The sequence below is a fragment of the Dipodomys merriami genome, unplaced genomic scaffold, assembly GCF_024711535.1.
Source record: "Dipodomys merriami isolate MVZ:Mamm:240054 unplaced genomic scaffold, mDipMer1.0.p SCAF_72, whole genome shotgun sequence".
Lineage (NCBI taxonomy): Eukaryota > Metazoa > Chordata > Mammalia > Rodentia > Heteromyidae > Dipodomys > Dipodomys merriami.
The window spans coordinates 6,742,926-6,993,417 of record NW_027206313.1 but is presented as its reverse complement, the minus strand read 5'-3'; the positions used below and the strand labels follow the sequence as shown (position 1 = coordinate 6,993,417).

The 250,492-nt window shown below is 42.6% G+C and overlaps 2 protein-coding genes and 1 non-coding gene across 4 annotated transcripts; 1 reads left to right on the top strand and 2 right to left on the bottom strand.

Annotated features, from left to right (window-relative positions):
• Nucleotides 1–17,740: 17,740 nt before the first annotated feature.
• LOC138818159 (E3 ubiquitin-protein ligase MARCHF3) lies at nt 17,741–170,958 on the top strand. Of its 2 annotated transcripts, XM_070009087.1 has the most exons (5): nt 17,741–17,928; nt 127,234–127,477; nt 131,099–131,303; nt 161,939–162,148; nt 170,017–170,958. In XM_070009087.1, exons 2-5 carry the CDS (start codon nt 127,290–127,292, stop codon nt 170,173–170,175), a joined length of 762 nt encoding a protein of 253 aa, XP_069865188.1. In that variant the 5' UTR covers nt 17,741–17,928; nt 127,234–127,289; the 3' UTR covers nt 170,176–170,958. The 2 variants fall into 2 exon arrangements, with proteins under 2 accessions (XP_069865188.1, XP_069865189.1); XM_070009088.1 differs by lacking the exon at nt 161,939–162,148.
• Nucleotides 170,959–184,818: 13,860 nt separating this feature from the next.
• LOC138818154 (lamin-B1) lies at nt 184,819–221,503 on the bottom strand. Its single transcript, XM_070009080.1, has 11 exons — nt 221,117–221,503; nt 203,838–203,994; nt 203,360–203,485; nt 201,735–201,905; nt 200,312–200,437; nt 195,797–196,017; nt 194,561–194,786; nt 193,012–193,116; nt 192,110–192,229; nt 188,609–188,716; nt 184,819–185,612 (listed from the first exon to the last, which is right to left on the bottom strand). Exons 1-11 carry the CDS (start codon nt 221,473–221,475, stop codon nt 185,571–185,573), a joined length of 1,761 nt encoding a protein of 586 aa, XP_069865181.1. The 5' UTR covers nt 221,476–221,503; the 3' UTR covers nt 184,819–185,570.
• Nucleotides 221,504–237,231: 15,728 nt separating this feature from the next.
• Trnaa-ugc (transfer RNA alanine (anticodon UGC)) lies at nt 237,232–237,300 on the bottom strand. Its single transcript has one exon. It is a non-coding gene; the product is annotated as a tRNA-Ala (tRNA).
• Nucleotides 237,301–250,492: the final 13,192 nt, after the last annotated feature.

The following is a 250,492-nucleotide window of genomic DNA, read 5'->3' as shown; positions in this document are numbered from 1 at the left end:
ATTTTTAGGGGTTTCCTCCACCCTTCACCTTATAGATGGGTTTATATCAGAATAGGTACTTGGAACAAAGTACAGAAAGGGTGGCAAATTGTTAGATTTCTACTACTGAGATAAAATATTTGCAAGAGGGAAGGCTTGTTTGGGCTCACCGTTTTGGAGGTTTCAGTCCATGGTTGGTTGACCCTTTTATTTTTGGACTGTAGCAAAGCAGTACATCATGATGGGTGGTTCATGGCACAAGAAGCTTCCCACCTTATGGTGGCCAGGAAGCAAATAAATAGACAGGAAGGGAGCCAGATTTCCAATCTCCTCCCTAAGACTATGTTCCCAATCACCTAACTTCTTCCCACTTGATCATCGCCTCTTAAAAATTATACCACCACACCAAAGTGCCATGGGCTAGGGACCAAGCCTTTAACATATAGACCTATGAAGAACATTCTAGACCCTAAATCAATGAGTACACCATATACCAATATCATGAGTACACCACATAACTAATCAGAGGCATTAGAAAAAGATTGATATTCTATCAGAGCAGTCTCAAGTGAGAAGACTACGATTGCTTATTGCGAAGCCCCTTTTGAACCTGTGATACAAGTCCCTTAGAGGCGGCTGTGGGGATACTTTCCACCTGAGATTGCTGTAATTATCTCTGCTAGAAACTGAGATTGAACGCGGCTTGTTGTAATCATTGTTCAATGGCCGGCACAGTTAAGCAGTGAGTGGTGTTCTCAATGGTGTCACACCTGCTTGGTCAGTTCCTAAAGGTACTTGTCAGAGGCCCTTTCAAATTCTGCTAGGAGCAGGCAGTATCATCTCAACACCTTCAAAGCTCACAGAGGAAGTCATCACAGGTCCCCAGAGAATATACAGGTGTGCTCCGGGAGAGACTTCTTTATCCTTTGACCTTGTCCAGGATCCACTGTCTGTCTTAAAGGAAAACATTGATGTGGCCTTGCACAATTCAAGAAAAAGTCAGTCTTTGTCTCCTTCATTCCCAAGACGCCACAGTTTCAGATCTTTCCTACCAGCATACTTGGAAGTAAAATTTATAATGTGTGGTACATGATAACCCTCTTATTAGGTGCAAAACAAAATGCTGTTTAGGAACACCTGCTAGTAACAACAGAGCTAAGAAATGTGGGTGTTGGATGGGAGGTGTTTCCCTGGCAGTAACTCCCAGTTGCTCACACATAAGAAATGTTTTTAGAGATGCTATCTGAGTAAGAGCTTAATACTTAGTCATGCACAATAGGCCATAAATGATTGCTCTTAAAGTGCTCATGAATGGTAGGATAGTACTTTTCTCCTCAGTCTACCTTTGTTAAGGAATTTAAGAGAGTCTGTAATGAAATCCTAGTATGTCTCCAAGACATACTAGTTAAAGAGATATAGTTTGGCTGCTGAATGTTAGCTAAACAATAATTAATGTATCCAAAGGACCCAGTCCCTTATAAGATACTTCCCTGTCTACAGTGCCTCCTCCCCAATGCCAACTGATTTTGTGTTTCTAAACTGTTCTCTCAAATCTTTCTCTGTGTTAGTCCTCACTGTTTTCACCTGGGTTGGGGCTTCACCATTTCTTGTCTGGCCATTTCTATAGACTTGTGTCTGAACAGGCTACCTGCATGACAGTCCTCCTACCTTACCCTCTTTCTACCTCATGTCCAATCATGGAGAGCCTCGTGGCTCTCCATTGCTGAGATGGAAAACCAAACTGGAACTTAGTGTGGCAGTGACAGTTCTGTGTCTACCTTATCCTGAACCTCATCTCTTCCAGATTATTTGCCTTTGTCTGGAAGCAAGGCGTTGTGTTCCTCTGAGCATGCCCCTCTCCCTCCACCCAGTGTACCTTACAGAAATCACCCTTTAACTCAGCTCAAATGCCATTTCCTTTCTCTAAGTTTGCATAGTTCTGCTAGCTAGGTAGCTTTCTTATTCATACCACATGACTCACCCATTTCAAGGATAGAATCCAATGGGATTTATTATAGTTAACTGCCACCATACTTAATTTTTGAGCTTTTACATCGCCCTCAAAATTCTGTAGCCATTTCTCATTTCCTCATTTCTTTCCACTCCTCTCCAGTGCTGGGCAATCACTAATCTATTTTCTGTCTCTGTAGATTTACCTATACAGGACATTTTAGATAGATGAAATTATATACTATGTGGTCCTTTATTTCTGTCCTCCCTCACTTACCGTGTTTTCAAGTTCCATCCATGGTGTAGCATATATAAGTACTTCATTGCATTTTATTCTAGTGCTTTCTTTTTTCAGTTTGGACATCCAACTCAGGCTTCATGCATCCTGCACAAGCACTAGAAGCTACATGAAGCATATAGTTTACTATACAGTTTCACTGCATTTTATTTATCCACTTATTAGTTGTGGACATTAGAGTTGTTTCTAGTTTGGGGCGGTTATGAGTAGTGCCAGTCTAAACTCTTTGTTTTTCTTGCAGTACAGGGATTGGAGTATAGGTCCTCGTACTTATCAAACATGTGCTTTCCCACTTGGACCATCATGTCTCTGGCCCTATCTTGCCTTGGTTATTTTGAGATAGAGACTTGCCTTTTGCCTGAGCATATACCTGGGCTACAGTCTTCCTATACTTTCCTCTGTAGCTGGACGTACAGGCATGTACCACAACACCCAGCTTCTTTCTTTCTTTCTTTCTTTTTTGGGTCCAGTCATGGTGCCTGAACTCTGGGCCTGGGCTCTGTCCCTCAGCTCTTCAGCTCAAGGCTAGCACTCTACCACTTGAGCCACAGCGCCACTTCCGGCTTTTTTCTTTTTGCTTATGTGGTGCTGGGGAATCGAACCCAGGGCCTCAGGCATGCAAGGCAAGCGCTCTACCACTGAGCTAACTTCCCAGCGCCCCAGCTTCTTTCTTGATAGATAAAGTCTCATTAACTTTCTACCCAAACTTGTTTCAAATCATAATCCTCTTGATTTCAGATAACCATGAAGCTAGGATTATAGTCTTAAACTACTATACCAAGCTGTGTTTTTGGTTATCATTTAGTATGTGTGGCTTAGAGCCCTAGGTTGCTTGATTTTGCATAAATCTGTTTTTATCACCTGATTACAAACTCTGAAATCTCCACATAGCAATTTTTCAATATGTTTTTGAGATGCATGCATGGATGAGCAGGTATTCTAGTTTATTACCATATGGGTTATGAAGAAACACAGAAGGTACTTAAAATAATATTAAACTTGACAGAGGCAATAACCCAAGACTGAACTAGCAAAATTATCCATTATGTTAGAAATTTCAAGGACTGATGAATTTATTTCTTAAATGAACTTTAATCTGTTCAGGATTTTCTGGGATCCAAAACTGGTTATTATTTCATGGTTTGCCTCTTTGGTAATAATAATTGTGAAGTGAGTTACATATGGAACAGAAATCCAAAGATGATTCTATGTGATTTTGTGGTTGCTCTCATCTTGCCAGCTTATTATTAAGTCTAGAGTAGTCATTCTTGATTCTGGTTTGAGTAGAAGAATCCACTGACGTACTTTTTGTATTGTAAAATGATCTAGGTCCCACCACATAGATTATATTTCTATAAGGTGGCCTAAATAGACACCTCTTGTGAATATCCAGTTTGGACAGTAACTATTTCAAAAGCCAACCTGAATTTTTTTTTAAAAAATAGTCTTAAAGAGTATGATTAGTACTTCATGCCCAGAGAGTACACATCCTGGAATCATGGTCACCAGTGCTACCTGCCATTTGTAAGCACTTTTTATTTGGAAAGAGCTTTCCAGTCATCTTTTATTAGTTGGGCTTGCCTGCAGGATGACTTTGTGCTAATTACATAATCTCTTTGTGTGTTAAATTTCCCCACAAGTAAACTCAAGGTGGTAATAGTGACCCTTCCCTTAAAGAGTATTGTGGAGAGTAATAGGTACCTATAAAGCACTCAGCAAGCATAAAAAAATGTTACTTGCATGCTTATTAGACATGAAATCCTAGTCAGAGCCTTTTCAAATGAGACAAATGCCAAAATAATCGCTAAAGTAGGCCTTCCTGTAACCTTTGTCATCATTTGAAAAAAATTCTTCCACAACACCAAGTGTAGCAATTCTCTGTCATCACCAAACTAATAAGCAGATGCAGTCTGCAGTCACGAAGACAGGAACAACAATGGCAGCAAATAAGTACATAATACATCCCTGAAGTATGTTTGCTAACCTCTTACCTTTCATTTATGGTGTAATTAGAGTTCATTCCTATAAATGCACTCATCTGAAAAATATTCTTAGAAAACATTTGTGCATGTTTCACAAGTCTTTCAGCTGACATTATTATTTACCCATGGTTGATGTGAAGCCTAGAATGGTGTTCTGGGTTTCTGACGAGTTTTGCACAGCAGTATTTAGCCTCTTCTCATTTCTCTTGTTACTAAAAAAATATGTGGCCAAAATGAGATCTTCACATCTGGTTCATACTGGGCATAGATTAAAATGGGAAAACATGGAACTCGGAAGCCAGGCTAGGACTTACACAGGTGTCGACCAAGAGCTAAGGGCTTTTTTTGTTTGTTTGTTTGTTTACAAGATACATTCAGTTACAAGTGAAAGGGAAGCAGAAAACAAGCCTGGCTTTCACTTTTATCCATTCTGCTTTGAAGAACTCAAATAATTGGGAGGGTCTGACTCATACGTATTAGTTCATTTACAATTAAAATGATATCTGTGACTCTGAAGAAGTATTAGTTCTCCATATTTTATGTCCTTCCCCCCTTCCTTTATAAACAAGCACCCTCTTCCTCCTCCACATAGTGCATGTGAGCTCTAAGCAACCAGAACCATTTGGACCTTGACCGTGACCAGGATCTTTCCTATTTGCATCCCTGAGAATTTAGGTTGTATTTCCTAGTACTAGCTAACAAATTCTATTTAACGAATATCTTCAAGTTCTAGCTTCTGGAGGTAATACTTGGACCTTGCTGTGGGAGGCTGCCAAGAGTTCTTTGAGATGCATGTAGTGTAGATGTAACTCAGTGACCTTGGGCCATTGAGTCAGGAAAAGATGACCTTGGGCCATTGAGTCAGGAAAAGATCATTAGCCCACCGACAGACTCACAAGGTTTAGAGGGCAGCCAACAAGTCCAAATGCGTTTTGACTCCTCATTTAACACTTTCCTATCTATGGCAGCTCGTAGATCCTAATTAAAATTCAACCTCTCCAGTGAAGAGTGAACAGTTTCAGTGAGGTTTATTGTTAGGAAAATTATCTATTAGGCATATTGTCTTTAAAATAAGGTTAATGCCAGCATGTTTCTCCCTCAGTAATCTATGAGAATCTCATCACTTGTGCCGAACAATTCAGGGAAGAAAGAGCCACACAGGTTTCTTTGTCAATGTTAGGACATAATGCATACTTTGAGTATCCTTAGTACTTTCTTCCATCAATATGGATATCCCCCAAAGTGTACATTGTGTCTTTTTCTACTGTAAAGATGCAAATGATTCTAAGTGATCCGATATCCTCCACATCTGCTTCAGAGTTCTGTTTTCTCAATATCTCAAGGCAAGTATCCCTCTGCTTTGCAGATCTAGCCACTGAGGCATAAGTTTCATTTTATCTTTGTCCTTAGTGAAACTCAGGAAACCTGTGTCACACCACATTGATTTCCTTACAACTGTAGAAAAGAGTGGTATTTTAAAGATTGGTCAACAATCAGCAACTTTCTCGTCTATTCGTTATTCTCTCCATCCTATAAGTGAGAGCTTTAAGCTCTTACTTGAAACAATAATCCTTACACACTAAATTTTGGGTTTTTTTCCACTTTCAACTTCTTAAGCAAACAAAAAATGTGAAGAGACACTCCACAGTTACGCATGAGTCTCTATGACTTAATCATAAAGTATAGTCTGGGCAGAGCCAAACGAGGTGTCGGAGGCTAAGAGAACTCAATGTTCTAAGGAGAACTCTATGTACTGAGTTTAGGGTTTCAAAATGCCTCCATTTGGGTGGTTTCCCAGTCGTCTTCGTGAAGAATGCCAACATGGGTCCATCATTTGTGGTAGATGTTTGCTCTAGAAATAGACCCTGCTCACTGGTCATGGACAGTAACTTTTCTTTTAAAAATTCCATCTAAACTGGACCAATGAGAAGCACTTTATTTAACAAATGCTAGATGTTCTTTGTTTTAATATTTATGCTACCTAAGTAACCACCTATCTCCTCAGAGCATCCATTTATTTCATTGTAGGATGATTTAAATAAGCAATCTATTTCCATTTCCATTCTAAATATTTTTGGATTAACGATAATATTCCTCTCACTTGATTTAGTTTGGATGATATTAAGCAGCAAAAAAATACTGATTAGTATCGGGAGAGGGGACAAAAACCTTGTGTGGGGGGAGGAGGGAGAGAATCTTTCTTTGTAGGCCAGGCTGAACTTTGTAGCCCTGGCTACCCTGGAACTCACTGTCTTCCTGACTCTGCCTAAGGTCCTGAGATTATAGGCTTACAGTACCATGCCATGCAAAGATAAGCTATTGATGGGTAAAGCTTCAAACTAATATGGAGACCTCTCTCATTGGGAACTAAAATACATGGGTTAGAGTGTAATACTAAGGTGGACTTCTGGCTGGATTGCTTAATAAGGAGGGCAGCAAGGGATAAAGGAAATAAGTGGCGGTAGAGAGGATGTGGCTGAGAAGAAAGTTAGAATCAACTGTTACAAAGATATCCACAGTAGGGCTAGCTCAGTCATAGAACACTTGCCTAGTATGTTCTGAGTTTAATCCCAGCACTGTAAAAAACAAAAACTCACAAAACTAATGTCATCAAAAGCAGATATTTGAGCCAGGCGTTCATGGCTGACTCCTATAATCATAACCATTCAGGAGGCTGAGATCTGAGGATCTCGGTTCAAAGCCAGCCCAGGCAGGAAACTCTATGAGACTCTTATCTCCAATAAATCACCAGAGAACCACAAGTGGTGTTGTGGCTCAAGTGGTAGAGCACTAGCCTTGAGCTGAAGAGCTAACGGACAGCGCCCAGGCCGAGTTCAAGCCCCACTACCACCACCAACAACAACAAAAAGCAGATATTTGTTGCAAGGGTAGAAAAGTAAGGAAACTACAAGAGTTGATGTTGGACATAAAATAACAGATGTGAAGGAATTTAGCTTACTCCTATGAACTTCTTATTTTTAAAAAGATACTGAGCTAAGGTGTGGTGCACATTATTGAATGGAAATTCTGAATTTACACCCCAGAATCTGATCCTATTCTCCCCATTTGTCTCCATGTATAAGTCAGGAGTCTTGCTTTCATTTGAAGGGAGGAGGGTGTTAATTTTACAAAAGTAAAAACATAAATAACATTTACAAGCGTCTCAAATACCAGCTGATAATAGTTGGCGTTTTTTAATCACTTCCAAATTAAGTTTTCCATAAGCTTTTAAAATTGCAAAAGTAGTCATTGGCTTCAGTGAGTTACCAGGTTTTATTTTCACCACTCCAAAAGGTATTTGGTTTGTCAAATTTGTCCATTTGGTAGACATTTGCCTTTTAAATAGCTAGTTCTTAATAAAACAAAATGAGCTTCCTAGCTCATTGTGGGACATTAATTACTCCAAGAGATCACTCAAACCAAATTACTGCCTGCCTTTTACAAGTAACTACTATAGCTTTTCTGAGCTCACATTCCTGGTGCATTAATCCATCCCTCTATCTTCTCAGGTTTGTGAATTTTCAGGAAGGCAGGGTAATTGAAAGAAGTGGGAGAATACCGCTGACTCCCTGAAATCACATTACTGAAAATTACATGCTTAAGACCCCCAAAATCTGAGCTTATTCCTTCAAGAAATCCTGCTTTTGAATCTCCTGGCTTTTTTTTTTCATTATTGCCTACACAATCTCATGGTAAGTCTCAAACTCCATGTATCAGTTTAGTTCATTTATTAATAAAGGAGTAATAATAAGTAATAATAATAAAATAAGGCGTAATAATAAAATAAAAATAATATTTTAGGATGAGAAGAGAGAAATGGGTGTCAAAACAAATTTTACCTCTGATTTCTTGATTTAAGAGAGCACTGAGAACAAAATTTAAGTTGGGCAAATTAATATTTGTTCAGCATTCAACGAGAAATAAGTGAGCAAAAATCCCTGCCTTAACAGAATACACATTCAAATAGATACTCAAAATGTAAGTAAAAACTCAACAAGCTTCTTTTTCTTCTTACCCTAATGTTTAAGAAAAAAATAGAATAGGCATCTGAAAGAGTCTGACAGGGATTGAAGAAGAGGTATTATTACAGTTTGGATTGAAATGTCCCTCAGCGGCTATATTGAACTTGTGGTCATGAGCCTGTGGCATTATTACAAGATAGCAGGACCTTTAGGAGTTTGGCAAAGTGAGAGGAAGTTAGGTCATTAGAAGTATGTCCTTGAAGTGAATAATGGGACCCTACCCCTTTGCTCTTTCACTGCACTTCCAACCACTACGAGGTGAACAGGTCTGCTCTGCCACACACTCTTCAAATGATGTACCACCAAAGCAATTAGACCAAGTGATCATGTATGAAAACCTCTGAAACTGAACCAAACTAGAGCTTTGTTCTTCTTAAGTTGACTTTTCAAGGTATTTTGTCACAGAGATGGAAAGCTGATTACCACAAGTATTTTCAACTCCTAAAATCCAGAGAGACTGTAGACCACGGATTTGGCTTGCTCAGTAGCTTTGCAGTGTCACCAAGAACTCTGCTACCTTTTGTCCCCTGCTCTGCCTGCTGCAACATGAGCTTCATTCTCCAGCAGATACAAAACAGCTTCAAATGCCTCCCGGGAATTCATTTTTACCTCTTTAGATTCAGAAAGAGAACACATATTCTCCAAAAGTCCTAAGCTTAAGTCTGGATGAGCCCATTATTTTGGAAGGGAGTTGGACAATATTGTCAATTTGTAATCCCCAAATAATGTGAGGCCAAGTTTCTTCCAGCCTTCAGTAGTATTAAAAAGCACAGCAAAGTCAAGGCTACCAACTTGGCAGAAAATAATAGTAGACCAGTATTATTCTCCTTTCCCTATTTCTTTTCTTTCCTTCCTTCCTTCCTTCCTTCCTTCCTTCCTTCCTTCCTTCCTTCCTTCCTTCCTTCCTTCCTTCTTTCCTTCCTTTCTTCCTTTCTTCCTTCCTTCCTACTTTCCTTCCTTCCTTCCTCTTCCTAAGGGCAAAAATTGGGGCTTTAAAATCAGATAATCTATATTTGCATTTGATTCCCTAAGTGGGTAGACCTATTTATCATTGGCAAGCTTGGGAAATTCCCTGCAAAACAAGATAATAAGAGTAGAGCTTTCCCTTTGAGTATTCATGAATAAAATGAAAGAGTATTTTTTAAAACTTATAAATTAGACATTTTAATGTTTTTCATAATTAAATTTAATTTATTATTTTAAAAGTAGCTTTTTTAGATACAACCTCCAAACCCAGGGGAAGGTCTGTGCTTCTCAGTGGCAATAAATAGTCCTAGCCTATTGACGATCAAGTCTGTCTATTCCTTTTCCATTCTCCTCCATTTCTTTCTCCAGCTTTCCATTAAAGTTGTCTGGTGTGTTGGGTTTGCTCTCTGCTCTTTCTTCATTCGAATACCCTCATGTCTCAATTTCCTAACACTAATAATGTTACAGACCATTGGTTGCTTATTTTCTCTGAGACTGTGCATTATCTCTTACAAAAACAGTTCCTCTAATATAAGGTTATTGCAAAATTTAAAAAACACCAAGAAATGTTTAGAAAAAATAATGTTTGTAAATATGTTTGTTTATAAATACTTGTTAAACAAATTTCCTAGACCATTAACTTCTGTTTCTAGGTGCTCCTCTACACCCATTATCCTCAGATTAGGCCTTCTGATGGTATCTTCCAAGTGTTGGATAGATCTATCATATTTCTTGGACTTGTCTTGGATGGTTGTATGTTCTTTCTCTATAACATCTAGGCTGTCTTCAATCCCCGAGATTCGATCTTCTGCATGGTCTAACCTGCTGTCAAGACTTTCTACTTTGTTTTTTTAAATTTCTTTTCCTTCTAATTGGTCAGCTTTGATGGCTTCAAATTCTTTGTTGAAGCTTAAAACGAACTTCACAACTTTGGTGGAGGGGGCAGGGAGGATTGGGTGGGGGGGCAGGGGGAGGATGGGAAGGGATGGGAAGGAGAAACAAAGGAGGAGGCTACAATGCTTGATAAGAAATGTACTCATTATCTTGCCCATGTAATTGTAACCCCTCTGTACAGTATTTTCACAATAAAAAAATTAAAAAATAAATAAATACTTGTTAAAATGTTCGTAAATACTTGTTTAGAAAAAAATATGTTTTGTAAATAACTTGTTTAGAAAAAAGTAATGTTTGAAAAAATACTTGTAAATATGTTTGTAAATACTTGTGAACTGAGCATATGTGCTAAGTTAATCTCATATATTGTTATGTATATGTTAGTATGGTCCATGTTAGAAAAATGAACCAATGGGAGTAATCAGAGATGAGTCTGTCCCCAAATATCCACAGGCTGGAGTCTACCGATTAGAGCTGGACACTTAGTGACCTAAAAAGTTGCCTTCTGCTCTCTAGTCTTTTTTCTGTAACTTCTCTGCAGTAGTCATTGTCCACTGTGTCTTGAATTTGTCTATCTTCAGGCCACTGTGTCATTTCCACTACCCATGAACTCCATTGTCAAAATTCTTCCCAGCAGCCCTCAAGGGCCTTGAGTTTCACTGTCTCTACAAATTTTGGAAATCTTGCTTTCTTTAACCTCAGTCCTTGCTACTTGAAGCCTCCCTGATGGATAAATCCCTTCCTGCTGCTCCAGAAATCTTCACCCATCTCTGTATACTGCTACCACACAGACCTTGGTGCCTAGCCAATAGTAGTGCTGAATAGCTTCTTGATTGAATGGATGAGTAATTTCTCACCCTGTCCCTATTGTGCTCTTGGATAAAACACCTTGCCTGCCAGTCTCAGTTGCCTCAGCTACGAACAGAATATAATGGCATGAAGGTTCTCCCCAGGTGTGCTGTAAAGAATAAGCCAATGAGGGAAAAGCAATTTGAAAATGTAAAATGAAATGCTATATATAAGTGTTACATAATCAAAATCATTTCCCTCTGTATTATGTTTTATTTGGCTTTCTATCTTCAAATCCTTTGTGGGTTTCAGAATTTCACAGATGCAATAGCATCCACATTAGAACCTAGATTCTCTTGGGTAATAAACAATTTTGTGTATTATACCTCATGGCTCCTTTTCCCTGGCATGCTTACACGTGAATCTGTCATAATTTGAGATATTCATAATAACTAATGATACAGCTCATTTCTAAAGGATAAACCTTTTTTTCCCCACTCTTTGGCTGGCCAGTTATTATTCTAGTACTACCGCCTTAAGGGAACCAGCTCACATTATGTCTAAAATCCTGATGATGAGCATATGGTTCAGCTGCCCAAATCTTTTAGAAGCTTACAATAAGACCTTGAAAATGGTTTGGCATTTTGAAACACTGCTTGTTTTCTATGGCCTTGTCTGAAACTCCAGATCTTTCCTTTGCTTTCTTGTGATGTATGTGCTAGGAAGTTGCAACCTAGCTTCCTAGTTATTAAGAAAGATATGAATTAGCCCTTTGCACATGAAAGCAAAGCAATGCTAACCTAGGACGATATTTCAAGAAAGAAGTTGCCAATGTAAAACTAGATTTTCCTAGATTACCTCTAGTTCCTATAAAGAGGCTTTTGACTTTTAATATGGAGCAGAATATTTTTCCTAGAATAGTCTTTCAAGTTGGAAGCTCTTAGGAGGAAGAAATAGCAGTAATGTCACAGGGGTAGAGTGTTTGCCTAGCAAGTACAAGGCCATACATTTAATTCACAATACCATCAATAAATTCCATCAACCCATCTCTCAATCAATGAGTAAATGAGGGGGTGGGGGTGTTACCAATAGAGTGCCTTCTCTAAGCCTAGCTTCTCATTTGAACTTCATAGCAAGCTAATGAGACAAGCTCAGGCTTTACACTAATCCATTTGTGCAGAGCTTTATAGTAAGAAGTAGAGAGAAAATTTAACCTTCTTCCTATAGGATCCCCAAAGCCCGTACTCTTTGTATATCAAGAACTTTTTCCTGTTTTTATTCCATTTGTGATGATTATATGTCAACTTGACTCTACCATAAAATGCTCCATTATTTCTGCATGTGTCCATGGGGATGTTTCTAGATGAGTTTAGCATTTGAATAGATAAACTCAGTAGATTGCCCTTACCAGCAGGAGTGAATAAAAAACAAAAAAGAGCAAGGACAAATTCAGTTTTTTGCTTTGTCTTTGTCTGCTTGAGCAGGTACACTAGACACTTGCTGCCCTTGGAATGCCTAGTTTTCAATCCTGCAGAATAGGACTGAAGTTAAGCTGTGTGTGTGTGTGTGTGTGTGTGTGTGTGTGTGTGTGTGTGTGTGTGTGTGTGTGTGTGTGTGTGTTATTGCTTCAGTTACTCTGGAGAATTCCATTAATGAGTACACTTACCTCTTCTGGTAGATTCCTGATTCATTTGTCTAGCTTTGTACCAGGCTATCGTTTTCCAAGATCATTGTAGTCTTCCACCAGGCTTGTCCTCAGTGGTGTGTATTTATTTATATATCTGTAAGGACTGAGATTTGAACTCGGGATTTATACTTATAAGGCAAGTGGTGCTCTGCTGCTTGAACCAAATAGTCCCTTTTTTTGCTCTGGTTATTTTTTGATAGGGTCTCACTTTTTGCTCAGACTGACCTGGGCCATGATCCTCTTAGGTTTCCTTCCATAGCTGGGGTGACAGACACGCTTCCACTTTTTCCTTTGAGATAAGGGTCTCATGAATACTTTTACTCAGTCTGCCTGGAATCAGCCGCTCCTGATTTCAGCCTCCCATGTAGCTGGGGCGACAGGTATGAGCCACCAGTGTCTAGCTAGTCAATTTTTGAGAAGTTCTATGTAGCTTTTCTTTGGGGAATATATGCTAAAATTGCATGTTTAGGGGAATAAAAACTACCATTCTCTACTCATTTGTTAGCAATGTAACTCTCAAATGGGAAAGTTGCTTTGGTATTCAAATATAGTGAGATAGCATTGTTTTGTGGGTGGTTATATTATCTGAAGACACTGAAATCTACAACAAAAAATACCTCGTTTCTTGGTAATCATTTTGTTGGAAAGATAGGAGGTGGGTCAAGGGGAAGGAGGTAGACAAAATTTAATGTGTATCCTACAAAATTAACAAAAGTGAGGGGAGGGGCAGGGTTGGAATAAATGGTGAAGAATGATTTTTAAAAAAGGCGGGGGGTGACGTTGATCAAGATGATTACATTCGTAAACTGATTTGTTGAATGGTAACTCCTTGGTACAATTATTTGAATAATAATAAAAGAACTCCCGCAGTAATGTACTTACGTATACTCACGTAACAATTAAAAGCTAAAGAGGAGGAAAAAGGATATGTTTTTCTAATATTGTGATTTTTGTATTATGTTGATTTTTATTACCTTTTTCTCCTTCAAAGTATCTGCTAATTTTCTGGTTTACTTGCAAAAATTATCTTATTGTATACAAACACCATACTACAGTTTGCCAAGAACACTTACGTGATTATTTTGTAGTCAATGAAGCAATTAATACTTCAACATGTCTTTTCATTAGTTATGTCTCCCACCTCTGGAATGGCTCAAAGTATCACTGCAGTGTTATACATGGGAAACTAAGATATGAAAGTCGAATGACTTTCCCAAGTTCTCAGAATGAATCTGTAGCAGAGCTAGTATTAGACTCTGTGCCTTTGATGAGAATTTAGAAATTTCTGTTTCTTTGTTAAGATACTTTTCAGTCATCTTTAAATTGAGCATAATTTTTAAAGTAAATCTATGTTGAAAGAGCTGATGGGAATGAAGGAGAGGGAAAAACACTATTCACTTAGAATTTTCCTCTAGAGGGCTGGGAAGGTAGCTCAGTGGTACAGCACTTGCCTTACATGCCTGAGGCCCTGGGTTTGATTCCTCAGCACCACATAAGCAAAAAGAAAAAAGCCGGAAGTGGCACTGTGGCTCAAGTGGTAGAGCACTAGCCTTGAGCTGAAGAGCTGAGGGACAGTGCCTAGGCCCAGGGTTCAGGCCCCACAAACAGACCAAAAAAAAAAGAATTTTCCTCTAGATCTACTTCTAGAACTCTTCCTAGTTAGGTGGTATGTTACCATTAACAGCTTCCAAAACACTCAGTAATTGAACCAGGATGCTAAAGAGTGCTTTTTTCCTATTTCCATTTATAGGGGGATAAGAATCCAATGAGATAGAAATTGTATGTGTACAGACTTGTTTGAAGTACACTATTTTCCCATCTCCCTCGCTTTCTTTTTCTTTTTGGCAGTTAACACTATTCTAAATGCAATGTTATCTGTAATGCTTTGTAACTATTACCATGGGGTCCCCTTTGAGCTGCTAAACACAGTAGGCCTATCTTGCCAGCTGTTTTATGGCCAAAGAAGTGAGGGTAAACAGAGGTTAAGTGACTGCCAGAAGCAGTCACCACTACAGCCACTCAAATTAGAACTCATGACTCCTACCATTCAACGTTCAATTGTAATTTAGAGAGCTCTAAAATATTTGAGTCAGAGAGAGATGAAGAGCCTGTAGGAAAATTTGCTTCCTCTCCACAAAGAGACAAGCGTGCATCCCTGCTTTCCCCTGACTCTTCTCATTTATAGGCCACTTCACAAACTTCATCCCTTTGAGTGAAATTTCATGACATAGATTGCAGCTAAATAAGTGACCTCCACATCTATACTTTCATGGTTTTCTGTTTATTTCATACAGATAATATTAACATTAGTTCTTGGACTAGGAACAAATCTAATTTTCCTTTGGAGATGATCAGGATGGCTGAAAGGCAAAGGAATGTTATGGGATCTGGAAACCATATAGTTGACTACCAAATGCCCAGGTGTGTTGTCTTGTGTCCAAGTGATAAAAGTCCTTTGGAAAATGAATTACAATGAAAGATGGTATGCTAATTAAATATAGCCCAAATGTGTTTATTTTCCATGCCATCCATTCTATAAGGGAAAAAAATGTTAGAACTGTGCACATCTGAAACAAATGACAGATCTTAGAAATCAGGACATGAAAGTCACCTGTTTAATTCTTATTTCACAAAAGACATTTCTTTTATTTCCTGCATCTAATGTAAATACTACCATCAATACAGCCATCAGCCAGGGCTTGGTTCCTATTATTGAGGTGATTCTGAAGGTTGTTTTATTTTTCCAGTGCTGGTGATCAGGAGCTTGTCACTGATAAGCACATTTTCTACCACTAAACTACACCCTCAGCCCTTCAACTATGATTTTTACAATTTTATTTTATTGTAAAGATGAGTACATTACTTGTCGATCAATTTTACCCCTTCCCTTGTTGATGTCCCAGTATCCCTTCCCTCCTCTCCCACCTCCCACATTCCTCCCCTCCCCCATCCTCCTCCCTTGAATATGACTTTTTAAAATAATCATTAGCATTTGTGTAACACTTCCACGGGATGTGAATAAATACTGTAGGCAGCTTCTCTAGTTATATTCAGGAATGTGGAGGACAAAAATGAAAGGCAATACATTTCTTCCATAATTTCCTAGTAATTCTAGACAAAGATGAGGTTTCATGATAAGTCTTCAGTGCGGAGGCTTGTGGGTTGTAGAACAGATGAAAAGTGCTGAAGTTAGGATTCTGAATGTCCCCTGGAGATCCCTATGTTGAAGGCTTGTTTCCCCTGCCTGTGGTGCCATAGGTCAGTGATGGAATCTATAGGAAGTGGGGCCCAGGAACAGAAAGGGCATTAGGGGGCATGTTTTGAAGGACATATTGGAAAAATCATCTCTCCTCCCCTCTCTCTTTTAATCTTGGCTACAACTGATGTGAGTAGCTTTTTTCTACCCAGAGCTCCTACCATCTTGTACTTTGTTGCCACAGGTCCAAAGAGGTCAAGCAACTGAGACCTCTGAAACTGAGCCCAAACAGACATTTCCTCCTTAAAAGTTGATTTTCCTTCAATATTCTATCATAGCAGTAGAAAGCTGATTGTCCCGCTGCTAGAACCAAGGTAACAAGTAGAGTCCTCCAAGACTTTTGCTTGTCTGGCACTGATAGCCCTGTCTCTATCCTAATCCCATTCCTTATCCTCACATGGAAAGACACCTCAATATACTATTCAGAAGCATGATGGGACCCAGTCCAGAGCTCACCTAATAGGCTGGCCCTTTACCTTCTCCCTGGTGACTTCATCAGAATCTTCTCATGAGAGGTCAGCTATGATAATTAAAAAAAAAAAAAAAAAGCTTATTTATTTTTCTTGTGTTATCATGGAGCTTGGACTTAAGGCCTGGACGCTGTCTCTGAGCTTTTTGTGCTCACAGCTAGTGTTCTACCACTTGAGCCACACGCCACTACCAGCTTTTTGGTAGTTTACTGGAGATAAGAGTATCACAGACTTTCCTGCCCAAGCTGGTTTCAATCCGGGATCCTCACACCTCAGCCTCCTGAGTAGCTGGGATTATCGGCATGAGCCACCAGCACCCAGCAAGGCAAGACCTTTTGAAGGCCAGGTGCTGATGGCAAGACTACAGGTAGCGCTCTCACACTTGCACATTTGCTACACCTCAAGTCCTTTCAGGACTTCTGGGGTCTGAGCCTGACAATGAGTGGAAGGGGGCAGCGTGGGACCTATGCTGGTGAATGTCAGGACATCAGGAATCTTGGCTCTTTTCCTGTTGCCCACTCCTGCGGTCCCGCCCATAGGCCTTTGGCTGTTAGTTCCACGGCAGGTGCATTTCCAGGCAGAGAGAGGCCCTGTCCACGAAGATGCTTCTCCCGGGCATCAGCCGACCGAGAAGAGAGCCGCGGGAGCCGGCCCCCCGCGGACCGCCCCCCGCAGGACACCCGCCGGAGGAGGGGAGCGGGCGGAGGAGGAGACTTTCCGCGGAGTCCCGCGTCCCGGAGCTCCCGCTAAATCCCCGGAGATGCCGCCGCCGAGCGCTCCCCCCGCCCCCGCCCAGGGCCGGGCAGGCCCCGCACGTCGGGGAGATGACCCTCGGATGGAGATCGGAACCTTTCCCAGGGAGCCAGGAGCTCTCCGTCTCCGGCCACGGTCCTCCACCCGCAGCCCGGCGGCCCGGCCGGGGACGCGCCGTCTCGGGGTCCTCGGCTCCTTCGGGGCCGCCGGGTTCCGCGCTTCCACCACCCGACTGTCATCCCGGTCTCCGTCCACCACTGGGCCCCCGGCTCCACGGCGCGCCGACGGGCTACAGCTCGGGGCGGGGTGGGCGTCCTGCCTTCTCTCAGCGCCGGACCCTCCTGCCGCGCGGTCCAGAGCCCGCTGCGAACGGCCCGGCGGCGCCGGCCAGCGGCCGCCACACTTCGCAAAAGACAACCTGCAACGCCGCGGCCCGCTCCCCGGTCCGCCCTCCTCCGCGGGCGATTGGACAGAGACTGCAGGGCGGGGCCGAGAGCTAGGCACCGCCTGAGGCTCTGGAGACCACACGGTTGGCTGTTAGCCTCGCCAATCACAGGCTGATGAACACCACGCCCCTCAAGGGCCGGCCGGAGGGTGGCCCCGCCCCAGCGGCGGCCCCACCCCCCCGGAGGTGGCCCCGCCCCCGGCTCCGCCTCCCTGCCGAGCCTGGTCTTCCACAGCCCGGCGTTCCGCCTCATTCGCTGAGCAGGTCCTTGAATTGTCAGCGCGCTCGGGGCGACTGCGGAGTCGGGCGGCCGCCGGGCTTGCGGTGTTCCCCCTGAGCTGCCCGCTCGGGCCAGGGTGCGCGGACCCTCCGGGACGTGAGCGATCGGCGGGGGACAGCTTGGGGCTGCGGACCCGCGGCAGGGCTCGGCCAGGAGGGTGAGTGGTCGCGCGGCGCGGGGCGGCGGGCGGCGGGCGGCGGGCGGCGGGCGGCGCGGACCCGGCGCGGCCGGCGCTCGTCGGTCCTTCCGTCGGAGCGCGGCGAGGGCCGGGCCGGCGCCTCCGCTCCCCAACTTCTGGCTGCCGAAGCTCCCCTCCTCGGCACCGCGTCCGCAGACGCGCACTCGGCGCGGCCGCCCGCCCTGTCAGAGCCGGGGCGCGCCCGGGACGGCGGGGTCCGCGCCCGGGGAGCTGGCCGCGGTGCCCGGGAGCTGGCCGCGGTGCCCGCCCGGACGCGGGCGGCCGTTCCTGCATGGCGAGCCCGCGGGTCCCTCGGACCTCGCCGGCCCCGAGCCTCCGCGGCGCGACACCCCGCGCCCGCGGGGATCCGCAGGCTGGGCGAGCCGGGCGCCGGGCTCCGGGGCGCGGGGAGCCCCAAGGGCTCTCGGGGCACCGCGGCGCCCGGGGGCGTGAATGGACAGCGACCGCAAACTTTACGGAGTCGCCGCCGCCGCCGCCGGGAACCCGTTCGGCGCGGGAACCCGCGCCCCTCTTGAGGGGCTCGGACCCCACCAGCCACCCTCGAAGTGCACCCGAAAAAACACAGCTCCCTCCGGGGGATCTGGATCGGTAACGACGCCCGTCCTGGAGAGCCCGACCCGGGACGGTGAGAGGGGCCGCCGGCCCGGGGGAGTGGAGTGTGTGCAGCGGTGAAGTTGTGGCGGGAGCTGGCAGACCCAGGGCGCAGCGGACCCCGCGCGTCCGCGCGCGTTCCCAGCCCATTCATTCCCGCCCCGCCCCGCCCCGCCCCGCGCGGAGTAAACACGGACTCCCCCCTCCCTCGGAGCCGGCCGCTTCCGAGGTGCGCACCCACTATAATGCAGGGTAGTGTTTCCTCGCCGATTCTCGTGTGCCACCGGTGGGAGTTTTATTGATTCCTGGAGAGGAACTTGGGTCCAGAATTTGGGAATGTTGAGATCTTTGCCAATGTGTGTGTGTGTGCGCGCGCGCGCAGGGGTGTGTTTATGAATGTGTAAAATTGATAGGTGAATGAGATAGAAATATATCGGGGGGGTAGCCTTGAACTTCCCCTTGGCACCGGACCCCGAGCTGTGGAGGGTGTATATGGAAGCGTGTCTGCGTCCGTCTGGCCTGTCTGGGTCAGCGTATGTCCATGAACTTTATGAGCTTTCAGTTCAATACGTCTCGGTGCGGATTCCGCGTTCCTGTTTTACAGCCCAGCAGCCGCCAGCCAGCCCATCTGTTAAAACACAACATGTACACTTCAGCCAGAGCACCGGGGTGGAGCCTGGGTAGAGGGCAGCCCTTAGCAGAAACAGCATGTTACAAACAAAGCCTGTCTCAAGTTCTATTTTCTTTACTATCTGGCCTGATCTTGCATTTGGCAAGTAAAAAGAGACATTCTTTAATGTCTCTAGAAAGGACAAACTGTGTCTTGTGAAATAATTGTAGCTATGATTGGAGTGGAGGGGGAGCTTCTAGGAGAAAAATATAATCCCTCTAGAAAAAAAAGAGTGTCTCATGGCCCTGCAGCACTGGTTTACTGCCTTGCAGTAGCATGTATATCAGACACTCTTCTTATTTTGCTTCTTAACACAGTGCATTAAAACTGAATTGTTTTGCACCAAAAAAAAACAGCCCACTTTAATAGAAGTAAACAAAGCTTTATTGCAGAGGAGAGTTAAGGCTGTCTTAGTAATTCTAATGAAGTATGCTTTTAGGAATTTATGACTTGAGCATAAATTCATTTGTAGCCTAACCACTGGTAGAAATGGTTCACAATATAGTTTTAAAATAATAAAAGCGAAGCCTGGCACGGGTAGCTCATGCCTAGAATCCTCATTACTCAGGAAGCTGAAATCTGAAGATCGCAGTTCTAAGTTCTTTCCCCACCCCCATCCCGGGGTGGGAGGGGCAGAAAAGTCCTCATGAGACTCTTATCTCCAATCAATTACTCAAAAAAGCCAGAAGTGGCGCTATGGCTCAAGTGGGAGAGCGCTATGCTTGAGCACAAAGAGGCCCATGGACAGCGCCCAGGCCATGAGATCAAGCCCCAGGACCAGCTATATACATATATATATATATATAATTTATATTATATGTAATATATTATATATAATATTTATATATAAATGCTTTATCACAAAACTTCTGATGACTAAAGAGGTATGGGAGGAATATAACAGTTTAACAAGTTCCTACAGCCAAGTGACTGATACTTTAGTAAACTATAAATTCATTTAATAACAGTTACTTTTAGTGACAATGAAGGCAGTAGTTTTGAGAAGTTTAGTTGGTATTTTCACAATAATTTTATGTTCACAATTACATTTTAATAGTAATGTTTATTATATGTGAAAAGAATAAGCTAGTGCAGTTTTAAGAACTCATCTCAATATGTATTATCTACACTTTTATGATATAAAAATATTTGGGGGGCAAATAGGCAAATCTTTAATATGTACAAGTCTAGAATTGGGGTGGGCTATGTAGACACAGTAATTCTCCTGCCTTGCTAAGAATCATCCAGATCAACCAGGTTGGTTGTTCCTTAGACATTCAATTCTTGGATTGGATTCTAGTCCTGGACATTCAGTTCTTGGGCCTGGGGTGGCACTTAAGAACCTGCATTTTGAGCAAGTTTCCCAAACGAATCTTGATATCAGGTAACCCCTCATCATATTTCAAGAAACACTGGAACGTTGTTCTGATAGAAAAGAACATAGTCTGTGAAGTGATTTAACAAATAATTGTTCAGAAATTTCCAGGTGGCGTTTACTGGCCTTGTGAAATTTATAGGTAATGCATTAACTCTCCTTCTTTAACAATGGGTTCTTTTTGTCCTGTGTTTGGAAGCTGCAACTCTTCCTGTTTCAGGGTTGCCCTAATTCTAAGGGAGTCTTTGGAGAAGCAAAATAGTTTAATACCCCTCCCTCGTCTTGGCCCCTCCACTCCTTCCCTCCCCCCATTTTTGATCCTGGGATGGTTGGATGGGTTCCCAAGATGCCCTGAGATGACTTAGTCAGCCCTAACACATTTGTTGGGGATATTTCCCTGGAGGATAGGAGAAGAGGCACCTTTTTCTCTTAAAAACAAGCAAAACTCTCACAGTTTGGGGGCAAGAACCAAAGTATACACTTCACCTGGGAAAACACAGACTCAGCAAAGTCCTAGGAAACTAGTCCTAGCAGAACTAGTTGTGCTGTTGGCCAGCGACTGTCTCGGGCTGTCCCCTCATGAGCTCATAGATACTCTTCTGAAAGTAACCTTAAAATGTATTTTGAGATGTCCAAGTAATGAGTGGATTTTCTCATTGTAAAAGAGAGATGGATTTAAAACGGATTGCTACTTCTCTCACTGGAACATTATGAAGTGTGATCTATTCATTATTGCCAATTAGCGTTTTTCATGTATCCTTTGATACTGGCATGAAGACTCTGGTTTTCCTTATTTTAGACTGGTATAATTTTCCATGTAAGAGTCCTACAAAAGGCTTGAAAAAGAAAGGATCTATCAGCAGTTGTCCTTCTCTCTGCCATTCAAGTACCTAAATACCTAATGACTTCTCAGAGGTCAGAAGTGTCCAGAAATCAGCTTCCCTGATACAGAAGCTGAGGCGCTCAACTGAGATGGTTCCAGACCATTGATTGGATCATCACTGGGATTTTTACAGAGAAAACTTCTTGGCAAGCATGTTGGTAGGTCACTTATGTCAACAATCCTTTGAGGACGATGCTTTTTTCTTTTCCCTACATTGTTCCACATGAATGAACTGCAACCACAAAAAGCAAATATTTAGATTTTTGTCTTTTATATTGAAAGATGACACCAATAACTGAGAGGTTGAACTTACATTTTGAATTGTTTTTTACTTAGCATTGTGGTGATATCATAGAGTTATACTTAGTCATTCATATGATCTACAATTTCTTACCCTTTCAATATTTTCTTATATAGGATGGCGACCTTGTGCAGTTTTCTTTATAAAGTTAATCACCTTCTATGATAGTTGGTTCAATGGCTCTGACCTTAAACAGCCAACCTTGACCTAGAGAGGCAAATAATTTACCAAAGGTCACAGTGCACAATTCTAGCAAAGCCTACGTGAAGAATTCCTTGATTTACATTTTAACCCTGTACTATTTTGTTCATTGGTATGTTGTGCTGCTAAGAATGTTTTACACTGGCAAAATAGTTACATTTCATTTGCCCAGCTTCTGTAGAATTTGATAGATGTAGAACATTTGAAGGGCCTGAGGTATACCACAGCCCCTGATCGTACAATGGCACTGATTTGTGCAAGGTTTAAAATAACTACAGTAGCTTGCTGCTTTTCTTGAAACTAGGTCATAGGTCATTGCAAGCTTCTATGCAACAATTATAACTTTTCTTTTGGCCATGGCATATTTATGATATCTTGACTTTCATTTAGTAAATTCTTCTCAATGTTTTTTACTCTACTTTCCTTTCCCTTGTTCCGATAGACCATTTGTTAAAAAAAAAAAATCAAGTCAATCTGATCTATTAACAGGACTTAAATTTTAGCCATTTTAACTATTGCTTTTCTAAAATGGCCCTTCAAGCTCCCACCTTCACTAGAGTTACTAGTGTCCAGAAATATCTTCTCATGGAGAACAATATTGAGCTAGAAAAGTTTCCCTCTGGCTTTAGCTTTGTGGATTCAATGACAAATAACTGTAGTAAGAAAAAAGAAGAAGGTAACAGATGATATTGAAGTCATATTGATAGGCGTATTGTATGAGCTATCCCTGGCTTATAGTGTCAGTAGGAAATTTAAGATCCAGATGAATAAGTAACAGATGCATTCATCTGTGGCCTAAGAGGCACTCCTAATACAAGTTGAAAAACATAACTGAACACACCAGATCCTGCGTTACACAAGAAAAACAAATGTTAAGCTCTGAGAAAAGAACTGGGCCAAAAGTGAGGGGTCAGAGCCGGGAGGGGAGGGTGGGATGGGACACATGTGGGAAAGAAATACCTCCAGTAGAAAGCCAGACAGGACGGTAAGAAATTTATAGAGGTGTGGATGATTTGGGGTTTCTTGGGGTCATCGATTCTGTTTTATATTGTCTTCACAACCCACTCACCCTGCTTGCTTTAAATAATTTATTATAGCAGCAGGCCTTCCCCTGGTTGCTTTCCTTTTTTTTTTTTTAATAACTTTTTCCTTCTCATCGCTAGATCTAATCAGAGGCATATATAATAGTGTGGCTGCTCTTGAGTACTTAGGAAAATCTGTGATCAATATCACTACATCATAAACCCATGGCTGTTCTGTTCTATTTTGCAGTGTTTTCTTCCCTGCTGTATTAACTTGATATCTATGGTTTAAACAATATTTTTTCAATCTTTGCACAATGAGACTCTGGTCTTGTTCTTCTTGGCTATAGCCATCTTTTCAGTAATCCATCATCAGACCACCATTGATCTAATGATGTATTTATTGCTTACCATTGCAACACTGGCAAGAAACCCAGTATGGTTCTAAAAATTTGATTAAAAAGAAATCAAGTTTTGCAAGGCATAACCATCCAATTATGTTAGGAGCTGCCAAGTGTATTTTATGCTAAAATATACACACATATTTCAAGTGAGCAAAATGTGTTCTTTTTGAAGGCTTTTAAAACTTTTTTTGCTAGAAAATAAATAGAACAAGAATTCCTTGTACCTGGAAAAAATTATGAGTGTATTTCCTCAATCTAGTCATAGATAAAATATAGTACTTTTTAAGATTATACTCATAAATGCTAACATGAATATAGTTATCTTTTTAATTGACAATAATAAAAACAAAAGTGATGAGAGCCAGTTCCCAGTCCTTTAGCAATCTTCTAGATAATAATTGCAAAGCAAAATTACTTAACACATATTAATTTAGTACCTGCCAGAAATAGTACATTTCTCCTACTTAGCTAACTCAAAAAAAAAATCAATTCAAGTAGTAGCACTAGCACCTTTAGGGAGTTTTTCCAGGTCCCCTTTGGCCTGGTATCCTCTCAGGAAGAATCTTTTATTTTATATTCTCCTTTCTAATCTAGGAACCCTGGAGGGTGGCGATCACATTGTTCATCTCATAGTTTCTCAAGAAACATCTCATAGTTACTCACTAGTGCTACTTTGTAGCACTAGAGGCTACAAAGAATCACAAGTGAACATCTGTGGTGCCTCCAAAGTACATATATTAAGATATCCACCAAAGCCTAAATCGTAGCAGTATCTAAATCGTAGGTAGGGCTAGATTTTTGATTTTAGTATCAGTCTAGAACTTCTAAGGACAACCATCCCATATCCCACCCATATTTGAAATCCCTTTGCTTCGTTCCTGTCTTGCCTCCTTCTCCTACTCCTTTCCCATGTGTCTTTTTCAAGGATACCTTTCATTCCCTCCTTGTCTAGGCCAACTTGCTGGGCTGTTCTTTTGTTCACATTCCCCTTGTTATGGGCAGCTGATACTCGGGTCCTACTTGGAGACTTGGGACCGTCTCATTCTTGTATCTTCTGAGCTGCAAATGGCTTGGTTCCTTTCACCATGCAGTACGGGTGGCCAAGTGCTGTGTTAGTGTGAGATTAGGGAGCAACTGAGGAGCAATATGATGCTGGGTTGAGAGGCTGTTGAAGTCTAAAGCCCAGTATGTTGGGGAAACTTTATATTTTATGAAGATAATTGCAATAGATTTTTAGTTCAGAAGCTTTTAAAGTCTTTTTATGTCATCTTTTAAAAGATCATTTACTTTTGAACTAGCATATATATGAATATGAAACAATTTCATATACTATTTCCATACATGCATAGAGTGTATTGATAAAATCACCCCTTTAAAATTGGGCTTTTATTCTGTTTGGGGTTTTTTTTGAGCTGGTACTAGGGCTTTAAATTAGGGCCTTTTGCTCTCTTATTTGGTTTTTCAACTGAAGGCTGGTGCTCTACCACTTGAGCAATACCTTTGCTTCAGGATTTTTACTGGTTAATTGGAGATAAGAGTCTCAGCTTTTTTTTGTTGTTGTTTTTTTTTGGGGGGGGGGTGGTTGGCCTGGACTGTCTTTGAACAATGATTCTCAGATATCATCCTCCCAAGTAGCTAGGATTACAGGCATGGGCCATAAATCTGTTTTCCAGGAAGCTTTTTCAACTTACTCATGTTTTCCATATGGGCTGATAGCTAATATAAATATTCATTCCAGGGACCTGCATGCCTGAAGTCATGTACCATGTATCTAGGTAGTTTATAGTTCAACTGAATTAAGCATAACTACATGGAATTAAAACCATTAAGTATTAAATCTCGTGGGCTCCTCAAGGATGCAGATTAAGGACCTCAGTTTTCTCCTCATATGTGTGAAAAAGATAGGTTAGAAAATGGAGTGATTCAGTCTAAAAGAAATTTAGATGATCAAGGCCACAGAGAAGATGAACATTCATGGATTAAGTCATGAATTCGAACACTGATTTCATAGACAAGGATCATTTGTTTTCAGGGCATATCCCAAGGTCTTCTTTTTATTTTGGATGTAGGGGCAGGGATAGACTCAAGAAGGGCAAGCTAGGTGCTGGTAGCTAGGATTTCGCCTGTAATCCTAGGATTAGATCTCAGGAGGCTGAGATCTGAGCATCATGGTTCAGAGCCAGCCCGGGCAAGACAGTCCATGAGACTCTTTATCTCCAAAAAACCACCAGAAAACTGGAAGTGGTGCTATGGCTCAAATGGTAGAGCACTAGCCTTGAGCAGATGAGCTGAGGGACAGCGCCCAGGCCCAGAGTTCAAGACCCATGACCAACAAAAACAACAACAAAAAGAAGGGCAAGTAAGGATGCAAAAGCAAGCATCTGTGGGGCAAATCCACCCATCCTCTTTCCTGTAACCAGTGGACATTCCTCCTGTGGTGTATTGCTTTGCATTTTCTCAAATCTTCTTTTCAGTGTCCTTACCAAACTGTTTGTGCCTACACTTTGCACACGTGCCCCACAGTAGAGACTCTCAGCCGATCATTGTCATCTCTTCACCTTTCAAGTGTCCCTAATTTCAATGCTTCTCAATTCAATCCCCACCATCTAATGTTTTCTTTATTCCATTACCCCTTCTTCTCAGGTAAGAAGTCTTACTTTATCAAAGCTCTGTGGCAATCACTGTCACCATTGATCACTTCCCTGAAATAGCAACTGCATTCTTGACCATTCTCAAAAGACTTTCTTTTAACACTCCAATGAGTTTTTTTTTCTGATGAGATATTACATGCTTTGACAGCCTTATACAGTGAAAAAGTAATTAGCCTCACAAAACCTCAATTTTCACCAACCTTAGCCCATACTTTCCAATGATGGACCACACTACCCCCACCCAATCATACTTATTGTCTCCTTCTCACTTGCCTGTGATTAAGGAACATGATCACAAGGTTCCACTGACCATATATATATATATATATATATATATATATATATATATATATATATATATATATATATATCAACTAAAGAGGCAAAGCTTTCCACAGAAATCAAGAGAAGTGCACACAGAAAAGGAAGAAGGGCAGCCCTCCTCATTTCTTTAAAAAAATAAGACGTAGACTAATACATCTTTTGTTTATTCTTAATTGTTGTACTCACTAGCCACAACGCATTGCTCTGTTTTTTGTTTTTGTTTTTGTTTTTGTTTGCCAGTCCTGGGACTTGACCTCAGGGCCTGGACCCTGTCCCTGAGTTTCTTTGCTCAAGGCTAGTGCTTGACCACTTGAGCTTGCTCTTTTGAGTCTGGGTTCTTTTCAGAATTATTGCCAGCAAATTTCAGTTTTTTCTTCATTTGTTTTACTTAATTTTTTTGTTGGGGGTTTGTCAGTTGTGGGGCTTGAACTCTAGGCTTGGCACTGTCCCTGCACTCTTCAGCTCAAGGCTAGTGCTCTAGCACTTGAGCCATAGTGCTGCTTCCAGTTTGGGGGTGGTTAATTGGAGAAAAGAGTTTCATGGACTTTCTTACCTATGCTGGCTCTGAACTGCAATCCTCAGATCTCAGCCACCGGCGCCCGGCTTTGTTTTACTTAATTTTTATCTTTCATGTTTCAAGTTGTTTTTTTCTGAACCACCTAGTAAGGTTGTATTTTTTCTAACCTTTTCATATATTTTTCTACAACCTTCCTCTCCTTGGCAACATCTCATTGCTAGATACCATTCTCACATTGAATGAATGTCCACTTTTGCTGCAGATTACTAATGAAGACATTAAGTGAAATCCTGATAGTGACCCTTTCAGGAACGAAGGCACCATTTACTATTCTGTTTTAATTAGGATCTCTTAGCAAATTTTCACTACATAAAATATTCATCCCATTTTTTTAAGTAACGTGTCTCAAATACTGTATGAAATTATGAAATCTGTATGCATTACACTTTGCTCTCCATTATGTGCTAAATTTATAATTCTGTAATTTTCTTGTAGGAAAATGCATATTAGACCAGAATGGTTAATTTGGTTTCAAGCCATATTTTTTATTATTGTGAACCATTAGGCATTTACATAATCTTTCATTGGACTTAATTTCCAATCTCCTCCATCAGTTCCCCAAGCAAGAATCCTATTCTACCTCTTCCATCTATGATTTTTTTTTTTTGGTAAAATGAGTACTTTCTAATTACTGATCTCTTAATATTTCACTTCAAAAAGTGCCTACATAGGGAATGAAGTAGCCAATATACTCTGATAGTGTTTTGGTTTGTTTGGACTGCCATAACAAAATAGATTAGTTAAGTAATTAACACATGAAATGTATTGTTCACAGTTCTGGAAGCTTGAAAGTCCAAGATCAAGATGCTAGCAGATTTGGTGTGTGGTGAGGGCTTTCTTTCTAATAGATGGGCCCTCTTCACTGTAGTTAGTGTCTTATGACAGAAGAGGCTAGCTAGCTGGCTAAGGTATCTTTGTATAAAAGCACTAATCCCCCTAATGTCTGAAGACAGAGCCTCATGTCCTTTCTCAAAGTTCCCACTTTCTAGTTTTGTCCCACTGGGGATTAGGTTTCCATGGAAGGATTTGGAAGTAATACACACATTCAGACCATAGTAGATGGTTTCCTTCTTCCTTCTGATTAGAAACTCCAGTACTGTACGTCTTCCCTGAAGCTTTTTTCCTACTTAGTACTCTTGTCCCACTTGAATATGAAACTACTCTTGCTCCTTTAACATCTCTCCTGTGCTCAGGTTTTGTGATGGTACTGTATGATCTCTACTGAAACTCTTGTAATACGGTAAAAGTCTGAGTTGGCAGGGGAAAAAAACGAACTGGAAAAGTATGTTTCATTTAGGTCTCCAGAGAACAGATGTCCCAGACAGGTGCATGGTAAACATAAAAGTTTTTAGATGGGTAGAGAATCCACAGAAAGCATGTTATCCTGACTACACATGTCAGAGGGCCTCTTCCTACAATTTTTAGGGTGTTTCTCCATGAGTTTTTCTTAATGTCTATCCCAGTGTTGCAAATTACAAGGCTAACTTATCCTTGTCCCTGGTTTCTTAACTTTAACTGAGCTAAGTCTAGCGCTAGTCTTAGACTGTTCTCAGAGAAAAAGAAATGAGTGATTTATCAGAATGGGGATGTTTACATGAAGATTATGTGATGCACTTGCTAGGAGATATTCTGCATATGAAACAAAAAGACCTCAAGTCAAATTGATATACATGGTAAGGAAATGTATTATCTCCTGTGAAATAGAGCAGGACTGACTGATCTACTGACACAATGGACATCACCAAGGATGCAGATTCCTTTCATCTCTGTTGTCCTCAGAAGTTTCCCTTACTCTAAGGCTAGTTCTTTTCATAATGTCAACATGGCTACAACATTTCAGATGTCAGTTGCAAACATGAGAGTATCTACAACACAGAAAATAAAACCTCTTCTCCTATTTTAAGCTCTCCTTTGAAAGAATACAAAAATCTTACTAAGATTCCCAGAGGACTGAGTGTTCACTCATTGATCCGAATTGTTTCACTAACCCATCTCTCAGTCATTGACTAACAAGGAATCCTTGCCTGAGAGAGAAGGTGAACTTGAACAAAATTGAGATTCTGCTAGCAAAAAAATGTGTGTGTGTGTGTGTGTGTGTGTGTGTGTGTGTGTGTGTGTGTGTGTAGGTGTAGGTGTCTGTCTATCTGTCTGTCTGTCTGTGTCTCTTGTTGTGTGAAAGATAGATGTTGGCAACTCTAAATGTCTACTACATGTTGCGGCTTGTAAAATGATTACAAAACTCCCCCACACCCCCATGACTGCTGTGTAGTTGGTAGCTACTGCTGAACTGCTACAATTGGCAAGGCCTAGTCAGAAAGAAAGAAAAAAAAGCTACAATGCAGACTAATTAAGAACAGTGAAATGAGCCAAGATCAATAATTATTCTGATTAGAGCCACAATAAACCCTAATGAATTTGATTGTACTAATTTATGTCTGTCTGTACCCAATAAGTGTATGATCTTTACAGAATCAAAAAGGTTAAAATAATTTGCTTACTTCCCAATAATTCTACATTTTGAATATATTATTTTACAGTATAGGTCTATATAAAATTTGTATTAATTTTATTTCAGTATCATAGTGTTAACAAGACTGATTTTTACTCATAACTATAACTGACTTTTATTTATTGGTTATCCTTTTATAAATTAGGACCTAAGCATCCAATAGGAGCTAGTAATCTATTTAGGTCACACAACTGATTACTGGCTAAGATTTGGACTTGAGTTCATCTGTCATCCCTTCCTACTGTCCATGAGTGGGAAGACTGTCTGAGGACTATCGTGGCCTGCAGGGCCTTAGGTAATTGGCCCTGTCCATATCTGTGACCTCTTTACCTACACTGTTGCCCAGCTCAATTTTCAAACCATAGGGCTTCCTTGTTTTTACTCTAATAAGCCAGTTTCATTCCCACCTGTGATCCTTTGCACTTTCATTTCCCTCTGTTTAGATCACCCATCCTTGGTTCCTATGGCTACATCCTTTCCATCCAGAACTTTTAACTGTCTCTTCTGCACAAATACTTCCCATGAATACCCCCATCTGATCTGTTTAGGAGCCTTCCCCCACCCACCTTGATTATCTGTTTCTGCCCCACTTTTATTTCTTGTATGATACTTTCCACAATCTCAGAATTTACTCATTTGTCTGTGTTTTTAATCTTTCTCCTCCACTGGAATAGAAATTCCACAAGAGCAGAAACACTAGCTACGTTTTAAAATGAACGAACAGGCAAATGAATCAGTTAGTGAATGAATGAATATTTAAATTTCCATCACTAATAATCCAATGTCAGTCTTTGTCTCCTACCATAAGAATATGATGGCAATTGTCTACTGAGTGTGAATATATCTAGTTCAGACTTTTTTTCTGTAAAATTTGGAAACTAGCAAAGTCAATTTTTTATTCTATTTGAGGGCAAAACATAATATGAATGTAAGAGCTCTTTGAAGAAAATCTATAGTAAAAGTTTCCAGAGGGAAATTTGAGTAATAGTTTCTAGGGTCCTAAATTTTTTATTATAGTTTTAAGGTCACCAATGCTTTTAATTTGCATAAGCACTTAATAAAGTTATTTATAAGACTGAGAAGTAAGCTAGGATAATTATAATTGAATGATCATTTGTAATGGCAAATTCACTTAAATTTCACTTAAAATTGTTTTCTCTACCTGTACATAATTTTTCCCATGAACCCATGTATCTGTTAAAATGATTTCTTCTCAGAACCACATTCTTAATTATTCCAAAGTAATTATGAAGGTGCAAATTGAAAAATAGCTTTCCCACACATATTAATTTGGAAGGAATTGACAAAAAAAAAAAAAAGCAGAGTGCTTCTCTCCAAAGTCCTTTTCCTCTGATTTCACCTTCTCTACTGAAGTAAATGTTTTGTATTTTTTTTTTTTTTTGCTGCTCTGTGGGTTGGTAGGCCATTTGCTAGCTATGTTGTGAGGTATTATTTGCTGAGACTTACAGTCTGATACTACCAATTGATCAAATAAATTGTCATTCAACTTTGACAAGAACATCAAATTCCCTGTTCATCTTCTCTAGGTCAGGTGACCTCAAAAGCCATGGGTGTAGCACATAGTATTAATCTACATTCACTTGACATTATTTTTCTCTTGATGGTCCCACAAACCTGCTAAGTCACTTCCTATGAAATATACTTCTAAGCTAAACTCCTCTTATTTCCAAAAACAAATCTAAATTTTATGGTAAGTGAAATACATCTGTATTTGAGAGCAGTTTTTAACCTAGTTCATGCAGATTGTTTTTATGTTGTGCCTCAGAAACAAGTGAGAAAAATAGAAAGAAAAGGGAGGAGGAGGAGGTTTTAATGTTTACATAATTTTTTCTTCCTGTGGAGCCTGGGCAGGAATCCTTTCCTTCCTTCTTTATCCTCCCTTTATAACCTGCACAGAGTCGTATATATAATCTGTGAGAGTTTATAAGGATCCAGGTGAAAATGAGATCAGTAATTAAAGAGCTGGATCAATGTATCATTATTATTTAAATTCAATGTGTATATGGTCTATGAAGTTCTGGAGAGCCTACTTTCCACATGGTAGTTTTGTATACAATAGATTGGTGTTCCACGGATCATTCGAGGCTTTCTCTTCCTTCCTTCCATGGGTAAACAATTGCTGGACTAGTTCCCAAGAACCTTGTGGGATCGGGGGAGAGATGGGGAGGAGTTTCTTTGGCAGGGGCCAAGTGGAACATGCGCTTTTCCATGTGTGAATACTGTGACTCGAAAGGTCCTTTATGATTCACAGATACAGCTGCTATCAAGCCTGGTGTAGCCAGAGGTTTGGAAATCCATTTAAAAAGGAATATTGCAGACTCCTGACACACAGTTTGGAGATTTGGTTGAGTGTGGGGAATTTTCTTATTCACAAGTGATATAGAACAAGTAATTTTCATTAGCGTGTAGGACCCTGTGTTCATTGCTTTAGGGCTTGTGGATCAAAGTTAACAAGAAAAGACAAAATTTTGAAGAGTCATTTGCTGTGATACAGAAGGCATACAGATATACATACATACATGCATACATAAATTTGTAATCACAGGTTTCTTAGTATTGAAAACTGTGAATGACAGACATATCAGTTGGTCTATAAAACATCATTACTAAGTTACCTGCAGGAATATTTAGTTGTATTGAAAGACTTTTTTTTTAGGGAGTAATACTATTTTTTTTTAATTATGAAATTACTGTACAGAAGGGTTACAATTACATGGGCAAGATAATGAGTACATTTCTTTTTTTTTTAATGAGTACATTTCTTATCAAGCATTGTAGCCTCCTCCTTTGTTTCCCCTTCCTATTCCATCCTCCCCCCACCCCACCCCCACCCAACCCTCCTCCCCCCCACCACCAAAGTTGTAAAGTTCGCTTTCAACGTAACGACTTGTATGTCTCATTGTTGCAGTGGGTCCACCTGTATCCCTATTTAAACAATTTGTTTTTTCCCTTCCCCTCCACAAATTATAACAACATCTAATACAGTGAAAGCAGGGGTTATACTGTGGAGGAGGGACATACAAAGCAACAAAGAAATAATCTTATAAATGTATAAGAAACAATTTCATGAAAGAAAAAACATTTGAATACATATCTTAGGGTTCATTTCCCTAACATCAACTTATCTGACCTTTTCTGCTTGACTCAGACATATACTAGTTATTGCAAATAAGGGAAACCATGGAACCTATGTTTCTTTGGGCCTGGCTAACTTCACTTAATATAATTTTTTCCAAGCCTTTCCATTTCCTAACAAATGGGGCAATGTCATTCTTTCTAATGGAGGCATAGAATTCCATTGTGTATATATACCACATTTTCTTGATCCATTCATCTACTGAGGGGCATCTGGGTTGGTTCCATATCTTAGCTATGGTAAATAATGCTGCAATAAACATAGTCGTGCTGGTAGCTTTAGTGTAGTCTTGTTTGTGAACATTTGGGTAAATGCCCAAAAGTGGGATTGCTGGGTCATAGGGGAGCTCTATGTGGAGTCTTTTGAGGAACCTCCATACTGCTTTCCAAAGTGGTTGAACAAGTTTTCACTCCCACCAACAATGCAGTAAGGTTCCCTTCATTCACATCCCCTCCAGAATCTGTTTTTTTTATTAGATATTTGCACCTTCTGATGTATTGTTTCTCAGTGATTGCTTTTTTTTAGGTTTTACCCATAGTTTTACTTTATAAAACCCGGGCTCTTATTGTTTGTTAATTTCTATTCTATTTCTGGTATTAGTTTTTGTCTTCTCTTTTCTAATATAATTTTAATGCTAGTTTCACTTTTCTAAGCATTTTGGACTTGAATAATACTAGCATTATTGTTTTCTATCATTCTGAACAAAAATAATTTGTTAGGTTCTTCAAAATGAGATAGGTAATTAGAACATAATTTACTTTTTCCAAGTTAGGCTTCAATTTATTATATATTTACATGTGTCCGTATTTTTATCAGTTGCTTAAAAAAGTATATGCTTTGTTTTTAATGGATCACAACTATTGTGAATGACAAAGCAAAAAATTACCATCAAACAAGATTTGTGTAGATAACTTAAACTAAAAATATGTCACAGCTATATTTTGTGCTAAATATAAAAATAATTGTATTTCCCATGTGTGAGCATCAAAAGCCCCAGTTGGAAAACCACTTGGTATAGCAAGTAGGTCACTATTGATGGTAAAACATGAGACAGGAAATGTCACAGCTAAGATTAGCGGGCTAAGTGTGTTATGTCTCGCCATGCTCACTACATTGGTTGTCCAAAGAAGTACAAGGACTCAACAGGGTATAAACTAACTTTAGCCCAATTTGAAAGTATTAGCAAAGACAGACTTTAAATCTGTCATTTGTAATTATTTCTACATAACTCACTTCTCCAGTTGAGCAAAATAATTGAGCTGCTTGGGTCTGCACATTGAAAGATCTCTGAATGCCAATTAAAAGGGTAGCCTTTACATTTTACAAGTATTCATGGGAAGCAATAATCAACTGTATACATTTACATGTATGAATTTGCCTGGCATTTCAAATTGTTAATGAGGAATAACCAACCAATTAAAAAGAAAATGTCTTAAAATCTCACTTATCTTCATATTTAAAGGTGGGGTAATATTAGTCCAGTGAGAGAAAATATGCCTTTAGAGAGTTCAAAGAGCTTGCCTTTTTTTTTAACCAAAAAGTTAAAATAATAATAATGATACTATGGTAACAGAAATGCTAATATACTAGGGGGTAAGAAATTCAAACTGTATTTTATCTTTATAGAGATATAAATCATGTAGCTATAAGATACAAATTATCAGCAACTTATAGATAATCTAACACCTAGTGTTATAAAACCTGGGCTCAAATAAATAGTCTCTTTAGGCTTTGTGGTGCACTAGTTCTAGCTACTGAGGTTGATAAGGCAGTAAAATGGCTTGAGTCTGTGTTGGCCTGCTTGAGCAACATAGTACAACCCCGTTTACTCTCCCCAAAGTTATTTCTCTTCACAATGCATTATCACTTTTGGGGGAGAGGGACTATTTTATTTTTGTGGGGTTTTTTTACTTATTTTTCTTTGGTTTGTTTTTATTTTATAACTTGTATTTATTAAATCCAAAATAATATATTTCATTATGTCATTGAGCAATATGTATACAACATGGGGATGAGCCTCATCCCTGCTTACACCCCATTGTCAACCAATCTCTCACCATCCCCTTTTCTCATCCTAACTGGCCTCCTTTGCTTTCATGCCAGCTTAATAAAAATCTAGATCCTACATATTAGAGAAAATGTGAAAAAATAAATACAAGCCCAGCATTATGTGCAGGTGAGAATTTTCACCACAGAACATATCTGACTATGGCAAGAATATTTACAGATTGTAATTTTTTTTAGCAAAAGCTACAAAAACAATCCATACTCTCCTGCCTTTGCCCTAATGAGATATAATACCACACTTTTGGAACTCAGATCAAGATGAAGACTTGCTATGAGCATAGCTATCCCCTCATGCTAGATTAAACAGATCAACACATTTCCAAAGAGCCCAAGGTTATTTGGATGAGGAGATAGATGCATACCATGATTGCAATTGGAACTGTTGGTGGAGATTCATTCACTTCCAGCAGTGTCCTTCAGAGAAGTACCCTAGCTTATGGATTCAGTGTACTCTGATTAGATAGTTGTGTTGCTTGAGGCTCAGAGGCCTTCCTTTCTGTCTTCGAAGACAATTCATGCAAATTAAAACACTCTACTTTCAACTAGAATTATTTCAGACAGGTTGTAACTTTTAAGGGGGGAGGTGAGTGGTCTGAGGACTCAACAGAAATTTGAATTAAAAAACACAACAATTTCATTTTTATACAAATATTACATCTAATTTACTGTCTTGCCCATTTAAAAAAGTATAGTTTAGTGGTATTAAATATATTTATAACAGTAGGCAACCGTCACTATCTACGTCCAGAAGTCTTTTCATCTTGCAGAACTAAAACTACTCAGTAGATAGGCATTGCCTATTTTAGACTCTTACCTCCTGGCAACAACTATTCTCCTTTCTGTCTAGTTTTAGCTACTATCTCATTATAGGTGGAATCATACAGTATTTGCTTTTGTGTGACTGATTTAATTGAGCATAATGTTCATTGTACATGTAATAACATAGGTCAGAATTTCCTTCCTTATTGAGGCAGAATAATGTTCCTCAGTGGAAAAAGTATTCTGACTGTGTTTTTACTCTATATTCCTTTTCCAACTCAAACAGAATCTAGTTACATGGTTTATCCAGGAATAGTGTATTGGGAGAGAGGTTAGAAAATTGGTCCTCACAGGCGTCCCTTCTGAATGATAATTCTGGGAATTGTTTCTGATTGATAGTAAGCAAGAGGGTTATTGATCTTTGACTGGAGAAAACATAGAAAGTATAACAATTCATGTGACAGTTGGACTTGGTTGTGCCTTTGTGTGCCTGATTCTTAGCCTTTCCAGAGAAAGCTGGTTGTAAGAATTAGTTTATTATCTAGGCTGCTGTCAAAGAATATGAACTGACAGAAGTTTGATGGAACTATTCTAGAAATGTGTAGGAATGTTCAAAATATATTTTTCATTGAAATGAAAATTTAGATTTTTGGTTCCCTTTTCTAGTTTCAAGAATGTATGAATAGCTAGTAAATATTTAAGTTGCAAGAATAGCTAGTAAATATTTAAGTTGCTATCATCCTTGTATAACCTGTTACTACATTATGAAATTGGTTACCTGTTTTTAGTTGCTGCTCTGACATTTCTTTCTGAAGTCAGTATTAATGATAATGTTAATGTAAACATCAATGTTAATGACAATGTTAATTCCCCATCCAGCTGCAACCTGAGTCAGAACCCTTACTCCTGTCCCTGTCTCTACCCTTAACTGGGATGAATGTGGACAGTCACTGAGCTCCTTCCTGGGTCTTACATTCCCTTTTTTGGAAAGACACAGAAAACTGGATCATTTCTATGTACTTTCCCTGGCATTCTCACTAAACAATTCTACTAATCTCTGAGAACTTATTTTTTAATATATATTTTTATCGTAAAGATACTATACAGAGGGGTTACAGTTACATGAGCTAGGTAATGAGTCCATTTTCTATTCTCTGAGTATCTTTTTTTTCTTTTTTTTGGGGGGGGGGGTCCGGTTGTGGGGCCTGAACTCTGGGCCTGGGCACTGTCCCTCAGCTCTTCAGCTCAAGGCTAGCGCTCTGCCACTTGAGCCACAGCGCCACTTCTGTTTTTTTTTTTTCTTTTTCTATGTGGTGCTGAGGAATCAAACCCAGGGCCTCATGCATGCAAGGCAAGCGCTTTACCACTGAACCACCTTCCCAGCCCTCTCTGAGATCTTATTGGCTGATTTTTTTTCTTTTTGTAATTAGACAGATGTAAAGTTAGTATCTTGTTAATAATTTTTAATTATATAACAGTGTTATTAACTGTTTCCTTATTTGGGATTTTTTTTTAAACCTACAAGGCATGAAATTGCTCAAACGTGTCAGTCACAAATTCTAAATAAGAGTAACCAGGAAGTTTCATACTTTAATGCAAGAAGAAGCAAGACCTTTTTGGGGGCTGAGTGGGCTGGTTGGGGTTGGCAGGGTTTTCAGGATCTAGTTACATGGGAAGATAAAGAAGGGAAATCTAATATGCAAACATGTAACAGAAACCCAGCAAGGATTCACATCATTAATAACCTCTGTCCCTTCATGTAGGAAATATAATACCAGTGCTTATAAACCTAGTGCAAAGAAGTAGCACAAATAAAAATGTCATTTTATAAGAACCAACTTGTTATTTTCTAAAAGGACTAATGGAAAGGACAACTAACTTTAAAATTCGATACCCAACTTTATTTCTTGGTCTCTCTGGTGATGGTAATTTTATGGAGTCTCTAAAATAAGGAAAAACATGTATTTTATTTTTCTTACCATTTCTTTTTTTTGTCAATAAAACTTTTTGGAAAGAAACAGTGAATAGCATCTATATTCCTTCTAGGAATAGGAGTTTGGGGATCTCTGGAAGTTTTCTAAGAACAAGAGATAAGTTGATTTTCTCGGACAAAATTTGACCATAGGAATTCAGGAACTATCCTTTGGCCCTATCTTTATTTTAAAACCTACCCTTATTTAAAAATCTACCTAATTTATTACGTTAAGAGACATTATTTATGGGTAAGCAGGTTCTGCTATTGTAGAAACAGTGCCTCCTAAATATTTATGACTGTCCTTTCTTGATATCAACTTTGGTCACTGAACCAGGTTATCTGGTCTCTTGCCTAGCATATGGCTTTGTTACCACTGCTGGCAGTAATACACACTGAATTTTTTGGCACATGTAGAAATCCATGTTCAAAAGCAAACAACCTAGGTGATAAAGACGCTAAATTTAGGATACTTTTACTTCCTACATAATAGAATTCAGTTTGTTTCTTCTTCCCACACAAAGATCTGTCCAGATGAACAGCCATCAAAATGCATGACCCGATCACATACCTCCCACTTGCAGCTGTTAAGGCTTCCAAATACAATTTGTGCATGCTGAATAATTTTGCTTTGAAACAGTCTTATTCCAACACCGAGTGTATTTACTTAGACTCCCAGAGTGGTTTCACTCTAAGTAACTACAGGAAAAGATTCAACCCAGTAACCCTCTGTGATTCTTCACACAGTGGGTTTCTGAATGGAGGGCTTCACTGGAGCTGTAAGGAAGAAAGCTTGTGTTTGGAGACTGCCTCCGATAAAGTGGTAAACAACGTGAGCTAGTACTCTTCTAACATTAATGTTTCATTTCTGAGCTGGAAATGGCAACAGGGATTATCTTGACCTCAGTTTCTAGAGTGGAGTTTTCAGGATTAACCACTGGAGGCGGAGGGGAGGGGAGGGTTGGGGGAAAAAAAACAAAACTAGAACTTTAATTCATATTTACATTCCCAATGTAAGGAAATATAAGCTTTATTAATATATAAGAATTAACATTTTCACTATCTCTCTTCTTCAGGTCCAATTATGGTATGTTACATGAAATATACTAGATCGGTGTCAGGAAGAAAGGATTTTCCTGAATATGCAGAGCTTAATAGTTGTTCTCTCATCCATTTGCAAAGTGTTGCACTGTATTTATACATGACAAGTTAATTTACAAAATATTAATTATCTTCAGTTACACTAATCAAGAAGTCGAGATCCAGGCATTGATGGCTCACACCTATAATCCCAGGTATTCAAGAGGCTGAGATCTGAGTATCGCAGTTCAAAGCCAGCCTGGGCAGGAAAGTCCATGAGACTTATCTCACATTAACCAGAAAACTGGAAGTGTTGCTGTGGCTCAAAGTGGTAGAGTGCTTGCTAGCCTTGAGAAAAAGAACTCAGAGACAGTGCCCAAGCCCTGAGTTCAAGCCCCATGCCCAACAAAAAAATAAATAAAAAGAAGTCAAGTAGCTTAAAAAAGAATTCTTCCAAAAATAAAAATAAATGAAAATTCTGACTAAAAGTATTATTCTGTGTGTGAGCAAGCACAAATGAATGAGTATGGAAGAGAGTTGGCAACATAAGTTCTCTGTTAGTCAAGTTATGTTAGTGTTAAAAATAATCAGATCTTAGGCCAGGCACTGGCGGCTGGCTACTGAACAGGCTGAGATCTAAGGATCATAGTTAAAAGCCAGCTCAGGCAGGAAAGTCCATGAGACTTTTTTTTTTTTCATGAGACTCTTATCTCCAATTAAGCACCAAAAATAAATAAATAAATAAATAAATAAATAAATAAATAAAAAATCCAGAAGCTCACATGGTAGAGCACTATTATTGAGCACAAAAGCTCAGGGATAGTGCCCAGACCCTGACTGGCACAAAAACAAAATCAAACCCAATCAGATCTTACAAATTGGTCTACAAAGCCCAAAACTGAGATTACTGATTGAAATACAGATTTATATCTACTATCATTAAGCATGCACATATTAGAATGAAATGAATACTTAGCCTTGAGAAATTTCCTAATGATAATATGAAAGTGTCATGATTAGAAAAACATGAGCTCCCTTTGACACAATTTTTTAAATCAACGCTTAATTTGCCTTGTTTTATGGCTGCCTTACACGTGAAGCATATGTTCTACCACTGAACTACATACACCCCTAACCATTACTAAGCAATCTTAATAAAACAATAAGCGTTTTGAATTCTCTCTTGACTTTTTTCCTTTTATGTAAACCTAAGGAGCCATGTATCTTTTGGAAACACTTGTTCTACCTCCTATTTCTTGTCCTTCCTCCTTGTTCCTGGCCTAAAACAAGATAAGGTAATAAGATGAAAAATATTATCTGAAATAAGTTTCTCTATCAGAACATACTGCTGAATGGATTAGATCAATGTTACTGAACTCTTGAAGAAACAAGTACTAGATAGTGGAGCGCAGATAGGAAGATATTAGATCAAAACTATCACTTGGTTAGTTTTTGTTTCAGTAGTGAAATGTACTAAAAGCTTCTTTTTGGTGAGCCAACGTGGGAGATTTGTTCTGTATTCATGAAAATGTTTTGCCAAGAGAAACCCTGAGTAGTGTTTCCTCTTAAGAAAGCAGTTGTTTTTAAGGAGGAGGCAACAATGCTTGATAAGAAATGTACTCATTACCTTGCTCATGTAACTGTAACTCCTCTGTACAGTATTTTCACAATAAAAAACTTACCAAAAAAAAGTTGTTTTGTAGGGAAAGATTCCAGGGTGAAATTACGAGAGATAAGTTTATTCACTGCAACATTAATAAGCATGCCAGTACATCTAAGAAGTGAGACCAGAAGTGCACCAGACATTGCAGGGTATTACAATGAGGTTAATTTTATAAAAACCAAACCTTTCATATTCTGTGTAGTAGACGCCAGAATGCCAGGTGTTGAGAACACAGTAAAAATCTTGCTGGTTCTGTTATCAAAAATACTTAAGCAATGTCAAACTTACAAATAAGTTATCTTCATTTTTCTTTTTATAAAATTTGAAGTGTCTGATATTTTGTTAACCATTTCTAGGATAATAAGCAACTTCTGTAGTATATTAACTTAAAAAAAAAAAAACTAAACCTAATGAAACTGACCTTTCCAGATAAACATCATTCTAAGAAAATAACTGCAAAGAAATGCATATTTTAGAGATACTTATACAAATGGCATTTGTGTTTATAATATGTATGAATTTATTGCTTAAAACTATGACAACTGTTAAAATCGACCTAGTTTACCTAGACTTAGAACTAGACTTCCAAATTACCCTCACATATAATTGAACTTGGATTCTTAAACATAATGGTGCACATTCGGGAACATTCCTCTTGTTAAAAATGATTAGTTAAGCTGGGTGTCAGTGGCTTACACCTGTAACCCAAGCTACTCAGGAGGCTGAGATCTGAGGATTGCAGTTCAAAGCCAGCCGGGCAGAAAAGTCCAAGAGACTCTTATCTCCAATAAACCACTGGAAAACCAGAAGTGGCGCTGTAGCTCAAGTGGTAGCTCTGGCCTTGAGCTGAAGCGCACAGGAACAGTGCCCAAGCCCAGAGTTCAAGCCCCACAACTGCCAAAAAACAGATTGTTTAGTAAGATAAGAAGGTACACTGAAAGAAAGTATTTAGAGTATTAGTTATTTTATAGTTCCCTCATGCATTTGTAATCTTGATATTTGTTATATAATTTACCTACCCTAGCAAAGTGTACTTTTCTGGTACATGGACATGATGTGCATACTGAAATAATTTTAATTCCCTGTGCTTGATCCCCAGCACTGCAAATATATATGTATATAAATTAAAAAGCTAATAAAATTTGATGAATATTGGACATGCCCCAAGATGTGGTAGATTTTGATAGGCCTATTTTTAGTGGCAGAGCACTTGCTGAGCAAACACAAAGTCTTCAGTTCAATTCCTCAAACCATTAAAAAAAATTGTTTTTAGTGTTGAGATTCATGATTCATCTAATCATTTTGTATACTATTGCTTTAGGTCAAACATTCTTGAATTCTTGGGGACAAGGAGCAATCACAGAACCCTCTGAGATAACAAAAGATATACACCCTCCTCTCAGAAAAAAAAATGATATGTCAATTTCTCCAGGCTCAGAAAATGACAAAAGCTGATCTGCCAACCAACACTTCCTGAGTGGGTATGCTTTGGTCTGGTAACCAAGGATGCAAACAAGAAAATGGAATTCTCTGGACTCCTCTCCTCCTAAGTTTGCAAGCCTCCTGGAAACTCCAGTATTCAACAAATAATCATAAGGTGATTTGTATTTTTCACTTGACCAGTACCAGTCAACACCAACTGACTGAGGATTATTTTCTGAATTCCATGGGAAATACAGGGATGGTAAAGACACCCGGAGAGAGACTCCGGTCCCAATTACTTGATCCAACATCCAGTGTCTTTTCTAATCCACATGTTATATTATTCAGCCTTATGGCACTCCTCACTAGAATTTGTTTTGGTGGGGGTCCGATCATGGGACCTAAACTCTGGGCCTGAGCGCTGTCCCTCAGCTCTTCAGCTCAAGGCTAGCACTCTACCACTTGAGCCACAGCACCACTTCCGGCTTTTTTCTTTTTGCTTATGTGGTGCTGAGGAATTGAACCCAGGGCCTCAGGCATGCAAGGCAGGTGCTCCACCACTGAGTCACCTTCCCAGCCCCTAGAATTTTTAAGCTCTAATTCCCTCAAATGTGCTAAATGATGTACAAGTAACGGAAGGTAAGGCCAAGGGTCATACTTCTTACTATTTTTGAGCAGCCGAAAGCTTTCTCTTTTGGGCTACTGTGCATTGACATGTACTTTTTGTTCTTGCCTGTAGGATAAAGATCTGAATTCTTAGATAAATTAGCAAATGGAAAAAACAGGGAGTAATAAAGGATATGTAAAATTTCATAAACTTCATGATCTTCCCCAAAGGCCTGAATCTATATAATGAGATACTAGAACAAATGTCTACAGAGGTTGAATTTATTCCTCTTTTTTTTTTAAGATGATAGGAATAAGGTAACTTTCTTTTGTTTCTGTCTTGGTCATTAGATGGTATTCCTGAAGGTATAAAGGAGTTTTCCCTACAAACATTGGGCTCTGTGTAGAGCTAAAAATAAGCAGTGCCGAATGGGAAATGAGTAAGCTTTATTGATCAGTGTCAGGGCTATTTCTACTTTAATGTTTGCAGAAGGCCCAAGCACAGTTTTGCAACCTATGTGTATATATATAAAATATATATATATATATATATATATATAGAGAGAGAGAGAGAGAGAGAGAGCAGATCATTTTTTGCTATATATAGATGATATTTAAAAGTGGATTGTCAGGTAAATTTGAGCTTATCTGAGGAAATAGGACTAGAAGGGATCTCCTATGGAATGAATAAAAGGGGCTTAACCACAAGGGGTTTCTGTAGAACAAAGAGTCCGAAGTTGAGTGCCTTTTCCACACCCCCCCACACTGGTTACGTGCCATCTGCAGCTGGTGCTTGCCCTCACTGGCTGCCCCCCCCCCAGCTTCCCTCAAATACCTTTACCTAGGGTAGGAGCTAACATCAACCAGGGCACCTCCCAGTGCACTCTGTCTTTCATCTTTCTAATGCATTCCAATTCATGCATATATATGTACAAATATATTATTACATTTGTGCACACCTTACAAACTGTAATCAGCCATCCTCTGTTGATATTTAATTCTCTATTTTTTGGTAATTTTTATACTCCTTTCTCTCAACTCTTCTGCTAATAAAAGTGTTCACTCCTCCAATATACCAAGCCCTCCTTTTCCTAGTTTCTACCCAACCCCGTGCACCACCCTTCCTCTTTTATTGTAGTTTAGTTTAGCAATGTTTTGTGAAGGCTGAGCACCTGCTATTGGTTCTGAGGCTAAAGAGATAAATAAGACAGAATCACTGTCCCCTGGATGTTCAGTCTAGTGGGATGAACGGTCATTGCTCTGCTGTCTTCTTTACTCCACTTATCGATTGCTCCCTCCAGGCAGTTTCTGCCAGAACACTCCATTGTAGCAACAGCAAAGCATTGGCCTCCTGGAAGTGAATTCCATCTTAAACTCCTAGTAACATCTGCTTTATTAAAGGAACTAAGTTTTTAAAAGTGGTCAAAGAGGTTGAATTCTGTGTAAGTTAAAATGTTGAAAGGAGGGTAATGGGCTGAGACATCTCTAAACACCTACGCTGATGCTGTTTCTTCTGATGGCAGAGTTGTCCAGACTTTGGCAAATAGCTTCTTGCCTTCCGTTGAGATCATCTTAGTGCTGGAACAGCACTGGAGTGCTAACATGACTAAAATTAGTACAGAAAACAAACCAACCCTGGTTAACTGTAGTGCTTGTTTACTTCAGTTTGAGGCTAGGGAAATTACTTTTCATCTCCATGTAAATATCTTCCCTTTAGGTCTTTTATGTGTTTCTTTGCCCATCATAATACAGCAGGCATTAGGTTTGGTTTGGGTTTTTTCTTTGTTTGTTTGTTGTTTTTTGTTTTTGTTTTTTCAGTAAGAGAGCCAAGAACAGAGAAGCAGGTACATCTTTCACAGTCACAAAACTATGCCAGTTGTATATAGGCCAGGCTTAAGTGGTGGGGAAGGAACTTGGAAACTAACAAGCATTTAAATATAACCTTCATCTCTATTGCTCAGTCTTCTGATAATCACCAGACAACTGGCGTTGGAGGGTGAGATAATGCAAGGTCTTTTCCCTTAAAGGCCTTACTGTGTGACTGGAATTCTTAACTGGTTTCATCACTCGTAATAGGGTTAATATCTTCCTGGTAGCTGGATAGTGTTGGCTTCCCAGATTCATTCTTCAAATCCTTTTGTACCATGTCATTCTTTACTAAGTCTGTTCAATTCATCCTTAGTCTTTTTCCATTTCTCATTCCATATCCTCTGGAATGTGTCACTATGTGTGATGTCCAATCTGTAGTGTTCTAAATGGCATATATCCAAATGATTACAGCTGTCTTCCTTTAGCCCTATATAAAGGAATTCATTCTTGCCTTTTCAAAGTGGAATGATGCTGTGAGATCACTCGTTCTAACACATCCGCTTTATCCCTCATCTTTCTGTATGATATTTCTCTCCCTGCCCAGTACTCATATTTGCTAGGACCAAATTCACTATGTCTTACTTGTGGGTTATGGACAAACTGATCACTGGATACTGACAAAATTAGAATCAAGGTATCCAAGTAGAAGGTTACTGTAGTAATCCAGTTAAGATCTGATGATGGTTTGGATAAACTGGTAGGAGTAAGGATGAGAAGAAGTTATTTCAAAGTGGCAGAACAAAAACAAGATTTAGCAATGAGTTGGATATGTAGGATGAGAAAATCAAGATAACTCCCACGTTTTGGACCTGAGCAACTGGTGATGTGGTTATTGGTGGAAATGTGGGAGAATGGAAGATTTTGTAAGTTTATTGGCTGTGTTAAATTGTAGCACCTTATAAACAATAGTAAAGTTCTATTTAATATAGAATTTAGGTCAGAAGATTTAGACTAGGGTGTCTGAATAATAGAAGTATAATCTTTCTGACCTATTTTAAGATGGCAAGAATAGGATTCAGTTGTGAAATTTCTACCAAAATTTCTAGCGAAAAGCTTCTGTAATTCTACCAGCAGAACTTTAAAATAAAAGTAAAAAATTGAGAGTCAACAAATCATCACCTCATTTGCTCCAAGAAGGTTAAACATTTCTTTTCTTCTGCCCTGTGGATTATATAAAAGTGGATGCACTGTGCAGGGTCTTTTGCCAGCTTTCATGAGCCCGGAGGATGGATTGTTTTTGCAGCATCTATTTCTCATTGGTCCCACCTTTTAGTCTATCCAATGGATGACTTGGGACTGGTAGGATTATCTGGGGTTATAGGGATCATCAAGAGATCTGAGATCTCCTTGGTCCTGCTGCTGTCTAAACTGAGTGACCAACTCACTTAGCTACTCTGTACCCATGGAATTCTCCAATCTGATCTGTTATATCACTTTGGCGCTAAAATTTTGTTTCAAGAAGCAGAGTATGAGAACATGTTTCTTGTTGAAACTACAGAGAAAGGGAGATTGCTAATCGTTGGGAATAGAAATAGCCTAAATAAAGTTGGTTAAATGATGTTAATTTAAGGATCTATTTCAACTCTCTTGTAAACATGTAAATTATGATCATTGATATTAAACATATATAAGGGCCCTTTGTAAACTATGAAGTTTAGAATGATCCTAAGGTATTATTCTGCTTTGGGTCAGTGTTGTAGCTTTGATGGGTAGGCTGATTTCTATCCAGTATGGTACACTAGTATTAGATTAGTGTTCTGAAGAAAATAGTGCCTTGTTTGTAATACCTTCAACACTAAAAGTCTTTGAGTATTTAATTTATGTTCGTTGAGTAAATAAATTTGCCAAATAATTGATTGATGGAAAAGTTAACCATCTGGGAATAAACAGCTTGTTTTGAAATTAAGTCTGCTTTACCCTAAAGTGGCCAGGGAGATTGTCCTCTTAGAGACATTACTGCAAGATGACTGGATGGGCTGGTGAAACTGAGATAAAGCTAAGTAAGGTAAATTTAAGCCCAGACATATAAGTGCAGGGCTCAAATCCGAACATCAGGAAGATTTGTTCTCTGGAAGAACAAACATGACGTCTGAAGCTTAGCAGTACATGGTGCTGATGCAGACTGGCCAGGGCATTGCCCTGTAAACAGACTTCATCTACTCAAGGGGTAGACATCTTAGGATGCTGTGCTGGGCTATCTGGCTCTAATGGATCCATTGAACTGATCGGGGCATAATTGCAATACAAATGGGCATTGTATAAGAAAAAGGAAGTCTACCATCTAGAAAAAGGAAGAAAATAGATACATATTTTGCATCATCTACATTAAATAAAAACCTCTTATGCAGGTTGGCAATATTTGTGTTTTCCCCAACTGAGGCCTATAGTTCACAGACCTGCCAACATCACAGGATCAATATAAAAATTCCTGTTGTTTTGCTGACTTAAGTATACACTGAGGGATTATTTGGGAGGCAGATCTGAAAAGCAATTATGTGAAAAGTACAATGTGTTGGTTCTCCTTCCGTGGGGCTGCTGAGAAGGAACTTTCTTGGCGCCTTTCTAGGATTTGAGCATGTATACTTTCTTCCCGATGGCTGGTGGATGCTAATATTCCCCATTTTTTAGTCACAATTTTTCACTTCAGTTCATCATTTTAGAGCTTCTCTAAGTAACATCCATAGATGTTACATTTGGGAGCTTTTACTTTTGTCTATGAGTTTTTATAGCTTCCCAATTTGTTGTGGCATGACCTTGGGATTGAGAGGGAGGAAACAGTACAGGGGAAAGAGTAAGATATCCGTCCTTTTTCTCAGATTGACATTCATGGGAATAAATGTGAGTGGTCCTTCTCCTGATATGCATTGTGTGTGTGTGTGTGTGTGTGTGTGTGTGTGTGTGTGTGTGTGTGTGTGTGTGTGTGTGTGTGTGTGTGTGTGTGTGTGTGTGTGTGCTGATACTGGGGCCCTAACCTATCTCCCTGCCTGTATTTCCTAGTGTGAGAAAATACACTTGCGGCCTTCTCCACCTGATAGCTTCTGTGTGTGGCCTGAGCTGTGGAATGCTGGATGTTTGCATAGGGTTTGCTGGGAGCCAAGTCAAGAAACAAGCATGTTGGGGAGTGGCCAAGTGCCCATCTAGTGTAGCTTCTCTGGTTTCAAGCTCTTGATCCAAACTAGGGTACATTCTCCAAGTTGGAGAAAGCCAAGAAGTGGTTTGAAAAGGGACCAGGAGCTCTTGTGCTTTATTCTTAGCTACTAGAGCAGAATTCTGGTCTGCTGTAAGTCAGCAGTTTCTGTTTTCTGATCAGCAGATGGACCTGGAGGCTCACTGGCTGCTTGGAAGCTGCTGTTCTGTGCTTCCCCAGTCCCTTCTGGCCCTTGTGCATGGAGTTTTCTAATTTACTTTGTGACCTACACAGAATTAAAGGCAAAAATCCACCACAACCTAAGATTCCCCGTGTTGTAAGACATATTATTTCCTCTTGCTTGCAGCAGCTCTTTTTATGATCCAATCAGGAGGGGTTTTAGGGATATGGTAAAATTCTTTTTTTTTTTTTTTTTGCTGCTTAAAAAGGAAGGAATTACTTTCTTCAATTGTTCTTATACTGCCATTCTTAATATGGCATTCTATATCCTTGATGGTTTTCTGTAATAAAGTGTTTCACTGTTTTCATTCTAGTGATAAACCATCAGCAGATTCTTTATTATGATCATTTTCCAAAACAGTTGGCTGTGTTTCTTTGCAATATTGATATCATGGTACCAATATTTAATTCCCCAGGAGTGGTAGCAGTCAAGCCTAAGTCAGCTAGATATATCAAATGGACAAAGAATTATTGCTGACCTAACATAATTTCTCAAGAGAGAAGGAAGAGAGCAACTTGAAAATAACCTTATATAAAAAAATAACCAGTCAAGTTGGGTAAGCTGGAATTTAGAAGAATAAGCTGAATAGTTTATTCTGCTATCTGCTATTTAAAAAAACAAACAAACAGTAGTGAGTCTACAGGACAGGCTTCTCTTAGGACCCTTCTACCTTGGGATAGCAGTGATGCTGAGAAATATGAAGCATATTGATTAGGTGGAACTTCTTAATCTGTTTCTTTTCATTCTTCCACTTGTAACAAGAAGACTGTTTCTCAAGAAGATTGTTCTGATATTAAATATTATTATTTAATATTATTGCAAATATGTGTTAAAGATTTTACCTCTAAGAGGTAAAATTTGTTTGAACATGCACATTCAGGAAGGCATGGAGAAGGGATGGTGAATCCTTAGTGTTTTCTCATTAAGAAGTCTAGTTCATGAATCTTGGTACACATTGTTTCAGTCTTTGAAGTCTTTAGTGAAGAGACACCTGCATTATGACTGAGAGGAATTGCAATTCTTAGATCTGGGGATACTTTCTTCTAGCACTTATGGGATGGAAAACAGAATTGAGAAAAGGTAAACATCGGTGTATTTAGAATCATATCCACAGAGACCAGACTGATAGGAATCAAGATCTCTAGAACATTTCTCAGGATCATGTCAGCAGATTCCCAGATACTCTGATCAACTCACTGGGAAGGATACATGACTTAATTCCCAAACTCAGGGAATAAGTTATCTGCCCTGTCTTTCTATCTTTTTTCATAAAGCTTGTTGAATTGATAATACTTTTGTACAACTGCTTACAGATAATTTTAAAAATCTAGAGCTGGGGCATAGTTGTACATACCAGTAATCCTAGAACTCAGGAGGCTGAGGCTAAAAGACATTGAGTTAGAATCCAGCCAAGGCTACAGCCTTGTCTCACTTCTCACAGAAAGAAAGGAAGGAAAGAAGGAAGGAAGGAAGGAAAGAAGGAAGGAAGGAAGGAAGGAAGAAAGAAAGAAAGAAAGAAAGAAAGAAAGAAAGAAAGAAAGAAAGAAAGAAAGAAAGAGAAAGAAAAGAAAAGAAAGAAAAAAATATCAACTGACATCACCTAATGAACACCTAATCTTAGGGACTGCTTCAATTTGCCACTATTGATATTTCTGTTCTGGCTCAAGGTAGTGTTCATACACTTCAAAGCCTGTCACCAATTTGATCTTGCTCCACACTATTTAACACTGAGCCATCCAGTTTTTCAGCCTCAGAATTCCTTTCTGGCTCAGTGGCTCCCAGCATGCCAGTACCAAGGGTATCTGGAGCAAGCCAAGAGCTCAATGAAGTCAGCTTCCTGTAGGTAGCAGTGCACACCCCTTCTGAGTGAACTCTTACCACATTGTCTTCCTCTTCTTGTCAAATAAAGATTTACCATGTTTCTCTTTTGTCTTCTCATTCTGCTTCCTTTTGTGTGTTTTCTGTTTCCATAATCTAAGCCTCATCCTTAGCTCTACCAGGAAGTCTTCTCTGCCTGCCTGCCTGCCTTTTACATGCATTCAAAGCATGCATCATATTTGTTTCCTTTTTCTTTGTCTAAACTTGGTGTTGTATGCTGTTGTTAGCTGCTCAAGACTGGACAAAAACATACCCATGAACTATATATTAAATAGCTGTAAAGTATGACTTCAATCATTTGGGGCCCTTTTACAATATCATTCACTGATGGTCATGCTATATTTTGTTAGACCTAGAAAGCGCTATAAATACTCTTTCATATGTAAAGTGATTATCATCCATCATTATCTGTTCAAATATCTTTATATAAACCCAAGCAACATAGTCTTCATTGGTACACTGTTGCCAGAGCCAAAAGACTGTAGAAGGTGATCTCATCAACTTCATTGTTAGATATTTGTAAATCCATCATAGATGCAGGTGTGGTTCTATCAGCAGGGAGATATGCAGAGAGATGACTGTATTACTGGTTGATAAGTACAGGAACCTCATATCAGGTGATGCAGAAGAGATTCATTCTAAACCAAAGCCAAGAAAACAACAAAGATAACATTACTCTATCAAGTGTCTCCAACTAGAAATACTCAATGAAGTGAGAAATTGTTAAGAAGGCAATACAAGGGTTTTTTTTTAGATGCCCTTTGTTGAGAGTATAGCTCTAAAACATTTGCTCATATTGTTTTGATTACCCTATGTTATTGCCAGATAACAAGAAAATGCTGTGGGATTTTTATTAAAAATAATAATAAACCATTACAGAAGGGTACAAATTGAACAGTAAAATTTCCTCTTTCATCTATCCTTATTTTACACTCCCCAGATTTAACCAATGTTAATGACTTTTAGATGTCCTCCTATATCATGTCTTCAGTACTGTGTTATTTTAAATAACTTGTCCTAGAGATTTTTTTGTTACAGTTACATAAGTCAGGTATATTTCTTTTTGAACAGTGTCATTTCTCCTTCATTTTCTTACAGTTTTTCCCTGCCCCTCCAAGTTGTATAGTTCATTTCCAACTTCGTATCTAGTGAGTATCAATTGCTGAATTTCTTTCTCTTACTTATTTTCTTTTTAGTGGCTCTGTTATAAACTATTATATAAACAATTGGTGTGTGTGTGTGTGTGTGTGTGTGTGTGTGTGTGTGTGTGTGTGTGTGTGTGTGTGTGTGTGTGTGTGTGTGTGTGTGTGTGTGTGTATGCTGATACTAGGGCTTGAACTCAGAACCTGGGCACTGCCCCTTAGCTTATTCAGTCAAGACTCGTGTTTCCTCACTTGAGCAACAACTCCACTTCTGGTCTTTTGCTGATTAATTAGAAATGAGTCTCAGATACTTTCCTGACTGTGCTGGCTTCAAACCACCATCCTCAGATCTCAGCCTCCTGAGTAGCTAGGATTTCAGCTGTGAGCCACTGATAGATGGCTAACAATTGATTTTGATTTAAGCGGTTCACTCTTGCTGAACATGTAGTGACTTCTAGTTTTTTGTTAGTAATAATATAGTACATTCCCTTAAAGGGATAAAACAGTGCCTATCCCCTAAGGAGATAAAAGATCCTGCTATCATCATTCCAGTGATGATGGCAAGGGTTCCCATTTCTTCAGGTCTACTACCATGTGCTCTCTCTCCCTCCCTTGCTTTTCTTTGCTTAGCTTTCCATAACCCTCTAACAGTAGCCAGGGTCCCTGCTGGAATGCCTCAGTAGACAAGATGAGTGATTCAAAATGTATAAAGCAGTAGGAAGTATGTGTGACTCACTAGGCAACTAGCATGAAGATTCCTTGCCCACTGTCTGCTACAATTTTTACTACCAAATTGGCTTAATGATTTCTTAATTACAAAGTCAGATGCTTGGTTCTATTCTGCAGGCATTTTGACCATGCTGCAATGTTCAGAACTATTTATTTTCTCATCCCTAGGGCTTCCTTTCCCTGGTAATTTTAGGGCCATTGAGATTCATGGAGAATGGAGAGGCCTGAGATCTGAAGACAATGGGTTTGCCCTCCCCCACCCCACCCCCCACAAATTAAATATCTGTGGCTTTCTGGCTGGACCATACCAACAGATAACAAATCAAATAAATCTGAACTCAAAGTAATTAGTCTTTTACTATGGAATGTCTGAAATATCACATCTTATCCTAAAGACTCAGCTTACATCTTACCTTCCAAGGTTCTTTTAGCTAACCCTCCTTCTTGGTGCCTTCACAGATTATGTATACCTCGTTGTCATTCATCACAGTCAGCCTTCACATTGGAGATATCTGAGTAGCTCTAGTAGTTGCCAAAAGACTGAGTCTCAGTGTCGCTCATTCTGTCTGCCTATTTATTTCTAAATAGTGGATTTTCAATAAATGTTTGACTGATTTATTTACTAGGAAAAGGATAGGGGAAAATGAAGCTTAGTGTCAAGTCACAGCTATTCAACTTGAAGATGCTATATTATAATCTTGGCATTCATTGAAAAATTAAACAAAAACCTTTAAATGTGTAGGGCTTGAGTTTTTTCTGCCAAAAATTATTCTATAGAAACAATCTATGAGAACATCACTGAATTAGGCAAGTCTTTTTTTCTCTGTGTTAGGTATAGTCAGAATAATAAAGATTAACTTGATCCATCGTGGCAAATACAAAAGGTAGGCTTAAGTTCTCTGAAATCATTTCTTGCCTACAATGTCATAAGCCTTCATGAAGAAAAGGCTTGAATACTGTCCAGTGCTGTGTAGTTTGATTTACATTTTAGTGTTTTAAGTGATATCCAATGGCTCACTCTTGTAATCTTAGCCACTCAGGATGAGATCTGAGTATCAGTTTGAAGCCAGTCCATATAGGAAAGTCCATGAGACTCTTATCTCCAATTACCTACCAAAGAGCTGGATGTGGAGCTGCTGCTCAAGTGGTAAAGGGGCAGCCTTAAGTGAAAAAACTAAGGGACTGCACCGAGGCCTTGAGTTCAAACTCCAGTATTGGCATATAGATAGATAGATCTTATATGCACTGGCCTTGAGCCCCAAAGCAATTCACATTTGTGATCTGTCTCTATTACTGTGTCATTAGTAGTTACATGCTTTATAATGCTGACTGGTACCCATTCTGTGGTTGTATACTTTATCCAGTCACCAGCTAACAACATTTAGATTGCTTCCAGATTTGAGTCGCCATGAATAAAGCCACTGTAAACATTCATGTTGCATTTTTGTGTGAAAATATGTTTTTATTTCTTATATCTACATACTACACACTGAGGAATGAGATCACTGGAGAGAGGACAAATAAATGTTGAGCTCTTCCCCTCCCCCATGGTGCTGAGGATTGAATCCAGGGCTCCACCAGTTAGTTGTACCTGAACCATTTGTTTTTTTTTTTTAAATTTTGTTTTGAGACATGGTATGGTCTGTCTTAAACTAATGATCCTCCTACCTGAACCTTCAAAGTTTTAAGATTAAGCCACTGTTAGGTGTAGGCCACCATTGACAGCTATGTTCAATTCTTTATTTTTTCCCCCTCTACTGGGGTTTTAACTCAAAACCTTGTATTCACTTAGATTGCTTGTTCATGGCTAGTGCTCCACCACTTGAACCATGCATGCCTCCAGCTATGTTCAACCCTTAGACAGAAAATAACTAAAGCAGCCAAAGCATTTTGCAATTTTATTATATTGATGGAAATGTTAAGGTGAAGAATTAAGGTGACATCTACTTCATTTTAGATCATTTTAATAGGATTACATGTTTTAGGTAGATTGAAAGTCTTTTAAAGGTTTCAGTAGGGTTATTCTGCTTCAGCTGCAGGTGCTTTGAGAGGGAGAGAGAGAGAGATAGAACAGGGATGTGAAGCCCATTTCAGTATCTCAGTGGGTTAAGCCTCATATACAGAACCTTTTTCCCCCTGGCTGAAATTGATTAAAGTGAGTATTTGGGTGCTTGGCCAGAATGCGCTGATATACAGGGGAGATTAAAACAGCTTTTTAGATAAGCTCAGAAAATCCACAGGACCATATAGTGATTTCCCAGGCTCGTCAGGTGATCACCTGTGTTGTGGTATTGATGGAATCTGAGAGTGTTTTGTATTTGGAACCTAACAAGCATTTCTTTAGGTGGAGAGGTTTTCATATTTTATTCAGAATTTCAATTACACGATAGCTTATTTCTTTGTGGTTTCTTATCTAAGTGTTTTCAGACGCTGAGCACTGGAGACACTTTGCTTGTAAGGCTTCTTACCATGTAGGTTTTGCACGGTTGAAACAGGATGTTATAGACTTGGCTTCTACACCTGGCCTTAGAACTTTGGTCCTAATTCAAGAAGAATGTGTCTGTGTGGTTCTGCTGTTGCTGCAGTCAGCATCTTTGTACTGAAAAAGAAGAACCTTCTCCAATGCTATTTGGATTGAAAAATCTCATCTTCCTGTAGTCTGTGGTGGATCTTGGTGATCTGCTTTAGAATCCAATCTGATGGATTGGAAGAAAAAAAGAAGCTGTGACTTCTGGACTTCAATATCCCTTGGGTAACCTTCAGAGTTCTATGGTAACCATATTAGCATTCTGACCTGGAAATCCAGGGAGTTCCTCCAGGAGTTGGTATCATGCAGCGCTTACACAGGCATTAGCTTGAAGATCCTGACTAAGGGAAACTTTGTTCAGCCAAGAACATAAAACCCAGTGGAGTTTCTATATTTCACTCACAACTCCACTTTAGCAGAATAGAAAGGAAACAAGGAAAAAGCAGAAAAAAAATGATTTTCCTCAGAAGGAAGTCTATTCAGATACCTCCTATCAGTCACAGTGCTCCAAAGCACCTTCCCTGGGCTTTACTTTTGCAAGGTGTCATGGGAGGAGTCTGTGGCATCACTAAGCAGGTGCTTGTGCTGCTAGTTGATTTGACATTCTTCTTATGAATGTCACTTTGGAGTAGAAGAATAGAGTTTGTTTCCAGCTCCATATCCGACTACAGGTGAACTTTTTAGAGCTGAGCTGTCAGAATGTGAGAGCAAGCAAAGCTGGGGGGGGGCGGGGAAGGGGGAACAATCACAGGTTTTGATTGTATTGAAACCCGGGGGGCACCTAGCAGTTTTGTAACTGTTCATTCCGCATTAACTAAATCCACAGGATGCCTTTTCCTTTTATCATCCAATAAATTGTTTTCCCAGACTGCTAGCATTTGTAGCCCAAGTGAATTGTTCAACTTTGTGTATTTCACGTGGTCTGAAACAGACCCAATTGGCAGGCCCCGCAGGTCAATTCAGAAAGGCAACCAGGGAATGGAAATATCTTTGAGCCCTTTCACTAGGCATATGGAGACTTCACAGAGCCAGACATTTATTTTTATCAAGCCAGGAAATACACTTGCCAAGGAAAAGTATGCAGTGATAATGGATGCAGGGAGGCGAAACATGGTGCTGAAAGAAGCTAGTGTGCTGCTGTTTCGTTCTTAATAAAGGCAGGTTGATATGACTGCAGGAGACATCAAGGATCCAAGCATAACACGATAAGACGCTGCTCATAATGATCACCGCTGTGCTTTTAAAAAGCATTGTAATTAATACATTCACGTTGCTACAATCAGTGAAAGGTTCCCTTCTGTACATGTGTTACAACTGTGGTTTGCTAGATCATGTAAGTGCTGAACACTCCATGAGCCTTACTCCTCAGCCAAAGGAGAGTATGGTGATGAATCTGTGCCCTGGCTCCACAGGTTATTAGTACTTTTCTTTTTGTCTTTTCTTTTTTATACTGGGGATCAAACCCAGGACATTGCATTTGCTAGGCAAGCACTTTGCCACTGAGCTACATCCCAGCCCAGTACATTTTTGCTTTTAAATTTCCAATGCACTGGTTTTCATACAGTGATGAGATCCATATCATTGCAAGGAGAGAGAGATCAGCTAAGTTGTTAATTTTTTTTAAATCTTTCCTTTCAGCTGAACACTGTTAATTAAATTTCTTCTTCAAAAAACTTTGCTTTGAGCCAGACACTGGTGTCACACCTGTATTCCTAGCTATTCAAAAGGCTGAGACCTAAAGATCAAAGCTTAAAGCCAATCCAGCAGGGAAGTCCATGAGACTTTTATCTCCAATTAACCACCAAAAATCTGAAGCAGAGCTGTGGTTCCAAGTGATAGAGTACTAGCCTTGAGCAAAAAAAGCTCAGGCACAGTGCCCAGGCTCAGAGTTCAAGCTCTAGGGCCAGCAAAAAATAAAAAAATAAAAATATTTTCTTTCATTCCCCAGAGCATGTTTTTGAAGACATGTTTTTTTTTCTTTTTTCCCTTTTATGTTTTGGTGATACCTATTCATGCATAATATAACAATTAAAATAACACAGAAATGATTGTAATTTAAACCCATGGTTGGAAGTGGAGCTGTGGCTCAAGTGGTAGAGCTCCAGCCTTAAATAAAAAAAGCCAGGCAAGAACAAAAGTCTCTGATTTTAAGCCCCAATATGAATACAAAAAAAAAGGAAAAGGGAGAGAAAGAGAGAAAAACAGAGGAAGGCAGGAAGGAAGGAAGGAAAGAAGGAAGGAAGGAAGGAAAGAAGGAAGGAAGGAAGGAAGGACATGAGGGAAGGATGGAGGGGGGAAGGAGGGAGGGAGAGAGGGAGGGAGAGAGGGAGGGAGGGAAGGAGGGAGAGAGGGAAGGAAGGAGGGTTAGTGGGCCAAGCCATGCCACGGTACCTTTTCCAGAATAATACTTCTCTTGAGGCAAAAGATGTGGTTAAGTAGATACTTGCTTAATAGTGTAGTGGTGATAATAATGATAATGATAATAACATTAAGCTTTCACTGTTGCCTTTTTCTATTTGTTCACCAACATTACCCTTCTCCCTTCCTAAGTTGATAGTTATTATTTCAATCATTCTAATGACAATTTTTGTATCTTCAATTTATACTTTTAGTCCTTGTCAAATTATATAGTACATCTTGGCTCTGTAGTCTTGTTAGATGAAAATATTAATCATCCTTATGGAAATGAAGTTTGAATCCTCTTTAGACTTCCCACATTTTCTGAATTGTTCTGTTTCTTTGGACCCAAGTGTCATGTTTAATTACTTGGGTTTCTTTTGATGTTTGCATTTGATTTTCAAATATGAGTAATGAGATTTGGTTTTCCATCTATACTTAAGAACAAGGAGTTAGGTCTTCTTTTTCTCCATAGATGGTATGTGTTTCCCCTGCTGCTCAGTATATAGATCTGATTTCCTGTTATTGCTGCCATGAATAGAAAGTCTGAATGAAATTTTGATGCCAGAGTGAGGGGTTTGTCTCCTAGTACTTTCACTTTAGGATCAGCCAAGGTTGTGCTAGAATGTAGTCAGAAGTATATGTGGGTAAGAAGGGTTCCAGATATCAGGGATGGGGTACTCTGGCCCACCTACTTCTTCTACATAGTTTTGATTTAACTTTTGTTTTGATCTAATTTTAGACTTAGAAACAAGTTACAAAAAATAACTGTTTCTGCATATTCCTCACCTAGCTTCTCTAAGGTTAATTTCTTACCCATACTGCAAGAGTGCTCTATTTTTTTTCGCAAGCACAATTGAGGGATTCTAGTTTAAACATGGACCTAAAGCTACTAAGACAGGGGACAGGGAAGGAGAGTGAAGGATGTCCACACACCCAGTAAACCTTAAGGAGACTTACCTTTCTCTCTCCTTTTCCATCCTATTTCAACATTCCAAACTCCATTACAGCTGTCCAGTGAATTCTGAGTCTTATGGATGCATGGCAAGGCAGCTTACTCCCAACAGCCCAGGTTTTGGTTTTGGTTTTGTTTCCTGCAGGTTGTAGACTATACTATATATCAGTCAGCCTTTTCAAGAGAAAATTAAAGCCAGAAAAGCAGAAAGAGAGGGACAGAGAATGATAGAGAGAGACACAGAGATATTTCTTTCTAGCTTACCAGATGTAGGCATAGTACAAGTTGTTATGTCAAAAACAAACTTTACAACTTTGGTGGGGGGGAGGATTGGGTGGGGGGGCAGGGGGGAGGAAGGGAAGAGATGGGAAGGGAAAACAAAGGAGGAGGCTACAATGCTTGATAAGAAATGTACTCATTATCTTGCCCATGTAATTGTAACCCCTCTGTACAGTATTTTCACAATAAAAAATCAATTAAAAAAAAAAGAGTTGATGTTGTAATCTTGAATCCCCAAACCATATAGCAGACCAGCCAGCTTAAACTCAATGGGATTTCTGTGTCATTTCATTATTATGTGTAGTGTGCTAAGAACACAACATGAGACCTACCTGCTTAGCAAATGTTTACATATACTTACATTGCTATTAACTATAGTTACAATATTGTACTGCGGGTACCTAGGGTATTTTCTTTCTGTTTTTTTCAGCAAGAACTTTAATACTGCCATGGGTTACTTACAATCTGCCCCAGGCACTAAAATACACCATAGAAGTTAATTCAGGAAAAACTCATACTACATCATGTCACAGAAGACAAAAGTGATTACCAAGAAATAAACTTTACAAAAGGGTACTTTCAATATTCATTTCTATTGAAACGTTTTGCCTGCTGATTAGTAACTCCCTATTTTCTTTAATATAGTCTTAAGACAAAATTCCTTCTCTGAGAAATCTCCATTTTTGTCCTTAATAGCCTCATCTGATTGGATAGGGCCCACCAAAGCTTTTGAAGCTAATCTGGTTGACTCAAGGTCATGTGATTATAAATATTAATCACAGAGACCTTCACAGAAATATCTAGACTACATTTGGTATTGGACCAAACAACTGGATACTATAGCCCAGTCAAGTTGACACATAAAACTAATCACGTTATCTCTCATCAACGTTCCCTTTCTGACCTCTAAAACATTTGAACTCTTTTTTCTTTCCTTTTGACTCTTCTCCAAGATTCTTTATTGTTATATCCTTTCCCATTTAGTAACATCTCAAGATGTTAGGGAGAAAAATGCTCATACTCATTCCTATTGTCTTCTACTAGAAACTAAAATTCATTTGTTAAAAAGAACCTAATTTTCATATGAGTACACTTCTAAACACAAGCAAGTCAGTAGTCCTTTATACATGCTTAAAAAACAAGGTATCACACTTACTTGTTCAAATTTATTTGCTTTCATTTACTGTATACAGGTTTGACAGTCTCAATTCCTAGGTATCTACAACATTGTACTTATTTCACATTTTTCATATATTCATTTTATCTGTTTAGACCCTATCTAACCAGAGATATGTATCTTCCTACTTGTTTTCATATAAAGCCATTAAAATTGAAGTATTTTTTAGTCTTTCTATTGTGAGTTTAATTATAAAATAAATAACAATCATTTTAATGCATTTTATAGTTATTGTAAAGGTGATATACAGAAGGGTTACAGTTATATAAGTCAGGTAATAAGTACATTTCTTTTTGAACATGTCACCCCTTCCCTTGCTCTCTCAGTTTTTCCTCCTATTCCCACCTACAAGTTATATAGATCATTTTCAACATGGAGTCTAGTGAGTGCCACTGCTGCATTTGTTCACCCTTTGTCCCTCCATTTCTGTGTTCCCCCCAACAATAGATAAACAAACAAGACAAAAGGAAACAAACAAAAACAGCAACAAAGGAAAATAACCATTAGTTTCCATGATTCCATATTTTAGCTATGGTAAGTAATGATGCAGTGAATATGGTTGTATTGGTAGCTTTAGGGTGGCCTTGTTTGGTTTCTATTGGATAAATACTGAGGAGTGGAATTTCTGGGTCATAGGGAAGCTCTATGTTTAGTCTTTTGAGGAACCTGCATACTGCTTTCCAGAGTGGTTGAAAAAGTTTACATTCCCACCAACAGTGTAATAGAGTTCCCTTTTAGCTACATCCATGCCAGCATTTGTCATTATTAGTTTTCTTGGTAATGACAATTCTAACTGGGGTGAGGTAGAATCTCAATGTTGTTTGACTTCCATTTCTTCTATGATCAGAGATAAATAAATAACAATCTTTGAAGAACTTATTTTGTCATGTACTTCACAACCTAAAGTAATGCCTTGTCTAAATTAGGCACACAAATATTTTAAATATATTTAAGTTTCTAAATTTCTTTAGCATTGTATAATAATGACTTAACTCTGTATGATACTTTAGAGATTTTGAATGTTATAATTTCTGATATTTCATTTGCTGTTCATATTTGATGCCATTTATAGGATAGGGTGGTGACAGGCATATTTAATGTTATCTTATTGGTAGAACATTTTGAGCTCTGTCTGAAATGTTTAATAACTTGCCTGAGGTCATATACATTAGTTTCAAGCCTGTTACAATCTCCAGGTCTTCTGGTTCCTAATTCTGTGCTTTTTCTTTTGCATATGTTACATTACACTGTACATATCCTTGGGGAACATTTGACAATGAGGGCATATTTCTATAAATGCTGTACTATTAGATCTGCTTGCAGAGGACTCATGCAGGGCATGTTCTGCTAATAATTTCAACTATCTCCTTTGTGAGAAGCTAAGTTTCCTTGCACAATTGATCTACCTCACTGTGTCCCTTGTATGTTATATTCCCGGGGGCCAAATTGAGTCATGAATGAAAAATGCTCCCCAGGTCAGTTTTCCAACAGAAGTGTATTTAAGAATCAAAATTCACTGTGTATTTTCAGAACCAGAGCCTATCAGCCACCCCTAAAAATTTGTCCATACAGAAAAACTGCCATGCCTTATTAATTCAAAAACAGCAAATTAAACCCATTACATATTCACTAATAGCTCATAGTGCTCTAGCCCCCCCCCCATGCCTCCCAAGATGCATCTTTTAAAAAAAATCAGACTGTGCTTTAATTAAATATCTACATAAAAAGATAGAGGGTCTGAGTATAAATGTGGGAAAAGACATTATTTCAATATAAGCACAGGCTATATCTATGTTTACACCTACATCTATATTCACATCTATGTGTGTATGTGTGTGTGTGTGTGTGTGTGTGTGTGTGTTATCTTTTACTTCAAATACCATGCGCCTTAATTTATATGAGATGCATCCTACAAAAGCAAAGAGTTTCCTAAAGCAAAGACTCATGGTCTAGAGTAATCAACCATTGATCTGAACTAATTTTCACCACCACAATGAATGGGAATTAGTTTTCTTATCAAACACCCCACCCCGCCTTTGGTTTTCTGGTATTTCCTATTCATTTTGTTCAGGGCTGCCTCTGAGACTCCCAGTTTCCCTCCCTTCCCCCTGGAGTCAGAACCAACACAGTCAGCTTGAGTGTCTAATCTTTGCTGCAAAGTATCTATTATTCAGATGGGTTTCTGACCAGGCCTCAAATTATCCCACTTAGTTTGCCAGAGGTTTAAAGGATTAAACAATCCTTCAGATATTTCCTGTTATCCCTCCTCTTCTTTCAGGCCACAGGAACATCCTCTAGACCTAGAGTTCATAACCTTGGGTCTGTGCCTTGGCTTTGCAGAACCTGTGAGTTCCGGAAGTGAAAAGTGGAATTATGTAAACCTCAGTGCATTTTCTTAGGGTGTGGCTCTGTAGTAGTTCTCAGATCCTAAAAGAAATCCATGGCCAAGAATGTTGAAGAAGCATGGCTAGCTCTCAGAGGCCCTGCCCTGCAGCCCAAATGGGTCAGTTCTTTCTGTTTCTACTTGAGGCCTAGGCTGGGCTCTGGTATTGCTCCCATAGGGCCTGGAGCTGTGTTTCCCACTGACTTCCTCCTGACCTCTTTACCAGATTTCAGGACTCTGCCTCTAGCACTCTTTCTCCAGGTTCTGCTCCTTGCATTGGACATCACCTGCTTGGCTTCCCTTACTCCTGCCCACATTCCCCTAGCCTGGTGTGGAAGGTGCCCTGTTCTGTTAATTTCTTAAGCACCTCGACACTGGGCTGTTGTACTGTGGTCTTTCTTTACTGAATATAGAGTATCACCAGAAGTCTTTTTCAACCTTCTGCCACCATTCCACTTGGCCCATTCTAGAGCTACTGTCCTTGGGGGCAGCATACTGCCATTCTCAAAGAAAGTTATACTTCAAAAATTATAGACAATACTGTTTCAATATGAAAAAGACCAAGGAACCTGGAGAAAAAAGAAGGATAAAGGAATATAGATTTCTAGTGCTGCTGCTGCTGGTGTGTGTGTGTGTATGAGTGTGTGTGTCTGTGTGTGTCTGTGTGTGTGTGTTGGGGTGGAGAGGGTGATGGTACTAGGGATTGAACTCAGGGCCCCTTGCTTAATTAGGCAGGCACACTACCACTTGAGGTATACCCTAAGACCTTTTTGCTTTTTCAGTTTTCCAGGTAGAGTCTCATGCTTTTGTCCAGAGCCAGTCTCGAATACAGTCATTTTACTTCCACTTCCCACATAGCTGGGTAGCTGGGTAAAGGTATGTGGCACTATGCCCAGCTTATGCCTACCTTTGAAGAGATGAAACAGTCAAACAGAATTGAGACATGGTTCTGTGCCTGTGCAGGGATTTATTGTCAGGTTTCCAGCTGGGCCACTTACCAGATAGCAAAGTTCAGGTTATCACCAAATTCTGTCAGTGGTATGACAAAGAGAACTCAGAACAAAGTGTCTTTACCCCCCCCCACTCCACCCTCATCTCAGCCTTGTAGGTGTCAGACTTGTACTTCACGTATGCTGTGAGTAAGTGTTTCTGTGAAGGTGCATTTACCTCATGACACAATTGGTGAAACTGAAGGTACAGAATTAATGTGCCCCTTGTGCCATATCTAATCTTAGGGGAACCCACATTTGACATTCAGGAGCCCTCGCCTGTCCTGCCGTATCATGCTACTTTGGTGGTCAGGGAGACCCTGGTACATACAGTTGAAAAAGGCAGAGTCTGGAGCTAAGTCCTTAGCTCTGCAGGTAGGGCCCAGGCCACAGGGGGAAAAAAGCTGCATTGCCAGTCTCTTATCCTTTTAGGATTGATAGGACAACTGCTTACTGTCAGTGATTTAAAAGCCAAAGTGGGTCTATACCAGCTGCCCTGTTGTTCCTTTCCCATCCCTGCTCTCAAGACAGAGCCATTTACTGCAGTTCATCCCCTGCCTTGGGAGAGAGCAGATAGGAGTGGGAGGAGATGTGCAGCCAGGCAGTGAGACGGGGCCAAGGAGAATCGCTGGGCATAGAGTGAGGGACAGAGAGAGAAGCTGTAGAGGCAGACTGAAAAACTATTTCAGCACAGTAATGAGTGGCTGAGTCTTGAATGAAAAACATGACTAGGTTTTAAAGTTAGATTGGGCAGATAGTTTTTGTCTTTCATAAAGGTGAGTAATTGAAGAGGTGGGTTGTATTGGAGAGGAAATCTGCTGTTATTTTATCCACGTTAAGTCTGAGTTATTTCAACTTAGGATGGAGATACCCACTGGCAAGAAAATTTTCAGAGGAGAGTCAGATGCTGCCTGAAATCCTGGCTACTTGAAAGGCAGAAGGTTTTTGTTGTTGTTGTTTGGTTTTGGTTTGGACAGGGGCCAATCACAATTCCAGGTCAGCCCACGCAAAAGTGTAAGTGAAACTCCATCTCAGCCAATGGTTGGGCATGACGTCTATCATCTCCAGCAAGAAGAGGAAGCATAAATGGGAGAAATGAAAATTGAAAAGTATTGGCCTGGGCATAAAAGTGAGACCCTACCTCAAAACTAATCCAAGTGGTAAAGTACCTGCCTAGCAAGCCAAGCATGGGTCCTTGGGTTCAATCCTCAGTACTATCCAAAAAAAAAAAAAAAAGATTCAAAAAGTAAGAAACAACAAGACCTTCTCCACATCCCAAATGCATCAAAGTGTGATGCAAGCTGTTGAAAGAAATTGAGAACATGATAAGACCAAGAACCATGAGGCCCAGACACTTAGGGAACTTTCAGACAATGTGCTTTGTGTCTACTTAAATATATGAACATGGCTGAAAGTTGAACACGTAATGTCAACCAGGAAAAAAATATCCCTAATGTGAAATGTCCAGAATAAGAAAATTTGTAGAGACAGAAGTAGCTTAATGCTTGTCAGAAGCTGGGAAACAAATGAGTGAGGAAGCCTGCTGATGGATATGGAGTTTCTCTTTGGAGTGATGAAAATGGTTAAAATTGATAATTGTGGTCATTGTGGAACCTTATGAATATACTAAAATTTAAGAGAGTGAATTGTATAGTATATAAATCACATATCTCAATTTATAAACAATATATACATAAATCATGTTTAACTTGTCATTATTGATTTGCCTGAAAATAAAATATAAACTAACTTCAAATCCTATCCAGCCTTTAGTTCTTGAGTATATGTGTGCTTCTTATGAAGAAAAATATACATTTATTCAGCTCCCCTCAGTGCAAGAAGCAAAAGCCTGTGAATTAAATGGTGAAAGAGTAATTTAAGGAGTAATTACATTTCCAATTTAAAGACCACATTTGTTTGCAAGAAAGGATAAAAAAAAAAACTTGTTTGTTATATTGCTTAATCCTTATGAGAACCAATTCTTACTTGGCCTCTCTTAATACATAGGTTCTTATATGTTAAGCCTTGAAAAAATAGAATAGAAAAGGAAAAGTTAGGGTATGGATAGCAGTGCATGCTTGTTATTCTAGTGAGAAGCAGAGATCTGGGAGATAATTCAAGTGAGTCCCCAAAATGCAAGACTATCTGAACAAATAACATAAAGCAAAAGAGCTGTGGACATGGCTTAAATGGTAGAATGCTTGTCTACCAAACACAAGGTATTGCCAAGAAAAAAAAAAAAAAAAAGAAAGATTGGACACAATTTTTTTTTGCAGGAAGGGACATACGGAAGTAGGGGTTTGCAATTGTTGACCCTTCAAAATGAAAGTATTTACATAACAGAACCAGCTTTCACAGTTGCTTAGTTATCCTTATTGCTTAGTTATCCTTATTGAAACTGGGCATTAAAAAGTCTAAGGTAACATAAAACTTGGAAAAACACAATATACCAAATTAACATAAAAGGAAATGAAGATGTTAACAAAAGTAGAAAGTGCTATTTGGAAACAGCTTTAGAGGTTTCACCAAAAACTTTGAGAATACTCTAGTATAGGGATTCTAAATAGCATAGTAGTCAATTAATGTATTTTCCTGACATGGCCAGCAGCCTTTGAAGAGCCATACTTCACTCCAAACATACTATTTCATATTGTCCACACTTCCTTACTTTGTCACTGTTGGCTTTGTATATGATGGGATACTTTTGTTTTTGTTTAAAGAAAAAAGGTAGGTTGGGCTGGGAAGGTGGCTCAGTGGTAGAGTGCTTGCCTTGCATGCATGAGGCCCTGGGTTCAATTCCTCAGCACCACATAAGCAAAAAGAAAAAAGCCAGAAGTGGTGCTGTGGCTCAAGTAGTAGAGCACTAGCCTTGAGCTGAAGAGCTGAGGGACAGCGCCCAGGCCCAGAGTTCAGGCCCCACGACCGGACCCCCCCCCCCAAAAAAAAAAGAAAGAAAAAAAAAAAAGAAAAAAGGTAGGAATATTCTCAATTTGCTAGTGTTGTATGGTAAGAGGGAAACTTTGTGCATGCACAAACAGAAATCCTTCTGCACTAAACATGTACATAACACCTCTAGTTTGAAGAGAAACTGTTATTTCCCTCAAACCCTGCCAAGTCCATTAATATTCTGCATATATTTTCACTAATGTATTTAAAGAAAGTAGACTCAAGGAAGCTTTCTCCAAATACAGTCCTTAGATCTCCAGCAGAAACTCATTCTTAAAGGTTTCAGAAGTCTCGTCTTGCTAAGTTATGCTTTTGCATGATTTCCTCCTTCAAAACCTCAGAGATTGGACTGTCCAAGGGTTAGGCCTGTGGATCCAAGTAGTACATCCCAGAATGGATGCACATCTGATTGGTGCTTTGTACTACCTGGCTTGAGCAAAAGTAGGAGTAAAGGCCTCTGCTAGGAGAGATTCCGTTCTTCTTGTAAGCTTTCCTTCCTCATAGGATGTTGACTATTCAGAGGTGCCCTGCAAGCAGCCATTGTTCACTGCTAGAGACTGATTTGCTGCCCCTTAAAGTGCATGCACTGTAAGAAGACACGCAGTGGGTTGTGGGTTTTTTTTTTTTTTTTTTTTTGCAAATTCAGCAAAGTGCTGCACTCCAACAATCAGCCTGAAAAATGCTGTGAAGTCATGTGTCAGTGCACACCAGGCCAATTCCTTGTGCAGAAGAAAGCTTGACTGGTAACTTACAGGAGAAAGTCATTACAGCTGTTACTACCTACTCTTGACTTTGAGTCTGAAACCATTAACAATATATTTTGTGTCCAAAGATAGTCTACAAACAACGTTAGCCTGTCTTTCAACCATATTTCTCACCAAAACTTTGGCTGAGGATGCTGACAAGCAGCAAAACTGAAATTAATTTCACCTTTCTTCCACTCCTTTAATCTCCAGATGGGGCAAAAGTGGCCCTGGGTGATCCCAGATGAAACCCATTTCGTAAACTGGTGGGGTATATGCTGACTCTGCCATAGATAATGTGTGCTGTTTAAAATATATATTTGAGTGAGTTGTCAACATCTGGAATTCAAGGGATTCCTTGTCCAATCTATGTTTCTTGTTTCTCTTACTTCTGAAGATCTGGTCTTCCTGGGCCTGTATTCTCAAGTGATGATGATGTGGCAAAACCAAGAACAACTGATAATTCCTCCCTGGTAGAAGAGAGCTCCCCTTCTAGACATCAGTTTCTGCTCAGCCTATATGTATCACTTCCATTACCACCTAGCTTTGTAGCATTTGAGTCTGAGTCTTTCAACAAGAAAAGGAGCGCTAAAGAGGAAAAATTTGCTTTTAGACAGATGTCTCTGGTGACAATCTCCCTATCAATTATCCACTGATAAAAGAGTCTTATGTACGAGTCCTAGAATCAGAGATGAATGAAATGAGCTCAGCTTAATTCAACTTCGTATACCAGACTTCCCTTTAATTTCTAGTAAGGAATAAAGGTGGAAAAGATAAGGAAAAAGCATATGTAACTGAAAGTCAAATAACCTGGGTTTCTGAAACAATGCCCTTCCTCATACTGATTCCTAGTTTCTTTACCCACATGATTGAAAGTATGAATGCCATCACCTACATCTTATTCATTCAACCAAATTCACAGAGTGATTGGCATATAAACTCTAAAGTCTTCTAAACGTGGGTCTACATTTAAAACTTTCTATTCCTCCTCTGTAAAACAGGATCATGTTAATAAACACCTGTATGTCTGGTGTATTCTGAATACTCAGTCGCTGTGTCCTTTTATTATTTATAAAATACCAGCTGTTTGTCAAGGTCTGTGCTAAGACTTAGAAATACAAAAGCACAAAAACACGTGGTTCACGTCTTATGGGGGAAAAAGCTAACAAGTAGGGTCAATAACCTAAAGAAACGCTCCTCAGAGTAACTGCATTGTTTTGAAGCATCAATAGGCTGATGGGACCACGGCGAAAACATATTAAATTAAAGGCTATTTCACATGCAATCTTTAGATGTATGTCTATGCGGATCTAAATATGACAGCTTTCAACAATGAAGTTCTTTCTATGTTAAGCTTTTCAGTAGAAGGTTGTTGACATTTGGAGAGTCATCATAGTAATTGAATCGGAGCCTTCTCCCTAGAAAAAAAATATGTGCCCACAATAGCTTGGGTAATTTTCCAGGGATTTGGGGCCCCCCAAAGCCCAACCAAGCAGCCTGCTTCATTTAGGTCTTCATTGGGCTGGTCTTAGGATAGATATAGAAGCATGATCTGCACGGGGAGTCAGGCACAAAGAGAAGAAGGCAGATGAAGTAGCCACTTCTATGTACCAGTAAGGGGTGGAGGTACACAGAGGTAAAGTGGGAAAGTGAAAAGTATTTTTAATGAGATGACAGGATTTTTGTATGTCTTTTTTCAGGTAATGCATATGTTTCTAGAATGAGGAAGGTCAACAGAGTTTAACGCTTCATTTATTTGTCCTATGTGCAATTGTAGCCACTCTGACATACTAAATTCTGAAGTTATCTTCTCTGTTGTGACCCTTTTACCCATTTTTTGCATCAACATTTGGCATCCGCAGGAATCCCAACATGTATGAAACCAGTTTATTGCTTTTACATAGGGTTGGTGTGGATTCGTGCTCTCCCTTTCCTACTTTCTTTCTCAGTTTTCTCCTTGTCTTCCCAATATGCAAGAAGCTGGTTCTACCTGAGGCCTGTCTATCTTGGTGGCTGGATAGGACCAGTCTCTCTGTGCACCCTCTATCCTTTTAAATCAACATGCAATACTTTATCAAACTTCCTTCAAAACAAACCCAACTGCAAAAGTACTGGGAAATAAGGTAGGTTTTTACTGAGAGTTTGGGAGACAACGTGAAAGAAAACTCACCACATTCTGCAGAAACATCACAGGATTCCCATTACCCAGCCCTCACCTGCCAAAGCCTTTCTCTTCAAAGGGCAGCCACTCACCTTTGGCTTCTCCCACAGCTTCATTCTGCAGAGAAGGTAGCTTACTTCAGAGAAGGTAGCTCCCTCAGCTTCCTCCATTCTGCTTCCTCACTCTTGTTATTTGAAACTGCCTTGAATTATGAAAAAAAAAATCTCTGCTGGGGATGACAATTTCATTAGTATTCTACATCCTTCAAGCCCCTCTTAATTTTTCCAATAATTGTGATAGGGGTGGGAGGAGACTTAAACAACGCACAGCCACTCTCTCCACTCCCAGCCGCAAATTTCGTTGTCCTTCACTGAATACATTGAAGGCATCCTGTATCTTAGGACCTTGAATGGCTACATAAACATGATATGTTTAGCCATTCCTGGGCATTTATGTTCTTTTTATTTTCCTTCTTGGATGAGTGTGACTGTAGGGTAAATTTCTAGAGTTGGTATTTCTGTGTCGTGAATATGTGTACTATAACATTTAGTAGCTACTGCAACTATGTATGAAAGACTGTTTCAATTCTCAGAAGTTACCTAGTTTTATAGGTTTGTTTATTCATGTCCGACCTTAACTTAGGAATAGATTGAAGTGGCTGACAAGGAAATGTAAATCAAAGGTAAATGAGAAGAAGACAAAAGTAAGGACATAAAATGGACTAATTATTAAGATTATTTTTAAAATTCATTCAAGTTCATTCTGTGCCGTAGGCCAACTTCAAATAAGTTTTCTGGCAGCTGTTTAAAAGGGAAACCAAATTAATTATAGAATCTACTGCTGGAAACACAGCTATGTCTTGGAGCCTTCTGAAAAGGCCACAGTGCCCTGCATCAGTGTCTCCAGCCATATGACCTTATGTGACCCCACCACACCCCTGTCCATTTCCCTGAACCCTAAAACACATCTGAGAGCAGAGCTCTCTGTTCCGTCACGTATGTTCTGGCTATGCTGGGTGGGGAACACCTGGCCTAGACTGATAAGCCAACCCTTGCCACCCAGTATGGCCAGATCGACTGACACTCAGAGAAGCCTTCACCGCTCAAATATGCAGACCTTCTTCTTGCTTTAAGGCTTCTATGAATTGCATTTGGAGGGTGGGCCCAGAAAGAAACAGTGGATTAGTAAATGGAAACCAGTTCAGAGCAGCTCTCCCGGGCAGGAGGTGTGGGCCACCAGCAGGTGAGTGGACAGAGCGCCAGAACGGTGTGCTCTCCTTTCTGCCCAAGACTGGGGACAAGGATCCCAGAGGAATGGGGAGCCAAGGCCACCTATGTGACTGCAGATGCCAAAAATGGAGCTCCTGAAGGAACTAGGTGCATTTCAGTCCCTGACCCTAACAGAGATCCGGAAACAGGAGACACCCTGAGTGACCTAGCTAGGTGAGGAGACTGAGCTGATCAGCAGCCCCTGTTGTGGGGTGAACAGGAGGCAGGAGGAAGAGATAAAGGAGGTCTATACAAATAGAAAGGGACTCTGGTTCACAATGGAGTGCCCTGGTAGAGGGTCGGGTAATTCTGTTAGGAAGCCACTCGACCCAAAGCAGAGGTTGTGGAACTGGAGACCAAGCCACAGAGTTGCAGAAAGAGAGCTCAACTGAGCCGTGGAAACTAATCAAAAATGAGCCTCAAAAAAATCCCATAGTCTGGGCTGTCAAGGTTCAAAGTAAAAGTAATTGAGTTGTAGAGATTTTGTCTGTAAATTCCACTGATGATCTCACCTTCAAGGAACAACCAGACACGTTGTAGTATGGACAACCAGACTCGTCCAGTAGAGGAAGGACATAACATCAAAAATGCACTGTGAACAGAAGGAAATCAAAAGTGAAGAAACTGTGCCTTAGCTCTGTGAATACAGAAGGAAAAATACCTCCCTTTGTCATTCCCTGGGGGCAGTAGGAGAAAGTTATCCCAAGGGAGGAAGACAGTGGAAAGCTCATCTGATTGAAGAAGTTCTTTTTTGAGTATCACCCTGGGGAACCATAGTAGAGACAGGCACAAAAGAATCGTAGGCAGCTACAAAAGGAGTAAAAGAAACTAAAGGAGATATTGGCACAGGCATATGGGGGATAGGACATGGCAAAGGGAGAAAATAAGATAGAAGTTCTAGTTAGAGAAGATTGATGTATTTAGCTTTTCCTTGATACTTTTAGGTTTATCCAGGTGCATCATGAGTTTGACCATGCTGATTTTTAGCCTCCTTCATCCACTACTTAAAAACCTACTACCCTTCACATCAGTGAGCTAAAAAAAACCTAGAGAGCAGCTTCCTTGTGTTCATATTCTGCCTCTCTCCAAGAGAACGAGTGAATTTCCCAGAGCATTTAGCTTCTGCTTGGTAGAATGTCACTGATGAGGACATTGGATCCCAACAAAGGCTGTTTTCCCAAAAGATATATTAATTAAGGAATGATTTTTATTTTCCTGGGCACTGATTTACTGCCTGTAATCCTAGCTACTCACAAGGCTGAGATCTGAGCATCAAAGCTGGAAGGAAAATTCATGGGATGCTTCGCTTTGATTAACTGGCAAAAAGCCAGAAGTGGAGCTATAGCTCAAGTGTAGAGCATCAGCTTTGGGTGAAAAAGCTAAGAGATAGCACCCATGCCCTGAGTTCAAACCCTAGTCGTGGCACCAAATATGAAAAAGGAATAATTTGAACCTTATTTGGAAAACATGAAAGTTTATTTCAAAAAATTCAACATAAAAATACCATATTCTACTATAAAAAGATTTGAAAATAGTATGGATTTAGCTGTTGCATGTAACATATATCTTTTATTAAGAACTTAATGATTGAATATATAAAAGCTTAAGGAATGCTTCTTAGCTTACAAAAAGAGACTATTTTCTTTGTATAAATAGCCACAATCTACAGAACTGTAACATGGTGATCTGAAAATTTTGGCTGAGATTCCTTGAAAATCTCTTTTGAAACAGTGCATCAGATGAACAGCACTACAAAGTCCTACTTCTGATCAGTGTAGTGATTTTAATTTCAAAACCTCCAATTGAGGTTCTTAATCATTTCCTTGGTAACAGAGAGTTTTGAGCAAAACACAAGGGCAGGAGTATTATGCAAAGGTTAGTTATTTTTCCCTCTGACTCTGATTAGCCAGAGAACAATGCCAAAATATGGAGGAGGAGAGCAGAGGACTTTTTAAAATCTAAAGAACAGAAGGCAGAAGTAGAATATACTGAGGAAGCTTCTCCATCCTAGGATAGTTTTCTCCACAATCTGTTCGCTATGTATCCCTTAATTAGATATAACCTAGACAAGGGAAGATGGGACCTAGGTACCTGTACCATCATCCCCATCAATCCAGTTCTCCTGGACATCATTGTAGGCTCCTCGCCTTGAAAATTAGCCTTGCTTAGTATTATAGATGCTAAGTAATATATCTTCTAAGGCATCCTTCAATCCACAAATCATAATATATGTTCTTAATTTTTTTCTGCCCTCATCTTAAGCAGTTTACATAGTTTTTTGCATATATGTTCTAACACCGATATTTTACTACTGTATAGTTGCTCAGAAGCAGTAATCCATCCTCTGATGCATTCTGTAGTACTATAGAACTAATAACAGAGTTACTACAATGTATTTTTAAACAAAAGGAATGGGAGCGTTGGCACTCTTTTCTACCTTCTATACTTTTTAAAATTTATTGTTATTGTAAAGGTGATATTCAGAGGTGTTACATAAGTCAGATGAGTACATTCCTTTAAGAACAGTGTCTCCTTTCCCTCACTTTCTCCCAGTTTTTCCCTCCCTATCCGCCCTACTCCCCGCCAAGTTGTATAGTTCATTTTCAATATAGTTTCTAGTCAAGTCAGTATCACTGCTGCATTTGTTCACCCTTTGTCCCACCATTTCTGGGTTCTCCCCTTACCCTTTCCAAAACAGATAAACTTACATACAAGACAAAAGATACAGAAAACAAAAATGGTAGCAAAGGAGAAAAAAATAATGATAAACATCTTGGTTCCATTTCTTGGTTGTATGGAAGGAGTATATGTATAGTGTCTAAGTGAGGTTCTGATGTGGTCTGAATAGACAGTAGGACCTTGGGGCTGTCAGAGATTCAGGGCAACAATACCACCCTACCCCACCCCACCCCAGGTGGCCTTACTTCAGCTTTATTCTACCTGACTGGCGCCCCATAGGTGAATTCCACCAGTAGTGTTCAGACCTCTACAGTTCCCAGTGTGCTGCAGAATGTTTGCTGGCTTAGTGTGACCCAGCACACAAACATGTGGACCTGAGATAAACTTAACTCCCACGCAGCCCAGAAGAACTATGTAGGTCAGATTTTGAAACAGCACCCAGAGTCATTTAGAAAGGTGTTTAGAATTCATGGGTCGATTGGCTTTGTTTTAAACTATGCTTGTTGCCCTAGTAGAAAACAATGAAAGTTGATTATACTTCTATTTTCTCAAACTTCAGAGCTTCTCAAGGGAGAAATCTTCCACATGATTGTCTAGAGAGATGGGGTGATATGAAATTCAGTCCTATAGCTAGCTTGTATGGCAAAAAAAATGGGGAGAAAGATTGAAATTATAAATGTGAAATATGTGAAAACATGAAGCTGAGCAAAGGGATCATTTATATCCAAGGTAAAAAAAAAAAGACATTAAAAAAAACAACTGGTAAGATATTGTGGATGTAGAGAAATAGATACATCATTTTTGTTGGCTATGGAGAGGGGCAGTGAATATCATACATAAATTATGCAGAGAAAATGTCCATTGCTAGAGAATATTTAGAATTGGTATCAAAGCCCTTTCAAATATGCCAGGTGATTGTTTTTGTTTTGATGTTGATGTTTTTGTACATCCTGTCTCATTGTCTAGTCTAGACATTGGACCTCCTTTCCTCAAGATCCAGGCACTTTTAATTTCTATTTCAAATAAGAGATCCATGACAATGAACTCAAGCAGTTTTAACAGCCTCCTCTCTCTCCACTGAAGTTTTGACCTCAACCACATAAAATGAAACCAGCTGGGAATGTAAGTAGAAGGTAGTAAGGCAGTCCCAGGTGGGAGGATCATGATGATGGAAAAATCTGGCCCTCAATTAATGAATGGCACCAACACCTTTCATGTTGGAATGGCACACCAGGCCTAGTAAGACAAACAGGAAGAAAAAAGAAAGATAGTATCTTCTTAATTGACCTAATCTCACCTCCTCCCCTATAGCTATGCAGGATTTGTAACACCTAACTTCCTTTAATTGCATCAAATGCCTCACCCAGAAACAGGCACAGTGGTGATTATGAATGAAACGACGCCCCTGTCCCTTTTATCATTATTACCCCTATGAACTTACCTCGGGAAAGCTGCTATGGAACTCACTTCTTATATTGTTGTTGTTGTTGTTTGTTTGTTTGTTTTGAGGGAATGATTTTTTTTTAGATTTACCAAAAAAAAAAGCGCCTTTTTTTAGTTCCTTAATTTTAAGCAGTCAGACCCTCTGTTCCAGAGTACATATCCTATCCTCTTACTATTCCTCACTTGTATTGTAAACGTTGGAGTCGACCAAAGCAGCCACAGTAATGGCATAACCAATGTGAATAATGAAAGCTTTTGGTTTGGAAAAGCAGGAGGAAAAAAGAAAGAAAAGACCTGCTCAGAATTGCAGAGCCAGGGAGTCTGGCAGTTTTCCCTCATACTTCTGTGATAGACAAATTGTTAGTTAGCACACGTATAATTTATTAGTAATTGCTCTAATTTGCCTCCTAAGTTTCTAAGTTGCCAGTTCACTGAGATCAACTATTTTGTACTGGTAAAATAGGAATCAGATGGTAATTTAATGAAGTTGCTAGCCATTCAGGGTAATTTTTGTACAAATGCAGTTACTGCCATTTTATGTTAGAAAGGTGGGGGAGGAATAAAGTGTCAAATTTCTTAGAAGCCCAGTGACTAATATCACTCACTGAGATTAAAATGGTACACACACATTTTCCTCTGGTGGACATGTGGCTACAGAGATAACTAGCTTCCCTTTGGGTTGGGTGGCAGTCTGTTTTAAAGAAAGGCTGGCATTGTTTTAACTGACAGGTAATGGACGGGAAGCCTTGTCATGGGTGGTCAGGGAAGTGAGGCAGAGGCCTAGAGAGTCATGAGAATAATGGGAGAACAGAGCCAAAAGTACAGTCAGGCACAGATGTTGGAGACGACACTGGCTTAGAGCTTGTGTCTTGGTATAATTATTCTTAAAGCAAATGATCTGGGTTTTTTCCAAATATAATTAATTTGATTTCAAGTTAATTCATTTCTATAAAAACATAAAAGCAAAAATGTCTTTTTAGGGCCAACATGCCAGATTCTTCTATCCTTCAAATACTTCAATCTACCAACAAAAACACATTTTCTGCCTATTTTCTTTGCTGACAAGCCACACAAGTTGAGGTCTCTGCCTCAGTGATACCAGCAAAGTGTAAAGTCCCTTCTCATCACCAAACTCTGCTCTTGCTGATTGGTCAGAGGCAGGAACATGGCATGCTGTTTGGTTTTCACATTTAAGCTTATGGTATTGGAAATGGTAGAAAGTAGGAGAATAAAGCTTTGAGCCAACTTCTGAGAAAATTGGAAATTGAGGTGACAGAATAAAAGTAGATTGCTCTGGACATTTTTGGAAAGTCACTTCTTGTCCAACACAGCTGGCAACCATCCTGGGACTGATAAAATCTCTTCACAATTCATCAGAATTTAACTTTGGCTCAATCTGTCAAAGTCACAGCCACATCTCTCCAGAGGACCATTTGGCCATAGGTCAAACACATTATCACAAACACCATGGATGTTCCTGAATAGCATTCACACAGCTGATGTCCACATGCCTTGAGCCAGATCTATTGAAAACTACCAAAAAAAAAAAACTGAAGTGTTTTTAAAGATGATCCCTGCTAATTTTATTAAAATTAAGATGCTTTCCCAAGTGCCAAAATGACAGCTGAAAAATGACTCTAAGTCTAGACCCTGAAGTTGAGACTAGAACCTGAAAGGAGGCTATTGGTGATTAGAAATTTAATATATTTGTAGTCTTTTGACTTACTTTGTACACTATGACTGTATGTGTCTCCAAGCAGGATCACTGGCTTAGGGTTTAAACTCTGGGCCTCATGATCAGCTTTCTTTCTCACATTTGGGGCTCTATCAACTGAGCTTTTTGTTGGTTAATTGGAGATGGAGTCTTACAGACTTTTCTGCCTGGATTAGCTTTGAACCATCAGCACCCAGCTCTACTCTGGTTATTTTTGAGACAGAGTCTCAGTTTTTCCCTGGGCAAGCCTGAATCACAGTCTTCCTTTCTATACTTCTTGTTAGGATGACAGTAACCTATTATCATATCAAGTTTTGTTTTTTTCTCTTGAGATGGGTGTCTCAACTTTGCATGGGCTGGTCTTGAACTGTGATAATCCTACTCTCAGCCTCCCATGTAACTAGGATTCTAAAAGCTCAGGGACAGTGCCCAGACTCAGAGTTCAAACCCTAGGACTGACCAAATAAGATAGTTCAATATACATCGATAGATATATCAATGTAATATCACATAAACAGGACCAAGAACAACAACAAAAAAAGAGATTGCTGCAGTCTTAAGACATCAAATATCTCAGAAATCTGATTTAAAAGCCTTAATAGCTTTAATTGAAAAGTCTCCTAATTTTCCTACTTGACACTTTTAAACTAAAGGAAAATAACAAGAGCTGGATACAGAAAACTGTTTGGGGAAGTCAAATTGAGATGGAAAAGCTGTTTCTGTTTTCTACTATATGCTCTCTTCTAAGCTATGATCTTTTTTTAGCACAACTTTACTGAGAGTATAATTTGTATTTAATAAAAATTCTTAAACATATTAGTTGTGTGCTTCTTACAAATGTATATACTGTTCAAACCAACCAACATATAGAAAAATTCTACCTCCTCAGAATTCTGTGCCCAACTGAAGTCATCCAAACCCCCTCCCCTTCCCCATTTTGATCCTAGGAAACCATTGATATAATTTCTGACACCATTAACTTTTCTTCAAGAGTTTATATAAACAGACTCAAACGATACATATATTCTTGAGTCTAGCTTCTTTGTTTTAGCCTACGTTGGTTCACTCTGTTTTATTATTGAATAGTAATCACCATATAAATATACCACAGATTATTCATCCATTTGCCAGATTATCTCTTTGTATGAATTAAAATACATTCCTCTCTCTGTGAGCACAGGTGTTTGTTTCTCTTGGGTGTATATCCAATGCTAGGTCATATGTTCAATAGGCACTTAACTTTTGAAGAAACTAAGTAATTCTTTTCCCAAGTAGTTTTACCACTTTATACTCCTACTAGCAATCCACAAATGGGCCAGTTAAAGCCTATAACCTTGATGTACAAATCAGTGAGGAAAAAATTGTGTGTGTGTGTGTGTGTGTGCGCGCGCGTGCGCGCACGCGCACGCATGCGCCTATATTTAGGTAGTACTGGGGTTTGAAGTCAAGCTCTTGCATTTGCTATTTGCTATTCTAACATTTGAGCCATGACCTCCACCTTTTTTACTTTATTTTTTAGGTAAGGTCTTATACTTCTTTCTAAAGTTAGTCTTGGGCCATCATCCTCTAACCTCTTCCGCCATCCCAAGTAGGTAGAAATACAGTCCATACCACTACCTCTGGCTTATTCCTTGAAATAGGGTCTGCTAACTTTTTGCAGATCAAACTAAAAAGATCAAACTGTGATCCTCCTGTCTCTGCCTCCTAAAGAGCTGGGATTATAGTAGTGAACATCTACAACTGGCCTTGAATTTTTTTTCACTCATTCACTATTTTGTCTACTGTTTCATACCTTTGCCTTGAAGCTATATAAATGTTCTTTCATGTGGTTCTAAACCCTTCTAAGCTTCAATCAAGTATTATTCATGGTATACTACTGATAACTAAAGTTTTGTTTTTATTTTTCCAAACACTGAGGGCTAGATGTGTAGCTCAGTGATAGAGCATCAGCCTAAAATGCTGGCAGTGGAGGAGGAGGAGGAGGAGGAGGAGGAGGAGGAGGAGGAGGAGGAGGAGGAGGAGGAAAGAGAAAATGCTTTTTTTTTATTTTTATTGTAAAAATACTGTACAGAGGGGTTACAGTTACATGAGCAAGGTAATGAGTACATTTCCCATCAAGCATTGTTGCCTCCTCCTCTGTTTTTCCCCTACCATCCCTTCCCTCCCACCTCCACAACTACACTCCTCCTCACCCCCCACCCCTGCCTAAATTGTAAAGTTTGTTTTTTCAACATAGTGTCTTGTACATCTCATTGTTACAATGGGTCAACCTGTATCCCTATTTAAGCATTTTGTTTTTTCCCTTCCCCTCCCCAAATTAAAGAAGTATATATACAAGATGCAGGGCACCGACATCAAATACAGTGAAAACAGGGGTTATACCATGGGGGAGGAACATACAAAGAAACAAAAAAATCATATGGTACATTATAAATACATTAGAAACTATAGCAAGAAAGAAAAAACCACTTGTGTCCCTATCTTGGGGTTCATTTCTCTTGAGAAAATGCTTTTTAAACAGCATTTATTTACTTCTGTTTCTTTTCCAGTAAGTAGGCAATGAATGAGTCCTTGGTCTTGGGATTCCTCATCTTGGCAGTTTTTGTGAGCTACCCTTTTGTGTGTTAAGTTACTGTGAAAAGTCAGCACCTTTGTTTGTGAGAGAGGAACAATACAGATTAAACAAACAAACAAAATAAAAACCCTCCAGCTTGAAGAAGTGGTCAAACCAGTGTGAGACTCTTGGCATATTTCCATGGGCACACTTTAACTTACAGAGTCTTGGTTTCCTCATCTGTAATCTGGGCAGTAGCGGTCATTATTACCCATATGTCATATGATTGTTATGAAGACAATGATCTCATTTATGTAAAGACTTTGGCAGTGTTCCTGGTCATATTTATTGCTCAACAAATGGAAGCTTTGAAAAAGTTGTGTTCCAATGTGATTGAAGGAAGGTCATTTTAAGAAACACAGGAATGTATTGTAGGGTATAAATCCCCTCTCCTTTTGCTTTGACCTAGAGAATGTTCCCTCTCTGCTTCAGATGTTCTCGGTCCATTAGCTTCCTTCCTCAAGGTTATTTGTTTCCTGCCTGTGTAGCTGCTTGCTGACTGCAATGAGAGGGGAATGTGGGCCTTCTCTCACTTGGTTCCAGGCTAGTTCCTTTGCTGAGACACCTGGCTTACCATGTGGCTCTCTTCTGCAATGGTCCCAACTAACCTCTCTCTGAAGCATCCTGTTCCTTTCAGCAATTGGCCTTGACCTTCCACATGCTAACAGAACCTAGGCAGAAGAGTTATGATATACCTGCTTATGTGAATCCCAGACTAGCTCGGCTCTGGAATCTCGTACTTGCTCTTGATAAGTAACCATAGCAGGACAATAGGAAAAGGACTCACTAGACTTCTCTTAAAATTCTAGGAAATACAAAAAAAAACTTTGAAGCATAAAAAAGGGAAATTGCCCAGTCTTAAGCTTTTCACTTAAATGCTGTATCAACACTTCTCTTTGCCCCTGCATTTGCAGCCTTTGTGCAGTAGCCAGTATTGTGTTTTCTCTAGCTTGCTGAATCTGACAATCAGAGTCTATCAATCCGAAAGTAAATGAGTGTTACCAATAAGTAGCTTTATTTTTAAAAAACAGTGTGTGTATATTTGTGTGTGTGCCCGTGCATAATCAGACTCTGAATGACATCAAACTCTTCATTTAGAACACCTTCCAAGGCATCTCTTACCCTCATCTCTGCATGTGTAATGCTTTGTGATCTATGGAATTAGTTCCACCATCAGACCAAGGGCAGATGAGGCATGGCGAAGGGAAAGATATTGGTAGGTGAGTTTGTTTTGTTCGTAAGTTTCTTTTTTACTGCTGTTAAAAGCATGTCCATTTTATGTAATTAATAAGAACTTTCTAAGGATTTTTTTTTCTCCTTGAGAATTTTGACAAGTGACTTAAGATTGATCAAATCTTCTATTTTGGTTTATAACTATTGTCTGGGCCTTCCATACAAATTAGCAAATCTGATATAGAATTAGTTTATCTTTTAAAGAATTACATTATCACCGTCTCTTTTTTGTTGGAAATATGTATTGTCAAAATTTAGGCATTTCTTTTCTAACTGCAATTCATCAAAAATGTTTTTGTAGCAACTCATAAAAATAGTTTCCTTAGTCAGAGCTGATGGCTCATCAGTATTCCTAGCCATTCAGGAGGCTGAGATCAGAGGATCTTGGTTCAAAACCAGCCCAGGCAGGGAAGTCTTATCTCCAGTTAACCACTAAAATGCTAGAAGTGGAGCTGTGGCTCAAGTGTTAACAGTGCCAGTCTTGAGCAGATAAAGCTAATGGACAGTGCCTAGGCCCTGAGTTCAAGCTCCAGTACTGGCAGATGGAAACACATACCTACACATATATACACTCACACAGAATAGCCAGTGTTGTTAAGCCAACCATGTGAGATGCTTTATTATACTTTACATTTCCCAGGCTGCTCTCACACTTGAGCTCCTCCAGCCTCATCCTCCCCAGTGTTAGGATGCCAGGCACGATGGTACATGTTTAGTGTCCACCTAATTAGACTATTTTTACTTGTCAACTATGGGACTGTCCAAATATACGTATGTATGTATACATACAAAAATAAAATAGTTCCTATATAATTACACAGCCACAAGACTATGCATTCTTTACTTGCTTGTTTCATAAGCAAAATAAAGAAGGCTAGAAAATAATTTTTAAAAATCTACTGAATGTTCATTGTGTGCCAAGCACTGGGCTAAACATTACATATGTCATCTGGTTAATGCTCACAGCATGTTATAAACAATGATATGGCCACTTCTACCTTAATTTTGCACATAAGAAAACTAAGGCTTAAAGAACATCAATTTGCCCAAAGTTACATGAGCAGAAAGAAAGTCCTTTGTTATTCAAAATAATAATTATAAAATGGACTTGGTAATAAGTTACATAAGCACAGGTACATATTAGTTTTATTATTGTTGAAAGCGTGTAGTTATATATATTCATAAAGATGACACACATAATTATTGTTAGACTGGAAGGGAATGACCATCGAACATCTAATATTCTCATTTTTCAAATGAAGAAATTAAGGACCACAGAAGTAAAATGATTCACCACGGGGACATAGCCAGTTAATTGAATTTCAGAATCAATCAGTAGATGTATATATCTTGTGCTTCCTGTGAACATGAGTTCACTGAATGTTGGCAATTTGTCCAAAACTTCTTTCCCTGAGTTCTCACATTGCAAAATTATCATAATAATGTCATAGATTCATACTGATTTCTTTCTCCAGTACCTCCTTTCTAATTTGGCTAGTCAAGTATACCTATTTCCTATTACTGTCAGGTTTTGTAGATGCCTGCTGGTTTACTTTGTGTTAGTTTACATTAGTCAACCATAGTAGCTACAGTGTTGCTAGTCACCAGCCTGTCCAAATTATTGTCTGTGGTATCACTTGGGTTGTGAAGCAACCAGCAATATTGCTCTTTGTGTTTATATTTAGCAGTGACTGGTAATGGTATGATTACAGGATGTAAACAAGCCCCACCCAAAGCATGTACCAGTGACTCAATGATTGCCTGGGGACGGGTTACCCAATACATTGCACTCTGAAATGAAAATATCCAGCCTGGACAACTTTATTATACTATAAATTTGGCTTCCTACTATTACCACTTCAAAGTAAATTATATATGTTTGATGAGGCATAATTTCTTATTAGATCTAGAGGATACCAGGGCAGACTATATCATGATCGAATTATAATTTGAATTTTAATCATTTTTTGTTCATTCTCAAACACGAGCTTATAAAATAAATTAAGTACTGTAGTTATACAAGTGAATAGAGGATAACAGAACCAAGAAAGGAACAAATTATATTACTTATCATAAATATATTTTATAACATTCAGTACAGCAGTTGGCTCCTTTTTCTGACCTTCTCATGAACTCTCCTTCATCAGCCTTATGTTTGGTGGCTTGAAAGACAGTTGTCTGGCTCTGGGCTTTGGCATCTCTGGGCTTAACACAGTGAAGTCTGCCCTCTGATGATTTTGATAACCTCAACACAAACCCCGCGTGTAGATCAATGTTCCTTGTTTCTGCGAAGGGGATATGTTGAAACTTTTCCAATAAAATGTCATTAATGAAGTGGAGAAGGAAGTTCCTGTGAAAAACTGGTTTGTTTAGTTCTGCTTGCTGTATTTTTCATTCAGCCCATCCGGGATTCAGACATTTGAAATAAGTATTACAAGAGATGTCATTGAATATATGAAGTCATAGCTCAAATTGCCTCAGACACATCATCTTAGATTCTGTACTAACCACATCATCAGCTATAGGAGTATAATACAAATAATAGGAACATTGAATTACCTGAACAAAGAGCAATATCTCCTTAATCTTAGCCACTATTCATTCATGCTGATGAGTCTTAGCTTCAAACCATGGTATTTATTGTCTGGCCATACATCACAATTAACATATTTGAGTATATGAATAATTAGAATTTCATAGAGGTTAAAGAGTCAGGCAATAATAAGTCAGCAAAAATAAGTAATATAACTTTGAATATTAAAACTATGGTAATACCATAGTTTTGCCAGGTATGTCTCTTTTGTTAATTTATGAAAAATAGCAAGATATGATTGTTGTAAACAGCTTAGGACAAAGTATTTGAAGGCATCGGAACAGTAGCAAGGGGTCAGTATCTAGTACTTTCTATAACTGGAAACTAAGAAGATCTTAAAATTATTTTTAAAAATATTTTCAGTGGGGAAATATTAATAAAAATAAAAATTAAGAAAGTTTTTAGAGTTTGTATAAAATAAACAGGAACAAGATTTATTCTCTGCCTCTGGAAGGGCATTGAATATTATTTCAATTTGCAAATATTGATACAACTGTTTTTATTTTGCAATGATTTTAAGATTTTTTTTCCCTTGAAACATTGTCCCAGGAGGCATTGGGACTATTAAACTAATCTTCATTTGTGATTTATACAGCTTGGAATCAAATCTCTAGAACAAAATTAATAAATCATGTGTCAGTGAAGAGAATGGTGGAGACTGAAAACAACTTGATGAATGATTTTTAGGTGAATGATACCACTTATCTCAACTATTACTTTATGGAAATTTTCTACTTAACATATAAAAATTCTTAGGACCTCCTAGAAACTGTAGAAATGCATTCTCTTGTCAGATTTACTCCCAACATGGGCTAAAAACAAACCAAACCATTATTTGGTCTACTCATCCTTTAAAGAGTACTACATAGCTAGATTTCACAGCACATCAAAACTCTTACTCCACCACCACCACCATCCCCAGCTGCAATTTATGTCCATTTGTTCTTGTTGTTTTCTCAGAGGAGCTTTTACAGAATAACTGAGTACCCTCTGTGGAACCATACTAAGCAATAACCTTGGAGACAAAGGTATATTGGTAATCAGTCTAGGAAGCAATACTGGTTGGAACACCAAAGACTAGCTAATCTGTTGGTTATTGGGTTGTTTTCCATAAACAATAGTGATCACAGCTTTACGAATGCATGAGAATTATTGGCTATGATTATTTAAGATGTGCCAGTGTTTGTGTGCATGCATGTGTGCTGATACTGGCATTTGAACTCATGGCCTCCTGCTCTGTGAGCTTTATCACTCCACAGCTGATATTCTTTCACTTGAGACTTGTCTCTAGTCCAGAATTTTTGCTGCTTACTTTGGAGATGGAATCTGTGGACTTTTCTACCTGAACTGGCTTTGAACCTCAATTCTTAGATTTTAGCCTCCTGAGTAACTAGGATGATAGGCGAGAGCCATCAGCAATAAGTGAAAATAAACTATTTTTAATAATGATTTTATATTTGTAGAAAAGACTGTAAAAATAGTATAAGAAGTTAACATAGCTAACTTTGTTAATTCCCCTTATTATTGACTCTACTGGTAGTGTTTACATTTTTTACAACTAATGAACCAAAGTTGAGACTTTATGCAAGAAGTACTATGCCAGCAAAATCCTTTGGCACATTGTAGAACAGACATGGATACTTCTTGTCCACTAACTCTAGCCTGTCTACTTTTATTGATAATTTTGCCTGATCCTTAGTAGTGTTATAAATATCTAAATGGCCTTGGCAGAAAAAAAGGTTCTGTACCCTTAAATCAATCCTTAATGTAGATTTCCTTTTGGTTTTTTTTTAATTTAATCATCATTTTTAAAATGATGTATAGGAACATCAAATCATACATATGTGACACTATGTAATGTTCTAGTACATGTATACATTGCATAATATTTAAATCAAGGTAAACATATTTCTTTTCTCAAGTCAGATTTCCTTAGTTTTTATTTAATACAGTTATTCTGTGCTAGAATCTCATCCCAGGATCTTACATTACATTTTCTCCTTAGGCTTCTAAAGACTTCTTCCTTGACTTCTCTTGTTTTTGATGTCTGTTGCAGTTTTGAAAAGTCCTGGTCATTCAGGGTACCAGTGGCTCGTGCCTGTAATCCTAGCTACTTAGGAGGCTGAGATCTGAGATTTGAAACCAGCCCAGGCAGGAAAGTCTATGAGACTCTTATATCCAATTATCCAGTAAAAAGACAGAAAATGGAGCTGGGGCTCAAGTGGTAGAGCACTAGCCTTGAGCAAAAGTAGCTCAAGGACATCACCCAGGCCCTGAGTTCAAGCCCCAGGACAGGCACCAAAGGGGGAGAGGCGGGGAGAAGAGAGGAAAGAGAGAGGGGAAGGAAGGAAAGGAAGGAAGGAAGAAAGGAAGGGTGAGAGGAAGGAAGGGAGGCAGGAAGGCAGGAAGGAAGGAAGGAAGGAAGGAAGGAAGGAAGGAAGGAAGGAAGGAAGGAAGGAAGGAAGGAAGGAAAGAAAGGGAGGGAGAGAAGGAAGAAGGAAGGGAGGAAAGGAAGGGAGGAAGGAAGGAAGGAAAGAAGGAAGGAAGGGAGGAAGGGAGGGAGGGAGGGAGGAAGAAAGGGAAGGGAGGAAAGGAAGGGAGGAAGGAAGAAAGGAAGGAAGGAAGGCGTCATGGTGTCAGTCCATGGTCAGCTGGCTGCGTTGTTTTTCTGGGCTGTAGGGAAATAGAATGTCATGGTGGAAGAGCAAAGCTACCCACCTCATGATGGCTGGAAGCAGAGGGGAAACGAAAGTGATGAGGGCCAAGCTGTGCCTTTTAATAACATGCCCTCATTTCTCCTGGTAGGCCTTATCTCCTAGGTTCCACCCCCTCCAGAGCAGTGCCACCTGCTGGCAGCTGAGCCTTCAGTATGTGAGCCTGTGCAGAACATCTGTTTTTCTTATATATAGACAGGGGTTATAGGTTTGAGGAAGGAAGACAATAGAGGTAAAGTAATTTGCACTACATCATAATAAGCGAACAGGCTATCAGTGTGTCTTGGATCACCCATCTGAGGTTGTGTTTGTCAGGTTTGTTTGTTTGTTTGTTTGTTTGTTTTATGATACAGTTATCCTTTTCCCATACCAGTGCTACACTCTTTGGGAAGAAGTCAGTTTACTCATTCCTCACTGAAGGGATAGGTAAGTCAGTTTGCTCATTCCTCACTGAAGGGATAGGTCATTGTACTCCATCTATTTGAGGTCAGACAGAGTCATAAATTAGGCTAGGTGCTGGTGACTCATGCCTTATAATCCTAGCTACTCAGGAGGCTGAGATTTGAGGATCATGGTTCAAAGCCAGCGCAGGCAGTAAAGTCCATGAGACTATAACCTACAATTAGTGACAAAAAATCTGGAAGTGGTTCTGTGGCTCACAGTGTCCTAGAGCACTATCCTGGAGCAAAAGAATTCAGGGACAGTGCCTAGGCCCTGAATTCAAGCCCAATGGCAGACAAAGAAAGAGAGAGAGAGAGAGAGGGGAGGGGGAGAGGGAGAGAGAATCATAAAACAGTTGGATTTCTCCCATATAAGAGATTTGCCTCTGCCAACCCTTATTTATTTAACCATTTATTTGAAACAGTATGAACTACTGGGTAGTTATTTATACATTAGGCTGTAATGTAATACTAATTTATTTTGTGACTATTCCACCCTTAACTACTGAGAGCTTATTCATTTGGATCCTATGTCCCTTTGAAATAGCTCTATTAATGTAAGATTGGATGTTTTATTTTTGATTGTCTTTCATTGTTTATGGTACAAAAAATCAATTAAATGATAGCTGGCAGCTTTTCTCCTTCATATGCCAAGAATTAATCAATTCTGCAAGTGAATAGGTGATATTTAAAAAACATGAATCACATCTTATTATTAGCTAGATATTACTCAGTGCCCTTGATTTTTCTGCTCCTATAACCTACCCAGTGAGATATCCTTTTTAGACTCAAAGATAATTATTCTAAAGGCGATGATGACCAGATTATATCAGAGGTAACTAGGGACATGAAATATAAAGGATTAGATAATGAAAAACAAAAACAGAATAAAAAGGCAGTGCGTGCTGGAAATTAGGGTTTTTTTGGTTTTTGTTTTTGTTTTTTGCCAGGCATGGGGCCTGAACTCTGGACCTGGGCACTGTCCCATAGCTCTTCATATCAAGGCTAGCTCTCTACCACTTTTGCCACAGTGCCACTTCTGGCTTTTTCTGCTTATTTGGTGCTGAGGAATTGAACCCAGGGTCTCATGCACACAAGACAAGCACTTTACCACTGAGCCACCTTTCCAGCCCAGGAATGTATTTTTTAATTTGTAATTCAAGAAACCAACTAACATCTCAATACAGTTAAAAAAAATGTCTTGACTATGGAAGTGACTTAAAGTATACTTAAAGTAAACTGGAGGCATTTGAGGGACTATCAGGAACAAAATTCATTTTCATCATGACCAATCAACATTATTCTGGAAGCCACAGATGATCTAAGATATAAAAGGAGGAAAAATGATAATCATAATTTTATGTTGTATTTCTGTTTACCTATAATAACAGGAACAACAAAAGAGAAGGTAATAAGTAAAGGAAAAATAAATATATATACAACATAAATTAAGTCAATACTTTTCTGAACCTGTGCAGTGAATAGTTCCAAAATATAATGGAAAAGATTGCACTCATGAAAGTGTAAAATATTCGGTAATAAATCTACATGTGGAAAACTGAAATACTTTATTGATCAAAATAAATGAAAATGTTAAAATACACTATATTTCTGAATAAGAAGACTAAATGCCTTCAGGATTTAATTCTATATTATTATGCAGGCTGATATATTTTTAAGCATTTTAAATGGTGAGTCAACATGAAAAAGAAGAAGATGAAGAAAGAAGAAGAAAAGCTGGTGTCAGTTGCTTATTCCTATTTTCCTAGCTACTTAAGAGGCTAAGATCTGGAGGATTACAATTCAAATCCAGCCCAGGCAGAAAAGTCTGAAAAATACCATCTTTAATTAGCCAGCACAAAAGTTGGCCTGGAGGTTGACTCAAGTGGGAGAATATCAGCCACGAACAAGAAACCAAAGCAAGGAAGCAGAGAAAGAGAGGGAGGTATTGAGTTCAAGCCCCAGTACTGGCACAAAAATTAACAAACTAATAATAAACAATAACAAATGATAGGTACATCTGAGGATTTTAGATATCTTCTGTTTCAATTATGAAAATTATTTATAATGTTCATTTTTGTGAATGTGTTATTTCGCAAGAATAGACAGATAAGTGATGTATAACCTAGAAATGCACTCTAGTATATGTAGAAATTACTATAAGCTGGGTGTGGTGGCTCACTCTTGTAATCTTAACTACTTAGGTCTGAGACTTACAGTTCAAAACCATCTTGGGCAGGAAAGTCCATGAGACTCTTATCTCCAATTAACCAACAAAAAGGCACAGTTGGAGGTGTGGCTCAAGTGGTAAGAGTACCAGCCTTAAGCAAAAAAGCCAAGTAAGAGCAAGAGACTATGAGTTCAAGCCTCAGTATTGGCACAAGAAAGAAGAGAAAGAGGAAGGAAGGGAGGAGGGGGGAAGCGGGGAGAACCCATCTGCACTTTCTAATTGTCTTCTTGTATGAACCTGCATGTAAAGAATAGGATCACTATATCTCCATCTCTCCCTTATAAACAAACAGGCTTGATTTAAAACTATGGTCAGTGTAAGTGAAGAAATGTCCTAAGGTTGGGGAAATGATGGGGTAATTTGGAGAACAAAACATGATTGTTTAAAGCACAATTCTGACTAAAATCTGAGATCTATTCATTGTTAATAGTGTAGAACACCTAGAAATAATCTCCAAAAATAAATACAGGAACTTGGTATGGGACAGATAAAGCATTTTTTAAAAATCAGTGAGAAAAGAAAGGTTTATTTAATAATGATTTAGCTCTCATTATGAAAAAGAACAATGAATTAATGTTTCATCTTATCTTTAGATGGACGAAAGGCCTGAATGTAAAAAATAAAATAAAACTTTAAAATTATTAAAAAGAAAATACAGGACAATATCCTTATGACTTCAGGGAAGAGATTATTTCTCAGTCAGTACACAAAAAGAGTTCATAAAGGAAAAGATTATATTAAGAAGGAAAACTCATGCAAAAGCCTCTATCAATAAAGTTAAACAACAACCTTGGATATTTTTTAATACGTTTTTAACACATAGACTAGAAAACACATTGGTTTCTAGACTGTATAGATGGAGAATTCCTACAAATCCATATGGAAAAAGAAACCACTGACTACAAAAATAAGCAGCAGCAAAGAATATCTTAAGAGATGCACAGAGGAGATTGAAAGGATCAATAAATACAAGAAGAGATGCTGAACCTTACTGATGAGGAGAAATGCTTACTGAAACAAAATGGTACTCTTTGCCCTTCAGAATGGCAGAAATAAAGCAGTTTGACTGTCCAAGGGCTGTGCAGGGTGAGAGGAGTGAAGAATTTTCCCAGTTTGCAGGAATATAGTCTGGTTACACCACTTTGAAAGGCAAGATGGCAAGACCATACTAGGTAAAATTGAAAGCATAGTCTATTTCCAAACAAATAGTCTCTAAAGACGTACTTGTAACAGAAATGCTGAAAAAGAAGCAAATTTTTGTCATGGCGAAACCTAATATATGTTCATAATTTTTGTTTCTTCTATTGCTGTGTCCCCTGCCACCAGAATACTTCCTGGATCATTGTTGATATGTACACATTTTTGCTGAATGAATAAATATAGTGAAACATAGCAGTTTAAAATGAATAAATTTTTAGCTGGGCACAGATGGCTCACTCCTGTAATCCTAGCTACTCAAGAGGCTGAGGTCTGAGGATCACAGTTCAAAGCCAGCCCAAGCAGGAAAGCTCATGAGACTCTTTATCTCCAGTTAAGCACCCAAAAACCAGAAATGAAGCTGTGGCTAACATACTTAAGTGGAACACTAACTTAAGCACAAAATCCGAGGGACAGTGCCCAAGCCCTGAGTTCAAGCCCTAAGAACAGCACCAAAAAAAAAAGAAAGAAAGAAATTAGATTTTTTTTTATAAGTATCAACATAGATTTTAGAAAGAATGGGTGAACAAAGGAATTTTGGAATATCTGTGTTATGATATAATTTTAATATGCAAGGCAATACAGTGTATTCAGAACTACCTAAGTATTTACTGGAAATGTGCAAACATAGTCTTGGACAAACAAAACTTATAATGCTGGCTGCTTCTAAGAAGGAAGATAAAAAATAGTAATAAAGGGGAGAAGCAGAGCCAGGGGAGGAATTGAGAAACGGAAGTTTCACTTTATGTTTGAAGCCTTATTTTTTTTTTTAATAAGAGCAAGAAAATTCAACTTTAATTTTACTTGGTAAAACCATGAGTGCTTACTTTCTCTACTCAACTTTCAAAATAAAAAGAACCTTTTGTTCCTTTAAAATAAGAAGAGATTACAATGTAAATGGAAGTAATAATAAAAAATAACAGTAGAAATTAATAAAATTTTATATTTACTTAATGGATTTTAAATAAAGTCAAGTCTCCTAGATGACAGAACAAGAAGATAAGAAGATAGCGTAGACAAGAGGAAATTAAATAGGCATTGTTACCTAATCTTAGAGGCCCAACAGCTGTTTGGTAAGAGCTCCCCTAAGAGTGAACAAAAACCAGAACAAATAAGTAACCACGAACAATAGAACTTATCCCTGAGCTGAGAAAGGCAGAGAGCCTTCAGATTAAAAGGGCAAATCCTCATAAAATTTTTAACACAGAAGGCACAGAAAAATGCTAACAATATACAGAGACAGAAAAGCTAAAAAGAAATGTGAGTAGACTGGTGTGTGTGCATGTGTGTGTGTGTGTGCATGCATGTGTATGTGCATGCATGTGTGTGCATGTGTGCATGTTTGTGAGTGTGTGCACATGCGTGTGTGCAGGCATAATTACATTGAATTATTATTGTTTTGTGGTAGTCCTGAGGCTTGAACTCAGGGCCTGGGCACTATCTTTGAGCTTTTTTTGCTCAAGGCTAGCTAGCACTCTACCACTTGAGCTATAGCTCCACTTCTGGCTTTTTGATGGAGATAAGAATTTCACAGGCTTCCCTACCGTGATCCTCAGATCTCAGCCTCCTGAAAAGCTAGAATCATGGGCTAATGCCTTGCTATCAGACTGCCATTTATTTCTATATTTTAAAACAATAGGACAATAAAAAGTACATATTTTACAACAATTTAAAAGGAATCACTTCAAAGTTTCGAGAGAAAATTATTTTCAACCTAGAATGTATGTATCATTAAGATACTAATCAATATAAAAACAGAATAAAAATATTAAGAAACCTTTGAATTAACAATTTCTAGAGAGGGGCTAGGAAGGTGGCTCAGTGGTAAGAATGCTTGCCTTGCATACATGAGACCCTGGGTTGGATTCCTCAGCACCATATAAGCAGAAAAAGCCGGAAGTGGCACTGTGTCTCAAGTGGTAGAACACTAATCTTGAGCTGAAGAGCTCAGGGATGGCGCCCAGGCCCAGAGTTCAGGCCCCACGACCGACAAAAAAAAAAAAAACAAAAAACAATTTCTAGCGAAAAAAGATTGAAATTTTTTCTACCAAATAAAAGCAGGGTACCTAAAAGAGAACAGAAATATCATTTGAAGAAATACTGGCTCTGGCACAGTGAATAAAAATCCTAGAGTATTGTCAGGTTTAGAAAATGATGCCTGAGTTAGTAGTAACATGAATTCAGGGGGAAAAAAGTAGAAAATTTTTCTTCAAGAAGAACATGGGTTTTCTGTAATGATTTGATTAAACAGCTGTAGCTATAAAATGTTACTTTTGTCAAAAAGAAGGCAATGAAAACTGTCAGAAAAAAAATCCATGAGAAATAACATTTCCAACTAGGAAGCAAATGAAAATCTGTTTTGATTTTTAACAATTGGTGAAATAAAATTTGAAAATGTTTGACCTTGATATTTGAAACATTTCCTTCAAACATAGCAATGGGACCCAGGATCCAGATACAAACAGTACTTTGTCCTGAACTGAATATTTTTAGAATTATAATAGTGAAATGCTCTTTCTTGGTATTTACTTTCTGGAATGTAGTCCTTGATCATTAGTGTAAGATAGTTATGAATTATAGGCAAATTCAAATTATAAACCTTAAGAATATAAAATTGATGATGAGTCTGAGAGAATTTGGGTAGTGTAAAAAGAAAGAATTGAGGAAAGAGAAATTATGCCAGTTTCTTCAACTTGCACAATTGGCACTTGGTTAAGAGATCTGATTGTGGGCATATTATTTAAGGTTATAAAGTTACTGTTGAGGTTTGATCTTAAATGTCCTCAAAAGGTTAATGTGTTTTAGGCTTGTTTGCCAGCTTATGGTTCTATTAGCAGCTAGTAAAATCTTTAGGAGATGGGCCTAATATAGAAGGAAGTTAGGTCCTTGGAGACAAACCCATTGGGGAAGCTAGGAGATATTGGAACCTTTGTGTCCTTTTCTGCATTCTGGTTATCATACTGAATTGTGTTGCCACAAGTCCAAAGCATTATGGACTAAAACATGAAACTATGAGCTTAATTAAACTTTTTCTCCTTGAGGATGGCCTTCTCCAGTGTTCTGTCAAAGCAATGGAAATACAGGAGAAAACTTAAAAGTAAAAATAAAATCAAATTTGGAAAAAAGGAGAAAGGAAGAATTCAAAGGTAATGTGCTAAGTTTTTAAGAGGCATTAATATAGACTACTTAAAAGTTGGTAAGGTGTGTGCCAGTGGCTCATACCTACAATTCCACCTACTTTAATTATGGTTCAAAGTCAGCCTTGAACAGAAGAATCTATGAGACTTCCTCTCCAATTAACCAGCAAAAAGTCAAGCTGGAGTCATGGCTCGAGTAGTAGAGTGACAGCTGAGCAAAAGTAAGACTTTTAAGTTTGGTACTAGCATAAAAAAGATAAATCAAAAGAGGGATAGACAGGGCTGGGAAGGTGGCTCAGTGGTAGAGCGCTTACCTTGCATGCATGAGGCCCTGGGTTCAATTCCTCAGCACCACATAAGCAGAAAAAGCTGGAAGTGTGCTGTGGCTCAAGTGGTAGAGCACTAGCCTTGAGCTGAAGAGCTGAGGGACAGTGCCCAGGCCCAGAGTTCAGGCACCATGACTGGCAAAAAAAAAAAAAAAAAAAAAGAGGGATAGACACACTCCCAGAATAAATAAAAGCAAGTGTGATTTCAATAATACTGAGATTAGAGTTGGTGAGTGAACTGGAGAAGCTATGCCTTCTCCTTTAATGAGTGCATTTACATTGCCATGAGAATGTACTCCTCTTGTAGTAAATTCTGATTCATCTTTCTTCTTCCAGACCTGAATAGAGTCTGGATGGAGAAGAGGCAAGCGCTTGCTGTTTGCCTGCTAACTTCTGTATCCTTCTTAGAGAGTAGGGAGCATCGATTACTATACTAAAACTCAAAATCCCATAAAGGGAATGTTAACAATGGAGAAAAAAATTCCAAAGAGATGAAATGGAAACATGAAAGTCAATGGCTTACGTCAGACAGAGCTGCTGTGTGTGTATCTTTACCAGAGTCATCAAACATCACTCAAAATCATCCTGAAAGAGAAAACAGAAAATTAAATGGGCTCAGAATGGCTTAAGGGGGAGTATAGAGAGGTATAATAACAAAGGTAAGCCGGGCGCTGGTGGCTCACGCCTGTAATCCTAGCTACTCAGGAGGCTGAGATCTGAGGATCGCGGTTCAAAGCCAGCCTGGGCAGGAGAGACCGTGAAACTCCTATCTCCAATAAACCACCAGAAAACCGGAAGTGGCGCTGTAGCTCAAGTGGTAGAGCGCTCGCCTTGAGCTGAAGAGCTGAGGGACAGCGCCTAGGCCCAGAGTTCAAGCCCCACGACCGACAAAAAAAAAAAAAAAAGAGTCTCAACAAAGGTAAGGCTCACTCAAGTTCATTGTTCACTCAGAGAAGTAACCATAGTCAAAGCATGCCTCAAATTACTTCGTGGAAATAAATTCATTGTGACATCCCTGATTATTGTGAAGAAGTAATGGTGCTAATACTCAATGTCCAATGCATGCCAAGTACTCTGCTGACAATTCACTTGTATGACTATATTTAGTTTCTAGAAGTATTCAGAGAGATTAATAATTGTGATGAGGAAACGGAGTCACTGACAGCTGAAAAAACTTACATGCTACCATATGATAGGTGAACATTGAAGGCATCACACTAAATGTGGCATACGTGACTTAGATAACCCATCAGAAATGGGGCATAGATCTGACCCCAAGTCTGCCTGATTCCACATTCTGAGTGTAGAAAACAATGAGCATACTTTAAGATACAAATTAATATCTGTAATTCCAACACTCAGAGACTTCGATGTATTTTGTTACATTTCATCCTTCCAGTGTATTTTCTATATGTAATACTATTTCTAACCAATTTTTGGATTATCTGTACATATGTTTGGTAATCCATTTTTCTCATTTGAAGATAAGTGAGTTTTCTTCCATATCATTCAACATTCTTCTGCAATATCAACTTACTGTTTACTTGGTATTAATTTATTCATTCAATCAATATTTATTGATGTACAGGGCACTATTTTCTACATTTATAATACATAAGTGGCCAAGAAAACAAAAATCCTGTGTTCATGGAACTTATATTTCAGAAGAGAAAAATGACAATAAATGTAAGACATGAAGTATATATCATGAAGTATATGGCTTAAAAGCAGGGTTAGAAGGAGCAAGCAAGATGGGCTAGTAGAGAAATTACAGTATTCATTGAGCAAATGATGTTTGAGCAAAGCCTTGGGGGTGGTAGAGGAACAATACAGGCAAATATCTAAGGAGAAAACACTCAGTACATTGAGATACTGATTCACATACTATAAAGTCATTCTCTGAGGGTATAAAATTCAGTTGTTTGTAGTGTATTCACAAAGTTGTCCAACTATCACCACTGTGTAATTCTAAAACATCACTGGCTTTGCTGCTACCATTAAAAAAAAACTGTACCTATTAGGGGTCACATCTCAGTGCCTTTCCCTTTTAGCCTCTCATTACCATTAATTCATTTGATTTTTATAGCTTTGCTTTTTTCTGATCATTGATGTAAAGAGAATCATACATTGTATATTTAGTTTCTTTCACTTAGCATGATGACTTCAAGGTTCATTCATATTGCAGCCTGTGGTATTATTTCATTCTTTTGAATGAAATTCTGTGGTGTGGTTTATTCCACATTGTTGATTCATCTGTGGATAAACATTCTGCTTATCTTCACTTTTAGGCAATTATGAACAATGTTGCTATGTAATTCATGTACAGATTTCTGTGGGGACCTGTGTTTTTAGTTACTCTTGGGTGTCTGCCTCTGAATAGCATTGCTAAGTCATATGGTAACTCTGTATATTTAGCTTCTTTCCATAGTGGCATAGATGAGAAAGGAAGTCAGGTGAAGAAAGTACCTACCTACAATGCACAAAGAAAACTGGACTTCTGCTGTGTAGAGGTCGAACAAGATGAAAACTGAGGGTTCACTGGGATGGAGATAACGGTGACCTTATAAGAATGTGCAGAGTGGAAATGGGTGACAGAGGGAAGGGAAAGGTGCAGAAGGAAACAGCATGATGAAAAGTTCCATTGTCTTGACTGTGGTAGTGGTCTCACAGAATACACACGATGTGACCGAGGGTATCCAATTATATACCAAGCTAAAAAAAGGCAGAGATATAGAGAAATTTTCTCTTTTCAGGGGATTTTTAACAAGGGGAAACAGAGAAATGAGATGATGAGCTCCAAAAGACATGTGACAAAAGGTCAAGAGAAATAACCATATGCTGTATGCTGTTGACAATGGTTAGACAGAAGTGGGTGTCCAATAGAAAGAGTGTTGCTCATGATCCCATAGCATAGACAGGTGTGTGGAAGGATGGATGTAGAAGGGGACAGTCAGAGAGCTGGAGTTTACCTACGCACCATAGGTGAGACAATGGGGTAGAGAGAGTTTATGGAAGTTTTCTCCAGATCGCTTTGATTTTTCTCCATGGCAGGCAAGCTTATCTCTTGAGTGAGGATACAAGAGAAGGTCTTGGAGCTTTGAGAGGAAGATGGACAATGTAAAAATGTAAGGAGTCAAATATGCAAATAGATGGAAGGAGGAATCGTTGCTGGCCCCCTTAAGTTTCACTGAGCCTTGCGGTCATGACATTAAAGTAAGACCATCCAATGCAGTTGTCTGGTTTTCCCCAGCATGTGTAGAATTTGATCACGATTTTTTTCTAGGAGATTAGACAGGAGTTGTGGCACAAGACAACATTGCTAATAATGATGGGACTACATGTTTAGAGTTGATCTGAAGTGAATAAAACAATGAGGGAAATAGGGAAACTAAAAAGGAAGGTGCATCAGTGGCTTAAAGGTGAAATACTGGAGCAGTGAACTGCAAAGGTAGGGCTGTTGCTCAGAGATTAAGTTGTCACATGTGGTATTCCATTATATGGATATACAAATTTCGTTCGACACGTTAGAACCCTTTTCTAAAATATAACAGTAGGATCGCCGATCTCTATCACTTGTGCTACCCCAATTGCTTAGCAATTGCTTTTTCTCCCTAAATTTTCAAAACATTCAATCCCTTCTTTCTCGGATCACCTAACCCCAGTTATCTATTCTCTGTAAGCATCTTTTCCTCTCTGATTCCAACTCCCTATTAGTAGCTATTCTTAAATTGGTCTGGGGATTTTTGTTCCTTTGGCAACCAGAAGATTGTCAAGGAAGGAAGGGAGGGGAACCCAATCTGCTGTGTGTCTGTCCCTTCAGGGTCTTTCTTGCTAGCGGCTAGGCTTAGGTGAGGGGCTGGTAGAAAGGGGAGAAGGATTCTCCTTTCACATTCTGGGTTCGTTTCCTGGACCAGAACTGCAAAGACAAAGCCCGGGTCAGCTTTTTTCGGCGGCAGTTCTACTTTTGAGGGTTCTCACCTTATGAGATATCATCCGTCACTCTGTCCTAGAAAACATGCTTTGCTCCTGTTCCATCAGAACCATTATAAATGTTACTTATAGACAAGCCATTATGCTATCCTCCTATTTTTCTTGGTTTAAATTGATCTTCATGTTATGATCTTCAATGGAAATCAGTTTCACAAGATAATTAAATCCCCCCGGGTAGATTAATTTGAGATTTCGTATCATTTATTACCTTGCAAGTGCCTGTTTTCTTTAACATATGTTCATGTAGGAGTTGGCATTTAGATTGGAAGGCATTTATCACTGTGTTTATCTCCTAAGCAATGTCTTTTAAGGTATTTTCTCCACTGGGATTTCCTTTTAATAAAGTAAGAATTCTTGTATAACAAGATTTGTTGGCTACCAAGGGGATTGTCCTACAAAGTGAGAACCAACCCTTCCTCCTCTCTACCTGTCCACATGTTCACCTCCCCCCCCCCACGCCCTTCTACCTCACAGCTGCCAGCTGATGGAAACACTCACCAAAGTTCAAATGCACTCCTCATGACACCTTTGTCCGCTTACTCCCACTAGAGGTGTATATTTAAGTCATCCACTTCAGTACATGTCCTTAGTCCCAGCCTATGGTGGGTTCATGCCTTTTTATACATCAGAATCTTTCCGTGTCTGTCACAACCTTCACACTGCTGACCGTGACACATTCATGATGAAATTCATAGGTGCTTAAGAAATAATCCCCTAGGATAAATGCCCCCCAGCCCCAAAAACAACTCCAGAGAAATTCCAGGACCACCACATGAGGCTGTTGTTTGTCATTCCACACTCCTTCTCTGTTACTTCTCCATGGGGTGGAGTCGTTACAATAGTAATATTTCTTTATTCTTTGGATATTCCTGCATAATTCCTAGCCTGGCACATACAGTAGCTGCTCAATAGAAATTACAGGTAGGAAAACAGACAGTCCTGCTTAAGGTGCCTGACAGTGCAGGCAGTGGCCCATCAAGGCTGGGATAGGAGAGCTCCCAGTAATGCCTGGGGAATAGGAGTGGACATTGATTCATTGAGTTCAGAAGTGGATAGCTCTTTCTCTTCCACTAAAAGATTCTCTGAGGCATGAGAAACATGGAGGCAAGAGCAGACTAGCCAAGAACTGAGCATTTATGGATCATTAATGGGACACAATTGTCATGTTTACAAACCTGTTCTCACACCTCCCACACCCAGGCACACACATTCCCACCCCTATGTGAGAAGTGTTCTCATTCGACATGTGTCTCATGACTTCCTGAATTGGCTTGGACTACCCTCCACAATATGGCTTTGGGATTTTTTTTTCTAGTACTATATATTCAATTTGTTGATTTCATTTTGTTCAGTAAAAACTTACTTTTTGCTGGGCTCTGAGTCACACCTATAATCCTAGCAACTGAGTTCTGAGGGTCATGGTTAGAAGCCAGACCAGACAGAAAAATTCTTACCAGCAAGAAGCTGGAAATGGAGCCGTGGTTCAAGTGGTGGTGGAGCACTAGCCTTGAGCAAAAAAAGCCAAGATAAGAGTAAAAGGCCCTGAGTTCAGGAACACACACACACACACACACACACACACACACACACACACACACACACACACACACACACACACACACACACACACACTCCACAGACTTACTTTTTTAAAGTAGCTACAGAGATTGGCCTATTGTCCCCAATCCCCACTGGGGTGGCATTTGGGTTACAATGGACACGTCATGGTAACGCGTCACATTCATCCAAGGCCTGTGGTTCACATTCAGTTCTTTCCTGGAGTTGCATAGTCCTATGGTTTTGACACATGGGCAGTGATAAGCACCTGTACTACAGTGTCATCCAGAGAGGCCCACTGCCCCGGGACCTCCACGCTGTGCCTCTCCACACCCCGGGCTCTTTCATTCTTTTCCTCTTGTCTCCTCCTCAGCAGAATCAGGATTTAAGAGGTTATTTTTTGCCAGTGTTAACAGGAGGGAAAGGAGGGCAGACGGAAAGTGAAGGGATCCTGGTGGCAGTCCCAGAGTCCTATAAAGAATGGGCTTTAAAAACATCGTTGGTGAAGATTAATTCCTTTGTCAATAAATGTCGGCAGCTAATCTAGTGCCAATTGCATTTGCCTGGGGAGTGAGCCCAGTGAAAACCCAAGGAGACTAAATCATTTCTGAGGTGCATTTCTTTCTTTTTCTTTTTCTTTTTCTTTTTTTTTTTTTTTTTTTGTGGCCAAGTACTGACCAAGGCCTCTGCCATGACTTTCTTTTTTTTTTTTTAAATTGAAAAGGAAAAGAAATGCCAAATCGTATTGCAGCTCCAAAGGGCAAACTGGATATGCTCTGACTGAGGTTGAAAATAATTATTCTAAAATCTGTTCCCATATAAAATTCTCTTTCTGGGATATACCAAAGGAGAAGTCAATTTCATGTATTCAATGTATTCAGTCCCTTCATGTGCCAAGTGGTTGGGGAGCATCTTGCCTTAGATAATTCTAGTTTCTGTGTTTCTCCTAGTCAGAGGATGTGAGAAAAACAGCTTTTCTTACTGAAAGCAGAGCAGAGCTGCAGCCTTCTCCTACTAACACACATCTACACACACACACACACACACACACACACACACACGTAGACACCCTACATAGGAGAATCTCTCCCTTTTGGGCCTTTAGGGCCACTGCTATGAGTCCGTCTCTTCCTTTGCTTTAGGAGAGCATTAAAGCCTACTGCTCCTGCTGGACTAGGGAGCATCCATTTTTACTAGAAACTGCAGTCTTGGGAACCCAGAGGAAGGAATCCCTACATTTCTAGGTCTTAAGCTGAGGAAAGAACAGACTAACCTTGCTTGTCTCCTCTTCCAGAGCTCACAGGAGGCTTTCTGTTGAAGCAGGCAGGGGTTCTCACACTTTTTACCTGTGACTCAGACATAAATTTTGCATGACAATCCAGCTCACACACAAAACCAAACCTACCCCTGCAACTTAAGAGGAAGTCTGGTGTTTGTTTTTTATTTAATTCTTTTTCATTTTTTATCATGCTGCTCAATAATTCAAACGGATTTTACTGCTCACTAATAGCTAGGCCCCCAGAGAATGTGAGAAACACTGCCCTAGACTGGCAGGCGAGCAATGTTTTTGTCAGCAGACAGGACCTTCTTTCCTTCGGAATGAGTCCCGTCATCAGACACTCAGATGAGCCAGGCACTGGGCCTGCGCACTTCCCCCTGCACCCTCAGCACCGCCCTGGGAGGTGTGAGTACATCTTACAGGTGAGGTGAGGCTGTCATCTGCAGTAAGAAACTCCCCTGAGGTCACCCAGCTGGAAGAGCCAGAATTAAAATGCCATCTCTCTGACTCTCTGAACCCCACACTTAGGAGCTTAGCAAGCCAGCTCAGAGTACACTGGTAACCACCCATGGTGCTCAGAGTTAAGTTGGACCTCTTACCTCCACAGCCTCATTGGTCTCTCCTTCCTCCCACTTTGCAATCAACCTGTAGAAATTGCCCTCAGTTGCTTGAACCTCCAGGTTTTGGTTTCCTCTGCCTTGGCTCTCTTATCCCTCACTTCACCTGGCTACTTCTTACTGAAGATTTGTTTCCTCCAAGCTACTACTGAAGGCCTCCGCCTGTACCTCAGCGCTGTGGTAAGTTACTTCCCACTTGCTTCTACACTACTGTGGTCTCATACCTAGCACTTGGGATATGTCATTACTCTGCTTCTAAATCCAGGGGTATGCTGGTAAGTGTTCAACAGCCAGGTATTTGGTTGATGAGTAAGGGCAGGGGAATAATTTGTAGCGTTTTGCAGGCCCCATGGCATAAACACCTTTCCTGCTGCCCATTTCAAGGCATCTATACGGCTTCACTGAATGGGCAATTGGAAAGCAATGGAGAAGACATGAAAAACTGACTCCAGCACATAGGTCTCCTGGTCGTCCCTGATGATGGGACAGGGGAAGGAGTGAGAGAAAGGGGTCTTCGTCTGGCTACCTATGTATCTCCTCAGCGCTCAGGCAAGAAAAGGATCTGGTATGGAACAAATTAAGGCATAGTCTCCTCATGTACTGCTCTGAGCAGGGAAAGAATGGGAGATGCGAGGACAAAGGCTGTGTGTAATGAAAATAATTGCTGATCATCGTTCAGCCCTTACAGATTATAAATTACCACCACATGCATCGTGTCATTTGATCCTGTCCATAAAGGACAGGCATTGTTTTGAACATGAAGAAATCAGGTCTCCAGGTGATCTGCCTGGGCTTGCGCAGCTAACCCCTGAGTGAGGACCAAGGTCTCCTAAATTTTAGCCCCACGCTCCTTTGCTTTTCAGTTGACTGTCCATATCAATATAGCTGCTCTGAGTGAAGTAGGGTAGTTGGACACAGGCAGAATTGGGAAAGGGGGAAGTAGTGCAGGGAAAGGGGAAAACCATATGGGTATATAAGGATTCTTGAGCCCATGTGTCATAGTATCTTGGAACATTAACTGAGGAAGTGGGCTTGTGAGTACCTAAGAGCAGGCCTCCATAAGGAATCAGATTCTGGAATATAGCAGTCGTTTCCAACTGCTAGAGTAATAATTAAGAAAATATCCCCTGTCTCACAAGTTTATTATAAAGCTTAAATAAAATGATACTTCTTCGTGTACATTTACTAGCCGCTTTAAATGGTCTCAAACGTCACTTGCAAGATACAGTAAATCTAGAGAGATTTTAAATATTAGACATATCCTAAACCTTTCTCTTACCTTGCTAGGTATATAGTTATTTCTCTATGTTATTTGTACGTTGGTATCAATGTTCCTTCCTTTTGTTGATAAACTCCTATTGGACAGAAACTGTATCTGCTTTTTCATAGTGTTTGGTGTTGTTTTGTGGGACTTGGGGTTTGAGTTCAGAGCCTTACAGTACAAAACTTGCTTAGTCAGTGCTTGGTCACTTGAGTCACAGCTCCAGTCCAGCTTTTGCTTTTGCTGGTTAATTGGAGATGAACTCTTGCAGACTTTTCTGACTGGGCTAGTTTCTAAATTTAATCCTCTGTATCTCAGCCTCCTGATTAGCTAGGATCACAAACATAAACCACCAATGGCCAGCTTCATGGTGGCCTTTTCATTCTTAATTTTTTTTTTTTTTTTTGGTCGGTCGTGGGGCTTGAACTCTGGGCCTGGGCGTTGTCCCTTAGCTCTTCAGCTCAAGGCGAGCGCTCTACCACTTGAGCTACAGCGCCACTTCCGGTTTTCTGGTGGTTTTATTGGAGATAGGAGTCTCACGGTCTCTACTGCCCGGGCTGGCTTTGAACCGCGATCCTCAGATCTCAGCCTCCTGAGTAGCTAGGATTACAGGCGTGAGCCACCAGCGCCCGGCTCTTAATTTTTTTTTACAAACCTAAAATAAAGACTTTTGTGACACTTAAGAATGTAGTCAAGCTGGGCTCTGGTGGCTGATGCCTGTAATCCTAGCTACTTAGGAGGCTGAGATCTGAGGATCACGGTTCAAAGCCAGCCCAGGCAGGAAAGTCTATGAGACTCTTCAATAAACCACTCGAAAACTGCAAGTGGCGCTGTGGCTCAAGCGGTAGAGTACTAGCCTTGAGCTGAAGAGCATAGGGACAGTGCTCAGGCCCAGAGTTCAAGCCCCACGACCAACCAGAAAAAAAAAAAAGAATGCAGTCAAAAATTCAATGTACATCCTACAATTAAGAAGAATGAGTGAAGGGGGAGGGAGGGGAAGGATGGGTGAGAATGTTGAAAGGGGTGACCTTGATCAAGATATATAGTATTCATAAGGTGCTCTGTTAAATGGCAACTCGTTTGTACAACTACTTAAAGATAATTTTCAAAATAAAAAAAATTAGGGCTGGGAAGGTGGCTCAGTGGTAGAGTGCTTGTCCTGCATGCATGAGGCCCTGGGTTCGATTCCTCAGCACCACATAAGCAAAAAGAAAAAAGCCAGAAGTAGCGCTGTGGCTCAAGTGGTAGAGCGCTAGCCTTGAGCTGAAGAGCTGAGGGACAGCGCCCAGGCCCAGAGTTCAGGCCCCACGACCGGACCCAAAATAAATAAATAAATAATAAAAAATATATGACATTTGAATGTTAGTGTCCAAAATTGCATATTACTGAAATACAGCTTGGCTCATTGATTTAATGCCTGTAGCTATCTCATTCTACCATGGCAGAGTTGAGTAATATGACAGAGACCATGTGGTCTGCAAGACCTAAAATATTTACTACCTGACCCATTACAGAAAAGGTTTACTGACTCCTGCCTAGAATAGCTGATAGACAGATCCCCTAAAGAGTTCAGATCTACTTAGTAAATGCCTCAGTGGCTACACTGAGGCTTTCAAAGTTATTATTGCTTCATAAGCCACATAGGCAGTGATGGAAACAGTATGTATACCATTTTTTTTAGGTCACATGTGATTAAGTAGCTCAAAATGCTCTCAAGAGTGTTTTCTCCATCGCTAAGGCAGCTGTGATGGGGTTATGTAGTTCATTTTGTGTAGGAATCATTGGACAGGACCCTTGCCCCATGAATATCAGAAGTGCCACAGCTGTGTAAACCAGAAATAGTGACACACTGCATAGGCCTGCTTAGGATGGCTGAGATGCACTAATTGATGTTTGTTATGATCCTCTCAATGTGAGTGTGCATCTTAGAACACCCAGTTCTCATTGCCTTGCAAGGCCTCTTCTGTGGTCCAGGGCTGGGGTGCCTGTCTTGAATGGGGACCATGGTGATGATGGGGTGAGGGTCCTGATACAGCTCTAGCAGTAGAAGGGCCCTAAGGCACATCCATGGTGTTCTTGCCTACAAGAGTGAATTAATCAGAACATGAATAAGTGAATGGATGAATAAATGATGGAATATGATTTCCTGGGATCCGATCTGAATGTAAGTAGTCACTGACAGAATCTTACTTTAAAGCTGTTTTGGATAAGATGTCATTCACCCTGCCTTATTCAGCTTCTACTCTGTGGGGCACTATTAACACATAGAACACATATTTTGAAAACCCAAGCACAATTCTGGAAACTGTTACTGAACAGTGTGATTTTTTTTTCTATTAATTACACCTCCCTTTGGGTGGATGATGTCGTTTTTTCCTCCACAATTTAAAGAGGTAACTACAGTAAGCTTGAGCTTCTCATCTTTACTACAGTTTCAGGATGCTCTGAAGTGTTCAGCACCCATAGGTTTAAGAGGACAGAGTTCCATTTTTTTTCCTGTGTTTCATTCATTACCTCTTTTAGGGTTCTTAGTAATGCTTTATCATTCTTCCAAACTCTAGACATCCCTTTCTCCTCCTCCTCCTCCTCCTCCTCCTCCTCCTCCTCCTCCTCCTCCTCCTCCTCCTCCTCCTTCTCCTCCTCCTCCTCCTCCTTCCTTTTCATCTTCTTTTTCTTCCTCCTCCTCATCTTCCTTTTCCTACTTCTCCATTTTTCCTCCTCCTTCTTTTCATTTCTTTTCTACACTGGAGTTTGGACTCCGGGCCTTGTCTTTGTAGACATGCTACCATTTGAAACCAGCCTTCTAGCCTCCCTCCCCCTTTTTTTTCCTTCAGTTATTTTTTAGATAGGATCTCACATTGTTGCCCATAGCCAACCGTGGGCCATTGTCGTGAATATGTCTTCCACATGTTTGGGGTGACAGGCATATACTGCTGTATCATCTTCTTTGTGGAAATGAACTTTCATCAGTCTTTAATCTGGGCTGATCTCGGTTCATGGTCCTTCTTTCTGCCTTTCATAGCCGGAATGGCAGGTGTCAGTCATCACACTCAACCACCGACGATACCTTTTCCAGAGTAAGTTATAAATGTATTAGTGGGAGTTTTACCTGGATTACAAAAATTAACTCCCATATTTGTCAGACTAAATAATAATTATAAATCAGACTAAAGACTGTCCTTCTCTAAAATAAGAAAAGGGAAGACATTTTGTGAATCTATTGTTTTATATGATCCCCACCACATTATCTATTAATTTTTTAATCAAAGATTCTAACTCCCATTTTTTTGCGAGTGTGCCTGTTTGTGTGTGTGTGTGTGTGTGTGTGTGTTTGTGTGTCCTGAGGCTTGAACTCAAACCTATCCCTGAGCTTTTGTTCTCCAGGCTAACACTTTACCAATTGAGTCACAGTTCCACTTCAGGCTTTTTGACAGTTAAGGAGATAAGAGTTTCACAGGCATTTCTTCCTGGCTAGCTTCAAACTGAGAGCCTCAGACCGCAGCCTCCTGCATAGCTGGGATTATAAACATGGCCACCAGTGTCCAGCTCCCATGTTTTTAAACAAACGTATTTCTCACTGCTTAGTATGAAAGCCTTATTGAGGTTATTAAGAAAAAATGAGATTAGGACCGAATTTTAAGAGAAAAAGAAAAAGAACTCACATAGTAAATCTTTATTTTTCATGGATTTTATACTTGATAATTCCCTTATTCATTAAAATGTTTTATACCTTTCCTCAATAAATACTCAAAGCAATTTCAGTCATTCACATACATACACAGAATGGTTAAAAAGCTTAAGTCACACTACACACACATTCCCTGCTGGCAAGCAAGGCAACATTCTGCCTTCCCGGGATCCAATACTGCCACATACTTGTGCTTTGGGGTAGTAATCTCACTATTTTAAATAGCCTCCTAAGGCAATGTTGAAATTCTGTCTCTTGTTTCTTTGTGCAAGAATGACATGTCTTGCAGAGAATATATATGCATTTGATGAGCTTCATGCAGCCATGTTATCAGGCAAGATTTCAGTGTTAATGAATCAACACATATAATAATTAATTATATTTAAACAGAGACTCATAAAGGAGATTATATGTTGGTTGATGGAAAAAAATGTAGCCAGGGCTCATAGGAACCTAACCCCATATTTCTCCAAGGAACAATGACTCAGAGCTCACACTAATTTATTATAGCAATTTCTAGAGTATTACCGTGAATAGCAAGAATCTACAGTACTTATATTTCCTTTCTATTCAGTTTTATCTTTGTGGCTTAAGCATTTTTAGTCCAGAAGAATCCCTGGCATTAATAATCACAAAAGAATTATCTCAAAAGTGCTAGCAGGAATTTCTTCCAGTCCCACCAAGGTATTACAGATTTCTATTTTATGTTTAGTACTATGCCTTGTCCCAAAAGGAGCCATGGTAAAGGCTGATCACCCAGCACAAGTGATGTGGAAAGAGTCAGGATGAGAAAAAAAATGAAGAATGAGTCATTGCCAGGGGAGTGGTGAGTGCACTTAACCACAGCTGGAGCTTCTTCAGCCCTGGCCACATAGTTCACGCCACCTAGGGAGGCTGGCCTTCAAGTGAAAGGGCAGAAGGGAAGGATTGTGTGGCCGCCATGCACATAACCTTTTCAAAAAGGGAAGAAATACCCAAGGAATGGAGCTGTCAGTGAACACATAACAATGTTTAAGATGAGAGTCACCTGATAAAATCAGTCCTACTACAAAGTTATGTTTCCTGTTGAATCAGTGGTAACATGAACTTGCACAAGTGCTACTACCCCAAAACAGAGAACCCTCTGGAAACTACTGCCATGCTTTCTTTTTGGGGTTTTGTTGTTGTTTTGTCAGTCATGGGCCTTAAACTTAGTACTGGGCTTGAGCTTTTATTTCAAGTCTAGTGCTCTACCATTTTGAGCCACAGTGCCACTTCTGTTTTCTGGAGCTTAATTGGAGATCAGAGTCTCACAGACTTTCCTCTCCCAGCTGGCTTCAAACTGCAGTCCTCAGATCTCAGCCTCCTGGGTAGCTAGGACTACAGGTGTGAGCCACTGGGCACCTGGCTTATGGTCATGTTGTCTAAGTAAAACTGCCATATTTAAGTTCAAAAGCCAATATATTCACAGGATTCATTTGTATTAATGAGAGACAATCTTCCAGTTCCTCTTCCACTCCCTCAAAGACTAAATTTCAAAAGAGATTGCCACATTTTTTTTCTTGTTGTGTGTAAAAATGAAGGAAAATTATATATTTTGGTCTCTCCAAAATGGAGGAAATATTACATTTTCTATGTTGTAAAGTACCTGTGAAGTTATTTCCCTCAAACTACTTCTAATTTTCTGTAATTCAGTAGGACAGCTCCCTAAACTCTCTTGCTTCTAGTTCTGTAGTTCTGTGCAGGAGAAATTAAATCACTGTGGAAGATGGGAAGGGAATGAGTTGTGATACCTAGAAAAATGCATTATAATTCACAGATAGAGAAGCTGTACCCAAGTATGTACCTCTGGGGATGAATACTAAAGAGAGTAAGTTAGCCGGAAGGTTTTTTAAAATTGTATTTATTTTCTAGTAGTTCTTCCTACTTGTTTTGTTGTTGCTTTGTTTTGTTATGCTTTGCTTTGCTTTTTTCACTTGATCTGTTGATTGCTACTTTAAAAAGAAGTTCCATGACATCAGTGCAGCAGAGCTGAGAATTCTGTTATACTCTTCTCTAAATTAGTAAAATGTGGATAGAAAAAAAAACAATGCTCACTGATATCAGTGACTGAATCATGAAATCCCAAAACTTTGACACACTGTCTTCCAAGCATGAAATGCCAGAATTCTTACTGTTGTGAAATCCAAATCTTATCAAAACAACATATCCTTTTCCTTAGACCTGTAGTCTTACTCAGAGTGATTAGGAAACTCAGGGCATTTGGTGGAATATGCTGGTCATTGCTTAGAGAAATGACCATCTTGGTTAATTCTAACTTGGGGGTGGGTGTTTTATTTTTATTCCTCTTACCTTACTCTTCCTTTTTACCCCACTATCATCCCCCCTAATAAAATGACTCAGGGCCTGTGGTATTTAACCAGTATTAAAGAAATTGGGATTAAAAAGGAAATTAATCAGAGTCTTCCAGTAACTTTAGGGTGCTTGAAAAACTCATCAAATCCTTTGGCTTTAATTTTCTGCTAGTGAAACAGAGACGACCATCCCACCAGTTCCCAGAAGACCACATGTTTAAATGTACAATTGCTGGTCAGGCACTTGGAATGTATCAATTCCACAAAGGCATGACAAATTGTATTTTATAAAGCTTGGGAAATTATTGCAGCTAGCTCCTGTTTATAAATTTGTCTTCTCTAGCAAGAATATCACTATTTTGTAGTATATAGGTTTTTCATTTAAATCGGCATATTTCTGAAAAGAAAAAAAAATCAACCAAATGTTAATTTAGCCCCATTGTGTTTATACAAGAGAAAACAGTAGTTTAATTTGTCTGGACATCTGTGACTGGCATCAGCTAAGGAAGAGGGCCATTGGGGGATCAGGGGGTAACCACTGGTGACTGTTACTTGTTACAGTGCTGTCCTAGGGAGAATTTGTGGATTTACCACTTCTTTTTATTCTGACAACACCTGCTATAGCTCAGAGAATAGTTTCGTTCTCACATATTGCTGACCAGATGACTTGATGCTGAAGTGGGGGGCAGTGAATGACAGGATTGTGGTCCTAAAGCAAAGAACAGAGTGTTCCTAGGGCCAGAAGAGTCTCCCCACTAAACCAGCTATTTCCTGGAGCAAGCTGAGGTGAAGGGAGCCTGTTGAATTTCCCTCCTCTCCGGAGATCTGTAAAGTTCTTAGCCCTTCTTATCCTTTTTAGTTTATTTATGACGAGGGCGTGTACATTTTGGGTTTGGGTTGGACTTGCTCAGATTTGATTTCTGTATTTATTGTTTGTTTTCTCTGGAGGTGGTTCGATATGCTTCTCCAGGACTATAAAAATGTTATATGTCCAACCTTTTCTTCTATGTATAATAAAAATAAATTTTATTTTAGGAAATTTAGAAAATACAAAAGGCATAAGCAAAGTAAAATAAGAATCACTTGCTACCTAGGGAGAAGCCCTGTTCACAAATTGATATATCATCTTTCTTTGATAAATTGTAGTTGAAACTAAAAGTATAAGTACTTGCATGTCCCATTTTTTTCCCCACATACCTCATGCTCTACTTCCCAATGCCATTGATCATTTAGTACAAAAGTAAGGTTAATAGTCCCACTAATAATCTATGACATAGATATACTCTCCCCAACTGTTGGACAGTTGTATCATGTGCTACTAGAAAGGAACTCTGTAGAATACAAAAAAGCACGGCTGATTGTATGTAAGTCCTTGTTTGCATTTCTGATTAAAGTCCTCAAATACTATATCCTAAAAAATAGGCCCCCGAAAGGAAAGGCAGGACTGTTTTGTGGCTATTGACATATATTGCCTAACTGTGTGTCTGTGCACACTCATCTGCTCACCATCTGTGTTCAGAAGAGTCTGCGGCACCCCCGTCACCCATTCTCTCAATGTGGATCAAACAATGTGTAGATTAATCTTCCCATTCTCTGAGTAGAACCAAGTGGGTAATTGGGAAGCTGCTTAAATATACGAATCTGAAAATTATGTGTTTGTACAGTCATATGCCACCTAACAACATTTTGGTGACCTAATTGTCAGTAGTGGTCCCATAAGAATATGTCTTCCATAAGACTCTGTTATATACTATGACCATGGTATTCACATAACTATACTCTGATATTCACACAATGATAAAAATCACTTCACAACACATTTCTCAGAGTACATCCCTATCATTAAGCAACACATGATTCAGGTACATTTATATGTATATGTGTGTACACACACATATATAGGCTATACATGCTTTTAAAATTGTTTGTTCTTCATATTTCTCCAAGAAAATAACCCATAGGGATAATGTGTGTATATATGCATATATATGTACCTTCTATACACATATATAGAACAAAGAATTTGATCACACAATTAAGATTTGAAATTGACAAGCTTTTTTGCCAAGAAGCTGATGGCATATTCTATTAGAAAGGCTAGATGGCCAAAGGTACAAGAAGAGCCAGTATTATGTTTTAGATAACAGTTGATGACCCAGATGGAAGTTGCACAGGCAGGCAGGAGCTTGCTCTTCTTCAGAGAAGGTTCAGCCTTTTTGTTCCATTCAGGCCTTCAATTCCTGGCAGAGTAATTTTCTTTACTCAGTCTACCCAATGGAATAGTGAGCACTGCACTCCTCTAAAAACACTCTCACAGTAGCACCAGGAATAATGTTCTGAGTACTTAGTGGCCCAGTTTAAGATGACACATAAAATTACCCATCATGCCTGCACAACTGTATCCAACATCTTTGCCTGTCTGCCTATCTGAATGACAACAAAAATTGTTTTCTTTAGCAGTAGTTATTCCTAGTGGGTTCACTACTACCTCACTTCATTCAGAAATAACATACAGATCTTCATTAACTTGTACAACAAATAAAAACAGCTATATGGTGATTTTATTCTAAAATCCTCTCATAGTAGCCCAGCCACTCTTAATATTTTTTATATGAAAATATTGGTACCATTCCATCTCTAACCACTGGTCTGTTTCCAGTGGGAAAATAAATACATGAGTTAAATCAGGGCACTAGAAACACAACTCAATTTATACTGCACCTCACATAGGGAATTGGGGACCTGGGCCTGGTCGACAGGTTGATATCTCCATTAGAATATGGTACTTCCTCTTTTGCTCTTTAGAAGTATCCTGGATTGATGGGGAAATGCAAAGCACTTTGCCTCTGGAGTATTTTTTGGCCCATGTTCTGTTACTCATTCATTTCTTCTTTTACTTCTTTCAACAGTACTCTCCATGCCAACATCAAGAAACTCTGTGCCCATAGCAAGTAGGAACAAACTAAAAAATGCTTTGTTTTAGAGATATTTGCAAGCATTTTTTAGTTAATGGTTCAAATTCATGACCTGCCTATTCATTTTCCTAAATGATCTTTACATAGAAGTAACTGATTTCAAGTTTGGAAATGAACATGAAGATCATTCATGTCCAAGGGAAGAAAGACAACTATCTAATAACATAGTAATTAAACTGCTTAAAAGTTAAGTTGCATCAGGAAAATGCAAAACAGCAATGAGATTTCATTTCACCCTGGTCAGACTGGCTAACATTGAAAAAACAAAAACAAGTGTTGGTGAGAATTTGGGTAGAGGGATGGGAGAAAAAAAACCCTTATTACCATTGGTAGGAATGTAAATCAGTGCAACCATCCTGGAAATCAGTGTGATTGGTTCATGAAAATTAAAAGTAGAACTATCATATATCCCTACTATACTACTCCTAGATATTTGTCCAAAAGAATCAAAGTCAGCATACAATAAAGATATTTGCACACCCATTTTAGCACTATTCTCAATAGCCAAGTTATAGAATTAGCCTGCCTATCAATGGATGAATGGATAGAAAAAAATTAATATGTATACACATGAGACATTTTTTGCCCTAGCAAGAATGAAATAATGTCATTTGAAGAAAATGGATGGGGTGGCTCAGTGGTAGAGTGCTTGTCTTGCATGCCTGAGGCCCTGGGTTTGATTCCTCAGCACTACATAAGCAAAAAGAAAAAAGCCAGAAGTGGCACTGTGACTCCAGTGGTAGAGTGCTAGCCTTGAGCTGAAGAGCTGAGGGACAGCGCCCAAGCCCAGAGTTCAGGCCCCACAACTGGACCCAAAAAAAAAGAAAAAGAAAAAGAAAAAAGAAAATGGATGGAACTAGGGGCCATCATGTTAACCAGTCTCAGAAAAGCAATTGTCACATGTGTGCTTCCCTACGTGGAATGTAAAAAAAGATAGGACAAGAGAGAAAAAAGGTGAGGCATGCAATTAGAAGGTGGTGGCTATTAGGAAATAGGAAACATGTCAATAGGAAAGGAAGGGAGTTAAGTAGAGTAATGGGGGAGATAGATACAACCAGAGTACTTTATACACATGTGTGGAAATGTCAATAAACTCACTATTTTATAATGAATGAAAATGTCAGTAAACTCAATGTTTTTTATGCAACCAATATACACTAAAAGTTTAAAAAAAACTAACTTTTTAATAAAGAAAAAAGTAAAATCAGATCAAAGTATTATATTTCTAAGCAGGATGTCTAAGTCAGCTTTATGACTGTGTGATGATCTGGAGAGAAAATTTATTATCAAGATAATGAGTTCAAAGTGCAGCAGTGGTCCCCACGAGACTCTATGTTGAGAATGAACTATACAACTGTGGGTGGGGATGGGAGGGGGGAACTGGGAGAGAGCAAGGGAAGGGGTGACATTGTCCAAAAAGAAATGGACTCTTTACCTGACTTATGTAACTGTCTCCCCTCTGTATATCACCTTTATAATCACAATAAAAATATTTTAAAATTTAAAAAAACATAATGAGTTCAAAGTGAGGCATAGTGGCATTCTTGTAATCTACTCCACTCAGGAGACTGAGGCAGAGACATGAGTTCAACCAGCTGGGACTGCGTAGTGAGATGCTGTCTTTAAAAAAAAAGCAGTGAATTCATTTATTTATACAGTAAGTCAGAAACTATTTTAAGTGACTATTACATACCAGAACCTCATAAAAAGCAGTAGGTCCTAATACTGTAAGAAAGGAAGGTAGAGAGTGGCTATCAGATAAAGGAAGTTCCATGAAGTATGCCTTAGTTTTCCCAATGACTACATTGCCATTAAAGAAGATTGCTCATGTTTAAAAAAAAAAAAACAACCAACTGTGTGTGTTTCTGTGGTTTTAAAAAATGCAGTTTACTGAAGCACATTGGAATTGTATTTCTTGAAACTAATAAAAGAGGCTTATGGGAGTTACAAAGAAATAAAGACAATGACTTTACAATCACTTGTAGATACACAAGTATCTGTAGATGGCCTTTTTACTGTTTTTAATGAAAATATCCCCAAACATTTACAATAATGGGTAATTCACCTAGGAACTCATCTTCATTATTTGTGTAACTTTTAATTCTCTCAGCCTTTAGTTTTGTATTCATCAAACCCACTTACCAGCTCTAAAAAGATACTGAAGAGAATACCATATTTACAGCAGAATACTCCATTGTTTAACAGGATCATCATTTGTAAATCTAAGAAATGAATCCAGTTTATGAAGAGAGCAAGCTAGATAGATCAGCTAACTTTGTTTGCGTCATATGCTCTGTCATCTCAGATTAGTTTGGTTACATTCTCCCCTAGCAGACAGAATGCATATTATATGTCACCGTGACAGTAGAACTTAAATAAAGATCATGATTCAATAGTATTCCCGCCCCTTTCAAGCATCCAGATTCTTATGACCTAGATATCTGTCAGTTGTAAGTTTCCCTTCTCTTTAGTATATCCCCATTTTGTTTTTAAAGCCATAAATTCCACCCTAATGTAGCTAGTAACACCCAGACAGGCCCTGTGCTAAACACTGAATAAGCAAGGTAAGGAAGTGCCTGCTCCCTGTGAATACTGGGATCAACTGATGAAAGTGGAATATACTTCAGCTTGCGATCCGCTTTGTTGTTGTTAAAGAAAGTACAGAGATTTACAATGTCTATATTTGTCAGACTTCACATCTCTGACCAGATAACCTCAGAGAAAAAAGTTTAAAAAAAAAGGAATTATGTATTTAGGTCATTATTTCAAAGGGCTCATGGTTTGTTGGCCCCATATCCTTGGGAAGAAGATGATAGTGGTAGCAGCAGGTGACAAAATAGCTTCTTCATCTCATTATAGACAGGAAATAGAGGGAGACAGAAAGTAACCAACGGCAAGATATTCACAAAAACCCACCCTCCTCCAGCTTCTGTTTTTCTCCACTTCCCAATGTTGTGATCCTGTTATGAATCCAACAAGTTAGTGATGAATGTAATGGTTAGTTCCTTAAGGATCCAATCACATTCCAAAAGCCCCACCAGCTGGAAATCAAGTCCCTAGTGCATGAGGCTGTGTGGTCATATAAAAATGCAACCCATCATAGACCTGTTTATTCCTCTGTACCTTCGCTAAATGCTACATCACTCTGGGGCCAAAACTGTACCTGGTCTTCAGAATGATAGAAGGAAAGTTCCCAGCACTGTGGTGAGCCATTTGGATTTTCCTAGAACCTAATATTTATGCTCAAAGGCAAAAGCAAAGGGAAGACAGTTTTCATACTGTAGTTGTGCTGTGTTAATTAATGTTCTCTGTACACTTCACCTTCTGGTAATACCTAGTTTCTTAAGGATTTCTACGTGGCTGGGTGTGTGTTCTCAGTCTTACCCAGTGTTTTCAGGTTTGTTCTGGTCTCTCCCCAGCCCAGTATCACAGGTTCTTATCAATCCCTCTCCTAAGTTATATGTAATATACTGACAATGAGAGCTACCACCATGCCAACACTCACTAGATAAATCCTCAGTGACAGTAAGGATGGCACTTTCCCTTTTTCCACAGTTGTGCAAATTTACATACAGAGAAGTTAAATAACTTATACAAGATTGACCCCGTGGCAAACACCTCATGTGTCTGGTTCTCAAGCAGGTATTTTAAGGTAACGTCTGTTACAGCAGTACAGTGAAGCTGGTGCTTTCCTGCTCCTATTCTAGTCAGATTGAATATTTCCACATGATACAATGACACCTACTTTCTTCCCACTGTGCTTACATTAGAATTTTGCAGTAGAGATTATATTTCAGTTAATCTCTAGGATGGTAAGAGTTTCTGGTGAATTGTTAGCATAAAGACGACTTTAGGCTTAGTATAATGGCTCACTTAGATAATATCAACTACTTGGGAGGTGGAGATCAGAGGGACTGAGGTTCAAGGCCAGTCTAGCAAAACACATTAGCTAAACCCCATTTCAAGCAATAGCTGTATGTGATGGTACATACCTGCCATTCTGGCTATGAGGAGGCATAAATTGGAGGATCATAGACAAGGCTAGCTCCAGGGGAAAGTGAGAGCCCCTATCCAAAAACTGGCTTATGTTAAAAAAAAAAAAAAAAAAAGTTGAGGATATGACACCTAGCGAGTAAAGTACCTAAGTTAAATCCCACTGCCCTTTATCATTACCAAGAATGTGTGTGTGTGTGTGTGTGTGTGTGTGTGTGAATGGCTTTGTATAATATCTATGTGTGTGTGTTGGTGAGGCTATGTTTGGTTTACATTACTCAAGAAGTCAAGACCTGAAAATATACATGGAAAGCCACTCGTAAGCACAATACTGTTTTTCAATACAGAACCACTCAGAAAGATTCTCAGTAAGAACTGAATTGTTTTGTTCATTTATTTAGAACGCTCACACTTTTCTTTCACCTGTTTCCAAAGAAAATATTGTGCTTTTTCAGAATGTGCCCAAGGCCTCCACTTACAGAGTCCTAGACGATGCTTCCTGCCAGTTCTTGGCTCAGCAGCTTTCGCGGAGCTTCAGTGAAGGCAGAACAGAGCTCTTCCAACCTCATCCAAGCACCTCAGCATGGCATGTTCCCTCATCAGTGCCCTTCTTAGACCAGCCACCCCACACTGGCATCTGAAGAGTCATTTAGGGGTCTCCTCTAATTCTAACTCTCTGATCTTCCTCCTCTTGCTGCTTTGCTTTTCTACACTCATTAGAATAGAAATAGAGTGTCGAGGTTTCCCAAAATCCACATGTTTCTTGAATGCCTCCCCCTTGAAATATGTGGACAGAGCCAGCATATTATCTTCCCATTATCACTCTACTGTAATGTCTGTCTGACACATGCCTGTCAGTAAAACAAGATGATAATGGGCTGAAAATGTCCCTGTAAAACAGAAATTTCTGTCAGTTTCAAAGACACTTGTCCACTGTAAAGAAGGCTTATAAATGCATCTGTGGGGAATTCCTATGGATGGCCTAAAGGTTTAACCCTTATTAGAGAGAAGAAGAACAGGTTCTCATATTCATGCATATTCTTGCCCTGGAAGAAGCTGTCCCAATGTGTGTCATGGTGCTCACATAGGATGGCAAGATGGTACCTGCAAACTTCATTGGATAAGAATGGATTCCCAATGGATTGAAGTCAAAGTCTAAGAAGCACAAACCGACTAGTGGTCTGTAGAGGCCTTAGATCTGTCCAACCCCTTCTACCTGTTTGGGGTATCTAATAAATAATATGAGCATGGGACCTTACAGGGGGCAAGAGGCACCAATGATCTATACAGCAGGAAGCAAAAGAAAAGATCTTTCAGAATGAGTCTCATGGTAATCCGTAAACACAGAAAGCCTCTATGTACAGGAGTGTGAAGAAGGGAAGACTGTCACCCATGAGGACAAGTGTCTTAGACACCCAAACTGGTGAGGGTCTTCCACCTAAGAGTACTGAAAAGGGCTAGGGGCAGAGCTCAACCGATAGAGCACCTGCCAAGCAACTTCAAGACCCCAGATTCAACTCTCAGTATTGCCAAAAGGAGGAGGAGAGTAACGAGATGGAAGAGACTATATTATCACCTTAATTTGCATCCCTAGAATCCACCCATCCAGTTTTATATACTTTTGGATGAATCCTTTCCTCTCAATTTTATCAATCATGGAAAAGAGTTAAGTGGAAATCATGATTTTTGTATGTAAATTGTAATTCAGGACAACCAAGTTGTACAATTGGTGAAGGAATGCTTCGCAAAATAATTCTGACACTAACTGGGGCAAGGAAGTTATCATTGGAAAAGCATATGTATGTAGCCACAAATAAAGTAAGTAATTCAGGCAGCTGTCATCACAGATGCAATCACTAGGCCTATAGAAATACATGAATAGAAAGGCCCCAAGCCCAATAAAATGGGGGTAGCTATACATTACTTGCATTATATGTTGGTATACTCTAAAGCACACAGCACCATCCATGAATTCTTCACTGCCCAACTTGAACTTGAAGCTCATCAAATCCATATAGTTCTAGAAAATATAGGGGATAGAAGAACAAGTAAATAGTACCACAAGAAAAGGACCAAATTAAGAAAGTAGACATTGGGACAGGGCTCTAGAGGAGCTGTGTAGAAACAACTTCAACATGACAAGGGAAGAAGGTATAGAAAGAAAGGGAGGTGCTGTACATGGATAAGAGAGACTTAGAATACATAAATCCAAATGTGATATGTACAACTTGAGCCACGTAAACAAACTAATCATAAAGGACTTTTTAAGGGCAGTTGAGGATCTAGGGATTCAATAATAATGAAACATTATTAAATTTGTTAGGTAGAATAATGGCTCTGTGGTGACTTAAGAATTGATCATATTTTTTTATTCACACTGAAGGGGTAAAATAACATAATTCCTAGGATTTGCTCAGACATTCTTAATTGGAAAGATAAAAAGGAAGGAGATAGAGAAAGGAGAAAAAAGAATGGAGGAAAGGAAGAAAGCTAAAACAAAGTGACAAAATCTTGATTCAATTTCTACATTGGAATCTGATATATGTGGATTTTCTACAATATTCTATTTAACATTCTTATGATAGCATATGAAGGAAAAGAAGAGCAAATCTTTCTCAGGGATGATATTAGGCATCTCCTTGCTTACAGACAAGATAGGAACTATGACCAAAATAGTTATTACCTGATTATTCCTTTTTTTTTTTTTTTTTTTTTTTTGGTCGTGGGGTTTGAACTCTGGGCCTGGGCGCTCTCCCTCAGCTCTTCAGCTCAAGGCTAGCGCTCTACCACTTGAGCCACAGCTCCACTTCTGGCTTTTTCTGTTTATATGGTGCTGAGGAATCGAACCCTGGGCCTCATGCATGTGAGGCAAGCACTCTACCACTGAGCCACCTTCCCAGCCACAAATTTTGGATTCTTTTAAAAAACTTTTTCTTGGTAGTACTTAAACTCAAAGCATCATGCTAGCTAGGCAAGTGCTCTACTACTGAGTCATGCTTCCAGTCCATTTTGCTTTAGTTTTCTGTTGTTGTTTTGGCTTGATTTGGTTTGTTTGTTTCAAATAGAATATCCAGTTCCTGTCCAGGGGCAGCTTTAGATTGTAATCTCTCTGGGCTTCCCCCCTGTAGTTCAGACTAACAGGTGCATGCCCCTACACCACCTGGTTTACTTATTTTTCTTAAGATTTCCTTCATTAAAAAGTTAAACTATTCTGTTGGCTTTGCAGGAAAGTAACTAGAAACCAAGTCATTGCTTCGCATCAGGCAGTTGGCGGAGAATTTGGGAGACGGTCTCCAGTGGTAAAGCTAGTGCTGAGCTTAGCTAGAATAACTTGCTTTCTTCGGCAGTGTGCACTGGCTGGTCTCTAGGGACTTATCTAGCTACATGTGTTTTTCACATTTAATAGTGAAATTGGAGACTCCAGAATAAAACACTATCCTCAGGAACATTGTGTTAATTTGTGACACGCTAGAGGTTTTAAGCCCATAAAGCAAATGGGAGTAAAACTGTTCTTTTCACCCTGTAAGGCAGTAAAGACCTACTGTATTTATTAGGCATTTTGAAAATGGAAAATGAATAGTGCTATGAAAATAGAAAAATACACTTACACTATTGCCATTAAGAGTGTAATTTTGTGTCTGTTCTGAAGAAAAACGAGTCAGATAAAAATCAAAAAGTATAACCCTCAGTGTGTTATTTAGTTGTTTGTCTTCAATTATTATGTAATCTGGTGTCCATATAAAATTATTTTTGGCAGAGTGGGTTATACAGAGAAAGGAACAGACTGGATATTTGATTCAGGACATTTATTGTGTTGAACTAAGGGACTTCTGAAGACCCTCTGATGGGCAAAGAGCCCTCTGTGTAGGTTGATGGGTTTGGACATTTCTAATAGGCTTCCATGCTTGACTTTCATGGAGGATAGGGAGAAAGCAGGCTGATCCTCATGCTGAAAAAGGTCAGGTGGAATCAGCACTCCACAGGTGGGGCTAGAAGAGGCCACCCAGCACTGAACATTCAAGTGCTTAGATGCAGGTGCTAAGGTCAGAATTGGGTGCAGGTAAGGCTGACCAAGAGCACGTGCAGGAGCAATGTGTGCTCCAGTTAGGAAAATAATGTTCTAGACGTTCTTTTGAAGAGATTAGCAAAGTACTTTGAGTTGAAGTAGGTAGGAAATAAGAATAGTAATCAAGTCAAAAGATCCTATTGGCTAATTTCATGGTTCACAAGAATCCAGGAAACAAACTGAAGTGGTTAAGTGATAAAGTGATCTCAGGTAACTGCGTCCTTAGCTGTGTGTTTCTTTATTCTTGCATTTCATAAAACTGGACCCATTTGGGGGAACCAATGAGAAAGAATCTGTAGGTTTTATGTGAACTTCAGAGGGAACAGTCCCTAAGGCACAATAATCATAATCATAATTCTCTAGGGTTTATCTTAGATTTTTTACCTTTGTTTATATGACTGTCAAAGAAGATGTCGGATCTGCACCCCTGACCATTTGCTTGCCTGGGACCACAGCAGGGCAGAAAAGCAGAGGCTATGTGAATGGACCAAGAGGCGAGATCTGGGGAAACCACTTTCTCCATGGCCTAGCTTCCACTGTGTGAGATGACTGTTGTTCTATGGTCTTGAGTATCACCATTGCCCAGAGCCCTCTGTGTGCTAGGAACACATGTCCTTAGGATCAGGGAGGAATGGACTCTATGTCACACAATTTCCTTGAATTCCTAAGTAGATGAATGGCAGTTCAAAGCTAGATCTCCCTGGTCCAGAGCCAACCTCTCTGTCTCCTCTCCCCTCAAAGACTCCCAGAGAACCTGAGTCTAACGCCAGACCTTTAAAAAGGCAATGTGGTGACACCCAGAGACTCAGATAGGTTGTCTCAACTGTGTATGAAAAACAGTGGTGCTTGGGGACTTTTAGCAATGTGATGCATTGTAGTAGGGAGTCCATTTCTTTAATGCCAAGGTCAATGCTAAAAAAGCAGAATCCAAAGAGGTCTTCGCTCTGCATTTGCCTTAATGTTCCTTGGCAAGCTGAGCAGTGTGGTGGTCCTTGTGTGCAGATGGAGGGCAGTGCAGCTACACTTCTCACTGATACTTGTGAGTTCATAAGTATTTCAGGGAATATCCAGGCCACAAGCCACCATCCTCTAGTGGAATGCAGAATTTGGGTGCTGGCCTGCCAAGGGACAAGCTTACAACCATCCTCATGGCTTCAGAGGAACAGGGAACAGAGAAAGCCTAAGCACTTGGCTTTCTCTTGGTGTGAGGGATGCTGAAGGTAAGCATGTGTGTACCACTAACGCTTAGCTGCCCTGCAGAGGGAAATGGGGTTAAAGTTACTAAGAAATTCCCAATCACCAATGGTAGTCATTCACTGGCATGCTAATAGAACATATGCATGAACCTAGCAACAAATTAGAAACTTCCAGTTTAGAGTGTGTTTTAGTCATTCTGTAGCTGGGCTGTTTAGCATTGGGCTCTCCAAATATCATTTGAAGGCTACACTTTTGTTTTTCCTCTCCTGTTAATAACCAAAGAATATCTTATTCTGTTTTGCCTGCTCCCTTTCTGAGGCTAGGGGGTGGTGACTCATGGCCCTGAGATCTAAATTGGCTTTCCCACTCAAAGCTGGCACTCAACCACTTAAACCATGCACCTACTTCTGGCATTTTGCCAGTTCATTGGAGATAGGAATCTTGGATTTATCTACTTGGACTGGTTTTAAACCTGGATCCTCACATCACAGAATCCTCCCAAGTAGCTAGGATTGCAGGTATGAGGCATCTTGCTCTGTGTGTGTGTGTGTGCGCGCGCGTGCACGCCTTGATACTGGAGCTTGAATTCAAGGCCAGAGTACTCTCTTTAGTTTTTCAGATGAAAGCTGGTGCTCTTATCACTTCTGGGTTTTGGGTGGTGAATTAGAGGAACATCTCATAAACTTTTCTGCCTGGGCTGATTTTGAACTGCGATCTTCAGATAGCTAAGATTACAGGCATGAACCACCATTACATATTTTCCCTTGCTGTCTTTTTAAGATGATGTGTAAACTTTCATCTGTACCCCCAGAACCCATCCATGAACCCTACTTCCCCACCACTTCACCAGCTCAGCGGGGCTCAATCTGTAAGAACTAGTTGTTATTTACAAGTGTAATTCAGCTATTGCTGTGTCTTTGAACACACGGGATTGCTGTGGGAATTTTTAATTGTCATTTTCATCTATCTAATTAAATTTAAATGGCAAAAATGGACAGCCTCCAAAATCTGAATTAATTTCATGAGAACTTCTTCGGGGGAAAAATACATATAAATATGATAATTGGTGTTTGGTTTGCCTTCAGCAGAATGAGATTTTTTTTTTAACCTGGATGAAGAGAAAATATAATGATTTTAAATGAGAAAAAAAAAGATTTATCTGATATCTCTGGTACCTCTTGTGGCTAGAATCAGCATTAATTACATGGATAGGAAAAGATAAATAATTGAATCTAACTTTCAACTAGGACAGTAGAACAATGTTAAGTAAGTGCCACAGTTTCTATCTTGTCTGATGCTAGTCTGATTTCTTCTTCCCCGTGGTTCCTTGTTCAGATTTCCACATCTCAAGAGCTGTTTTCCCTCCCCACCCCCAAGCAAAGCCTCCTTCATACTCAGAAACAGACATTTCACCTGCTTACTGTGCTCTCTACATAACAGAAAATAGAAAGTCTCTTTTTGTAAAGAAAAAAATCATTGGGTCAGCCAATGTTTCTCTCTACAGACACATCAAGTTTCTGATAGACATGTTTATAAAGAGTTAGATGGTCACTTGATTTGGAATGACAAACTTTGTGCTCTACATAATGAAGTCAGTGAAGCATCCAAAAAAAAAATGTGTAATTTGGAAGCGTGGGTCTGTAAGCACAGCCCTGCCATGGCTATTTAGGTTTAATGAAGCAGCTACTTTTTAACTACACACTCTCAGTGAATAGACTCCTTGGCGTGTTTTTGGAAACTACTGTGTTGCTGGTAATCATGTCCCAGCAATCTCCTTGGAGAGCCTTTGTGTCCTGTTCTCAAAAGAAATAGGCAGCTTTTACATGCTAATGGCTTTGAAATTAGTCATTTTCTCCATTTTCATTGGAAAGAAAGGTCACTGTATGATATCCTATCTCTCCTCATGTGCTCTAAACATTCAAGATCCTCTGAGCTCATCAGCCATGCAGTGCACTGTCTGGTTTTAACATGCCCGAAGAGCCAGGAAAATGTTCTATCAAAGACCACTCCTGTTCTCAGAGACTGCTCTTAGAATTCGTAGTCTGCAAAGCTAACTGGAAGAAGAGGAAGGTTCCTGGACAGGCCATTATTGCTATTTTTTCCGATTTCATTCACTAACTGGCTTGTGTTACCCACTCGTTGATCTCATTAGAGGAGGCTGGAGGCTGTGTTCCCTGAGCATGCAGCCCCTGGAAGAAAAGCCTATGTCTGAAGCAGATTGGCTCATGCAAAGGTCAGGCTTCTGGGTCCTGAACCAGTGTTAATGATGAAGAACAGTGTGGGAGCCAAAAGGTGGTTTCTCATTGATATCCTCCAACTTAGGGCCCCGTTTCCTTCCCCTGAACTACCAAAGGCACAGATGCTAGGCCTTCCCATCTCTGTATTCCAGTTCCTTTGGTGGCTTGTACTTTTCCTTAGGAAATAAAGTAGAATTTTGAGCTAGCTGGGCCCTATACAAAAAGCTCTTAAAAATATTTAACAAGTTCTTGAAAGATTTTGTACACTTGGTTGGAGCCAAAAGGCATAGAAGCAAAACCATTTTTACCAGAAGTATTTAAAGGAACAGTGAGGAGTTGGAGACATGGCTGAGGTGGTCAGACATCAGACAATGAGCAAAAGTGTCGAATCGAGAGCTCTAATTCCAGTCTTGGACCAAAAAAAAAAGGAAAGAAAAGAAAGAAAGTAAAGGAGAGGAAAGAAAAGGGGAGGGGAGAAAAGGGGAGGGGAGAGGAAAGAGAAAAGGAAAGAAATTCAAATGATGAAGTATCACTGGGGAGCAAGCAAGCCTCCAAGTGACAGCTCAAGGACCTGAGTTCAGGCCCTACTACCAGCACACATATTCCAAAGTTAGCAATGTGACCTAAACTAGAAAAAGAACAAGGATATAAAACACAAACTAGAAGCCGGGGGCTGGTGGCTCATGCCTATAATCCTAACTACTCAGGAAGCTGAGATCTGAGGATCAGGGTTCAAAGCCAGCCTGGGCAGGAAAGTCCTTGAGACTCCTATCTCCAAAAACCACCAGAAAACTGGAAGTGGTGCTGTGGCTCAAGTGGTAGAGTGTTTGCCTTGAGCTGAAGAGCACAGGGACAGCACCCAAGCCCAGAGTTCAAGTCCCATGACCACCAAAAAAAAAAACACACACACACACAAATTAGATATATGGAACCTAAAAAGCATGGTCATATGTATTATTTTATGCTGTGGTTTAGATGTCGTTCATCCCTAATAGAAACTTGGTCTCCAATGAGGCATTCAATGTGTTATTCAAACCTTTAAGTAGTGTAGCCAATAATCCTAGCTACTTGGGAAGTAGTGATCAGGATGATCATGGTACAAGCCCATTGCAGGAAAAATTGTTAGCAAGACCCCGTGTTATCAATAAGCCAGGTGTAGTGCATGTGCTTGTCATCTCAGCTACTTGAGAAGTTGTAGATAGGGGGATTGCAATCTGAGGTAGGCCCTGGGCAAAAATAGGAGACCTACATGAAAAAATAATTAAAGCAACAAAGGGCTTTGGCATGACTCAAACAGTAGAGAGTCTGCCAAATGCAAAGTCCTGAATTCAAGTTTCAATATCAGAAGAAGGTGTGGGGAGGGGGGTGGTTATGAAGAAGAAATGGATCCTAGTGGGAGGTGATCAGGTCACTGGTGATACCGCCTTCTAGAGACAGCAAGGAAGTTTTGTAAGGTCCCAGCTGATTCTCCTGGGAGCTTGAGCTCTAAAAGAGCTCTGGTTTTTCCTGTCTGTGTGATCTCTGTCTCCTGCATGGATTCCCACCAGAATACCTCAGAAGCCCTCATGAGACCAGGGCCGTACTATCTGTACTTCCATCCTCCAACACTACGAGTTCCATAAACATCTCTTTTTGTTTTTAAAGTTTCTTAGCCTTAGGTACTATGCTATAGAATGGAAAAACTTACTTTAAAACATTTTAAGCTGTACAACCAACCAGGTAACGTGGCTCAGGAAATATAATACCTTAATTTCATATAATCAGGACAGTCTGAGAGGCCGAATGACTTCACTTCAGTAGGGCTAGTGAGCCAGCGCAAAGGTTTACGTGTTGTGTCTCGAAGAACGGAGCCCTTTTCCTAACTCTATTATCTTCAGGGAGGTTTAGCAGAGGGTCGCAGCTGGTAGACTGCTGACACGGATTGAAGAGGTGAGAAAGATGTGCTTTCCTACACATCTACATCCATTCCCCTGTGTTCTGAGAACCTAGCCTCATCATGCCAGCCATGTTCTCATGGAGATCACTTACCAATGGATGACTGTTCCAGAAACTCAATCATTACCTGCAGATTAGGTTGGTCTCCCCCTTTTTTAAAATCTGTATTCTGTCCTTTTCCTGAGTCGCAGTTTGACAGACAGGCTTTTTTACTTTAACAGTTCTCTAATCAGGCTGTCTTTAATTTAGCCACCTCTTCTCTTTTCACTGTCTCCTTCTGTTCCACCAGCTCCGCCTCTTCCCACTGTGTGCAATCTGAGTTTGGCCAATGTCAAATCATGATTTATTCTCAGCTTGAGAAAGAAATTATACAGGGTATCAAACTCAGCCAACACAGAACCTTTCCTACTGCTGTGATTTGATACATCAAGTTTGTATTTATTCTACTGTCTGCCAGCACTGTGTCTTTGTCCTGAGAAATCTTGGGGAGAGGAATTCTTGGATGAATGAGGAAGCTACTTTTCCTGGAGAAGTGTACTGATATTAATAAGAAAACAATTTTAAAAAAAAAAAAAGGTGCTTGAAATTTTTGGAGAAAGATCAGTGGAAGAACAATACCAGGCTACAAACTAGCAGTCCTTGTAGCGTCCAAGACAACAGCCTGCTGTTTTCCCAGGTGGCTCTGAACAAGACACAGAAATGCAAGGGGCCATTTGTCACTGCCCTATGTGCAACATATGCATGCCAATTGGTGTATCCAGTCTGCAGGTCCACTCCTGTCTTCCCCATCCCTACATCTCAGCTTCTGGCCTTCCTTCTCACCAAGATCAGGATATAATGAGCTTCTTCCCCTCCTCTTCTCCTTGAGAAGATGACTTGATCCATCCTGAGAAACTGGACCAACTCAGCCATCCTTACACTGATCAAGCATGCCCATGCTCTGGGTAATCCCTACCACCCCATTGTTAATTCACAGTATTCTTTTAGGATGGTTGGGACTCAGTGCTGACACACCACTCTTTGTATGTCAAAGGTATTCTAGTGCTGGTGGTTCACGCCTGTAATCCTAGCTACTCAGGAAGCTGAGATCTGAGGGTCAGGGTTCAAAGCCTGCCCTGGGAAGAAAGGCCATGAGACTCTTATAAACCACTAGAAATCTGGAAGTGGTGCTGTGGCTCAAGTGGTAGAGAGCTGGCCTTGAGCTGAAGAGCACAGGGACATGCCCAAGCCCAGAGTTCAAGCCTCACAACCAACCAAAATAATAATAATAACAACAATAATAATATATTCTAGTGTGTGGTATATAGAAGATGTCTGGTGTGTTCTTCAGGCAGGATTGGATTGGAAGGAATATCATTCAGCTTGGTCCTAGGTTGAGTGAGGGCTTAAAGGCTCTTGGGTACAAGCTTCTGCAGAGATGGCACAAGAGGAGCTAGATAGCTTGGAGGAGAAGGGGTGAGTTTCTTTTGTCCCCTTTGACGTATTTTTTTTATTTTTTATTTTTTGGCAATACTAGGGTTTGGACTCATGGCCTTGTTCTTGCTAGGCAAACACTATCACTGAGCCACTCGTCCAGGACCTTGTGTCCCTTTTTGTCTAACTCAGTGCTCAGTACCCTCTGCAAAGAGAATGAGAGATCAGGTAGCTGATGATACCCCTTTGCTTGTGAAATGAAGTGCATCATCTAGAAGGGAAATTACAGATATGAAATGAGCCTAAAGGCGGCTCTGCTTTTAGAACATTTTAAGGGCATTTTATTGTGGATTTAGATCACACATTTAGACTTTCTTTGATGAGGACCTAATGTAAGTGAGCAAATGTGCCCAAGCGGTGTTGCCTACCGCCGGAGAGCCTGGTTCCATTGACACACCACACCCCTCCCAGTTCACACCCCTTCCCTCTCCCAGCCCCCTGCGGTTCCATCTAGCATAGGGAGGAAGCTTCTGGCCCTCTGAGCTGAGTTATACAAAACCCGAAAATAGATTCTCAGAGTGCATCCAGACATAATGATTCCATGAGGCAAGAAGGTCACTGTGTCTGCTTTTCCTGCCAACACACCCCTGGCTCTTTATCTATGACTGCCTTGTGAAGCAAGAGAGCTGTGCCAGGAAGCTGCACTTTGTGGCTGGGAGGCATTATGAGAATTTAAAATCATGTCAATGGGGTTTTGTCAGCATAGGCTAGAGGAGGGACTTACACAGTTTTAGAAGAGGATCATCTCTTAATATCCTTTTGTTTCCTGGCCTGAGAGCTACTTTCACTCTGTTTAAAAGAGGAAAAAAGAAAGGACTCTGATCCTAGCTACACACTCTACCCTGCCGATTCTGCCCAAAAGACATTTTTAATCGACCCAAATGTATACATATATATAGCGATTATCTCAGTGAGTTTTATTGTTTTCTTTCTATGATGTTCATTTCTCTCATTTGTAAGGTACAATAAAGCAACAGATCTTATTTAAAAAACAAAACTGTACCCTGTGTACCAGCCACCTCTGTGTCTGTGTTTCTTTGAATATTCAATACTAGCGTAGTAAAATAGCATGGGTGGAACTGCCCCTGCCTGTGCTGCATGTCTCATTATGGAGCAGAGCCCCGTATGCAAGGTCTCTTCCCACTGTGGGTTCCAGAGGGCTACTGGGTAGAGACATTTGCCCAACCCGTGTGGACTTGTGGCCACGAAGCATGTGGGAAAGAGAGGCTTCTGGATGCAGGCCAGCTAGATATCTTTACAGCAAGGAGACATCTCAGCAGCAAGGAGGGGATGATGATTACGTTCACTTGTCTCAGGACACCATGCCAGCTCAGCGTGTGCTTGACAAGAAGGAAACTGTATACTCAGGTTCACCTGGAAACACTGACTTGAAAAGTACTGAACTGAGAATGCCCGTGTGATGTACATCATGACAGAAGTTGTCCTGTTTTCCAGACTATTCTAGATCAAGTCAAATGTAATACATAGAGACAAAAATGTGGGAGGAAACAAATGAGAAGTCCTAAATATCGTCTTGGAGGGCTGGGAAGGTGGCTCAGTGGTAGAGCGCTTGCCTTGCATGCCTGAGGCCCTGGGTTCGACTCCTCAGCACCACATAAACAAAAAGAAAAAAGCCGGAAGTGGCGCTGTGGCTCAAGTGGTAGAGTGCTAGCCTTGAGCTGAAGAGCTGAGGGACAGCGCCCAGGCCCAGAGTTCAGGCCCCACAACCGGACACCCAAAAAAATATATATATATATCGTCTTGGAGTGGGGAGTAAGGGAAGACAAGGTTGTCTTAATTTACTTTGACTGGGGCATTGACTACCCATGCTACTAGTCACATGAATTCAAGCCATTAACCTATCAGCCAATCCTGACACTGCCAACCTTGCCCAGGCCCTGTGGAGCTTGAGGTGAAAAGACTGGTAGAAAGAACCTGAGGGCTCTATTGGCTCACCTTTGGACACAAGTTTCTTCAAAAGTTTTTATTTCTTATGCATCACACACTGACCCACCTACTGTTGGATACAGTGGGGTTCCTTTCTTTAGTGGGTCTTAAGGCTTTGCATTTGAGGTCACTAGCTACCTATGTACCACACAGATCAAGAACAGAGTTCCGGGGCTGGGAAGGTGGCTCAGTGGTAGAGTGCTTGCCTTGCATGCCTAAGGCCCTGGGTTCAATTCCTCAGCACCACATAAGCAAAAAAAGAAAAAAGCCAGAAGTGGCACTGTGGCTCAAGTGGTAGAGCACTAGCCTTGAGCTGAAGAGCTGAGGGACAGTGCCCAAGCCCAGAGTTCAGGCCCCACAACAGGGCCCCCCCCCAAACAAAAGAACAGAGTTCCTTCAAGTTTATATGATAGAGTCTATCAGGGATGTTAAGGCCATGATCAGTGAGAATAGATTATTTGTAATTGGTAATAGAGATCTCATTTGTCACTTTCTAACATTCTCTTTCATGTTTCCTTATGATGATGTGAGTACTCTTGGATTTTAGGTAGTATACAAACCAGTATAAAATTCAATGCCACTGTATTTGTTTTAATGTCCATTTGAAGAAAAAAAAATAGGATTGGGTGTGTGGTTAGGTGGTAGAGCACTTGCCTAACAAGTGCAAAGCTCTGAGTTCAAACCTCAGTAACTGATCATTTCATGAGTGACCGTTTAAGACAGGGGTTAACTTTTTAGAGGAAGTTTGTTTTCAGGAGGTGTTCAGTAGTAATTGTACTATGAGACACAAGGCAAAATTCAGAAAGGTGGGACAATAATTGATTGATATGTGTTTGGCAGGTTTTCCCTAGAATATGCCTCTTGGCCAAGTCCTTGCTTTCTCTCTCCCTGTTTTTAATCCCAGTATGTCAGAATGAAGCTGCATGGAGAATAAATTGCTTACACGAAAAAAATAGTTGTAAACTGTTTTAATAAGAACTCTAGTAACTTTCACAGAGTGTCAACAAAGACATATTGCTTCTCTGGTGCAGCAAGAACTACTGTCTTCTCTTTAGATTTAGGCCTCAGAGCCGGCCTTCCATCCTTCATAGAAAGCAGGGCTCCTGAATGCTTACAGTCATGTCTGCTGTCTGTTCAGCATCACATCCTCTGTTTCTTGTGGGGTGCAGGCACGTGTGTCGGGCAGGCATGTGCATACATGCTTGTCGTAAATGATAACAAGATAATGTGATACATCTGAGCTACCCCAATATTTTTATTAAATAATAATACCACGATGCTAGTGGCCTATTATTCTCCTCCTTCTATTAACCACCCTACCCAAGTAAACTATTTTCTGATTTCTCTCAGATGGAAATCCTCTATGAATGTGGAAGCCATTAGCAGAGTAATTGCTGTCGGTTGCCATGACAACCAGCCGCTGCAGTCACCTGCCTGAGGTCCTGCCAGATTGCACCAGCTCAGCTGCGCCTGTGGTGAAGACCGTGGAGGATTGTGGCAGCCTCGTGAATGGGCAGCCACAGTATGTCATGCAAGTTTCAGCCAAGGACGGGCAGTTGCTGTCAACAGTAGTGCGGACTCTTGCCACCCAGAGGTAGTACCACGTTTGAAATAAATGAATCTATAATTGATCCAGAGAACTCTTTGTCAGATGGAAAATGCCAAAGGGAATTCAATTAATGCTCAGGTCTTTGTGTCAGATGAGAGGGGACTCTGGGGGAAGAAAGGGTACATAGGTCCTGTCGTCACCATTTCTATAGCAATAGGGCATAAAGCTAAATTCACACTGTTGAGTATTTTGCTTGAAGTCACCCTTGCAGAGAGCCATTTGGAGAAGGATCTCTCAAGTGGGGTTACTTGCTTTACATTTGTTATTGTGACGTTACTATGGTAATAACACTTGTCTCCAGTAGCTAACAGAAGTAGCCCTTTGTTAGACTAGAATGAGAAGGCACCTGCTTTCAGACAACTAAGTGAAAGTGGTTGGATTTGTGGCAGAACTTTTGAAATGGCATTCTAGTGTGCATGTTGCTCAGCATCACCCACTGGATGTACGGTGGGGGCCACTTCCCCAGACAGGTTTCCTTTCAAAGAAGGCAGCATCTGTTGTCCCCTCCTCCACTTTCTGTGACTACCTCCCATCTGTAGCTCTTCACACATACTCCAAAAGTGATCATCAAAACTTCCACTTTTTCTCCTATGTGATGAACAAAGCAGATGAATGGAAGCTCTGCATGGCTTAGAGACCACTTGGTTCCTGGGAGTCATCATAATCTTATGCCTCTGTGGCCCAGTAGTAGCCTGCAAGCTGTAGGCTGCCAAGCTAATAGTTGTTCCTTGGCCTCTCCAGCTTTCTTTCAGAAGTAGTAAATGGGACTCTTGACCTATGAATTTAACATTTGTATCACTACCAGACTTGCCTCTAAGTGTCAGCGCTGAAACTTCTGGCCCTGAAAAGAGGACACTTTGACCACTTACCTAAGTGTGAGTGGTCAGTTAGTTGCTCTTGTACAGACATAGGCCCTCAGGTTCCCCACAGGTGCCTGTAGCAAGCCTACTGGCGGCATCAGATGTCTATGATGGCCTTTAGACATGGAATCCTAGCTAGATACACTGTAAATAGTGTCTACATGCCTGCTATTTAATATCCATGTGGATTCCACAAAAGAAAAAGAGAAAATAATGTAAAATATATATTTCTCACTTCTAGAGTACTTCTCACAGTTAGGACTTGGAGCACAGTGAGGTGGTGAACATCACTATGAGATTGGATGACTTGTGTGCACCGAGTACCCTAGCAGCCATCAGTCACCTTGGGTGATCAGGAAGTCCAGGCTGGGTTGAACTGACCAAGACCTGTGATTCAATGTCTGTCTCTGTCTGTCTGTCTATTGGGCATTTTTTACTGGCTGTCTTACTACTTAGTAATGTGCAGCACAATGTTGCAGATTTTCTCATATGTATGTTTGGCTCAAAGCAAATGAAGAAGGCCCAGAGGAAAAAAGTCAACTCTGTCCATTTCTTTCCCTGCCTTGAGCATGAGTGGGTCTTTGGGGACAAGTGGGAGGGAAATCCTTTATATTAATTCCATTCTAACCTTCACTCGATCTGAGGAACATTCTAGCTGGCATCTGGGAAACAGCAGTGTTTCCATGTGGATCAGAGATAGTGTTAAAGAAAGTGATGGGTCAAGAACCTAAGTCATTGTAATCTTTCAGGGATATGAGGAGAAAAGAGAGTAGATGTATGAGGAAGCTGATCTTAGGATGGTCGTGATCATACTTTAACATTCTGCTGGGCACCAGTGGCTCATGTCTATATTCCTAGCTACTCAGGAGGCTGAGATCTGAGGATCATAGTTCAAAGCCAGCCCTAGCAGGAAAAAGTATGAGACTTATGTCCAATAAACTGTCAGTAAAGCCAGAAGTGGAGCTGTGACTCAAGTGGTAGAGCGCTAGCCTTGAGCAAAAGAAGCTCAAGGAAAGTGTGTAGGCCCTGAGTTCATACCTGAGGACCAGCATGTGTGCGCGCGCACACGCACACACACACTCACACACACACGCACTCTAACGTTCAGCAAAGGATAATACAAGCAACATAGAAAGATGTCAGTCGAGAGGAGGATAGTCTTCTAAAGGACCCAGTAGTCATTGAGAGGTAGAGCTTCTATGTCAGTTGGATCCTTCCATGGACCATGGACGTTGTGTGGTGAGGGTCCTGTTATTTGACCTTCCCTGGTCTGAGTCTTTCCACAAGTGACACTAGCTAACATTAACAAGGCATTTGCTATGTGCAGATCCCTATTCTAAACTTCTGATCTGAACTATCTTTACTCATCCTCACAGTCACAATCGGGAAGGCATCATTCTTTGTACTCATTTTAGAGATTAAGAGACTGAAGGTGCAGGGAGGTGAAGTTGCTTACCCAAAGTTAGCCAGCAGATAAGTCTCAGAGCTGGGATATGAGTCAGGCAGTGGGTGGAAGGGCCTGCACTGGAAACAGTTAGTTATACTATTTGCCTTTATGAAATGTACAAGAATTGTTTTTTTTTTCAAAATCAGAACCCTAAATGTAGTAAGACTAGAGTTGTACATATTCACTTTTCACTTTCAGTATAGACACTTTAGCATCCCAGAAAGCACTTCCAAAGGCTCAAAGTCCCAGCTTTGTGCCTGACTCAGTTTGCAGCTCTGTGTGGTGGCTCCAGGGTTGGTTGCTAGGTTCAATTTCTTGCTCTTATTCTCCACAGTATTGAAAGGAGAAATGAAAAGAACCTTTCGGTATACAAGTGCCCTAGCCTTGTTGAAGAGATACATTTTGTCTAGAAACTACAATTGGTGTCCTTTCAAAAGAAGTTGTGTCCTTTTTTTTTTTCTTTTGCTAGTCCTAGGGCTTGAACTCAGGCTCTGGGTGCTGTCCCTGAGCCTCTTTGTGCTCAAGGCTAGCACTTTACCACTTGAGCCACAGCTCCAGTTTGGCTTTTTTGTGGTTCATTGGAGATAAGAGACACACAGATTTTCCTACCTGGATTGTCTTTGAACTGTGATCTTCAGATCTCAGCCTCCTGAGTAGCTAGGATTACAGGAATGGGCCACTGATGGCCAGGTAGAACTTCTATTCTTAATAATAAGGAGCTACTTCTATTTTTTGTTGGCACTTTACCTAAGCCTTATTTATGTTCAAGGTGAAAAATCAATGCATTGCAAGCCAGGCACTGGTGACTCATGCCTATAATCCTAGCTACTCAGGAGGCTGACATCTGAAGATCACGGTTCAAGACAGTTCAGGCAGGAACATCTATGAGACATCTATCTCTAGTTAACCACATAAAAAAGCCGAAGTGGAGCTGTGGCTCAAGTGGTAGAGTACTAGCCTTGAGCATAACAGCCCAGCAACAGAGCTCTGGACCAGAGTTCAGGTCACAGGACCAGTACAAAAAATTGCTTATTTTCATTTATCTTTTGGCCCTGAGCCACATCTGGCTAGTCCTTATTTCTTTAGATAGGTAAAGTAGATGGCCCAAGCACCCTGATTTATCAAGGGTCACCAGTCTCGTGGCCAAAGTCCAGTGTTAGCATCTAAAGGGCCTTAAGTTAAAGCGAATATCTATTCTGAACAGCTAGCCTTGGGGAGGGCCCAAAGGACACAGAGGCCTTCCACATGGTAGTGGGTCCACAGCCCAGTGACAAGCAGATGCCCCTCCTTCTCTTGCAGCCCCTTCAATGACCGGCCAATGTGCAGGATCTGCCATGAGGGCAGCAGCCAAGAGGACTTGCTTTCTCCATGTGAATGTACTGGGACCTTGGGGACAATTCATCGGAGCTGCCTGGAGCATTGGTTGTCATCCTCAAACACCAGCTACTGTGAACTCTGCCACTTCAGGTTTGCAGTCGAGCGCAAACCCAGGCCGTTAGTGGAGGTCAGTAAGTGGGGCATGTCCTGCAAACTTAGCTGTAATGAGCAAATGATGTCTGCTTTTATGTCTGGGTTACACATACCCTGAAACCCTGCACAATGTCACTGAGGCACGGTAATAACTTGATATAGTGTGCATGAGTGTATGTAAAACAGACACAGAGAGAGAGAGAGATCACCAAGCAACAGAGGGCATCTCACCTCCATAAAGGGGAGACAAGAAAATAAAAGAAACAAGCTGAAGGTAAAAAGGAAATTTGGAGGTATGGTCTCTCTGCACACCATTTGTCCAACTTGAATAGATTGCATTTCCTAAAAGGTTTCCAGGAGAAAATATAGCTGCATAGTACAATGGAGTTTTGACCTAGACTTCTTGGGTTCTGTAACCATGGGTAAGTGACCTACCTCTTTAAATTACTTGATATAAAACAATAATTCAGGGCACATGAAGAAGTGTTTGAATAAAAACTACCTTTCCTGGGAAATTATTCACAACCTTTTTCCAGCTAACTCTAAATTCGAATGTGTGTGTGTGTGTGTGTGTGTGTGTGTGTGTGTGTGTGTGTGTGTGTGTGTGTGTGTGTGTGTGTGTGTGTGTTTCCACTCCTGGGACTTGAACTCATGGCTAGCACTGTATTGCTTGAGCCACAGCTCCACTTCTGGTTTTGGGGTGGTTAATTGGAGAGAAGAGTCTTACAGAGTTTCCTGCCGAGGCTGGCTTCAAAGCATGGTCCTCAGATCTCAGCCTCCTAAGTAGCTAGGATTAAAGGTGTGAGCCACTGGCAAGTGGCAATAATCTCTTTTCATTATTTTTCTTTATTTTATTTTTTTCTAGATTATAGGTCTTGAACTCAGGGCCTAGGCACTGTCCCTGAGCTTTTTCTCTCAAGGATAGCACTCTACCACTTTGAACCATGGTGTCACTTATGGTTTTCTGGTGGTTAATTGGAGATAAGAATCTCATGGACTTTCCTGCCCAAGCTGGCTTTGAACTTCGATCCTTAGATCTCAACCTCCTGAGTAGCTAGGATTACAAGCATGAGCCACTGGTACCCGGATGGAATTTCTTTTCTTAAAAGGCAGTCTGTCAGTAACCCCTTTGTATAACACCTTAATAATAATAAAATCATATATTTTTTGAAAAGGCCATCTGTCTACCCAGTCATTAAAATCATAGGACACACACACACACACACACACACACACACACACACACACGGCAGAACATTTTTTGTGTTTCCAGAGACACAGAATTCATATTTAGACCCAAGAGCTACTGTGGTATTAATCAAAAGAATTGGGAAGTGGGAAATATCAGACTCTTCTGTTTCTTCTACTGTCAAATTCTACTAGTCAATTAAAAACTGGATATTTATAAAAATAAACAAATATTTTTAACATATTGTGGGGTAGAGCTATTAGGAAGGGACTAAGACATCTGTAACTGTAACTCCTCTGTATATCACTACTACAATAAAATTAATTTTTTAAAAAGGCAAAAAAGAAAAAGAAAAGGACTAAGATATTGGGCCTGCAATCTAGACTTACAAATTATATCCATATTCTGGCAGCTACCCCAGCGACACCTATAGTTAGAACTGGAACTAGAAATCAAAAAACCTACTTGGAGACCAATTAAATGTGTGGTGCCAAGGCACTGACAGTTCTGGAGCACTCTGTATGCACATTCTCTTGGTTTTGACCTTGAAGATTTGATCAGGACTCCAAATAGGAGCCAAATGGCACAAAATTTATTTGACCTATCCCAACAGACTCTATACTTTTCTTAAGACTCTGCATCAAGTGATCTTAATTTAGCCATCTTACCACCAACATCTACTTTTAAAAATTCGTATTTGTAGAGTGCCTGTCAGGAGTGCCTGGCCCTGGGCCAGATTCCCTGAGATTTAACATTTCACAACGCCCCTGGAGAAGGGGAAATTTAATGAACTAACAAACGAGATAATTTCCCAAGCTCAATGGCAAAAGTTAAAAGGAGCCTACTTCTTTCCAGAAACATCTTGGAATCTCCCCAATTTGATATTGCAGCTTCCCTTAAGAGAGCTGGCTTCCCAGAGTGAGAAAATCCTGCCCTTGAATGGATTCTACCCAATAGTCTTCTTGACTGCCATCTTCCAGAAAGAAACTTTCATTTGGGCGTGGTAAAAATCCCTTGTATATTCACATACTAGATAACAAAAAAGAGAGGACTATTCATGTCTGTGCACATGCATATATGTGTACACACACCTTGGTTTTTCTAATATCATGTATGTGTCAAATCACTGGGTAAACCTTTCTGATTGTAGAGAAGGTAACATGTATCTACACACAGAAGCTTCTTCAAAGTTGCCGATGTCCAGTCACAGCCTGTCTCCAGAGTCTCAGGCCACTGTCATTAAACCAGGAAATAGGGCAAATGACCTTGAGAATGTGTGAGGTGCTCTACAAGATTTAGGGCCTCGCTGACACAGACTTCACCCAAACAGTCACCGCTGGTGAAATTTTCATTGCACAAATGGAATGTGACAATTTTCAGAGTTAATGATGATTGAACAAGTTGAAAGTGAAAGGCAACTCTTCTCAGGCAGAGAGAGGCTGGTTGTTTGATCATCCTGGGGCGAAATGAACTTGCTGTTTGACCACAAGCAATAAAAAGTTGTCTTTGGTTTCTCAGCTGGAGGACAAATGAGAACCAGGTGTGGGCAGATTTTTAAACAAATGACATTACTAATTGACTTTTCGCCTCTTAGCAAAGGACAGGCTTACTCATAGTGAGAAGTGCTCCTCAAGAATATTACCTTAGGATAAACAAGCATCTTTTTTTTTTTTTTTTTTTTTTTGGTCTATCAGCCAAATCTGCCTTTTTGGGTTAAGGATTAGGAGGAACTTTGCTACTTTATTTCTCATTTCTACTCTTTTAATTGCTTTAATCATTACTTTGTTTACTAGTTGGCTCAGCCTTCTCATTAAAGCAGAAAAATTCCATAGCGTTTAATTTTAAAATCGATGTGACAATAACAGCCCTTGCTGCTGCAGGAAGCAGTTTTAAAAGTCATTTGTAAATTTTATTCGTCAGCAACTAGATGCGAGCATCGGTAGGAATTACTTCCACACCTCACTCTGGCACTTTGCAGTAACCCCTGTCAGTCCTTCCTGGAACACAATTCTCCAATCCGCCTTCATTCCCTGTTCCCAAAGCACTGCATGATTTCCCTCCCTCTGCAGCCAGCAGTCCGGGGTTCTTTTCAACCATTCAAGAACCCAGGGCTGATCCATGCACACAAGCTGCTGTATGAAGTCTTTCTCCCCTCCCCCGCCCCCCACCACATGGGTGATTTTCTACTACCCATAGTGGCCAAAGCAATGCACCGATTTTTATTAGGACCTCCTAACTGGAAATCACCTCCCCACTTTGCCACTGACCATCTGTGTGGCCATCTGTGTCACTTGGCTCAGTTTTTCTAAACTTCACTTCAGAAGGAGGTGAGCAAGAAGCTTTGCTTTGCATGACATCTTTCCACCTCTATAAAGCTAAAAGTTCTTATGTTAAACATACACACATACACACACACACAATAAACACACTCCAGCCAGATACCTGCTATAATTGCAGGTACTCACACAGGCTGAGTTCAAACCCAGGCAGAAAAAGCCATGAGATACCATCTTCAAAATAACCAATAAAAGCAGGCTGGAGTTATAACTGAAGAGATATAACACCAGCCATGAACAAGCAAGCTGAAAACACATGAGGTCCTGAGTTCAAACCCTGGTACCAGCAAAACACACACACACACACACACACACACACACACACAAACACACACACACACATACACACACACACACATACACACACACACACACACACACACACACACACACACACAAGACTGGAGAAGTAGCTCAATAATAGAGAAGTTTACCTAGCTTTTTTTTAAATTTCAGTCTCTAGCACTGCCCAAAAAAATCATTCTATACTTCAAATGGATTTATTATATTGTCTGTAACTTGTATCTCAATACGTTAATTTTCTGGTGTGCATATTTGTATCTGTCTGCTTACCTATCTACCTCTTTATCTGTCTTACCTACCTAGCAACATGCCCAGACTTAGTCTTTTAGACTAATTTTCTGGATGCATTGCAGATTTTATACCTTAAATACTTTCTTGCTGCAATGTGAACCAATGAAACCAGGGCCAGTTTCAACCCAAGAGAACTACATTGCAGTCATCTAGTTTAGTCAAATGTAGATGAATTTCTGCCATCGTGGAGCTGATGTAAATCTCATAAGGTCTGTGACCAATCATGCAAAGCTGGGAAGGGAAGCATTCCAATGAACAGAGCAAAAAGAACAGTTCTAACACATAAGCACTGCGTATCTCCATAGCTAGCACTTGTCTTATGAAGCCTGCATGGAAAATGTGGCCAAAGGCAATTTGTAAGATGGATTACCCCCAAGAATAATGACCCACTAGCACATAGTAAATAGATATCCAGTAACCATAAAAGGATTCACTGAATGACTGGCCTGGGTGGTTTTATGGTCTCCTGCCTGCTCATTTTTAGTTTTCCTCATTTCTCTCTGTAAGGTGAACTCTTACACCATTCTTTTATAACAAAGGGTAAAATACAGCAAGCTAATGAAAGGACTCGGATTGGTTGCCCAGAATGTGGATGTGGACTGCAGTCTCTGCCATGATTGCTGTTCCAGTTGACCAATGTGCCACAGAAGTCCATCTCAGTCTGTGCAGAGAGCCTGACACATCAGTTTTTAGTGGCAAGACTTCCCTAGGACACATAGATACCTGCCATGTCCACCCTTGCCCACAGAGCTCATGATGAAGTTAGAGATCAGCTCAACAACATTGTGATTAAAATGAAACCGTCGGGAAGTAGTAGAAATGTGATGGGGAAAAATAAAACTTTCTAAGGCCTGCTTTTCTCTGATCAGAGACATGGTGATTTTTTACAGAGGAAGTGATTAGGTTTTCGTATTTCTATTCCCTTTACCCAGACACAGCTGATTGCTAAGAATTGTATGAACAATTTAAAACTGTTCCCTGTGAGGCAGAAGTTTAGCTAAATTGAAACTGAGAAGTGTTTTCACACATATCAGTTACCCGGAATAATAGGATGTAAAACTAGGAGGATGAGGATTAGAGATTTTTTCAAACTTTTTTTTTTAATCTATAAATCCTTTTCTTTTAAGTCATTAAAGGAAAAGGATTTGAAAGTGTGCCTTAGATTCAGTGTAATCTCCAACCACACAGCAGGGAGAAACGACACAGAGCAGGGAGAGCCACACACAGAGAAACCACTTTGTACCTCAGCACTTGCTCTTTGATAGATTCATTTAGCTCTAAACCTGACTTGGACACATACCATATGGATCTCTTAGTCTAGTGTGTCTTGGCCTTATTTGGTTTTTAAGCAAAAAGCATTAGAATTTTGTGTCAGAGCATTCACTTTCATCAGCAAACACCTCCAGCAGCGGGGTAATTAGGAAGACCATACCGTCAACTGACTTGCAGAGATTCTCAGGTGAAAAAAAAAAAGTCACCATTCTATTTCTCATAGGAAGGCATCCAGGCCTTCCAACCAGTGAGTGAGGTATCTGAAGTCGTAGTATGTGATCGCTGAGTTCTATTAGGTTTGTACCTTTTTTTAACACTAAGGAGCTTGAATGCTATATTCCAGTGGTATACACACAAGTCCCCCTGACATTGCTTTTTGACCACACACACACACACACACACACACACACACACACACACACTGCCTTCACTTGCTTGTCTCACCTGCCCTTTGAAAACTTGCTCCTATCCTTAAGAGTTCTCTGTGCATTTCCTTTTTAACCTCTTTCTTTCAAGGTGTTCTAGACTAAACCTAGTTGATCTTCTTGCTGTCCTGTCCCGACATTACAAGTAAGCTGAAAGGACTGATACAAAATCACAAATGAAATGAACCTCTAGGAGACACTGTTGTACCTGCATGGACAGTGGTGAGCAGGCAAAAGTTATTCTACCTTGCATTTGAATATTCTTTGATTCCAACCAAGTATTTCCTTGACCTTCCATCCAACCACCTGCTCCCCATGGACTGCTGACCACATCCATGCCAATGGTTGAGATGACATTTCTGATGATGGAACTCCAGCAATCCTGATCCTGAAGTTGCTCAGCCTTGAGTCTTTCTCGGCTTTGCTGGCTAATTTGGCAGTTGCTTCGTTACTTAAAGCTTAGCTACAAAGAAGCTGTTTTAAGGTATCTATTAAATTCACAGCTTGCTTCATTAAAAATCACTTCATTAAAAAAGCAAACCAACCGAAATGTTCCCATGGCCATGCCAGATGGAAGTGAGCTAACTGCTCAGCGCCTGTGCTTTCAACCCATCCACTGCTGGAAAAGGATTAATTTGGAGGGAAAAATCCAATTCCCTGCATTAAAAAGAATGACACAAGAAGATGCTGTTATTTAAATTGTACTGATACTTGCAGTGAACTTGGCTTGGAATTCGTACTAGAACCCACATTCTTGAGAGGATCTGCTTCACTATGAGTAGCTATTCCTTTTGTGAACCCATCTGACAACTTCTGCAAGCAGGCAGAAACACCAAGAATTGTTCTGCGTGACTTTATTTTTGTTGTTCTCTGTTTCAAAAAATAGGAGGCTGAGGAATAGCCTAAGTGGGTGTGTATCCCCTGCACCCGAATTAAAAAACCGTTAGCATTTTGTGAGCAGCACACCTATTCTAAAGCAACCTCTGTGACAGAGAGAAAATGTCTTTGTCTTTACTAATTCATCCTTAAGTATTCTTGGATAGGAGAAAAACACAGCATAGCTAAGCATTAGACACCATCTTGAAAGATTCTGGATTCTTGGCTAAGTCCAATTATAAGAGAACAAGTAGCACAGCAATCATTGGCTGCCAGGGATGGGAGGGAGTCCACAGGAGCTGGGGTAGTGGAGGTGAAGGCGTCCCTGTACCACTGGGAGGAGAGCTTTGTAAAGGAGAGTCTGAGCGAAGACAGTGAAATGTCACTGAATGACTCCAGCTGGTTATTGTCATTCTCCTGAATCCTGCTGAAATAACAAGCCACAATTAACTCGTGGGAATTGCTTTATGCAAGGTACAAGGTGCTGGGTGGAATCAAAAGGGGACATAAATTGCAGAAGGCCTGGGCAGATTTCCCAGGCAGACAGATATAGAATATGCAGTGTGCTCGCCACTAGCCCTCTGTGTGCCTCCTGAGTTTGAAGTGTCAGCAACTGACTTTGAACTCCCAAGGAGGAATACCTAGTTTTAAAGAAATAGGCCTGGAACTACAGTGAATGGTACATGATTATGGTTAAATGCCGACTAGTGGGTGGTTGTTATTGTCAACAGATGAGTATTGTAACTTGTGTAGCCATAAATGAACGAGGTAGAGAATATCTTCTGTTAGGCAGTGGGAAGTCGGCGGTCCTTCTGTCACAGAAACGCCATGCTACACACAGTTTGGTAGTTAGAGCTTCATTTTCCAGAGCACACTCTGATCTTGACTCCAGTATGGTGGCCTTAATTAATTTACTTTCAATCCATCCATTTTTATCTTGAAGACATGAGACCATGAATTTTCTTTTCTTTTCTGGTAGTAGTGGGGCGTGAATTCAAGGCCTCCTGCTTGCTAGGCAGACACTCTACCTCTTGAGCCATTCCTTTGGTCCCCAAACTACAGTTTTGCTTTTCTTAAATTGTGTTTACCCAGCTCCTAAACAGAGGGAAAGTATGGCATGTGATGCACTTTATATATTCATCTTATTCCAACGTCGCAATAACCAAGACATTATCTCATTTTATAAATTAGTGAGCTGTGACTCAAAGGCATTTGGCCATTCTTCTAAGGTCTTAGTCTCAGGACCACAGAAGTGAAGGCAGAAGAATCTAGGTCTCTGGCTCCAGAGTCTACATTGTTCCAGCCATACCTGGTCTATTTGTCTAATGGGGCTGTAATAACAAAACATTCTAACCAGAGCAGCTTTTAAACTATGATAAACTCACAGTGCCATGATGGTCAGGTTCATCCAAGCTGCAGATTTCAAGCTTCTTCCCATATCCTCGCATGACAGAAGGAGACAGGTAGCTGTCTTGGGTCTCTCTTTTGTTCTTTTTTTTTTCTTTTCTTTCCTTTCCCAGTACTGGGGCTTGTGAACTCAGGGTGTGGGCACTGTCCCTGAGCTTCTTTTGCTCAACACCAGCACTCTACCATTTGAGCCACAGCGCCACTTCCAGCTCTTTCTGTTCATATGGTACTGAGGAATTGAACTCAGGGCTTCATGCATGCTAGGCAAGCACTCTACCACTAAACCACATTTCCAGCCTCAGGCCTCTCTCTTTTTATTTTTTAATAAGAGCACTAACCCCAAGCATGAGGACTTTGTCCTGGTTACCTAATCACTTTTGAAAGACTCCAGCTCCAAATACTCTTTTTTATTTAAATTTTATTGTGAAGGTGATGTACAGAGAGGTTACAGTTGCGTAAGTCAGGTAATGAGCACATTTGTTTTTGAAGTGTCACCCCTCCATTTTCTCCCACTGCCCCCAACTCCCCTCTCCCCAGGTTGTAAAGTTCTTTCTCCAACACAGTGTCTAGTGAGTAATACTGCTGAATTAGTTCACCCTTTGTCCCACCATTTCCTTGATTCCCCCTTCCCCTCCCCAAATCAGATAAACTTATATACAAGACAAAGGGTACAGAATTCAAAAACAGTGACAAAAGGGAATAAACCAAAAAGGGAGAAAAAAAAGAAAAAAGGAATAACAAGAGATTTGAGATTTCAAACTATGAACTTCAAGATACATTCATTCCACAGCACTCAGATTCTTCCTTTGGCTATTGACATGCACATGTACGCACACTCAGAGCTGAGGACCTTTTTCCCAAGAACTAGCCTTTCCACAGGCTGAGATATAATTCAGAAAGAGGAGTTTTGAGGACTGAGTGTGTAACTCAGCAGTAGAGTGCCTATCTGGCATGTGTGAGGCCCCTGGTTCAATTTCTAGGAGTGCAAAATGCAAGATAAAAAACAGAGAGGAGAGTGATACAATTATGATTAATGCTTTTGTTTCCTCTTAGCACTTAATTTGTTTATTAAATCCAGACTTGTTAGGGATGAGGAACGGATGAATAGATGGAGTAGGGACAGTTTTTAGAGTACTGAAACTAATTTGATATGATGGCATAACGTTAACACACTGAGCTTGAACTCTAGTGTAAGCTGTGGACCTTAAGTTAATGATGACATATCAGTGTAGGTTCACCAATTACAACCCCTGTGCCGTTCTGTAGGGGTTGTTGATAGTGACTGATACTGAAGGTAGGGTAGGGATATACTGGACCTCTCTACTTTTCATTCTGTTTTGTTACGAAACAAAGTGTAAAATCTATTTTTAGGAGAGAGACTATTATGTGCCTGTGTGTGAGAGAGAAACAGAGACAGAGAGAGCTAGTACTGGGCTTCAATTTAGGGTTTCTGGCCCTCATTGACATTCTACCACTTGAGCCACAGCACCACTTTCAGCTTTTTGGTGGTTAATTAGAGATAAAAGTCTCATAGACTTTCCTTCCCAGACTGGCTTTGAACTGTGATCCTCAGATCTCAGCCGCCAGAGTAGCTAGGATTGCAGGCATAAGCCACCAATGTTTGGCTATAAAGTCTATTATTTTTAATCCCAGTATGTTCCAGATTGAGTATGACAATAGCAGAGTGGCCTTTCTTCTCTGTCTCTTCATACTCTATGGTAACTGAGAAACAAAACTTTTGGCTACCCACCCTGAGAAAAGCCACAAAATGTTGCTCTTAATTCCAGGAACCTTCACATAAGTTTTTGTCTTTCTTCTCATCTAGTTACTTCTTGTATTTTTGAGTCTTCATTTCACTAAGTCCTTATATCACCAATTTCTTCTGAGGTTTCTTTCAAAGGAGAACGTTACTATCAAGTCTAGTAAATGCAAAAGTATTAAGAGCCTTGTCCCTCCACTCACGAATGGTTGTGCTGGTAGTCCTTCAAACTGTGGCAGAACACATGTGTGAAGTATATTTTATTAGGCACCAGTGGCTCATGCCTGTAATCCTAGCTACCCAGGAAGCTGAGATCTGAGGATCGATGTTCAAAGCCAGCCTGGGCAGGAAACTTCATGAGACTCTTATTTCCAATTAACCACCAGAAAACTGGAATTGGCACTCTGGCTCAAGTGGTAGAGCACTTGCCTTGAGCTGAAGAGCTGAGGGACAGTGCCCAGGCCCAGAGTTCAAGCCCTATGACCAACCAAAGGAAAAGAAAAAAGAAAAAAAAAAAAAGCTCTCATTGAGATTATTGGCATTTTTCCTTGAATTATTTGTATAACTGTCTCCATTTTAGTTGCTACAGTTCTATTGACAGGTGAAGCAAATTGGGTCAAGGTAAGAAAAGACCCCATCAGATCTTTGGTCTTCAGGCTTGGCCTTTGGTCTTTGCTTTTTTGTTTTTGTTTTTGTTTTTTGTTGGTTATGGGGCTTGAACTCAGGGCCTGCATGCTGTCCCTGAGATCTTTTGCTCAAGGCTAGTGCTCTACTATTTTGAGCCACTGCTCCACTTTTTGAATGGTTAATTGGACATAAGAAATACACAGACCCTTTTGTGCCCAAGCTGGCTTCAAACCACAATCTTCAGATCTCAGCCTCCTAAGTAGGTAAAATTACAGGCATGATCCACCAATATCCTTCTCCTTCTTTGTTTTTTGCTGCAAATATATTTCCACCCATGCCTCAATTGCCTTCCTGCACTGTTGAAGAGATGAGACCGTGTGAGATTGTAAGAGATAAAAACTGTTTCTTACTAAAGAGGGACTTCTCAAATGAAGAAATAAAAATGGCAAAGAAACACATGAGGAAATGTTCATCATCCCTGGTGGTGAAGGAAATGCAAATAAAGACAACCCTGAGATACCACCTTACCCCAGTCAGAATGTCCCACATCCACAAATCAGCCAACGACAAATGCTGGAGGGGATGTGGAGAACGAGGAACGCTATTACACTGCTGGTGGGAATGTACACTCATACAACCACTTTGGAAAGCAGTCTGGAGGGTCCTTAGAAAGCTAAAGATTGACCTCCCTTACGACCCAGTCATACCACTTCTAGGCATCTACCCTGAACAACAGGAACCAATATACAAGGACACATGCACCTCCATGTTTATTGCAGCACTGTTCGCAATAGCTAGGATATGGAAACAACCTAGATGCCCCACCACAGATGAATGGATCCAAAAATTGTGGTATCTATACACAATGGAATATTATGCAGCCATTAGAAATGACAAAATAATGGCATTTGCAGGGAAATGGATGGAGCTAGAAGGAATCATGTTGAGCGAGGTAAGCCAAGAACGAAGAGACAAACAGTACATGGTCTCCCTGATAAGTGGATGATGAATCCAAAATGTTAGGTGATATGACAAAACTAACAGGACTTAAGAAACAAAGAACTCCCACTCATCTGGTTGAACCACTACTAAATATCCCCATGCTGCTGATCACATATATGGTATATAACATATGAGCACCGTTATATATTACAGACTGTGATAGACAATTTGCTCCAGGAAAGTTAGAATGAACTTGTGACTTTAAATGAGCATCATTATTCCACAATACTGTGAATTTCCGGAAATTAAGTAATCACTTAATCACGATCAAAAAAAAAAAAAAAAAAAAGAACCTTGGGGAAGGGAGGGAGGGAGGGGATGGTAGGGGGAAAACAATGGAGGGGGTAACAATGTTCAAGAGGAAGTGGAAGTGTACTCATTACCTCACTCATGTAACTGTAACCCTCTGTATAGTATCTCTACAATAAAAAAAAATTAAAAAAAAAAAAAAAAAACAAAAAAAAACTGTTTCTTACTTGGTGCCAGTGGCTCAGGCCTCTAATTCTAACCACTCAGGAGGCAGAGATCTGAGAACAGAAGCTTGAATCCACCCTGGGCAAACAAATCCATGAGACTCTTACTGCCATTTAGCCAGCAAAAAGCTGGAAGGGGAGGTGTGGCTCAACTGATAGAGAGCCAGACTTGAATTAAAAAAGCTAAGCAAAAGTGAGAGGCCCTGAGTTCAAGCCCCCATATCAGTACCAAAAAAAAACTCCTCATTACAGTTATACAAATTACAATTATACAAATAATTCAAGGAAATGACAGAAGGATATATTTGAAATGTAGTGAATATGTTAGCAGAGAATTGTGATGTGTGTGAATATCATAAAAGAAAGGGGAAAGGATTTTAAGTGTTTGGCTTGAAATTTGAAAAAAATAAGTTTAATTCTTATATATGTCATGTACAAACGTGTAAAAGGATCTGTTTGTGAAGAGTAAAGTCAGAGTAAGAGAAAGAAAAGTAAACTCTGTCATGACTTCACCTCCAGCAATAGGAAGTTGGAACAAGTAGTGGGCTTCAAAATCTCTTTAGGTTCTGAGGGAAAATGACTAATAGAGTTTATACGAAATGCTGGCTAGTAGACACAGCAGAAAAGTTGTAAAATAGAATTTATAGACATCTAAATACTTCAATCAGGGAAGAATCAGTAAAAGCAGAAATTGGGAGATGAAGAAAAAATTGTCACTATATGGTAGAAAAATCATGTAGTTCCTCTACACTGTCTGCCTACTTCGACTCATTTGCTGTGTATATTACATACCTAGTGGGGATGGGAGAAAAGTCCTACAAGATAGGATAAGAAATGGCTCCCATACTTTTCTAACATTAGCTCATCTGCTTAACATTTATGGTTTTAATGTTAAATCCCAGAAGTCATTCACTTGACAGAATAAATACATGTATACAGGTGTGCCTGTTGTATATCTGAATAAAAATATAGCCTAACGCATATAATGGAATTTATGCAAAATGAAAGGTTTCTTTAGGGAAATTTATTGTAGGAACTTCAGATGTTTTTAACAACGAATATTCTAGTCTAATTTTTATTCCTTTTTATTTTTTGTGGTTGTGAGGATTGAACTCTGGTTTATGTTTACTAGCAAACACTCTTTGTCACTTGAGCCATTCCTTATGTTCTAGTCTCAGATTTATTTTATTTATTTTTTTTTTTTTTTTTGGCCATTGTGGGGCCTGAACTCTGGGTCTGTGTGCCATCCCTGAGCTCTTCAGCTCAAGGCTAGCATCTACCACTTGAGCCACAGCTCCACTTCCGGTTTTTTCTATTTATGTAGTGCTGAGGAATTAAAGCCAGGGCCTCATGCATGCAAGGCAAGCACTCTACCACTGAGCCACCTTCCCAGTCCCTAGTCTCAGAATTTTTTAACAGAGTTATTGAGATATGAGGGGTGGAGATACTGGGGTTTTGAATTCCATACCTCTTACTTGCTAAATAGGTGTTCTACCACTTGGGATGTTCTACCACACACCTCAGCCTTTTATCTAGCTATAACTCACATACAATTATTCTCCATTTAGTATGAACTGATTCAGTAGCACTTAGTTTATTCACAGAGTTCTATAACCATCAACAAAATCGACTTTAGGTCATTTACATCACCTCAAAAAGAATCTTCACACACCTCAGCCTCCATTCTGAAGTCTTCCATCCCTGCCCTGTACCCAGCCTGAGCAACCACTAATCTATTTTCAATCTCTATCAGTTTACCTGTTCAGCCATTTCATATGAATGGCTTATTTGACATAGCATAGCATTTGCAAGGTCAGGTCTAGATTTTATAGGAAATTTATCTTAGCTTTCCTTGCTATAGTTATACCTTTTATAAAGTTTATGATTCCTCCTATTTGTTTCACATACCCTCCCCTCCTTTCCTGTTCCTACTGGTTGTCATTTCCTGAGGCCTTAACTGTACCACTGTTTTGGACACTTTAATGCCCTTCTGTTCATAAAAAGAGTATTTTAAAAATTAGGAAACTGGTGCTGGAGACCAGTGGTTTCCGCCCCTCTCGGAACTTGACTTTCCCCCTGTCACAGTTCAAATGATGGAAGCCTGTTTACTTTTTACTCTCCTATTTTGTGGAAATCATTGGTACATTGATTTTTTTTATATTATCTAAACCTTTGCCAGCCTTGCTCAGTATGAGTCCTTTTTTCCCTTTAAGCCTAGTAATTTAGTTATGTTCTTATTCTACAATACTCTATCCTAGATTTCATCTTTTTAATCTCACATTTTGTGCCCTACTTTCGTTATTTTTAATTTTGGGGGTGGTTAGGGGCTAAGCAGAAATGGTGGTTCTCAGAAGGCAATCAAATCTTCTCAAATTCATCAAAACTTGACAATTTAGACTGGATCAAAGAGTATCCCAAGACACCATAGGAAAATATTCCAGAACAATGCTTTTTGCCTTGCTCTGAGTCTCAGATAACAGTGAAGGATATCCAAGAAGTCCAGAGGCCCATTGAAGGTAAAGGGATGGACATAAAGTGAGAACTCTTTAATCTAGATTTGGTGAAGTGAATGAAAGGCACATCTGAAATCTTAAAAGTAATGAGCAGCTTAGACATTGTGAACATTGAAATGCATACGTATTCCAAATTTCTTGTATGATGATCGGCTTTCTTTGAAATTCAAGGAAAATAAGGTACCATCACACTCGCAATTCACGATCTTCCTTTCTCTTTCCTTTTCCTTCCCTTCCTTTTCCCTTCCCCTTCCCTGCTCTCCTCAAGTGAACCTTTGGGCGGTTCCAACCCCATTGTAGGCTAGGACGTGTCTAATGCCAGCAAGGTTAGCCAGTTCCTCCTAAATACCTATGTCATTTTTGGACAACAGAGCATTGAATTCTCCTCTTTCTCCTATATTCCAGTTTAGGCTCTTATTTCTATACGATCCTGGTACCTTCACCCCTTAATGTTTGCTTCTGTGGGAAGTAATTATTCAAAAGCATAGACAGCTGGAATCTAACAACAGGGGAGCAGAGAGGGCATTAGTACTGTCAACCTTACAACCTAGAGAGCAATGAGAACCAAGGAAAAGCAAAGAAGGTATTAGAGAAATGGAGGCTGAGTTTCTAAAGTACCACACAATAGTACAGTGCCTGAGTACCTGTCTGGCAAGCAGGCACTGAGGCACTGAGTTCAAATCTCAGTCTTCCAAAAAATAAAATACTACACAAGTTGGATTTGGTATGGATCATACCTGTGATTCTAGCATTCAGGAGGCTGAGAAAGGAGGATCACAAGTTCAAGCCTGGTCTACATAGGGAGACTGAATCATTATTTTTTTTAAATGACACAGTATGAATCAATTATTTCCAAAGTAAATAATTTCAGTTTTTGGTACTGTGTATCTTATTAGCTATTTTTTCTAGAAATTGTATTTTCTTGTTCTCCATCCCCTCTTAATGGTTTGATTGTTTTTTTCTTATTGTGAACATACTGTACAGAGGGGTTACAATTACATGGGCAAGATAATGAGTACATTTCTTATCAAGCATTGTAGCCTCCTCCTTTGTTTACCCTTCACATCCCTTCCCAGCCTCCCCCCACCCCTCCCAAATGGTTTGATTGTTTATTTCCTCTTATGTTTCTGGCTTTACATTGATCACATATGCCATGTAATTCTACAGTATCTTCTTATACTTCAGATGATATAAAATAATTTGAGATGATTCATGTTTTGCTTATATCTGAAGTTGCAACTGAACATAATTTTTTTTTCATCTGATCCTGCTATGCTACTAATCTTATCTTTGGGAATTTTGGAACCATTAGTATAAATGTGTGTGGCAGCTGGTTGTAATGGAGCTCACCTATACAGACAGGGGGGAGGAAGAGTTTAGAGGATCACAAGTTGCAGGCCAGCCTGACTTATATAGCAAAGCTCTATGTCAAAAGAGGAGGAAGGGGGAGGGGGAGAGGAGGAGGAGGAGGTGGAGGAGAGGAGGAAGAAGAGAATGAGGAGGAAGAGGAGGAGAATGTGGCACAAGGGCCAAACTAAAATGTCCCAGACACAAATATAAAATTTATGGCACCTTATAGCCCATTAATTAGCTTATTGGCCTACTTTCTCCAGGGAGTGTCACAAATCTCCTGAACGTCCTTGAATATGACTTACAATTCAGCCAAATCCCAGCTGTGAATGCCAGAGCAACTCCTATGAATGTGCACAGAGCAAAATGTACTGTAGTGAACTAGATGAGAAGATTCTGGGTGAATCACCTTCTGTATGTCGGTAGCTCTGTTATATTTATCTGAATTCTGCCCAAAGCAGTTCTATGGTTTGAAAGAATTTGTTTACTCCTTCAGCTAATATTTACAAAGCATAGATATTTTAGGAACTGGGATGTAGCTGTGGACAGGCCAGATGAATGTCATGTTGTAAGAGAGCTTACCTGCTCAGAAGAAAGGCATAGAATAAACAAGAAAGTAAAGCAAAGCTGGCTTCAAGCTCCTAGGGTACTGGATACCTGGGTGAGGATGTGTATGGAGGTTTGGGAAGGCCCCACTGAAGAACGGTGGTGAGTGGAGGTATAAACCATGAATGAGAAGGAGCCAGGCATGCATGAAGGCATCTGGGCAAAGGGTCGGCCACCCCTTAGGCCGAAGACAGGAACTGGTTTGGTATTAACGAAACAGGAAGAAACACTGCCCAGAGAGCATGAGAATCCAGGAGCTGGACTTGAGTTGCTGAACCTTTCTGTCGTGGATCCTCTGGAGCTCTGTGGAAGCCCTAGTTTTTTTTTTATTGCATTTTAAAAAATACATAAGAATGCAAAGGAAGCCGGGCACTGGTGGCTCACTTCTGTAATTCTAGCTACTCAGGAAGCTGAGATCTGAGGGTTAAGGTTCAAAGCCAGCGCAGGCAGGAAAGTCCATGAGATCCTTATCTCCAGTTAACCACCAGAAAACCAGAAGTGGTGCTGTGGCTCAAGTGGTAGAGTGGTTTGCCCTTGAGCTGAAGAACTCAGGGACAGTGCCCAGGCCCAGATTTCAAGCCCCACAGCTAACCCAAAAAAAAAAAAAATACAAAGGAAGTGAATTACATTAAAAGACAAAGTTGCAATATAGAATGTAAGTGCTTCTTTATTAGCACATCATTCTAAAGTGGATCTAATAATTACCATTGAAGTGGCAATATTCAAAATATCGGCAGCAGTTATACTATACTCTAAAGTGTCTGTGATTTTTCTGTTGATGACAGTCACAGATACTGCTCATGCCACTGAGACTACTTATATAACATAACAGAGTGATCACCTTCAACTAAAAAGAATTTATTTATGCTGGGCATTTGTGGCCTGTCATCCTGTCTACTCAGGAAGCTGAGATCTGAGGATCACAATTCAAAGCCAGTCCAGGCAGGAAAGTCCATGAGACCCTTAGCTCCAATTAACCACCAGAAAACGCTGTGGCTCAAGTGGTACAGTGCTTGCCTTGAGGTGAAAATCTCAGGGACAGCGCCTGGGCCCAGAGTTCAAGCCCCACAAACAACAACAACAACAACAAATTTGTAAGATGTTATCCCCTCCATCCAAAGTCACATAGCCTGTATATCCTGTGAATTTTCCCATGGATCCATTAGAGGTCTGTGGACTCCCAAGGTACCAAAAATACCTAAGGCCACATGGTGCAGAGCTCTGTAGACAATGTGGAATTTTAGGAAAGAAAAGTGGTATGATTGTGCTGCTTTATAGAAATGGACTTTTAGTATTACAGGAATGAAAGAGAAAAAAGTGAGGAGGGTGTTGCATGGCTCAGAGGAAAGACGTGAGGGACTTGGGAAGCAGTGATGTCTAAAACATGGGGCGTGATAGCAAACACCTGTACCCTGAGCTTTTAGGGGGCTGAGACAACCAGAAATATGAGTATGTGTTTCTGAGGCCAACCTGAGTTACAGAGAGAGTCCTAGACCACCCTGAACTACTTAGTAAGACTGGGTCCGAAAGAGAGAGAGAGAGAAATAGAGAAGAAAGAAATAGAGAAAAGTAGAGAAATAGAAGGGACCTTGGAATATGAAAGGAGTTGCCGATAGATGGGCAGCGGGGGTAGAGGAATAGGTCAACAGAGGAATGAAGATGGAACTACACTGATTTAAAGAACCACCGATTTGGCTTAGTGGGAGAGTGCTTACCTGGCATGCCTGAAGCCCTGGGTTTGATTCCTCAGCACCACATACACAGAAGTGGTGCTGTGGCTCAAGTGATAACATTGCTAGCCTTGAGCAAAAGAAGCTCAGGGACAGTGCCCAGGACTGGCAGAAATAATTTTAAAAACCCCACAGATATTGGTTGCTACATGCTAATGTGGTTCAGTCTGGCAGAGGACGAGGTTTATTGGAGAGTTGGGGGTGGCAGGTGGTGGATCCAGTGTTCCATTTGGACCTTGTAAAGTTTAAGCTGTTTGTTGTCCACATGGGAGACATCAAGTAAGCCTCTGGAGACACAGCCTGGAGCTCAGAGGAGGTTGCCTGACAGATGATCTCATACTTTTAGTGGATGCTGCTGTTCTGAACTGAAGCTGGAACTTAATCGTTCTGTAGTGCTGCTCTGACAATCAGGGAGTCCTTCACCACTCTGTTCAAAGTTATACCTTCCCTACTCCATCCAGGGGGACTCCCACTTTCACATGCAGTGAGATAAAAGCCACACTGCCTTGGGAAAACTACAAGCTATGTCCTGTCCCCTGCTTCCAAGCCTGGGCCTTATCCCCTGCCCAGTGCTGCTTCTCCAACTTCATCCTCCATGGGAGTAGATAAAAATCAGGATCAAGGCCAAGCGCTGATGGTTCATGCCTATAAATCCATCCCACCTATTCAAGAGGCTGAAATCTGAAAAACACAGAAGAAAGCCCATGAGACTCTTAGTGCCAATTAGCCAGAAAAGAGCTGGAAGTGGATCTGTGGCTCAGATAGTAGAATGCCAGTCTTAAGTGAAAAAAAAATGAAGTGACAGTGCCAGGCCCTAAATTCAAGCCCCAGTACTGGCACACACACACACACATACACACACACACACACACACACACACACACACACACACACACACACACACACACACATTCAGGTCAAGATTTCAATGCAAAAGCATGCTAAAGGAAAATTGCTGAAAGACTATTAAGCTGATATGGACACTAGACCATATGTGTATGTATGTATGCACATATGGTATTGTGTGTATGCATATTCCTACGATCAAACAGTCTAAAGTTTGGTATATGCATGTGTGAGACACCGTGATGAAACCCCTTTAAATATTTAACATACTTTTTAACAAAAAAGAAAAGGAAAAAAAAGTCTTAGGCAGAAAGTTTCAAACACTGACTCCTCCACCGCATGACCTTGAAGAAGTAACTTAACCACACTGAGCCTTAACATCCTGTTTCAAACTGGTAATGAAACCACCACCTGGCATTATTAAATTTCATGAAACTCTCTGGCACATGATAGGTATTCAATATAAAATTGTTGTTAAACCAGATTTGTGTGATTTTTGAAGTGGACATTTGGTATTGTATATACTTCTCAAATATTTCAAGGTGATTTTCTTCTAGGAAAAAAAAGTAATTGTATCTAAACTAGTACAAAAGTCCTTGAATAATCTGTTCGATGTCTCATGTTATTTCATGACCTACAGAAGAATAAATAATATTCCACGGTCATTTTTACCTTGGCAAAAGAGCTTGAATAGAAGCTATACGTTTTTCATCTTGCAGCAACAATGCATAGATCTAGTTCTTGGCTCTAAGTCTAGGCTAAAAGCAATGAACTTGACAACCTAGTGTTCACACACCAGCACAATTTCTGCTTCCTAGTCCGTTTAATTAGTCTAACTAATACTGTAAGATCATTCCTGGTCAAGCCTACGGGCTACTCAGTCGTGTGATTATTTTGATTGAGCGTCCACTGTGTTCCAGCTCTGTGCTTAGGTCAAGGCACAGAAGAATGAAGAACAAAGTCCCCCCATCAAGCAGCTTTCCTTGAACCGGGTAGCCGTACAGGGACACAAAAACAGAAGTGGCATCCTTTCCGAGAGTAGTCTACACCCTGCACAAAATGCAGTTGGGGAATGCTCACAGGGGTAAGGGACATTTCCAGTGAAAAGGAGTCTTTGAGCTGAGACTTACATGTTGAGGAGACAGCCTTTGTTTGTAAACACTGAAAATAAAGGGGCAGCTATTAGGAGACCCACTCAGAGGAGGGAAGGGATGAAGTCAGGCCCTTTATTTCCAAAAGGATCGGGCTTCATTCTATACATGGGAGAATTTAGAGCCAAGAAAGCAACATGATTTGCTTTATATTTCTGCAAGTTAACTCTGTCAGTTGTTTGGAAACTAGACTGTAGGGTGACCAGAGTGGGAACAGAGAGGCTGTTGCCTCCAGACAAGAGATGATGGTGAGCCAGACTGGAGTGGTAGCTGTGGGAATGGGGAGAAGTGTGTAGTTGGAGGCCGTCCCAGGAGGGCTCGCTGAAAGCCTGCGGACAGCGAAAGGAAACAGGATACCCAAGCAACAAGGAGAGAGAGGCATTGGCTGATAGGGAGAAGAATTAGAAATAAAGGATTGGGAGGGGTGGTTCTGTGTTAGACAAATGCAGTTAGAACTTTCTATTTCTCCTGTACGTTGTGGTATTGAATATTACATCTGGAAACTTGGGGAGACATCAAGACATGAGTCAGTCCTCTGGTAAGGGTCCTGTGTGGCTCCAGCACCTCAGAGACTCACGGGCAGAATGCAGCGTTCAGACACTTAAAAGACAGATGGGCGTTTGTTTGACTTTGTTCTCTGAGAAGCATGGATTTCATTTCAGTTTTAAATCATACGAACGTCCTAACTGTTCAGGAGGCTGAGATCAGGGCAGGAAAGATCATGAGACTCTTATTTCCAATTAACCACCCAAAAGACAAAAGTAGAGCTTTGGCTCAAGTGATAGAGTGCTACGGTTAACCAAAAAAAAAAACCTCAGGGACAGCACCCAGGTCATGATTCAAGCCCCCCCCACACACACACACAAACTGTTATACAAAGAACCTGTCACCCCCTGATCATTACCCTTCCCCTTCCACATTCCATCTCCACAGACAAGTGAGTCAATTCAGTGCAGAATATTCTAGGCTTCCAGAATAAGACTCTTCTCAAATAAGGCAAATGGTTGGTTAATAACTCTGCTGGCCATCAGAGTAAGCAAAGGCGCTCAGAGAAAGTCAGGTGAGTCAATATTGTGAGAACTTGCTTTAATTCCAGTTCCAAAATTTGACATGATTTCCCTCCTATCCATTTCTTTCTTTCTTGTAATGGTTTCTCAATAAGGAGCTGCATGGGAAGAGTATGGTCAAGGAGAATTATTAAGCCAAAAGAGTGCAGTCTGGTTCTGGTGGACAGTTGGCCTGCGGGGTGTCCCATCTACCTTGGACTAAAGCCAATTAACTCAGAGTCAGGAAGACAGAAGCTAATGTCCTGCAGCATCACACCCTTGTGCTTCTACCGTCTAGTCAGGGATTTAACATATTGATGCTGTAATTAAATCAAACCCACAGATAAAGCCACAAGGGCTGCTCATGTCCAGTCATGGTGTCATGGGTGGTAGTCTGCTACTTCATTCCCTCCTCTGTCTCAGCCCCCCACTGCTAATTACAGTGGAGTTTCTCCTTAGTGTGTTGTTGGTTGAACTTTTTTCCAAGAATAGATCAACCTGGTGGTTAGGAATAAGTCACAGAAAAATAGACAGGTCACTACTGGGAATTTCAACAGCATGCTCTTTGTCTACTTCGTGTTTTTGATGGAACCAGAGAACAAGAAGCAGGAAGGATACCCCTAGCTGCCACAGAGCCCCTGGCAGCCCCATGGGTAGGGCTGCCAGGGGAACGCTTCTCAATCACTGGCCTTGGTTTCTAAAATAGACTACTTAACCACCAAGTATAAGCTGACGACTTAGGTTAAGCCAATAGCTCTCCAATAGTGGTATTTTTGCTGCAAACAATATCCAGATGTGGCAGGATGAATTAATTGGTATCTCACACTGAAGGAACTTCAGTAAGTAAATATCCTTTCTTGTACTGGTCAGAACTGTTAAGATATAGTTGTCTTCTCCACACACACCCCCCACCACCCAGCCTCTGCCATGTTCTATTAAAAATAATATAAGCCAGACACTGGCGGCTCATGCTTGTAAGCCTAGCTGTTTATGAAGCTAAGATCTGGGGATCACAGTTTGAAGCTAGCCCAAGCAGGAAAGTCTATAGACTTCTATGAACCAGCAAAAAGTGGGAAGTAGAGCTGTGGTTCAGTTGGTAGAACATCAGCCTTGAGTCAAAAAAAAAAAAGCTAAGGGACAGTGCTCAGGTCCTGAATTTCAGTATCAGATCAGGCATGAACAGAAGAAGGAAAGAAAGAAATGAAATGAAAGAGGGAGAGAGGGAAGGAAGGAAGGAAGGGAGGAAGGAAGGAAGGGAGGAAGGAAGGAAGGAAGGAAGGAAGGAAGGAAGGAAGGAAGGAAGAAAGGAAGGAAGGAAGGAAGGAAGGAAGGAAAAAGCACACTGGTTAGCAATACCAGTTTGGGAGCCACACTACCCAGACCAAAGCCAAGAGCAATCTTTTACAAATGAGTTGCCTTCCCTGTGCATCCTTTTCCCTATCTATAAAATCATATTGTTAATAATGATAGCCCTTTCAGTGGTTGTTAAGAAAGCATGAACACATTGATGAAAGTGAACTATACAACTCCTGGGTGGAGATGGGAGGGAGAGAATGGGAGAGAATGAAGGAGCAGATGACACTGTGTGAAAGGAAATGTACTTATTCCCTGATGAATATAAATGTAACCCCTCTGTATATCACCTCTACAGTAATAATAAAGTTAACTTTAAAAAAAGAAAGCATGAATAAGTTATGACATTCTACAAGATAATGCTTGGAGCCAGATGCTGGTAGCTCATGCCTGTAATCCTAGCTACTCAGAAGATGGAGATTTGAGGATCCCAGTTTCACACTAACCCATGCTGGAAAATCCATACTCTTATCTTCACTTTACCAGCAAATAGTGGAAAATGGAGCTGTGGTTCAAGTGGTAGAGCCTCTGCCTTGAGCAAAAGAAAAGCTCAGGGACAGTGCCTAGGCCCTGCATCCAACTCCCTCCCTCCCCCCACATACACACACAAGATAATGCTTAGCAAATAGGAAGGGTTGAGAAAGACAAGCTATTGTCGTACATGATAGGCACTGTATTAGCACTGCTGTACCAGTGAGGGTCAGCAGGAAGATGCACACACAGACAAGGCTGCCTTTTGCTTCACCTGCCCTTCCTTACTTTCACTGGTCACTTGAATGAGGCACCACCACAAAAGATATATAGTATTCACAATGTGTGATGCGTGTAACTGATGACAGAGTCAAAAGATACATGAGTTAGCCATATAATAGAACAGTAATTGAGGAGATCAACCTTTTGTCTGTTATGAAATAGGGTACCATGCTTGATAATGTATCTAAGATCAAAGGCCCAGAAATTGGACCTCATTTCTTAGGTAAAAGAATTATCATACAATAGAGCAGCAGCCTCACAAAATGTTGTGAAATTATCATGAAAACACCCTAGCCCTCCAAAGAAACATTCAGCTCCAAGAAGAGTGCACCTATATGAAACCACAAAAGGCTAGCACACACATGGCATGTACTCACACTCACAATCACAAGCTCATTCAAAAGGCAAAGGTTAATATGGAAGGAAAGGAACAGAAGATGACTGGATTAAGATGCACCTCTAACTGCCCCCACTCGCTCTCTTAGCAAACTTTCTGCTCCCCAGTATCCAAACCTATGAAATGAGAATTCACAGGATTGTTGAGAAGACTCCATGAGATGAATGCAGTAAGATAAACTCCAACCTCCCGGCACTGAGCTTGCCTCTGCGACCCTTTGAGAAGTGTTTTTACTGCCGCCATTTGCTCTGATAGTAGCTAGACACCAGTGTGTGTATGTTTGTGTGCACATGTGTGTATATGGTAGGTGTGTTATAGACACTGTTTATTCACTTATTTTTACAAATGATCCATGCCCACTTTAGAAAAAAAGAAAGATCCACATAAAACACTTTAAGAACCACTCATGGGCTGGGAAGGTGGCTCAGTGGTAGAGCGCTTGCCTTGCATGCATGAGGCCCTGGGTTCGATTCCTCAGCACCACCTAAGCAAAAAGAAAAAAGCTGGAAGTGGAGCTGTGGCTTAAGTGGTAGAGCGCTAGCTTTGAGCTGAAGAGCTGAGGGACAGTGCCCAGGCCCAGAGTTCAGGCCCCATGACCGGATCCTCCCCTCCCCCCCGCCAAAAAAAAGAACCACTCATAATTTTCCTACCAAAACAAGCCATTGATTTGCCAGGTGTCCATCTAGTCTTTGCCTACATAAATATGCTATATTTATAAATGTCAATTTCTCTGTCTGTGTTATTATAGACTACCTATACGGGAACCATAGAATACATTCTGTCCAGAATTTCTTTTTGCTGTTCAGCAATATATCATGTTTGATAAATAGAAAATGTACAGGATTACCTGAAATGACTCTATGGTATTCTATTTTAAGTCAGTTGTATAATTTATTTAGGGTGTTCCATATTGTAGGGAATTTGAACTATAATCAGATTTTCTATACTTAAGTAAACACCCTTTCTGAATGTGTTTAGGTATTTTGGCAGTGGCCCTTCATTGGCTCAGGGCAAATTTTGTCTCTTGGTGGTAGATGACCAGGGATGTTCTTGCCCAGAGGCCTGCATTTGTCTGAGAAATAAGCAACACTTGGGGTTTGAAAGAAGATAGACTTTACATAATAGTACTGAGGGAGCCCTACCTAAATACAAACCACACCAAGAGGCTTAGCCTCCCCAAAATATTGTTAATAAGGTAGAATGTAGGCAGGGGGGTGACTGTGGATATATAAAGCAGCCTGGGAAATCCTCAGAAGATCATATTATAATTTAAAAGGATGAAACTGATCCAGGTATTCACCAATACCTGGTGAATACCTGTAATCCTAGCTACTCAGGAGGCTGAGATCTGAGGATCATGGTACAAAGCCAGCCTAAGCGGAGAGTCCATAAGACTCATCTCCAATGAATCATCCAAAGAGCCAGAGTGGAGCTGTGGCTCAAGTGGTAGAAGATTATTCTCGAGCTGAAAAAGCTCAGGGACAGCACCCAGGCCAAGTTCAACCCTAGGACTAGCAAAAAAAAATTTTTAAAAAGACGAGGGCTGGGAAGGTGGCTCAGTGGTAGATCGCTTGCCTTGCATGCTCAAGGCCCTGGGTTCGATTCCTCAGCACCACATAAGAAAAAGAAAAAAGCCGGAAGTGGAGCTGTGGCTCAAGTAGTAGAGCGCTAGCCTTGAGCTGAAGAGCTGAGGGACAGTGCCCAGGCCCAGAGTTCAGGCCCCATGACCGGGCCCCCCCCCCCAAAAAAAAGATGAAACTGGACACAATTATTTCTATTTTGCATGTTTGTTTTGCTCTTTATGAAGTTATTTTAATGGGAATGCTGAGGATTGAACCAGGGCGTCATGCATAGAATTCATTCAGTCTACCACTGAGCTACACCCCAGGCCCTGTGCATTTGTTTTACATCAGAGTAAATACTGATTTGTAATTACCTCCTTCCAACTCTGAATTATTGCATTAGGCAATGTCAACAACCACAGAGATAAATAAAGTAATAAATTAGTTTTAATAAAATATGTGTAGAATTCTTAAGCAAAAGCAAGGGGAATTACAGTCCAGGAAGTTAGCTATGTACATAGAACTACATAGACAAGTATGTTATCTACCTGTTGTCTTACAATTTTAATTTTCAATTATTTCACTACTAACATGTGAAAATAAGAGTAGACAGACCCTAGAGGATGCCAGTGGCTCAGGCCTGTAACCCTAGCGTACTCAGGAGTCTGAGATCTTAGGAAGGAGGCTTGAAGCCAGCTTGGGCAGCAAAGTCCATGAGACTTTTTTTTTGGTGGTGGTGGGTCTTGAACTCTGGGCTTGGGCGCTATCCCTGCACTCATCATCTCAAGATGAGCGCTCTACTGCTTGAGTCACAGCACCACTTCCGGTTTTCTAGTGGTTAATTGGAGATGAGAGTCTCACGTACTTTTCTGCCCGGGCTGGCTTTGAACCGTGATCTTCAGATCTCAGCCTCCTGTGTAACTAGGATTACAGGTGTGAGCCACCAGCACCCGGCTTTCCATGAGACTCTTGTCTCCAATTAACCACCAAAGAGCTGGAAGTAGAGCTCAAATGGTAGGGCACTAGCCTTGAACAAAAAAGCTAAGGAACAGTGCCCTGCCTTGAATTCAAGTCCCAGTACTGGTGTAAAACATATATGCTTGCACACACACACACACACACACACACACACACACACACACACACACACAGAGTAATAAGATCTTGACCCTCTTCTCAGTTCAGCCTCTGAATCACCTGAAGCAATCATTTACCCTTGCTAAGTAATTGGGATAATAATAACCTATTTCTGTTCTCTATTGTCATAGTGATCTTCCTAATATTTAGTCAAGGAAATAATGCTAATGCTTTGAGCTTCTTTGAAGTTATTGAGAGTTCTAAGATGGCCGGGCTAATATATTGCACTTGATCATTTGGCTATTTATATTAAATATTATTTATAATATTTATAATATTATAATAAAAATTATATTAATTTATATTTAATTATAATGGTGCATTTATATTCACAAATGAGTTTCCCCTTTCCTGAGTCTGAATGTTTTTATTTATTTCCACTTTTGAGCTGAGATTGACTTCTTTCAATATTCAGCTCATTTTTTAATTATTATTAAGTAGTTACACAAAGGAGTTACAATTCCATAAGTCATACAATTCCATATAAGTCCAATGGTTCTTGGTGAATATCCCCGCTTCCTTCATCCTCCCCCTATTCACCTCCTCTTGACTCTACCCTCAGGTTACGTATTGAATAAAATGACTGCACTTGCTCATCCTTCCTCCCTCCATTCCTGTGCCTCCCTACTCCTTTGCCCTCCTCCAGAACACATTTCCACTTCCTGGTACTCATTTTGAGAAACAGTATGTTAGGTGTTCAGAGGAGTTACACCTTTGGATTCCTCCCCAGACTCTGCCATGCTTTAATCAGTTTGTTTGTGAGTAATGCATTGATCCCTGTACATATTATCATGCGTGTTTGTATTTTATATCTAGCTTCCACATATTGAGAGAAACTATGCACCATTTATGTCTCTTAGCCTGGCTTACTTCACTTACCATGATTTGTTCTATATCCATTCATTTCCCTGCGAATGACAAAATATTATTCTTTCAAATGGATGAGTAAAATTCCATTGAATATAGGTACCACATTTTCTTGCTCATAGGGCATCTGGGCTATTTCTATACTTGGCTATTATGAATAGTATGGCAATGAACATGGATGTATAACTGTCTTTACAGTATCCTGACTTGCAATACTCTAGGCAGATGTCCAAGAGTGGCATTACTGGATCGTAGATTAGTACTATTTTTAGGGGATTTTTTTGTTTTTGTTTGTTTGTTTGTCAGTCATGGGGCTTAGAGTCAAGACCTGGGCACTGTCCCTGAGCTCTTTCACACAAGGCTAGCATTCTAGTGGAGCCACAGTACCACTTCTGTTTTTCTGGTGGTTAATTGGAGATAAGAGTCTCACAGACTTTCCTGCCTGGGCTGGTTTCAAACCATGAGCCTCAGATCTCAGTCTCCTGAGTAGCTAGGATTATAGGCATGAGCCACCAGCACCCAGCCTATGTTTAGTTTTTTTTGAGGAATCTCTAAACCTCCTTCCAGAGTGGTTGTACCAGTTTACACCACAGCAGCACAATAGGGTTCCCTTTCCCTGCATCCCCAACAGCATTTGTTTTTGTCTGAATTCTCCATGCTGGCCATTCTTACTGGGTGCGATGGAACCTCAGTGTTGTTTTGATGTGCATTCCCTTTATGGCGGGGGATGTTGAGCACTTCCTATGTGTTTATTGACCATTCCTACTTTTACTTCTAAGAAGTCTCTAACTCCTTTGCCCATTAGATTGGATTATTCATTTGAAGGGAGGGAATTAGTTTCTTGAGTTCCTTGTATATGTGGATATTAGGCCCTTGTCAGGTGTATAACTGGTAGAGATCTTCTCATAGCCTGTTTGCTATCCGTTTAGTTTAGTAACTATGTCCTTTGCTGGGCAGAAACCCCAGTAATCCCATATGTCAAGTCTCTCTCCAATTTGCTGTGCCTCTGGGATTCTCTTTAGAAAGTTCCTGCCTATGCTAATAAGTTCTAATGTTTTTCCTACTCTGTCTTGTAGTAGTTTCAGGGTTTCAGGTCTGATGTTGAAGTCTGATCTATTTTGAGTTGATATTGACAGGGATCTAATTTTTGTCTTCTCTACATTTGTCCAGTTTACCCAACACCAAGTATTGAAGAGACTGTTTCAGCCCATTTCTAAGGTCTTTATCCTGGAAGCTGGTGCCTTAGGGACAGAAGCAAACACCCACGAAAGCCTCCCACAAACTCCTCTGCTCACATAGTTATTAGCCTCTGCCACACCTTCTTCAACTTGCTTGCTCTTTCTACCTCTTCTGTTTCTCTCTACCCTCACTTCCTTCCCTTCTTTTTCAGTCATCGTCACTCACTCTTATCATCCCATCAGGATTCTCTCCCCACCAAGGGTTTTCTAAGATACACTGAGCAGACCATTTGGAACCTCTCCTTCATAGTCACAGCACTCCTGTTTAGCAAACAGCACTGCTGGGTATATGTTCCACTCTTATTGGTAAGGACAAGACAAAAGCAGAGTCCAGCTGGGTGCCAGTGGCTCACACCTGTACTCCTAGCTACTCAGGAGGCTCAGATCAGTGGATTGTGGGTCAAAGCCAGTCCAAGCAGGACACCCTGGGAGACCCATATCTCTACCAAATTACCAAAAAGAGCCAGAACTGGAGCTGTGGCTCAAGTGGCAGAGCACTAGCTTTGCACAAAAAGAAGCTCAGAGTCAGCTCCCAGGCCCTGAATTCAAGCCCCAGAATCAGCACCAAAAAAAAAAAGTCTACCAAGGTTACCCCATCATACCCCATCATTGGTGTTTGACTTCTCTCCCACTTGGAACTCCTCAGCCAGTGAGATGGAATGTCATTTGCGTGGGCTCCTGTTTTCATGCTAATCTAAGAAAATCCACCAGCCTCCTTACCAGTGAACCCTGGCATTGGTGTGTAAGCATGGGATTACATTGAGATCCCTCATCGAATACCCTAAAAGAAACATTTCAGCAGCTATCCATTGGTTACCCAAGTGGAAGGACAATATCTCTGTCTCCTTTCCTCATCTTTTAACCATAAAGTTTCATCTTTAATCTTCCAGGAAGCGTGGATTTTCCTGGTCCTTTCTGGGGTTGGTTTGGTCAAGATGAAGTGGTCCTAAGTGAAGGGGACCAGGGTCTTCAAGGCCAACCAAAGGGAGTTACTGAATCTATGAAGTCAGGAATCTCACTCTGTGTTGACAGTCCCCAAGACCATCCTCAGGCTTTATGGGTCATGGGAAGGACTCCCGGAGACTCAGAAGCCTTGTTATAGTCATTATATTTATGTCGCATAAGGAGAAGGTGCAGAGCCAAGGCTGCTTAGCTTCCCAGTATCCTTTTCCAGTGCAGTCTCATGCATATAGCCACAATTCATGGAAATGTGTACACACATTGTCTTGGTATCCAGGTCAGACAGACAGACAGACAGGCAGGCAGGCAGACAGACAGACAGACAGATGACACTGGGGGTTAAACTCAGGGCCTGGCACTTGCTAGGATCATTTGAGCCGCATCCTCAGTCTTTTATATTTTAGTTCGTTTTTCAGCTAGTGTCCCATGACCTCTTTTCAAAGGAACCAGTCCAGAGCCAGTCCTAATAACAGACCTTTGCTGAAAATGTGCCAGATCTGAGCAACTAGACCTGCTGGGCTAAATCTCTGCACACATTCCTAGGGTCACATGACTAAACTTCTCATACATACCTCAGCTGCTACCTTCACATGACTGAAACAAAATACCTGAGGCATTTAATATACAAAGAAAAGTTTCATGTAGGCTGACGGTTCTGAAAGTTCAAGGCCAAAGTCAGCAGCTCCATTGGACTGATGACTGGCATGTCATGGCAGGAATACATATCAGAGTAAGAGGTCACATCTTGAGCCAGGGTCCCAGCAACCTCAGCTCAACCCTCTTAGCTCACTTCTTGAAGGCCCATAGTACCTCCTCATACACCCACCCTGGGGACCAAGCCTTTACCCAGAGACCTGTAGAGGGCACTGGTCCAAATTCTATCACCTTCAAGAGTCACATCTTCTCTACCTTCATGTGCGATCATTATGATTCACAACAGGAGCCTGGCCATTGGATGATTTTCACAAAAGGCAGGTTGTCTTCAGCAAGGACATTGGAAAGTGTCGTTGTGATGATCACAAGCATTATTATTCAGAGGCAGGGGCCTGGGAATGAGCCCTGGATGCCTCTTCACTGTGTGGGAACAGGACCGAGGTGCCGCTCTGCTGATTCTGACGTCACAGACACCCTTAAAGCAGTGTCTGCCCCACACTGGTATTTAACCTTCTCCCTTACTTTTCTTTGTCTCTTTTCTGGCAGTGGCTCAGAAATCCCGGCCCCCAGCACGAGAAGCGGACTCTGTTTGGAGACATGGTGTGCTTCTTATTTATCACCCCTCTGGCCACCATCTCGGGCTGGCTGTGTCTGCGGGGCGCTGTGGACCACCTGCACTTCAGTAGTCGGCTCGAAGCCGTGGGACTGATTGCACTCACTGTGGCACTCTTCACCATTTACCTCTTTTGGACCCTAGTAAGTATGGCCTGAGGCCCGGGCTTCAGGCCAACGGCAGCTGGCGGCCTCTCAATGGCATGGTCTTCCCTCTTACCTGTAGCCCTCTCTCCTGCCCAGCCAAAAACAGAGCTTCAGATGCTGGCATGGACGGTGGTGTATGTATGTGTCTGTCTGTCTGTCTGAACTGTAGGGGGGAAACATCAAATTAAAAAGCACCACCAATCATAGTGGGAACACATCAAATTAAAAAGCATCACCAATCAAAGACACACACCCTTTCTCACTGCTAGACTAGAACTCATCTGTTCTAAGGCATGGAGATCTCTTGCATATGCTCTTCACTTCCGCTGGGATTGTAGAGTGTTATGAATGATGCGCTTGGTCTCTGTGGCCACTGCCTGCAGGTATCAAGAACCCTTCTGGATGGTTATTTTTGTCTTCCTCTAACCCAGGCTTAAGTCTTCAGTGGACCTGGCGTTGCACTTTCCCTGATGATTATTCTATGTGTTGGAATTTTGAGTGTGTTGCCCATAAAAGCACTGATTTATCCAACAGAGAAGCTGCCACCAAAGAAAAGACATTTCCCAATAAGTGTTGCCTTTGTACCAGAAAGAATGTTTCAACATTTCTCTCTTTTCTTTTTCATCCTTCTAACTTCATACAGCAAAATGTTTGCTGTGGCACCAGTGGCAGCACACACAAAGTGCAAACCATTGCTCTGGCTTCCTGATGCTTCCCCTTGGGATGGCAGGGAAGGCATCGCTGTCTTCTACAATACATCCAGAAGCCAGGCCCTTGGCTTCCTGGCAGTACTCTTCTGCCATGTTGGCTTCTACTCTGAGCAACAGAACACTGTTGTTAAGCAGTAGGTGTTTCCTGTCTAAAGCTTTCCCATAACACAAGAGTCGGCATGCGGAAGCTCTGGTACTCATACTCCCCTTCCTATTCGCTTCCATCATGTGACTCTGCCAGCTCTGTCCCTTCCCTCCTGGGAGAGGGCTCTGGCAATAAAGGGGGAGGGAGTATTTCCGTCTCAGGGACAGGGTCCTGACTTGAGCTTTAGAAAGCTGACTGTGTTCTAATGCTACAGCATTGCCATATGTTGTGATCAGTTTAGACATTCTGCTCCCAGACGAATATAACTGTCAGTGCTTCCTTTAAAAATGTCCACACTTCCAAAGTATGTCCTGTTCCATTGTGAAGCAAGCAGTGAAGTTGATCCGCATGTTTCTATTGTGAAGAGAGAAGGGTTAGAAATAAGAAAGTAAATATTCTCTCCCAGAACTGGTGAATCACACCTGTAATCCTAGCTACTTGGGACACCAAGACCTAGAAGGTCAAAGTTCAGAGCCAGCCTGGACAGAAAAGTCCACAAAATTCCAGCTGCAATTAAATCAGCAAAATTGGAGGCATGGCTCAGATGATAGAAAACCAGTTGTGAGCAAGAAAGCTAAGAAATATCTTGGGTTCAGACTGGTACAGGCACGCATGCACACACACCACAGAAATTAAATAGTCTAACTACGTGTTGTCTACACCACCTTGGAAAGTCATTTGGCCCCTCTGACCTCCAGGTCTTTATTGGTGAAGTGGTGATGGCACTCATAGTGCATTCCCCCCAGAATGGTGAGACTGTGGGGAAAGAGCACCCAGAAAAGTACTTGGAAACTCATCATGAAACATCAGTTTTACCATATATAGATATTTCCTAGTCTATGATTTTCCTTTGAAGAGTCCTTATGATGAAGGATGGTTTGAGAGGAAACCCACAAACTGGGCTTTCAGACTCAATTTAAGGTCTTCACGCAAACCTGTTTAGCTAAGTATACATTTATCTAACAAGAAAGAACTGGGAGTGGTGAGGAGGAGGAAAAGAAATAGAAAGACTGCTTTCAGAGAAATGGATTCCCCTACTACATCGTCATCTCAGGTGAAAGAAAAGTTTGGGTGGGAAGCGGACCAGACTTGACTGTAATAGGCTGGTACGGTTCATTCCTTACAGCATTTAGAATCTACAGGCAACATGTTTAACCCAAGCTCTGGCATACTAATAGTCATATCTTTCTCTTCTTCCTTTCCTTCTTTTGGTCATTCTTTCTTTATTCCAGTACTGAGGCTTGAACTCAAATCTTTGTGCTCTTGCTTAGCTTTTCTGCTCAAGGCTAATACTCTTCTGCTTAAGCCACACTTCTAGGTCTAGCTTTTTGGGTGATTAACTGGAGATAGGAGCTACCTGCATTTATCAGCCTCGGCTGGCTTCCAATCCTTAGATCTCTGCCACCTGAGTAGCTAGGATCACAGGTGTGAGCTCCCAGCATTGGCTGTAACTTTCCATCTTCCTCTGGTACTTGGAGGAAATCATTGATAACCACAGGTCAGTGGTTACTGGGAGGATTTGGTGGATGACATCTGAGAATATACATCCCAGAGCCTAGCCCAGCGTGTGTCCAAACTCATCTTCCTGTGGCTTCCTAACACCCAGTTCCCTGACCCTCACAAAGAGCAAAGTACAGGCAGGAAAGAAAGACATTTCTCCCCTCTGACTGATGAGAGGAACGTGCTTGGCACCCGCTCAGGAATAGGTTATTGAATACGGAAAAGAACTCCTTCTCAGATAAATGCTGCACTGAGCAGCGGTGGCAAGCGCCGTAAGTCAGGACTGACAGCACTTGGAAACTGCCCTACGGCAGGAACCCATTGTAAACAAGCTGTCAAGCTTAAGGAGAATTTGCTGTGAAAATGCCTCAGAAAAACAAACACTGTTTCACTCCCAGGCCAGCTCCTCAGAGGAGCTTTCTGGAAGGGCCTGGAAGCCGTGCTGTGAGGAGGGTGGGCCAGCACACTTGGTCTCGATGGCTTTAAGCCTTCTCCCAGCTCACGTGGCCACCAGGGCCCCACTTGACCAAACTCGGGGACCTTGACCACCACCCCCCAGCCTGCTGTGTTCAGAGGTATGCCTGGAATCCAGGAAAGCCAGGCTGTCACCCACAGGAAAGATACCAGAAACCAGAAACATCACGGTTCTCCTCTGGGACGCTCAGCACTGGCCAGAAGCTGAGTGGGCAGTAGCTGAAGGCACGGAGTGGACTGAGGGTTGTGGGTTCAACACCACATAGCCAGTGCCCAGCACGGTACATGTAAAGGAATGACCGTGCCTCAAAGATGACACCCAGGCACATGGATTGGTCATTTAAATTCTGGCTGTAGCCATGTGCCACTGGCTACGGTAGAAGCCTAGCTACTCAGAAGGCTGAGATCTGAACATTGCAAGCTCAAAGCCAGCCTAGGCAGGAAAGGCCATGCACCGGTGGCTCATGCCTATAATCTTAGCTAAGAAGACAGATCTGAGCTCGAAGCCAGCTCACAACCAGAACACAGTTTGAAGCCAGCCCAAGCAGGAAAGTCCACAAGACTCTTATCTCCAATTAATCACAGAAAAGGTTAGAAGCAGTATTATGGCTCAAGTGGGAGAATGCTAGCCTTGAGCAAAAGGAGCTCAGGGACAGCACCAGGACTGGCCAAAAAAAAAAAACAGAAGTGGTGCAGTGGCTCAAATAGTAGAGTACTAGCCTTGAGGGGAAAAACGTTCAGTGATAGTTCCCAGGCCCAGCACATATGCACAAAAAGAAGATTCTTGTTGTAAATCAGACACTGGTGGCTCATGCCTAAATGCTAGCTACTGAAGAGGCTGAGATCTGAAAATCACAGTTCAAAGCCAACCTGAGCAGAAAGGTCCATAAGACTCTTAACTCCAATTGACCAGCCAAAATCCATAAGTAGAATCTGGCTCAAGTGGTAGAACACCAGCCTTGACTGAAAAAGCTAAGCAGGAACATGAGAACCCTAAGTTCAAGCTCTAGTATGGGTAATAGTAGTTGTAGTAGTAGTAGTAATAACAACAACAACAAATGCTTATTTAAAGGAGCTGCAGTAGAATGCTGAATTTCTCCATGGCCACTCTCCCTTTCACAGCCCTCTTCTCTTCTGGGCTGCGTAAGAGATGAGTGAGCTAGGTTCATGGCAGGAAGATGACTAAGCAAATGGAAGTCCAGACTGCACCGCTGCATTTAAGTCACACCATGACTTCCAAAGAGAAAGCTGTCCGCTACAAGTCATAGCAAAACTTTATTCGCCACAGCCTGGGTCACCTCCCTGATGGGAGAGGTGGGCGCTAACATTTTCCTCCTCTTCCCCCTCCACCCCCCACCCCTGTTCATGTGATTACAACTCATTGTAAACAAACCTCACCCAGGATAGAAAGTTGGCTAAGGTCCTTCAGGTGAGTAAATGAATATACTTCAGGAAATCCATCTCATAAAGGCTGGGGTATTTTTGCTTTTGTTTCTTTGTAATACTAGAATTGGAACTCAGGGCCTCACACCTTGTTTATGGTACTCAACCACTTGAACCATGCTTCCTGCCCTTTTTTGCTGTGGTTATTTTTCTCATAGTCACCAGTGTTTGCCATGATCCTCCTACCTATTTTTCATGCGTAGCTAGGATTACAGATACACACCACCACACCTGGCTTTTTGTGGGTAAAGAGGGGGTTCCTCATCCATTTTTTTTCCTAGGTTGGCCTTGAACACTGATCCTCTCAATCTCTACTTTCTAAGTAGCTGGGATTGCAGAGTGAGCTCCAGAGGGAAGGTATTTTTTGGTCCGGTCGTGGGGCCTGAACTCTGGGCCTGGGCGCTGTCCCTCAGCTCTTCAGCTCAAGGCTAGCGCTCTACCACTTGAGTCACAGCGCCACTTCCAGCTTTTTTCTTTTTCTTATGTGGTGCTGAGGAATCGAACCTAGGGCCTCAGGCATGCAAGGCAAGCGCTCTACCACTGAGCCACCTTCCCAGCCCTCTTTTCCTTTTTTTTTAATAATGGCCAGATACCCTTTCTTCCTGCCCTCTTCTTTATTAAAGCCTCAAAATTTGGCCCCTAACATTATTGTTATGATGTGTTTTGGGTTTATGTTGTCATTTCTGCACTGCCTCTTTATGTCTCTAAATTAAGCCTCCTTTTTTCTGTGATAACAAAGTGCTGGGCGGGGGATTGTCTTGGAATATTTAGAGACAGGGCAGGCATTCACCTGGGGCTGCTTCAGACCCGTGCTCTCTCTCTCTCAGCCTGTGGCTCCGACTTCCTTTATTTTCCCTGCAAAGGAGTCATCTTCAGAAGATGCTTTCTTCTAAAAGACAGTAGTGGTTAGCAGCAATTAAAACGGCTTAGTGCGCACTCATCTGTCTGCACAAATGGGTTCTTTTCTTTTCTTTATTTTTCCTTTTTAAATTTTAATTTCCTGGCCAAGGAACAGGGAGCTCTGCTAAGTCTTTGACACCGGTGTTCCAGAAAGTGGCGCTTCTTCAGCTTGAATGCTCATTGCAAGCACCTGGGATCTTGTTAGGAAGCGCTCTGATTCCTAAGGTCTGGGGGGGGGGAACCCCATGTTCTTGATATTCTAACAAGCTCCCAGGAGACTCAGCATGAAGCCAGTTCATGACCACACTGACAACTAGGCAATTTCTCTCTCTCTCTCTCTCTCTCTCTCTCTCTTTCTCTCTCTCTCTCTCCCCCCATCCACTCCCTGCACCACCCAGCCCCCTTTCATTTTCCTATTTATCAAAGTGTCACAAAACTATCTTCTTTTTCTTCCTCCTTTCCATATTTAACATATGAAAGACAGCAGGCTGGACCGCCTGACACCTGCAGGGTCGTGTGCTGAGTTCTTTATGTATGTTATCTGGACTATCATGGTGTATCTTGTACCCTCAAAAGGAGGTGGGCACTGGGTGGAGGATGAGGAGGGTACCAGCCCAGAGCACGTGGCTCTGGAGCCTTCAGACACCTTAGCTTCTTCTGGGATTACTGAAGCTTGGTGTGTGCAGCTCTTCAGCACTGTGGGGAAGGAACTCTTGCTTTCGCCGTCCGGCTTTCCTGCAGCTCTGCCCGGCTCCAGAGCTCTTACATGGCCAGTTCTTCCTTAGCACCAACCTGTGTTTTACTCTTCCCAGCCATCGGCCCTGGGACCAAATAGATGGGAGAGAATTAAGCTTTGAAAAAAAAGAAAACAAACAGGTCCATTTTGGCATGTTCAGGGCCTTTCAGAGAAAGCGCATCTGCATGGGGTTTAAAAGCTTATATTTCCACCCAAATGTCTCTGGCACTTGGCGTATGGCATGTGCTCCCTCGCCTCAGAAATTCAAGTGGCCCTGAATTTCACCATCCTGCCAGGGAGGCTAATAATCCCTTTCTGATTATGGCCCGCTGGCTCCTTTACTTCCAGAAAGACTAAGTTCAAAACTATGGGATCAGCCTACTCCCTGACTCCCATGGTTCCTACCCCCAAGACAGTTAAACAGCCTAGAACTGGGTTGTCACCTCGAGGTCACAGGCTCCTGGCTTCATAGCACCGACCAGGGCATCTAATTAGAAACACTCACACAGATTGCTTTTTTTTTTTTTTGAGGAGTTGCACTGGGGCTCAAATTCAGGGCGTCACAATTGCTCCACGGGCGTTCTATCACTGAAACCATGGCTCCAGCCCAGCTTTTTGCTGGTTATTTTGGAGATGGAGCCTAGTAGACTTTTCTGCCCAGGCTGGCCTTGGACAATGATCCTCCAGGTTTCAGCATCCTGAGAAGCTAGATTACACATGTGACCCACGGCCCCCAGCCCTACTCCCCGGTCTGTAAAATTCATCTTCAAAACTGTACACTGAATTTTCTAGGCAAGCCATCGATTTATACTAGCCTCCAAAACAAACAGGTTCAAGTGTCTCATTCTCGGATTTTCTATAAAATCAAATCTTTTGTGGTGGAGTTATATTACAATTGATCATAATTGATCACTGCAAGCAATTGATCACTGTAAGCAAATATGTAAGAAGGCCAAATTTGAAGCAGTGTTACAATGAGAAAAGCATAAGATTTGGGGGAAGGAGGGGCATTACTGGGGCCTTGAACTCAGGGCCTCAAGCTCTCAGCTTTGTTGCTCATGGCTGGTGCTCTATGATTTGAACCATGCCTCTACCTGCAGCTTTTGCCAGGTAATTGGAGATAAAAGTCTCTCATACTTGTCTGTTTGGGCTGGCTTTGGACCTTGACTCAGATCTCAGCTTCCTGAGTAGCTAAAATTATAGCTATGAGCCACCGGCACCTAGTAAGATCATTATTTTTCCCAATGATTTTTTGCTTTCATTCACCCAGTAAGAAAGAGCAGCTGTGTCTGATTTAGTGTCTGATACTGAGCCAGGTGATGGGTGTGCAAAGAGGAATACAAGAAGCACCAGTCCTGCTCTTGAGACGCTTCCAGGGCTTCAAGAGAGAAAAACAAGTACAATGACATAGAGGTGCACACCTGGGGCTACCACATTACACGTGTGCTGCTTGCCTGAAACACACTACGAAGATATCCCTGTGTCCCAGGGCAGTGTGTGGAAGTATGGAAGTACATAGAGCTCGAGCATCTGTCTCCCTCACTGAGAGGAACCTGGAGGGCAGGCCGGCCCCTTGTCCAGCTCATGCAGCTGGACACGGGCTGCCGGTGGCGCTCTTCTGTCCTGCTGTCTCCAGCTATGCTGATTTTGCACTGGGGTTCAAACTCGGGACCTCATGCTTGCTCAACTGGTGCTCTACCACTGAAGCCAGAGCACCACCAGCCCCAAATCAAATTGAATCTCAAAAAGAACCTTTCATTCCTGTTGATATCCTCACAATGCCCAGTGTGTGGAGGAGCGAAGGAAGCCACCAGGCTAACCTGCCCTGGGCTGCCGTAGGCCTCTGTGCTGCCAGCTCTCAGAAGCTGCTCAACCTGTGATGCATTTAGTTCTTGGACTGGTTAAACATCTACCTACCTTCTACCTATATACCTTCTCTTACCTTTCCCTCCCCCAGGTGTCATTTAGGTACCACTGTCGGCTATATAATGAATGGCGTCGGACCAATCAGAGGGTGATTCTCCTCATTCCAAAGTCTGTCAACATACCCTCCAACCAGCAGTCCTTGCTGGGCCTGCACTCAGTCAAGAGGAACTCAAAGGAGACCATTGTTTGATGGTTTTTGTGCAACTGCTTGGTTGATTCGTTGTTTGGAGATTGGAAGATTCTGCACTGGGGCCACGCACTGAGCTATACTCAGGCCTGTCCTTAACCTAAGGGTCTAAGAACACCAGAGCCATGTCCACACATTGCCCAAGCAGCAGCCTCCTCTGCCCGAAGAAAGCAAATGCTTTTGACTTCAAATCATGGATGCTGCACTGGTATGATACTTGCTAAGCTGCCAAACATGTTCATTTAGCAGATACTGTATGGAATTTTCTGAACACCTCTTTAACCTAGGAGGAAGGTTGTCTCGCTCAAAAGATGCAATTAAATTCTTCCTTTTTTATTACTATTTCAAATATATATAAATATATATATATATATATATAACTTAGATGATAATCAAAATCAAAAAACCAATGTAAAAACTGGTTTCTTGGTTTGGAGGGGGTTTTGTTTGGGTGAGTTTTCTGTTCCCCGGTTTCTACTGTGGGTTCTTTTGGGGTTATTTGATAGCCTGAGTGGTCTTTTTCGTGTCTCTTACTCAAGGAGAGATCAAAATGACTGCGGAACAAGTCATACTGAAAGGGTGTTTTGTACTAAACTTCATTCAGTTATTCCGTTTTTAAAGGGAAAGGGAGTGTGGTAACTTTCCATGCGCCTGTGAGCTGTTTATTTAAATATCATTAAGGAAGGAAAAACAATATGTTGAGAAGCAAGCTCCTTGCAATTTGTTTGGTACTGACAGCTGATAGAAACTATTTTCTAATAATAAATATCCAGTGTGTGAAAGACACTGATTGCAACACTTTCTTTTCTTAATCATAAAACTTGTGAAGTTTCCCAATGTAGGTTTTAAAAAGAAAAAGAAAGGCTGGTGTTCACTCCCACCTCTTTTGTGCCTGTCTTAATTCTGCACTCCTAATGAACTGGAGAGTCATTAGACTTTTCTAGGAACCTGAGACTGGTTTTGCATATCAATTAGCATCCCCATTGCTTTATTAAATTTCTGACTTGACAAGCGGGTGTGCCAAAAAAAAATAAAATAAAACTCATGTTTGTAAACATAGCTACTCAGGAGGCTGAGATCTGATGATCATGGTTTGAAGCCAGCCCAGAGAGAAAAGTTGTGAAACTGCATCTCCAATTAGCCAGCAAAATGTCACACTGGAGGTCTGGTTCAACTGGTAGAGTGCCAGCCTTGAGCAAAGAAGCCAAACATGAGCACAAGGTTCTGAGGTCAAGCTCCAGTACCAACACAACACAAAACAAGACAAAACACTGTTCTAACAGCTGCGCTTAGTCTCAGACCCCTTTGGTTTCAACAAACAAACAAACAGTCCCTACAGTGCCTTTTTCTGACCTTCAGCCAAGTCTGTCAGGGCGGGAATCGACTTTTGCCAAGGCCTTGGAGCCTCCTGGCATCTGTGGTGGTGGTGATACCTGACATGGGCTCAGAAGCCAGGCAGAGAACACCAGCCTGGTGCTCCCTGGCTGCCCCCTCACGTGGAGACAGGGCCGGCCCAGCTCGGAAAGCTGGGAATCCAGATTTATAGAACATGACCCACACGTTCGGAGCATCCCTGCAGCCTCCGCCTTAGGCTCTCCACGTGGCGAGCCAGCCAAGGGCAGAGGATGGGTGGGCTCCAGAAGCACCTTGTCTGCAGATGCGTGGAGCAGATGCAGGTGTTCCAGAGTCGGCCCAGCCCTCCGTTCACAGCGTGGCCGTGAAGGCAGACAGCTGCATTGGGGGCCCAGTTCCCATGGGCTTGGTGGCTTGGGATAATAGATTTCCTCCTACACTCTTCCCTCAGATTCTTCAATTCCAGTAACAGGCATCGCCCCCCCCCCCCCCACACACACACACATTGTCCCTCCGGGCATCATTAGCTGCACCACTATCAACGTTTCTCAATTGACCTTCTTAAAATGCTGGACGCTACTGGCTGCATGCAGCTGTCACACTTTATACCACCAGGGCCAAGAGTCCGGCCTGCTAGCTCGTGAACTGAGCTGTCTTGTTCAATGGCCCCCTCCCCCCCCCCCGCACCTGAGCTGTCAGGTGACACCTCTCCACTGACTGGCAGGACCTTCATGAGAGGACCCTGCAGCCCCCTCCAGAACATTCTCAGCATCCATCTCTGCTGAATTTGGGTGCAGAAGATTCCACCTACTTTGGTCATGAGCTGAGATACAACGACAGTGAAAAAGTCGGTGAGAGGCTAGGAGGGGGGGCTCTTTTTGCCTGTTGTAGCTACTCTGGAGGTCGAGAGCAGGAGGATCACAGTTCGAAGACCACCAGTGCAACACAAAGATATCAAGACCTCCTCTCAACCAATAAAATAGATGGCGTGGTGGCATGCACCTGCCATTCCCAGCTGCACAGGTAGCTCCAGTAACAGGACTGTGATCCTAGCTTGCCAGAATGTAGATGAGAAACTATTTGAAAAAGGACAAAGGCATGGCTGAAATGGTAAAACACCTGCCTGGCAAGGAGAAGGCTCTGAATTTAAACCCAGATATCACATGTGCCCATTTGCATGCGTGTGCACATGTACGTGCACATGCGCACACACACACACACACAGAGGCAAGTCCCAAGCAGCTCTTTGGGGCTCCAGGGCAGGGAAGGGTAGCACATTAGGACCATGTGTGTGTCAGGCCTCTGTCCCTCTCACCCCAGTTGAGTGGGTGACAGGGACACCCCTCCCCTAGCAGCCACAAAGAACACAGAAGCCACCAAGGGAGGGGGGTCTAGGTCCCAAGGTTATCCAAGATAGGACAGCCTAGGGGACAGTAACGTAAGTAGCAAGGTATGCAGTCAGGAGAGCATGGGACACTGCCCCTCGGCGCTGCACCTGCCTCTGTGGGGGGGAGGAGGGGGATTTCTAGTTGGCACAGAGACCCCAGTCACGTGGGTTACCACTAGCCCTGCTAACTGCTCTTTCTTTTTGAAAGATCATGAAAAAGAAAGCTAAGTGTGGCAGCACAAGCTTGTAATCTCAGCCACTCAGGAGGCTGAGTTTGAGTGTAGAGGCTCAGAAGCCAGCCAGGACAACAAATCCAAGTGACTCTTTATCTCCAATTAGCCAACAAAAGTGCAGGAAGTAGACGTGTGACTTAAGTGGCAGAGTGCCAGCCATGAGCGGAAAAGCTGAACAAAGTCTCAAGAGGTCTTGAGTTCCAGCTCTGTACTGCCACCAAAACTAAGTAAATAAACAATGAAACACTGATGAAATGGTGCACACTTATACTCTCAGCCATTCAGGAAGTGGAGGTAGGAGGATTGAGATCTGTGGCCAGCTGAGCAAAAGCCCCAAGTTCTACCTGAGAAACTAAAAAGCAAAAGAACTGGCGCACGGGTAGAGCAGGCTGTCAGCTGTGAGTTCAGTCCCCAGAACCCCGGGCAGAGAAAGGCACGGGCAGGCAAAGGAACCTGGGGCTCTGACTTCTTGCACGGATTTTCTTACAAGGTTCTTGTTCCTCTACATTCCTGGCTGTGGTTGGACTCCATTTTTCTTGAGAATGATTCAGTCATGAGGAAGCAGGAAGGGAAATCTACTCAAGTGCAGCACGGTCCGCTTGCACCTTCTACCGAGAGCTGAACAGACCAGTGCCTCAAGGAACGGCACTTCCCAGTGAAAGAAAAAGGAATCATTTGGAAGTGATGTCTCCCATTCTCCTGCTTCCTTTCCCTGCGTAATGGGGCCTGTCACCTGTAGCCACAATTCTTCTGTCTTCAGAGAAAGTCATCTGGGACATGAAAAGGTCAAAGGAGAAGGGGAGGTGTACATGGAGCTTCACCTGCATTCTCCTTTCCTCCCAGGGCCTCCGGCCCCTCTGTCCGCTCCATCTTGTAACTGGGCCTGGGCCACAGCTCCCTCCCCACGCTCCAAGCCCTCGGCCTTCTCCACAGCCACGTGGCCCTCCCAGCTGCCCACACTGGGGGTGCCCAAATCCCAACATCCCAACACCCCGAGGAAGACACACAGCTGGCAAGTGAAATCAATGCTTCCTTTCTACTACCATCCAGAATGTTCAAGAAGCTGCCTGGAGATGGTCTCCACAGCTGGTAGAAAGTCCCCAGACTCAGAAACAAAATGGGACTTGGGCAGTCTGAAGGGACAGGATTCCAGATGACGTTAGGAAGAGACGGCGGGACCCACAGTGGCCTGGCCGATGCCTGCCTTCCTGGTGTAGGCCACAGAGGATGCCCTGACCTGCCCAACATTCTGCTAGTGAATCCTGAGCCACTGCAGATGCATGGGCTCCCTCCGTCCTCCTGGGGGGCATCGCGACCAGCAAGCTTCCCAGCATCTGCCTTGTCCTCTGCCCTTCTGGTTGCTCTGGGCGATTCTGGCCGTTCCCCAATACAGTCAAGTGAAGAAAGCAGCCAGAGTCAGACAAACAAGTTCAAATCTTGACGCTGCCTTGTCCAGGCTGCTTGTTGTGGGACAGCCCCCCAGCTGCTGGGCCTGAGGTTTTGCCTCTGTAAAATAGGGATACTGTCTACCTCACCCTGTCCTGATTTGGGGAACTTAGCTCCCAGTACTCCATGAAGGAAGAGCGATGTCTTCCCTTGTCCCCTTTCCCGTTCTGTTCTCTGTTGCTACCGTCTGATTCTCAAGGAACAATTTTGATTATCCATTTGAATGACCATATATAGTTTTAAACTTTTTTTTAAAGAGGGGCTAATCTTAAACAATCAACAGATATTTATCGAGCATTGGATTGCGGGTGGGAGAGGGCTGCAAAAAGACCATTCTGGACATTGAAAATACTAACATGATTAAGAGCTTTGAATTATGTGGAGATTTCCTGAAAATGCTTATGACTAATTGAGACTTCATTGCAGATAACAAATTTGCTAGGTCTGGATTTAAACAACAGAGAAAAACAAACACAATTCATCAGTCATCTGCATTCCTAGTAATGAGGCAATTGTCAGTCATATATCATATATCTAGGGATTTTTATTTTTCGAACGCTCCATTTCTATGCATAAAGGCAACAGGGAGAGGTGATGTGGAAGTCCTGCTTTGTTTTGAAACACTCTCTATTTTGGAACACATATTTTACCTACTGAGGTCACAGTTTCCCCATCAAGAAAAGATAGAGGTCCAAGCAGAGATATATTTTTTTTTTGCATTTGAAGCATTTTTATTTCCTTTTTAAAAAAACATTCCATTTGCTGACATGTATTTTGATGCTATTGTTTTATATGATCATATGCATATGGGTAAGTGTGTCTTTGTGTTCCTCTCCTAAGAGTCTCCGCCTTTGGTCCTACTGTGCTTGAATGTCTAGAGTTCTGCATAATTTACCATGTCCTGATGTATTTAGATCTAGCTTCCACATGTGAGAGAAAACATGCTCCATTTATCCCTCTGAGCTTGGCTTACCTCACTTAACATGATTTGTTCTAAGTCTATCCATTTCCCCCAGTAGAGACTTTTATTTATGGGTATCAGATACAAAGAACCTATAACGATCACAGCATATCACCACTTACTTCGCTGGGACTGTGTGTATGTTCGTGTGTGTGTGTGTGTGTGTGTGTGTGTGTGTGTGTGTGTGTGTGTGTGTGTGTGTGTGTGTGTGTGTGTGTGTGTGTTGGGGCTTGAACTTGGGATGGTATCATCCCATAGATTTTTTTTCCTCAGGGCTGGTGGGGAGCCATTGCTCCACTTCTTTTTGGTGGTTAATTAGAGGTAAGAGTCTCACAGACTTTCCTGCTTGAACTTAAGTCTCAGATCTCAGCCTCCTGGATAGCTAGGATATAGCATGAGCCACTGGCACCCAGCTTTAGAACTTATCTTTTTTCTCACTATTTTCCATCCTCTATTTCATTTATTTTGGCCTTCTCTTTATTATTTCTTCTTTTTTTGTTAAATTGTTTTTGGCTTTTGCCAGTACCAGCTTTTGAACTCAGCTCCTTGAATTGACCTGTAACACTTGAGCCATGATTCCAGCCTCCCCTCCCAGCTCCGTTAATTGGATACAGAGTCTCCGGGAATTTTTGCCCAGGCAAGCTTAAAGCCAGACCCTCTGGCTCTCAACCTGCTGAATAGCTAGGATTACAGGCATAAGCTAGTGGCACTGGGCTTGTTTTCTCTCATACTTATTTTGGTCTTTTTTATCTTAGAACCGATTACTTACACCTACAGAGGTTTTTGTTTTTGTTTTTGTTTTTTTGGGTCCGGTCATAGGGCCTGAACTCTGGGCCTGGGCACTGTCCCTATGTTCTTCAGCTCAAGGCTAGCGCTCTACCACTTGAGCCACAGCGCCACTTCCGGCTTCTTTCTTTTTGCTTATGTGGTACTGAGGAATTGAACCCAGGGCCTCAGGCATTCAAGGCAAGCGCTCTACCACTGAGCCATCTTCCCAGCCCCCTACAGAGTTTTTTATAAGTACTATCTTATCCACCACAATTTTTAAAAAATGTTTAAATTTAAGTATTTTGAAATTTCTCATATCCTTCTTTAACCCAAGAGCCCTGATATAGTAAGCTTTTAGTGTTCATCAAATACACAGAGATGGGGGGGCTAGAATGCCTTATTGTTTTGTTTGGTGTTTCAGTAATGACAACATTACGTTATAGTCAAAGAACTATGATCTCTGATAGTGGTTGAAATGATGAATTTTGTGGCTTACTGTGATTGGCTGCTGCAATTATATGTGCATCTGCTACATATCTATGCAAAGTGTGTGACTATTGGCTTTTTCATGTTTGATCTATCAGTTTCTTAGAGGGAAATTTAAATTGTTCCGGTGACGGTTATTTCTCCTGTGTCCTTTGAGTGAGTGACTGCTCTGCGCATTTGGAGCTACACTGATAGCTTTATCTTTATCATCGGGTCTTCTTTGTGTATTGTTCCTCTTACCAAAATACAATATCCATGCTGTCATTTTGATGTTTTTTCTTCTGATAGTAATAGTAAATATTTCTATAAATCTGTGTGTGTGTGTGTGTGTGTGTGTGTGTGTGTGTGTGTGTGTGTGTGTGTGTACTGGGGGCTGATCTCAGGGCCTGGAGCTTGCGCGACACAGAGCCACACACCCCAGCACCTTTTAGCACTGGCTGTCTTCAAGACAGGTTACTGGTGTGTGTCTGAACTCCCCGGAGGCGACAGGCTCGGCCCCGGCCCGCGTGATGGGGGCAGGCGGAGCCTGGAAAACTTGTATGCCCGGGCTGGCCTTGAGTCTGCCTTGCTCCTCTGCCGCCCTCGGACTAGCACGGCAGGCTGGACCCTCTGCCGCCCTCGGGCTGGCACGGCAGGCTCGCGCAGCCGCACTCAGCCCTTCTGCGTCCCCGGGGCGCGGACTCCACCTGCTCCTCAGAGGTGGCGTGAACAGTGAGCAGGACGGAGGCTGCAGGTCCCCGGGGGTGGCCGCGTGCTCTCGTGTGGTGCGGGAGGGGGGGTGGGGGGAGACGGGGACGAGGGCTGGGTCTAAACCGCAGCGCCAGAGCACCGGCTCCCGGCGTGCACCCCACCGTCTCGGCCACGCCCACCAGGACTCAGCCACACCCCCATCTCTGCCTGCCCATGAGACCTGGCCACGCCCACCAGGACTCAGCCACACCCCCATCTCTGCCTGCCCATGAGACCTGGCCACGCCCACCAAGACTCAGCCACACCCCCATCTCTGCCTGCCCACGAGGCCCAGCCACGCCCACCAGGACTCAGCCACGCCCACTGTGAAGCCACACCCCTCGTCCAGGGAAGTCACAGGTAGGAAGGGCAGGAAAGCCCTGGGGCATCCTACCCACACTGACCTACAGCCGGCCTAGCGGCCTTCCTAGCCAGCCGTCGGGCGTCAATAAAAGGAGGCCGGTCAGATGTCACCAAGGCAGGGTTCTCAGCAGCTCCAATGAGTGGGCGCTGCATAATTCCTTTACACAGCTTGAAGGATGGCAGCGAATGCGAGGTGGAAATTGACTCCTCACGCAGACAAACCAAATATTAACAAACCTGAACCTAGCGGGGAGTGTGAACAGGGTATGAGTTCAAGCCCCAGTGCACATTCCTGCCAACATAAGACCTACTATGTGGGTATGACATTTTCACAAGATCCAACAATCTAATTTCTCCCATCAGCTCTCTAAGAGGACTTTTAGTCCCACTACAAATAGGGAACTTGAGACACCTAGTACTCGTTTTTTTCAGGTGACAGCAGCTTTCTGTCTTTAGCTGCTATTCTTAACAGTGAGTTTCCATTCAGAGCTGGCTCAAAGGTAAAGCAATGCTGCTTATTTTATTTGAATCCAGTCTGTGGGGGTCGATCTGCCTGGAAAGTACAAATTATGTACATAATGTGTGACTATACTTGGAATGCTTTAAAGAATGGTCGATTTGGGTTAAAATTTCTTGCCTTTTTAATCAGAGCTGACTCACCAGTTCCAATAATTCCTGTTATTCGTGGCCTCCCCCTCCACCCACGAGGGCAACTGTAATGTTCTAGCATGAGCCTCAGCTTCTTGCTGCCACCCCAACCCTCTGCTGAGCTTTTCTTGTAGTAACCATCTCCCAAAGGAGACTAAAATCAGCACACTTCATTATCCCCCGTGGCAGGAACTGTTCACCCCGAAACCCAGCCAACTTGGCAAGGGTTCCGTCCACCAGTCGTGATTTCGTGTGTCCGTTGAATAGCTTGTTTTCTGCAATAGTAGAAAATGAGTTGAGTGTTGAGCAAAAACGTGGGCTGCAGAAAACACCACCGGTTCCCGGATCCCAAGCCCATCTGCTGGGCTGTCAGGTTTGAAACACTTGGTCATGTCTACCATGTCCACAGTAGCTGCTGTTTGCTTGTTGGGTGTGTCTGCCATTCGTTGGATTAACATTATTAGCAAGAACAGACTTCACATGAGGGCTTGGGGAGGATCTGACAGCTTGGAATTGTTCCCACCAAAACTTGCCACATTTGCACCCATAAACTGGCGAGATGATTGCTGTCTGACCAATGCGGGGGACCGCGGGAAAGGCAGACCGGCCGGTCACACCTGGAGCTGTGAGAAGCTGGGGCTCTTCAAGCAAAGGACTCGCTCTCACGTTCACGTTCCCATGCATCGGGCAGTGCCTGGCCAACCTCAGTCCTGCGGCACACGCTGCCGAAGCGGTGACAGACACCTCGGGGCCCTTCTCTCAACTGCAAACCACACCAGCAGCACTCAGCTGATGGGGTTTGGTGGGCAGAGTGGATGTTGCAAACTGCACTGTGATCACCGAGTGGTTGCTCTTTTCCTATGTGAGAATGAGGATCCCACGAAAGCCCAGGAAAGCCCGGCAATCAACGCCTGCACTTCCCTCCCTGCCCAGAACCCACTCTTGTCCACCTGATTCAACTCAGTGTCACCTGGCTGCATGGGAGGACTTACTGACCCTGCTTCCATCTTCCTGTGGAATTTTTGGCTTAGGTCATCCTGAGTCACCCAGAACCTTCTCCCCAGGCCTGGAATCGCAGCACTTGCCTTCCTGTAGCCCCTGCCAACGTCTCCAAGACCGGAGGCTGGAGGCTGGAGGCCAGCCCAACACTTCTCTTTGGAGGAAGAATGACTTTTTCAGCTCTTGCATTTTTTTCCCAAGGTGCAAATTTCCTAATAACTTCTCTCTTAACAGGCCTGGAACTTAAAAAGAGAAATGGTCTGCCGAGACAGCTGGGAAAAGTCTCGGACCCAGCAGGACAAAGGCGCAGGAAGCTGGCAGAGGGTGAGGAAGGCAAGCCCCGCCCCCAGCCTCTGAAAGACAAGGAACCAATGCCAAGGGCTAAGTCAAAAAGTAATGTATTTTTCAGGGCCGCCCAGCCCAGGAGGCTCCTTGACTCAGATGTGGAGAATGCAGGGAAGGGAGGAAGGGGAACAAGGGGGCTGGCACTCAGAGCTTGGGAAAGTTGATAATGAGCAGTTATCTTGGAGACCAGGCTCAGCCATGATGCTAGAAAGCCAGTTCCCAGCCACAGCACAATGAGACATCTGTGGCTCCCGCTGATTCTCACTGGACACTGGCTAGCACTGTGGCCAAGCTTAGGTCATGGGACTTAAGACTATCAGAGGGCTGGAGTGGAATGTGCATGTGTGCTCTGCTGACCAAACCTGACCGCTTGAGAATACTCAGACAGAAAGGCCAAAAAAAAGTAAGTGAACCTCGCAAAAAGACCTCTGGCCTGGCACAGCTGCACATGCAATCTGCCCAGGCCAGACCATGGAGAAAGGCAAACGTTTGGACATCACACTAGCACAGGCCAAGTACCACCAGTGTCAATAAAAGTGGGTGGGACTTATTTGAAATCAAAGATGTCAACCTCAAGGACTGAGGCTGCAACTCTAGCAGAATAATGCAGTAATGTGGTTTAAAAAAAAAAGCAACCATGGAAATGGAGAGCGCCTCTCTAACAGCAAACCTGGCTGCCATTTAAACTGATAATTCCAACTCCAGTTGCTGGAGGAAACTCACACAATCAATCTGGACGAATGTGTTTTATTTACCCATCCTGGGGCACCCATTACTTACATCGAGTGCTGGATTCTTATTCTAAGTATCACCAGATGCTCTTCAAGTCTACTGTATTACAACTGCCAGCTTTTCTCACTACCTAATTAAAGTGTTGATTTTTATAATCTTATAAGTAATTAGGCTCCTGGATGGGCTGTCTCCTTAAATCAGGTGTGTTTTGTCTCTGGAGAAAGTCAGCAGAGGACAGGAATTACTGTGCTGTGAAGGAAAAAGCATTCTTGTGGAAAAGGCCAAAGGCATGGCAAATGGCCGCTGCTCTGCCGCCCCCTTGTGGTGGCCCTCTGGAATAGCCAAGCAGCAGCGGCTCCCAGCCATCCTCCACTAATATTCCAGCTCAACACATGTGACTGTCATTCCTGTTAATAACTTCAAGCAAGACTTCTGGGTGTTTTTCTTATGTTTGTCCTTAACATTTCCCTCATTCTCAATTTGGTTTGACAGTCCCTTTAGGAAGGCATGCAGAAAAAAAGGAAACATTCAACTTCAGAATATGAGGCTCTGGCAATGTAAACATTATGATACCAGGCCCTCTCTTCTTGACTCAAAAAGTGACCTCTAGCAACCCATCGCCCCCCACCCCCAACCCTCAGTAGCACCTCTTAAAAATTCGCATTCATACTGCTACTTCATGTCAAGCCAATGAACCAGATGGAATTAACTGGAGGATTTTTTTTAAACCTCTCTCATTTTAAAATGTGCTTTTCAAATCAATTTCTCTGTAATGTTAGATGTGATGAGTAGGCGGGAAGAAGCCACTGAACGTGAGAGGACAATGATTTAGAAAGATACACATACACCCCCTTCATTCCACTAAAACAGAATACATTTTGTTTTACTATAGAGCCAAGCTTAAGAGAAAAACCTAGAAATTTCCAGGCATCACAGAAACCTCCAAATGTGAAATGTGGCCAGGTGCCCATGGCTTACGCCTGTAATCCTAACTACTCACAAGGCTGAAATCTGAGCGTCATGGTTCAAAGCCAGCCCCAGAAGAAAAGTCTGTGAGACTCTTATCTCCAATTAATTGCCAAAAAGGCACAAGAGCTGTGGCTCAAATGGTAGAGTGCAAATAATCTGAGACAACACCCAGGAACCTTTTTTAAGCCCCAGGACCAGCTCAAAGAAAAAACCTGAAATCTGATGCCTAAAAGTGGGCCCAAGGAAGGGAGGACAGATATAGAATGGAGAGCGTGCTAGAAGCCAAGAACCCCCAGTGCTCCCACACCCTACATCGCCACACACAGCTTCCCAACCCAGAGCAGAAGCCAAGGGACTTACCTGAGTGTTCAGGTAACTCGCCTAAGAAAAACAGGATCCCAAGCTTAAGGCTTATACCATAAGCCAAGAAAACACATCACCAGGATGGACCAGGGATGCTCCATCAACTCTGGAGTAGACCAGATGCACCAAAACCCTGCCATGTGACTCTCTCCAGATAGCCTTTGCTGGAGATGCGCTCACAATCCTAAAAGCCCCAGGAGGAAGAGTTAATGAGTTCCCTAGAACACAAGTATCAGGACTATAAAATCAATGACTGAAGGGTTTGGCTTTATGGTGTTGAGGACTGGACCCAAGCATGTATGTGCCAGTGTACGTGCCAGAGAAGCGGCCTGCCACGTAAGCCAAGTACAGACAGTCCTTTTGTTCTGAGCTAGGGCTCTGCCACTGCTTTCCTCCAGCTGGCCTTCACAATGCTTCTGCCTGGATTAAAATAGCACAACCTTAAAGTGGTTTTCAAATAGAAATTTTTTAAAGCACAGGAAAATCTGAAAAAGAATCACAGCCAACTTCAGAAATGAGAAGTAAATGAAGTTAGAAACTGGATCAACCGAGAGCTGGGCAGACTGAAGACAGATTTAGTTGAAATAAATAAGGTATTACTAAGATAGCACAGAGAAAGCTAAGATACTCAATGTAAGGCTAAAGAAATCGCTAAGAACCAAGAATGAGGTGAGATAATTTTCCAAAAACAACACTTGCATTGGTGGCTCACACCTCATTACTCAGCAGACTGAGATCTGAGAATCAAGGTTTGAAGCCAACTGGACAGCAAAGTCCATGTGGCTCTTATCTGCAATTAACCACTAGCCAAAAAAAAAGAGCTCAAAGTGGAGCTCTGGTTCAAGTGGTTAGAGCTTCAGCCTTGAACAAAAACACTGAGGGACAGTGCCCAGGCCCTGAGTTCAAACCTAAAACAACAACAAAAAATGTACTGAGAATGTTCTTAGTGGAGATATCTTAGTGAAGATGCGAGGAGTGAAAGTCTTTATCGAAACACAATGGTAAAACCAGAACACAGAAGGCACACGGACAAAAGGTGCTGTGTGTGTTCCAAAATACTTCAAACTGTGTTCAGATTTACATGCTGTTTACCTAACAACCACTTACAGAGACACGATTTCAAGACCTCTCATGGCTCAGTATTTGCTGCTCAATTCCAGAAAACACTGAGTTTGTGTAAACAGAGTCAACAAGGTCCTGCTACCCAGCCTGGGGCACCCATTACTTAAATGTTGAGTACTGGATTCTTTATTCTAAGTATCACCAGACACTATACAATTCTACTGTATTACAACTGCCAGCTTTTCTCACTGCCTAATTAAAGTGTTGATTTTTATAACCTTATAATAAAGCACCTGCAATATGTTTGATGAAAAGAACCCCATCATGTGGCAAAACGTTTCACAAACATGGCTCATCAAGACAAATCTGTGTGGAGATGCTATGGTTTTATCTGCTTCGCCAGTCAGGACTCCTGACCTGGCATTTATCTCCTATCTACGACAGCTCCAGAGCGCACACTTCATCTCTGGAACACAGTAATTTGGGATTTTCTGAGCTCTTTTCAAGTGAAGCTGGTAGTCTCTGCATAGCTGCTCACTGCAGGAATGTGTAAGAGGACAGCCCACACTGGGTCTGAAAGACCAGCTTAGCGCCTGAGATCGCCTGTGTCCCAGGCCAGCCTCACACATTCTGCACCAGCAAGAAGACCTGCCTGTGCTAAACAAAACCCAAACCACACTAGCCACACCCTAATTACCATTACCCAACAGAACACCTTTTATTTCCTACCATTCAATTATTCCTCTATAAAGTGGGTTTACTGATTTTCTTCCCCTCCATCCCTCAACAGCAAAAGACTCTAAAAAATTAGTATTTTCATTTTTCCTTCCAATAGCAATGTAGTTTTCTTCCAATGCAGTTTCCCATAAGAAAATCTGGACAGCACCACTGTTGACAAGTGAAAAGGCCTAGTTAGCTGGACATTAATTAGACTGGTGCCACCAAGCCTGGCATCCTAGAATGAGACTGAGGCTGGCAGATCTCATGTGTGACAGCAGCTTGGGAAATTAAAAGTATAATAAGGAATCTGACATGGTAGGGTCAACAACATTCGTGCGTATGTGCATGTGCATGTATATTCCCATGTGCCAGAATTGGGGCTTCAACTCAGCCTGAACACTGTCCCTTACCTCCTTTTGCTTAAGGCTAGCACTTTTGGCTTTTTGTTGGTTAATTGGAGAATCTCGTGGATTTTCCTGCCTGGCTGGCTTTGAACCACAATCCTCACAGCCTGTTTGAAAAGAGGGTTTTTTGTTTTTTAAACAACAACAACAACAACAAACTTGGGCACCTGTGGCTCACACCTGTCATCTTAACTACTCAGGATGCTGAGATCTGATTATTGTAGTTCAAAGCCAGTCCAGTCAGGAAAGTCCATAAGACTCTTATCTCCAGTTAACCACCAGAAAACTGGAAGGGGTGCCGTGGCTCAAGTAGTAGGTAGCCTTGAACAGAGAGGCTCAAAAACAGAGCTCAGGCCCTGCAAAACACCACCACCAACAACAACAACAACAACAAAAAAAAAAAAAAAAAAAAACCACCAAGCACTCGTGGTTCATGCCTGATATCCTATCATCCTAACTATTCAGGAAGCTGAAATCTGATGATCAGTTCAAAGCTAGCCCAGGTAGGGAAGCCCATGAGACTCTTATTAACTACCAAAAAAGCTAGAAGTGGAGCTCTGGCTGAAGTGGTAGAGCACTAGCCTTGAGCACAAAAACTCAAGGGCAGTGCCTAGGCCTTGAGTTTGAACCCCAGAACACACACACCAAAATGACAATAAAATCATATTAAAACATCTTTTTATTTGTTAATGTCACATAAGAAATTTAAGCATGTTACGCTATCTTAAAAAACACAACTAATGCATTTATAGAGCAACCCTCCCCTCTCCACCCCCTCCCTTCCTTTTACGAATTAAGAATCTAAGAGAAGTGACCATGAAACAAAGGTTTGCGGAATCCTTCATCCAGAGTGCTTACATGATGATTAGGTTAATATTGCCTTCTTACAAAATTTTTCTTTTCTATTTAAAAAAAATTGTCATCTTGATTGCGTATTACAAAAAAATTCAGTACAAAAATTCAATATAATGAAAAATGCCTCCCTCCCTCACAGCACCGTTTCTAATAGAGCAGAGAAGAATCAAGAGCAGATTGCTATTCTAGATGAGCAATCTCCAAATTATCCCCAGACACAGTGGTTATTTACCCTCCTGACCCATTCTCCTAAGAACTGAGAAGAAAAAAAAAGTCCACATACGTGCATATAAAAAAAATAAAAATAAAAGGCCAAAAAATGCATTTAAAAAAACTGAGGAAACCATGACAAACAGTACAGTTAGCTAGTTCAGTGTCGGTAATTCACATCTTGCAACAAGGTGTACGGATATGGTTCTCTTACAAAACTTTCAGTGTGGAAAAGGAAATTAAGGCCATCAGATTCGCAGCTTAAAAATTCACATAAAGGAAATATAAAAATACTCTGTGCTCTGGGAAGGCTCTGCACTGCGTAAGGATTACCATGCTTCTCGGAAGACCGCGGGCTCGCGAGTTCACATAATTGCACAGCTTCGGTTGGAGGCTCTTGGGGCTCCCTGGGGTGAAAGAGAAGGAAGTCAGTGACCAGGAACCTCACGCCTCCGCCAGCGGGCCTGCGCGCCACAGTGTGCCACAGCGCGCCACAGTGTGCCACAGCGCGCCACAGGGCTTCACAGCGTACCACAGTGTGCCACAGCGCGCCATAGCGCACCACAGTGTGCCAGAGCTTCACTGCGCGCCAGAGCGCTCCACAGAGCGCCACAGTGTGCCAGAGCTTCACAGCGTACCACAGAGCGCCACAGCCCTCCACAGCGCGCCATAGTGTGCCACAGAGCTTCACAGCGCGCCACAGAGCTTCACAGAGCTTCACAGCCCTCCACAGAGCTTCACAGCGCTCCAGAGCTCCACAGCGCGCCACAGAGCTGGGCTTCCCCGTCCTCCCACCCTCCCCTCCCGCTTCTTCCCCAGACAGGCGACAGCTCCACGCCAGGCCGCCAGGCCGCCGGCCCACTCTCCCTGCTCTGAGCTGACTCGGGTTTAAAGCTGATCTGGATTAAGGAACGTCTCTCTGCGGATGACGTCATCCGCGCGCGCGGAGCGCCACCGTCCTGCAGCCTCTCTGCGGCTCTGACGTCAACCGCACGCGCGGAGCGCCACCGTCCCGCAGCCTCTCTGCGGCTCTGACGTCATCCGCGCGCGCGGAGCGCCACCGTCCCCGTCGCAGGTCGCAGGTCGCCAAGCGCTCGGGCTCCCCTGCGCCTCGCGCGCTCCTTCCTGACCCGCCACGTCCGTCCCACGCGGCAGGATCCACTCGCCACGGACCAGGCTAAACCGGAGGCCACCAAAGCCCTTGAATCCCTCGGTCGCTGGACTCACCCGCCACCCGCGGCGCTCCCGACACTGCCGCCCGCATCGCACGGCCCTCGAGCTCTGCCGCGGGCCTACCTGCTCTCCACCTGCTGCACTGCAGGCCCTTCACCGCCCACCCCTCGACTACCGGGCCGGGCGGCAGTCTAGACTAAAGGGGTGTCCATCTCCCCCTTGAGCTCACTACAGAGTGACTTGTCAGCTCACACACCTTTCAGCCCCATTTCTTTTTTTTTTTTTTTTTTTTTTTTTTTGTCGGCCATGGGGCTTGAACTCTGGGCCTGGGCGCTGTCCCTCAGCTCTTCAGCTCAAGGCAAGCACTCTACCACTTGAGCTACAGCGCCACTTCCGGTTTTCTGGTGGTTTATTGGAGATAGGAGTCTCACGGTCTCTCCTGCCCGGGCTGGCTTTGAACCGCGATCCTCAGATCTCAGCCTCCTGAGTAGCTAGGATTACAGGCGTGAGCCACCAGCGCCCGGCTCAGCCCCATTTCTAACCCCACCGGGGCAGTGCCGGTGGGACAGACAGACAGACAACGCGGCCCTCGCACCTTAACCATCACTACAGCAGCGCAGGGGTGCAGGCCAGTGGTAGAGCACATTCCTAGAATGCAGAACCACCCCTAAACAAACATGGGGACATTTAAAAGCTCATCCCCAGGCTTTGCACCCCCTCCCCTCCCCGCTTGCCCCACTTCCACTCTGCGCCAGCTGCTACGTGGTCAGCAGCCTGGTCTAACTTACCTACTACTCATCAGGAGCCACACAGCCTGAGCCCTCAGGAATATTCCAGAGGCAGCCACGCTCACGGCTCAAGGCAACTCTGATGAACTTGTGTCTGCTGTGTGGTCTGGTCACATCAAAGCATCCAGGCAAGAAAGAAGCCACTGCTTTTGAGCCGAGTTTGGGACAGCTTGTTAACAATGTAGCCACACAGCACCACCACTGCGTGCTACTGCCCAAACAATCTCCACCATTCCAACTATGGCACACGAACTCTTTCCACACTTGTGCTCCCCAGGCGCCCCTCCCTCCCCCCCCCCCCCCCCCCGTGCACCCTGCCGACACTCCTGTAGACAAGAGTGCAAAGCATTGTGTGACTTCTTTCTGCTCATGCTCAGCGTGATGTCCAGCAAAGGGAGGGGATGGATTCTGTACTTGCTTCTAGCGAAAGCCTGGTGTAAACCACCATCCATAACTACACCTCCAAATGCAATGAGAAGGTAGCCAGGTGAACGTCCCTGGCATGTGTGACCCACCGGGAGTGGCCGTCACCCGGGTGAGGCATGAGAGAATGCTGCCTTAGAGTAGAGATGAAGCTAATGAAGCAAAGCGAACTTCGCTCATCAGCCTGAAGATGTGGAGCCAAGTCTTATGAGCACAGGGCACAGGACTGATTAATGCTCAAACTCAAGCCGTTTGAGGGCATAACTGAAGGGCTCATTAGTTATTCATAATTCCAATCCAATTAATTAAAACCAAATTTGGAGTTCTTTTATTTCAAGGGCTCTCAAAAGCCCAAGCATCAGCTGCAATCTATCTTGTAATTAGATATTGATTAGGAACTTAATATAGCCGGGATTTTTTGTTTCATACTGAAACTGAGTATTACCTTCTCGTATCATTTATATGCAATGGCTTGTTCTGATTTAGTGAGCCAAAGTTTTCAAAGTTTTAAAGTACACAATTCAAACCATATGTTTTGGGGAGGAAGGGGGAACTGGGGTTTGAACTTAGGCCCTAAGTATGCAAAGAAGGCATTCCACCACTTGAATCCTGTCCTCTATTTTCTGCTTTAGTGATTCTTTCAACATTTTTTCAAATGTTGCATTTATCAATGACTCCCAAGTGATTGGAGATTACACACATCACACTGGTTTGTTTGTTGAAGGGCTTAAGTGAAACCACTATCTGGTCTCTGCCTCCAGGACAGCTGGGATTATAGGTGTGCTCCACCACACTAGCCCATAATTATTTATAAACAGTATACATGTCCCACCATAACGTAGTATGTACATTAGAAAATAAATGACGAAAATGAACTATGAATGACAGAGGGGGTATTTTCTACTCACCCCCTAAACGTGTAACCTTGAGTATTAATTGGCAAAGATCAGAGCAGACTACTGCTCCAGTTCATTAAGTAACAGGGGGAGGGGACCTGCATGCAATAATAATCAAAATACCTGCTGGTGGAAATATTCTTCTTCCACAGCCACTGCAGCTGGTTCTTCTTCCTCCTCTTCCTCTTCAGGTATGGTTGTTTTAAAGACTGTACTTCTTTGAGCAACCTCCTAAAACCAAGAAAGCTTACATTCAAAACCACCCCTGAAATCCCAAGGCTGCAGGCGGAGGGCTACTGTGCTTAACAAACAGCATTCCTCCTGGATTAGGGACTTCTTTTTAAGCCAGTTCTGCAGCAGCTTTAGCTACAGAACAAGAACTTTTGCATAATTAGCAGCACTTCCCAGACCTTAAATTTTCCCTGCAGGGGAGCTGCTAGTCTCCAATTTGAAATGCCCACTGGGAAGTTTCCAATGCTTTTCTCCCACTGTTTCTGAAGAATTCTTTGTGTGCGAACGATTTCCGCACACTAAATTCTTTATACAACTCAACATGATTTTTGGCCTAAAGATCTTCGCTCCAAGCAGAGAGAAGGTGCGACACAAATGCTGAATGGAAGGAAGCTGGAGGCCAGCTGTTGCAATCTGGGGGACGCCGGGTGGCAGAGGCAGGACCCGAGGAGCAAGCTGGGAAGGACAGCTCCTTTCATTACTTCTGAGGGGCCGCTTGGCAAAGTGGATTAGCACTAATTATGAGCAGCACACGTGCGCGGCACACAAACGATCTCTGCCACCCACTGGGGGAGGCACACAGCACTCCTCACGTTACTTCTGGGGGCTGGAACACAGATGGCTGTGCTGCGTACTGACATGAACAGGCTGGCCTGCGCATGCGCCCAGAGGCTTCCCGGTTCTTTCCCACACCCCCCAAAGGCCCCTCGAGGTAGATCACTCCACAGCAATTGAACAGCCCAGCAAGCTTAAAATGAAAGAGGAAGACATCCAAGACAGGGCCATAGAAATGAAGCTCAACGTGAAATATGTCCAAGGACATATTCTGCAAGTACAGATCTAGTAAGGATTTGGGGGATAGGGCAGGACTGGGGCTTGAACTCAGGGTCGTGAGCTCAGGGAGTTAGTGATCCACCCTCGAGTCATGCCTTCAACCTGGCTTTCTGGTGGGTAACTGGAAGGATACATTTTTGCAGACATTTTTGCCCAGTCTGCGTTCCAATCACATTCCTCCCTGTCTCAGCCTCGTGAGTAGCTAGGCTTAACAGGCTGAGACTCTGGCACCTGGCCTACAGAAGTCGACTGAGCGGGAGGGGCCCATGTCCTGCGACTCTGTGAAATTAGTCCATCTTTATACATGTGCATCAGCCGGGCGCTGGTGGCTCACGCCTGTAATCCTAGCTACTCAGGAGGCTGAGATCTGAGGATCGCGGTTCAAAGCCAGCCCGGGCAGGAGAGACCGTGAGACTCCTATCTCCAATAAAACCACCAGAAAACCGGAAGTGGCGCTGTAGCTCAAGTGGTAGAGCGCTCACCTTGAGCTGAAGAGCTGAGGGACAGCGCCCAGGCCCACGACCGACAAAAAAAATAAATAAATAAAAATAAAAAAATAAAAAGAAAATTAGAACTAAAATGGTTTGAGGATGCTTAGCCCAGAAACTTATTAGTCAGAACACTAACAGATCTCAAAAATTTCTCAGCTAACCACGTACCTGAAGGAGATACATGGCAGGCCGGGCCCATGCTGGTGGCTCACGTCTGTAATCCTAGCTACTCAAGAGGCTGAGATCTGAGGATCGAGGTTCAATGCCAGCTCAGGCAGTAAAGTCCATGAGACTCTTATCGCCAATGGACCACCAGAAAACCAGAAGTGGCACTGTGCCTCAAGTGGTAGAGCACTCAGTTTGAGCTGAAGAGCTCAGGGACAGCGTGTCCAGGCCCAGAGTTCAAGCCCCACGACTGACCAAAACAAAATAAAATAAAAATACACCTGGCAGGCCTCTCTGGCCCTGGGAAACACTGCTGGTATTAACTCTGACTCCCTCCCTCTGTGCGCAGTGCAGCAGCTGACGCTGGCTTACTGTGTGCATGTCTCCACATTTCTCATCCAGTGACACAGCCTCAAGTCCACCTACACTCAGAAACTCTACACTCAGAAAAGTAAGCATTTGTATGAGGCTACAAATCAAAGCCAGCTTTTGGTTGATGATAGTCAGTTGTCTGTGTATTACACACTATGTCTCTATATACACAAGTAATCACTTGCATATTGTAGTTTCAGTTATCTCTCCATTCTGGACAGCATTGAGAAATGCTTTGTTTTCATCTCTCACAGAAAAACACTCTTGACAGGATTCTCTCTCCCTATACTAGGACCATTACATCAATGCCAGTTCAATTATGTTTTTGTCTCTTTCGGTAATTTTTTTTTAGGTCTTAATTGTGTTTTCTAAAACGTCCAATGCCACAGCAAGAAGACAAAAATCTATTTAAAAAAAAAAATTAAGTTGACTAGCTCTGCTTCAAGGCATAGTCCTGCCCAACAGTAGTTACTGCGTCGCAGTATCCTCCAGGGAAGATGGGCAGAAGTAGGGACGCGGCCCAGGGCTCACAGGAAGCCCAGGTCATCACACGGACCTCCAACGGGGCTTTAGGAACAAGGCAAATCATCACCTCTAACCATATTTTTGGAGAAATTGTGCTAGTTTGGGCCAGCAGGGGGCGCTACCAGCAAAGGCACTGCAACTGACTAACACTTGAGCATCCTGTCAGCCACCGGTGGGCAGGATTCCCCAGGCAGGAAGTGAGACCAGGGCTTCAGCGGGCATTCTGTGAATTGCTGCCAGCTTGTAAACTGCACCCACCTTCAAAACCTATCATGTGTTTGGAGGTGAACTTCCCCAGATAGACCCCAAAATCGCACGCAACTGTAGTGCAATCTACAATGACAGTTCAACGCCCTATCACTTCCAGCCTGAGACCAGGGCAGACCAGGGCAGACGGTGAGCACCCTGCTTCCTTCTGCAGAGCCATCAGAACACCAGACATCTACAGCCAGGGAAAGAAGCAAGAGGGCCAGGAACAGGACTTCCCCGGCAAATGCCTCCTATCCAGATGGAAGGTCAGCATTTACCTGAGCTAACGTGAAGATCCAGATCTGACTTTCCAAAAATTGCATCCCTCAGAAAGCAGTCAGGAAACGCGGGATGAAGAATGGGCCTCTGCTGGCACGGCCAGTACTGCGCAGGGACCCAACAAGCACGGGAGGAAGGATGCAAGACGCAGGCGCGCCTTTCCCTGCTGGCAGCACTGTGCCTTCCCCACACTCCCCTCTGCTTTCCAACACCCCACTCCCCCACCCTCCCCACCCCCCCCACCCCCGCTTTCCTCCTGCTTCACTGGCCACACCTTCTACTGTCTGCCTCCCACCTTCCTGGCTCTTATTCCTAGAGATGGCAGTATTTCCTAGGACTTGAACCACCCTACCTCACCACGATGAACACCATGCTTCACATTTCACTCTGATCTCGGGTAAGAAAGAAGCCATTCTCAGACACTAAGCTTTCAGGGGAAGCGGACAATGGGACAGGACTGGCACGACCCGATCCATACCTCTCCCTGAGAATTCTTCAGTATGACTCTCACGTCTTCACCAGTGCCCCATGAGTTCTGGTTCTTCCAGATGAGGTCGGTGGGCGGGCTGGCGGAGACTCCAGCATTGGCGGCCCAAATCTGGAAAAGAGAGAGGCTATCAGTCCACAGACCCAGCCCCCACACGCCAAGCTCAGCAACACTGTGACCTGAACTCCTGCACACCTGCCACCAGTGGTCACAGTAACCGCCTTCCGCATGGAACCGGGGCCTTCTTTGGCTTTCTATCAAAATTTAGGTAACTTCTAGTTTAGTGAATCTACTGATTCAGGAAAAAGCTAAGTGGTAGCTTACACCGGTGATCCTGGCTACTCAGGAGGCTGAGATCTGAGGGTCATGGTTCAAAGCCAGCCTGCGCAGACACTGCGTAAGACTTATCTCCAATTAACCAGCACAATGCCAGGAGCAGCAGTGTGGCTCAAATGGCAGAGCTAGCCTTGAACAAAAAAGTCAAGCGAGAGTGCGAGGCTCCAAGGCCAAGCCCTAGTTCACTCACTGGTGAACATGGCTCTAAAACGTGAGCTACTAATGAAGTGCAAAGTCAACAAGAAGAACTCAAAGATCAACTCTCTGACTCCTCTCAGTAAGAAAACTTTTAAAAAATTTAACAGTACTTGTATTGTAATGCCCTCATGTCGGCAAAGGTATGCCCATCTTACAGATGCTCTTCCCTAGAGCAACTGTTTGGAGAGTCTCACTAAGTGACCAGGCTGATCTTAGAACTTAGATTCTCCTGCCTTGGCGTCCCAAGTATGGTCATCACAAACGCGCAGCCGCAAACCCAGCCCGACCGTTTTTGCTGAAATATTAATCGCTTACTTGACACAAATGACGTGAAATTCAGTGATAATAAATTCACTTACCGTAACCGTCTGGCCAGCTTTTAGCACATATCTTGAGGTATATTTGTAACTGACTGATGTGTCTCCTATTTTTCTGATCATCTCCCAGCCTCCCATTGGTTGATCCTATTCACAAATGGTAACAAAGTTACTGTGACTATATAGAAAATCAGGAAATAATCCAATACCTGTATCCTTTACAGTCCTTTTTTTTTTGGTGGGGGAGGTGGGTATTTCCGAGTCACAGGGCTTGAATAGGGCTTGGGTGCTGTCCCTGAGCTTTTGTGCTCAAGGTTAGCACTCTGCCACACTTCCACCTTTTCTTTTTTTGCCAGTCCTAGGGCTTGAACTCAGGGTGTGGGCACTGTCCCTGAGCTTCTTTTGCTCAAGGCTAGCACTCTACCACTTGAGCCACAGCGCCACTTTAGCTTTTTCTGTGTATGTGGTACTGAGGAATCGAACCCAGGGCTTCATGCATGCTAGGCAAGCACTCTACCATTGAGCCACCTTCCCAGCCCACTTCCAGCTTTTTAGCAGGTAAACAGAGGTAAGAGTCTCAGACTTTCCTACCCAGGCTGGCTTACGAACCACAATGCTCAGGTCTCAGCCTCCTGAGTGGCTAGGGTTACAGGCGTGAGCCATGAACACTGGGTTTCGTTCTGAGCTTTTAACCCTGTGACCAAGGGCTCGCAGGGCCTAGTCTCTAGGCTCAGAACTGTGGCGCTTATTCAATTATTCCAATGGTTTATCCATCCTCACGCAGATGGTTAGTGACTGCCGAGTCAGGTCCACAATGCCTGCACATGGCTTCGCAGTGACACAATACACTGCACCCCGGCTTGCTCCCCTCCCTCCAGCACCCCACTACCCCCGCCCTGCTCCCCAGACTCACTCCCCTCCCTCCCTCTGGAACCCCACTACACCTGCACCGCATCCCAGACCTGCTCCCCTCCCTCCAGCACCCCACCACACCTACACTACACCCCAGACCTGCTCCCCTCCCTACCTACACTGTACCCCAGACTTGCTCCCCTCCTTCCAGCACCCCACTACACTTACATGACACAGCCAGGAGCTCCTGAGACCTAGTTTTCAACTTTAGAAGTCGTGCTATTTTTGAGGCGAATCAAATCACTATCATTTGTTCCGTCATTTAGCTAGAGGAAAATGCTCTCCAGCATATCTCAGTCCAGGCTCATTGTGCTTTCATAAAGCTTCTGAACAGCTGTGGAAAAACAGCCACCATGGCCCCCACGCTAGCAGCCTGGCACAAATCTGAGGGACGATAGTACGTGGTCCTCCGTAGTCACCGGGACAAAATGCCCCGGCTCTGTATAAAGTTTAATGAAGGAGCTTTAGACAGCCCATCGCCTTTCCCTCAGCTTATTTGAATTTGGACTTATTCATAAATTTAGGGGAAAAGCAGAAGGGAAACCTTTATTCCCAGAAGACACACATTGCAATAAAAGATAAGGAGCTACTGCGATTGCACCAGGGCCTGGCAATGCGCCAGGGCTGGCTTGGGGGTGGGGGTTGGGGGAGGGGGGGCCAGGCCCATGCACCCCTTTACCTGCTCCGAGGTGTTCTTCAAGCGGATGAACTTCCCATCCACGTCGATCTCCTCGATGCACACGCTGCCCGTGGCGAAGGCGGAGTGGGAGATGCTGACACTGCTGCTGGCCTCCGACTCCTCCACGTCCACTCTCTTCCGCTTCCCGCGAGTGGAGCGGACACTGCGACTCGAAGACGCGCGGGACACGGTCACGCGAGAAGAAGGGCTTGGAGAGAGCTTCAGCCTATGTGGGGAAATAAAGACGTTTCGTTTCGGTAATACATACAAATGCGTGTCCTTCATTTAAAAAAAATCCTAAGCTCCTACACGGACATTTCTAAAACAAGATATTAAGCAATGCCAATAAGCAGCTTAACCAAGATCACATTTTTTTCTTTTTTTTTTTTTTGCCATTCCTGGGGCTTGAACTCAGGGCCTGGGTGCTGCCCCTGAGCTTCTTTTGCTCAGGACTAGCACTTTACCACTTGAGCCACAGCACTACTTCTGGCTTTTTCTGTCTATGTGGCACTGAGGAATCGAACCCAGGGCTTTAAGCATGCTAGGCAAGCACTCTACCACTAAGATACTCTCCCAGCCCCAGGATCACATTTTTTAGGCTAAGATATCCACCATCAATTTTGTTTGAAAAATAATCATAATTTGACTTTTCTTTCCTCTATGAAAAAGCGATGTAACCATACAGTGAGTAGCTAGGGACTGGAGACGCCCCCAGCGCAGCCACTGCTCAGAACGGATGCCATGACTGAATATGACTGGCTTTTTAAAGATCTAAATCACATTCCCTTCGTTGCTTTCCTGAGAATGGGTTCATATACTGTTGGGCATGGTAGTACATGCCTGTAATCCCAGCACTTAGAAAATGTGGCATAGGAATAGAAAAAAACGCAAGACTTAGCAAAACGAAGCCCAGCCTGCCTATACAAGACCCTATCACTACAACAAAGCAAAGCAAATCACAGAACAGGTTTGAAATACCTCTTTCAGTAAATGTGGTATTCTATAGCACAGTAAATCGCCACAACATTTAAAACCTGAAAGAAAAGAGCCAATCCTAGCACTGCCCAACAGCAGAACTAATCACTGCAACCACATACTATGACTTTTCTCAATGGTTTTCTACTTGAGTACAAACACAATCGGTTACTCTACTACTTACACAGAAATGACAAACTACTTCACGTCGCCTTGTGATTAAAAAGACAAGGCCTGGTGCCCCTCCTCAGAGCCGCTCACCTCTCCTCCTCGCCCTCCAGGAGCTTCCTGTAGGCACTGATTTCCATGTCCAGGGCCAGCTTCACGTCCAGCAGCTGCTCATAGTCATTCAGCTGCTGCTGCATCTGCTCCCTGATTTCTGCCATCTCTCGCTCTTTGTCAGACAGCATCCGCCGAGAGTTGTCTCTTTCTTTAGCAAGCATGTCCTCCAGTTCTTGAATCCTTTCCAAACATGCTCTAGACTTCAGATTCAAAGACACGCATTTACTTTCTAGGAACATCCCAACATTAGCACAAGGCAGCTCTATTTTAAACCATTTCCCGAGCAAGAAAACAAATAGAGCCCTACGGAATCTAACTCATTCAAATGCAAGAACTCTTCATTCCATGAAACTATAAACTAAAACTGTTTAAGAATAAAAATTTAGGGCTGGGAAGGTGGCTCAGTGGTAGAGCGCTTGCCTTGCATGCCTGAGGCCCTGGGTTCGATTCCCCAGCACCACATATGCAAAAAGAAAAAAGCCGGAAGTGGCGCTGTGGCTCAAGTGGTAGAGCACTAGCCTTGAGCTGAAGAGCTGAGGGACAGTGCCCAGGCCCAGAGTTCAGGCCCCACGACTGGACCCAAAAAAAAAAAAAGAATAAAAATTTAAATTTATATTAAAGCAAAACAAAACAAAAACGGAAGCTGGTGGCTCACACATATAATCCTAGCTACTCAGGAGGCTTCGATTAAGGATCATGGCTCAAAGCCAGCTTGGGGAGGAAAGTCTTATCTCCAATAAACCACTCAGAAAACTGGAAGTGGCACTGTGGCTCAAGTGGTAGAGCCCTAGCCTTGAGTAAAAAGCTAAAAGTCAGCATCCAGACCCAGAGTTTAAGCCCCAGTATCAGCAGAAAAAGTCCTTGAATCTCAGAGACTGTACAAAGCTGTATTTGCAAAAACCACACTGTGGTCTAGAATTCATTTCCCATGCTAATCGAAAGTCAAAATGCCTTTTCTTCACTATTTCACACAAGGAGGCAGAAGACAGGAACAGGCCATAGGTGGACTTGCAGTGACATGGTTATTCGAGATTGTGAAGGAAGCTGAGATGTCCCTCTTTTGAAGACATGGAGCTCTTTAAGAAGTAACAATGTTGAAGCTACACTGTATGGTGTTGCATTGTAAGTTTCATAGTTACACAAGCAGGAGAACAGAGCTGCCTAGGACTCTAATGGAGCCGGAACTAAACTCCCTAAACCAGAGTCTACATTTCTAACATAATGAAGAGATCCAACTAGATTATCACTCTAAGATATAAGACACTCAAACTTTATGAATGACTTCAAATGAGCCTAGATTTTTATTTTGCTCTACAGTCTGTAACATAATACTGGTTTTTTACAGCTTCAGTGCAAGTGTCTAGTCTAGCTGTTAGCAAGTCAGCAGCGCGTTAGATAGATGCTTGTAAAGTGTCACTATAGAAGCTTCCGCAGTCAACCAGGGGTGAACTTCTAATACCAAAACATGCATCTCCCATCGACACGTTCACCTAAGAGTATTTGCTAGAATCAGTGTTGCAAAGCCTATCTGAATTTCTAGTTAACCTTAAGACAAACATTGCTCACATGACTCATATAGCCAAAAACAGGAACTGCCTATGGCCCAGCATGCAGTATGACGAAATTAATGACAACATCGAAGTCTATTCAGATCCGGAAAAGAAAATCTAAGCTGAGAGCTACTCAGGAGGCTGAGATCTGATGAAAATATTTATCAAAACACGTTCTTTACCATAAAACCTGCTGCCAATAATGAATACAAAACAAGAAACTGTCCAATCAGAAATTAAGGCCACTGTGGAAGAAGGGATGCTTCTCTAGTCACTAAAGAGTTGGCCGCTAGATACCCCTAAGCTCTCTCCCCTTTCTCTCCCTCAGAGATAGGGAAAAGACCCAGGAGACCCAGCTATGGAGTCTCAGGCCACAGACTCTTGATCCCTTTATCTGCAATATGAAGATCAACTCTGAGAAGAATAAACACACTATGTATAACCATGTGTATTAAGAAGCAAACAAACAAGATTTAGAGGAAAGTAAAACTGATAAGCAACTAGAATATAATTTATCAAATGGAGAAATGAGGTGTCAGGTTAGCATTAACTCAGCCTAAGAGCAGAGGCTCCTCTTCTGGACCGTGTTTGTTAGGATAGTGCAGACTCCCATGCTAATCTCCGTTTCCAGTGGGCCGGTGTTAGGGGCATGCCCCTTTTGTGGCAATAAGAAGGCTGGGCAGGATCAACCTTTCACCCTGGCTACTCAGAGGTCTGAGGATGGCAGTTTGAAGCCTAAGCAGAATGGTCTGTCAGTGAGACTCCCATCTCCAATTAACCAGCAAAAAGCGGCAAATGGCAAGACTCAGGTGGTAGAGCACCAGCCTTGAGCAAAAAAGAGCATGAGGCTCTGAGTTCAAGCCCTAGAACTGCCCACCCTCAAAAATACATAAATTAATTGTTCAATAATTAGATAAAATAAAAGAGAGCTAAACCCTCTTGCCTGGAATTAGCACTCAAAGAATGAGCCCCTCTACTCTCTCACACCACACACTGAGACCATGAACCAGAAATCAGCAAATACTGCTCACGTGCTTGCCCGCTCACTCAGCTAGTCCTTTGCCTTCACTAACTTTTTTTTTTTTTTTTTGGGGGGGGGTCCAGTTGTGGGCCTGAACTCTGGGCCTGAGCACTGTCCCTCAGCTCTTCAGCTCAAGGCTAGCACTCTACCACTTGAGCCACAATGCCACTTCCAGCTTTTTTTTCTGCTTATGTGGTGCTGGGGAATCGAACCCAGGGCCTCATGCATGCAAGGCAAGCACTCTACCACTGAGCCATCTTCCCAGCTCCTTCGCTAACTTTTTGTAAAAAGGAATTTCTATTCTTCACAGGCTTCCTAGTGTGATATTTAGCTATAGCAGCCCAAAAGGACTAAGATGATGCAGAGAAAAACAAATTAGCTGCTAAACTCCCAACTCTTTTTCAAAGAGTGAGGTCTCAGAGGAAGCTGAGACCCAGGAAGGAGAGAGCACGCAGAGCCTGCGGCCCCCGACCCACAAAGCACCCAACTCACCAACTCTGAGCTTCGCCACTCAACTCCCAGGCCCTCCCAGCCTTCAATCTTTTGAAAGCTTTTCACTATACTTCAATGTTTTGAAATTTTCAAAATATTGCCAGGGCAACTAATTCTAAAAGAACTTAGAATCTCTGGTTGCAAGTAATAAGGTATACATAACAGGCAACGTAAAAGCTTCTACACTGATTTTTTAGGTCACATTGGCTCATAGATTCACTTTGCGTTTAGAGAAGAATGTCTTGTTCTAGAATTAGTGAAAATAAAATGACAAAATGCGAAGATGAAGACAGAAAGCCTAACTGGAAGTAAAATAATGTGAAGTTTGTTCTCATGTGAAATCCCAAAGCACAATTTTCTGTTAGGGAAAACGGGAGCTGAAGTTACTTGCAGGCAATGACCCGGGCTGCCCGTCCCCGGGGGCTGTGCGTGCTCCGCGCGGGACCCATGCTGCCACCGCCAGTGGAAGTGACTTCGGCCACGCCACACCACGCCACACCACGCCCACACTGCCCCAGGGCGCACCAGACGTGCTGCAGCTGCTGCGGTTCAGGCAGCACGGCAGTCATTTGTTACTTACATACACCAAGAATGAGCAACACCACCGCATTCTAGTAAGAGGAATTCATGACACTTCACAAGGCTCTAATTACCACACATATGTAATCATAAAGATCATCTGTGTAAAAACGCAAGACATCTCACCACCCACAACAATTTTTGCACATCTTATTCATTCTGGTTCCCAGGTATGATTAAAAAGAACTTGAGAAAACGGAGGGCCAAAGGGTGAACAGATGCAGCAGTGGTCCCCACTAGACCCTATGTGGAACATGAACTCTACAACTGGTGGGGGGGGGGGGGGGGGTAATGGGAGAAAACAGGGAGAACGCGAGGGAAGGGATGACACTGGCCAGAAGAAATGTGCTCATTACCCAACTTGAGAAACTGTTATCCTAACCACTCAGGAGGCTGAGAGCTGATGAAAATCGTTATCAAAGTAATTCTTTACCAGAAAATCCACTGCCAGTAATGAATACTAAACAAGACACACTGTCCAATCAGGGAAATTAAGACGACTGTGGATGAAGGGATCTATCAATAAACAATAAAAAAATTAAAATTAAAAAAAAAAGAACACGTGAAACCAGCACTCTATAGAGATGAGGCCAACAGGTGGAGCAGACAGAAAACCCGGATGCTAGACTGAGTCCAGTGAATACATGAGCAGGGCCCCTAGGGCCACCCAATCTGCTCCTTAGGAGCAACAGTATCTACTCAGAGGATGCTTATACAAAGCAGAGCGCAGAATGCCTCCTCTTAGGTAATGAACAGAGTAATGAAAGCAGGCAGGCAAAGAGAATAGATTGCCAGGGCAGGGATGGACTACTAGGCTAAGTGCAATTCGGCATAAAGAAGCTGGTTGCTTACCTCTTTCTGCAGATTTGAAAGTTGAGAGGAAAGGCTCTCGATCCTCATACGACTTTCCATCAGTTCTTCCCTGGCACTGTTGACAGTGGAAGTATTCATCTCTGAGGAGAGTCTGGCATTCTCAAGCTACAAGAAGCAATGAGCCCGTCAGTCCCACCTAGTGAATTAGAACTAGCAAATGAGGAAGCATGACTTACCTCAACATTTCAAACTCATGTCCTGCTGGTAACCGGCTGATGAAACACAGGAAAAGCAAGTTTGCTGACGCGCTTTGGGTTTCCCTAAATCGACCTTTGCCACTCACTGCCTCAAATACAAACTTTTAATGATATTAATAAATGCGGGTCATTACCCAAAGATTATTAGTTCAGTACTTTATTCGCTAAACATTTAATGTGTAGTGTAGGGAAACACTAATAAGGAAACTGGGCAGTAGAAGGTTGACTGTGGCCATGTTTGTAGAATAGATTATTTCAAGGATATTTGGAAGAAAAATAGCCTCTTGGGTATAAATGACACCCAGTCCCTCTCGATGCCCACCGTGTGTGCGCACGTGTGTGCCTGAGGCTCTTTATTTTCGTTTCTTCCCTGGCTCTCTTTTAGGCTTCAACCTGTGAAGACCACACTTTAGTTCCTTTGCTATCTCACTGAATACCAGCACATTAAGGGTTGGACAGCGAAAGGTAATATTCTATAGTATCTCCACTTATACTAGCCAATTGCTGCCTCATAAACCCCAGCACAAATACTCTAACACCGCGTAATGGAAATGATTTGTTAGTATTTCCATGACCCTAATTTTCTAAGCCTGATGCTGAAACAGTCTTTAACTCAACTACATAATATTTAACATCTTTAGGAATAAAATCATCTCCCAATAAAGCCTATACCTTAACTGCTCGGCTAGCAGATGTTTCTGTAGTACTTCATAAATGGGTTAAGAGTGACAGAAAAAGAACTCTCAGAGACTTTCCACCGGGCCCCTGGGCAGCGAAGCCCAGCGGTGTTCACGATCTGTGTCCACTGCAGATGTCAGACAAGAAGCAGTGCGGCGATGTTCCTTTGCTAAAGGACACGTGCAGGGGGGGGGGGGGGGGGGCGGCTGCCACGGGAAGAAGCCACTGCAGACCATGTGGGATCAGCCACTATCAAGACACCCATGACCCAGGAGACAAAAGAACCAACTCTTATGTGTAACAAAACTGGAGTAGCTACTCACTTCTAGTAATTTCTAATCACATTTAGTACATAGGAAACTGGATTTCAATGCAAATCTGTTTTCTGCACGTGTGGAGAGTATGAGACTAGAGCCACAGCAGGTGCGTTCCGGCCCCGCCCACACAGGTGGAGGGCGCTCGCTATGGCTGGCGCTGGCTCTGGCTGGCGCTGGCTCTGGCTGGCGCCCGCTGGGCCTGGCGCTCACCTTGGCGTGGTAGGTCTGCTCCAGCTCCTCCTTGTACAGCCGCACTTGCGCATCGTGCTGCTCCCTCATCTCATGCAGGGCTTGCGCCAGCTTGTACTCATACTCAATCTGACGCCCTGAATCCACCTCGACCAAGCGTGTCTCGTGCTTCTTCCTGGTCTCATTGATCTCCTGGGGAACAAAAACGACACAAACCAAGTTACTCGGCATGGCACCCCGGGCATGAGCGAGGGACTCGGGGCCAGCCTGGGGAGTCTGTGCCGCCCCGGGCCAGGCACATGAACATACTCTGCTGCCCTTAGCACTCAGGAAGGGATATAAGTGATAATACTCCAACTCCAAGGAACTGTCTATTCCTTCTCAGGAGTCTCAGAGCTGTTCTATTCTCCAAGGCCAAGAATGGCCCGGATGATGAAATCACTGTCACACAATCACGGACAGCTTAGTACAGTACTCCATTAAACAACAGGGTTGATCGTTTTTTCTAGATTGTTTTACTGCTAATCCTAAGGAGACCTTGGGGAAAAAATGCACATGGAAAGCGAAACTTACCACGAGAACATCTTCCAGTCAAGATTTAAGTGCAATAAAACTACCTTCTTGGGCTGGGAAGATGGCTCAGTGGTAGAGCGCATGCCTTGCATGCATGAGGCCCTGGGTTCGATTCCTCAGCACCACATAAGCACAAAGAAAAAAGCCGGAAGTGGCACTGTGGCTCAAGTGGTAGAGCGCTAGCCTTGAGCTGAAGAGCTGAGGGACAGCGCCCAGGCCCAGAGTTCAGGCCCCACGATGGGACCCAAAAAAAAAAAAAAAAAAAACTACCTTCTTGCACCTGGCAACAGGCACAAGGAAGAAGTAACATGACTTCTTTGACGAACTGATATGAAGTTATCATTGGCAATTCATATAAAAGAGCTTGACAGTATAACCACTTGACTAACTCAAGGACTATATGACTCCTCTAAAGGAGGGGTCATGATTCTTCACTTTTCTTAGAAACTGTCCACATAAAACTGAAGAATCTGTTGCTAAGAATACAAGTCCACAAGTAAAATTTTCTATGCTTGCTTCTCATTACAAAATGAGCTTTGTCTTTGATGGCAATAATTCTAAAAGCCACAAGAGGGAAGTATAAGTCACGAAGGCTGCTATTTGTGCAACTTTCTTTCTCATACAGCACTGCAAACGCCCCCCATGGCCTCACAGGTGAGGTGCTCCGGCACTGAGGTTCCCCACACACACACACACACCCTACTTGCTTATTTTGGCCATTTGTTTTTCTGTCTGTTTATATAATTAAAGTGAAATATAATAAAAGGATTAGCAAAACCAGAAAAACAGAGTTCAAATCCCAGTTCTGCCATCAAGTACCGAGGGATGGTAAGTCAGATAACAATTCCACTATAAAAACATGCAAGCCAGGCGCCGGTGGCTCAGGACTGTAATCCTAGCTACTCAGGAGGCTGAGATCTGAGGATTTCGGTTCAAAGCCAGCCCAGGGCAGGAAAGTCCGTGAGACTCCTATCTCTAATAAACCACTCAGAAAACCGGAAATGGCACTGTGGAAATACATGTGTATAAACTGTACACTTTTTCCTTTGAGAAGTACAATTACACACAGTTACCTCTTCATACATGTTTTTCCGGAACTCCAGGTCCTCGGTGAGGCTCTGGCAGCGGTTCTCCAGGTCCACTTTGAGTAAAGTCTCTTCTGCTAACTGTTTCTTGGCAGCTGCTAAGGAGGCCTCCAGCTGTTACAAGAAAGAGAACTGTGAGAAACCCTTTTGAATCAAGTGATCTAGTGAATCTAGTGAATGACCTTTCCTGCATCATGCCATCTTTCCCGTCTCTCATCTGCTTTGAGAGCAAGCAGAATGACAGCACACAGAGAGGCAAATGTACGTGATTCCAAGAGGAAGGCTCTTTGCTGGGAGAGAATCACGCTGTATGTTCACTCTCTCGAGACTTTTCTGCAGGCCAGCCACCAAACAAAATTCCAAACAATAAAATAATACATGGAAAAAGCAATCAATCCATCAAACCGTGGCTCAAGACCGATGCCCACAGCCCTGTCCAACGCGGCTCAGGAGCGCTGTTCTCTACCTGGGCAACCTGGTCCTTCAGGTCCTCCACGTCGCCCTCTAAACTCTTCTTGTCGCCGAGGGCAGTAGCCAGAGCTGCGTCTTTGGAGTTCAGAGCCGCTTCATATTCCCGAAGCTTGATCTGGGCTCCATTAAGATCAGATTCTTTCTTTGCATAACTGTAAAGCATTTGAAAGAAACAGACATCAAATTCTCCCCCTGACTCAGGGTCTCCTCGGGGCTGTCTAAACCTACTGGACTGAGAAGGCCAATGCATGAGCGCGGGATGTAGAGTCAGTGTGTGCTGTTTCCCACGTGAGGTGATTGCTGCGGACGCTGGGTAGATGGAAAGCACTGGACAAGAGGCCCAGCGCCCTGCTTGTCTCTAAATGAGAGCACATTTAGGTTTTCCTCATTCTAATACTCTTCCTTTATTCTATATATTTCTCTTTTGCTCAACTAAGAGGCACACTAGAAAAAATATTTTTTGAAAAGTTCTTTATTTCAGTACACTATATACTATAAACCAAGATGTATAGACCTAAGTCAACATACTTAAAATGAGATTAAATACGGAGTCTGAAAAGTCACATTAACAATTTCCTAAGAAGCTGAGAGGCTGGTGGCTCACACCTGTGATCCTAGCTTTTCAGGAAACTAGATCTGAAGACAGCAGTTCAATGCCACCCAAAGCAGAAAAGTCTGTATGACTCTCACCTCTGATAACCACCAAAAAAAGCCAGAAGTAAGGCTGTGGTTCAAAGGGCAGAGTGTAGGCTTAAGAACAAAGAAAAATGGGCTGGGAAGGTGGCTCAGTGGTAGAGCGCTTGGCCTTGCATGCCTGAGGCCCTGGGTTTGATTCCTCAGCACCACATAAGCAAAAGGTAAAAAGCCACAAGTGGCGCTGTGGCTCAAGTGGTAGAGCACTAGCCTTGAGCTGAAGAGCTGAGGGACAGCGCCCAGGCCCAGAGTTCAGGCCCCACGACCAGACCTGAAAAAAGGGAGGGAAGGAAGGAAGGAAGGAAGGAAGGATCTAGTTGGGTACTAGTGGTACACATCTGTAATTCTAGCTACTCAGAAGTCTGAGACCTACCTGACTGAGGCTTGAGGTTTGAAGCTAGGCTGGATAGAAAAATCTGACTGTGGGATTCCAATTAATGGCCAGAAAGAAAAGCTGAAGGTAGAGATGTGGCTCTAGCGAAGTTTGAGCAAAAACCGCACAAGGCGCTGAGATTATGCCAGCACACAAAAATCAATAGTGAAAAACTTAAAGGCTCATGCAATTATAATTTACAGCTAGCAGTCACGGGGTCTCATGCCTGTCCTAGCTACAAAGGAGGCTGAGATCTGAGGATCATCTTGGCCATCCCAGGCAGGAAAGTCCGTCAGACTCAGAAAAAGCTAAATTGGTAGCTAGCTTTGAGCAAAAGGAGCCCAGGACAGTTCCCAAGGCCAGAGTTCAAGCCCCGGACCGATCAAAAATTAATAATAGTGTTCAGGCTAAATGCTTAGTTTCTTCAAATGTTACGTTTCTACAGGAAGAAGGAGATCTGGTGAAAAGAGCCGCTACTTCATCTACTCTAAAGCACTGGTGTCTGGTGCCTACTGTGATCCTGGCTAAACAAGGCTGAGATCTGAGCATTGCAGTTCGAAGCTGACCTGGGCAGAAAAGTTCCCATGGGACTCTTATCTCCAATGAACCACTCCAAAACCAGAATTGGTGCTGTGGCTCAAGCGGTAGAGTGCTAGCCTTGAGCACAAAGAGGCTCAGGGACAGCACCCAGGCCTTAAATTCAAGCCCGCCCCCCCCCAAAAAAAATCAGCATTACTATCACAGTCCACATAATTTAAAATAGAGTCACATTCTGTAGCATATTACGGTGCTTACAAAAGCAAGTGATAAAAAAAACCCTCAACTACACCACCACTACGTCGCAGCTTCATGCAGCTCTTCCCATCAGGAGAGAAGCTGTGCCCTCAGGGGCTGTGCGCCACTCACTGCTAAGGTGTAACAAGACTAGATGCAGTAATTTGGAAAAATGAGCTTATTTTCTGTAGCATCATTCTTGTGTTTAGTTACAGTGGCCTAGTGTATAATCTACGCATGTAAGTCACTGTCCAATGAACATCTTGTACAGCACATATAACCCAGGAACCTCAAACTTAATCAAAGGCTGGACACCTAGATGACTATGGTATGTTGATGGTATATCCACAAACCCCAAACCAAGCAAGCTGAAGAGCGCAGGACTAACGGGGGGATGGCCTTGGTGACCGGAACTGACTGAAGCTTCTCTGTGCCACTGCGGGAAGTGCTGAGCCTGTGTTACTCCCCATCAAATTCAGAGTCACATAAATACTGCTATTCCACCACAGTGTGACTGCCCTGTGACGCATAAAATAAATACTGCTATCCTACCACAGTGTAACTGCCCTGTGACGCAAAATATACTGCTATCCAACAACAGTGTAACCGCCTTGTGATGCATGCTTTCTTGAAGTTCCAACTTTCACATTCTGAGCATATAAAACAGACACAAATCCCAAGTTGGAAATGTTGTTACAAGTGCAAGGAACTTCTAACTTACACATCCAGCCCAAGCAGTAACACACTCTACCTTTTAAACATCAGCATTTTCCCATTGACACAGAGGTAGTCCCACTTCCCACAAAAACTGCTATTAACAACTTTTAAAAACATGATCATTAGAAAGGTCTAATAATCAAGGAGGAGGAAGAAGAGGGAAGGAGGAGGAAGGAGGAAAAGGGAGATGAGAGAAGGAAGGAGGAGGGAGGGAGGGAGGGAGGGAGGGAGAAGATGAGGGAGTTGTAGTTATGGACTGTCCAAAAGAAATTTTAATAGTAATCGTTTCTTGGACTGCCTCCTGAAAAAAGTACTGCCGACAACACAGACATACGCATACGCAGGTAAAACATCAGAGCAGGTCCACAAAGAGAGGACCTGGACACCAGCCAAACCGCCATGTTTGTCCTGAGGAACTATATTCCAACCACACCCCTGACAGCTGTGCTCACACCTAACCGGTGTAGTATCTGATAGAAGCCAATGGGCTCTCAGAACAGCCCGTCAGATTTCGTCCCACTCACAATCTGAACTGTGGAAATCAACCACACAGGTGACAGTGAGAACCAGAACTAATAAATCATGAGAAGACACACCATGTAGTAAAACCCAAAATAACCAGATACGCCAAGACCAAGTGGCCCTGAAAGATCTGAGGCCCACTCGACAAGTACGAAGTCAGCGGTGTACAGTGGCTCACACCCATAATCCCAGCTACTCAGGAGGCTGAGACCTGAGAATCATGGCTCAAAGCCAGGGGGTCAGGAAAGTCTGTGAGAATTTTCTCTCCAAATAATGGCTAATTGGAGGCAAGAGTCTCATAGACTTTTCTGCTCAGGCTGGCTGGCTTCAAAGCATGATCCTCAGATCTCAGCCTCCTCAGTAGCTAGGATTACAGATGTGAGCTACTGGTGCCAGACTCCATCCTGTTCTTTTTCATCCTGCATAAAGTAGCATATCTTCACAACTAACTGTAAGAATACCTCTATAATCTCTGCAATCCACATTCCCAGATGCCTTCTCTACTCGCTGCCCATTTCGAAGGCTGAATGAATCATGAAAACATTAAGATTGCATCCAAGTCACCATCAGATAAGAGCCATGAATCAAAGAGTGGCAGAGCAGAGGGGCTGCCCACATCCAGGGCGCATGGAGGCCAGCAGTGGTGAACACTGGATGGAGGCCAGCAGTGGTGAACACTGGATGGAGGCCAGCAGTGGTGGACAGTGGATGGAGGCCAGCAGTGGTGGACAGTGGATGGAGGCCAGCAGTGGTGGACAGTGGTTCCTAAGCTGCTCACTGGTTTTCACTTATTAAATATGACATGCACGGTCCAGGGGTAGTTGTCAGCACAGTGCACACACAGAAGCTTGCAGAACTGACACCACTCACACACACTCTTACACACACACACACACACACACACACACACACACACACATAAACAAACTGGCTACCACTTAAGCACCACGTGACTTCCCAGAGTCACAGAATGGAGATCATTTAGAGAGGAACCAAAGGTATCAGCAGCCATCACATTCGGTGCTGGAATACGTTTTTCTTTCACTCTTTCCTGAGTGGATTTGTTCTGTCATCAAGCTGCCAGCTAAACTATTTCTACCTCCACATACAGACCTTCCAGTGCTCTCTTTGAAATTCATTATAGGAACTAATGCTAGAAATATGCACACTCCTGACAATAAATCACACATCACAAATCACAATCAATCACCCATTTCCTTTAAATATCTGAAACAAACGTCAAACCCTCAAGCACAGCCAGCAAAACAAAGTAGTTTTAGAAAACATCAAGTTGGCACTTACTCCTAAGAACTGTCTCAGTTTTAAGAACTGGCGCTGTGGCTCAGGTGGTAGAGCGCTGGCCTTGAGCTGAGGAGCTGAGGGACAGCGCCCAGGCCCAGAGTTCAAGCCCCATGACCGCCAAAAAACAAAATAGTCATTCATGCCTTACAACATGGCCACTCCACACAGGAGCCAGCCAGCGGGGCCAGCTGCTGGAGCGCTGCTCATGGTGCTGCAGGCGCCGCAAGGTTCCCTGGGACGGTGCGGTGGCAGCTGCAGCGCACAGCACTGGGGCACTATTCACGGAAGCAGCAAACAGCACTGCCCAGGACTCAGAGCGTAGCCACAGTGCAGACTTTTAAAGAAAATAAACTTTGAGCTTAAAGACTACTAATATGCCTACATAAAAATCTTCTGTCCTACCAGACATGGCAGCTTTCCCCCTACAAGAGTCTGTCTCCAACAAATAAATGTAATAATACTAATATAAAAGTTCTGGCATAAAAATGAAATAATCTAATATATCTGCTCCAACATTCACTGGTCAGTTTCAGTGCTGTCCAAACCACCTTCCTTCCAAGGAGAAAAGGGAAGGAAGGGATTCACAGTATTTCTCAGAAAGATGAACAGATATCCCTGTAATTAAAATAAGTATAATACACACATTCCTGAAAGCTTGACCATCACAATTTCTATTAACAAGACACATTCTCCACAGAAGCAAAATGATTAAGGTGCTTTTGCACAAATGCAAAAGCTGCCAAGGACAGCTCCCAGTGGTTGGCTAAGCCAATTCGCGGACAATTAGCAACAATCCTTTCAGAAACAGGCAAACCATCACTGAAACCAGGTTAAATTTGGAAAAATATGAAATGAGAATAAAACTGGATTATGGGACCATTTCTTTAAACAGAAATTCACCCTTAAAAAAAAAGACCAGGTTTAGAAGCACTTACAGACTAAATCCTAATAAACTGATTATCCATCACATACACACACACACACACACACACACACACGCGCGCGCGCGCGGAGCAATACTATTCTGTCACCTACCTGCAGGTGTCTGGACTGGTCTAGGATGCAGGCACCTTACTGTGGGAAGTCACATGGTGCACAACTATGTATGTGTCAAGGGTAGGTAATGAGTTCTTTGAAGAAAAAGACATCACAATAAGGAGTGGAGAAGGGGAAGGGAAGAGTGAACATGTTTTATAACGTGGTTAGGAAGAGAATGCTTTTACACCCGTCATTAATTCCAACAGCCACCTTCACACCAAAAACACCACTTTCCAAACCCACATTTTCTTCAGTAATTATGACATCACTGTTCTGTAAGTCCACTGTTCTTCCACGCGTCGTGCATAACCCAACATCACAGGAAGAGCCTCCCAAAGAACTGGGCATCCATGGCTCTGTGACTCACCCTGGGGAGCCTAGAGGGGTGGGAAACGTGTGGGTACAGCAGGAAGCAAACTGTGGCCTAGCCCTGGGCTCAGAGTCCACGCTAACAAGTGAATAGTATGCAACACTGCAAATTACCAAGCCAGACTTGTCAGGGACTTCCCTGACACACTAAGAGAGGAAAGCACACACAGTGGTTCAAGAAGACAAGATGTAATTTCTGGGCAAAAAATGGCACCTTACACAATGATTAGACTGCCACCCTGTCCCGAAACCCAACTGAAACAGCGACTTCTGGTGCAGATGGAGGAGTGAATTCAAAGTCACACACAGGGCTATCTTGAAAAGAAAGTCACCTACACGGAGGGTGACAGGCTCATGGAGAATCTATGTGTGAAACAAAGACTATCCCCAGAAAGCTCCTTGTCCCTGGGCTGTGGTCCCCACCCACTATGGCAGAGCATGAAATATTTATTCTCTAGAGAGAATAAAGCAGAATCTCCAACCAGACATCACCTAAAAACACCAAAATCACCGGGGGGGGGGGGGGGGATGTACAATGAGGTGAGTTCTTATTAGTGTCAGTACTTGAGTGTGAACTCGGAACCATGCACTTGTCTCTTGTGCCACATCCCAGCCTTTTGCAGGACCCGTTTACCCAATGTCTATTCCACCCTTCTCATTATGCTTGCATACACCAGGAAAGCTTTTGAAAAAATACATTTTCTGACTCTCTTGCAGCTAGGATTCTAGATGCAAATTAGGCTGTCTCACAAAACTCGTCCGTTAGCAGTATAGAGTATCAAGGGCTACCTTCCTGGCCTTGCAGCAATTTGTCTGTTGACGAGCAAAGTAGCCATAACCTGAACTTTCCTATCCTTTGGCCAGTGCCACACTTAGGATAGTTTTAAATCATGAAAAGGCTAGTCTTACAGCTTTGTTCTTGGTTAATACTATTTGGCAATTTTGGGCTATTCCGCTTTGATGCATTTCTCTGTGAACTGCAAGAATGAGCTTGCCTCTTTCTATTCAAAATACATCCAAGAAATTTGATGAGAACACTGAATCTATAGGACAACTTAAGAGAACTGACATTTAATATCTTCCAATGTATGAATGTGAAGCATTTCCACTTAGCAAAGTCTTCTCTAATTTTTCAACCATGTTTTACAACTTTCCGATATGTAAATCTTCTATTTCTATAAAATTTTGTCCCAAGCTTTTGATTCTTTTTTTACTATCATAAGTTGTTTGCCAAGTTCTTTTAGGTTGTTCACTGCTTGATTTAAATACAAGTGAAGCCAAGCATGGTGGCCCACACTTGTAATGTCAACATTCAAGATGCTAAGCTAAGAGGATTGTGAGTTTCATACCAGCCTAGGCTAAAAAATCAAGTTCTTTAAATAACATTTTTTAAGCTTGTATTCTATAACCTTGCTGAGCTAACTTATTAGCTCATTCTAAAGGACTCCTTATGATCTTCTATATGCAAGATCACATTACCTGCAATGCCTTCCTTTCCAATCTGAATGCCTTTGACTTTATTTTTCTTGCCTCATTCTTAGCAAAAACTTCTGTTGGCATACAGACACATTTGTTTTATTCCTAGTATTAGGGAGAACACTTTGACCTTTCCCCGTAAGTTAGTGGAGTAAACGGTCCAGACTGTCCTCAGTAACCATTCTCTCTCTCCCTGGTTTGAAGGTTTTTGTCACAGAGGGGAAGTGCACTCCCGATGCCTTTCCTGAATGTTCCAGCATGACATGCTCTGTCCTCGCCCTGAATGCAGCGCATCACGCTCACACGGGCAGCCTGCATCCCCACAATAAATTCCACCTGATGACAAGCATGGACTCCTTCCGAGTATCTGTGGCTCTAGCTTACTAGTACAAGCTTGGATGATGGGGGGCTGGGAAGGTGGCTCAGTGGTAGAGCGCATGCCTTGCATGCCAGAGGCCCTGGGTTCGATTCCTCAGCACCACATAAGCAAAAAGAAAAAAGCCGGAAGTGGCGCTGTGGCTCAAGTGGTAGAGTGCTAGTCTTGAGCTGAAGAGCTGAGGGACAGCTCCCAGGCCCAGAGTTCAGGCCCCATGACCGGACCCAAAACAAACAAACAAACAAACATTGGATGATGGGCATTTCCTAGTTCAGGCTTTTTCAGATTTTAGATATTTGCATGGGTTTTACAGGTAGAACATCCTAATCCAACACTTGAAAATCTGCAATGCCTCTGCCAGCTTTCCCAATCACCCGGCCTGGGGAAGGCACGAGGCTCCGGAAGCCATTCTTGTCTGCTTGCCTGTTTTGTGTTGTTTTACTTTTTCAGAGCACTGGGCTTTGAACGAGCCCTGTACTTTCTTGGCAGGTGCTCTACCACTTAAGCTACAGCCCTGTTTCTGCTGTAGTACAGCTAGCCTAAACCCACAATCCTCCCATAGACAAACTGACAGGAAATCTAATACTTCTACATGGCTTGGTGTTTTAACGGGCTCTACATAATTATAGAACTGGGGGTACTAATTTCACAGGTCACTAGAGATAAGACAGAGAAGAAAATCTGATGACATACCGCTGAGCTCTGGTGAGAATTATGCTAACACCATGATCCGTGTTTCTGCTAGTGTGTTCATGAACACACTTGCTTCCTGCGCACACTCAGAATTCCAGAGCACTAACACCTACACAGCTGCAACTGCGCAGCGGGAGTCAACAGTGACAGATGCCTGGGAGGTGACTCAAGGACAGCCCTGGGTCAGTTCAGTGGCTAGCGCAGCTGGGAGACAAACGCACACACGTGGCCGAGTAGAAGTGCTGGCTCGCAGGAACTCCAACTCCAGACACAGCAGCAGAGTTGTGCACACACAAGCAGAAGACTGGCTACCATGGCAAAGACAGGTGCCGGAGCCCTGAGCACAGGGGTGCAAGTTACACTGACAATTCCTCCTTGTTCTTCCTTTCCTGGCTCCCTGCCATTAGGATTTACTAGCAGAACACACATGGAAGTGTGCGCAAGCTCCAGTCAGTCACCTGCAGTGGGCGTCAGGGATGGGACCAGGCGCTCCAAGGGCTCCAATGAAATCACAACCCATCTGGGAAGAAGCTCCACCCCTCCTCCTCCATACCTGAAAGGCCCCGCTACTCCTAACAGGGAAGCCCATGCCCGCGCTCTGCGGGCTGTCTTTCTACGCTTGGTGAACAAAGGCAAGGAAGAAGGCTGTGCTGGTCCAGCAGATGCACATTTTTCAAAATATTTTGGTGGTTGATTTTTTTTTCAAAATGTGAAGAACTCTTCAGTCCTTAAATCTCTCTCTCTCTCTCTCTCTCTCTCTCTCTCTCTCTCTCACACACACACACTCACTCACTCACACACACACACACACACACACACACACACACACACACACACACACACACACAGTGCTACGAATGTGTTACTTTTTCTCTCGGTATACATCGAAATGTCTGAATCCCATTAGTCAAAGAGTACTTCCCTGAAGAAATGAGACAGAGCGACCCCAATATGATAACATCCAGACACAAGAAACCCCGTAGGGGCAGAAGGGGGCTGAATAAAGACTGGTTGGTAGTTCACATCTGCAATTGTAGCTCCTCAGGAAGCTGAGATCTACAGAACTGTACTTCAAGGCCAGCCTGGGCAGAAAAGCCAGACTTTTCTCCATCTTCATCTAAATAGCAAGAAGCTGGCCTAGAGATGTGACTCAAGTGGCAGAGCACCAGCTGAAAGAAAGGCATGAGGTAGCTGAAGCCCCAGAGGGAAGGAGGAAAGGAATGAGAATAACATGACAGATAGGAGACAAGTCCCAGCGTGGAAGACACCACATGCAAGTGTGGGCTGGAGCCAGCAAACACAAACACACGTACGCGCACGCAGTATGGAATAGAGGCTACAGGACAGCTGATTTGCTCAAGACCATTTCCTCATACGCCAGCTATCTCTGCAGAGATGAACTGCCCTCTTCCATACAAATGTAACCCAATTTGCATGCTAAATTATATGGCCACCACGCTAATAGGTAATAGTGAAGATTTTAAGGGTTAGCCTAGAAGCAAACCAAATGTTCTACACCAAAGGAGTGAACTGATCCCACTTCTGCACAGAGTCTTAAAGGGTGATTAAAGCATCCTGGTCTTCTAGCCGATGTTTTCTGTGAATAAACAGCGAGTTCAAGTCGGCTTTTCTCCGGGTTTGTTCTGAGACAGGGTCTCACACAGACATGGTCCTGGTTACAGGGACTGTCCCCTCGCAGTCCTCTGCCCCGCTGTGCTCCAGTGAAAAGTGCTCCTCCCCAGCCACGGCTCAGCTGGGACAGCAGCCCCGCAGCGGAGGGCAGCTGGTTAGGAAGGGGCAGCGCGGGCGGCCTCCCTGAGGCCCCAGCATCTGCCTGGACATGTGGCTTAGAGCAGCAAGCGAGTCCTGGCTAAAGAGCAAAGGCCAACTCCACCATGCGCATGAAAGATTTACACCGTGGTATGGGTTTCTTCTGAATTATTGAGGCACAGAGAGAGTGGGAGCGTCGTTGGTGAGAAGTTCAGATGAAAGAAATCTCGGTGGCTCACCTACAGCCGGTCCTCGTCAGCCAAGGGCATCCCCGGGACCCCAACCCCCCGTGACAACCCCGCATCACCTCCTGCTCGCTATCGACCACATCTCAAAAACAGCACCCCACGGGGCCCGACACTGTCCGGCCACGCTTTCCAGTCCCAGGCACAGACAGCAGAGGGCTCTGTCTGCAGAACATGCGGCCGCACCCGGCTCGCTTCCTCAGCAGCAGGCAAAGCAGAGGCTCGCAAGAGGGCATCTGCCACGAGGCCTGGCGCCAAACACATGTCCCCGATCTGGGCCACAACAGGAAGACTTCAATGTCCCCAGCCCCCTCTCTTACCCACGAGAGGAGCTGGTTAGGCGAGGCGATCCAAGACTGCCTGTGGCTGGGCACTGGTGGCTCATGCTTGTAACCCAAGCTGTGATCTTTGGATGGCAGTTCAAAGCCAGCCCAGGTAGATAAAACCAGTTAACCAGTGAAGCCAGAAGTGGAAGAGTGGCTTAAATGATAGAACACCAGCTTTGAGCAAAAACAAAAAACAAAAAAACAAGAGTAAGAGAGCCTGAATTCAAGCTCAGTACCAACACACACACACACACATAAAACACATACACATGCAGAAACACACACCAGATACATACAAAACACACAAACACCACATACACAAAACATACACACAACACACACATGCATGCCTGCACGCACATACACACAACACTCATACAACACATACACACATATACACACATACACACACGACCCTTTCTAGGAGTAAAAGTACTAAAATTCTATTATCTATCACCCAGATGAATAGCCAAGCGCGCAGCATGGTGCACACCTGTAATGCCAGTGACCCAGGAAGTCGAGACCAGGAGGATCACACCTCAAGACCACCCAGGATGGAAAAGTTCAAACTCCACCTCCAAAGCAAGCAGAGAGCAAAGCTGAAAGCATGCCACAACTAGCAGTGTCATCTGAACACGCACAAGGCCCCAAGAGCAAGCATACTGCTAGGGGACCCAAATTAAGTCCAAAATCCAATCCAAGCACTGGTGGCTCATATCTGTAATCCTAGCTACTCAGAAGGCTGAGATCTGAGGATCATAGTTCAAAGCTAGCCTGGGCAAGAAAGTCTGTGAAACTCTTATCCCCAACTAACCAGCAGAAAGCCAAAAGTGGTACAGCACCAGCCTGGAGGAAAAAAAACTGAAAGACAATACCCAGCTCCTTAGTTCAAGCCTCAGCACAAAAGAAAAAAAGAAAAGAAAAAGAAAAAAGGGGAAAAAATCAGGCAGATGAGCTAAGGAAAACCTCCTTTTTCAGTCCTAAACAAAACCATTAGAATCAACCTAAGACCGTTTTTACTCTTTTTATGTTACCAACATAAATAAAAAAATAATTATCAAGAACCAGAAAGAATTCCAAGAAAAAAGGTAAATAACTCCCAAAAGGACAAATCTTCCATTGCTGATAGCATCAAATATTGATAAACTGTATCACCCTTACCAGTCACTAATTAATATGTAACCACATTAGGCAACTCTTAAGCAATAACGCCATCCTGTCAGCCAGAAAGCTTCTGCACAAACACGGTCCTTTGGCCTCTAGAAATTGCTAGCCTCCATCCTTCAGTGAGACAGGGTGCTGTCAGCCACGCAGTCAGCAGACACGTGCAGCATGTTTTACAGTGATGGATCTTCCGTTCTACATCAGCTTCTTTGGATCTTGAGTTCACCACAACTACCTAGGCATACTCTCTAAGTTAAACCCTAAAAAGACACGCTCCCAGACACCCTTTGAAATCAGGAGTTGGAAATGCCCTGCAGTTGAATGGCTTGGGGCTTGTTTCCTAGACTTTGACACCAGGTTTGGTACTCCCATTGGACACACACGGGGACACATGGACACACACACACGTGTATGGGTGCTTGAACACTCAGGGCCTGGGCATTATCTCTCAGCTTTTCCTGCTCCAGCCTGTAGCTCTACCACTTGAGCCACAACTCTATGTCCAGCTTTTTGGTAGTAGCCTGAGATAACTCACACCTCGGCCTCCCGAGGAGCCACTGGCCCCTGACTACGACTTTGTTTTTGAACTTTGAGTCAAGCAAGTGGCAGGTGAGAACGAGGCCCCCAGTTTCTTAGCCCTTGAGAAGATTCAGAAAGCCGAACATGACCCATGCAGCGCTCGGGAGGGCACCATCCGGGCCGGGGATACACTTGCCAGCACTTTGGCATCCAGATGCATCTTTTAAACGAAAACACATAAATCCAAATTCTTCATCAGAAATACTGATAAAGAATATCAGAGGAATTCGGTTTTCCCCAAAAAAGAAACACACCATTTGTTTAAAAAAAAGAATTTATGCCTTAATAATATTTTTGTGCAGTATGTCAAAGATTATTTTGGAAACATTGGCTTTGAGGCCTGACACCTATAATCCCAAAACTCAAGAGGTACAAATGCGAGGCTCAGGAGTTTGAGGCCAGGCTGGACTACATAGCAAGAAATTGAGTAAACTACTCAGAATAAAATAAAGGCAGGGTGAGCCGGGCACTGGTGGCTCACGCCTGTAATCCTAGCTACTCAGGAGGCTGAGATCTGAGGATCGCGGTTCAAAGCCAGCCCGGGCAGGAGAGACGACTGTGAGACTCCTATCTCCAATAAACCACCAGAAAACCGGAAGTGGCGCTGTAGCTCAAGTGGTAGAGCACTCGCCTTGAGCTGAAGAGCTGAAGGACAGAGCCCAGGCCCAGAGTTCAAGCCCCACGGCCGACCAAAAAATAAAAATAAAAATAAAAAAATAAAGGCAGGGTGGTAAAATAGGCACGGTAATCTGGATGGGCGCTGTCCCTGAGCTTTCTTGCTCAAGAATAGAGGTCTACCATTTGAGCCACTGCTCTATACTTAAAAGTTTTGGGGTGCTTCATTGGAGATAAGAGTCTCATGGACTTTCCTGTCTGGGCTGGCTTTGAACCTTGTCCTCAGATCTCAGCCTCGTGAGTAGCTAGGATGACAGGCATGACTCACCAGTGCCCATCTTTAATTGGCTGTGGCTTTTGTTGTTGGTTGGTCAGTGCAGGGCTTGAACCCAGGGCTTGGCGCTGTCCCTGAGCCTCCTTGTGCTCAAGGATGGAGCTCTACCACTTAAGCCATGTCACCACTTCCAGTTTTTGACTGGTTAATTGGAGATAAAAGTCTCATAGTGACTTTTCTGCCTAGGCTGGTGTTGAACCACGATCCTCAGATCTCAGTCTCATGAGTAGCTAGGATTACAGGTGTGAGGCACCCAGCTAATTACTTTTAATGACCCATTTATAACCAAGATGTCTGTCAAAAAATACATATATGCACATACACACACACACATATACATACAGATAGAAAAAAATAAAAAACAATCCTTCAAACTGGAAGGATGTACTTTTCATAGACAGGAAGTCAACAGCATATCCATGCCTAGACTTATCAATATACAACTTCAGAAAACTAGGATAATTCCGGGGACTGGTGGCTCATGCCTATGATCCTAGCTACTCAGACAGCTGTGCTGAGGATTGAGCTTGAAAGTCAGCCAGAGCAGGAGGTAAGTTATCTCCAATTAACCAACAAAAACCAGAAAGAGCTGTGGCTCAATGTGGTAGAGTACAAGCCTTGAGCAAAAAAAGTTCAACAATGTCCAGGCCTGAGTTCAAGCCCAACAACTAACAAGGAAGGAAGCAAGCAAGCAAGCAAACAGGCTAGGATAAAACTCCCAAAAGCAATTAGAAAGAAAATCGGAAAAAAAAGGCAACTACAAAAAAGTAACATTAAACAAACACTAACACCACTGAATGTTAGAAGACAACAGAGCAAAAGTACTGATACAAAATGACAAAACAGTATTCTATGTCCAGCCCAGCGATCAAGCAAACATTAGACAAAACAGTTATTTTAAGACCTACGGTCTCTTATTTGTGAAACACAATTGCCTGCCATTCTTTCTGAAAAAGTTATTAAAAGATGTTCTCCAGCAAAAGGAAGAAATGTGATCCAGAGTGAGAATCCAAAATGTGACTAAAATGAGGTAGATTCCAAGGATGTCAGTGCACAAATGTCTTAAGAGCAGAGTTCAAGGGAAGCCAATTCATAACAGATATATGGTTAGCGCTAAGACCAATGGGAAAATACTTAGACCTGTATAAAAATGTAACAATGAAATCCCCTTCTGTATAACTAATGTTGCTAATTAAAGAAAGATATTATGGCTACAAGTCTTCAGAAAGTTTCAGATATGTTGAAGGCAGACTTTTATTTAATCAGCAAAAAAAAAGGCTATTTAGGAACAAATCTAAGCAAGAAAGTTGTAAGCTGAAATGTGGCATGTTTCAAGCAACTGATGATATGTTAGAAAACACATTTGATCCTTGCAATAGGAAGATACCCACTGTAACACAGACTTACATATAATACTCAGACTCTCACTTGATACTTCAGAGATCTTCAACTGTCAATCCCTATAGTCTGTTATAATGGTTCATTTCCACTCCTGTAGCACATCAGATATACCTAACTTATACCACATAGACTGACCTATCTGATAGGAATACATTCTTCTCTTTGTAATCCTGCTAAAACCAGCCTGTGATTTCTAATCAGTAACATTTACAACTATCATCCGCCAGGTGGCAGCCTGGGGAAGCAGTTGGTGCACATCTGCAAAGACTATTAAAACAGCATGAAAACGCTCCGATCACCACACACAAAACGGTTTTCATTCACTTGCCAGGTATCTCTGGCTTGGCAATCTCAACACCTGGGGCTTTAATTTCTCCAACGTCTGTATCTCCCACACTTGCAAGTGAGGGGTACAAACCAGATACTCTATCTGTGTCACATTTTAACATCTCTAAAATTGGAAGAGCTCCAGAAGAGGACTGGATTTGATGCTTCCTTCTTAGTAACACAGGTAACAGTGCCAAATCTTTTTTTTTCTCTTTTCAGCAGTACTTAAGTTTGAACTCGGGACTCAAGCAGGCTCACTCAGCTTGCTTGCTAACATCTGCCACTCTAACACTTCAGCCACATGTCCAGTCCTAAGTCTCATGGATATTTTTTTGGCTGGGCTGGCTTTGAACCTCAAAACCCTGAGTCTCAGCCTCCTGAATAGCTAGGATTATAGGTATATGTCACAAATGGTGCTAGGTTTATAACCAATGACATATTTGAAACTTTTCAAAAAAATTATAGAAAAACGGAGACAACATAAGTTGACCCTCTGTTTCAAAAGATAATCACTGACTCATAGAAAAGTAGAACACAGGGCTGGGAAGGTGGCTCAGTGGTAGAGCGCTTGCCTTGCATGCCTGAGGCCCTGGGTTCGATTCCTCAGCACCACATAAGCAAAAAGAAAAAAGCCGGAAGTGGTGCTGTGGCTCAAGTGGTAGAGCGCTAGCCTTGAGCTGAAGAGCTGAGGGACAGCGCCCAGGCCCAGAGTTCAGGCCCCATGACCGGATAAAAAAAAAAAAAATTAAAAAAGAAAAGTAGAACACAACTACCAACTCAGAGAAAGGTGACCCATCTCACAAAGAATTTCCAAGTACAAGCACCCATGGGTCGGTGCCTGGGGGGCAGGAAGACGACAGGAACATAAGCGGGTCTGTAAGTCTCAGCACTAAAGAAGCAGACAGGAGAACTGTTGGGTGTCCAGGACTGAGACCAGATTTGGGGCGTAAAGGGCGGGGGCGGGGATCAAAAATAAATAACAGCCAAGTGCCAGTGGCTCAGGCCTGCAATCCTAGCTACTTAAGAAGCTGAGATCTAAGGATCACTAGCCTTGGGTCTGGGTGCTCAGGGACAGCACCCAGACCCAAGACTGGAACAAAAGAAAGGGAGCGAGGGAGGGAGGGAGAGAGGGAGGCCATCAAGCCGGGAGGCAAGCAGTTTTTGAGTTATAAATGTAAATACCCAAAAAACAAAACAAAAACATATATCCCTGTGTCCTCAAAAACAGGAACAGAACTTGTGACTGAGTGCATGTCTGTAGTCCCAGCTACTCTGACGGCTGAAGTAGGAACAATGCATGGAAGCCTCATCTTAAAAACCAAAGGCTGGCACCGGTATCACACACCTGTAATCCTAGCTATTCAGGAAGATGGTCCGAAGTCAGCCGAGGCAGGAAAAGTCCCTGAGACTCTTATCTCCAGCTAGCCACCAAAAAGCCGGCAGTGGAGCTGCGGTTCAAGTGGTGGAGCGCCAGCTTTGGGCAGAAAAAGGCCAAGCAAAGGCGCGGGGCCCTGAGTTCACAGCCTAGGAGTGGTGCGCACACGCGGGGGGCGGAGGTCACGATTCTCCCGGCCCGGCGGCCTTGAGCACGTTTTTAGCCACAGGCACCTTTGGAGGAAACTAACCACTCAGCCCCGCGGCCGCCGCGGGCGCCGGGGAGGAGGACACGGACACGGGGCGCGCGCGCGCGGGGAACCCCTGGCCGCCCGGCGGTGGGCCCGGGGGCTCACGGCTCGGTTACGCGCGGTCCCCGATCGAAGTCCCCGCCCGCCGGGGTCGGGGTCCGGCGGGGAGCGGAAGCACCCGGGGCTCCCGGGCCGGGGGGGGGGGGGGGGCGCACGGGGATCGGGGGCCGCGACGGCCGCCTCAGGCCCCGCCCCGTCCCGGGCCCGCGCAGCGCGGCCGCAGATGTCTCCGGGCGCGGACGGAGCGCGCCAGGGCCCGGCCAACCCCGGAGCGGCGGCGGCGGCGGCGGGCTCGGGCCTCCCCTCCCCGCCCCTCCCGCCTCTCCCCGCCTCTCCCCGCCCTCCGCGGCCCATTCATTCTCCGGCAGGCGGGCGGCGGCGCGCAGCCCCGCCGTCCAGCGCCCGAAACCCACCGCAGGGCTTTGTCTCCTCCCGGCCGGAAGCGGGGCGCACGCGGGCGCCCCGGCCCCCACCCCCCGCGCCCGCGGCGCCCACCTGAGCAGCAGCTGGTCGTGCTCCGCCTTGCCCTTGCCCAGCTCGATCTGCAGCCGCGCGCGCTCGCGGGCCGTGTCGTCGAGCGCGCGGCGCGCGTCGGCCAGCTCGGCCTCGTAGAGCGCCTTGAGCCCGGTGAGCTCGCGGCCGCGCACCTCCTCGCGCTCGCTCGCCTGCAACTGCAGCGCGCTGTTCTCCGTCTCCAGGCTGCGCACCTTGTCGATGTACACGGCCAGCCGGTCGTTCAGCTCCCGCAGCTCCTCCTTCTCCTGCAGCCGCGACAGCCGCGTGGGGCTCAGCGGCGTGGCGGGCGCGCCGGCGCGGCTGCCCGAGCGCGGCGGCACGGGGGTCGCGGTCGCCATGGCGGAGGGGCGGGCGATCGGCGGGGTCCCGGCGGGCGATCGGCGGACGCTCGGCGGGGTCCGGGCGGGCGGGCGCGGGGAGGGCCGCCGGGGCCGAGCCGCGGTCCGAGGCACCGGCCGGCGCGGCGCGCGCGGAGCCGCACCTGGATGGCGGCGGCGGCGGCGGGGCGGCCGCACAAAGGGCACCGGGGAGGACCGCGGGCCGCGCGATCGGGGGCGGACGCCCCGGGTGGAAGCCCGCGCGAACACGCGCGCGCGCGGGGAGGACGCGGAGCGAGGGCGCCGGAGCCGAGCGGGGAGCGCGCCGCCGAGTCTCCCGCCCGCAGCACTTTGTTTCCTCTCCGACGGCGCCGGGCGGCGGGCGGGGGCGGGGGAGGGCCGCGCGCGGGGGGCGGGGGAGCCGAGGGGCGCGGGCCGCACGCCCCAACATGGCGGGCCCACGTGACCGCGCTGGCCAATGAGGAGCCGGCGGAGCGCCGCGGGGGCCCGGCGGCCCGGCCTGAAAATTCAAATTCAACCGTCGGCCGCGCGGGCCGGGCCGGGCGTGGTCGGAGAGGGGCCGGGAGGGGCGCGCGGGACGGCTCGGCGGCGGCCCGGAGCCCAACGCCCGCCGGGCTTCGCACCGCCCCCCTGGGGGGAGGGGGGAACCCCTAAAGGGGCGGGGCCGGCGAGTGGCGGGAAAGCGCTGGAGGCTTCCGGGGCGGGGCCGCGCCGCCGCGGGACTCGGGTGCGGGGAAATTCAAATGTAAACGCGGGCGGGCGGGCGGCGATCGCGGCCGCGGGGCTCCGGAGCCCACAGCCCCAGCCAGCCCACCTCGCAGATGGCCCGGCAGCCTGGCCCGTGGGCGGCTTCGCGGCCGGCCTGCGGGCTTCCGATCCCGCCCGGCGGCCGGGATGGAGTGGGACCGTGGCGGTGCGCACATGCGCACGGGTGGAAAGGGCAGCCCCCCCCCCCCCGGGGCAGGGGTCCTGGCGGAAAGTTCACCGATCCTTTAGCGACGTCCCTTCCAAGCTCATGGACGGGGCTGACCTTGGCTCTGGGTGGGCGGTCTCTCCCCACCACCCACCCGCGGCTTTGTGGGGAAACTGAGTCACCTTTTCCTTAACGCCACGGAGCAGGTGACGGCTGCGGGGTTTCAGTAAGCAGGCCGGCTACGGTGTAGAATACACCTAGGAATACACCTGTGCAGTAAGTACAGGTCGCTCGTCATAGGAGACCTGGGCCGGGTGGCCTTTAAAGGTCCATCAAGGCGTGTGCAGGCGTCTAGTGAAGGGCACCAGGCCTGCTCTTCTTGCAATGGTGCTAGTTCCGATCCCGTTCCCTGACCTCCCTTACCTGCTAGAGAATTAAGACTTGAAAAGCTTAGATTTTTAAACTCGGCGTTTGGCATTTGTAAGTATTTAAGTAGTCAGTAGAAGGATCTCCGTAAAGGCATCTTTATTTCAATAAAAGAATCTTTAAAAATTCAAATTATTGATAAGGAAATGAGGCTTTAACAGGGCAAGGTCTTAACAGCAGTGACTATTTTACACTTCCCAAAAGGGAGATGTCTTCAGCAGGATTGGGCAGTTTTATGGGGAAAATGAATCAAGCAGCCTTGATCACATTTAATTCCTTACTCCCATTTACTTCTCTAACATCAAAATAAGATTTGGATATTTCCTTTAAAATGATGTCCCCGGGCTGGGAAGTTGGCTCAGTAGTAGAGCGCTTGCCTTGCATGCATGAGGCCCTGGGTTCGATTCCTCAGCACCACATAAGCAGAAAAAGCCGGAAGTGGCGCTGTGGCTCAAGCAGTAGAGCGCTAGCCTTGAGCTGAAGAGCTGAGGGACAGCGCCCAGGCCCAGAGTTCAGGTCCACGACAAGCAAAAAATAAATAAAAATAAAAATAATAAAATGATGTCCTCTTTTTGAGATTTTAAGACTGAAGTGATACTAACCTTGACCTTTTATTGCTCTCAACACCATGTAGTTTTCTCTGGATAGAGTCAACCTGAGAGATTCATTTAGGAGATACATTCTATCCCCCTATCTGAAACCACACATATGGGAATCCAGCCTTTGAGAATTTGCTACTGACAACCGGGTAACTCCAGTTATACATTCTATAGACAACCGGGTAACTCCAGTTATACATTCTATAGTGTTATCTTAGAAGCATGGGATGACTCTCACTTTACTGGAAATTATAAGGATTAAATTGAATATTATATGAAAGGAGCTAGACATAGATTATGCATCGGAGCTGAATGAATAACTGATGCTAATGGTAATTTTGTTTCCTAAGTACAAAAGGTTTTTAGCTCAGATTTAGGCATTTATACATATTTTTGGTTGGGTACCTATTATTCTCTTGACTTTTTCCATACCCAACTATGCCTATTTCATCTCACTGATGGTGTATGTATTCCAGTACTGCAGCTTGAACTTAGGGCCAGGGTACTCTAGTTTTTTTGGTTTTTGTGGTTTTTTTTTTGGGGGGGGGGGGGAGGTTGGTTGTTTTGTGTTTTTTTTTTTTTTTTTGCTCAAGGATGGTGTTCTACCATGTGAATGTGAGCAAATACCTCTACTTCTTGTTTTTTGTTGGTTAATTGGAGACTTTTCTCCCTGGGCTGGCTTCAAAACACTCCTAAGTAGCTAGTATCAGTAGCTTGAGCCACCGACTCCAAGCTCTTCTTGCTAAATTTGTTCATCCTTCATGTTTTCTAAAGTCCCAATCACCCTTTTGTAAGTTTTTGAAAATATTTCTTCATTGCCCAGTGTAACTGTGTCAAGCATCGTGTCTAGTTTTCCCTGTAAACCTTCACTTACCTGTCAGGGCACAGGTCCTAATTATTGGTCAGGTGGTACTTAGTTGCATCAAGCTTGAAGGAGCCATGTCATCGAATCCTCCTGTATTCCTGCCATAATGACAACCGCCACACTAAGTAGAGAAACTTCACTGATACCTGCTTCAATTCTTGAGTCATTTGGATTGGGAAAAATACAGGCTATGCCAAATGCCAATGGCTCACACCTATAATCCTAGCTACTCAGGAGCCTGAGATCTGAGGATCATGGTTCAAGGCCAGCCCAGACAGGAAAGTCTGTCTTTATCTCCAATTAATCACCAGAAAAATCAGAAGTAGTGCTGTGGTTCACAGTGGTAAAGTGCTAACCTTGAGCAGAAAAGCTCAGGGAGAGTGCCCAGACCAAGTTCAAGTCCCATGACCAACAACAATAACAAAAAGATCTGGCAAGATTCACAGTTTAAAAGTGGATTCGGGGGATACAGAGCTGAGCATGTATCATTCACTTGGCAAACTTTGTGTTTGGAATCATCTCAAACCTTATCGCACACATCCAAGCTCATGGGTGTTAGGGTAAAGAATTAAGCTATATAATCTTTTCTGGCCTAAATGTCTTCAAGAATTGCAACATTAAAAAAAGATAGAAATGTGAAGAAATTTAATACCTAAAAAGCCATTGTCATTTGCTTTCTCATAAACGCATGCAGTTATTCAACAAACATTTGATGAGGATTTATGCACCAAGCAAGAAAAACTGAACTTTTCGGGGCTGGGAAGGTGGCTCAGTGGTAGAGCGCTTGCCTTGCATGCATGAGGCCCTGGGTTCCATTCCTCAGCACCACATAAGCAAAAAGAAAAAAGCCGGAAGTGGCGCTGTGGCTCAAGTGGTAGAGCGCTAGCCTTGAGCTGAAGAGCTGAGGGACAGCGCCCAGGCCCAGAGTTCAGGCCCACGACCAGACCCAAAAACAAAAAAGAGAAAAACTGAGTTTTATATAATGCCTGCTTTGAGAAGCTCAACAGCCCACCTTTGGACAAGTGAACATATATTAAAAAAAAGTATGCCTCAAAGTGTGAAGTGCTAAGAAGACATGAGTGAAGTAGTGTCCTGAGCATTCCAACCAATGGGAAAGTCCATGTGTAGGGGAAGGGGGGAGCAGGAAAGACCATCTGCGTCTCAGGGGACTGGAAAATGGATTCTGAACCTTGTGGAGACCTGAAACTGGCAACTCAAGATCCCCGGAGAGAATTAGAAGGAACTCTCAGCTGGAATCCCTAATCTCCTTATGTTGTGCTTTTTATTTTAAACAGTCTACATAGGGAATGCCTTAAGCTAAGAATAACTGTAGCAGTGAGGGGAGAAGATTTTATTCAACTACCTTAACCTTAGGCCTGGTCAAGAAAAAAAATGGAAAATTGATGAAACTACTGTATAATTAAAACATATAAATTACTTAAGCTGAGTTGTGAAAGAATAATTATCTCTTATCTAAAACAATCATAGAAAACAGGAAGTGTCATTTAATAAGCAAAGCATAAAGGAAAGTGAGTTTTCAAGTATAAGAAAGAGTTCCTTCACTCCATGTTTCTTTTCATGATTTCAATTGTTTCTTTTCCTGTGGAAATGAAATATATACATGTGCATAAGTAGATTAAGCCACCAAGGCATAAATTACAACGGCCTGAAGGAGTGACGGATAACAAGCATCGCACCACTAGGGCTGCTGCAATTGTGTAATTAAGAAAAAAGTCACTTCAGTCAGGACCACATGAGAGAGCATTCTAGAAGAAAAAAATGTGAACTAGACCTCACAGTGGGGGAAGATCACTTCAAATCAGCTTCACAGGTTTTCCAGGAAAAGAGCTATAACAACGTGAGATTGCTGCATTTTATATGGAATGCATTAGGCATATGGAATATATTGTGAATATTGGAAACTGGTAAATGAGTTCACATTGTTGCTGTGACAAATATCTGAAACAACCTATGTTGTTGTTCTAAGGCTTCCGTCTATGATCAGCAGATGCCATTGCCCAGGGCCTGAAGTGTCCTCTGTGGAGGACAGAAAGCAAAGATAGCAGGAAGGGGCTAAAGGCAAGATCTATACCCCGCAAGCCCACCTCAGACACCCACTTCTTCCCACCTCCCCATTGTTCATGAAACTATGAATTCATCAGTGGGCTGACACTGTGATCCAGTCGTCTGTGATCCACCCCTCTAAACTGAAAACTCCTTTCCTTTGTCTTGTTGCTTGTGGATTAGCTTGTTGTTCTTCTGTTTAAAAGGTCTGTAAGTCCTCAGTCTTAACCATTTCTTCAGATCATTGTTCTTTCCCTGAAGGCTTTACATATGCACATACAAATAGTACCTATATGCTTTCTCTTCCCTTATGATTTGTCTTCTGTCAAAGGGGAGAGGAAAGCTTGTCTTCTATCGCCAAAGCTGGAAACAATCCAAACGTTCATCAACAAGGAAAGTAGAAAAATTGGATGTACTAGACACTATATGGAAAACGAACTTTACAACTTTAGGGAGGGAGGGAGGAGTTGGGGAGGTGGGGCAGGAGGGGATGGTAGAGGAAAAACAAAGGAGGGGGTAACAATGCTCAATCGGAAATGTACTCATTACCTTGCTCACGTAACTGTAACCTCTCTGTACAGTATTTTCACACAAAAAAAAAGTATTTAAAAAAATGAGGGAACAGAAGACACTATACAAAAGGAAGTGTACTCATTACCTGACACGCAATTGTAATCCCTCTGTACATCATCTCTATAATAATAGTAAATTAATTTTTAATGGAAAAATTAAGAGCTATGCCCATGTATATGTACCTTGCATATATATATATATATATATGCATATGTTAAATCTCACAAATAGAATTTTAAGCAATAGAAACAAGATAGAATTAAGAATACATTTTGCATTATTAATATGAATTTTAAGAACAAGTGAATCTAATTCATAGTGAAATCAGAAAACGGTTGCTGATGAGGCTGAGAATTGGCTGGAAAATGGCATTAAGTACCTTGTAGAGTGTCAAGACTGCTCAATGTCTTGATTGGAGTCATAGATACACAGACTTCTTTAATTAGAGTGGGTGCGGTGCCTCACACCTGTAATCTCAGCTAGCTGATAGGGAAGGATTTGAAGTTTGAACCAGCCAGGGTAAAAAGGCAGATCCTATCTCAAAAACTGGGTGTGGTGACCCTTGCCTATAATCCTGAAGCAGGGATAGTAAGAAGGAAAGAACTGAAGGAAAACACAAAGGGCTGGGGGACTGGGGACAATCTGAACTCAAGTATGGTTCAAGTTTAAACTCAAGTATGAAGTCCTGAGTCAATAGCACAATAGCACCAAACAAAGGAAAAAAAATAAATTCCGTGTTTAAGATCTGTGCATTTTCCCATGATTAAAAGGATAAAAACCTATTCTGATCTTATGTATTAAATTTTAAACCTCACAAGATAGACTTAGAAGCAGTAAGTGGTAAAGTTTTCACTTTACTTACTGTTTGAATCCTATTTGTTTCTATGGACCTTTTATTCACATCAAGACTATAAAACTGGGCTGGGAAGGTGGCTCAGTGGTAGAGCGCTTGCTTTGCATGCCTGAGGCCCTGGGTTCGATTCCTCAGCACCACATAAGCAAAAAGAAAAAAAGCCAGAAGTGGCGCTGTGGCTCAAGTGGTAGAGCGCTAGCCTTGAGCTGAAGAGCCAAAGGATAGCGCCCAAGCCCAGAGTTCAGGCCCCACGACTGGACCCAAAAAAAAAAAAAAAAGACTATAAAACTTACAGATTTCCACAAGAGTCAGAAGTTAACACACAATTAGATTTTTTTTTTTTTTTGGGTCCAGTCATGGTGCCTGAACTCTGGGCCTGGGCGCTGTCCCTCAGCTCTTCAGCTCAAGGCTAGCATTCTACCACTTGAGCCACAGCGCCACTTCCGGCTTTTCTCTTTTTGCTTATGTGGTGCTGAGGAATCGAACCCAGGGCCTCAGGCATGCAAGGCAAGCGCTCTACCACTGAGCCACCTTCCCAGCCCCTAGATTTTCTTTCATGTCAGATTTAAGAAGTATTTGACATGGGTGATAAGGATGACATAGGAGACAGACTGCCGAGATTCTTGCTTTGGGAAGATGGAAATTTGAATACTATGAAATTGAGGACTTAGTGACAAAAGAAAGACGTATAATGTAATAATTTCGCTTTATTTTTCATCACTTGAATTATTTTTAAATAATTGTACAAACAGGTTGCAACATGGCAGTCTGCACGTACAATGCATTTTGATCAGTGTCTCCCCTTCAATATTTTCCCCATGGTTTTATTTTAAAAGAGTATAAATTTTGGTACCTATCTTATCTTCTCATTGATTAGAGACAAATACTAATCTTTAGTAATCTAGTAACCTAAATTTGTTAAGTGTTAGAACAACTTTTTTTTTGTCGGTTGTGAGGCTTGAACTCTGGGCCTGGGCGCTGTCCCTCAGCTCTTCAGCTCAAGGCTAGTGCCCTACCACTTGAGCCACAGTGCCACTTCTGGTTTTCTGAATGGTTTATTGTAGATAAGAGTCTCACAGCCTTTCCTGCCCAGACTGGCTTTGAACCATGATCCTCAGATCTGAGCCTCCTTAGTAGCTTGGATTACAGGCATGAGCCACCAGTGCCCAGCTAGAACAACTTTCTAAACAACAGAAAGCACATCACAAGGGTAGAGATGTAAAACACAAAGGGGAAGGAATAAGCCAGACATGCTGGCACACACCTGTAATCCTAGCACTTAAGAGACTAGAGAAGGAAGATGGTAGGTTCAAAGCCAGTCTGGACTACACAGGCAGACTCCATCTCAAAAAGCAAAGAAATAAAAAATTATATTTGGAATGCGTGAAAGATATTTGAGTAAAGTGGACGGATGCAGGTGACTCACCCCCTATAATCCTAGCTAGCTACTCAGGAGGCTGAGATCTGAGGATCATGGTTCCAAGCCAGCCCAGGTAGAGAAGTTAGTGAGACTCTTATCTCCAATAAACTACTCAGAAAAAGCCAGATATGGGCCTGTGGCTCAAGTGGTTGAGTTATCCTTGAGAGAAAAAGCTCAGGCATACCCAGGCCCTGAGTTCAAGTCCCAGGACTGGCAAAACAAAACAAAGTAGATATTTTAGTAAGACATGCTTTAAAAAGTAAAGTATAACTCAGTTTTCTTGGTCAGAGACCTTCATAAGGACCCCTCGATTGGGAGTGTGAAGAAGGACAGCTCCTCACACCCAAGTAGCTTTCTCAGGTTTAGGGGTGAGGACAAAAGGAAGCTAATGCTCATCAAGAGATGGTAAGATGAAGTGGAGAGGGTGCTGTGGAGAACACAGAGGAAGTGGTGGATGAATTGCTGCCCGTATCACTGGAACTCCCGAGCTGCATCCAGAACTATCTGAGTATCCAACCATATGCCCAAGGAAGCGAGACCAGGCTGCCACCACCCAGCTGGGACCACAGAGACGTCCCAGTCCCGTGGCAGCCACTGGGGAAAATCACTCCGGGATAACTCCTTCACAAGGCTTTCAGAAGGGTGTTGTCTCGTAAGAAGTGGCTTTCATTTCTCTAATCTTAACTTCCCAGTTTCTTTCATTTACTCTACTTCCGTTCATGAATTTCAGTTGTGTTGATCTAAAGGGAGGGAGGGAGAAAAGAGTTGTTAACTGTCCTAGGAAAAGGGGAAGTTACAGATTCACGGGGTGAATCCAGCGCTTTTATTTTTACTCTGTGTGTGTGTGTGTGTGTGTGTGTGTGTGTGTGTGTGTGTGTGTGTGTGTGTGTGTGTTCGCTAGTACTAGTCGTTTTGAATTGCGATCCTCAGATCTCAGCCTCCTGAGTATCTAGGATTACAGGTGTGAGTCGCCAGTACCCAGCAGCATTTTTATGTTTAAAAGGAAAAGAATCCCATAGTGAAACACTCCTGGGTAACTAATACATACTTTTTTTTAAAAAAAGAATGACAAAGAAAGTCAAATGTGCAGCTGGGAAGGTGTGGTAATAGTGCTTGCCTCGCATGCATGAAGCCCTAGGTTTGATTCCTCAAGCACCACAGAAAAAGCTGGAAGTGGTGCTGTGGCTCAAGAGGTAGAGTGCTAGCCTTGAGCAAAAGAAGCTCAGGGACAGTGCCCAGGCCCTGAGTTCAAGACTCATACACACACACACACACACACAAAAGTGAAACAGGCTCAGATGTTGGGATGACTGTAGAAGGGACAGAACAGAAGGAAAATGGACTAAGATTTGACCTAGATTGAATTTTTCTGGCATAGATTGTATAATAATAATAACAATAACAATAATAGAGACTCATGTTAGTGGTGCTGGTGGCTCATGCATGTAATCCTAGCTACTCAGGAGGCCAAGATCCAAGAATTGCTGTTTGAAGCCAGCCCAGGAAGGAAAGGCCATGAAACACTGATCTCCAATTAATTACCAAAAAATGAGAAGTAGAACTGTGGCTCAAAGTGATAGAGCACTAGCTTTGAGCAAAAAAAGTTCAGGGACAGCACCTGGGCTCTGAGTTCAAGTCCAGGACCAAGAACAAACAAACAAACAAGAAACTTGTAATATTTTTAAGCAGGAGGACTGGAATGGAGGGCTGAGATGGAAGAGGTAAGACTGATCAGGATGCATGGTGTACATGTGCAGACATGTCTAGAATGACATCCCCCCAGTACAGCTAATACAAGCTAATAAAACTTAAAAGTGAAGTAAATCAAAAGTATCTGATTCAGCTGGGTGCCGGTGGCTCACGCCTGTAATCCTAGCTACTCAGGAGGCTGAGATCTGAGGATCGCGGTTCAAAGCCAGCCCGGGCAGGAGAGACCGTGAGACTCCTATCTCCAATAAACCACCAGAAAACCGGAAGTGGCGCTGTAGCTCAAGTGGTAGAGTGCTCGCCTTGAGCTGAAGAGCTGAGGGACAGGGCCCAGGCCCAGAGTTCAAGCCCCACAGCCGACCAAAAAAAAAAAAAAAAAAAGTATCTGATTCACCATGAAATAATTAAAATGACATTCTTCCATTAACATTAGCCAGTATTTTAATTTCAACCCAGTATGTTGCCTTTTTAGTGGCTCTTTAAAGCAAAATGATAACCTTAGTTGGGCACCCGTGGCTCATACCTGTAATCCTTGCTATTCAGAAGGCTAAAATATAATGATCAAGGTTTAAAACCAGCCTAAACAGGAAAGTCCCTGAGACTCTTATCTCCAATTAACCACCAAAAAGTGGAAGTGGAGTGGTGGTTCAAGTGGTAGAGGGCCAGCCTTGGATAGTGCCCAAGCCCTGAGCTCAAGCACCGGTACCCACACACAGACATACAAAAGGATATCCTTGTTAGCAAGTGCAGAGAGACAGTGAGGAAATACGGACACCTTTCTGACTGCCCGTGGACACACATAAGCGAGTAGAACAATCTAGAACAAAGAAGGATCTAAGTACTCTGATTTCCCACCCATCACTCCTCTCATAATAAGTCTACCTTGTCACAGAGACACTTGTGGATGATGAGTCAAGAGCTATTTACTACTGAAACCTTTCATCTTACTTCCTACTACTCTTGTCTGAAAATCAGAATCTTGTCTGTAACATGTTATTTAGTAGCACAATCTATTATTATTATTGTCATTACTATTATTAAATAGCACAAAATATAATGAAAAATATATAGGGTAAAAAGTGTGCTCTCCGAACAACGCCATCCTAGCTCAGCATCATGTTGTCTGTATCATATCAAACGCTTTCTGCATTTACCTTGAAGGAAAACACTGCGTGAGAAGGAGAGGCCTTGAGTTTAAGACCTCGTATTGACCTAAAACCGAGCTGGGGAGAATGATCGAAGGCATGGCATCAATCCATTAACAGACTTGTGGAATCCAAACTCCTTTATGCAACTATTTAAAGATTAAAAACAAATAAATAAAATAAGCTGGGCTGGGCGCTGGTGGCTCACGTCTGTAATTCTAGCCACTCCAGAGGCTGCGATCTGAGGATTGCAGTTCAAAGCCAGCCCAGACAGGAAAGGCCATGAGACTCTTATCTCCAATAAAAACCACCAGAAAACCGGAAGTAGCGCTGTAGCTCAAGTGGTAGAGTGCTAGCCTTGAGCTGAAGAGCTAAGGGACAGCACTCAGGCCCAGAGTTCAAGCCCCATGACCGACCAATTAAAATAATAATAATAAGCTGGATGCTGGTGGCATATGCCTGTAATCCTAGCTACTCAGGAAGTTGAGATCTGAGGATCATGGTTCAAAGCCAGGCCAGGCAGTAAAGCCCATCCTCTTAATCTCCAATTAACTACCAAAAAAAAACTGGAATCAAAGCTGTGGCTGAATACTAGCCTTAAGCAAAAAAGCTTAGAGACAGCACCCATGCCCTGAGTTCAAGCCCAGTTCCAGAATTATCACTAAATAAACAAATTAACAACAAAGATAAATCTGTCCGTACTTACATAAATATTGAAGAGTGCTTGTAGTGATTGATCTACTGTAATTTGATTCAATTTAACAAATTTTCGGTGAAGGCCAGTATTGGACGCTTCAGAGAGATTCTGAACTGATCGATCCGAGCCGTCTCCCTCACTCACACAGGTGTGGGTGGGGAGGCCTGGGCCCCAGCGGGGAGGGAACACACGATGGACTGTGACTTCTCAGAAATCACTCTAGGCCACCTTCTCTCCAAATGCAAGCTGCTGTGTCTGTTAAATAAGGATGAATCACTTCGCCATTGGTACTGTCAAAAGATAAATAGACAAAGAAATAGAAATGGTGATTGCAAAAGATAAATAGAGATAGCATCTAGCTTTGTGAAATAACAGTGTTCACATCTAAATTTCTCTTTTGCATGTCCACCACTTCCACAGTCAGAAGAGAAAAACTGACATGGGCTTTCAGCCTGGCCACAAGATCAACCACTCCTGTCCGCAGGACAGGAAAGGGTGACACAAAGGGCGTGGCCATCTGCTTGTCTAGTGAGGCAAGAGAAACCAATTACACCCTCACCCCACTCCATCGGAGCCCCACCCACCCTCTGCCTCCTTACCACCATCTGGCCCCCTCCCCCCCATCCATCTTCTTCCTGGATCCTTTGGCTGGAGCAAGCCTGCTAGAATAGAGACAGGCAGGCTTCGGTGGCACCTTGAGCTACGAATTTCTGAAATTGGAAAGAAAATACACCAATCATTTCCTCCTTCTCAACAATGCTCTCTCTTTCACTAATCCTTATTATCTTATCTAAAACATCTTTTCTTTTCTGTCCAGGAAAATTGGTAGGTCTGCAGTTAAGAGGGCCTCATAATTGACAGTTGTATCATAACCTATTTTCTGCAGTGAGTCTTCTCTACCAGTTTCACTTAGGGTGCCAGAGGCAGAAATGAGCTGCAAAATGATTCATTCAATAGTATATTTCACCAGGAAGCCACAGGAAATGATAAGAAGACACGTTTAGCATGAAATAGCAATGAAAACTCAAAAGCCACCACTCATTAAAGAGATCCAAGGTGAGCAGGCCAGCAGCAAAGACTAAAACTTTGAGATTATCACTGAATTAAGAGTGAACCTTCTAACAGGTAAACAAATACCAGCTAGCTAATAACATAGAAATAAGATAGCCACCTGAGAAACAATATAATCTGGATAAACCAATGTTTATTTGCCTACTTTCTTTTAAAATTAAATCCTGTTAACCTAAAGGTTTGATTTTTCTTTCCCTGTACTTCTTTCTTGGTGTAACTTTTGTATTTTTTGACAGTAAATTCTTAAACAAAAAACCCCACGAAACTTTAATAGATAATTCATGACAAAAAGAACAGAACACACACTGTGAAATCTAGAAAGCTTAGCCAGAAAGCAGTAGCTCACGCCTGTAATCCTAGTTACTCAGGAAGCTGAGATCTGAAGATCACAGTTCAAGGCCAGCCCAGGCAGGAAAGTCCCTGAGACTCTTTTCTCCAACTAACCACCAAAAAACTGGAAGTGGCACTATGGCTCAAAGTGGTAACAGACAGCACCCAGGCCCAGGGTTCAAGCCCCATGATGATGGGGGGAAAAAAAGAAAGAAATCTGGAAAGCTGTAAATATTGGTTCAGAATGAGTCAGCTGTAGATCATCTTGCTATGAAAAGACTTGAAGCATCATTACATTTCAAACCCACCCACATAAACATTCCTTCACAAAGAAAGGAACTGTTCAGAATTTATATCATACTAAGAGAAATTGCCCAGGTACACCTTTTTATTTTGGTCGGTTGTGGGACTTGAACTCTGGGCCTGGGCGCTATCCCTGCGCTCTTCAGCTCAAGATGAGTGCTCTACCACTTGAGCCACAGCGCCACTTCCAGTTTTCTAGTGGTTTATGGAGATAAGAGTCTCCTGGACTTTTCTGCCGGGGCTGGCTTTGAACTGTGATCCTCAGGTCTCAGCCTCCTCAGGAGCTAGGATTATAACCTTTCTTTAATTGATTTATTTTAATTTATTTACTCGTGCTAATTCTGGGACTTGAACTCAAGGCCTGAGCACTGTCTCTTAGCGTCTTTATCTAAGACAAATATGCTATCCCTTGAGCCCCAGCTCCACTTCTGGCTTTCCCCTTCTCTTCCCCTTCTCCTTCCCCTACTTCTCTCCTCTATATCCTTCCCCTTCCACTCCTCCTTCTTCTAAAACTGGGGCTTGAACTCAGGGCCTGGACACTACACTGTCCCTGAGCTTTTTTGCTCAAGGCCAGTGCTCTACCACTTGAGCCACAGCTCAGCTTCCAGATTTTTGGTGGTTACTTGGAGATAGGAGTCTCTCGGACTTTCCTGCCCTAGCTGGCTTTGAACCACAGATCTCAGCCTTCTGCGTAGCCAGGATTACAGATGTCTAGCAATGGTTTTCTTTTTTTAATTTATCAAGTTCACTCTTTGAAGCTGCTGTCTCAGGGCCACTGCGCTGGAAAGCTCACAGCGGACTTAGCTCCAGCTAAGAAAGGCCTGAGCTGCCTCTTAGCGCAGCTGCCAAACCCTGGAGCTGTGTGGCAAACCATTTCTTCATTTCTAGACGGGATCCTGAGTTTGTCCTAGACTTCCCTCTTTCTGTGTCATTAATCACCTGGTGCCTACACCTACAATGCACTTTCTACTTTTTTGGGGGGGTCCAGTCGTGGGCCTGAACTCTGGGCCTGGGCGCTGTCCCTCAGCTCTTCAGTTCAAGGCTAGCGCTCTACCACTTGAGCCACAGCACCACGTCCAGCTTTTTTCCTTTTTGCTAATGTGGTGCTGAGGAATCAAACCCAGGGCTTCATGCATGCAAGGCAAGTGCTCTACCACTGAGCCACCTTCCCAGCCCCCAATGCTCTTTCTACTTAACCAGAGTAGGCCCAGATCTTCCCGGTATCTCAAACTTCAGCCAAAATAGCATTCTTCTCTTTCCCAGCCCCCAGCTGAATTTACCTTCAACACAAATCAAATGGATTCCAGAGAGATGACTGTAGACACAGTGCTTAGATGGTTTTGACCGGGCCGGGGAGGGTTATTAGGAGATAGAAGGACCACTATGGTTCTCAGGGCTGGCTGGGGGTGCCAAGGAAAATAGTAGTAAAGGAAATACCCTCCCTGCTGCTTCCTAGCATTGTTGAGCCCTGTATGTCTACCTCATAGGTCACTTCCTGGAGTCTTCTTTAATATCAAGACAAATGTTTCTTTACAATTATTGATATCCTGTACATAGTTGTGATAGAAGAACTACACACAAGCCAGGTATCAGTGGCTCATAACTGTGACCCTATCTATGGAAGAGGACTGAGACTCAAAATCTACCTAGACAGAAAGTCTTTGAGACTACATCTCCAAAGCCATGACCAAAAAAGCCAGGCTAGACTCCAGCTTTGTTCAATTGGTAGAGTGCCAGCTAAGCAAGCCCAAAGTCTTGAGTTCATATTCTAATACCAAGACATACACACATACAGACAGAGACAGAGACAGAGAAATATATCATCAGCTCCCCTTAATACTCCTGGGGACTAAATCTAAGAGCCCATTACTCCCACACAATGACACCCAAATCTATGGATGCGCAATCACTTAGATACATATAGTCCTTCTGTTGATGTCATTGCTAGACGACTTATAACAGATACTAAAATGCACATGCTATGTGAACTGTTATGCTCTGTTGCTCAGGGAGTAACAAAGAGAAAGAAGCCTGTCCATTTTCAGTACGGACAAAATTTTTCTCTCCTTGAGTACTTTCCTTCAGTAAGTGGTTGAGTCTGCAGATGAAGCCGTAGAGAAAGAGGGCTAACTATATTTGGTTTATTTTTCAGTACTGGGAACTGAACCCCAAACGCTCAAGCTTGTATTCTACTATTTGAGCTATACCCCCAGCCCTTTTATTCAAAAGAAAATTATTGTGATTATGAAGGGGATGGACCGAGGGGTTAGGTCAGGTAAAGAACACATTTCTTACAATGGAGGGGGTAACAATGTTCAAGAGGAAGTGTACTCATTACCTCACTCATGTAACTGTAACCCTCTGTATAGTATCTTTACAATAAAAAAAAAAAAAAAAAAAAGAACACATTTCTTTTTGGACAATGTCACCCGCTCCCTGTTCTCTTCCAGTTTTTCCCCCACCAGTTGTATAGTTCATTGTCCACACAGTGTCTGGTGAGGACCACTGCTGCATTTGTTCACCCTTTGTCCCTCCATTTCTGTGTCCCTCCATTTACTCTCCCAAAGACAGATAGACAAACAAGACAGAAAGAAAAGAAAACAAAAACAGCACCAAAGAAAAAAACCTCACTTCCATTTCCTGGAATTTGGTTTTTTGGGGGGTTTTTTGAGTCCGGTCGTGGGGCCTGAACTCTGGGCCTGGGCGCTGTCCCTCAGCTCTTCAGCTCAAGGCTAGCGCTCTACCACTTGAGCCACAGCACCACTTCCGGCTTTTTTCTTTTTGCTTATGTGGTGCTGGGGAATCGAACCCAGGGCCTCATGCATGCAAGGCAAGCGCTCTACCACTGAGCCACCTCCCCAGCCGCTGGGATTTCTTTCTTCCTTCCTATCTTTCTTTCTTCTTTCCTTCCTTCCTCTCTTTTCTTTCTTTCTTCTTTCCTTTCTCTCTTTTCTTTCTTTCTTTTTTCTTTCCTTCCTTCCTCTCTTTCTTTCTTTCTCTTTCTCTCTCTTTCTCTTTCTTCTTTCCTCCCTCCCTCCCCCCCCCCCTTTCTTTCTTTCATCAGTCATGGGGCTTGAACTCAATGCCTGGGCTCCACTAACTTTTGACTGTGCTGGCCTGTCCTCAGATTGCTATCTTCCTGTCTCTGATTCCTGAGTAGCTGGGATTATAGGTATAAACTGTCATACAGTTTGATCTTTAGCCTCAATTCTTGGCACAGAGCTTCTAAAACCCTTGTCATTTCCAAAGAGATAAGGTTCACAAAAATCCTTTGTTATGCACAGTAAGCCAAGTTCTGCGGTACCAGAGATCTTGCTTATGAGGCAACTCTTGGCAGGCTCTTAGCTAGCTTTAGGATGCGCATGGTTGCCAGAGGAATAAACTCTAGGATTAAAGGGTTAGAATTTTTGTTCCCATCCCCTGACCTCTGGAGGGGACAGGGGTAGGAGATTGAGTTAATTGCCCACGAACGGTGATTTAACCAATCATGCCTATGTAATAGAGTTTCTCTTTAAAAAATAAAAAATAAAAAAATAAACTAGCCAGGCACCTGTGGCTCATGCCTGGAATCCTAGCTACTCAGGAGGCTGAGATCTGAGGATTGTGGTTCAAAGCCAGCCCGGGCAGGAAAGTCCCTGAGACTTATCTCCAATGAACCACCAGAAAACCAGAAGTGGCTCTGTGGCTCAAGTGGTAGAGCGCTAGCCTTGGGCTCCAGAGCTGAGGGACAGCGCCCAGGCTATGAATTCAAGCCCCACAACTGACCAAAAACAAAAACAAAGAAAAAGACAACCTTGTCTAAAAAATAGAGCAAAGATTTATAACTGTAACCCCCCTGTACATCACTTTTATAATGACAATTTTTTAAAAAATTAATGGGGTATAGCATGTCCAGATTGGCAGATGCGCCCACAGGCTGAGCCAGTGGGTACCCCAACTCCAAGGAGAATGCTCGTGTGCCCGAGAGCCTTACAATCTCACCCTATGACCCCACCTCACCGTTCACTTGTGTCCTTTGGAATATCTTTCACATGAAGCCAGATTTAGTAAAGATCTTAGCTCATTTAGGCTGCTGTACCAAAGATAACAAAGACTGGAGGGATTAGAGAGCAGAATTTCGTTGCTTGTATTGCTGGAGGCTGCAGTCTAAGATTACGATTCTGGCAGATGCAGTATCTGGAAGTGCCCATCTCCTAGTTCACAGGTGGCTGTCTTTCCGCTCTGTTCTCACCAATGGGAGCTTGTGGACCTTATTAAAAGGATTTTGAGCCAGGTGCTGGCAGCTCATTTGTAATGCTAGCTACTCAGGAGGCTGAGATCTGAGGATCATGGTTCAAAGGCAGCCCCACCAGGTAAGTCCATGAGACACATATCTGCAATTAAGCACCAAAAAAGCCGAAGTGGAGCCGTGGCTCAGGTGGTAGAGCACCAGCCTTCAACACAACAGCACCCAGGCCCTGAGTTCTAGCTCCAGGACCATGAGGGTTCCTCCTGTGAATAGTGTATATCTTGTCCTCAGCCCCTTCACCTCTCCTTGATAACTTAATCACCGCCCAAGCCCCCAAGTTCTGATGCCATCCGCTAGAACAGGGTGGTAGGATTTCAACATGAATCTGAGGAGCTGTCAATATGCAGTCTGTAGAAGTAAGTAAGCTGTGTTCTCAATCTATAGTTGGTCGATCACGACTGCAGGAGGTGGGGTCACAGGACTGGCATCTTATGGGAATGAACTTCTCACTTGGGGGCTTCGTGTAACTTCAATCATGTCTGAATTGAATTGAACTAGTGTATTCCCCATTAATATCCAAAGCATTGGTTGTTCTTGTGGGAAAACACATGTGGTGTCAGAAGTATTATAAGCAGAAGCAGAATAATTGTTATTTTTATTTTTATTTTATTTTTTGTCAGGCATGGGGCTTGAACTCTGGGTCTGGATGCTGTCCCTCAGCTCTTCAGCTGAAGGCGAGTGCTCTACCACTTGAGCCACTGTGCCACATTGGCTTTTTCTGTGTATGTGGTGCTGAGGAATCGAACCCAGGGCTTCGTGCGTGTGAGGCAAGCTCTCTACCATTGAGCCACCTTCCCAGCCCTAATTATTATTTTTAACAATTAATTTGAAGTGTTGCCCTTTGCATAAATCATTCTTCTGCCATGATCGGGGACAATACCTTTTGTTAGTTTTGGAGGTAAAGGTGTCGGTTGCTCTATGGCCCAGTATGGTTTCAATCCATCATCCTCCTGCCTCAGTCTCCCAAGAATTGAAATTTCATGCGCATATCACCATGCTTGGCTCCATTTGGATTTTTTTTGTGCCAATCCTGGGGCTCGAATTCAAGGCCTGGGTGCTGTCCCTGAGCCACAGCTTGAGCCACAGCTCTAGTTCTTGCCTTTTGCTGGTTAATTGGACACAAGTGTCTCACAGATGGTTTTTGCTTAGGCTGGCTTTGAACCTCAACCCTCCAAACCTCAACCTCTTGATAGCTAGGATTATAGGTATGAGCCACTGATACCTGGTCTGCATGTACTTAATGTATATTCACATAGGACTCGTTGCAAACTGTACAATTACTTGGTGCTTATGCATTTGTGATTTATATAGGGGATATTGTGTTATGGATCTTGTGCCTTCTCTTCCTGTATTCTCTCAGGGTGGCGTTGAGATCCATGGCAGTGGTGTGTGTAGGTCCGTCTGTTACATGAGACTTCATGGTGGACATCGCCTATGTCCAGCTTAGTCGTCCCCAGTCCCCTCCCTCCATATTCCCTGCCCGGTTAGCAGCCTTGCACATGTGCTCGATGAACCTTGATGAAGTCTGTTAACTCAGAGTACAAACATTCGTGGTGACTGAGCACTATCTGCTGTCCAAACAGCCTCCATCCACCTACAAAGCAACGCGTATGTTTCCCCCAAAGGCCTGCAACGTGACATCAGCATGAGAATAATCGTGCAACATGCAGGCCAACAGATTGGCTGTTCCTTGGAAGGCAGCAGGCCCCTGGGCCCCTGCAGCGTCAGGCTTCCTCCACTGCAGGGACGGCAGAGCTGGGGCTGTAACCTATTTCCATGCATTTCTCAGTGGCACAGTGCAGATGGAAAAGGGTCAGAACAGCAAGCCCTTCCCACTACTAAAATAAATCAAGGGCTGGGGTGCATCGCAGTGATAGACTGCTTTTTACTGGGAGGCGAGGTGGGGGTGGAGGGTTTGTCTGTGTCCATTAGAGACAGAATGCAGCGTAGTCATTAGCAGCCTCTGTTCTTTACGGAATGACCTGCAGTTGCTTTGCCTCTGTGCTCAGGACTGCTGCTCGCTATCCCTCCACAGTCCTGGACTTACTCTGACTTCCAGACCAAGGAAGAAACAAATGAGAACAAACTAGTGGCACGCCGGGCGCTGGTGGCTCACGCCTGTAATCCTAGCTACTCAGGAGGCTGAGATCTGAGGATCGCGGTTCAAAGCCAGCCCAGGCAGGAGAGACCGTGAGACTCCTATCTCCAATAAACCACCAGAAAACCGGAAGTGGCGCTGTAGCTCAAGTGGTAGAGCGCTCGCCTTGAGCTGAAGAGCTGAGGGACAGCGCCCAGGCCCAGAGTTCAAGCCCCACGACCGACCAAAAAAAAAACAACAACAAAACAAACTAGTGGCAGCCTCTCTGCAGGGGGTCGGGGGAAGTTGGAACCCAGACTTCTGGAGGTCAAGTTATGTGTTCTTTGTATACCTTCTTGGAAAATCTTGACAGGAAGAAAACAATGATTTTTCCAACAATTCTAGAGAGAAGATAAGATTTGCCAAATGAGAGTGCATCAAACTGAAAAACTTTCTCACAATTAAAAAAAAAAAGAATTAACAGAGTGAAGAGACAGCCTGCAGAATGTGGGGGAAATCTTTTTTTTTTTTTTTTTTTTTGTAGGTCGTGGGCTTGAACTCTGGGCCTGGGCGCTGTCCCTCAGCTCTTCAGCTCAAGGCAAGCGCTCTACCACTTGAGCTACAGCGCCACTTCCAGTTTTCTGGTGGTTTATTGGAGATAGGAGTCTCACGGTCTCTCCTGCCCGGGCTGGCTTTGAACTGCGATCCTCAGATCTCAGCCTCCTGAGTAGCTAGGATTACAGGCGTGAGCCACCAGCGCCCGGCTGTGGGGGAAATCTTTACACACACACACACACACACACACACACACACACACACACACACACACGCACACACATTTGCATTCTATTGAAGACACTGATCAACTAAGAAACTTTCCACACCAAGTGATAAGTTTCTCATCTCCTTTTTCTGTTGTTAATGTTGGTTATGGGGCTTGAACTCTGGGTCTGAACTCAGGTCCTGGGCTCTGTCCTTGAGCTCTTTTGCTCAAAGCTAGTGCTAGAGACTCTGAGCCACAACACCATTTCTGGTTCTCTGGTGGCTAACCAGAGACAAGAGTCTCATGGACTTTCCTGCCTGGGCTGGCTTTGAACTGTGATCCTCAGATCTCAGCCTCCTGAGTAGCTAGGATGACAGGTATGAGCCACCTGCGCCCAGCTATATCCCCCTTTTATTATTGATCACACCTCTGACCCATTCTTTTTTTTTTTTTTTTTTTTCAAAAAGAAAGTATTGGAAACAAAATATCAGGACCCACCATTTAATGTACTGATGTCTACTCTGGGAGATAAGCCCTGGGCTCCTTTTGGGATAAGAAGATAAGAAGGAAGAAGACTTCCTGTCTTCCAAGGAGATGGCTATTCCACTGAGCAGTTGTGGGGCAGACCTCTAGGAGAAAGTCCCTGGGTATGCGCATGCTCATCCAGGGCGCTGGCCAAGGCCTGGGCTCTGTCTTCTCCAGCCTCTCTTTCCTGGCCTCTAGGAATGGCTGATGTTTTCCCCAAGGCACCTTCACCAGCTCTACTTTTCCCCCCAAAGCTGTCTTTGTTTTCCATCCCTTGGAACCAGAGAACACTTCATCTAACACATACTTTAAACATGGTGTTCTTTCAGGGCTAACACAGACATTCTGTCTTTTAGTAAAAATGCAGACGATACGGTCCTGTTCCACTAACAGCGAGCGTCCTTTCTGAAGAACAAAAACTCCACGCATGCACACACAGCTGGTGTGGCTGGGGGTTTTGGATGATACGTGAAGGCAGTGTGTCAGGAAAAAAAAACAAAACCTGAAGAAGCAGGTGTGCCGCACATCTGGAATTCCAGCACTCTGGAGGCTGAGACAAGAGCGAAGGTCCTGTCTTTAAAAGAAAAACAACAACAACAACAACAACAAAACCCTCTAAGACCTTTGTAGCAAAAGAGGCCTCTTAAATACTCCTTTTTACTTTTTAGTTTTTTTTAAGAAAACACATGTCTGACAGACTTGGTTGCAGGATTCCTGCAGCAAACAGGAGATTCTGAACTGTCAGGAAGGCCAATCCGTTTCTTATAGACGGACAAATCCTTGGCAGTGAGCCCACCAGATGAGCTTGGCTCTCTCCCCTATCCAGGAAGGACAAGTCCTGCATCGTTTATAGGGCTGGTGATGCTTTCAGGCCGAATCTTAAGCCGAGGGAAATAGAGCGGAACGGTTCCAACGTGCACAGACGGGAAATCGGCTCCTCGGCGTCATGTCCTGTTCTGCCCATCATTTGCCTCTGTTCTGCGTAGACTCAACTCTGGAAGTGTGGGGGGAGCTGGCAGCATAATTAACCCATGGAATCTAGTTCTTTTGAAGCCCACAACTTTGGTTTGGTCTAACATTCAGGGTGTGTTTCGAGTTAAACTGGAGTCACAGGAAGCACCCCGACTTTCTCCTTCAGCATCTCTAACATGAAACTCATCGTAAGGTTTTACCCTCCATCCAATGCCCTTTCTCCACAGGCAGCAACACTGGTCCTTGCTGCATTGAAAGTCTCCAGGGAGGTGAGCTGAGCATCATGGAATTGGTTCTGCCTCCTCTGTGCCCCCGAAGAAATGGCCTATTGGATACAAGTGAGAATTAGCATAAGAGTGTTAACCTATGGCTAACGAGAACTTGCTTCCATTGACTTCTTTCCACCTCCCTCCATAAATCAGTGTTCTTTGTCACCAAAATGACTGTTTATAAGGGAAGATCTTAAGAGAACTGTTAGGCTTTCCTTTCTGGGTGGATGTCTTCTCATGAGAAACCACTTTCATTGGTCCAAATGATGATTTCAAATGCATCTTAGAGGGCTCTTAGTTCAGCTAATGCGGGGAATGAGTCATTCTCAGTGGAATGGAGAATCCCTTCACAACACAAAAGTCATTGAAAACCACAGCTTTGTCCACCTCATCTTTGCAACCCTGGTCCCAACATCATGTTACTTTTAGAAAATTCCAGAAATGTTTGTCAAATCAGCATAATTAACTTACCTTTCTTACTCTCAATGAGAGTAAGAGCCACGTGGACTTAGACCTGACACAGATCTGATAAACTCCATGTGCTAAGAAAGGACTTAAAACCTACCTTAAAGAAGTGACTCTGAGGGGCTGGGTAGTTGGCTCAGTGGTAGAGTGCTTGCCTTGCATGCTCGAGGCCCTGGGTTCGATTCCTCAGCACCACATAAGCAAAAAGAAAAAAGCCAGAAGTGGTGCTGTGGCTCAAGTGGAAGAGTGCTAGCCTTGAGCACAAAGGTTCAAGCCCTTAGTTCAAGCCTCACAACCAACAACAGCAACAAAAAGAAGCACTTAGCTTCAGAACACAAAACCTATCTTCGTATACATTTATCAAATTAAAGAAAAAGTAGTATGTTAAAGCAAAGGTACAGAGACTTCAAATACAGTCTTTAATGGAATTGTGGAACTGAACAAAGAATTTAAAAACAAAACACCACACACACACACACACACACACACACACTGTGTGTGTGCTTCATGCTTAGACCCAAATGAATAGCCCTCAAATTGAACTCTAGAAGAGGGAAATCCCAGTAGGCCAGGCATTGCAGAGACAGCCACAAGCGAGAGGTGGGAATGACTTATTCTGTGAGGATTCAGACTCAAGCAACAGAGACAGAGCAGAGCCAACCACTCTGCCTACACAGAAGTTCCTAAACAGTCACCACCCCCATTCTTTTCAGTTGGATACTGAGTCAAACAAAAACTGTTATCACGCCTACTAGGCTTTCCCCTTGTTCTTTTTACCCCCAAGTCGAAATCCCCAAAGCAGCAAAGAGGATTAGAAGACACCACCACCACACAACCTGCGGCTTGAGCAGGAAAGTTATTCTGAACTGAAGGCAATTGAGAAACAGCACACAGAAGAGGAACTCTACCCTTCCTCTCTTCTGCCTAAAAGCAGGTGTTAATATCCCTTTGGGGAGTATTTGCTTTCCCCTTACTGGAGGAAGAGAATGACTCTTTTTTGCATTCCCTCTGCATTCCTTGTTTTGCTCTTGAAAGACTTCTACACTGAAGAAATAAATCAATGAAGACATTAGAAACTGGAAAGACCTCCTATGTTCATAGATAAGAAGAATTAATATTTTGAAAATTACTATATTAATAAAAAAGTAGTACCTTCAATTCATATTCAATGCAATCTCCATCAAATGTTATTCTTCATACAAGTAAAAAAAAATCAATCCTAAATTTCAAATGGAAGCAAAAAAGGCCCCAAATAGCCAAAATAATCCTGAGCAGTAAAATCAATGGTGGAAGTATCCATACCTGACTTCCAACTACATTACAGAATCACAGCAACAAAAACAGCATGGAGCCAAGCTCTGGTGGCTCACGCCTGTAATCCTAGCTACCCAGGAGGCTGAGCTCTGAGGATCAAGGTTCAAAGCCAGCTGGTGGGAAAGTCTGCAATCTTCAGATCTCTGTGATCTTCAGATCTCAGCCTCCTGAGTAGCTAGGATTACAGGCAAGAGTCTTGGCGCCTGGCAGAAAATGCTCTTTTTGTTTGTCTGTTTTTCAAGAGCTTGATGGTACTGGGGTTTGAACTCAGGACTTTGTGCTTGCTAGGCAAGCATGGACATGCCAATCCTTTTAGCTTTATTTGTGGAATAGACTCTCACTTTTCCCCTAGGGTAGCCTGGCCTGTGATCCTTGTATTTACACTTCCCACATGGCTGGGATGACATCATCTTTGTATTCATTGGGATGAAGAGTTTACAGCCTGACTTTGAACTGTGATTCTCTTGATCTTAGACTCCTGAGTAGAAGAAACACATCTTTGTCCTGTTAAGCTATATTTATTATTATCAATTAATCAATTCACATGAATGCCAGTCCTATGGTTTGAACTTAGGGCCTGGGCACAAATCCTGAGCCTTTTTTTTTTCTCAAGACTAGAACTTGAGCCACAGCACCACTCCCAGCTTCTTGCTTGTTAATGGAAGAGCTTCATAGACTTTCCTTCCCAGACTGGCTTTGAACCACAGTTCTCAGGTTTGAGCCACTGATGCCCAGCAATTTTTACTTGTTTATTTTTAAATTGATAATGAGGCTAAGTATTGAACCCGTAGGCTTGGCCATGCTGGCTAAGTACTGTGCTAGGGAGCTAGAAACTTATTCTGGCAAATTAATGAGTTTACTGGCCTCAGAAAGCTTAAGAGTTTCATTGTCTTCCCTTCAGCCTAACAGGGAAAATAAAATAATACAGCGATGTGCTCGAAGGGGTGACTACAGACACTACCATTGGGAAATGTCCATGGAATGTTAACATGACATCTCTTCTTCCCTGCAGAGGGTCTGGGGGATGGGGGGAGAATGGGGGAGGGGTGTTCACTGTCTTCTCCACACAGCTATCACCAGCCCTGCTCTCAAAATAACTCCTTATCTTTGGCATCCATGAGACACAGTCCAGTGGAATTTCACATGTAATATTTGAATATGTATACATCACTGAGATGTACATATAATTGGAAGTGACTGACGGGTCACTTTAGGTGACGTTGAATTTTACATCAGAGGAGAAAATAATCAAGAAAGCAGCCACTTGGTTATCGCTGGAAAGTTTCCAGAGTCATGAAATTCATCTGTTTCTCTTCATGCTTGTAAATGGCTGGAGCAAGACTGGAGACTGGAGCACCGCGGAGTCCTGATAGTAAAGCTGGAGCTTCAGTGTGAGCTCTGCCTCATCGTGGGGATTCTGTAGCCTCTCTGCATCTCCGCTTCTTTGATTGTCTCTGGGAGCTGACTTTTCCCTGGACAGGACCGCGGCCATGATGAACAGGACGGGACCTCAGCCACTAGCACCCCCCGGGGACTCTCACTGGCCATCAACATTTCAGAAATCCACACCTAAGCCAGCCCTGGCCAGGAGCCAAGATGAGACCATAATCTCCTTGGACAGCCAGTGGGTGAACTTAGGTCAGAGATAAGTAGCGGCTGAACGCTCCTAGCTCACCTGCCACCTGGCAGGTGCTGTGGGGTCCAGGTGTGCTGGCTGTGCCGCCCAAGCCTCAGAGATGCTCTCATCCAGACCCTGATTCCATCCCAGAGACCCCGCCAAGCACTGACACCCGTGCGACACTGGCCCTGATACAGCACTGACCCCTTGAAGCTGTGGCAGGAGAGAGAACTCAGAGACCAGAAAACACTGCTCTTAGGAAACATAAAAAGGGCAAGACTCAAGTTGCACCCAGGAAGCAATAAAGTTACGAGGTCCGGGAGATAAAATGTCCAGGCTTGTTAGGAAAGTGTTTAAGGTTTGAGGTGAGTGCCTTCCCGGTTTCTGTGCTAGAAAATGTAGGGAGAGTGTTCAAGGTTTCAGTGAGCAATGAGGGTCAGAGACAGGAGCGACTTTAACAGTAAGCAGAGTTGGGGTTTATTTTGGGGGGGGGCATGGGTTAGTCATGAGGGACTTGAACTCAGGGCCTTGGTGCTGTCCGTGAGCTCTTTAGCTCAAGGCTACCACTCTACCACTTTGAGCCACAGCACCACGTCCACTGGTGGTTAGTTGGTGGAGTCTAACTGGAAACAGGCCAGGGCTGGTTTCAAGCTGCAATCCTCACATGGGGGGGGGGGGGTAGAGAAGGTGAGGGAATGGGAGGGAGGAAGGGAACGGGAAGGAGGGAGGGAGAGAGAACACAAGCACAGACACAGAAGGGGCTGAGGGGAGGGGCAGGGTGTGGGGAGCATGGGGCTGTGGCTGATTGGTAAATCTGTAAGTCTGTAACTAGACACTGCAGCTTAGGTCCCGCCAAGCCTAAGGCAAGGAGGCCTGAGGCCCCAGCAGTTTCCTGGTTCCCAGGAAAGCTGGTTATCTAAAACCGTCCTCCCCTCTGAAAGGGTAAGACTTAGCTGCTCGGTGAAGGGTTAGGGACGCTGGGTTAGAGGCTCACAGCACTTAAGGAAGTCCCAAAGCTCACCTGAGATCCCCATGTTCTGAGAAAGCCCAGAGGCATCTCCAGAGTTTGGAATGATAAATAAATAGCATCTTCTTGGCTATGCAGAATGTTTGCCTGAGGCTGTTAGAGGACCTGGTGACTTCCCCCAGCTCTGGGGGATATAGACAGCAAGTCACGGCTGCCATTTTAAGACTTTGTAGCTCCCATTTCCTGCACAGGGAGCAGGAGACATTTTTTCTATCTTTCTCCCACCTTTAACCTGTTATATTAAAATAAACCCTAGCCAAACCAGGCGCCAAGTGGCTCACATCTGTAATCCCAGCTACTGGAGGCTGAGATCCGAGGACCATGGTTCAAAGCCAGCTCATCATGTGAGCCTCTCCTTTTTTGTGAGACACCTGAATTTTTTTTCACACACTTTTCTCAAGGACCTGTAGTTTGGCTTAGAAAGTGGGAATCTTCTTCAGTGAAAAACCATACCCATGCTTACCCTGAGTGCTTCCTATCTGCCAAAGGGAATAAAGTCTCCAAATTCATGCATGACTGCTGAAATAAAATCCCTGGTGTGTGTGTGTGTGTGTGTGTGTGTGTGTGTGTGTGTGTGTGTGTGTGTGTGTGTGTGTGTGTGTGTGTGTTTTAATATTGTAATTTTTTCTTTCGCTTGAGTTTTCATTTCACTTACTCGATGAATATTTATGGAGTGCTTGCTATGTGTCAAGAGTTTTCCTTCTGGCTGAGCCAGACAGTAAAGAGCGCTGTCAACATAGGTCCAGTTCAGATTTCCTCCAAGTAAACAAATTCCCAAAGGAGCTGGCAGTTTAGAGCTGTTTTCTGTAGTGGCCACAGGGGCAGAAGAGTAACACAGTGTACCTCTGCTGACAGATGGAAGAGAAGGCTTAGGTTTCAAAACACAAACAACAACAACAAAAAAGCATGTTTATAAATGGGCCGCACAAGAAGGTCAAATCTGATCAATTACACCGAGCTTGAGCTGTAAAGAAGGATGAAAGTACTATTTCCATGAAGCACTTTTATGTTGCCAAAATACTAACAGATTCCAGAATTAAAATAAACTTATGAGCTGGGCTTGGTGGTTCACTAATCCTAGATACTCAGAAGGCTGAGATTTGATTACTGAGGTTAATATGCCAGGCTGGGCAGGAAAGTCTGTGAGACACTTATCTCCAATTAATCACCAAAAAGCCAGAAGTGGTGCTGTGGCTCTCTAGATAGAGCACTAGGCTTTGAGCAAAAGAACTTAGAGATAGAGCCCAAGACCAGAGTTCAAGCCCCAGGACTGGCAAAATAAAATAGGATTTTGAAACTGGGTGCCTGTGGCTCATATCTACAATCTTAGCTACTCTGGAGGCTGAAATCTGAGACTCACAATTTGAAGCCAGTCTGGGCAGGAAGGTCAGTGAGATTCTTTTCTACAGTTAACCACCAAAAAGTCAGAAGTGGAACTGTGGGTCAAGAGGTAGAACTCTAGTCTTGAATGAAAAAGCTAACGGACAGTGCCCAGCCCCTGCTGAATTCAAGTCCCAACACCAGCACAAAAAGTGGAAAATAAGATTATGAAACAGGTGAGTATCCTCTACACATTTCTAGTTCCTTGTGCAGTAGCTCACGTGTTTTCTGTTGAAAGTAACAGAAACTCAATTCAGAGTAGCATGAGCGTGAGAGGTTAGTGGCTTGTGTAACTGGCTGATTCAGCGTGGAGTGGTTTCACGATGAGACCTAAGGTCTTTCATGACATTTCATGACATTGTCAAGTCTTTCTCTCAAGTGAGATTTTCCGTCTGAAGCTGTCTTTCCTGTAGAGCAAGGAGATGATAAGACACTGCCCTCTAGTTAATGTCCACCCCACCTCCAAAGTACAAAACTCAAAGCATTCCCCCCCTCCCATACATATGAACTCTAGGAGGGAATCTATGTAGCCAAGAACATGCAAGTTTGCTCTTGACTGAACCGCCACTAAGGCCAAGTAAGCAGAATGAATGTCTGCAAATCATGAGCCCACTACAGAGTTAGGTCCTGACTCAGGCCCCCTCAATCACGTGACTGCGTTGCTGTGGATGGACAGTTCTCCCAGGACCAAAGCAAAAGCTGCCCCTGAAGAGCCCAATCCCAAACCTTTCTGGTTTTTTAAAAAGCTTTAAAAATTAGCATGTGTTAGTTATACATGGGAGGTTCATTGTGACACTTCCATAGTGCATTCAATGCATACATCAAGCTCACCTCTCACTCTCCTTATCCTCCTTTCCCCTTCTTTTTTTCTTCTTCTTTCCAGTTGTGGGGCTTGAACTCTAGGCCTGGGCTCTGTCCCTCAGCTTTTCAGCTCAAGGCTAGCGCTCTACCACTTGAGCCACAACGCCACTTCCGGCTTTTTCTGTTTATGTGGTGCTGAAGAATCGAACCTAGGGCCTTATGCATGTGAGGCAAGCACTCTACCACTGAGCCAACTTCCCAGCCCTCCTTTCCCCTTCTTAAAACAACTTCAACAGCTTTCATTAATGCACACATGCGCATACGCACACACACACACACACACACACGCACACCACTAACACACACCACTTGGGCTTTATGCTATAAGTAGGCATGCCATCCTAGCTACTTAGGAAGCTCAGATCTGAAGATCATCATTTGAAGCCAGCCCAGGCAGTCATGAGATTTTAATCTCCAACTAACCACCAAAAAGCCAGAAGTGGAGCTCTGGCTCAAGTGGAAGAGCATCAGCCTTAAGTGAAAGACGTAAGG

Coding starts and splice junctions, on each gene's coding strand:
- LOC138818159 (XM_070009087.1), top strand. CDS start 127,290: ATGACAACCAGCCGCTGCAGTCACCTGCCTGAGGTCCTGCCAGATTGC. Junction 127,478..131,098: donor CGGACTCTTGCCACCCAGAG/GTAGTACCACGT, acceptor CTTCTCTTGCAG/CCCCTTCAATGACCGGCCAA. Junction 162,149..170,016: donor TTTACCTCTTTTGGACCCTA/GTAAGTATGGCC, acceptor TCCCTCCCCCAG/GTGTCATTTAGGTACCACTG.
- LOC138818154 (XM_070009080.1), bottom strand. CDS start 221,475: ATGGCGACCGCGACCCCCGTGCCGCCGCGCTCGGGCAGCCGCGCCGGC. Junction 203,995..221,116: donor CACGACCAGCTGCTGCTCAG/GTGGGCGCCGCG, acceptor AATGCTTTACAG/TTATGCAAAGAAAGAATCTG. Junction 188,717..192,109: donor TGAAGAATTCTCAGGGAGAG/GTATGGATCGGG, acceptor TCTTGGTTTTAG/GAGGTTGCTCAAAGAAGTAC.